Genomic DNA, 279,786 nt, shown 5'->3' on the forward strand with positions numbered 1-279,786 from the left:
ACACTTTTATAAATCTTATATTTATAGATATCGCTCATTGATTCTGTTTCCCTAGAGAACCCAAACTAATGCAACATTCAAACCATGGAACACCACTCAGCAATAAAAATGAACAAATCATTGATATACACTAAGTTGCATACTGTACGGTTCCATTTACATAACATTCTTGAAACAACAGAATTATAGAAATGGAGAACAGCTTAGTGGCTGCATGGGGTTAGGGATGGAAGTTAGTGACTTCTTAGGCCCCTCCACACTATGAACATTACGCGTATGTAGAAGTGCATGCACACACACACATAATCTGCCCTGTCCCATGCAGGTACCTGTTCCTTTTTCTCTTCCTACAGCTTGTTTTAAATGAATTCATGCTACTCTCACATGCATTCAACACTTATTGAGTATCCATTTTGTACCAGGCCCTATGCTAACTCTATATTTACAAATTTAAAAAACCATGGTCTCTCCTCAAAGAGCTTGTAATCTAAAGAGCAACAGACATGCGATAAAAAGTTTTTATTATCCATTCAGTTAATCATTCCACAAATATTTATTGACCATCTACTATATGCCAAGTGCTATTCTAAGTGCTGGGGATACATGGGTACAACTGTGAAGAAAATAGTAAAAAATATCTGCCCTCCTGAAGCTTACATTCTAGTAGGACAGACAAAGAGCAAACAAAATGAAAAGGTTAAAAAATAGTATGTTGAGAGGGGATCTAAGATGGCAGCATAGAGAGGAGTGGAAGCTAGTTAGTCCCCCTCGAACAACTAATAAACAACCAGGAACAACTAGTAAATAATCTGGAATAACTGCAGGAGGACAAACATGACCGTCCACTCATCATACACCAACCTGAATTGGGAGGAATGACCAAGATCGCAGCATAAAATCTGTAAGTAAAAACTGTGGATCCAAGCCAGGAGCCCCCTCCCCCCACAGCCTGAGTTGCAAAGCCTTGTGGTGCTAGAAAGCATCTCTCTCCAAGCAAGGAGCAAGTGCATACAGCTCAGCTGAGCTCCAACTGGGTTTTAATTAACAAGCATGGACTGCTCGATAAAAGTTATGGATCCCCAACAAGCAGACAGAGGCTTTGGGTGAAGACTGACCTTGGAGAGCCAGAGGGTAGCTGCAGACTGGCCCTGAAGGGGGGTTTCTGTTCCTGTTTCAGCTCAGGGGAGAAAGCATCAGCCATTTTCAGTTCCCAGCGTTCTGACCCAGACAAGGGTGGAGATAGTACAGGGAGAGACAGAGAGAGTATTCAAATGCTAATGACCTCTCCCTAAAGGGTCTGTCTTCCCTGGGAGGAAGGAAGTGGGGCCCGGTTCTACTACCTGCCTTCCATTCAGACCCAGACCCCAGAGCCTGGGGGAAAACAGCCACGGGTCACACCTCTTTATACCAGTCTGGAGTTACAGGCTGATGGGCGCCACATGTTGGGCAGAAAAGCACAGTGACCTGAGGCCTCACAGGGTGTACCAATTTTCTAAGACTCACTCACAGGGAAATTGGATACTGAATAGTTCTTCCTTCTGGGACGGGAGCCTGTTTTGGTCTGGGAAAACCTGATTGGGGTAACCAAAAAACCATGTCTAAATTAAGACCACAATGAGATACCATCTAACACCGGTTAGAATGGCTGCCATTAAACAAACAGGAAACTACAAATGCTGGAGGGGATGTGGAGAAATTGGAGCTCTTATTCATTGTTGGTGGGACTGTATAATGGTTCAGCCACTCTGGAAGTCAGTCTGGCAGTTCCTTAGAAAACTAGATATAGAGTTACCATTCGATCCAGCGATTGCACTTCTCGGCATATACCCGGAAGATCGGAAAGCAGTGACACGAACAGATATCTGCACGCCAATGTTCATAGCAGCATTATTCACAATTGCCAAGAGATGGAAACAACCCAAATGTCCTTCAACAGATGAGTGGATAAATAAAATGTGGTATATACACACGATGGAATACTACGCGGCAGTAAGAAGGAACGATCTCGTGAAACATATGACAACATGGATGAACCTTGAAGACATAATGCTGAGCGAAATAAGCCAGGCACAAAAAGAGAAATATTATATGCTACCACTAATGTGAACTTTGAAAAATGTAAAACAAATGGTTTATAATGTAGAATGTAGGGGAACTAGCAATAGAGAGCAATTAAGGAAGGGGGAACAATAATCCAAGAAGAACAGATAAGCTATTTAACGTTCTGGGGATGCCCAGGAATGACTATGGTCTGTTAATTTCTGATGGATATAGTAGGAGCAAGTTCACAGAAATGTTGGTATATTAGGTAACTTTCTTGGGGTAAAGTAGGAACATGTTGGAAGTTAAGCAGTTATCTTAGGTTAGTTGTCTTTTTCTTACTCCCTTGTTATGGTCTCTTTGAAATGTTCTTTTATTGTATGTTTGTTTTCTTTTTAACTTTTTTTTCATACAGTTGATTTAAAAAAGAAGGGAAAGTTAAAAAAAAAACAAGGAAGAAAAAAAGAAGGGAAAGTTAAAAAAAAAAAAGAAAAGAAAAACAAAGAAAAAAAAAGATGTAGTGCCCCCTTGAGGAGCCTGTGGAGAATGCAGGGGTATTCGCCTACCCCACCTCCATGGTTGCTAACATGACCACAGACATAGGGGACTGGTGGTTTGATGGGTTGAGCCCTCTACCACAGGTTTTACCCTTGGGAAGACGGTTGCTGCAAAGGAGAGGCTAGGCCTCCCTATGGTTGTGCCTAAGAGCCTCCTCCCGAATGCCTCTTTGTTGCTCAGATGTGGCCCTGTCTCTCTAGCTAAGCCAACTTGAAAGGTGAAATCACTGCCCTCCCCCCTACGTGGGATCAGACACCCAGGGGAGTGAATCTCCCTGGCAACGTGGAATATGACTCCCGGGGAGGAATGTAGACCCGGCATCGTGGGACGGAGAACATCTTCTTGACCAAAAGGGGGATGTGAAAGGAGATGAAATAAGCTTCAGTGGCAGAGAGATTCCAAAAGGAGCCGAGAGGTCACTCTGGTGGGCACTCTTATGCACACTTTAGACAACCCTTTTTAGGTTCTAAAGAATTGGGGTAGCTGGTGGCGGATACATGAAACTATCAAACTACAACCCAGAACCCATGAATCTCGAAGACAGTTGTATAAAAATGTAGCTTATGAGGGGTGACAATGGGATTGGGAAAGCCATAAGGACCACACTCCACTTTGTCTAGTTGATGGATGGATGAGTAGAAAAATAGGGGAAGGAAACAAACAGACAAAGGTACCCAGTGTTCTTTTTTACTTCAATTGCTCTTTTTCACTCTAATTATTATTCTTGCTATTTTTGTGTGTGTGCTAATGAAGGTGTCAGGGATTGATTTGGGTGATGAATGTACCACTATGTAATGGTACTGTAAACGATCGAAAGTACAATTTGTTTTGTATGACTGCATGGTATGTGAATATATCTCAATAAAATGAAGATTAAAAAAAAAAAAAAAAAAAAAAAAACATGCCTAGACAACAGAAAACTATAACCGACAATAAGAAAAAATGAAAATTTGTTCATTTTGGCCCAAAGGAACAAATTTACACTTCAACTGAGATACAGGAATTGAAACAACTGATAATCAGTCAATTCAAAAAGTTTAGGGAAGATATGGTGAACAGAGCTGAAATGTATAATGGAAATAGTGGGCGTACCTAAGGTAGAAATTGAAAGTTCAAAAAACCAACTGGCAGAATCTATGGAAATGAGAGGCACAACACAAGAGATGAAAGACACAATGGAAACATAAAACAGCAGATCTCAAGAGGCAGAAGAAAGCACTCAGGAACTGGAGAACAAGGCACATGAAAGCCTATACACAAAAGAACAGATAGAGAAAAGAATGGGAAAATATGAGCAACATCTCCAGGAACTTAAGGACAAAATGAAAAGCAAGAATTTATGTATCACTAGTGTCCCAGAAGGAGAAGAGAAGGGAAAAGGGGCAGAAGCAATAATAGAGGAAATAATCAATGAAAATTTCCCATCTCTTACAAAAGACATAAAATTACAGATCCAAGAAACGCAGCGTACCACAAACAAAATAGATCTGAATAGACTCATGCCAAGACACTTAATAATCAGATTATCAAGTGTCAAATAAAAAGAGAATCCTGAAAGCAGCAAGAGAAAAGTGATCCATCACATAAAAAGGAAGCTTGATAAGACTATGTGCAGATTTCTCAATGGAAACCCTGGAGGCAAGAAGGAAGTGGGGTGATATATTTAAGATACTGAAAGAGAAAAGCCACCAACCAAGAATCCTATACCTGGCAAAACTTTCCTGCAACTATGAGGGAGAGCTTAAAATATTCTCTGACAAACAGACAATGACAGAGTTTGTGAACAAGATACCTGCTCTACAGGAAACACTAAAGGAAGCACTGCAGACAGGAAGGAAAAGACAGGAGTGAGAGGTTTGGAAAACAATTTTGGGAGATAGTAGCTCAGCAATGTAAGTACACTGAACAAAGATGACTGTGAGTATGGTTGAAAGAGGAAGGTTGGGACCATGTGGGACACCAGAGCAAAAGACAAAGTATAAAGACTGGGACTGTGTAACTCAGGGAAACCTAGGGTGCTCAGCAATTGTAATAAAAGGTACAAATATGTTTTTACATGAGGTAGAACAAATGAATGTCAACATTGCAAGGTGTTAAAAATATGGTGGGATTGGGGGGAAAATACAATCAATGCAAACTAGAGACTATAATTAACAGAAACATTGTATTCTGCTTCCTTTAACATAACAAAGGCCGTATACCTAAGCTAAATGCATATGGTGGGGGGTGTGGATAGGGGAAGGATATGGGAAACTTGGTATTGGTGGCATTGTCTGACTCTTTATTCTACTTTAGGTTAATGCTATCTTTCCTTTTGTTGCTTCCTAGCTGTCATGTTTTTTCTTTTTTTCTCTCTCTTTTCTTTTTCTTTTGTCTCTCTGCCTTCTTGACTCTTCCTCCTTCTTTGTGGAAGAAGCAGAGAAGTCCTTATATAGATAGTGGTGATGGTGCTGAATACATAAATACGTGACTATACAGGGAACCAACGATTGTTTACTTAGGATGGAATGTATGGTGTGTGAACAAAACCATTTTAAAGAAATGGGTTGATGGAGAAACCTTGAGGGCACTGTATTGAGTGAAATAAGACAGACACATAAAAGCAAATAACACAGGGTCTCACTGATATGAACTAATTATAATATGTAAACTCATAGACATGAAATATAAGTTACCAGGATATAGAATGAGGCTAAAGAATGGGGAGCCATTGCTTATTATGAGCAGAATGTTCAACTAAGGTGAACTTGAATGTTTGGAAGTGGACAGAGGTGATGGTAGCATGTTGTGAGAATGACTAACAGTGCTGAATGGCATGTGAATGTGGTGGAAAGTGTAAGCTCAGAGTCACGTAAGTCACCAGAAGGAAAGTTTGGGGTTAAAAGATGGGAATGTATAAAACAGTGAATCTTGTGGTGGACAATGTCTGTGATTAACTGTACAAATACTAGAAATCGCTCTCATGAACCAGAACAAATGTATGACACTATAACTAGAAGTTAGTAATAGAGAGGCATATAGGAAAAAATATATATACCTATTGCAAAGTATATACTACAGTTAGTAGTATTTTAACATTCTTTCATCAACAGTAACAAATGTACTATACCAAAACTATGAATCAAAAATGGAGGGAGGATTTGAGTTTCCTTTTTTTTTCTTTATTTCTTTTCTGGAGTAATGAAAATGTTCTAAAATTAAAAAAAAAATAATTGTGGTGATGGATGCACAGCTGTATGATGGTACCATGGGCAATTGATTGTACACTTTGGATCTTTGGATAGTTGTATGGTATGTGAACAATCTCTATTAAAAAATATATATATTTTAAAAAAAACACTAATCCTTGATGTAACCTAAAAAACGGAAATAAAACAATGAAAAGCAAAAAAAAAAAAAAAAAAAAAAGTATATTACCTAGTATTAAGGGGAAAAGTTAAGCAGAGAAGGGGGGACAGGAATTGTTGGGGGGGGTGAAATTTTAGATTTGATGACCAGGGAAGGTGTCATTGTGAAGGTGACATCCTGAAAGATGTGCAGGAGTGATCCACGTGGATAACAGGGTGTTAAGGCAAGGAGACAAAATATAAGGTGGGATTGGGCTGAATGTATCAATATAGGTGCACTTATACAGAATTCAGGCATGAGAGCTGGAAGAAATGTTAACAGTCTGCTAGTTTGGTTAATAGAAGACTAAACAGTGCTCTACAGTCAATAAGATTTGAGTTGCCAGAATTTCGGTAGCATACTGTAGAGCAGGGGTTAGGAAAGACCGTCTGTGGACCAAATCTGGTCTGCTGCCTGTTTTTGTAAATAAAGTTGTATTGGGGGGAGGCGGGGCAAGATGGCAGACTGGTGAGCTGTATGTTTTAGTTACTCCTCCAGGAAAGTAGGTAAAAAGCCAGGAACTGCGTGGACTGGACACCACAGAGCAATCTGTCTTTGGGCATACTTCATACAACACTCATGAAAACGTGGAACTGCTGAGATCAGCGAAATCTGTAAGTTTTTGGGGCCAGGGGACCCGCGCCCCTCCCTGCCAGGCTCAGTCCCGGGGGAGGAGGGGCTGTCAGCTCCGGGAAGGAGAAGGGAGAATTGCAGTGGCTGCTCTTATCGGAAACTCATTCTACTGATTCAAACTCCAACCATAGATAGACTGAGACCAGACACCAGAGACTCTGAGAGCAGCCAGCCCAGCAGAGAGGAGACAGACATAGAAAAAAAACAACACGAAAGACTCCAAAATAAAAGCAGAGGATTTTTCGAGTTCTGGTGAACACAGAAAGGGGAAGGGCAGAGATCAGGCCTTGAGGCGCATATGCAAATCCCGAAGCAAAGCTGATCTCTCTGCCCTGTGGACCTTTCCTTAATGGCCCTGGTTGCTTTGTCTATTAGCATTTCAATAACCCATTAGATCTCTGAGGAGGGCCGTTTTTTTTTTTGTTTTTTTTTTTTTAAATCCTTTTTGCTTTTTCTAAAACAATTACTCTAAGAAGCTCAATACAGAAAGCTTCAAAGAATTGAAATTTGGGCACGTCAAGTCAAGAGCAGAACTAAGAGAGCTCTGAGACAAAAGGCAATATTCCAGTGGCTGAGAAAATTCACTAAACAACACAACTTCCCAAGAAAAGGGGGGTGTCCGCTCACAGCCACCATCCTGGTGGACAGGAAACACTCCTGCCCATCGCCAGCCCCATAGCCCAGAGCTGCCCCAGACAACCCAGTGTGACGGAAGTGCTTCAAATACCAGGCACACACCACAAAACTGGGCGTGGACATTAGCCTTCCCTGCAACCTCAGCTGAATGTCCCAGAGCTGGGAAGGGGGGAGCAGTGTGAATTAACAGAGCCCCATTCAGCCATCATTTGAGCAGACTGGGAGCCTCCCAACACAGCCCAGCAGCCCAGAACTGCCCTGGGGGGACGGCACTCACCTGTGACATAGCACAGTCATCCCTCAACAGAGGACCCGGGGTGCACAGCCTGGAAGAGGGGCCCACTTGCAAGTCTCAGGAGCCATACGCCAATACCAAAGACTTGTGGGTCAGTGGCAGAGACAAACTGTGGCAGGACTGAACTGAAGGATTAGACTATTGCAGCAGCTTTAAAACTCTAGGATCATCAGGGAGATTTGATTGTTAGGGCCACCCCCCCTCCCCGACTGCCCAGAAACACGCCCCACATACAGGGCAGGCAACACCAACTACACACGCAAGCTTGGTACACCAATTGGGCCCCACAAGACTCACTCCCCCACTCACCAAAAAGGCTAAGCAGGGGAGAACTGGCTTGTGGAGAACAGGTGGCTCGTGGACGCCACCTGCTGGTTAGTTAGAGAAAGTGTACTCCACGAAGCTGTAGATCTGATAAATTAGAGATAAGGACTTCAACTGGTCTACAAACCCTAAAAGAACCCTATCAAGTTCAGCAAATGCCACGAGGCCAAAAACAACAGAAAATTATAAAGCATATGAAAAAACCAGAAGATATGGATAACCCAAGCCCAAGCACCCAAATCAAAAGACCAGAAGAGACACACCACCTAGAGCAGCTACTCAAAGAACTAAAGATGAACAATGAGACCATAGTACGGGATATGAAGGAAATCAAGAAGACCCTAGAAGAGCATAAAGAAGACATTGCAAGACTAAATAAAAAAATGGATGATCTTATGGAAATTAAAGAAACTGTTGACCAAATTAAAAAGATTCTGGACACTCATAGTACAAGACTAGAGGAAGTTGAACAACGAATCAGTGACCTGGAAGATGACAGAATGGAAAATGAAAGCATAAAAGAAAGAATGGGGAAAAAAATTGAAAAACTCGAAATGGACCTCAGGGATATGATAGATAATATGAAACGTCCGAATATAAGACTCATTGGTGTCCCAGAAGGGGAAGAAAAGGTTAAAGGTCTAGGAAGAGTATTCAAAGAAATTGTTGGGGAAAACTTCCCAAATCTTCTAAACAACATAAATACACAAATCATAAATGCTCAGCGAACTCCAAATAGAATAAATCCAAAAAAACCCACTACGAGACATATACTGATCACACTGTCAAACATAGAAGAGAAGGAGCAAGTTCTGAAAGCAGCAAGAGAAAAGCAATTCACCACATACAAAGGAAACAGCATAAGACTAAGTAGTGACTACTCAGCAGCCACCATGGAGGCAAGAAGGCAGTGGCACGATATATTTAAAATTCTGAGTGAGAGGAATTTCCAGCCAAGAATACTTTATCCAGCAAAGCTCTCCTTCAAATTTGAGGGAGAGCTTAAATTTTTCACAGACAAATAAATGCTGAGAGAATTTGCTAACAAGAGACCTGCCCTACTGGAGATACTAAAGGGAGCCCTACAGACAGAGAAACAAAGACAGGACAGAGAGACTTGGAGAAAGGTTCAGTACTAAAGAGATTCGGTATGGGTACAATAAAGGATATTAATAGAGAGAGGGAAAAATATGGCAAACATAATCCAAAGGATAAGATGGCCGATTCAAGAAATGCCTTCACGGTTTTAACGTTGAATGTAAATGGATTAAACTCCCCAATTAAAAGATATAGATTCGCAGAATGGATCAAAAAAAATGAACCATCAATATGTTGCATACAAGAGACTCATCTTAGACACAGGGACACAAAGAAACTGAAAGTGAAAGGATGGAAAAAAATATTTCATGCAAGCTACAGCCAAAAGAAAGCAGGTGTAGCAATATTAATCTCAGATAAAATAGACTTCAAATGCAGGGATGTTTTGAGAGACAAGAAGGCCACTACATACTAATAAAAGGGGCAATTCAGCAAGAAGAAATAACAATCGTAAATGTCTATGCACCCAATCAAGGTGCCACAAAATACATGAGAGAAACATTGGCAAAACTAAAGGAAGCAATTGATGTTTCCACAATAATTGTGGGAGACTTCAACACATCACTCTCTCCTATAGATAGATCAACCAGACAGAAGACCAATAAGGAAATTGAAAACCTAAACAATCTGATAAATGAATTAGATTTAACAGACATCTACAGGACATTACATCCCAAATCACCAGGATACACATACTTTTCTAGTGCTCACGGAACTTTCTCCAGAATAGATCATATGCTGGGACATAAAACAAGCCTCAATAAATTTAAAAAGATTGAAATTATTCAAAGCACATTCTCTGACCACAATGGAATACAATTAGAAGTCAATAACCATCAGAGACTTAGAAAATTCACAAATACCTGGAGGTTAAACAACACACTCCTAAACAATCAGTGGGTTAAAGAAGAAATAGCAAGAGAAATTGCTAAATATATAGAGACGAATGAAAATGAGAACACAACATACCAAAACCTATGGGATGCAGCAAAAGCAGTGCTAAGGGGGAAATTTATAGCACTAAACGCATATATTAAAAAGGAAGAAAGAGCCAAAATCAAAGAACTAATGAATCAACTGAAGAAGCTAGAAAATGAACAGCAAACCAATCCTAAACCAAGTACAAGAAAAGAAATAACAAGGATTAAAGCAGAAATAAATGACATAGAGAACAAAAAGACAATAGAAAGGATAAATATCACCAAAAGTTGGTTCTTTGAGAAGATCAACAAGATTGACAAGCCCCTAGCTAGACTGACAAAATCAAAAAGAGAGAAGACCCATATAAACAAAATAATGAATGAAAAAGGTAACATAACTGCAGATCCTGAAGAAATTAAAAAAATTATAAGAGGATATTATGAACAACTGTATGGCAACAAACTGGATAATGTAGAAGAAATGGACAATTTCCTGGAAACATATGAACAACCTAGACTGACCAGAGAAGAAATAGAAGACCTCAACCAACCCATCACAAGCAAAGAGATCCAATCAGTCATCAAAAATCTTCCCACAAATAAATGCCCAGGGCCAGATGGCTTCACAGGGGAATTCTACCAAACTTTCCAGAAAGAACTGACACCAATCTTACTCAAACTCTTTCAAAACATTGAAAAAAATGGAACACTACCTAACTCATTTTATGAAGCTAACATCAATCTAATACCAAAACCAGGCAAAGATGCTACAAAAAAGGAAAACTACCGGCCAATCTCCCTAATGAATATAGATGCAAATATCCTCAACAAAATACTTGCAAATCAAATCCAAAGACACATTAAAAAAATCATACACCATGACCAAGTGGGGTTCATTCCAGGCATGCAAGGATGGTTCAACATAAGAAAAACAATCAATGTATTGCAACACATTAAAAACTCGAAAGGGAAAAATCAATTGATCATCTCAATAGATGCTGAAAAAGCATTTGACAAAATCCAACATCCCTTTTTGATAAAAACACTTCAAAAGGTAGGAATTGAAGGAAACTTCCTCAACATGATAAAGAGCATATATGAAAAACCCACAGCCAGCATAGTACTCAATGGTGAGAGACTGAAAGCCTTCCCTCTAAGATCAGGAACAAGACAAGGATGCCCGCTGTCACCACTGTTATTCAACATTGTGCTGGAAGTGCTAGCCAGGGCAATCCGGCAAGACAAAGAAATAAAAGGCATCCAAATTGGAAAAGAAGAAGTAAAACTGTCATTGTTTGCAGATGATATGATCTTATATCTAGAAAACCCTGAGAAATCGATGATACACCTACTAGAGCTAATAAACAAATTTAGCAAAGTAGCAGGATACAAGATTAATGCACATAAGTCAGTAATGTTTCTATATGCTAGAAATGAACAAACTGAAGAGACACTCAAGAAAAAGATACCATTTTCAATAGCAACTAAAAAAATCAAGTACCTAGGAATAAACTTAACCAAAGATGTAAAAGACCTATACAAAGAAAACTACATAACTCTACTAAAAGAAATAGAAGGGGACCTTAAAAGATGGAAAAATATTCCATGTTCATGGATAGGAAGACTAAATGTCATTAAGATGTCAATTCTACCCAAACTCATCTACAGATTCAATGCAATCCCAATCAAAATTCCAACAACCTACTTTGCAGACTTGGAAAAGCTAGTTATCAAATTTATTTGGAAAGGGAAGATGCCTCGAATTGCTAAAGACACTCTAAAAAAGAAAAACGAAGTGGGAGGACTTACACTCCCTGACTTTGAAGCTTATTATAAAGCCACAGTTGCCAAAACAGCATGGTACTGGCACAAAGATAGACATATAGATCAATGGAATCGAATTGAGAATTCAGAGATAGACCCTCAGATCTATGGCCGACTGATCTTTGATAAGGCCCCCAAAGTCACCGAACTGATCCATAATGGTCTTTTCAACAAATGGGGCTGGGAGAGTTGGATATCCATATCCAAAAGAATGAAAGAGGACCCCTACCTCACCCCCTACACAAAAATTAACTCAAAATGGACCAAAGATCTCAATATAAAAGAAAGTACCATAAAACTCCTAGAAGATAATGTAGGAAAACATCTTCAAGACCTTGTATTAGGAGGCCACTTCCTAGACTTTACACCCAAAGCACAAGCAACAAAAGAGAAAATAGATAAATGGGAACTCCTCAAGCTTAGAAGTTTCTGCACCTCAAAGGAATTTCTCAAAAAGGTAAAGAGGCAGCCAACTCAATGGGAAAAAATTTTTGGAAACCATGTATCTGACAAAAGACTGATATCTTGCATATACAAAGAAATCCTACAACTCAATGACAATAGTACAGACAGCCCAATTATAAAATGGGCAAAAGATATGAAAAGACAGTTCTCTGAAGAGGAAATACAAATGGCCAAGAAACACATGAAAAAATGTTCAGCTTCACTAGCTATTAGAGAGATGCAAATTAAGACCACAATGAGATACCATCTAACACCGGTTAGAATGGCTGCCATTAAACAAACAGGAAACTACAAATGCTGGAGGGGATGTGGAGAAATTGGAACTCTTATTCATTGTTGGTGGGACTGTATAATGGTTCAGCCACTCTGGAAGTCAGTCTGGCAGTTCCTTAGAAAACTAGATATAGAGCTACCATTCGATCCAGCGATTGCACTCCTCGGTATATACCCGGAAGGTCGGAAAGCAGTGACACGAACAGATATCTGCACGCCAATGTTCATAGCAGCATTATTCACAATTGCCAAGAGATGGAAACAACCCAAATGTCCTTCAACAGATGAGTGGATAAATAAAATGTGGTATATACACACGATGGAATACTACGCGGCAGTAAGAAGGAACGATCTGGTGAAACATATGACAACATGGATGAACCTTGAAGACATAATGCTGAGCGAAATAAGCCAGGCACAAAAAGAGAAATATTATATGCTACCACTAATGTGAACTTTGAAAAATGTAAAACAAATGGTTTATAATGTAGAATGTAGGGGAACTAGCAGTAGAGAGCAATTAAGGAAGGGGGAACAATAATCCAAGAAGAACAGATAAGCTATTTAACGTTCTGGGGATGCCCAGAAATGACTATGGTCTGTTAATTTCTGATGGATGTAGTAGGAACAAGTTCACTGAAATGTTGCTATATTATGTAACTTTCTTGGGGTAAAGTAGGAACATGTTGGAAGTTAAGCAGTTATCTTAGGTTAGTTGTCTTTTTCTTACTCCCTTGCTATGGTCTCTTTGAAATGTTCTTTTATTGTATGTTTGTTTTCTTTTTAACTTTTTTTTTCATACAGGTGATTTGAAAAAAGAAGGGAAAGTTAAAAAAAAAAAAAGAAAAAAGAAAAAAAGAAAAAAAGACAAACAAGGGAAAAAAAAAAAAAAGATGTAGTGCCCCCTTGAGGAGCCTGTGGAGAATGCAGGGGTATTCGCCTACCCCACCTCCATGGTTGCTAACATGACCACAGACATAGGGGACTGGTGGTTTGATGGGTTGAGCCCTCTACCATAAGTTTTACCCTTGGGAAGACGGTTGCTGCAAAGGAGAGGCTAGGCCTCCCTGTATTTGTGCCTAAGAGTCTCCTCCTGAATGCCTCTTTGTTGCTCAGATGTGGCCCTCTCTCTCTGGCTAAGCCAACTTGAAAGGTGAAATCACTGCCCTCCCCCCTACGTGGGATCAGACACCCAGGGAAGTGAATCTCCCTGGCAACGTGGAATATGACTCCCGGGGAGGAATGTAGACCCGGCATCGTGGGATGGAGAACATCTTCTTGACCAAAAGGGGGATGTGAAAGGAAATGAAATAAGCTTCAGTGGCAGAGAGATTCCAAAACGAGCTGAGAGATCACTCTGGTGGGCACTCTTACGCACACTTTAGACAAACTTTTTTAGGTTCTAAAGAATTGGGGTAGCTGGTGGTGGATACCTGAAACTATTAAACTACAACCCAGAACCCATGAATCTCGAAGACAGTTGTATAAAAATGTAGCTTATGAGGGGTGACAGTGGGATTGGGAATGCCATAAGGACCAAAATCCACTTTGTCTAGTTTATGGATGGATGTGTAGAAAAGTAGGGGAAGGAAACAAACAGACAAAGGTACCCAGTGTTCTTTTTTTACTTCAATTGCTCTTTTTCACTCTTATTATTATTCTTGTTATCTTTGTGTGTGTGCTAATGAAGGTGTCAGGGATTGATTTAGGTGATGAATGTACAACTATGTAATGGTACTGTAAACAATCGAAAGTACAATTTGTTTTGTATGACTGCGTGGTATGTGAATATATCTCAATAAAATGATGATTAAAAAAAAAAAAAAAGAAGAGAGGGAAGCACCAGAATCCTCCAAAGTCCCCATGGTTTCTGTCCTCTGTAGACCACAAATGGCAATGGGATAATAAAATCCATAGGAAATAGAACTGGGGATAACAGGATCTTGGCATGGTATGGGCCAAGGTGCCAGTGCTCAGTCCTCAGAGACAAGGAGAACACACTTTCCATAATCAGAATCTTTTGATCTGCAGGAAGCTAATTGACCATGGTCTAATTGAAATAACTGAGCAGTTGACTAAGATGCTACTTAACCTATAAAAACAGAAAACTTCTGGGTCTGGTTGATGATCCTGAACTCATCCCCACTTGACTTGTTTGTTTCGGCAGAGTGAAAGCCAGGTAGTTCTTGGAGTGATGCTAGATTATCATAAAACTAACTAGGCAGTGGCACCGATTGTAGGTGCTATTCCAGATGTAGTATATTTGCTGGAGCAAATCAAAACAGCCCCTAGCACTTGGTAAGCAGCAACTGGCCTAGCAAATGATTTCTTTTCCATTATAATCAACAAAGATGATAAAAAGCAGTTTGCCTTTATGTGGCAAATCCACCAGTATATCTTCTCTGTCTTACTCAGAGGTCTGACCGAACACTCTTGTTCTCTGACATAGTGCAGATTGGAAGAGCCTTGATTATCTTGCTTTCCACAGAACATCATTTTGGTCTGTTCCATTGATGACATTATGTTAACTGGACCTGGTGAGCAGGAGGTACCAAATGCTCTGGATGACTTAGACATGTGTATGTCAGAGATGCTGCAAAAGCCTAGTGCCATGCCATGCTGGAAAATTTTGTAGTGGTCCAGTGGTCTGGGCATGTCAGGATGTCCCTTCCAAATGAGAGGTGTTACTGCACCTTGCATTGTCCACCGTAAATAAAGAGGCAAACTTAGTGGTTTTTCTTTAGATTTTGGAGGCAACAGATATCACACTTGGATGTGCTACTCTAATCCATTTACTGGGTAACCCAAAAGGCTGCCAGTTTTTAATGGTGCTTGGAAAAAGTAAATGACTCTATAGCAGGTCCAAGCTGTGGCACAAGCTGCCCCACCACTTGAGTTTTATGATGCATTTGACTCGAACCATTTTGAGTGTCTGTAGCAGTATGGAGCCTCTGGCAAACCGTACTGGAGGAAATACAGCACAAATCCTTAGGATTTGGGAGTGGAGTCATGCCCTCTTCTGCTAATAAACTCTTCTACATTTGGAAAAAAATTCTGGCTTGCTAGTAGGCCTTGTAAAGACTAAATGCCTGTCCTTGGGGATACCAAGTAACAATGGGACATGGGCTGTCCATCATGAACTGAGTTTATCTGATTCAACAAATCATGGAGTTGAATGTGTGCTGACAGCATTACACTGGTAAAAGAAAATGGCATATATGAGAATTAGCTCAAGCAGGTCCCGAAGGCACAAATAAACTGCATGGCCAGTGGCCCAGACTCTTGTGTACCTCCTCTGAATTTTTGCTACCACACTCAACTCACACTCATGGCTTCATAGGGTGCTCCCAAGCCTACTTAATAGAGGAGGAAAAATCAAGACACTGTTTCCAGAAGGGTTTGTGCAATACATTGTCATCAAATGGAAGTGGGTGACTGCTGCATTAAGTCTCTCTCAGGGATGGTCCCGAAAGACAGTGGTGAAGGGAACACCTTCCAGCAGACAAAATTTGGCCAGTAAATCTGGTTGTTTAGATTGCTTGGAAGGAGAGATGGCTTGGGGTATGGATCTATACTGATGAATGAGCAGAGAATAATAGATTAGCTGGCTGGTCAGGAAATTTTAAATAATCAAGATCAGAAACTGGTGACCAGAAAGTCTGGGAAAAGAGGTGAGTGGATGAAAGTCTCAGAATGGGCACCATGTGAAGATGCTCATCTATCATATAAGTTCCCATAAGAAGGCATCCACTGCAGAGAAGGCTCTCAAAAAATCAGGCTGAAGAAATTATCTGTCCTGTGAATGTCAATTAGCCTCTTTGCCCTAGGGCTTCCTAAATGGACCCATGTGCAAAATGACCACAGCAGCGAAGCAGAGATGGATTTGTCTTCACTAAGGTTAATATGGATATAATCACCATCATTTAGAGTTCCCCAAATACTAAATACTAGCAAAGGCCAACTCTGAGTGTCCGATATTGCACCATTCTACAGGATGCCAGCTAGCCACTGGGAGACAGGTTGATTATTTTGAATCACTCTTTCAGGAAGGAAGTCAACAATTTTGTGAGACCCTTACAATTAAGGACAGATTTGCTTTCTTTTCTTATACTGATTTTGCCAGCACCACCATTTGAACACTTACAGAATGCCTTACTCATTGTGATGGTATCCCACACAACATCATCTCCTACCAAGGACCTCATTATACAGCAAAGGAATGTGGCAATGACTTCATGCCTAAGGAACTCACTGGTCTTACATTGTACCCCATCACTCAATTGCAGCTGTTTTGATGAAACTGTGGAAAAGCCTACTGAAGGTTCAGTTATGGCACCAATTGGAGGACAGTATCCTGCAAGGCTGGGGTGCTCCCCTAGAGGATGTGGTACAGACCTTAAGCCAATGGCCAATATAGGGTGCTGTTCCTCCCACAGCCAGAATACACAGGTCCTGTTCTTTGGCTGGGCGTTCCAAGAGACTCTGATTTAACAGGTCTGGGGTGTAGCCTGGGGAGGAGATGTTGGAAGCTTGAGGAAAGAAGAAAGCATTGAATAATCCTTTAGGTTCATGGATGAGCAAAAGAGGCTAGGATGGAGGTGGAAATAGTGTCTCACAAAATGCTTGTTTCCTATCCCCACAACCATGGGCTTGGTGGGTTTGAAGTCCTAGAGCCTAAAGAACAAAGAGAACACAATCTTGATTCCATTAAATTGGAAGCCGAGGCTGCCTGCTGGCCATCTTGGGCTTCCCATGCTGCTGAACAAACAAACAGAGAAAGGGTTCACTGTACTGGTTGGGTTGACTGATCCTAATCACCAAGGGGGAAATTGAGTTGTTGTTACCCAACAGGGGCAAGGAGAACTATATCTGGAGACGGAGGGTTTGCTGGAGTGTGACATTGCCCTGCCCTGTCCAGTAATAATGGTCAGTGGGAAACTGTGGTGACCTAATAAAGATAGGACCACTAAGAACTTGGATCTTGTGGGAAAGAAGATTTGGGCCACCCCAATACATAAAAATCCAGAACTGTGGAAGTGTAAGAGAGTAAGGGAGCATGGAATGCTGGAGGCAGAAGGAGCCCATGATTATCAACTTAGGCCTTGTGACCAGCAACAACTGGGCATTTGTTTTCTTCCTTTTTTCTATTACTTTATATGAAAAACAGTGTTGGTTGCTGATGTTATTCTTTTGGTTCTCATTGGAAGGAGGACTGAACTGACCTCATCCCACTACAATTCAATGGCTCATGGGACTTTGTGTTTACTCTGGATGGGGGCCATGGGATTTATTCCTCTAAGCAAAGGACCAAAAAAATTCTGTTTGCCCCTCCTGATCCATTCTCCCTCCTTCCTCTTCCTGCTTTGTGCCCCAGGGCGCTGACCTCTACAGGCTGCATCATCCAGTCACCCTTATCTCTGGCTTCTAGTTGGATTTGGCTAATGGAGGAACCAGCTGGAGACTGGAAGTTTGGAGGATTAATAGGGCAGGGGATTTATAAGATTTTGGCTCCTGCTGAACAGTCCTTCTTCCACATTCTCAGCAACCTCTTGGTTCTGATAACACCATTCCCACTCCTTGCCCCCTTGGTCTTCCCTTTGTTGCTAGTTTTTAGGTGCTTTACCATCATTTGTTGGTTCCCTTAACCCTGCCCACGTCTTATACACAGGCCTTTCATTTAACTGTCTTCAATTAAACCCTCTTTCTCTGCCATACATTTCCTTCTGGGAACCTGGCTGATACTGGGACCTTTAAGTAATTCAGCTTTGCTGAATTACAAAGTACAAGGAGGGAGGAAAGATAATAAATGAAGTTATACAGGGAATGATGATCAGCTCTGAGAAGCTTTGTGCATTGTGATAATGACAACTCTTTGTGGCATTGGGGAAGTTACCCAACCTCCTTGTGCCTCAGTTTTATCACCTATAAAATAAGGATAATAATAATAATGCACATAATTAAGGGTGCACTAAATGTGCACTATGAGGATTAAGTTAAAGGATGTGTGCAAAGCACTTAAAACAGTGTTTGGCACACAGTTAGCTGATAATTGTTAGCCGATTATTGTTAGGGACAGAGAATCATTGAAAGATTTTCATCAGAGAAGTGGTCATGTCAAACTTGGTGGTGCAAAAGGTAGTTCTGGAGAAAATGTAGACAAGTGATTGGATTTGTCTGAGACCAAGTGCAGTGGAGTAAGACTAGAGGCAGGCACACCAGAAAAGAGACTACTGCAATAACCTTAGCAAAATAATAAATTAAAAATTGATTAATTAATTAATCGGACCTACTACCCAAACAAGGAATTAGAGTGAAAAAGAGGAAGGTATGGGATAAAAGAAACAGGAGTTCCAACACAATATCTGGGACCTGTAAGTAGTTCAGTTTTGCTGAAGCGTGAAGTGCAAGGAGAGGGTAAAGTAGAACTGCCGCTTCCCCAGCTACACGCCTTCATTGCCTGGGTCAAGAGAGAATCCTCCTAGCTCGCTGTCACTCTCTCCAGCACCTCTCCTGTCTTCATTCCTGATAAATTTGAGTATTGGAAGATATTTCCAATATCCTGGCCTCTCAGGTTCTTAAACTTCTCTCATACAATGACCTTGTCCTCCACCCTTCCTTAACCACTAACTTCCAGAACCTTCCCGAGACCTTGTCATTACCGACAACTGCAATCTTCTCACTCTTAAGTGATTTGTCCATTTCTTCTCGTTTCCTCAAAACTCCAAAATCTCTTCCTCCATCCTCACACTCAGTTGATTCTTTTGCTTCCTATTTCACTGAGGAAGTAACAGTAGTCAGAAGAGAATGCCCACAAGCTTTCATAACTACATATTCCCACTTACCATGTTACCATTTGGTACCTTATATTCTGCCTTCCCTCTGTTCTTTGCCAGATGTAAACCCAGAGACTCTGGTTCAATTGGTCTTGGGTGTGACCTGGGCATAGGGATTTTTAAATGTTCCCCAGATGATTCTGAAGTGCAGCCAATGTTGAAAACTACTGATATAGGTGAATTATCCAGGCTCTCCTTACCTATTCAAGGAAATTGTTTCACAGCTGTCCTCTCTCCCCAGCATCATCAACTCTTCCCTTTCCTGGCTTTCTTATCATCTTACAAACATGCTGTTAATTCTTTCATTTCAAAGAAACATTTGCAACTCAATTTCTCCCTCCAGCTTCTGCCCTATTTTTCTGCTCTCCCTTCACAGCAAAACTTCTCTAGAGGGTTGTCGATTCTTGCTATCTCCAATTCCTCGTCTCCCATTTGTTTTTCAGGAGTTTGCCCCACAGATCTATCAAAACTGTTGTTATCAAGGTCCCCAGTGATCTCCTCATTGCTATATCCAATGCCAAGTCTCAGTCTTCAACTTACTTGGCCCATCAGCAGCATTCAACAGTTCATCATACCTTCTTCCTGGAAGATTTTATTGAATTGGCTTCTAGAACACCTAGGTTTCTTCCTAATTTGTGGTAGCTCCTTCTCAGCATCCTTTCCTGATTGCTCCTTATAATTGACTCCTTCAGGTTGGCATGCCCCAAGTCTCATTTTTCTCCGTGAGCCCATCAGTCTCATGGCATTAAATGCTATCTAAATGTTGATGCCTTGACATTTATGTTTCCAGTCTGAACTCCAGACTCTTATAGCCAAATGCCGATTTGACCTCTCTACTTGAATGTCTAGTGAGCATCTCAGACTTATCATGAGCTCCTGATTTCAGACATGCTCCTCCTCCAACTTTGCCCATGTCACTAAATGACAGCTCCATCCTTCCAGGTGTGCTAAGACGAAATCCTTGGAGTCACCTTGACTCCCGTCTTCCTTTTACAGCTATGTCCAGTATGGGAGCAAATCCCATTGGCTCTATTTACAAAATATACCCAGCATCCAACCATTTCTCATCACCTCTATTAGTACCTTTTATTCTAACCCATCATTGTCTATTATCTGAATATTTGCACCACATGGCAGCCATATTGGTCTGGTTAAAATCCTCCAATGCTTCCTACCTAACGTGGAGTAAAAGAAAAAGTCCTTTAGATAGCCTCCAAGGCCTGTGCCATCCTACCCACACCCATACACACAGAGAACTTTACATCTCTGACTTCAGAGCATATTACTGTCTCGGGGCCCCCAGTTAAACCTCTAACATACCAGGCCCCATAATTGAAGAACTTTGCACCTGGTGCCCTCTCCTCCCCACACCACAGACTCCTCATCTTAAATTTTTTTTTTAATTAAACGTTTCATTTTGGAGTGATGGTACATATATATACATGCAGCCATAAGAAAGAATACAGAGAGATGCTGTGTGTACTTTACCCAGCTTCCCCCAGCGGTAACATTTTGCGAAACTATAGCACAATATTACAACCAGAATAGTGACAATACAGTCAAGAGACAGAACATTTCCATTGCCCTAATGATTCTTCATATTGCCTTTTACAGCCACACCCACTGCTCACCCAAGCCACCCTCTCCTTAACTCTTGGCCACCGCTAGTCTGTTCTCCATTTCTATAATTCTGTCATTTCAAAAATGTTATAGGAATGGAATGATACAGTATGTAATCTTTTGTAATTGGCTTTTTTCACTCAGCATAATTCTTTGGAGATTCACCCAGGTTGTTGTGTGTATTAATAGTCCATTCCTTTTTATTGCTGAGTAGTATTTCATGGTATGGATATAACACAGTTTGTTTAACCATTCAGTCATTGAAAGACACCTAGGTGTTTTCCAGTTTTCAGCTTTTACAAATAATGCTGCTTTGAACATTTGTGTATAGGTTTCCACATGAAGATATGTCTTCATTTCTCTGGGATAAATGCTGAGAAGTGCTATTGCTGGGTACTAAACATAATAAGTGTATGTTTAGTTCTTAAACTATGTTCTAGAGTGGCTGTACCATTTTATATTCCCACCAGCAAGGTATGAGTAGATCTAGTTTCTCCACATCCTTGACAGTATTTGGTTGTTACTATTTTACTTTAATCATTCTGGTAAGTGTGTAGTGTAATGGCTAATGATGTTGAACATTTTTTTGCGGGCTTGTTTGCTGTCTATAGCTCTTTGGTGAAGTGTCTGTCCATGTCTTTTGCCCATTTTCTCATTAGATTGTTTGCTTTTTTACCTTTGCATTTTGAGAGTACTTTGTATATTCCAGATACTAGTCCTTTGTCTCTTACATTTTCTCCCATTTTGTAGCTTGTCTTTTCATCCACTTACCAAGATCCTTCACAGAGCAAAAGTTTTTTTGTGTCTCTATTTATTTAGATCTTTGATATTTTTCAAAGCATTGTGTAGTTTTCAGCATACAAATCCTGTAGATGTTTTGTTAGATTACACCTAAGTATCTTAATTTTTGAACAATATACACTATACATTTTTAATTTCAGTGTCTATATGTTTACTGCTAGTATATAAAAGTCCAATTAATTTTTGTATGTTTCTCTTGTATTCTGTGACTTTCCTGAACTCAAGAACTCACATATTAGTTCTAGAAGGTTGTTTTTTTTTTCCTTGGAATTTTCTATATATACAATCATGTCTTCTGCAAATATGGACAGCTTTAGTTCTTCCGCCATGATCTGTATGCCTTTTATTTTATTTTCTTGCCTTATATCCCTGGGTAGAAATTTCCACACTATGTTGAATATGATGTGGTGATTTAATAAGAGTGGTGAGAGTGGACATCCTTGCTTTGTTGCCAATCTTAGCGAAAGAGCATTCAGTCTTTCATTATTAACTACGGTGTTAGCTATAGGGTTTTTGTAGATGTTCTTTATCAAATTGAGGAAGTTCCCTTCTATCACTAGTGCTCTGAGAGTCTTCATCATGAATGGGTGTTGAATTTTGTCAAATGCTTTTTCTGCATCGGTCAATATTATCACGTTACTTTTCTTCTTTCGCCTGCTATTATAGTGGATTACATTGATTGATGTTTGAATGTAGAACCAATCTTGCACCCCTAGAATGAACCTCACCTGTTTGTGGTTTAGCATTCTTTTTATATATTGCTTAAGTCTGTTTTGCTAATATATTCCAAAGGATTTTTGTGTCCAGAGTCATAGGGTTATTGGTCTGTAGTTTTCCCTTTTTTGTACTCTCTTTTTCTGTTTTTGGTTTCAAGGTAAAACTAGATTCATAAAATAAATTGGGAAGTATTCCTTCCTGGAAGACATTAGATAGTATTGGTGTTAGCTTTTCTTTAAATGTTTGGTTGTATTCTGCAGTGAAGCCATTTGGGCCTGGAGGTTTATTTTTTGGAAGTTTTTAGATGATTAATTCAATTTCTTTAATAGTTATAGGACTATTCAAATCACCTGTTTCATATTGGGTGATTGTGGTAGTTTTTGTTTTCAAGAAAATGGTCCATTTAACCTATTTATGTGTATAGAGTTGCTCTTAGTATTCTCTTATCCTTTTGTTGGCTACAGGGTCTATAGTGATATCCCCTGTTCTATTTCTGATACTGGCGATTTGTGTCTTTTCTTCTTTCTGTCAGTGTGCTCATTTGGATGCATTATATCCCCCAAAATGCCATATTCTTTAATGAAATCTTGTGAGGGCAGACAGTATTAGCGTTGACTAGGTTGGAACATTTTGTTTGTTTCCACGGAGATGTGATTCAATCAACTGTAGGCAAGACCTTTGATTAGATAATTTCCATGGAGGTGTTACCCCACCCATTCAGGGTGGGTCTTAGTTAAATCACTGGACTCTATAAAAGAGCTGACAAACAGAAGGAACAGAGTGCTGAGAGACACATTTTGAAAGATAGCTGTTGAAAGCTGATGCTGACATTTTGGAGAACACTGTTTTGAAATGCAACCTGGGAGCAAGCAAATGCCAGCCACATACCTTCTGAGCTAATAGAGGTTTTCCGGAGGCCATTGGCCATCCTTCTGTGGAGGTACCCTATTGTTGATGCCATAACTTGGACACTTTTATGGCCTTAAGACTGTAACTTTGTAACAAAATAAACCCCCTTTATAAAAGCCAATCCATTTCTGGTATTTTGCATAATAGCAGCATTGGCAAACCAGAACAGTCAGTATTGTTGAAGATTTGTCAGTTTCATGGGGCTTTTCATTGATTTTTTATATTATTTCTCTGTTTTCAATTTCATTGATGTCTGTTCCTATGTTTATTATTTCCTTCCTTCTGCTTGCTTTGGGTTTATTTTGCTCTTCTTTTTCTTGGTTCTTGAGTTGGGAGATTAGATTAGTGATATGAAACTTTTCCTCTTTTTCAATATATGGATTTCATGCCATAAATTTTCCTCTCAGCATTGCTTTAGCCATGCTCCACAAATTTTGATATGTTGTATTTTTATTTTCATTTACTTCAATGCTTTTTTTTAAATTTCCTTTGCAACTTCCTCTTTGACCCATGGATTATTTGCAGGTTTGTTTTTTTAACTTCCAAATGTTCAGAGATTTTTCTCTTATCTTTCTAATATTGATTTTTAGTTTGATTCCATTGTAGTTGGAAAACACACTCTGTATGATTTCGATTCCTTCAAATTTGTTGATCTTTCTTTTTGGACTGGGATATGGTCTATTTTGGTATGTATTCCATGGGCGCTTGAAAAGAGTGTACATTCTGCTGTTGTTGGGTAGAGTGGTCTATAAATGTTGATTAGATCCTCTTTTTTATGGTGTAGTTAAGTTCTTCTATGCCCTTGCTGATTTTCTGTCTAGCTGTTCATAGTGGATTGAAGCTATTATGTACCCCAAAAAAAGGCCATGTTCTTTTAATCCATTCCTGTGGGTTTAGAGCTGTTGTGGGTGGGACAATTTAGGTGATTTCAACTGAGATGTGACCCTCCTCATTCGGGGTGGGTCTCAATCCTCTTGCTGGAGTCCTTTATTAGAGAATAAAACACATACAGAAGATATGAGTTGAAATTAAGAGAAGGTTATAAAGAAGAGTCCCAAAGAAGCTAAGAGAGGACCTACAGAAGCTCAGAGAGGAAGCCACTGGAACCAGAAGCTGAAAGCAATGAAACCCGGGAGCAAAAGACCAGCAAATGCCAGCCATGTGCCTCCCAAGGGACAGAGGTTTCCCAGATGCCAGCAGCCTGTCTTCAGAGTCCAGGTATCATCCAGTTGATGCCTTGAGTTGGACATTTTCATGTCCTAAGAACTGTAAATTGTAAGTTAATAAATCCCCATTGTAAAAGCCAACCCGTTTCTGGTGTATTGCATTCTGGCAGCTTTAGCAAACTGAAACACTGTTCTATCAATAGTTGAGAGAGAGGTGTTGAAGACTATGACTATGATTGTAGATTTGCCTGTTTCTCTTTTTAGTTCTATCAGTTTTTGCTTCAAGTACTTTGCAGCTCTGTTGTTTAATGCATACATATTTAAGGTTGCTATGTATTCTTCATGGATTGACTTTTGTACTATAACATATCACCCCTCTTTGTCTGGTAATATTCTTTGCTCTGAAGTCTACTTTATATTATGTTATTATAGCCACTCCTGGTTTCCTTTGATTAATGTTTGCATGATATATCTTTTTCCTTTCAATCTGCCTATATTTTTATAGTGTATTTGAAGTGAATTTCTGGTAGAAATCTATAGTTGTGTCATATTTTAAAGTATATTCCATCAATCTCTGTATTTTAATTGGTCTATTTAGACAATTTACATTTAATGTAATTGTTGGTATGTGATGTCTTAATTCTACCATTTCAGTTTTTGTTTTTTATTTGTTCTCTCTGTCTTTTGTTTCTGTGTTTTCTTTTTCCTTTCTGTGGATTATTCAAACACTTTTTTAGAATTCCATTTTTATTTATCTATAGTATTTTGGGGTGTATCTCTTTGTATAGTATTTTTAGTGGTTTCTGTAGGTATTACATTACATATACATAATTTGTCACAGGCTACCTATGTCACCATTTTACCTGTTCAAGTGAAGTATAGAAATCTTACATTCTTTTATGTCCCTTTACCTTCCCTGTTTATAACTGTCTCCTATATTTCCTCTAATACATTTAGAACCACTTCCAACAGTGTTACAATTTTTGCTTCAACCACCAAACATAATTTAGTAAACTCAAGAGGAGAAGGAAAATCTAGTGTATTTACCCATACTTTTGCTTACTATGTTCTTTCTTCCTTCCCTATGATCCCAAGTTCCTTCATTTAGAGAACTTTCTTAAGCCATTCTTTTAGGACAAGTCTGCTGCTGACAAATTATCTTAGTTTTCCCTCATCTGAGAGTGTCTTGATTCCCCTTCATTTCTGAAGGATATTTTTCACTGGATATAGAATTCTAGGTTGACTGTTCTTGTCTTTCAGTACTTGAAAAATATTTAGCCACATTCATTGGTCTCTGATAAGAAATCTGCTATCATTTAAATTATTTTCTCCCTATAGACAAGGTGTCATTTTCATCTGGCTGCTTTCAAGATTTTCAATTTGTCTTTAGTTTTCAAAAGTTTAATTATGATGTGGTTTTATGTGGATTTTGTGGGGCTTATCCTGTTCGGGGTTCACTCAGCTTCTTTTTTTTTTTAATCATCATTTTATTGAGATATATTCACATACCACGCAGTCATACAAAACAAATTGTACTTTCGATTGTTTACAGTACCATTACATAGTTGTACATTCATCACCTAAATCAATCCCTGACACCTTCATTAGCACACACACAAAAATAACAAGAATAATAATTAGAGTGAAAAAGAGCAATTGAAGTAAAAAAGAACACTAGGTACCTTTGTCTGTTTGTTTGCTTCCCCTACTTTTCTACACATCGATCCATAAACTAGACAAAGTGGAGTTTGGTCCTTATGGCATTCCCAATCCCACTGTCACCCCTCATAAGCTACATTTTTATACAACTGTCTTCGAGATTCATGGGTTCTGGGTTGTAGTTTAATAGTTTCAGGTATCCACCACCAGCTACCCCAATTCTTTAGAACCTAAAAAAGGTTGTCTAAAGTGTGCGTAAGAGTGCCCACCAGAGTGATCTCTCGGCTCGTTTTGGAATCTCTCTGCCACTGAAGCTTATTTCATTTCCTTTCACATCCCCCTTTTGGTCAAGAAGATGTTCTCCATCCCACGATGCCGGGTCTACATTCCTCCCCGGGAGTCATATTCCACGTTGCCAGGGAGATTCACTTCCCTGGGTGTCTGATCCCACGTAGTGGGGAGGGCAGTGATTTCACCTTTCAAGTTGGCTTAGCCAGAGAGAGAGGGCCACATCTGAGCAACAAAGAGGCATTCAGGAGGAGACTCTTAGGCACAAATACAGGGAGGCCTAGCCTCTCCTTTGCAGCAACCGTCTTCCCAAGGGTAAAACTTATGGTAGAGGGCTCAACCCATCAAACCACCAGTCCCCTATGTCTGTGGTCATGTTAGCAACCATGGAGGTGGGGTAGGCGAATACCCCTGCATTCTCCACAGGCTCCTCAAGGGGGCACTACATCGTTTTTTTGTTTTTTTGTTTTTTCCTTGTTTGTCTTTTTTCTTTTTTTTTTTTTTTTTTTAACTTTCCCTTCTTTTTTCAAATCAACTGTATGAAAAAAAAAGTTAAAAAGAAAACAAACATACAATAAAAGAACATTTCAAAGAGACCATAGCAAGGGAGTAAGAAAAAGACAACTAACCTAAGATAACTGCTTAACTTCCAACATGTTCCTACTTTACCCCAAGAAAGTTACATACTATAGCAACATTTCAGTGAACTTGTTCCTACTACATCCATCAGAAATTAACAGACCATAGTCATTTCTGGGCATCCCCAGAACGTTAAATAGCTTATCTGTTCTTCTTGGATTATTGTTCCCCCTTCCTTAATTGCTCTCTACTGCTAGTTCCCCTACATTCTACATTATAAACCATTTATTTTACATTTTTCAAAGTTCACATTAGTGGTAGCATATAATATTTCTCTTTTTGTGCCTGGCTTATTTCGCTCAGCATTATGTCTTCAAGGTTCATCCATGTTGTCATATGTTTCACCAGATCGTTCCTTCTTACTGCCGCGTAGTATTCCATCGTGTGTATATACCACATTTTATTTATCCACTCATCTGTTGATGGACATTTGGGTTGTTTCCATCTCTTGGCAATTGTGAATAATGCTGCTATGAACATTGGCGTGCAGATATCTGTTCGTGTCACTGCTTTCCGATCTTCCGGGTATATCCCGAGAAGTGCAATCGCTGGATCGAATGGTAGCTCTATCTCTAGTTTTCTAAGGAACTGCCAGACTGACTTCCAGAGTGGCTGAACCATTATACAGTCCCACCAACAATGAATAAGAGTTCCAATTTCTCCACATCCCCTCCAGCATTTGTAGTTTCCTGTTTGTTTAATGGCAGCCATTCTAACCGGTGTTAGATGGTATCTCATTGTGGTCTTAATTTGCATCTCTCTAATAGCTAGTGAAGCTGAACATTTTTTCATGTGTTTCTTGGCCATTTGTATTTCCTCTTCAGAGAACTGTCTTTTCATATCTTTTGCCCATTTTATAATTGGGCTGTCTGTACTATTGTCATTGAGTTGTAGGATTTCTTTGTATATGCAAGATATCAGTCTTTTGTCAGATACATGGTTTCCAAAAATTTTTTCCCATTGAGTTGGCTGCCTCTTTACCTTTTTGAGAAATTCCTTTGAGGTGCAGAAACTTCTAAGCTTGAGGAGTTCCCATTTATCTATTTTCTCTTTTGTTGCTTGTGCTTTGGGTGTAAAGTCTAGGAAGTGGCCTCCTAATACAAGGTCTTGAAGATGTTTTCCTACATTATCTTCTAGGAGTTTAATGGTACTTTCTTTTATATTGAGATCTTTGGTCCATTTTGAGTTAATTTTTGTGTAGGGGGTGAGGTAGGGGTCCTCTTTCATTCTTTTGGATATGGATATCCAACTCTCCCAGCCCCATTTGTTGAAAAGACCATTATGGCTCAGTTCGGTGACTTTGGGGGCCTTATCAAAGATCAGTCGGCCATAGATCTGAGGGTCTATCTCTGAATTCTCAATTCGATTCCATTGATCTATATGTCTATCTTTGTGCCAGTACCATGCTGTTTTGGCAACTGTGGCTTTATAATAAGCTTCAAAGTCAGGGAGTGTAAGTCCTCCCACTTCGTTTTTCTTTTTAGAGTGTCTTTAGCAATTCGAGGCATCTTCCCTTTCCAAATAAATTTGATAACTAGCTTTTCCAAGTCTGCAAAGTAGGTTGTTGGAATTTTGATTGGGATTGCATTGAATCTGTAGATGAGTTTGGGTAGAATTGACATCTTAATGACATTTAGCCTTCCTATCCATGAACATGGAATATTTTTCCATCTTTTAAGGTCCCCTTCTATTTCTTTTAGTAGAGTTATGTAGTTTTCTTTGTATAGGTCTTTTACATCTTTGGTTAAGTTGATTCCTAGGTACTTGATTTTTTTAGTTGCTATTGAAAATGGTATCTTTTTCTTGAGTGTCTCTTCAGTTTGTTCATTTCTAGCATATAGAAACATTACTGACTTATGTGCATTAATCTTGTATCCCGCTACTTTGCTAAATTTGTTTATTAGCTCTAGTAGCTGTATCGTCGATTTCTCAGGGTTTTCTAGATATAAGATCATATCATCTGCAAACAATGACAGTTTTACTTCTTCTTTTCCAATTTGGATGCCTTTTATTTCTTTGTCTTGCCGGATTGCCCTGGCTAGCACTTCCAGCACAATGTTGAATAACAGTGGTGACAGCGGGCATCCTTGTCTTGTTCCTGATCTTAGAGGGAAGGCTTTCAGTCTCTCACCATTGAGTACTATGCTGGCTGTGGGTTTTTCATATATGCTCTTTATCATGTTGAGGAAGTTTCCTTCAATTCCTACCTTTTGAAGTGTTTTTATCAAAAAGGGATGTTGGATTTTGTCAAATGCTTTTTCAGCATCTATTGAGATGATCAATTGATTTTTCCCTTTCGAGTTTTTAATGTGTTGTACTACATTGATTGTTTTTCTTATGTTGAACCATCCTTGCATGCTTGGAATGAACCCCACTTGGTCATGGTGTATGATTTTTTTAATGTGTCTTTGGATTCGATTTGCAAGTATTTTGTTGAGGATTTTTGCATCTATATTCATTAGGGAGATTGGCCGGTAGTTTTCCTTTTTTGTAGCATCTTTGCCTGGTTTTGGTATTAGATTGATGTTAGCTTCATAAAATGAGTTAGGTAGTGTTCCATTTTTTTCAATGTTTTGAAAGAGTTTGAGTAAGATTGGTGTCAGTTCTTTCTGGAAAGTTTGGTAGAATTCCCCTGTGAAGCCATCTGGCCCTGGGCATTTATTTGTGGGAAGATTTTTGATGACTGATTGGATCTCTTTGCTTGTGATGGGTTGGTTGAGGTCTTCTATTTCTTCTCTGGTCAGTCTAGGTTGTTCATATGTTTCCAGGAAATTGTCCATTTCTTCTACATTATCCAGTTTGTTGCCATACAGTTGTTCATAATATCCTCTTATAATTTTTTTAATTTCTTCAGGATCTGCAGTTATGTCACCTTTTTCATTCATTATTTTGTTTATATGGGTCTTCTCTCTTTTTGATTTTGTCAGTCTAGCTAGGGGCTTGTCAATCTTGTTGATCTTCTCAAAGAACCAACTTTTGGTGATATTTATCCTTTCTATTGTTTTTTTGTTCTCTATGTCATTTATTTCTGCTTTAATCCTTGTTATTTCTTTTCTTGTACTTGGTTTAGGATTGGTTTGCTGTTCATTTTCTAGCTTCTTCAGTTGATCCATTAGTTCTTTGATTTTCGCTCTTTCTTCCTTTTTAATATATGCGTTTAGTGCTATAAATTTCCCCCTTAGCACTGCTTTTGCTGCATCCCATAGGTTTTGGTATGTTGTGTTCTCATTTTCATTCGTCTCTATATATTTAGCAATTTCTCTTGCTATTTCTTCTTTAACCCACTGATTGTTTAGGAGTGTGTTGTTTAACCTCCAGGTATTTGTGAATTTTCTAAGTCTCTGATGGTTATTGACTTCTAATTGTATTCCATTGTGGTCAGAGAATGTGCTTTGAATAATTTCAATCTTTTTAAATTTATTGAGGCTTGTTTTATGTCCCAGCATATGATCTATTCTGGAGAAAGTTCCGTGAGCACTAGAAAAGTATGTGTATCCTGTTGATTTGGGATGTAATGTCCTGTAGATGTCTGTTAAATCTAATTCATTTATCAGATTGTTTAGGTTTTCAATTTCCTTATTGGTCTTCTGTCTGGTTGATCTATCTATAGGAGAGAGTGATGTGTTGAAGTCTCCCACAATTATTGTGGAAACATCAATTGCTTCCTTTAGTTTTGCCAATGTTTCTCTCATGTATTTTGTGGCACCTTGATTGGGTGCATAGACATTTACGATTGTTATTTCTTCTTGCTGAATTGCCCCTTTTATTAGTATGTAGTGGCCTTCTTTGTCTCTCAAAACATCCCTGCATTTGAAGTCTATTTTATCTGAGATTAATATTGCTACACCTGCTTTCTTTTGGCTGTAGCTTGCATGAAATATTTTTTTCCATCCTTTCACTTTCAGTTTCTTTGTGTCCCTGTGTCTAAGATGAGTCTCTTGTATGCAACATATTGATGGTTCATTTTTTTTGATCCATTCTGCGAATCTATATCTTTTAATTGGGGAGTTTAATCCATTTACATTCAACGTTAAAACCGTGAAGGCATTTCTTGAATTGGCCATCTTATCCTTTGGATTATGTTTGCCATATTTTTCCCTCTCTCTATTAATATCCTTTATTGTACCCATACCGAATCTCTTTAGTACTGAACCTTTCTCCAAGTCTCTCTGTCCTGTCTTTGTTTCTCTGTCTGTAGGGCTCCCTTTAGTATCTCCAGTAGGGCAGGTCTCTTGTTAGCAAATTCTCTCAGCATTTCTTTGTCTGTGAAAAATTTAAGCTCTCCCTCAAATTTGAAGGAGAGCTTTGCTGGATAAAGTATTCTTGGCTGGAAATTCCTCTCACTCAGAATTTTAAATATATCGTGCCACTGCCTTCTCGCCTCCATGGTGGCTGCTGAGTAGTCACTACTTAGTCTTATGCTGTTTCCTTTGTATGTGGTGAATTGCTTTTCTCTTGCTGCTTTCAGAACTTGCTCCTTCTCTTCTATGTTTGACAGTGTGATCAGTATATGTCTCGGAGTGGGTTTTTTTGGATTTATTCTATTTGGAGTTCGCTGAGCATTTATGATTTGTGTATTTATGTTGTTTAGAAGATTTGGGAAGTTTTCCCCAACAATTTCTTTGAATACTCTTCCTAGACCTTTACCCTTTTCTTCCCCTTCTGGGACACCAATGAGTCTTATATTCGGACGTTTCATATTATCTATCATATCCCTGAGGTCCATTTCGAGTTTTTCAATTTTTTTCCCCATTCTTTCTTTTATGTTTTCATTTTCCATTCTGTCATCTTCCAGGTCACTGATTCGTTGTTCAACTTCCTCTAGTCTTGTACTATGAGTGTCCAGAATCTTTTTAATTTGGTCAACAGTTTCTTTAATTTCCATAAGATCATCCATTTTTTTATTTAGTCTTGCAATGTCTTCTTTATGCTCTTCTAGGGTCTTCTTGATTTCCTTCATATCCCGTACTAGGGTCTCATTGTTCATCTTTAGTTCTTTGAGTAGCTGCTCTAGGTGTGTCTCTTCTGGTCTTTTGATTTGGGTGCTTGGGCTTGGGTTATCCATATCGTCTGGTTTTTTCATATGCTTTATAATTTTCTGTTGTTTTTGGCCTCGTGGCATTTGCTGACCTTGATAGGGTTCTTTTAGGGTTTGTAGACCAGTTGAAGTCCTTATCTCTAATTTATCAGATCTACAGCTTCGTGGAGTACACTTTCTCTAACTAACCAGCAGGTGGCGTCCACGAGCCACCTGTTCTCCACAAGCCAGATCTCCCCTGCTTAGCCTTTTTGGTGAGTGGGGGAGTGAGTCTTGTGGGGCCCAATTGGTGTCCCAAGCTTGCGTGTGTAGTTGGTGTTGCCTGCCCTGTATGTGGGGCGTGTTTCTGGGCAGTCGGGGAGGGGGGGTGGCCCCTAACAATCAAATCTCCCTGATGATCCTAGAGTTTTAAAGCTACTGCAATAGTCTAATCCTTCAGTTCAGTCCTGCCACAGTTTGTCTCTGCCACTGACCCACAAGTCTTTGGTATTGGCGTATGGCTCCTGAGACTTGCAAGTGGGCCCCTCTTCCAGGCTGTGCACCCCGGGTCCTCTGTTGAGGGATGACTGTGCTATGTCGCAGGTGAGTGCCGTCCCCCCAGGGCAGTTCTGGGCTGCTGGGCTGTGTTGGGAGGCTCCCAGTCTGCTCAAATGATGGCTGAATGGGGCTCTGTTAATTCACACTGCTCCCCCTTCCCAGCTCTGGGACATTCAGCTGAGGTTGCAGGGAAGGCTAATGTCCACGCCCAGTTTTGTGGTGTGTGCCTGTTATTTGAAGCACTTCCGTCACACTGGGTTGTCTGGGGCAGCTCTGGGCTATGGGGCTGGCGATGGGCAGGAGTGTTTCCTGTCCACCAGGATGGTGGCTGTGAGCGGACACCCCCCTTTTCTTGGGAAGTTGTGTTGTTTAGTGAATTTTCTCAGCCACTGGATTATTGCCTTTTGTCTCAGAGCTGTCTTAGTTCTGCTCTTGACTTGAGGTGCCCAAATTTCAATTCTTTGAAGCTTTCTGTATTGAGCTTCTTAGAGTAATTGTTTTAGAAAAAGCAAAAAGGATTTAAAAAAAAAAAAAAAAAAAACGGCCCTCCTCAGAGATCTAATGGGTTATTGAAATGCTAATAGACAAAGCAACCAGGGCCATTAAGGAAAGGTGCCCAGGGCAGAGAGATCAGCCTTGCTTCGGGATTTGCATATGCGCCTCAAGGCCTGATCTCCGCCCTTCCCCTTTCTGTGTTCACCAGAACTCCAAAAATCCTCTGCTTTTATTTTGGAGTTTTTCGTGTTGTTTTTTTTCTATGCCTGTCTCCTCTCTGCTGGGCTGGCTGCTCTCAGAGTCTCTGGTGTCTGGCCTCAGTCTATCTATGGTTGGAGTTTGAATCAGTAGAATGAGTTTCCGGTAAGAGCAGCCACTGCAATTCTCCCTTCTCCTTCCTGGAGCTGACAGCCCCTCCTCCCCCGGGACTGAGCCTGGCAGGGAGGGGCGCGGGTCCCCTGGCCGCAAAAACTTACAGATTTCGCTGATCTCAGCAGTTCCACGTTTTCATGAGTGTTGTATGAAGTATGCCCAAAGACAGATTGCTCTGTGGTGTCCAGTCCACGCAGTTCCTGGCTTTTTACCTACTTTCCTGGAGGAGTAACTAAAACATACAGCTCACCAGTCTGCCATCTTGCCCCGCCTCCTCACTCAGCTTCTTGAATCTGTAGGTTTCTGTGTCTCCAATTTGGAAAAATTTTAGCCACAATTTCCTCAAAACTTTTTCAGCCCTACCCCTGTATCTCCTCTCTTTCTGAGGATCTGATTGTTAGAACTTCAGTCCCACAGGTCCCTGAGGCCTCAGGATACTTTCCTACCTCAGGATATTTTCTCTGTGTTGTTAAGAATGGGTAATTTATATTTTTTTATCTTCCAGCTCACTGATTCTTTCCTGTCTCCCCATTCTGCTGTTGATCCCATCAACTGAGCTTTTTTTTTTGTTATTGTATTTTTCAGTTCTAAAATTTTCATTTATTTCTTCTTCATATATTCAATTTCTTTGCTGAAGCTTTTCTACTTTTTCATTTTTTAAGCGTGTTCATAATTGCTTGTTGAAGCATTTTTATCATTGCTACTCTAAAATATTTGTTAGATAATTCTAACTTCTCTGTTATCTTGGTGTTGGCATCTATTGATTTTTTTTTCCCATTCAGTTTGAGATCTTCCTGGGTTTGGGCATGATGAGATTTTCTACTAAAACCTAGACATTTTTGTATTATGTTATGAGACCCTGGGTCTTATTTAAACTTTCTGTTTTAACTGGATTTTTCTGATACCACTCCAAATGGAAAAGTGGGGGCACTGCCTTATTACTGTCAGGTGGAGGTAGAAGTCCAGGTTTCCTACTAGGCCTCAGTTGATATACAAGACAGAAGGACTCCTGTTACTCCTGAGTGGGAGTTCTGGCTCCTCAGGTGATCTCCACTGACATTATGGTGGGGCTATCTTCATTAATGCAGGTGATGGTGGAAGTCCCAACTCTCCAATAGGCCTCCTCTGAGACCATGCAGTGGAGAGTATCTCATTACTGCAGAGTGGAAGTGGAAGTCCAGGATCCCCACATGGTCTCCCCTGACCTCCACTTATCAAGGTGGGGGGCCTCATTACCAGCTGGCAGGGATGAAAGTCCCAGCCTCCCAACCTGGCTTTCTCTGACACCCACCTTGGTGGGGATGTTGAGGTGTCTTGTTACCACTTTGTGAATGTGCAAGCCAATCTCCCTACTCAGCCTTTGCTGGATGGAGTAGAGTGTTATTGTCTAAAAATTTTCTGAGTTTCTGGGCTGCCCCTTCCCTGGTCCTTTGGTTACAGAAAGCAGACTTTTGGGGAGGAAGGTTTTTTCTTTCTGAGTTTGTTGGCATTTCTAGGTTTCTTCAGCTCCAAGTCTGAGATATATGCAACAAAAACAGAACACAGCTCACCACTATGCCATTACTTGGGTCACAAGATTGCTAGCCTGTTTGCCTTCTTCTCTTTACCTTTCAGAGGCTTCTTATGGTTGTTTTATACATAATGTCAGGGTTTTTTCATTGTACTTAATAGGAGGAATAGGGAAAAATAGACACTTCCTCCATCTTCTTAGAAGCAAAAGTCAACCGCTGCTTTCTCTTTTTTCCCATTGCATTCATCACCATCTAACAGCCTATATATTTTTCTTACTTTTATTGCCTGCTGTCTATCTCTCCCATTCAAAAGTAAACTCCAAGTGGGCAAAAATGTTTTGATTCATTTTGTTCACTGTTGTAACCTCAGTATCAAAAACAGTACCTAGCATATAGTGAGCACTCAACACATATTTATTGAATGAATGAATGAACAGTAATGAGGTGAAGGGAGATCCCAGGATGACAGCTGTGGGCCACCATTCCAGCTTAGGGAAGGTTAGAAGGCCCAGGAAAGCCTGTTGAATCCAAATACCCTGAGAGGAGATTGAGATAGTATGCAGAGGGTTTGAAATTGATTTATGTTAAATGCACATAAAACTAAGCAAAGACAAAGGAGAGGCTAGGCCTCCCTATAATTGTGCCTAAGAGCCTCCTCCCGAATGCCTCTTTGTTGCTCAGATGTGGCCCTCTCTCTCTAGCTAAGCCAACTTGAAAGGTGAAATCACTGCCCTCCCCCCTACATGGGATCAGACACCCAGGGGAGTGAATCTCCCTGGCAACGTGAAATATGATTCCCGAGGAGGAATGTAGACCTGGCATTGTGGGACGGAGAACATCTTCTTGACCAAAAGGGGGATGTGAAAGGAAATGAAATAAGCTTCAGTGGCACAGAGATTCCAAAAGAACCAAGAGGTCACTCTGGTGGGCACTCTTACGTACAATATAGACAACCCTTTTTAGGTTCTAAAGAATTGGGGTAGCTGGTGGTGGATACCTGAAACTATCAAACTACAACCCAGAACCCATGAATCTCGAAGACAATTGTATAAAAATGTAGCTTATGAGGGGTGACAATGAGATTGGGAAAGCCATAAGGACCACACTCCACTTTGTCTAGTTTATGGATGGATGAGTAGAAAAACAGGGGAAGGAAACAAACAAACAAACAGACAAAGGTACCCAGTGTTCTTTTTTACTTCAATTGCTCTTTTTCACTTTAATTATTATTCTTGTTATTTTTGTGTGTGTGCTAATGAAGGTGTCAGGGATTGATTTAGGTGATGAATGTACAACTATGTAATGGTACTGTGAACAATCAAATGTACGATTTGTTTTGTATGACTGCGTGGTATGTGAATATATCTCAATAAAATGAAGATAAAAAAAAAAACTAAGCAAACAAACATATATTTTCAAAATAGATCATTATTAACTCTAGAGAAAATACAAAGTCATCCAGGAAAGGAAGGGCAATCAGAGTCTACTATATTACTCAGCCAGGGGCAGATTCAGATTTTGTAGGGCCTGAAGATTATACAATTAGGAGTGGTGCAGATGGAGGGCTCCTTTAAGAAAAGGGAAAACATTAAATCTGGAATAAGCCTGATTAAATCTCAGAGAAATTTTTGGAATCTTATAACTTCCCCGTTCTGATCTGGGGAATCGTGGGTATGTTTAGGGGATGATGAGAGTGGAAGGCAACTGACAAGAGTGCCCCTTGCTGCAGGATTTCGGGGAGAAGAACCAAGAACTACCCAAGGTATAGCAGCTATGAAGAGAAGTAAAAAGCAGGTTTCAGTGGCACCCACTGGCCCCAGTGAAAAGCCCAGACTCCTCAGCATGCATTTAAGACCCTCCACATTGGGTATGTTTCCTTCCCAGCCTGGTTTCTCACTCCACCAGACTACTAGACAGTCCATGAAGACACCAAACACCCTCCCCACAGGTCCTCCATTCTCTTTATTGCTCAGCAGTAGTAACCTGAAGGCACCTCAGGGATTGGTACCAAAACTGCCTCTTCTGTGAAAGACCACCACAACCTCCCCCCATCCTTCAACTCCCCAGCTCCCATCCCAGAGGCTGCCTGTTGTGGTGGGAAGAAGTCAGACGGTCGTCAAAGTACCAGCTTTGCCATGTACTAATTATGTGATCTCAGACATTATTTGACCTCTCTAGGCTTCATGTTTTATAGTCTGCAAATTCAAATAATAATATCCCGCAAGGTTGTTGGGAAGACCAAACACCCATTACAGTGCCAGACACGCGGTGAAGGTGAATAAATACTTGCTTTCCATCTTTCCTCTAGCATTTGATTGCAAATCCCTTCTACCTGGTGTAGTTAGTTGTATACATGTATTGCTCTCCCATTAGGCTGAAGGTGTCTCATTCATCTGTGCCCCATAGAGCCTAGTAAAGTTCCCAGGACCTAGTAATACAAACCTGACAAAGAAAGGCATAAATGAGTGAAAGAAATTAACAAACAGAGGACCCCATATGGGTGTAGGACCAAAGGTACATAAACTTGTGGTCCGATTTTACACAATCGATGCTCAGAATGTATTGAAGGTCTAAATGATGATGCAGATGATTTTTTTTAACTTTAACTTATTTTTTGAATGTATAAAATATTCTAAAAATTCAAAGTTGCAAAATAATACGCAGTCCACCTTGGTCCCCCAGCAGCCCTTACCAGAGGAACCACTGACACCAATTTCTTTTGTATCCTTCCAGAGGATATATGTATTTGTATGTAAGTGTGTGTGTATGTATATATGTATATGTATGTGTAGACACATTTTATATTCTTTTTTAATTTTAAAATGTTAGCATACTTTCTTCATTCAATGTATCATTGAGATCCTCTACATCAATAGAGAATCTCCTCATTGTTTGATGGCATTGAGTAATGCATCATGATTTATTTAAACCAATCACCTGTTCATGAAACTTTAGGTTGTTTTCAAATTCTTGCTGTATAAGCAATGGGCACTGATGAATGACTGAATTTCATTCCTCAACTCTCACCCCAGTCTAACCCATGGCCTGGTGGCCCCAGCCTCTGACTCAACTCCCAGCTCTCAGGAGTCCTTCCCCAGTCCTCTGCAGTGACTGCCCATCTGCCTGACTCCTTCTCCAAACATTTACTGAGCCTAACTCTGTGCCCGACTCTGTGCTGTGCCCTGGAGTGTCCAGGCCTACAAGCCCCAGTTCTCCTTCAAGGAGTTTCCAGTATAGAGGCAAAGACAGACAAGTTAACAGTTATTTAAAGACCAGGTGTTCAGCACCGGGTAGAGAAGTGCTGCCCCTAACTTCATGCCACTCCTTGCCCAACTGGGAAGTCATAGTAGGGCCATCAACTTAATCCTTGATAACATTATCAAGGAAGAGGGAGGATACTGCCTTTAAATAGACTCCTCATGGCCCAAAGGAAGAAAGCTCTAATGCCAGACCTTGGGGTATCAGGGCTCAGGTCATAGGAAGCCTTTTAAGGCCCCTCAAATCACATTATTCAGATGGCTCCCCAGTCCCTCCCATCTTAAGGCCACTGGGCAAAACCTTCCTCAACTCAAAATCTCCTCTCCACCTCCCCACTTCCCTGCTGGCCATAAGGTCCAACATGCTACCTTTAGAGATTCACTCCTATGGGTTCCTGTGGCACTGCCTCTCCAGAAGTTCCTTATTAAAAGGGAAACATTCCTAGGAAAGGCAGCATGGCGTTGTTAGCATGGACTCAGTTCCCTTCACGAAAAGGGACATGGGAATGAGATGTTTTGATTAAAGGCATTAAATAAGCAAATTTGGTTAGGAAGACTATAGTGCATCCCTGAGTAGCCAGGGGTAGGACGGTGCTCTGGGAAAACAGAAACGAAAGGGGTGAGGAAGGGGCTGGTGGAAGAACAGAGCATGTTGTCTTCCCAGGGCGGCTTAAGAGCCTCAGTCTCTGTCCATGGGGTTCAGGGGTCACAGGGACAGCACAGTGTCAGGCAGTGCTTGGAGCTGAGGGCTCCTTGCCACATTGAACCTGGGACTCCAAAATGCCTGTCATGTGAGGTGAGTGGCCTGGGCTGCAGTGGCTGGGCATTTGGGGCAGAGGCAGGGACCTGAGAGTGTAGACACGACCTTGAGCTTGGCCTTTACTCCAGCTTCCTGCTGTCTTCCTGCTCCAGAGCCGCCAGGCCCCGGGGCCCCCAAACACTTGGCAGGCTTCTAGGCTCCCTGGCCTGATGGTTCCTCACGGTGGGTGGCTCCCACTCACTCTGTCCCTTGCCTAAACTCCCTGAGGCTCATTCATTCATTCATTCATTCAGCAAAGTAAGAATTGAGCCCCTACTGTGTGCCAGGGACTGGGCAAGCTTGGGTCTGGTTGTTTGAGATGGTTGGTTGAGATTAGATCATAAGGTGTGAATGCACTTTGAAATGGGTTAATTGTGATAATGCCTGCAGTGTTAAGTGCATAAAGGCGGTGGTGGTGGTGGTGGGGTTGGCATCAGTCAGAGCCTGGCCCTGAAAGTGGAACACACCAAAGCCCCTCTTCCCCGAACGGTGTGCGCGTGCGCACTTGTGTGGTCGCTGTGTAGGTAATTACCTACTGTGTGAATGTGGGTATGTAGATGCATCTACAGATCTAAGATATGTCTGTATACGGACTGAAGATCAAAACGGGTCCGGCAAAGACCCGCTGCTGCGCCCCCAGCGTGGCAATAACACATCACGAGGGATGGGGCGAAGGCTTCCTGCTCTGATCCCTAACTCGTTATTAAGTTCCTCGCTCTTTGCAGACGCTCCCTGCGCCTCCCCCGCTCCGGGGCTGCAGCGGCGCAGGCGCCGGTCGGAGCCCGAACGCCGAGCGGGGAGCCCGGGCGGCCGCGCTCTGGGCCGGGGTCCCGGGGGAGCAGGTGAGCGACCCGCGCCGCGCGGCCCCCACGGGCCTTGGCAAAGACGCCCGCCGCGCCGCGCTGGCGCCCCCGCCTTCCTTCGCCTGGCAGCCACCCGCTTTGCCTCTCTTGGCATCACCCCTCCTTCCCCCTGCCTGGCATCTCCCTCCTTATCCCTTGACTGGCACCCTCCCCCCTCCCTGGCACTTCCCCTCTTCCCTACCTGGCATCACCCCTTCTCCCTGCTTGGCACCCCCCCTCACATCCCCCCTCCCCAACCTGGTACCTCTTCTTCCCACCCCCTCTCTTGCACCTCCCCCTGACTGGCAAACTCCCCACCCGAGCCTCTGTCTTATACCTCCCCCTCTTCATTCCTGCCTGCAGTCTCCCCTCTTTCCCTCTACCTGGTACCTTCCCCTCCTCTCCTCTCGCCACCTGCATTTCCCCTCCATCTTCTTGCTTGGCAACCTCCTGTCTGGCACCTTCCTTTCTCCCCCTCTGCCTGGCACCCCCTCCTCCTCCCCGTTGCCTGGCACTTTCCCATCCTACCCCTGCTTGGCACCTTCTCCCCTTTCCTCCCTGCCTGGCACCTTCCCTGTCTCCACTGGTGTCCTCCTCCCCAGAGACACCTTCCCCATTCATGTGGTCCCTCTGTTTCCTTCTCCTGCAGGACACATCCCCCAAGCCCTGGACTGGCAGCCTCTTTCCCTGCTGGCATCTCCATCTTCCCATCGCCCCTTCCAGGTTTACCCAGCTCCTCACCACCCTCAGCACCTCCCCTTTCTCCAGGCTTCCCCTTCTTCCTCCTCACAGCTCATTCGTAACATTTCCCTTCCTCCTCGCCCTTTTCAGAGTCGCCCCTTGGCCAAGACCACCTTTTGCCCATGATGTGACTCTGACTCTCAAATTGCCCCTTCCACACACACAAGTGCACACCCATCCCCCATACCTATGGCACTGCTCTCTCCTCATCCCTCATACCCCCCAGCCCCCCACCATCTGTTCAGGGATTTCAGATCAGAAATTTGGTTCCAACCCCAGCCTGAGACTTCTCTGCTTCTCAAGCTGGGAGGGAAGCCAGGTGGGGCCAGGTGGGCTGCTGGGGCACCAGGGATAAAGCCAGGCAGGCTGCGTACACAATAAGGGACCCAGTGTGAGAACGGCTGGTGAAGAAGGAGCAGAGCTGTACCTAACTGCCCACCACCCCTAGGATTCCCTCAGGACATCTCTGGGCTCCAGTGGCCTGCCTCAGGTTCACCTGAATACCCAAGCGCTCTCTGTCCACCTTCCGCCACTTCCCCCTGGCCAGACCTGGGCTCTGCCTAGGTTCTCTGTTCTCCTCTTTGCAGCTCTTTGTCCTGACAGGATTCTCAGGCCAGTCTCCATCCTGCTTCCTGCACACTGCTCCCACCCCGTACTATTTCTTGTGGCACCCCAGCCACAGGGCTGCTCCTCTCCCCACCCTCCTCAATCCTAGCCTCTTCCTTCAAGACTTCCTGTCTTCTTGCTCAGCCTTCCTTTAGAGAGTTTGGTCCACAGGTCACCCCCCCTCAGGCTTCTTCAGGCTGGTGCCTCATGCCAGCCTCCCATGGCCCATTTGAATTACATTTGGGGCTCAGGTTCAGGCCCACCCCTGCCACCACCCTCTCCTTTCAGATCCTTCTCAGAATGGCCCTTGGTGCTGCAGGCGTGGCGGGCTCTGGGCCCGGGCACTGCGGGGGCACTGGATGATTCTCCCGTTGCAGGACCCTGCCACCTATGACTCCAGGACTTCAGCACCCACCTGCCGTGGTTCAGGTAGGCCCTTTCTCCACCCCTGCCAGCCCAGGCCCCGACTGGGAGCCTGCCAGCTCTCAGTCCATGTTCACACCACATGGCACATGCTTGGCACTTCTGGCCTCCAGCTGAACTCTTTAGGGCCCATGGCAATGCCTCTTCTCGTCCCCTCCCACAGCTGGAGTTTTCTCCCAGGCCTGCTGACATCTACTTATGCCCCCATTGCCATCCACACACTGCCTCTTGCTGGGTCCTTCCTCTGCCTCCCCTCTGCCCCCCACCCCCACACTGGCATCCCTAGGCTCTGCCTCTCGAAGCCACTCTGAGCTAAGGACAAGCTGGTCTGAGCTAAGTTTTTGGCTCCTGTGAAACTGGTTTTGGGCTCTGGCTTGTTCCATCTCCTCCCCACCTGTGTGTATGTCTGGTAGACAGACACCCAGATACACACCTCCTCCCTCTCCCCCATGCATATGCACATATGCACACACCATATGCACACATGCTCTCTGCTAGCTGAAGGGAACCTGCTGATCCCCTGGCACAACTTGGGTTCTAGAAACCTCTTCCAAAACACTTCTTAGGTAAATCTCTAGGAGCCTTCCAGGGCCCCAGGCAAAGAGTTTGTTCTTCATGGGAGGGAGTGGCAGCCTGTTGCATGACCTCTGGTTGGTGACTTCCCTGCTCCGCCACCAGGCAGACCTCAAGTTCAAACATGCTCCCAGGTCCTGCACCTGCAAGGTTGACCCTCCTGAGTCTCCTTCTCACAGAGTGAGAGGAGGGCGTGGCTATGCCCAGACCAATCCCCCATTGTCCAGAAGGAAGCACTGGAAGCACAGGGTGGATAAGCCTCCAGCCAAAGTGCCCTTTAAGCTGTGGGAAGGGGTTGGGACTCTTTCCGAAGTCTGAGGTCTGGTCTGAGCTCTGCCTGCCCGGCCAGCCTCACCTGTCACTCTGGCTGGCTTTAGTGATGGGAATCATTCAGCCCTGGGCTGGGTGCTGTAGGACCCTCCAGGTATGAGGGGCCCATCCCTGCCCTCTGGGAGAGCCGATTTAGGCAATCCCAGACAAGAAGTGCCACAGCAGACAGTGCAGGCCTTAGGGGTCTGAGGAAGGAGAGATCAGGAAAGCCCTTGAAAGGTGCAATTTGCAGTGGGCTTTCAGAAAACAGGTGGGTGGGAGTAGGCCTGGTGCTGTGGGTCAAGAGGTGGGCAGAATGAAAGCATGCCTTTCTCAGTGTCTTCTTCCTCAGAAGAGAGCAAAGAAACTCACCCTCCTGCCCGGTCTGCTCTGAAGGCCAGTGGGCAGCCCTTCTCCCCTCTGCCCCCTGTCCTTGCCCCTCTGCCTGGGTCCAGGCCCAGGGCAAAACAGTACAGGGTGCACTGGCTGCTGGGAAAGCCCGGCCTGATCCAGAGGATTAGCGCAACATGGGATGGCAATGAGTGCTGGTCACCGTGGAAACGCAGCACAGTGTAGATTGGCCCGCCTTCCGGAGAGAGCCAGGGCTACCTCGGGGGTGGGGGGTGAGGTGGAGGGGTGAGCTTCAGCCTGCAAACAAAGGTCCCCCTCCACTGCTCCACACCTTAACGACCACCTTAGGTAAAGTGTGGAGGGGTCCTCAGTTTGTGGTATTGATTTTTCAATGCAGATTCCTAAAGAGGAGGTGCAGTGTCACCAAGGTATGAACTACTATTTTAAACTCATTGTTCCTCGACCAGAGGACTGAGAATCTAGCAGCTCGAAGGTTCGGGGAGGTTGAATAGTGGTGGTAGGGAGACGGCCAATGAGTGAGGCTGGAGAGGGCCCTGGAAGGTAAGCCAGAGCTGGGTTCCCACCTGGGATTTGGTGGTGCTGAGCTAAGCCCTAAAGAGGCTCCCCAGCAGCAGGAGGGGTGCCCTGGGCTGTTCCAGACCTTGCTTGAAGGAGGTGATTGGACTGTAGGGATGGGCCATGGGGGAGAAGGATTGTGGCGGGGGAGGCCTGGGAAGACTGGGGGTGGCCTCCAAGGGCAGTGGATGCACCGTAGTGGCCCCGGGTCATGAGATGAATCGAGCGTCATCCTGGGATTCCCAGGTGTGAGAAGCCTCCACCTCCCCACATGATGAAGCGGTGAGGGGAAGTTTCTGGCAGTTTAGTACAGAGGGAGTGCTGTTAAGGTAAAATTGGCCTTGACTCAGCGCATGCAGGTTACAGCCTGGAGCCGGCCTTGACCCTCTCTTGGCGGCCTGGGCACGCGCTCAGTCACCGGGATGCTGACGAGCCCCTGTCCCGGCGTCTGGACAGCACCGTGCAGGTGGCGAGCGTGGGCGTGCAGCCGCTGGAGGCTGTCTTCACCCGAGAGCTGTGGTGTGATTGCAAGTGAGTGCTCGTTGTTAGTGAGCGTTAAGTGGCGGAGGTAATGAGCCGGAGGTGTCACTAGGAGGAGGCTGAATGAACGGTCCACGGTTTGGGCTGGATTCTGAGCCCCTCTTGAATTGCTGCACCAGTGGGGTCAGCCTGAGGCCGCCGCCTGCTTCTGGTGGGGGCTTAGCTGACGGACACCTTGTGTCCCTTGCTGGTAAGGCAGGTGTGGACCCTTGGTGGCTCAGAAGGCACCAATCATATGGGAGAGTTGTTGACTGCTTCAGCTTGACACCAGCAGCCTCACTCTCATCCCCACTCTTGGGATAACACATTCTGTTGATTTGCTTCCCATGTTGTGAAATGGACTTTGTGACCTATGCTTACTCCCGGGGGATCTGAGAATGTCTCATGAGCGGGTATCCCGACATGCCTTTACTGGAATTTACAAACTTGGATCATCTCCCACGCCAACCTGCTTTCCAGACTGAGGCAGTGTGCAAAGTTACATATAGTGAGGAAATGAAGACCTAGGGCAAATAGGGGTAGGGAAAATGTATTGTAGCCAGGGGTGAGGTTAGTGCACAAAATGCAAAGCCTGAGGTCCTGAGACCTGGTAAAGCTGCAGCTTCGGTTCTCTCTTTCTACCAGCAGAGAAATTTGAGCAGTTACATGATACATCCTGTCCATAAGGTACAAATCAAACCACTCGCTCAAGGAAAACACTGATTCCTGGCCCTGAAGTCCTAAGAAGTTTCTTTGAGTGATGACATAAAGGGGATAATGTGTGATAAAGTTAAACAATGTCCTCAACAATATCACAATGGTTTCCCAGGGCTAAGGCAAGCACCAAGACAATACTGTCTAGACATATAGATACTGTTGATCTTGCTTAATCCAAAGATAAAATTTAAAAACAACTAGAGGAATGCATTGGCTACTTTCAGGAAATACTTTTTCTGTGTTAATATTTACAATAAAGTTTCTGATAAACATCAGGCAGCAAAAAGGTTTATTTAAAAATCAGGAATTAACTAGAGTCACATTCTCAGGATAAGGGTAATATATGAAAATAAAGAACTTGATCTGCATGTGTGCCCGACAGATGAGTTTGGGTGTAAAGGGTGGCCAGGCATACATCTAATCCTCCATATCTTTAACCCCCTGAGAAATAGGCACAGATGTCAGAGATATATCAGCCTTACTGCAGGAATAGCTGGACTGCAGAAAGAGGCCAGAACCTGAGGCTCAGATGTAGAAGGCGGGTCCTATGCCCTAACCTGGCCTTGCTTACCTGGGGCACGGGGACAGGAGAAGGTTCTGCAGTCAGGTCTCCCAAAGGAGAAGGCAGGCCATGGGGAAGCCCCACCCAGGAGAGGAATTGGTTCAATTGATGTCAGATGCTCACAACCTCACCAGCCAGGGCCTCCTCCCGTGAGGAAGGGGGATAGGCAGAATGGGCAGAAATATTATTCCATAGCTCTTCTCTCCCAGGGAACAGAGTAGAAGTTTCCTTGTGGACACATGAAGACAAGAAAATAGGGTCCACTCAGCAGAGGGATGGGACAGTGACATCACCGCTCAAGTGCAAACCTCAGATTGACCTTGGATGCCACCCCCTTTCCTTGACTCTCCACATCCGAACAATCACCAAATCCTTTATGGGGTTTTCTAAATATATCTCAATTCCATCCCCTTCTTTTTACTTCCTGTGTCACTGCCTGAGTCCACACTGCATTGTCATCTGCCTGGACTCCTGGGATAGTCACCTAACTAGATGTTTGGTCTTATCCTCTCCAACCAACACTCAACCCACCAGGGCAGCCAGAATGGACTTCCTAAAACAAACCTCAGCAGTTCAGTCTTTCACTTCCTCGTAGACTTCAAGTTTTTCCCCTACTTGGAGCCTTTACGCAGGCTGGCTCCTTTGCCTGCAAACCCTTCCCAGCTCCCTCCAGCTGGCTAACTATCTTCAACCTTCAAGTCTTGACTTAAATGTCACTTCTTCAAGGGAGACTTCTTCCCACTTTCTTCTGTCTTATCACACTTACCAAAAAGTTAATTTAAATATTTCATTGTAATGCTCCATAAAGGCAAGGACTGTGTGTGTCTTGTTCAACACAGTACATAAAAATATTTTTTTAAATGAACAGGCGAATGATTAGGCAGTGGAGGGGAGAGAAGGAGGTGGCTCTGGCAACTGCCTCTAAAATCAGCCTGGACCCCTCTTTATTTTGTCTGCCCTTACCCTCTCTACACCACCATCATCTAAAGGCAGGCCTTTTCTGCCAGCCAGCCTTGTCCTTCTAACACCCACACCCTCTTGGCCCCTGCTCTGCAGGTCCCCCTTCTTTAGCAGCCCTAGCAGAGAGAGCTCATCATTTTCAAGGAAACTCATCCATATTCAGCTGTTGTTCTTATATTGAGTCAGAATCTTCCTGCCTGTGGTCTTGGTTTTGCCCTTTAAGATTACAGAGAATAAGCCCCTTTCTGCATCCATGAGGTAGACAGCCTTCAGACATTTGGAGGCAGTTCTCTCGTACTGCCTGTGTATCCTCCCTGGTTTCCTTAAATATTCCTTACATGAGAGCCTGTGCAGGCCGCTCACTACCTTTGTTCCACGGAGAGAGGTGGAGGGGCAGCGAGGTCCATGGTGGTTGTCAGCGTGGGTTTTAGTTCCAGCCACACAAGCTAGGTTAGATCAGCCCTGCAGCTTACCAGCTCTGTGGGCTTGGGAAGAGGGACTTAAGCCTGAGCCTCAGTGTCTCATCTGTAAAATGGGATGCAACACCCTTCCCATAAAGGTTCAGGGAGAGGATGAGTACAAAGCACGGTGCCCAGTGCCTGGTACAGAGTGAATGCCCAAGAACATCCCTTGTCACCACATGTGATAAAATGTGTTGCTTGGTGCTGCCCCTGTTCAGGTGTCTCTAAAGAGACCACAGAGCAGAGTCTAAAGTGACTAGAGTCTCCCTTGATTCCAGGTCTCAGCCTGCTATTTTGTGATGTATCATTGGCTCAGAGTGGACTGAAATCAGCTCAAAGCCCCCAGGGCTGGTCTGCCCACCAGTGGAGAAATCCATTCTCCCTGGTTCTATACCTGGCAGCTGATGCTTGTGAACCCAAATGCAGAGGTATCTTGTTAGTTTTAGCCCCTCTTTCTAGCCATCAGCTCCCATCCAGCCTGATGTAATCTGGATATATGAGAAGCCTGCCTTCTTTGCCTTTAATAAAGTTTTTAGTTGAACTAGTGGGGCCCAGGAGAGAGCCCTGTGGTCCTCTGGGGATTGCTGTTGGTTGGCTGTGAACAGATTCATCCTGGTTTCAGCCGCCAAATCAACAGCATGAACCAAGGTGGAGGGGGCAGGCAGAGTGGCCGGGGGTCTGGCTGGGTAGGGTTCTGAGTAGAGGGAGGAAGTTATGACTTCCAGCTTCTTGTCCAAAAATTCCTTCTATACCCCCCTCCCAGCAGAAAGCATTACCTTATGTTTGCCTTTTCTTGCCTCAGTTTCCCCTCTGACCCCCTATTTTACCACCCCCACCCCCATCTTACTCTGGCATCTTCCTTCAGGAGAAAAGCCTGTCTTAGACACCCTTTGAAAAGTATGCCCATTTTCCCAGACTTCTCCCTCCACCCCACCCCTCTCTTCCTTAATAGCACCTCAGACTCTAAAGCAGCGACCACAGACCCAGTTACCTACAGGAAGTAAAAGTGGGAAGCAGGCTGGGGGCAGAATAGAGCAATCTCAACAGCCCCTGTTGAGTGAGGGCTTGTCAGAACTTTACATGGTTTAACTTATCCTCACCACAGCACTGTGAGGTAAATGCTGTCATCATCATCATCATTTTTAAGGTGGAGAAACTGAGGCACAGAGAGGTTAACTCACTTCCCCAGGGTTAGGGCATAGGTCCCAAACTGGCGTTCCCCTCCACATCAGGCCCTCCAAGGTGTGCTGCAGGTCCAAACACTGTCAGCCATTCCCGAACAATTGACAGACTCCAGCTCCCACTCGTTCCTCTTTTGTCCCCATCACTGAAGCTGAATATCAAAGGCTTTTAGCAGCTTCCTGGAAGCCCATGCCTCACAGTTACGGTAATTGCCTGGCCCCTATGGGCGTTTGAGTTTGTGACGTCTAATATAGGGGATGATGCCGACTGTGATGAATTAAGAACCCTTGCCCTTTCTAAAAGGAACAGCCCCTCCTCAACTCCATTTGATTGTTTCCAAGCCAAACTGGGGGCTTCTGTTCCCAGACGTTCAGGTTTTGTATTTGTTCCGGTTTGCGATAGCTGCCATTATGCAAAATACCAGAAATGGATTGGCTTTTATAAAGGGGATTTACTAGGTTACAGTTCTGGGGCCATAAAAGTGTCCAAATTAAGGCATCCGCAAGAGGGTACCTTCACTGAAGAAAGGCTGGTGGTGTCAGAACACCTCTGTTAGCTGGGAAAGCTGACGTCTGCTGGTCCTTTTCTCCCGGGTTCTGGTTTCAAAATGGCTTTCTCCAAAATGTCTCTGGGCTTCTGTCTCTCTAGCTTCTCTCTCTGAGCTCCTGTGCATCCTTGCTTGTTCTCCCAGAGCGTTTCTCTTTAAGCATTTGGTAGTCCTCTCTTAGCTTCTCCAGGGCAAACTCTGGGCTTCATCTCTTAGCTTAGCATTTCCAAACATCTTTCTGTCTGCATCTCCAAGTGTCTCCAAGCATCTGGGGCTGTGCAGGCTCTCAGCTCTCTTAAGGACTCCAGTGAGCTAATTAAGACCCACCCTGAATGGGCGGGGGTCACACCTCCATGGAAATAATCTAATTAAAGCTCTCAACCACAGTTGGGTGGGTCACATCTCCATGGAGACAACCTGATCAAAAGATCCCACCCATAATAGGTCTGCCCCTACAAGATTGCATTAGTCTTTCATGGTGTACATACCAGTTGCAAACTAGCACAGTAGAGATTCTGGAAGTCTGGCTTTTAGCATAGTATCTCCTAGTTTTTAAGGTTGGTACCTAACTAAAGTGTTTAAAACACTGTGCCAGCTGAGCAAAAACCCATCTCCTGTGCCCAGTTTGTAACATCCACCTTGTATTTTCCTTACCCCCATCAAAAGTCACGTGTCTTCTCTTCTATGCCCTCAGACCCGGGACTCTAAACAAGTTCTTCCCTTGGAGAACCTGAGGAGGGTAGTGGGGGTGTAGAGAAGAGTGGGCTAGTGGTCCTAGTTTGAAAACATTGCATTAATAGTTGCTGTCACTAAATGACTGTCTTTTGTCAACAGTGACATTATAAACAAAATACAGAGAGACTTTTCAAAAACTGGAATGCCCCCCACCCCCCACTAAAGAATAGATCAGGGATACCATTTTGACAAGCATTGCTCATTAATCTTCAACAATGTGCTGCTGTTGGGAAGTGCTGGGGGTATTATGGAATCCCCATTTGCAACTTGTTTAAAACCCAGAGCTGTGTATGACCTTTGAGGGAATTCTGGGTACCTTTACCAACCAACAGAGGAGCCAACGGGTGTTAAGCTGAAAAGAACACTGACCTTGTGATAAGAAAGCTAATTTGCTGAAAGTCTGAGTCAATCATCAGAGAACTCTTCAAGCTGTGTATTTCTTGTCTTTAAAATGGGTATAGTAACATCTGTCCCTTCCAACTCCTGGGGTTTTGTGGGAACCAAATTAAATAATGCATATTAAAGTGTTTTTTCTAGGCTGTTATGCCCCGTGAGGATATATGTATTAATTTGGAGGTTGCATACTGTGCCGGTTTGTATATATTATGTCCCCCAGAAAAGCCATATCCTTTAATGAAGTCTTGTGGAGGTAGACTGATTAGTCTGTTGATTAGAGTGGAACCTTTGATTGAATTATTTCCCTGGAGGTGTGGACCCCACCCATTCAGGGTGGGTCTTGATTAGTTCACTGGAGTATTTAAGAGAGAAGCTAAGAGCCGACACAGACCCAGACGCATGCTGATGCTGACGTTTGGAGATGCTTGGAGATACAGACAGAAGGAGGTTTGAAGATGCTAAGCTAAGAGATGAAGATCAGAGTTTGCCCATGTGAAGTTAAGGGAGAACCCCCAGATGCTTAGAGAAAAACACTCTGGGAGAAAGAAGCAAGAACCCACAGGAGCTGAGAGAGAGGAACAAAAACAGAAGCCCAGAGACAAAAATTGGAGAAAGCCGCTTTGAAACACAACCTGGGAGCAGAGGACCAGCAGACACCGTCCACATGCCTTCCCGGATGAGAGACGTGTTCCAGACACCATCAGCGGTTCTTCAGTGAAGGTACCCTCTTGTTGATGCCTTAGTTTGGACAACTTTTTATGGCCTTAGAACTGTATCTTTGTAGCCTAATAAATTCCCTTTTAAAAAGTCAGTTCATTTCTGGTATTTTGCATAATGGCAGCATTAGCAAACCAGAACACAATAGTCTCTCCCAATATCTTAAAGAATTTGATAGATAAACTTGGGCTGGATGCAGTAGTATGCTGGAAATATTTAACAGCTGTCTCTTAGCAGGCAGAGGGAGCAGACCTCTGATTTGTAGTGTTTGCCAATTTCTATGGCTGATTTTAAGCCACCAACATTACACTCCAGCACATCACTGGCTGGACAGTACTGTAATTGAGTAAATTTGCCATCAATTGAAGACTAAGCCCAAAGGGTGCAGATTAATGGATCTATATTCCTCTGGAGAGAGGGCTTTATCCTGGTGCCTGTCCTTTTTCAATACATCCAGCAATGATTTGAATGAAGATAGCAAGTCATGCTCACTGGATTTATGAGTGACACACAGCTGAGAGGGATGGTGAATATATTGGATAACAGAATTGAGATTTAAAAGTTTCCAACAAGCCAGAATAATTGGCTAATTCTTACAAGATGAATATTAGCAGGAAAAAATATAAGGGTCTCTTCTTGAGTCCAAAAAGGCAACTTTGCAAGTATGGGATGGGGAGACAGGTCTTCGCACAGAGTAGGTAAACAATTGAAGTTTTAATGAAAGAAAGTTCAGTACAAGTCCAAAGTGTGATAAGTGGTCATCAGAGAGTGATAAATTAGTAATAATGATGACCTTATTCGGTACTCTGTGACTAAAAGGGAGTCTTCACTTGTCTTCTCATTATCATTTTGCCTTTCACAACAACCCAGTGAGCAAGGTGAGATGATGGTATACCCATTTTATAGATGAAGAGGCTGAGACTCACGGATGAACAAGACTTGGCACTTGTGGCATCTTAATAGGTGGCTAAACAAAGACCCAAACTCGGGTCTTCTGTCCTCAAGTCATGCCCTATGTTATGCTAATCAGAGCACACTTTTCTGAGGGCCAGACTCTAAATGGTTCCCAGCAAACCAGAGGACATCCAAAGGGAAGAGTTGGGGTTGGCAGATGGACTGGAAAACAGGTCATATGAAGACCAACATCAGGAATCGAGAGGTTTATCCACAGAGGAGATGTGTTGGGAAGACTGTGATAGCTGCCTTCAAAATTTGGAGATGAGTCACCTGGAAGAGGGAGGAGATGAGTTCTCGGTGACCAGGAACCTCAGGGAGATGACTGGGATTCAAAACCTTGGGCCATACCTACCACAGGAAGCACCAAGGCGCCAACGAGCAATTTGACCCCCTGCCACTGTCAAATCCCTCAGGCCCCTTGGCTGCAAAGTCCCAGCTCTTCACCTGGCTCCAGCTTCCCTCAATGGGCAGGGGTGGAGCATAGGGAGACCTCCAGGGCTTTTGTTCCCAGACAGCCCTGGGCATTCAGTGGCCACTCTCTTAGTTCCCTAGGGCTGCCATAACAAATTGCCACAAACTGGATGGCTTAAAACTGCAGAGATTTATTCTCTCACAGTTCTGGAGTCCAGAACTTGAAATCAAGGTGTCCCTCCCAAGGCTTCAAGGGAGAATCCTTCCTTCCTTGCCTTTTCCAGCCTCTTCCAGCCCCAGACGTTCCTTGGATTCTGGCAGCAGAACCCCAATCTCTGCCTCCGTCTTCACTTCTGTGTCTTGCTGCTGTGTCCAAATTTCCCATTTCTTTTAGGATACCAATTATATTGGATTTAGGGCCCACCCTAATACATTATGATTTCATCTTAGCCGATTACATCTGCAAAGACCGTATTTCCAAATAAGGTCACAATCATAGGTACTGCGGATTAGGACTTGAACATATCTTTTTGGGGGGCACAGTTCAACCCACAACACTCTCCTATTGCAGCTGGTCCCACAGCCCGGCCTCTGCAGCCACCCATGCCACTGCTGCTGCCACCGCTGCTCAGCCCTGGCTGTCCACACTACCTTCACCAGAGGCCTGGGTGTAGTGCCCCAGAACGTCCAAGCATTCCACCGTCATCACTCTTAGGCATTGCTTCAGCTGCTGGGCTGCTCCACCGCTGCCACCAAGGCTGGCCGCCCCATCAGGCCACAGTCCATGGCATGTCAGGGGGAAGGAGGCAGAAGCTCTTTAGGGGATTATTGCCTTTCTCCTGTCACACTTCCTAACCCAGGCGCTAACCCTGGAAGCTTCATTGTGAGAGACCTTCTTCACCAATGCCCACCTGATGCTCTGAAATTGGATGCACTGGTCCTTTACTCTCCCCCACCTCAAGCCCAAAGCTGCTGCCATCCTAGGGTGCCTCCCCAAGGCAGGCGCTGACATCAGCTGATTTTCATTTAGGGGAAGAATCCCTGTGTTCAGGAACCTGACCTTCAATCCCAAAGAGCCAGTCATTCTAGGTCAAGGGAATGGCATGTGCAAAGGCCCTGAGGTGAGCAAGGGCTCGATAAGTTTAAGGACCTGATAAGTCTAAGGACCTGAAAGGGACTGGTGGTAGATGAGTGGTAGATGGGGCTGGGCTAGAGGGGTAGGCAGAGCTTGGGATTATTCAGCCTTGTGGGCCCTAATAAGGAATTTGGATTTTATCAGTGCAGTGGAAACCTTTGTCAGATTATAAGCAAGAATGTACCATGGTCCTACTTACATTTTTTTAAAAGACCACTCTGGCCATGGTGTGAAGAATGATTTGCAGAGACGGGTTGTAGAAGTTAGATCAATCCAGGCAAGACATGATGGTGGCCTTCACCAGGCTGGTGGCAAGGGAGATGCTGAGAAGTCCATGGACTTGAGAGATAATTTAGAAGTTGAATAAACCAAACTTGCCTGTAGATTGAATATGAGGAGTGAGGGAGTGGAGGATGTTAATAATAAGAATAAAATTAACAGAACAATATGGGAAATGCCAAGACCCTGGAGGGGGGCTGAGGGAATTTGCAAAAGGAGAAGCCCCAAACCAGTCTTGATGGCTATGGCAGTGTATCCAAGTGGAGAGGAGGACAGGCAGCTTTCCTGGAGGCAGAACCAGTGGGAGCAAAGATAGGGCTTCAGGGGTGTGCCTGGTGTGTTTGGAGGTAGGGAGGAGGTCAGTTTGATAGCAGTGGCTGGTGCTTGCGTGGACACACGGACATCCTGTCTTTCTCCTCCTCCTCACTCCCATCTGCCTCTCAGTCTTGGAGTTGGAGTTACAGCCTCAAGACTGATTTAAACCCCTCAAAGCCCCACTTGCCTTTTAAAAAAAAGTCCATTTTAAGCCCATGGCTCCCATCTTGCTCCCCTCGGGGGTGACAGGCAGGGGTGTCTGGGACATTCTCATTTCCTCCCACCAAGTTTGCGGAAGGGAGCACAGACACTGGAGACAGGCTGCCTGGGTGAAAGTCCCAACTCCCTTCCCTACTAGCAGTGCAGCCTTCAGCAGGTCATTTCCCCTCTCTGGGCCTCAGTTTCCCCACCTGTAAGTTGGGATTAATAATTGTACTTACCTCACAGGGTGCTCGTGAGGATAAGTACCTGGTGCATTGTAAGTGCCATGGGTGTTAGCTGTTGTTGTTGCTAGTTTTAGCCCCTCGAGCTGTGCTAGGCATCTGTCTCATCCTTGCCACCGTTTGTGAACCTCTAGCCACGATGAAGCATGGGGCTCTGAGTGCCTCACTCTGGACCCTCACAGAGGTGCCCCAGGAGTAAAAAGGCCCTCAGCTCCATGGTGTCCCTGTGCCACCCTTAGGCATCCCTGTCAGCTTGGGGCCTTTCCTGATTGCTCACCCAGGGTTCTGCTCAGGTGTCACTCTGCTAAGACACCTTTGGGGGGAGGACAGCCCCACCCCTCCCACCAGGGCCTCTCCTCCCTGCTCACTCACCACTCTATGTGCATCACCCTATATCCATTTGGTCTTTCTCAATGACCCAAGGCCCCAAGGGCTGGGGGCCGTGTCTTCTTTATGAATCACCAGCACTAGGGATAAGGCACCCATGGAGCAGCTGCTCAATAAAGCTCGTGGGAGGAAGGAAGGGTGAGAAGGGGAGGGGCAGGGTGCTGGGAGGAGGCCCCTGCTTTTCCATCTGCTGCCTCTATTAGCCGTTCCCCAACCTTAGCTTTCTAGGCCCAGAGCGGGATCTTATAAATTCCTCAAGTTTAAGTCCAGTTGATTTGCTACTTGCAGCAGCTCTTGAATTTCTCCCCATCTCTCCTTTCCTTCTGCCACTCATCTAATTCGCATCCTCATGGCTGTATGCCACAGCCACCAAGTTTCTGTGCCACAGGCTTCCCACATTATGACCCACCCAGCACACCAATGCCACTTGTAGCTGTCTTCTGATCAAGGAAAGTTCCAGTGCTTTGGGGAAAGCCCAGTGAACAACCTGGGCCGATTTCTAGGAGCTGCAGGGCTGACCCCTCACATATGCTCAGTGGTATTTGTGATGGCCCCACAGTAGGAGGGCTCTGGGAGCTCCCTGACTTCACTGCTCTCCTGACTGGGGCTTGGTCAGCAGAAAGATCAGCCAGGACCTGGAGATAAGAGAGATCAGCAGCAGCCAAGCCCACCAGGAAGGGAGGGCAGTCCAGGGGTGGGGGGGCAGGCAGTAGTATCAGGAAGTTAGTGGGAGCAGCTACTGCTTATTGAGTGTTTATTTTGTGCCAGGCTTTAGGCTGAATCCTGTATATACACTTCCTCATTTTAATCCCCATATCTACCTGAGAGTCAGGCTCCTCATTTTCCAGATGGGGAAAATGAGACCCAGACAGGTCAAGTAATTTGTAGAAGGTACTGCCACTTAGTGACTGAGCTCGGGGGTTTGAACCCAAGACTGCCTGCGTCTAGGGCGGTGGCTCCCTACCCAGGGCATATTTCACCCCTCAGGGAAAAAGTGACAATGTCTGGAAATATTTTCCATTGTTCCTGTGGGGGGGTAGGGGTGGATATGCTGCTAGAATTTACCAGGTAGAGACCAGGGATGCTGCTAAACATTGTACAGTGCACACACAGCCCTCCACATTTGGCCCAAAATGTCCGTGGTGCCAGGCTTGAGAAATCCTGCTCTAGAATCTAAGCTCTGAGCCATCACACCATGGGGCCTGCAGAGACCTCACCTGGCACAGTGGGCTCGGGGCTGGGAATGAGAGGACCCCAGGGAGAACTGGTGCAGTGGGCCGGGCAGTGGGGCCCAGTCGTCAGAGCCCCTGCCCAAGAGAGACCAGGTTACAAGATGCTGCCCAGGCTGAGCCAAGAGGCTGCCCACCTCCCCATGCGCTGGGAGGGGATTAGTTATACAAGTGGGGAAGGGAAACCTCAGTCAACTTTAGTTACAAAGGTTTGAGGGAACCAGGAATGGTAAGCCAAACAAGTCCAGGTCTCCATCCCTAAGAGTACATCTCCTCACTTTGTCTCCTACCTCTGGCCCCACCCCGTGGCAAGTTTTCATGATAGTAGCATGTCCCGACTCCAAGGCTGGGCTTCTTGATTGCCACCAAAGTCTTTTGACCCCAGGAGTGAAATGCCATCTGCTGACTTACAACTCACGCTGTGGGAGATACTGAGGAGATGCTGAGCTCAGCTTTCACCATGAAACCCTTGATTGTGCTCCCAAGCCCCACAAACCCCATCTCTTCTCAATCCAACATATTTTTTACTGGTTCCCCCCAAAATCTGTGCTCCACTTGGCATATGTTGAGCATTCTGCTGATCAGATCGTTTCTCCTACTCTTTTTGAGGACCATATTGGACCCCTGAGTTCTCCAAACCTGTGACCACTAGGTCCCAGCAGGAAGAGGGAGACACTGGGGGCTGCCCCAGAGCACTGCTTGCCTGTGGTCCTGTAACCATATGTTCCCAAAAGACAGCATACCCTGAGTTACCTAGGGGGAACGACAGGGAGGTGTGTTCAATATGGTGAACCATGTGCATTTTCCCCACCGCACAGCAACTACACAGATGCACACGTGTGTACACCTGTAAGGTCAGGAGAAGCCCCTGAGCTGCCTTCTGCTCCGCTCCACCCGTAGGAGCAAGGGGCCTGTTTGAAGTTTAACTAGGATGTGCTTTTTTGGTTTAAAAAGTCATTTTTAGACAGGAACTAAAGGAACCTCCTCAACTGCCTTGATGGCAAATTTTCCAGAATTTATATTGCCAATCTTTACAACAGTCTGCTTGAGAAGTATATTTTGGTTTGTTTTAAAATATCATCGAAGGTAATTCAGCTAAAATGTGAAGCCCTCCAGGGAATTTGATTTGCTTCTTTCAAAGGCAGGAGTTTGGGGAAGGTGGAGGGGGTGCTGGTGTGCACGAGTCTCATTATTCCTAGCAGGCAGGTAACCCACAAGGGGTTCAGGAGGCAGCTTGGATGAAGGAAGAAAACCTAGGGACTTGAGAGTTAGGAGACAGATTTGCAATCCCAGCCCCACCATTTAATAGCTCTGTAATTTTTGGCAAGACACACAGCTTGTTAGAGGCTGGCTTTCTTTATCTTTAGAATGGGAACCCTCCCACCTCCCTGATAGGGTATCTGTCAGGATTAAACAGGTTAATGTGTGTAAAAATGCTTTATCAGCAGTAAAGTTTTATGCAAAGGTAAGATGTTGTTATTGTTATTCTGATGGTAACTTGAGTTGGACTGTAACATCATTCAGCATCTGAAAGCTTGCTGGAAATCCTGAATTGAGATGGCTCTCCTTACCTACACCTTTGATATATTTTGAGCATCTACTATGTGCCAGATACTTGAAATTTATCAGTGAACAAAACAGATAAAAAAATCCCTGCCCTTTTGGAACTTACATTCTAGAGGGAGAAAGAGAAGTTAAATACTCACATAGTAAGTAAGTAAATTATACAGAATGGTGGAAGATGTACAGTGCTATGGGGAAAATGGAGCAGAACGAAAGTGACAGAAGTGTGGAGTGGAGGGAGTTGGTTGCAGTTTTAAATAGGGTGGACAGATTGTGCCTCGTTGAGAAGGTAACATTTGAACAAGGACTTTAGCTGAAGGGAGAGCATTCTAGGCAGAGAGACAGCAAGTTCAAAGCCCCAAGAATGGAAGGTACCAGGAGTTCCCAAAGACTCACAAGGAGGCCAGAGGCTGAAGCAGAGAGTAGAGGGAGGAGAATGGTAGGAGACAAGGGCAGAGAAGGAGCAGGGAGTGGGAATGGGGGACTGGATCCTTAAGGGCTTTTAGGACCTTGGTTCTTACTCTGTATAAGACAGAAGCCTTTGGAAGGTTGTGAGCAGAGAAGTGACATGATGATCTGACTCAGTTTTTTTAAAGGATTACTCTGGTTGCTGTGTTGAGAATAGACTACTGGGGGCAAAGTTGGAAGAGGCTGTTGAGTGTGTGTGGTTTGGACCAGGGTGATAGCAGTGGAGATGGTGAGAAGTGGTTGGATTCTAAATCTACTGTATATTGAAGGAGAAACGGGATTTGTCTTCAGTTTGGATGTGGAGTGTGAAAGAAAGCGAGGATCCCAGGATGGTTCCACGCTTGGGGGCCTGAGCAATTGGAAGGGCTGAGTTGCCATCGCCTGAGATGAAGAAGACTGTGGCTGGAGAGTTAAGTCTAAGGCGGCAGAACAAGAGTTTCATTGTGGACATATCAATTTTGAAATACATTTTATAGATGCAGGTGGAAACATTGAGTGGACAATTAGATATAAGAGTCTAAGCATCAGGAGAGAGAACTGGGATGGAGGAAAGTCATGGTACTTAAAGCTGTGAGATTAGATGAGTTGGTCAAGGAAGTGAGTGTAGAGAAGGGAGGAGGTTCGGGGACTGGGCTCTGAGGCATCCACTTTAAGAAGTAAGGAGAAAAGATGTTCAGCAACAGGGACTGAGAAGAAAGTCAAGTAAAGAAAGTGTTAAGGAGGAAGGAGTCATCACCTGTGTCAATGCAACAACTTTTGGATTAATCACCCTGGCATTTAGTGCCTCTATCTTCAGAATCTCAACTGGCCCCATTGTAGGGCGGTATGGGGCAGTCCCAGAGGGTCTTCCCCTGTTTATTCTTTTGGGGTCAGTTCTGCTTCAGGTTCAGCAGGACACAACAATACAATTTGCCAATTTCTGTGGTATAAATACTTGCACTGTGGCCGAGTTTGAGCTATCACCACTACATCTCTAAACACAAAGTTGGGAACAGATGTGCACAATCAGCTCTTGTAAGCTCGTGCAATCCTGCTTTCACATACCTCTGGTTATATATAGATATTTACCATATTGGAGAGTAAAACAAAATTTTAAAACAAAAGGATAAATAAGCACACATTCCATTAGTTGTAAGAATTATGACATCATCATGCATCGTTTAACCTCTAACAACCAGCACTGGATACTCATAGAAGGACAGTGAAAAAGGCAATGACTTTTATTTTAATTAAGTGTATAATTTGGTAAAATTCCACATCTGTATACACCCCATGAAACACTGCATTCAAGATAACAAACGTATCTACCACCCCCCAAAATTTTCTTGTGCTCTTTTATAATTCCTCTGGCTGCTTCTCTTGTCCACAGACAACTACTGATCTGCTTTGTTGCTGTAGATTAGTTTCTGTTTTCTAGAATTATATATAAATGGAATCATAGGGTATGTATTGTTTTGTCTGTCTTTTTGTCACTGAGGATTATTATTTGGAGACTCATCCATGTTGTATGCATCAATAATTCATTCCTTTTTCATTGCTTAGTGGTATTCCATTGGATAGCTATGTCACAGTTTGTTTATCCATTCACCTGTTGGTGAGTTTTGGGTTGTTTCCAGTTTTTGCCTATTACAAATAAAGCTGCTAGGGAAAAAAAAAGATGAGGACTGGAAATTAATGGCTGCATTTGGCAATGTGGAGGTCATTGGTGACCCTGACAAGAGCATTTTCAGCGGAGTAGAGGGGATGAATGCCCAACTGGATTGGGCTGCAAGAAGGAGAACTGAAGACAGCAAGTGTAGATTACTGTTTTAAGAAGTTTATCACAAGCAGTGCATTAACTGGTGGGATAAGTAGGGTTAAGAGAGAATTTTTTCAGTTGGGGAAAATAGCAGTACTTTTGCACACTAGTGGGAATAATCCGGTAGATTATAGGAGAGACTTGATGGAGCAATGTCCTTCAGTATGTGAAAGGGGATGGAAACTAGAACACAAGGGGAAGGCTTTAGGTAGGAATGGATAATTCATCTTAATAACAGGTGGGGTACAGTTACCGGTAGTTGGGAAGATGTGGCGGGACTTTCTGGAAGTTCTTTGGATGCTTCCATTTTCTCAGTGCAGTAGGAAGCAAGGACATCAACAGGGAGTGAGGATGAGGGAGGAGGGGTTGGAGGTTGAAGGAGGGAGAAGATGTGAATAACTCATGTAGGAATGCAGGAGCAGGAAGGAACACGAACTGCAGAAATAGAGTGTGACTGCTGGGCGATGTTAGGGCCACTTGAAGTTCGTGTTCATGAATTTAAAATGAGACTGGTCTGGGTGGTTGTGTTTTTCTCCAGCCACAGTCAGCAGCACGGGTGCAGGTGAGGAGTTGGTGAAGCTGGGTTTAACCCTTGGGTACGTAAGACAAATAAAAGGAGGGCAAGAGAGTTAAGATATGCAAGGGGGTGGTTGTCCTGAGGGGTCTGGATCAGTGAACTGGACTAGGAGTTCGCAGTGGAGTCACAGGATTTGGGGTCAGGGAGCTAGACAGAGTGAGCTGGAAAGAAAGGGTTAGGGTTAGGGTCAGGGACAGTGGGGAGAGAGCAGGGTGCTTGCAACTCAGATTATGGAGATCTGCAGTTGCTGGGAATGACAAGGGGTAAGAGATGCCCCTGGGATGGATGGCTGAGGAAGTGTGGAGGTTCACTAAGGGGAGAGAGATCAGAGATGTCCATGAAGATACCAAAAATCGTTAAGAAGTAAGGCAGGAGTCATGCTAGAGAGAGTGCCAGTGAGCCAGGAGCTAAAGTCATCACACGATGAAGGCTCTGTGTATGATGGGAAGATTCGCAGCCAGGGCCTGGAAGCAGCAGTGAGGGGCAAGGAGGGTCCCCATCCCACCACCAGGCCCACGGTAGGGAGGTTCTGGGGAGAGACCTAGCCACCCCATGAGAGGATCTCTGGGGAAGCAGTGTTCTCAAGAGAGAGCAGGCTTCTGTTGCAAGAAGGTGAAGAGGAGGTTCACAGAAATGGTTGTGGATATTGGGAATTTTACTTAAGACAGACCACACCACACCGTGGAAGTTTTCAGGGGTTGGCAGGGGATGGAAGCAAAATTTGGTAGTCTGGGGCTTCTTGTGGTAACTGAATCAGACAGGGATAAAGGGTGTAATGAGATTAAACCTTGTGGACTCAGGGCAGATAATGGCAGTGAGGCCATGAATACTGGGGTTAGACATGGAGGAGGGTCTAGGGATCCCTTGGCCCCTGTTGATGCAGCGGGGAAATGGGGTTCTAGACTCTGTGAGCAGGGCTCATCCTAGATACCTGCTGATGGAGGTGAAGACATACATTGCTTCCGTGCATGTGTCATTTATATGTTCCACTGTTCTCTGCCATTTGGTTTATTCCCAGCCCCGACACCAACAAATGTCAAGGAAATGTAGATGAATTTTTTTCTCTGTATTCAATTTTTCTCATTCAGGTGACACCCCAGACCTCAGAATGTAGCAATTGACAGAAATCCCCCTGGTGACTTGGTCAGAGCAGTAGCCCAGGCCTGTTCCTGCCCTCACAAATCCTCAGAAACTTCCCAGGGTGAGGGCCAGGGCCACTGGCCACCAGGAAGGATCTCCTGACACTGGTAATGAGGGAGCCCTGAGCTGTGGAAGAAAGGAGAAGAATTGGAGGTGGTAGGACGGGGTTCCCACCTGCCCAGAAAGAGGAGGGTTGGGGTCTGGGAGCCGAGAAAGCAAACACATACAGCTGGAAGAAGTGCAGCCAGGAATCTTCCCAGCCCAGGCAGTGTGGGAGATCCAGGGACCCAGGCACAAAGGCACCCTGTGCCTTCCCCAAACATTAAGGCTAAGGGCCTTTCCCAGCATTCCTAGGAGGTGAGAGGAAGGCTGAAGCATCCTCATTGCACAGATGAGGACAGAACAGACTGGGAAGAGGTAGCTTTCCCAAGGTCACATAGCCAGACACGAGCAGAGCTGAGTGTCTGGACTCCCAGTCCATAGGAAGCCATGAGGCTGCCTCCTGAATCTGGGTCCCCAGCTCCCCAGTCATCCGACACAGCGAGGGCTCCACCAGCTTCTGTTGATAGATCCGAAGGGGGTGGGGAGAGGCAGGAGGTCTGGGACATAAACTGGAGTGACTGTCCTGGAGCCGGAGCCTCAAGCATTTGGGATATGGCAAGAGCAAAGCAGGACAAGAGAGATGGCTTTAGCCGGAGACAGAGGATATTGTGGGGAATGGGTGCATTTCCCAACCCTGGCTGCCCATCTGCCTGGGCAGTGGGGGCTCCCAGGATGAGGAGAGAGGGGAAGTCTTGATGCTGTTTGGAGTCTTGGCAATCCTGAGTCCTGAGACCAGAGATCCCCCTTGATTTTTCCCTTGGTTTTCAGTCACATCTAAGCCACTGAATCTAGCCAGACATTGCCAGGTGATGGGGCAGGGAGTGAAGATGGCTCTGTGGGACGGACACATCCCTTGGCAGGGCACACAGGCCAGCAGGGCCACCTCGGCTGACTCTGAAGGCAGTGCTCTACCCACCAGGCATAGATCACCTGGTGTTCTACTCCTACAGGCTGCCTGTGTCGGTCGTGGGGGGTGGGGGGTGTGCAGCAGGGGACAGTTGTAGCACTCCTCAGGATCCCGTATAAACAATGCCCACATACTGGCCGTATCCTCCCAGAATCTGGGTCCCAGGCCTGTGTGGTTCATTTTTGTACAGCCATGAGCTGTTGTGCAGAAACTGCAACAAAAGACCCCCTATTGGTAGCCATGAGGGGAGTGAGAGAAAACTGGCTCAGAATCCAAAATGTGCCTTCCTTATGGGGCCAGCAGGTCAGGATGCTCAAAGCCCCAAAGCTCCCAGTGCTTCCTTCCTCGGGCAACACAGTCATTGTGTGGATGTGAGCAGGGGTGAGGGTGGAGGGATCAAGGAGCCTCCCATTAGACTGAGGAAACACAGGCAATCTGAGGAGGACTTATTCATTCATCCCTCCTTTGTCATGCACCTGCTGCCTGTGCAGGACCCTGGAGACCCCACGGTAAGATGGTCCCTGCTCGCAGGGAGCTGACAGTGTAATGGTAAGGGCTCCATGTTGTCACAAGGAGCAGAAGCAGCCCAGAGAGAGACTGAATCAGAAGAAAGGGAGGGATGGGGTGGGAGGCGAGGGGTGGGGAAGATGGTGTCCCCGAAGACTTCATGGTGGAGGGGAGGAGCTGATAGCAGGGACCAGGCTTCCACACTCAGTTAGAAGAGCCCATTTACTTGGCGTGTCTCTTTCTCTCTGCGGGTGCCTTCTGGCTATCTGTTTCTTTGTAGCTCTCTGTCTCTCTGGCTCCCTCCCTCTGTCTCCCTTCCTTCTCCCCTTGTCTGCCTCTGTTCCTGGCTCCATTCCGGACTCACTGGATTTCAGAGCGGGAAGGGCCCCGGCATCCTCATCCTCTCACCTAAGCACCTCCTTTACTGAGGGGAAGGGAGATACTGCACTCACCCAAGGTCACACAACTATTTTCTTTGTTTCTGCTTCCTTCTATGTGTGTAAAACTGACACAGAAAGGAGAAGTCACACAGAGACAGACAGCCCCTTTGATAGCAGCAGAGGGAGTCCCGGGCACAGAAATGCTCTCACACAAGCGGGGGGGGGGGGGGGGGGGGGGGGGGGTCTGCTCCGGATCTGGGAAGAACAGGGAGGACAGTCAGGAGGCTGACAGAGGAATGTGCTGTGATGCCCCTGGTCCCATCTTTCAAATGTCCTGCCTGGAGGCCGGAGGAAACCCCTCACTAGAGGTGGGTGCCCTCCACCCACTTCTAGCTGTTGGGCATGGCCCCAAAGTTTAGCGAGGGTTCCCTGGGGCTCTGGGACTTAGGCCAAGCAGTAGGCTGGGTCAGAGCTGCATCTGGGCTCCCTGGCATCCCCTGGAGTCTAGTGACCAGAGGAGAAAGTGGGAGCCTGGTCCTAGGCAGAGAGCCTAGAGGTTCTCAGAACACAGAAATGCCAGGGGTCTGTCAGCCTGAGAGCTCCAAGAGGTCTCACTTCATGCACGCGCGCACACACACACACACACACACACACACACACACACACACACACCAATCTGAGGCTAATTTTATCCCATTAAGGAAAGCTTTATTGCTGGGGGTGCAGGGGAAGGGGGCGGTGGCGATGGGTCTCACCCATCAGTCCTTTCCTCCCTCAGCCTTCATTTCCTTTGTTCCTCTCTTCCCCTCTCCCTTCCTCCCTTTCCCCTGTCCCAGCTTCTCTTCTCTCCTTCTAGCCTCCTTTCTTACATTCGCTCTCCCCCCTTCTCCCTCTCCCCCCTCCCCCAACTCCCTGAGCTCTGTCCCTGCAGTGGGGCTTCCCCAGAAGCCGGGAAGGATGCGGACTCAGGGCTCAGGCCCTAGGCCTTAGTGGCCATCTTCCCGAAGGGAAGGAGTTAAGTCTCTCTCTTCCCTGCATCCCTCCTCCCCCTCCTCCTCCTCCCTCCGCCGCCTTTGAGTCCTGCAGCTAGGCCCTGGGCTGACCTTCACCGGGAGGGAGGCCGCTGTGCGCATGCCCAGGCCGACTCCCGGCCGGCTCCCGCAGCTGCCGGGGGACCCCGCGGCCGGGTGGAGGGGGGCGGCGGCCGCCCGGCCGGGACGCACCCCCAACACCGCACACTCCCGCTGCGGGCTCTGGCGCGGTTGGGGTGGGGGCTGGAGGAAGGCAGCCCCTGCCCGTCCCGGCAGGCCGCGGCGGCATCTTTCTCCCTGCGTGGAGAGAGGCGCTTTGCCATTTGGTGCTGGTGGTGCTTCAGTGAGGGAAGGAGAGATGGGGGGACGGCAGGGGGGACTCCGGCTCTGGGCTGCCGAGACTCGGCCGAGACGCAGCACAGCCGAGCCCGGCGCCTCTGCCCTGGGCAGACAGGCAGCGGGCCCTCTCCTTAGACACACAGACACTCTCCTACCCAGAGCGCTGTCTGGTTGGTGAGGGGGTGAAGTCCCTGTCGGATTGGGAGGAAGGGCCCCCTCCTCTCTGGAATCTGGGCTTTTCCTGGGCCTCCTTTCCCAGCCACTGCGTGTCCAGCAGTGGTGACTACTGGAGCCCCTTCTGGGGCTGAGCTGCTGGGGAGCCGGCCTTTGTGGGGAGGGAGTCCCGGCTGGCTGGCTGTGCCCACACTGGTGTCTCTGCCCCTGCTCTCTGCTTTCTGGCTGAAGGCTCCCCGGTGTCTGCACACCTGTGGTCGCCTTTGAAAAAGCAGCATGCAAACGTGTCTGTTGGAGGGTGCCTTGTGAATTCGGGCTTCTGTGAGTGTGATGTGGAGTTGGTCAAGGTGTGCCTGTGTGTGTAAATCCTTGTGGATCCTTGTGCCTCTAGCATTTGCATTAGTGTGTGTGCCCAGTGGATGTAGGGGAGGTGTCTGTATGCATCGTGTATCTGGGGTCTCTGCATATTTATTAAGGATGTCTGCTAGAGGGGGCAAAGCCAGCAGAGGCTGCAGGAGGAGGCTCTGGTCCTGGGATGGCCTAGGAGGGGTCTGTCTGTGGAGGTGTCTGATACCCACCACCTCCTCCGTCACCAAGGTGGATGAACTGCCCACCCTTGAGACTTGATTCCTGGGGTCTCCCCAGACCCTTCACAAGTGCTGGGGGCTCCCACCCTCCTTCATGCCCTTTCCTCAAGCATCCCAGCTGCCCAAGCTGGAGTTCCCATCCCACCTCCTCATGCTCTCTTCTTTTCCTCAAAAGGTCTCACCCAGAGTTGAGAACTCGGAGCTGTCCGGGCATGGGAGTGAGAGTAGGACTTATAAGACCAGTTCCTGACTTCAGGGGGCTGCAGCCTAGTTGGGGAAATCAAACATAACACACATGAAGAGCAGGGCACATCAGACATTACTTAATCCGGTGTCAATTCATGAGGCAGGGTAGATGGGCCATGGGCAGTCAGAGAAAAGAAAGATCAGGGAAGTCTTCCTGGAAGAGGTGGGGCCTGCACTGGGCTTTAAAGGATAGGTGTGATCTGGTCAGGCAGAGGGGAGGTGGAGGGCATTCCAAGCAAAAGAATACTTGGAGCACAGGCTTAGGGATGGGGATGAGTGTGGGCTTTTGGAGGTAAGTGGACAGACTGAACAGAGAGAAGGGTGTTGCTGGGGCGTGGCTCAGTGCCCCAATGGCAGTGTGCCCCCCTCCAAGTTATCAGCAGCCACTTCCTTGGCCCACCCACCTATTCCCAGCCTGCCAGGGGCAGGGCTTTCTGTATGTGTAGGTATAGGGTGAAGCCCTGAAAGAGATTTGGTAGAAAGGAATCTCGAGGTCTCCTGCCAAGCCAGGGGTGGAGGACAGGTGTCCTGGATCCACATGCCTTCTCTGGCCCGATGGGGGCTTGACAGTGGACACACACATGGACAGGGGCAGCCAGCAGCACAGCCAGAGCCCAAGGGAAATCAAGCTGGGCAGAACACTCCCTCGGTTCTCTTTGTCCAGAGCTCTGAAAGCATTCTGAAGGGTTTGATGGTCAGAACCACCTCCCACCTTTAGTGTAAGGCCAGGTCTTCAGGGTCTGACTTCAAAGATGTTTTCCTACAAATTCTCTCAGGCATTGACCTACCCTCACCTGGATTCTGACAGTGCAGCTCTGAGAGGCCCATCAGCTTGAAAGCCTGTGGGCCACACAGAAAGGAGAAGTGAGGGCTGTGGCCTTTGGGGGCATGGGCGGGGCCCGGATTCCCCTCCTGGGAAATCTCAGGCTTTGTGCCTCCTGTTTCCTGTCCCTGCTCCATCTCTGGGACTGCCTTCTCCCTCCACACCACCCTTTCTGAGGTTCCCTCAAAACCCCAGCCTCTGCACCAGTTCTTTCTTTGAGGTCTTGATCCTGGCCCCACCATCCCCAGCTGCCCCATCTCCTCCAGATCCCCCATCCCACACCCAAGCCCCCCTTGCCTCATTCCTTTCCCCCACCCTCCCAAGCACCCACCCCCCAGCTCAGTGCCTTCCCTCACATTTTCTCTCCCTGTTCTCATGGGCTCAATCCTTGTCCCTCTTTCCGAAATACTTCCCTTCTTACCCTCACTTTCTTTCATAGAGACAAACAGACTCATATACCCAGAAATAGACTCAAACAGAGCTGAAAGACACAGGCCCATGTACACACACACACACATACACACACACACACACACACCAGAGCCTTTCATAGAGACACACAGAAAGGCATCCGTCTGTACACACACATACCTCTCCACACCCACAGCCACAGAGCCTTGCCCACACAAGGGCACAGACACACACAGCCGTGTGAGACAGGGACACACACATCTGTGGAGACGAGGACACCCGCCTGCCCAGGCACACCCCACCGCTGCTCCTCACCCTGGGGCTGGAGGAAAGGCCTCCTCCAGGCTCAGGCTCTCCCCGGATTCCTTGCCAGTGAATGTTTCCGTACTTGGCCTGCCAGGTCTCTAGGGAAAGGGCCTCAGAAATGCAGCAGGAGCAACTTGGGGTGGGGGTGGGGGGTTAGAGCTGACTGTTCCCTGCCTGGCTCTGCCGGTGAATTCCCTAACTGAGAAACTATTTGTGGAGAAAGCCCTGGGTGGCCAGTGAGCCCCCTCTGCCACCTCCCCTCCTGGTCCCCACCCCCTGCCAGCCTCCCCGCGCCCCTCCGGCCGCCTCCGGCTGCTGTGCTGCTGCCCCAGCGGCCAAGGAGACAGTATTTTCAGTTTGCCTCCCCGCTTATCTGCGCTGTTTGGACAGCCAGCTTTGAAAAGGCAGGATTTTCTGTCCCCGCCGAGTAAACAGCCAGACCCCGGGCAGCCCGGACTATTTCCGTCTTATCAGTGCAGGAATGCGGCAGCAGCGGCGGCGGCGGCGGCGGCGGCAGCGGCAGTGGTGGCAGCAGCTGAGCAGGAGTGGCGTGGGCCGTGGGCCGTCAGGGCAGCCCTGAAGGGGCCCCCTCCCCACTCCGCTCTAGTAGAAGTGTGAGAGAGCCCAGCAGGACTCAGAGGGGAGAGTTGGAGGAAAAAAAAAGGCAGAAAAGGGAAAGAAAGAGGAAGAGAGAGAGTGAGTGAGAGGAGCCGCTGAGCCCACCCCGATGGCTGCGGACGAAGTTACCGGAGGGGCGCGCAAAGCCACGAAAAGCAAACTTTTTGAGTTTCTGGTCCATGGGGTGGTGAGTGGGGGAAAGTTAGCGGGGGAGGGTGAGTGAGCTGGCTCGGGCTGAATGGAGGGATGATTGGGAGGGGCCGGGAGGGCGCTCCCTCGCTCTCACACCTCTAGCTGGGGGGCCCGGCGGCCCACACGGCCCAGCCCCAGGATTGTGCCAGTGCCTCTGGCACTCGAACACGTTGTCAGGCACTGGCAGGGGATGGGTGCCCAGGCGGGAAAGGGAGAGGCATTTGTATGGGTGCTTGTCAGGGGCTGGGGGTGGGACTTGGGGACTATCCCTAGTGAGGAGGGTCCTCTCTGTATCAGACATGTTGTCCTCCATTCTTTTCCTTGTGGGCCCAGGTGTTACTTCTTCCCTGGAGAGTCAGGGTAGAGGGCATGGCATTGACCGGGCTGGGCAGGCTGGTCATGTTTTGGGACAGTGTCTCTCTCTGATTGTGCTCCAGGATCAAGGAGCAGGTAACCCTAGAGGCACTTTGAGCAGGGAAACTCTCTGGCATGAGCAACTGCTGCCTCCTGGCACAGGGTGATGGAGCTTTGTGGATGGCCTCTGCCATCAGGCTCAGGGAGAGGCCCTCTGTAGGGACAGACCCCCAGTTGAGAGTCCCCTTGGCAAACTCAGCCGCCACAAGCTGATGTTCTCAAAGCCTCAAAGGTGTGAAGGAAGAGCTGGAGATGGGGACATGAGGCCTAGAGATCAAAGGGACAGAACAGAACTGTCCTGTCACAGGGGGCTGAGAAGGCCTGCCAGGAGGCTAAGGGAGACCAGGGAATGGGAGGCTTGAGCTGGGTCAGCAGGAGGCCAGGTTGGGAGGGCTGTAGAGGGTTATGGGAATGGGATGGGGATGACTCAGGCACTGGGAGATGGCAGGGGCTCCAGGACTTAGGATAGGTGATGGCGTTGGGAGCAGAGTATAGAGGAGGCAGTCAGGTATACTATGGCCATATTTGGTTAGGACCCCAAGGAGGGCACCTTCTCAGTGAGGGAGGCCAGAGTCTTTAGAGTCTTGGCCTGCTGTGGGGTGGCCCTGATGGCTGGTTATAGTTCTCTGGGGGCTCTTTGGCAGATCGGTGAGTATCCCTGGCCTTGAAGAATGGGGAGAGCCCCTGACAGGGAGGAAGGGAGTTCCCTGGGGCAGCCTGTCCTCCAGCTCCAGGGATCGCTGTGGGTAACTTCCCAAGGGTGTGTGTGTGTCTGCCAGCTGAGTTACCAGTCCTAACCTTGCTGCTTGGGGGAGTACCTTTAAAATGGCCCATCTAGGAGGGAGAGAGGCTATTAGTGTAGATTTTTTAATATGACCAATTCAGAGATTCAGTTCTTGGGTAGCCAAGAGCCCCACAGCCCTACTCCCAAGCCCCGATCTATGCCGGTGGGGAATGGCCAGCCTGGGCCCCATTCTGGTCTGCCACCCTGGAGGTGTGAGTGACAGGGTCAGGTGGGGTGGGGGAGGCAGACACGTGAACCAGCAGGTTTCACTGTGGGAGAGATGGGCAGAGACAGCTGGCTGGCTGAGGGTAGGAGGGGTATTAGGGTTAGGGAGAGTTGGCAGTTGGAAGGGGAACCTCAAGCCCAAGGTCCAGGCCTCTCCTTGTGTCTGGTGGCAGCTGTGCTCCTGGGGGTGAAGTGGATACTGTTTAAATGATAACAGGGGCTAGGCTCCTTCCTTGATCTTCTTGTCCCAGTCCCCATCCCACCCACTCTCTACTTTTACAGCCCCTGACATCCCCTCTGGCCCTGCCCAGTCCCTCTTGTGGAATCTGGACAGTTGGGGTTTAAAAGCCTGTGGAGCCCTTCACCTTGACTCATTTGCATCTCATTTACATCCCATCTGACCACCCGGGGATAGTGATAAGAAACTGATTGCTGCCTCATCTCCTTCTCCTGGGCCTCCTTTGACCCCTGACTTCTGGCCTCACTGGGGTAGGAGCGGAAAGTGGAGGAGGTCTGTAAGGGAAGCGGGAGAAAGATGTAAGACCTAAGGCTGCTGCTTTGACCTGCCCTAGGTCTGCTTGGCAGCCCCCTTCAGCCCAGATCTTCCCCCTCCTCCCAATCGCAGAATCCTGTCAGGGTCTGACCTCAGATCACCAGCTTCTCACAGCCAAGGTTGCCTCCTGCCCTACCTCCAGCTTTCATCTTGGGAGCAAATTATGGGGGTGGCAAAGTTAGTGAGCTGAGGTGCCTGGGTGTGGAGACTTGGAGTCAGCCTGAAGGGAGTGGAGCTTGGAATCCAGGTGTCAAAAGCAGGGGCCCAGAGAGGTGAGTGGGTTGAGATGATGTGAGTGCAATGCAGAACAGCCCAGGAGGTGAAGAATGGGAAGGAGGGAATAAAAAGAGGGACAGCAGAAGTCAGAGTAGGGAGCTCAGCCCCTGAGTTGACTAAGCTTCAGAGAGCAAAAAAGCCCTGGTCCCATCAGGTATTGCCTTTGCTAGGATGAGTTGGGTGACCGTGGTGAGGCAGCTTTTCTCCTTGAGCCACAGTTGCCTCATCTAGCCAGTGGGGATGAAAGTACCTGCTCAGTCTATCTTACAGGGGAGCGTGTGGATGTGAAAATGCTTTGAAAAGATTGACAGGCGCCTTTAATATAAATTTTTGCGATACCTTCTGCAAATCCAAGGCAAGGTGCTGCCCTGTGCATCTGCCTGGCTTCAGTTAGCTTCCTGCAGCGAGACGCAAAGCCACCTCCGCCACAGCCGCGCAGATTCGGCGCCCCTGCCCCTCCCACCGATCACTCCCACCCGGCGAGATCAGGGTCACAAGCAGGGGGTGTTGAGGGAGGAGTCGCCGGTTCACCGCGTCTGGAGCCGGGGCCCTGGTCTGACCGGCGGGCGCCTGTTTCTGCTTTACCCCTGCCCCACACCCAGCGCCCCGGGATGCCGTCTGGAGCCCGGATGCCCCACCAGGGGGCGCCCATGGGCCCCCCGGGTTCCCCGTACATGGGCAGCCCCGCGGTCCGACCCGGCCTGGCCCCCGCGGGCATGGAGCCCGCCCGCAAGCGAGCAGCGCCCCCGCCCGGGCAGAGCCAGGCGCAGAGCCAGGGCCAGCCGGTGCCCACAGCCCCCGCGCGGAGCCGCAGGTGAGTGAGGGAGACCCAGCGGCCGAGGGGGCCGGGAAGGGGCGGGACGTCAGGACCCGCAGGGCCGAGGTGAAAGAGTAGCGGGAATTTGAAGGGTGAGGAAGGATGCTTAACAAGGGATGAGTAATCCTCAGGGGAGGTGGGCTTAAACGAGTTGCTGAACGGGGCACTGCTCTGGTTCCTTTGTGTTCCCACAGTGGCCTCAGGCTTCAGCCGCGGGCAACCAGTGTCCCTGCTCTGCATTCGCCCCTTGCCCTTTTCCTTGCCACCTGCTCAGTCCCCGGTCCTCCTCCTCTTATCCCCAGGTTCTGGGTGATGCTTCGGTCTTCTTCGGAGTGGGGCTGGGCTGACAGTAGGCCCGAGGGCAGAAGTTTTAGGACTGTGTTTCTCAAAGCCTGTTTCTCTAGTGGACCTTCCTTTGAGTCCCCTGGCTTGACTGTTAAAAATGCCCCACGCCATAGCTTCTAAACCTGGGGGTGGAGCCTGGGAATCAGCATCTTTTCTATCCAGTCATGCTCCCAGGTGATTTGTATGCACTCTGAGGGTGAAGAACTGCTATTTTCTGTCCTCTGGACCAGGTCTGCCCCAAACCACCTGGGCCAGCCTGTTTCCTTTTCTGAGCCACCTGGTGGCACCCAAAAGTCCCTGCTGGCGCCTGGTAAGAAAGATTTCCTTCTGGATTTCAGTATTTAACCAAACACACATGCTTCCTTTTGCACAACAGATGGATTCCTATAAAAGGTGTAGTGTGAATTTTACCTCATTATAAAATATTTTTTAAACATCAAGGAAAACACCATTTATAGGAATCCCATGGTGAATTCTTACACAAAGTGAATCGGCCTTTTTGTACAGTAAATAATAATTCACTCAACTATCTTGTATAAATGTAGATTTTCATGTAGTTTGTTTTAAACAAATCACACCTTTAACTAAAGCTGCTTGCCTAGCCTTAGAATAGATTTCTGAACAGGGAGGGGGCAGTGGTTGAGAACACCACATGGGGTCAGTATGGAGCCATGCTCTAGCCTGTGTTTGAATCTCTTGACCTGTCAAGGTTTTTCTGGGGGTGGTTTTGTGGGGCAGAAGCATCTAGCAAGTCCGGAAGAATCCAAATCCCAGCTGCTATCCCAGGTCCAGCCTGTTTGGTCCTTGTTTTCTCTAGTTCCTAATCCTCAGTCGTATCCACACAAACGCACACACACACTTCATATCCCTATGTGTGTGGTGTTTCCCTTTGGTGGTCCAAACGTATGAACTCCCCTCTGTCCATCATCGTCCCCTACGGAGCCCAGGCAGCAGAGCTGCAAGTCCTCACCAGCTTCACCCCATCACCTCTGGATCTAGGGGGCTGGGGATGGGAGAGGGGGTGGTCTGCTCCCTCCTTCTCAGCTAGGCCACCTTGGAACTGAAATGTTTGCCCCCTGCTTAGCAAGAAAATAAAAATAATAAGTCCTCAGAACCTGTTCTCCTTATCCTCTATCCCCTAAATCCTCTCCAGCTTTCCTCAAACACTTCTGCGGCTCATATCTTTTGGCAGCACCTCCCCCACCCCACCCCATCCTATGTCTAAATTTCTCTGGCTCTTTGGGTGTGGAGGGGTACAAGGGGGCTCCCAGGCCACAGAATGGATGGGGTCACCGCTGCTCCCTGCGGGAGGACAGAGCGCCAATTCCACACACACCATCGTAGCCCCTTGGGCGGGCAGACGAGCGGGCTGTGGGAACCTCGGCCAGGCTGGCGGAGATGTCGGGATAATTTAGCAGGTGGCCTCGTTACTCCCAGATCTGTCGCCATGGTAACCTGGTTTTTTCTTTAAAAAATGTACAGTGCCAAGAGGAGGAAGATGGCTGACAAAATCCTCCCTCAAAGGGTGAGTGCCTTTCACAGCAGCCCCCCAGCCCGCCCCCCACCCTTTGCTGCTCCGCCTCCTCTCTCCCCCCTGCCTCCCCTCCCCCTCAGGAGCAACGCTTCAGCGTCACAGTCACTTTCACTTTTTGTTTAAAAAGCTAATTAAGAAGTGAGGCTCCCCAGGCCAGAGGGAGAGGGGGTTGGGGCGGAGGATAGGAAAGGAAGCCATAAGGGATGGAATCCTGGGCCTAGGGTTCTGTGAATTAAATTCCAGTGGTCCTAGGACAAAAAAGCATGGAACAAAGAGGGGACAAGAGCTAGGGGATCAGTGAAGAGAAGTGAAGCTGCCCAGAGGTACTAGACATGATAATAGGGCCCAGGCTGAGCTGGGTGTGGGGTACACGGTTCAGACGTAGGTGCTGGGACTGGGGAAGGTGCCAAGGTAGAGGCAAGCAATCACCAACTGTCTCAGGGACTCCAGAGCCCCTAGCCACTTTGCAGGGACCCAAGGGAAGCCCAGCAACATATGACAAGGGGAATGACGAGATGAGGAGGTTACATGCTAGTGCTTGACGGTCTCCCCAGTTCCTACCTCCTCCCCTAGAGAGCAATTTTTATCTCTACACGTTGAGGCTGATGGATGGTTGGATATGGCATTCTCAAAATTCCTTGCCCTGAAATTGGATGACTCCCTTCCACATTTTTTGTATCCTGGGATCGTGTGACACTCTAGGCTTGACTGACACTCCCACAGTCCTTATTACAAGACTTGTTGAGCCCGATTCCTTCTGCTTGCTCCCTTTTCAGATTCGGGAACTGGTCCCTGAGTCTCAGGCTTACATGGACCTCCTAGCATTTGAGAGGAAACTGGATCAAACCATCATGCGGAAGCGGGTGGACATCCAGGAAGCTCTGAAGAGGCCGATGAAGGTGCCTTAGTTTGGGGATAGGAATAGGGCTCTAAGTACCATTCCCAGAATGGGGAAGCAGGGTTGCCCTGTGGGGAGCACACAGTCCTTGCTCTGTACTACTCTATTTCTACAGCAAAAGCGGAAGCTGCGTCTTTATATCTCCAATACTTTTAACCCTGCGAAGCCCGATGCTGAGGATTCCGATGGCAGCATTGCTTCCTGGGAGCTTCGGGTAGAGGGGAAACTCCTGGATGACGTACGTCCTGGCCCAGGTCTCTCCAGGTGTCCTGGGGTGGGTATGGGGCTGAGTTGAGAGACAGAACTAAATGTTTATACCCTGGGTTAGGGTGTCAGCCCTGGCTGGTGGTGGGTGGGCCTCGTGAGACCACTGGGTGAAGGGGACTGCATCTATCCATAATGCCCCACCCTACCAACCCACCCCACTCTCAACTTGGCCTCATTCTGCCCCCATGGTCCCTGTTCTGCCCCCACAGTCCCTGTTCCTCCCCCACAGCCCAGCAAGCAGAAGCGGAAGTTCTCTTCCTTCTTCAAGAGTTTGGTCATTGAGCTGGACAAAGACCTTTATGGCCCTGACAACCACCTAGTTGAGGTAAGACTAAGACCGCTTCTGCCCTTGAGTCACCACTCTTCCACAGGCCCAAGTCCCTGAAGGAATTCACCAATTTTGAGCAGAGGCCACCCCAGAGCCCCAGGCCTCATAAATCCAGATGGTGACCCAACTTTTTTCCCCTGGACAGTGGCACCGGACACCCACTACCCAGGAGACAGATGGATTCCAGGTGAAGAGGCCGGGAGACTTGAGTGTGCGCTGTACCCTTCTCCTCATGCTGGACTACCAGGTCTGTGCCTACCCTCTCCACCCTGCAGACACCATTCCAGCCTGCCCATTTTCTTAGAGTGGGCCTAGGCCTCGAGAGACCCCATTCTCCTTTCCAGAAGGATGTTCCCAAGGAGTCCAGGCAACATATCCCTTGGTTCCAAGTTGCCTGACCCTGAGCTCTTACCCCTCCTTCTCTTCATCTAATTTTCATGGTCATCTTTTCCCAGCCTCCCCAGTTTAAACTGGACCCCCGCCTGGCCCGGCTGCTGGGGTTGCACACACAGAGCCGCTCAGCCATTGTCCAGGCCCTGTGGCAGTACGTGAAGACCAATAGGCTGCAGGACTCCCACGACAAGGAATACATCAATGGGGACAAGTATTTCCAGCAGGTAACCTCTCTCCTGAACCCAGGGACCTGGGGAGCAGGCAGAGTTATCCAGCAGGGGAATGACCTCTAATAAGGTAACTATCACTTGTCCATTCCAGATTCCTGATTATCAGAAACAGTACATATTCATAGTCTTGCATTCAAGAGACAATTCTAGTCCAAGCTCTAACATGAATTAGTCCCATGCTGCAGCCAATTCATTTTAGCCACATCTACATTGAACCTCTTCCTTGTCAACACTCCCCTCCCCAAGTCAGGAAGCTCCAGAACCCTACAAAGCCAGCAACTGGCTTCTAGTCTAAACTTTGGATATGTTATTTAGCTATTTTAAGTCTTTTACCTTATCAATGAAGTGGAGTGATAATATCAGTCCCAACTAACCCATAGCAGAGTTAGGAAAATCAAATTGCTGTGAAAGTGATTTGACGAAATTCTACCAAAGTGAAATTATTAATGCATTTTTAAATAAACACAGCAGGTAAGCCTGAGGAATAAAAATAGCAATTGACATTTATTGAGCGCTTACCATGTGCCAGGCACTGTTCCAAGCGCTTTACATATATTAATTCATCTGATTCTCACAACAACCCTGTGAGATAGGTACTATTATCCCCATTCTAGAGATGAGGAAACTGAAGCCTACAATGTTGGTAACTTGCTCAAGGTTACATAGAAAGTGGTGGAAGCAGGATTTATACCTAAGCAGGCAGACGCATGGCCCAAGCTCTCAACTGCTGCACTATACTGACCTTCCTTGTTAGCATTCCACCACCGCCCATCCCAGTCCCATCCCTGTGAGCACTGAGGAATTAAGACTTTAGTTCTAGCTTCTTACAGCCCTTCCAGAATGGAAGGATCTAGAACTATAGTTTTGCTCTCTTCAAGCATGAAAGGTGGTATCTCTTCTCTCCCCATTCTTCTGCTTCAGATTTTTGATTGTCCCCGGCTGAAGTTTTCTGAGATTCCCCAGCGCCTTACAGCTCTGCTATTGCCCCCTGACCCAATCGTCATCAATCATGTTATCAGGTGAGATGACCCTCAGACCAGGCAATTATCTTATTCCTGCCTTTCCTGTCCTCCTTCTTCTTCCCATTCCCATCTCCTTTCCCCTCCCCATTGGCTCTGCCCCAGCTCCTGTGCCCTTGGCCTCTGTGTGGGCCATGATGGACATCAAGGGCTGACTTCCTTGGCAGTGTGGACCCATCAGACCAGAAGAAGACAGCGTGCTATGACATTGATGTGGAGGTGGAGGAGCCACTGAAGGGGCAGATGAGCAGCTTCCTCCTATCCACAGCTAATCAGCAGGAGATCAGCGCTCTGGATAGTAAGGTGGGGCCAGCGCCCAGAGATGGCGTAGGACATTATCCCATACCTGGAGTGGAACATTAACCCAGAAATGACATAGTACAGGCTTAGACTAGAGCATGAACACATGGAGAGGTAAAAGGGATAAATGGCTCTTCTACTGCTACTAGTTCAACCTCATTACAAGTTTAGTTCTGTCCACGTCCACCCCCCACTCCTTCCCTGGGACTTTAAAGGAATCAGCAGCTGAGGGACTGCCCTTCAGCTGAACAGGAGTGAATCCCCTCCTCCCTCTACTTCCTACCATCTTCCTTTTACCCTCCTCTCCCATATCACCAAGGCCAGGTTGATGGCATCTTTCTGTCTGTAGATCCACGAGACGATTGAGTCCATAAACCAGCTCAAGATCCAGAGGGACTTCATGCTAAGCTTCTCCAGAGACCCCAAAGGCTATGTCCAAGACCTGCTCCGCTCCCAAAGCCGGGACCTCAAGGTGAAGAGGGAGACTCAGGGATTACTGAAGTGGAAAACAAGCATATTTGGAAAGACAGTAAATGCTGTAGACTGGTGAAGGGTGGGGTGATTCTGGGCTTAGGGAAGATCCCCACTGCTCCCTCCCAGGTGATGACAGATGTGGCAGGCAACCCTGAAGAGGAACGCCGGGCCGAGTTCTACCACCAGCCCTGGTCCCAGGAAGCTGTCAGCCGCTACTTCTACTGCAAGGTATGGAGAGGTCCTCACACTTCAGACTGCCCCTCTGCACTCGAGAGAAGTCTCCCCTCTCAGCTTTTAGCTGCCCTTGCCAACTCCACATGGTGAAACTTTTCCACCCATACCCTCCTCCACCATTTACTAGCTCTCCCTGCTCCCAGATGCTCTTTCAAGGCAAGGAGGGTAAACAGGGTGGTTGGGGGTTGTCTGATCACTCCCCAGGAATACTGTAACCCTGCTCCTGCTCTTTCTCTAAAGATCCAGCAGCGCAGGCAGGAACTGGAGCAGTCGCTGGTTGTGCGCAACACCTAGGAACCCCTTTGAATAAGCACCACTATGGACCTTCCGGGCTTGGGCTCTGTTCCCCCAGGGATCCATCCTGGGCCCTGCCATCACTTCTGATGCCCTTGGGGTGAAGCTGAGGGACTGGATTAAAGGTCATTCATCTAATAGCAGCTGTGTGGTTACTGGAATAGGGAAGAGGGAGGAAGGGAGAGGGGAGGCAGTGGGTTGCCCTGAAAAACTTCCCACACCCTTCCCTCATATTCTTCTCCTTATTCCATTTTCCCTAGACCTCAAAACTGTTTGGCATAAGACGCTTTAATACAACATTTGCTTATTTGAAAAAATACAGCAACAAGCTCTCCATCTATCCATACATCATGCCTTGCCCTCCTGGGGCAAAGGCAGAAAAGGGAAATATGAGGAGATATAGGGCCCCAGAGGTGTGCTAAGTGCTGTTGGCTTGCTCCTGCTCAAACAGAGTCATGGCAAGCTGGGCACGGCCCCCCAGCCCTTCCAGGTTGCTGAGGCGGCAACGGTGGTAGAGTTCCTCGCTGAGCCGTGGGCTACAGTCCCGCAGTGAGAACTTCTGCACCAGCCCTGGCTCTACGGCTCGAAAGAGGTGGAGCCCTGAGAACCGGAGGAAAACATCCATCACCTCCAGCCCCTCCAGGGCTTCCTCCTCTTCCTGGCCTGCCAGTTCACTAGCCAGCCGAGCTCGTGCCGCCAGGTAGTCTGCATTGTAGAAGCAGCCCTCAGCAGAAGCCTGTCGGTCAAATCTGCCCCCTACGGAAGACCCACGGGAAGAGTCAGCACCAGGAGAGGATGGGGGGTCAGGGCCAGCCCCCGGAGGCCCTGGGGGTGATCTCTGTGGTGACAGGGTGGGGTTAAACTCCTGGAAATGGACCGGAAAGAAGGCTTGCCAGCCTGAGATGGCATTCATGCGGCAGCGGTTGAGGACTTCGGGCCCAGGCCTCGTCCACACAGTAGTAAGGAAAAAGAGGGTGTCCACTGGGTGCTTTTTCGAGATAACATCCATGAGCCGCACCTGGGAAGGGGCCTCAGCCCACACAGCGAGCCAGGCCAGCCTTGTCCCAGGGTACCGCCGCTCTAACTCAGCTGCTGCAGCCTTCACCCTGAGAAATGGGTCTGGGGCCCCTCGGCCACCTTCCCGTGGCCCATAGACAAGCAACAGGGTTAGCAATGCATGTTCTCGTGGCTCCAGAACACTGGTTGCAAAGGCCTCAAGGAAAGCAGGGGCTGCAGCAGCTTCGGCCACCAGGAGTGGCAACACCAGCTGCACACGGGTGGCCTCAGTGACATAGGGCATAGGTAAGATTTCCACACGGCTCAGTGGCCGCAGCAGGCTGACCCTGCGGGCCAGTGCCCGCCGGTGTCCCCGCTGAGTCACAGCTTCCAACAGCAAGTCCAGCGTGTACTCCATGCCCCGGGCTGGATCAAAGCGCCGATAGCCGTTGAGTAGCCGCTGTTTCTGGAAGCGCAGGCGGGGCTGATAGCGCCGATTCAGCTGCTCCAAGGCAGTCTCCACAGCATCACCTACATCCGCTCTGCTAGCTCCTTGCAGTGGACACTTGGGAGCCCCATCTACACAGGAGAAGGTATGCTGCTCTGTGAAGTAGTCCCAGCCCAGCACCTCAAAACGAGAGTGTGGTGTGAAAGGAGCTGGTAGCCCAATGGGCCAGCTCAGACCTGCCTCCCCCTCAGGAGTCAGCATTGTCAGGTTCCGGATCTGAGCCTGGGTTGGGAGAGAATGCAGTTAGTGCCAGATCTAGGATTCCCTTCCCAGCTCTAGTCTCCTGGGCCCTGAGATTCTATGAGGCTCAGAGCCCAAGCAGCTGAGTTTTGCCAACATTAATGATGTGTACCTTAACTAATCATTTAATTCCCTGTATTTATATTCTTCCTCTGTAAAATGGAGAAGGAATAGGAATCATGCCCACCTTAGACAGCTGCTGTGAGAAGGAAAGGTGAAAAAAATGTGCTTTTACAAAGGTAAAAGTACCCTGAAGTATAAAGTTCAGTAGTTTTTCTCCCCTATACCCTAAGAATTCACATCCTCTTCAGAAGCAGAAACTCGGTTTTCCCCTCTACTCCACCTCTGACAAGTCCCTCACTAAACGAGAGAATTCTTCTACCTTCTATCCTTGGGCTTTTTTATGACAATTTTAGAAGTTCAAGAACTTTGAGGTTTTTGCTTCCTCGGTGGAGAGAAACTATTGGAGAGGAGCTACAACTATCCTGTGTAAACCTGTACTGAACCTCTTGAGTCTCATAGTTCACTGGCAAACTCCTTTAACTGCATTCAAGTCATTCCAAGAGCTTATCTTATTGACCTAGACATCCCAGAAATCCCTCTCTCCCTGTAGTTGTTTTAAGTTTAGGGATAGTCAGCTTGTCTTCCTCTTCCCCTATTACAATGAACCTACCCCAGCCTCCCCTCTCACTCAGCTGCCTGTTCATTGTAACATCTCAACCTCCCTCTGACCTTCTGGCCTATCTGCTCTTTTTTTTAGCTCACCTGCAGTTGTTCTATTTCACTGTAAGCCCGATCCAACTCCAGGGCACTGAAGCGTTTGTGTAACCGGTACATGAGGGTTCCCTCGGAGACAGGGTGCACTGTAAAGGCACTCAGGAAAGACGGGCTCCCCTCCTTCTCAGGGTCCCTATTTTTGGCCAGTTCAAATGAGCGATACTGCTGCCCCTAGAGGGACCAATCAGATCAATCAATGCCACATGCTGAGGGCTGCCAGTCACAAACCACTCTTCACCACCCTCAGCCATTCACACCTATTACTGCTGCCACTTTAGAATGGAGAAAGTAGAAGCTCATTCCAGTGTTTTCCTAATCTCAGTTGTTAATTCCTCTGCTTGGATTTTGGGCAGGAGAAAGTAAGTAGGCAATTAAAGGATACTCCTTTCCTCCAAAGAATCCCAGTTGCTCAAGGGAATGAAAGCCACAAGCCAGAAAATACTCCCAATATTCTGGTTTGGGAGGACAGACCACATCTGGGATCTTCCTTGCTTCTCCCAACAAATGTGGGAGTAGTGGCCATTTGTAAGAAATTCCCAGATTTTTCTTAACTGTCAGTTATGAGTGTGTTGGGGTAGAGGCAGAGGACAGAGAGGCAGGTGGGGAAGAAGACTGGTGATGAGGGGCATAAGTTTGTCTTGGCCAGAAGTTCCCTGACAAGACTCTACTTTTGATGACTCCAGGGCTCTAAGATTGTCGAAGGAGAGCAAGAGACTACAAAAGGGGCAGTGGCTAGGAAGGGTAAAATGATGGAAAGAGCCAGCAGCACCCAGACTGGAGATCAATCACTAAACTACTATTAACTTGAAAGGGCTGTTACCTGGTGCTGGGAGACACAGCCAATCCCCAGAGAGTCGATAAGACAGCGGCCGAGCCATTCATCAGGACGGGTGCTGAGAATGTCTCCACGGCAGCCATCAAGATGCGGCCGTAATCGAAGCAGGAGACTCCGTGATAACAGGTAGCCAAAGCCACCATGACAGTACCGGGCCTGCTCCCCGGCACCAATGAACTCTTCAGACCGGCCCAAGTACAGGTCTTGATTGATACTGAGGTGGCCAGCAAGGGCTGCCAGGCGGGGGGCCTGCACATATGTGTCATCCTGCATTATGAAGAACCAGTCATAGTCGGCCCCAAAGTGTGTATGAAGGTGGCGCAGGGTCTCTGACATGAGCCAGGCTGGCCGCTCATCCCCATGAGATACAACCTGCATTCCTGCTGGAGCCCGGGCCCCTCGCTGCCCAGTGAAGTAGAGTAACCGAGGGAAGTGGTGGGCCACTGTGCGGTTCACAGCCACGGCCAGAGTGGACAGCGTGGTTCGGGAAGTCAGGACAGCCACAAGCAACCGCTCACGGGAGCCCAGCTCTGTCTGGATGTACCGAGTCCTGTGGAGACACCAGCATATCAGGGGGTCAACTCCCTAATCTTTAGGAATCCAGCTTGTCCTGCATATATATCCCCCTAGCAATGAGTGAATTGAAGTTGAGAAAAGAGAAGGGAGAAACTTCCTCATCCACATTAATTGGCTACTGGAGTAGTATCCACTGAGTAGCTGATACTGTAAGTATTTTGGGGAGGGGGGTATCTACTAAGTATGGATTAGATGGGTCAGATGCAAATCTGCCCTGTTTTAGAACACTGAATACTAATTTAAAACCAATGAAAAAAACTTCCTTGGACTTGAGAAGAAGGGGAAATACAGGAACAAACCATGGTGAATAATAAGACAAAGGATTATTCCAAGGAGACTAAGAGGCTGACGATCAATGGAAAAGCAGAGGCAAGTAACTTATAGCAGCCCTAAACTGGGGTCCAGTGTCTGAGGACTATGCACACAAAGAGCTCACCTGAGCACCTTCTTGTAGGGCTTGTTGGGATCCCTGTAGTAGGGGATAATCCGGGGTTTGAAGTCTTCATCACTTTGGTCCAGCCGAGTTCTTGAATCTGGATTCTGTGGCCCTCCCAGCTCTCCCACAGCCTCTACACAGGGTTCTTCTCCCTCACCCTGGATCCAGGAAACCCGCAAGAGGCTCAGGCTGCATCCCAGAGACAGCCCGAGAATGAGGGGCAGTGCTGGCCGCAGCAGAGCCAAAAGGGAGCTCAGTCGCATGGTGGCCAGCCCTCCCATGTGGGTGCCCCAGAGGCACAGCCTCAAGAATCAACGGAGCTGACAGGCACCAGGCCAGAAGGAGTTTTACCCAGGGAACCTGGGGTCAATGAGGTCAACAACAGAGCAAGGAGTGTATGCTTCCAGGCCCAGCATTCCCCAGAAAGCTTAACTGTCCTGTCTTCATTACCCCCTCTGCCTGGTCAAGGTGCTGGATCCAAAACCTCAGACTAAATAGCAATAAACATTATAATCAATTTCACTCACTACCAGGATCACAGTTCTGTCTTCCTATGGGAAGGGAAGGAAACACAACTCAAAACTGCCAAACTTTACCCAAAAAAGGACTATACATGTTTATCTGTAGGCGGGATCTAAGAGTTAGCAGCCACTGATAAGAAGGCGTTGGGGAAACAGACACGATCCATCAAAACAACAGCCACCAAGCAGAGGAACCTGGCTCAGTCTGCCTTTCCTAATGGCTCAGGGTACAGTTCTCACTCAGTTTTCTGAAGGAGATGCTGACTGACTGCTGAAGGCTGGCCCGGCCCAAGATAAGAGTCACAATGGCTAGATAAGACCCTCCTCCTCCAAGTTAGGGGTGGTAAAGAACTACTTAGTATCATGCACAGAAGTTCTGCCCACCCAAAAGAGGTAGACAGATACGGTGACTCAGCACTCAGATCCTCTCAGAAGAGCACAATGGCTATTGGAGCCATTTTGCATGGCATGTCTTCTCCAAATCCCAGCTGCTAAGAGGTTAGTCTTGCCCCCACTTTCCTCTGAGAGGAGAGAGAAGGCAAACTACAGTAACTTGCTGGGTATGAGCGATTTGGTATGTGGTCTTACCAGAAAGGGCCCCAGGTACGGAAAAATAGGGATTATGTATAAGACAAACAAAAGCTCAGCTGTCTTTAGATATGAACATTGCCAGTGGAACGACAATATAGCCTGCGCTACCTCTCAGCGATGAAAGAAATCCTAACCCTAGAAAGAAGGCCAAAAGCTAGTTTTAGCCTATAGTCTCAAAACAGAAATAAAATCTGCCACGTAAAGGAGCTGCAGAAAGGGAGGAGGGGATAATTAAGCTGATTATTTGAGAGCCTGGATTGGGTAAGACAAGCGTTTAGTTAGAGGAAGGGTGGGAAGAATTAAAGTCACGCTTCGCTGAAGGCTACTGGGAGAAGAGGGGAAAGACCCCGTGCTCAAATGCGTGGCGGGGAGCAAAAAGCCTTACTGAACCAGTGAGGGAGCCTGAGCCGGTGGGCGCAGGGCAATGAGGGGACCACCCGAAGCCCCTAAGAGAGCACCCTGCATCCAGGGTCCCGGTGAGCACGAAGAAAGGATAAAGGACGGCCCGGTTCCGGCCCGGGTGCGGCTGACTTGACAAGCCCTGTCCTGGAGAAGGGCTGGGGACGTAGCGACGGAGAAGTGGGAAAACTCCTGCTCTCAGGAGCAGTGACCCTGACGCCCCTTGCAAGGATAAGGACGTGGAAGGGGGAACAGACCCCAATTCCCGGCTGAAGCCCCGACTCCGCCGCTGCAGCTGCTGCCACCTCACAGCCCCCAGGCCCGCTCCTTCCTCTTCCGCTGCCTGTCAGTCACCGGTCTCTATGGTGACCGCATCCGGCCGCTCGCTCCGCCTTTTCCTTCTCTATGGTTTCTGCCCACCCCTCCTCCTCGTCCGGGATCGCGCTTAAGGACGGCTTGTAGGATTCTGTGGTACTCGTCCTGGGGACAGTCTTGCCCTTTTTCAGGACCTGTACCTGCTTGAGAGCGACGTGGTTGGCGCTAGCCCCAAGCACCCGCCTCGCAGTAATAAATGTGCATTCTGCAAACGCTAATCTGAGTGAATATAGGCTGGACCCAAAGGTGCCACAAATCTTTAACCTCCGTCGTTTGCTTTGGAAAAAAAAATACCCATCATCCTCAATGAACAAGCTTCTGCCTCCTAGAGGACTTCCCCTAATCGACTTGGGAATCCCATTATTCATGCATTCATTTATTTAAGAGGTGGACAAGATAGACATGGTCCCTGCTCACAGGGAGCGTTAAACACATACATACCAAAAATATAAATTAAGGCAAAAGACACAAATCATGATTAGTACCATTACAGAAAAGTACGACTCCAGTGGGCAAGTGTAACAAGAAGAATTAAATTAGATTGGGAATTTGGGAATGTCTGAGGAAATATAAGAGGAGAGCTAAAGTTTCAATGAGAGTTATCCAGGCAAAAAGAGTTTTCCAGGTAAAGAAAAGAATACATGAAGGCAGTGAGAGAAGAAAGATTGGACTAGAGAAGAATTGTGAAAGCAAGGATGGCTAGAACATGATGAGAGAGGAGGAAAAGCCTGAGATGAGGCTAGAAGGCCGGCAGGGCCTTTAAACTACCACAGTGGGTTCCCAACCAGTATGGCATCATCCCTAAGGGGCAATTTGGAAATGTAAAGGGGCAATTTTTTGCCAAATGACTGGGGTGAGGGGAGCTAACGACCTTGCATGTCTTGCACATTGCAAGAGCATATCACCCAAAAAAGAATTGTCCAGATCGCACACAACTTTCAACTGTCCTACAGAACATTCATGTAGGTGAAAAAAAAGTGGTTATAATCATCTGATCTTTGACCCTAACTGTGAACCTTACTGTGTTTTATATATAAACATGAAGTAATTTTGCAGGAGTTTAATATGTGCTGAATTTTCAAGGAATGAAGCTACCACGTAAATGGAAGGAAGATTGTATTTTTTGTTCAGGAATTTACTGAGTTTTTCCATTTTGGAAAACTGTTCGAATCACTAAACATAATAGATTTATATCAATCTGCATTTGCACTTTCACACTCAAGGTGATCCTACATATAGGTACAAACATCTGACTAATTATGTTTTCTAGGATAGTTGCATCCAAGCATTTACATACTGAAATAACATTTTATTATAAAGATTTCCTTTATTTTTCCTCTCTGTTATGGTTAAGACACTATAATTTTTTGAAATGATGTGTGTAGTTAGGATATAGCATCAATGAACTTTATTTCAAAATAGTTATTTTTAAATGTTTGTTACTAAAAGGGAATATTGGGGCTTATAAAGTTAAGAACCACTATTCTAGGAGGTAGATAAAATAGAACTCACTTAAATTACCCACCAGCACTATTATCCTTTACTATGTTTTGACATCATCTAGCTTTAGACTGCAATCTGATCTCCCCTCAGCAACTGGCACATAATAGGTGATAAAGGAATGGCTGATTAGAAGCAACTCTGGAAAGCAGAATATGGACACTCACCTGGAGATCAGTAGATGTAGGTTCTAGACCAGTTGTGCCGGTTTGAATGTATTATGTCCCCCAGAAAAAGCCATATTCTTTGATGCAATCTTGTGGGGCAGACAGAATAGTGGGGATTAAGTTGGAACGTTTGAATTAGGTTGTTTGCTTCGAGATGTGCCCCACCCAACTGTAGATGATAACTGATGGGATATTTCCATGGAGGTGTGGCCCCACCCATTCGGGGTGGGCCTTGATCAGTGGAGCCATATAAATGAGCTGGCTCAAAGAGAGGAAATGGAGTGCAGCTGTGAGTGACGTTTTGAAGAAGAGCAAGCTTGCTAGAGAGGAATGTCCTGGGAGAAAGCCATTTTGAAACCAGAACTTTGGAGCAGACACCAGCCTTGTGCCTTCCCAGCTAACAGAGGTTTTCCGGACACTGTTTGCCATCCTCCAGTGAAGGTACCTGATTACTGATGTGTTACCTTGGACACTTATGGCCTTAAGACTGTAACTGTATAGCCAAATAAACCCCCTTTTTATAAAAGCCAGTCCATCTCTGGTGTTTTGCATTCTGCAGCATTAGCAAACTAGGACACCAGTGCTGCCCAATAGAAATATAATGTGAGTCACAAATGTGAGCCACACCTGTAAATTTTAATTTTCTGGTAGTCACATTTTTAAAAAGGTAAAAAGAAATGTATATTTTATCATGTTACTAAATATATCCCAAACATTATCATTTTAACTTGTAATCAATATTGAAATCGAGACATTTTCATTCTTTTTTCCATACTAAATCTTAAAATCTGATGCATATTTTACACACACACATACACAACTCAATTTGGACTAGCTATATATGACTACAGGCTACCATATTGAACAGCCCAGTTCCAGACTCTTCAATTACTAAATTTCTAGATAATTCTGAATGAGATGTTTCTGTTCTTGGATCTAGGTTTCCTCATATATTAAATGAAGAGACCAACTGTTCTTGCTGCCAGTATTGACCTATTTTGCATATTTAGCCAATACTTTCCTCCTATTTCTCTCTACCACCTCTCTCTTTTTCTCTCTTCCTTCCATTTCCCCATTTCAGTTTACTCATTTCTTCTTTCCTCGTCCTCAGGTCTGTTCCCTGCAAGAGATCTAAACCCTTCTAAGTGGCTAAGGGATTTTCTAAGCTGCTCTCGCTGTGCTGAGGTATATTCTGCCCAGCAACTATTAATTCATGGAAAATCATAAATGTGATTGGCTGTTATGCAGGTGGCATCAGAGAAGTAACTGGTTAGTCTTTTCCTTGTCATCCTGAGCCCTTTTACAGAGAAGGAGTTCTGGAATCAGAAGATTCTAGCCTCAAATCCTGACTCTGGCTCCTACCAGCAGTGTGGGTTTATTTAATAGCTCTGTGCCTTAGTTTCCTAATCTGTAAAACAGTAATAATAACCACCTCAGAATTTGGGGGGGGGGGGGCTTGGGGGCGTGGGATTAAATGAGTTCACATAAATGAAAGAGCATAATAAACACTAATTCTCTCCTGCAGCCACATTCTTTAAATGAGGCTTGCGGGTGGAGACATATTGTAGATAGTGCTTGGTTGAGTGATTTTATGTGATCCACAACCACATGTGGAAACTTTGCTTCATACGAAAGGAATATGTGGTCAGTTAACATAGTCTACATTCTTTTTACCTAAAACAATGACTTGTACATAGTAGATGCTTAATATTTGTTAAATGAATTAAATCAGATAAACATCTAGTTTATTGGGCAAGGAATCTGAGTAGCAGGGAAGGCAAGAAAGAAGCCTAACAGAAGTCAACTGGCTACAACTAATAAATAACATTTAATAGTACTTTCTATGAACCAGGCACTGTTCCAAGCACTTAACAAGAATTAGCCTTTTTAATTCTTCTAACAACTATATGAGGTAAGTACTATCATCATTTTACAGAGGAGAGTATGTATTTTGCCCAAGTTCACACAGAGCTGGTATTTGCGAGCAGGCAGTTTACTCCCCCCCGCCCCCCCCCCCCGCCCCCGCCGAGTTCATGCCCTTAATTATGTTATGCTATGTGAGGTTCCCTCCTAGGTACTTAAGCAGCACCCAGAGTTCATTCCTTTTATGGTATTTATTACCTGAACTGTCATAGTCTATGTACTTTTCAAATACTCCTTATTGATTGTGAGCTACCTGAGGGCAGGGAGTGACTTGTCACCATTGTAATTCCAGCACTTAGCTCTTAGCCTAACATAAAATAGGCACTTAATTAGAAGTTCTAGGAAAATGGCATGGCACATTCAAAGGCCTGAAGGTGTGAAATAGCGTGACTTATTTCCGAACTATAAGCAGTTAGATTCTGCTGGAGCACCAAGTTTCAGGAGGAACAGTCTAGTAGCCAGATTCTATCAAGGAGGATGGGGTAGGTGACTCATTTTTTTTAAATGCAGTTTTATTGAGATATATTTACACACCATACAAACTATCTGAAGTATACAATCCCTGCCTCACAGTATCATCACATAGTTGTGTAGATGACTCAATTTTAAAAAGGGTTAAAGACCAGGGACAAAAAGATGCCCTTTTGGAGAATGTGCTCAGAGGCAGTAACAGCTTCCTTTGCCTCTTTCCAGCTGTTTCACTGATGGTGAGGAACTGCCGGACAGAAGCCTGGAGAAGTAACGGGGATCACAGAGGGCTTGCCCTGTATTTGAGCATGTACAATGTAGGCAATGAGAAGTCTGTGAGAGATTTTAAACGGTGAGACTCATCAGTGAGGCTAGTTGATGATAAAGCTAAACTCGGAGAGGGGGTCTTCTTTTTTCACTTCGGCGCCCTTCTGACCAGACGTACATGGTTTTGATGGAAACTTTAATTTCTGGAGTGGTTAGGCTAAGCGGATGTTCAGAAACAACGTTCAGCACCTCCTAAAAGTTTGGTTAACACTGGATCAGCCTGTAAAATTTCGGTGTCTTGAAACGAGGACGCCCTTCTTTCATAGAAAAATTCTTTCCTTAGCATCATTGTAGTGATACTTCTCTTTCCGGCCTCTCTTTCTCCAGCCGCCTCAATCCTTCTCCTCTTCACTCTTCCTATCGTTTCCTTCCTCCTCTCTCCTTTCCCCATTGTTTCGGCCCATTCCCAAGTGATGCATGCTGGGAACTGTAGTCGCTCACCCTACTGGCTGAGCCGATTGGGCGGCCCTACAAACTCGGTATCCCACATAGTGCGACAGATTTTAAGGAGGAGGGGTAAAGACTGGAAGACCCAGCCCGCTTATCCCAGGAGCAAGCTGGGAGTTGAAGTTTCTAGTCCTTAAAGTCGCTTGAGGGCAGAGGTTCTAGGACTCTAATGCTCCCAGAGCCGCGCGCATTTTGATGACGTCACACGAAGACTCGCGCCCCCTGGGATATGTGGTAGTTCTTGAGGAGAGGTTTTAGTCTCAGCCGCCGCCACTCGAGGACGACAGTTCCCAGGAGTCTGCGCGAACACGCGCCGAGAGCCGACCAAGGCTGTGATTGGCTGGTGAGCCGGCCGCACGCGGAGGAGCCGAAGAAGCTGCTCTGTTGCGACAGAGGCCGAGCGGCGAGGCCCAGTAAGTTGGGGTGAAGGGGCACCGGGGGGAAGGGTGCTGGCCGGTGAGGGCAAGGGAGAATAAGCGAGGGAGAAGGGTCGGGATGGAGGAGGCTGCGAGAGAGAAGAAAGGACTAAAGGAGAGAGAAGCTGGCGGGCGAAGGGGAGGGTTCGGACGATGGCGAGTGAGCAGACCCTTAGGGGACTCACTGGAGGGGAGAGCGGGTGCGTCCGGGAGAGAAACTGTGTCCGAGAGCTGGATAGTGTGGAGGGGGCGCCGGAGAGGAGGCCCAAGACAGAAAGGGTGGAGGAAGTCTGGGAAAGTGAGGCGGCCGGCTGGAGTGTGGAGAGCCAAGTTGTGGGGAAACCGGAGACAGGACCTCTGCTGAGGGACAGAACTTGGCCCCTAACTGGAAGCCCTAGAAGAAGGAGCGTTTTCGGAGTGAGGCAGTCCGTGGGGTTTGGTGGCCCAAGCTTGAGGGAAAAGATACTAAGATTAGAAGTGCGGCGGCGATCCCCAGAGTTGGCTTGGGAGACTCTGACAAAGTTGAGAGACACTAGACAGAGGCGAAGCTGGGCATCAGAGCATGATAGGGAAATTACTGAGAGGGATGGAGAAAAGAAACACACATTCTTACCAGTAAGCTTAGCGTTTGGGGGCATCTGTTTGCATTCCTTCAGGCTCCCTGAAAGAACAGTAACCCACCCCTGTGGCACATTATCACCATGCCCTCTGACCTGGCCAAGAAGAAGGCAGCCAAAAAGAAGGAAGCTGCCAAAGCTCGACAGCGGCCCAGAAAGGGGCACGAAGAAAACGGGGATGCTGTTACAGAACCACAAGTGGCAGAGGAGAAAAATGAGGAGGCCAATGGCAGAGAGACAACAGGTGAATTGAGGGAGATGTGGGTTCCTGGGATGGTTGCTACACCTTGCCGCCTGCCCCTGCCAGAGTCAGAGTCTTGATGCTGGAGGCAATGGAGGATATATCTGGTGCCATGGAACTTTTCCTGATGAACCAAACCGGTAGAGTTGGAGCTTGTGCCACCTCATTATTGATCAAGGAAACTGAACACAAGGTTCTCACATACTCAGTGGCAAGCAATTATGGGAGTTGAACTGCCTTGCTGCTCTGTTAGACTGTGAGGAGGAGGTCAGTTCCCCTGCCCCTTTCTCAGTTTCTCTTCTCTACACATGGTAGCTGGTATGCTGGGTTCTTTGCCACATTATAAGCAGTGACTATACCAACTGGGGAGTAACTTATGAATTGTTTTATGGGTTTTTCCTGGGAAAGAGCTGCCTCTCTGGTGTTTTTATATTGAAAAATATGTATTGAGCACTTCTCAAGTGGGACTATAAACACAGTCTTCCCTCAGATAACTTACTGTCTAGGTGAGACAACAAGGCAGTGGATGATAAAGAATAGTCCAAGCCCTTGGCAGTCCAAACCCAGTCTTCTTCCCTGCCCTCCGAAAACTCCCTAATCACACCTTCTGCATCCAGACTATTCATTGTCACTTGAACAGTCACCACTTTTCTGTCCTTTGATACACTAAGTTCTAATACCATGATTATTGTGCTAGTTACATTTGACCTTTCCCTTAAGGCCCAGCTCAAGCTAGCAAAGCCTTTCCCAATCAAACCCAACCTCAATATTTCCATTGACTTTTCTCTTGTGCTATCTTATCTTGTTATTTACCCTTTCTTATTGTTTCTTCATCTAAATTGTTTGATCATTGAGTGTAGCAAGCATATTTTTTGTAATACTTTTTTGTATGACCAGCCTTGTAGTTAGAGACACTAAGTAAATGTTTGAAGAAGAGGAGAGGAGAATTAGTAATGCACATTATAATAAGACTGATAGGAATTCAGAAAAGGAAGAGTTTAAAATGACAGGCTTAAAATACAAATGAATAGCACTAGATGAATGGAAAAAAGGATTCTGGAATAAATTTGATCCGAGAGGCTACTGTGGACTCCACAGAAGTCCCTTTCAACTCATCCCCCAAATAAGAGGGCTCACAGCACTCAAACATCCTTGCTTTGTGGGCCAATGTGAACCAGCTAAACTCTAATGCTTGTCTTAAATAGTCTCACATTCTGTAGAAGATTGAAATGAGTTGTCAGAGGTCACTTTCTTTTATATCTATACTGATGTTCTCATCCCTTACCACCAAGGAAGGCCATGTGGCAACTGCAATTAGTAAGGCTTTAAACATGGTGACCTGCACCAAACCCAGAGAAGAAAGTGGACCCAGCCTTGGGAAGAGGAGCAGATGACCAATCAATTTAAAAAGGCTGACTCTGGTTCTTGGTAGTAAGGAATGTTTTGAGATGGTTGGAAAGAAGACAGATCTCACACTTGAGAATCTTAACGCTCTAAGTGCAGAGACTGAAAACCAAAGACCCCGTATTACTGATATAGGGAAATTACAACTGGGTTCCCTGGGAAATTCTCTTTTCCTAGAGGCAAAAATGAATAAGAAATTTGTACTGACAACAGTGGACAGTGGTCTCAAAGTGAGATTGTTTTCTAACTTTCTAATTTATTCAGAAAGTACCTATGGTGCTGATGATTAATATTGCTTAAGTACCTGAGGGCTGGGGGTGGGGTGGGGGGAGGGCTGTATCTCCTGTAGGGGAGACCACAATTCAGTCAATACCATTTCCCCACCCTTGCACTACTCTAGCAGGGAATAAAACTTCCCCACAGCCTGACTTTCTTATACCAGCTTTCTCCCAGAATTCTTATTTTGGAGAACTTCCTACCGCTCAACTCTCTTCTCAATCATTTTAAACTCTCCCTATTCTGAATTCCTATCAGTCTTATTATAATGTGCATTACTAATTCTCCTCTCCTTCTCTTCAAACATTTACTTAGTGTCTCTAACTACAAGGCTGGTCATACAAAAAAGTATTACAAAAAACTATGGTTCCTATACTCAGAGATCAAACAATTTAGATGAAGAAACAATAAGAAAAAGTAAGTAAGATAAGATAGCACAGGAGAAAAGTCAATGGAAATACTGAGGTTGCGTTTGATTGGGAAAGGCTTTGCTAGCTTGAGCTGAGCGTTAAGAGAAATGTCAAATGTATCTAGCACAATAATCATGGTCTTAGAACTTAATGTATCAAAGGATAGAAATGATGGGTATGCTGTGTTCTAATAAAACTTATATTTATAAAAACAGGCAGCTGGCTAAATGTGGCCTGCTATCTGTTTGTTTGTTTTTTTTAAGCCTCCCCCCCCCACACCACCCCCAGCTAAGAATGATTTTTATATATACCTATATAATACTCTCAATTTTGCCCTTGGCCCATAAAACTTAGTATTTACAATCTGGCCCTTTAAGGAAAAGTTTACAGACCCCTAATCTAGACCATAAACTTCTCCCTACTCTGTCTTCTCAGCATCTTGAACAGGGATTGGCACAAAGTGGGACTGTGGGAATCCTGGTAACTCATCCATATGGAAAAGAGACTATTTTAATTTCTCCCTTCAGTCAAAGGTTTCTTTGTTTTTTACCTTGAGTCAAAAAGTATTCAGCAAGCACTTACATATATAACATTGTACTGAGAGCTGAGGTAGACACAGAGGAAAGGTACTGTGTGACCGCCATCCGTCTGGTGGTGCAATCCCTGCCCTCAGACCTGGCTCCCTGCAGGCAGAGCAGGTTTAGCAGCAGGGTGGTGATGGCACCAGCACTGTTCATCTCCTGACCTAATGGGATATTTAGAGGGTGACCTAGGACTGATCATTGCCATGTACCCTGTCCCTTGGAGTTGCTCTCCCCAAGGCTGGCTGTCCAAGGAGAGCACTAACGTGTCTTCCTTCCTCTACCCCATTTCTGCCATTCCTGAGGACAGACAAGCATAAGTGCTTTTCTCATTTCAAGGGCTCTCCTATAGTCAGTTAGGGAACATGGATAAAATGACAAAAAGTGAGAAATTACAAAATCTCACAGTAGTGGAACCTGTATGTAGTTTCTGACTCCTTCCTGAAGTTTCTTTCTCTTTTGGACAGAGCTTATCAAAACTCCCTGTACCCCCATTTCTTTTCCATTTTCAACAATACTTCTGGGCACTTTCCTTATGGAAAGGTAGTATATTGAAATTGTTAAGCTCATGGGCTTCAGAGTCATGTAAATCCTGGTTCAAATTCTGGTTCTGTCACTTACTAGTCTTTTTAACCTTGGTTAAGTTATTTAACCTCTTCATTTGTAAAATGGGGATTATAAAAGTGTATATCTCATAATGGTTATGAAAATTAAATTAGATGGTGACTCACCATGTAGTGCAGTCCCAGGCACAGGGTATGCTCAGTAAATATTAGCCAATTAATATTAGCCATTATGTAAGGAGTTCTTCACAGCCTAAAGATGTAGTCATGCCTGAAAAACCATGAAGGCAGAACAGTTAGTTCCTTGTCTCATATGGTCAGTTTGCCTCTCTGAAACCCTCCAGATTCGGGAACTTCTGGTTTTCTTAGCCCTGCCTGCATTGATCCCTCTGTGCATTTTTCATACTGGTCCCTTCTAGACAGCACAACTTCCTGGAGAATTGTGTGTCTGAAGCATCTCCTCATTTTGGGCATTAGGACTAATTCTTTAACACATACTCATGGAGGACAATTTAGGATTCTAGCCATTCCTCATGTAACATTTATATCACCTAAGAACAAGAGAAATTAGAATTGAAAGGACATGTATAAAGTAAAAGACATCCAAAAAAGCAGGTATTAGGGTACATCCATGTGCAGTATACACTGTTTAATGCTTATACAACATCTGAATCTGTTCAACATGCTCTTGAGCCCAGGCCCTTCAAGATGTGCCTCTTTGTGTGAGAGCTACGCCTGTTATACAGCCCTCTTCTCAAACTGCTTTTCTGTCCCCAGAAGTGGATTTGCTGACCAAGGAGCTAGAGGACTTTGAGATGAAGAAGGCTGCTGCTCGAGCTGTCACTGGTGTTCTAGCCTCTCACCCCAACAGTACTGATGTCCACATTATCAACCTCTCACTCACCTTTCATGGTCAAGAGCTGCTTAGTGACACCAAACTGGAATTAAACTCAGGCCGTCGCTATGGTCTTATTGGCTTAAATGGAATTGGTGAGGCCCTTGGAAGTCAAGGTGGGAGGTATCTCTCCTTGGCTCATCTGTCACTCAGCAAGTATTTATGTAGCACCTGCTATGTACAGAGCAAGGAGTTTACAATATGGGTGGGAGACCAGATATGCCTGGAAAAGGAACTAGCAATACAGAGCAATATGTGGTAAGTGCCAAATGAGTAGTTACAGTAGGTGCTTGAGAGGTTGGCAAGAGGAGGGGCTGGTAATTGAAAAAGACTTCCCAGAGGAAGGGTTGGACAAGAATTGAATAAAAAATGAAAGGATATCCCAAGTATGGGGAGTAGTAGGATTTGAATGAATGAAAGGAAGAAGGGACTCATAAAAATGGTGAGGCTACTGGTGTGGTTGGAGTGGAGGAATTGGTACATGGGAATGGTGGAGAAAATTGTGTTGCATTTCCTCTTCTTTCTCCATCCTTTACCTGCCCCCCTAGGAAAGTCCATGCTGCTCTCTGCTATTGGGAAACGTGAAGTGCCCATCCCTGAGCACATTGACATCTACCATCTGACTCGAGAGATGCCCCCTAGTGACAAGACACCCTTGCAGTGTGTGATGGAAGTTGACACAGAAAGGGCCATGCTGGAGAAGGAGGCTGAGCGGCTGGCTCATGAGGATGGTAGGGCTCCAGACCCAGGGGGAAGTGGGCCTGGTCTGACTAAGATGAAGTGGGTGTGGGCTTCCTCTAGGGAAAGCCCCAGGGAGCCTCATGGGTCCTCCACTTCCCACAGCGGAGTGTGAGAAACTAATGGAACTATATGAACGCCTGGAGGAGCTGGATGCTGACAAGGCAGAGATGAGGGCTTCACGGATCTTGCACGGACTGGGTTTCACACCTACCATGCAGCGCAAGAAGCTAAAAGACTTCAGTGGGGGCTGGAGGATGAGGGTTGCCCTTGCCAGGTGAGTCCCTCCCTCCTATCCTACCTTTTTGTAGCTCCCTGTGTCTCTGAGGGTTGAATGCTCATGCCAGTGGAACTATTTAAAATGGGAAAATGGGTCAATGGCCACTAAGGGCCAAAAGGGGCACTTCTGGCACAGTCTTTGACAATGTGGAGAGCGGGTGGCATGTGTGAACTAGGCAGTGAGCTTCCTGACTGAAGTGGTCAAGAATAACTAGCACACTTTTTATGGTACCTTAGACCAGCCATAGGTAATATGGTGGAGTAGGTCTTCCTGACTCCCTTTCCACTCTTTCTGTGCTTCATTCTTGCTAATTCTTGCTATAGAGATAAAACATTAGACAATTATTAAGCTATTTGTCTTTCCTATCCTCTGGTGACCTGGACTCAAAGTGAGTTTCTATAGACCATCATTTCCCCTAGAAATCCCCCCAAAGAATCTCTAATTAATTTATTGACTCCTCACATGCCGCTCACTCCACCATTCTGTGAATGTATTGATGAAATTTGATGCACTGCTTTATAAAGCTTGCCAGTTTGTATTTTAGAACATTAGAGCAGTAGTTCCCAAGTGCTAACAAGGATTAACTGCCTCGCATTCATCTAGGGAACTTTTAAAGAGCAGAGTTCCCAAGCTCTCCTTCAGATCTGTTGAGTCAGTGTTGGAAGATGGTATGCAGAAATTTTATCTTTAAAAAGCTCTCCAAGTGTTGTGTCTGCATGTTTGGAACCAGTGCTTTAGAGTCTGTCCCCTTGCTTCTACTGTCTTGAGATTCCACTTTTAAAAAAGAAGATTCCTTGGCCTTCTTGTTAGACTAGTCTGACAACCCCATGAGATGGACCTAACCTTAGGACTTCTTGCTTTATTAATTTATTTCTTCCATATGCTTTGGTCTTCCTCATGGTACCAACCTCAGTGTAAGAGACTTGAGGACTCAAAAGGACTTTTAGAGCTTTCTCTCCAAACTCAGTCATCCCTCTACTTCTAAGCCCTGTTTTCTACCCTTTAATCACTGCTCTTCAACTCTAGTTTCTCTTCACGTTCTCCCCTTTCCTCTGACGTATACGATCCAGAATTGATTTTAGGACTCAAGCCAGGGCCTGATCAGAATTGCATGAAGCAGGCAAGTTAATTACCTCCCAGCACCCATTATACTGAGATGTCCCTCTGTCTCCTTTCCTGTCCTTAGAGCCCTCTTTATTCGACCCTTCATGCTGCTCCTGGACGAGCCCACCAACCACTTGGACCTAGATGCTTGTGTGTGGTTGGAAGAAGAGCTCAAGACGTAAGGGGGCAAGGATAGGGGATGGGAATTGGGATTGGGCAGGTCCTGAAGGGGAACTTGAGCAAAGTCCAAAGGAAATGGATACCCAGAAACCATACTGATGATTAGAGCAGTGAGAAAGAGAACTGAAGTAAGGCCAAAGTGAAGGTCAGATTGAAAAAAGTGGTAAGCAACAGTAATAAATTTTATTCTTAAATGTATATATATCATGTAAAGGGGACTGCACTCTAAGATCATGATGCAGTGACAAAGAAAAGTAATGATCCCTCTATGGCTAAAGAACTGAAGAACCTGGAAAATTGTGCCAACTTTTTAAGAATGTTTTTAGTGGTCTCTGCAATGACTTAGTGCCATCTTTAAAAAAAAAGCACTGAGTCCTTTATTGCATCTATTCCAATAGGTGCAATTCTTCCCACCCACAATCTTATATACATTTGTTTTCTTTATATTTGTATATGTACACTTTTTTCTTTTTAACCATCACTATTTCTACCAACTCCACTCCATTATGTTGACAGTTAGAAAAGAAGATTGAGGAAATTCAGACTGTCTCACCATACTTTGAAAAGATCAAAGTACCCTTACGGATACTTTGTGCAATGGTGGCTCAGGTGCTTGCTGAGAGCTGGGAATTGGACCAAGCTAAAAAGGGTTCTTGGGCTTAAAGATGAGAAAGGATGAAGGTTTTCTGGACCTGATTATCAGTTTACCTATTGCAGGCTGTGTCCCATTTGTGAGTATCTCCCTGATTGACTCTTTGGCTTTACAGTTTTAAGCGCATCTTGGTCCTCGTCTCCCATTCCCAAGATTTTCTGAATGGTGTCTGTACCAACATCATTCACATGCACAACAGGAAACTGAAATATTATACGGTGAGTGAGCCCCAACTTCTCTCATGCTAATCTCTATGCTTACCATTTCTCTCAAGTTCTTTAAACAAAACAAAAGACTTAGCAGCCCCTTTCTATCTATTGCTATAAAAAGATATGGACATGCTCCACTAATGATGATTGTGTTGTTTCTTTTTATTATTTGATCAATGTGATTTTATGCTTTAAATTATCAATTTATTAATATTTTCAGCATATAATAGATGCTCAAATATTCTGTGGAATAAAACAGTGAATGAACAACAACAAAAATGATACAAAGGAGTCCTGTAGGCTCTTTTATTTTAGTGCCAAAATATTTGCTTTCAGGCTTTGGGTTTTCAGACTGTATATATGGTATATGTTTGCCTTATGGCAAAGAAGTTGATTTTTCATGGTACCCAGGCAGGCCCTGCTCCCCCTCCTCTGTCCTCTTGAATAGCTACTTAATTCTGCTTTATGAGAGTCAACTAATTTACACCTCCTTCCATAACCACAGAAGAGAGGTGGTCAGAATCTTGACAGCCCACTTTGGTGCCTTGCCTTTTCATTTTTTATATTTTAAAAGATATATAAAATAGAAAATGAAAAATAAAAGCCCTCTTCCTTCCTAATATTAATAGTTTTTTATATAGCCTTCCAGAAATATCCTGAGTATTTGCAAACATTTATAGAAAATTCTGTGTATATATATATGTTCTTTTCTCTTTTTACAGTTGTAATCTTAATCATTCTATTTGTAGATTACTTCTTTAACATATCTTAGACTGCTCTTTATATCAGTATATATAAATAAGCCTCATTTTTTTCAGTGACTGCATAGTAATTTCATTGTATGGATACCCTGTAACTTATTTGTTAGGCCCTTTTTGATGGATATTTAGGTTGAGTTCAGTGTTTTTGCAGTTAGCAACCATGCAGTCCAGTTTTGCAGGGTTTGCTAGGTGCTGAGTAAATCTAATTAGTCTAATTAGTCTTCTGTCCTGGGGGCCAGTTCTTATAGTCTTCATGATACTTCAACCTCTAGGGGTGGGAGGTAGAAGGAGATGCTGTTGGAAGGCTCTGAGCCTTATAACATCTATGTGACAATAGCTACCGTGGTCTTCAAGTCTACTTTCAATACCATATGTATCTTTATGGCTAGTCTGAAGATTTGATCTGGATCTCAGGTCTGGCTAGGCTAAGAGTAAGAGGCAAAAAGACCTCCGATTCTAGGTTAGGATGAGCTTCTTTAATGCACTTCCTCTTTTCCTACCGTACAACCTTATAGCCAGGGCTACGTCAGTGCCATACCTCATCCCCCTAAACTCTGAGAACCCAACACTGAAACCTAGGCCAAAGCATCCTGCCTCACCGGCATTTTTTCCTGCAGGGTAATTATGATCAGTATGTGAAGACGCGACTGGAGCTGGAGGAGAACCAGATGAAGAGGTTTCACTGGGAGCAAGATCAGATAGCTCACATGAAGGTAGTGTGATTGTGAAGCCAGGCTCACACTCTCTAATCTGAAATGAGCAGGAAAGTTGAAGGAGAATATTTGAAGAGTTGGGGGTAGTGGCGGTCATTTCTTACCCTGTATTTAAGATGAGTTGTCAGATACGCTGACCCTTTCTGGTCTCTTTCAGAACTACATTGCTAGGTTTGGTCATGGCAGTGCCAAGCTGGCTCGGCAGGCCCAGAGCAAGGAAAAGACGCTACAGAAAATGATGGCATCAGGACTGACAGAGAGGGTTGTGAGCGACAAGGTGGAATATGATTGGGGGCAGGGAGGTGGTCTTAGGGCTTTGGTGAGGTGGATGAGAAAGGAACTGACTTGATATATGCCCTATCTTCCTCCTAGACATTGTCATTTTATTTCCCACCATGTGGCAAGATCCCTCCACCCGTCATTATGGTGCAAAATGTGAGCTTCAAGTATACAAAAGATGGGGTAAGTTCAGGCCATTCTGTGTGTGTGTGTGTGTGTGTGTGTGTGTGTGTTGGGAGGTTAGAGGGCGTATTTTACAAGATGAGTGTCAGATGCCTGCAAGGTTCTCATATTCTTCACTGACCACACATACTAACCCCATGTGGGAGGGGATTTTTCAGGCATGGCAGATGGGGCGCATCATCTAAGTATACTCACACTGGCCGTTCTTCAAGTACTTGGAAGGGAAATTGCTCAGTTTAGATGGCAGGGTGGAGGTAGTGGGTTGGGGTCTGCCATGAAATCTGATTCTTTTGTTCACTATCACCACCACCACCTCCACTGGTGACTGAGGTTTTAGGGGGTTGGTCTGCCTATCAGAGTAGAACAGTATTCTAGCATCGTGTCCATATCTCTCTCTTACTGCCCACTGCAGCCTTGCATCTACAACAATCTAGAATTTGGTATTGACCTTGATACACGAGTGGCTCTCGTAGGGCCTAATGGAGCAGGAAAATCAACTCTTTTGAAGCTGCTAACTGGAGAGGTATGGTACCAAGTTGGGGTGTTATATCCGAGAGTTTAGATGTTTCCTTTGTCCAAGGAAGAGGGAAATTATGCAGGGGCCACTGCTCTTGGAGGGCTTGAGCACCCTGATGGTAGTGACCCTTCTCCTGGAAGGGTGGGGGAGGGGCAGTAGGTGGAAGAGTGAGAGAGAATGTTGGGCAGTGCTGAGGCTTGGGGCTGTATTCTGGGGGGAGATGGAAGGGGAGTAAATGGGGGAGAGAATACATACGTTTCAACATTTTTCTGTTTTCAATCAGCACTCCAAATACAGAAGTTCTTTGTTATACAGAATGATAGGTTCTATAGTAGACATTTAATAATTATTTAATAAATTGTATTGAGTGTATCTTTGCCTTCCTTAAGAACATCTGTTTCAGTATATCTTCCTAAATATTTTTAGAGTGGCCAGAATAGTAGTCTGTGAGTTGGTGTAGTATATTCTGTTTACGAAGTTATATGAGTCTTGTTCAGTGTGAACATGTGTTTGTGTCCCTCCTCTGCCTGTGTCTGCTTCCGACTGGGTTTCTTTTTGTGTGTGCTTATGTTATTCCTTTCTTCTTTCTAGCTACTGCCCACAGACGGGATGATCCGAAAACACTCTCATGTCAAGATAGGGCGTTACCATCAGGTATAGGCCTGGGGTTGGGGAGTGTTGTCCAGGTTGTAGGAATGGGTCTGCATCTGGCCAAGTCCCAGTCTCCCCAGAGAATTTCAACCCAGTCAGTCCTATCTCCTCCCTGAATCCTTAACAAGTGCCTGGAGAACCCTGGAGGTCACCACAATGAGGAGGCAACAAGCCCTGGCATAGCAGTAGAGAGTTACTCAGCCAGTAACCCTAGGTTCCTTTTGAAGCAGGATACCAGTTACACCTGGGTGGGTTCCATTTTTCCTGTAGCATTTACAAGAGCAGCTGGACTTAGATCTCTCACCTTTGGAGTACATGATGAAGTGCTACCCTGAGATCAAGGAGAAGGAAGAAATGAGGAAGATCATTGGGCGATATGGTCTCACTGGAAAACAGCAGGTCAGTGGAGCAGGATGTGGGGAAGAACCTCTCCCAGATAATTGGGAGACCTTGGCTGGATGGGTCATAAGATCCTATCTTGGCAACCCAGGTTTGAAAGCCATCCCAAAAGTCTCCTCCCTTTTATTCCAGCCCCTGAAGATCTTGCTGCCTTTCCTTTACTGTTTTCTGTTATAATAGAGCAACAAAGGAGGGAGGGAAGGGATATTCAAGATTAGCCCTGGACAACTTTTCTGGGATCAAAGAGATCCTAAGGAGTCTACTAGTCCCAGGCTAGTCTAGGTTCTTTTACAGTGGGGGCATTTTGGTCTTATTATGAGGGAGGAACATGGCTGTATGTGCCAGTCTCTGACATTCTCCCAGGCTTTAGGAAGGTCCCAGGCAGAAAAGCAGAAAACATCATGAACCGCAGTGTTTGCGAACAAGGGAAATTGAAACCTAGAAAATAAATTCCTAGGTTCAGATCTGAAACTGAAGATCCACTAGATTGTTCCAGTTCATTAAGATTTAAGGGCCAAGAGAGAGTGAAAGGTATGGCTTGGTAAAAGCAAGGGCTTCAGGTTTCCAGATTTATCCCTTTCAGGCCTTGGGAGACTAATGGCTGTGCCACCAACTTACTCTGTGATCTTGGGTCTTTCTGAGTCTCACTTCTTTCCAAATGACAATATTAACAAAAGAACTGGGGATGGAGAGAGAGGGCGGTGTTTCATGCTGTGTGGTTGTGAGTAACACCAAGTTATATATATATATATGGTTCCACTCAGGTGAGCCCAATCCGGAACCTGTCAGATGGGCAGAAGTGCCGAGTATGTTTAGCCTGGCTGGCCTGGCAAAACCCCCACATGCTCTTCCTGGACGAGCCCACCAATCACCTGGATATTGAGACCATTGATGCACTGGCAGATGCCATCAATGAGTTTGAGGGTGGCATGATGCTAGTCAGCCATGATTTCAGGCTCATTCAGCAGGTGAGAGCTCCTGGCTGGGATGTGAGGCATAGGAGAGAGCATCTAGGAGAGACTTGGGGACAGCACAGTGTGGCACAAGGACACTCAATATATGTTAACTGAATTCAGTGAAGGGACTCAGGGCATAGACAAGAGTAATGAGTTTCAGATCTTAGGGTTCTTTGGGGCTACCCAGAAGGCCTTAACTGAAATACTGTATTTTTTTCAGTAGCTACTTGGGGATGTTAGCAGACTTGGCATTTTTGGCCAAATTGGGGGAGTGGGTTGGGTAGAGAACAGGGTGCTTTTACTAGTTGTCCCAAGATCCTTCAGCCCAGAAACAGTAATATACTAAGAAGAATTTGGATTACAAAGGGCCACCACCAGTCATTGGTGGGAAAGCTACTTCTCATTTCTCTGAAGCTTTAGGTAAGATGGGGGGTGGCGAAAAGGAAGCTCATAGTGAACCCTCTGAACAGATCTAGGCCCTGCTAGGGAACTGAAAATAGGAGTGACAGAGCAGTTCTCTGGCTTGGGAGGCTTCACAGTCTGCTGGTTATAGTACCCTTAGATTAGACCATCCAAAGAATTTAGAGATTGTGAAACAGTGAGCTGGATAGGGAGTGGGGGTAGGGGGTAAGGTTGTGGAATTTTCTTGCTGAAACCCCCTCAAAACAGTCTTCTGGGTATGGCTGAGGAGGGTGGACTGATGAGGATTGAGTCTATGATTTTGCTTTCTAGGTTGCACAAGAAATTTGGGTCTGTGAGAAGCAGACAATCACCAAGTGGCCTGGAGACATCCTGGCTTACAAAGAGCACCTCAAGTCCAAGCTGGTTGATGAGGAGCCCCAGCTCACCAAGAGGACCCACAACGTGTGAGCCCTCTGCCCAGGCTTGGGTCAGGAGCTCCATCTGGGGACTAACAGCTGCTACCCTGACCAGCCACCAGGACAGGACCCTGGGGCTACACTCCTGCATTGCTGCAATATTGCTCCCCCATAGCCTCTCCCCTGCCTGCCTCAACCTGCCTTAGCTGCACTCTGTTATCTTATCTACAGCTGGACAGTACCTGTCTGTTTCTTATCCTACTTCCAGTTACTTTTGTCCATGTCTGGACTCAGTTGACCGTTCCCTCCAGTCCCTTGCTGGTTACCTTACCTGGATAGTGATGCAGCCAGAGGCACCTGAGGGTTAGCCCAAGGGCCCGAGCCCTGGATCTGGCCCGTGAAGGAGCTTAGGATCCTCGTTTTCTGGTTTTTGGTGATGTTGGAGGAATACCCCCAGCCCCACCAGCCCCATTCCTTTCTGCTTCTGGTTTGGAGCTCTGAATCAGGGTGTTAGGCCTGGTCAGTTTTTAAATAATTATTTAACAGTGTAATTTCTAGACCTGCGTGACATCTACAAAGTGTCCAATAAAGAAAGAAGAAGCCATGGTCCCTACCTTCGTTCTCAGCTCTCAGGGGCATTCATTCCGCTCCTTGCAGTGCCAACATTCACCTTCCCCTCAGCAAGAGCTGGGGCAGGAGTCAGTGGGATGTGTGTGGGCTGTAGGAGCTGGAAGAGAAAACTGGATTTGGGGGAGGAAGTGCCTAGTGTTGCCAGAACTTTCTCCTACTTCTCCTGAGTAGAAATTGTGCATTTTCTTAAGCCAATGGTTCACAAACTTTAGTGTCTGTCAGCATCATCTGGAGGGCTTGTTAGATCACTGATTGCTATGTCTTGCATTGGTTTCTGGTTCAGTAGGTCTGGGGTGAGGCCAAGAACAAACATTGCTACGATTCTCAGTTGATGCTGATGCTGCTGGGGTGGCTGGGGGGATGACACACACCTTGAGAATCACTATCCTGAAGTTTTTCAGTGTGATCTAGCCTCTCCTGCCTCATGATAATTGGGACACTTGGTAGAAATTTGCGTTGCTGGGCTCCAGACCTGTTGATTCCATCTGATGGGAGTGAGAGGTACAGAAATGGCCAGGGTTCTGTGTTTTTATACTGAAGTTTGCAAACCACTGTTCTTGATGGAATATAGAAGTTTTATCATTTTACCTGCCTGCCGTCTTAATTTTCATTAGCGCTGTCACAATTTACTTGTAGCCCAGGCCCTGCATAGCTCCTCTAATTCTTTTTGAATTTGAATAGCACTTCTGGCCTTTGTGCCATCAGGCATACTAGTGACTACACTTACCAATTTGAATTCATTCCTCCACCTCTGAAACTTCAGCAGTCTTCCCTTAGGGAAAGCATATAGTCATGATTTTTCAGTACTTATATAGTATGTCGAACACTATGGAGGAAAAAAATAAGTCCCAGATGGCATCTCATCCCCCAAGGAGTTCACAGTCTGTAGGAAAGCCAACAAGATCAGAGAACAAGGCATAAATCAGATGCTAAATTATGAGATAGTAGGCTACACAGAGGTTTTCAAAGGGGAGGGGAGTTTCGTGGGTAGTTGCCCAGGAAGGTGGGATTGGTGCTCCAATTTGAAAGATGTGTAGGATTCACCTCAGATGGTCTCTAATTCCAAGAGCTGTCCCAAGCAGGAGGAATGGCAAGAGTGCATCTGGTGAGAAGCTGCATCTGATACCAAAACAGGCCAAGTCTGAGTGAGGGATTTGACTGCTCCCCCCACCTGATCCTCGACTTGCCTGGCTTTGCTGCTTTGTTCCTTCAGTGGGGCCTGGAGGAAAATGGCCTGATTGAGTCAGCCCTGCGTATTCAGGGACTTGGTTCAGGGGAGAATGGTATCCAGAGAGTGAACAGTTGGGACCGTGGGAACAGTGAGAGGAGAGCTCCTGTCACTTGAGCCAAGGAAATGAATCTGAGTATTTTTAAGAACTCCATTCCAAGTCTGTTGGGGTCTCCAGAATAGTGTATCTGAGGTGCTAAAGGATAGACGGTCTTAGAATCTAGAGGAGCAAAAGTAGTCAGCTTATTTGTTGAAAACAGAAAAGTCATAGCCAATTTTGATAATTCTAAGAATGCTTTAAAAGCTCATAAAACATATTTCTACAAATGCTTAAAATTAGCAGTTCCTTATTTAGGATTAGAATTGCCTTCCTAGTCTTCTTTAGCATGTAAGATGTAATCAGATGCTCAGAACTGGATGAAAAGAGAAGTTGAATGGGTTTTGGTTGCTCAGGGCACTACTTATGCTTGCTTTCACCCACTAACAGGTGATGTTTGTCTTTGGTACTCTTTCCCCATCTCTTCTGACTTTAAATATCTTTTCCCCCAAGCCGATATTGTTTATTTTGCTCCAGGATTCTTTAATCCTAACAGTCAAGAACTTGAAATGGTTGTTCACACCTAGGTATGAGACAACCAACTTTCTCCATCTAAGCTGGCCTTTTTCTTTTCTTTGCAGCTAGCTCCTACATGCAGACCCCTACATCATCTGCTTTTATGGAAAGCATTTCTTTCTCCGCCTCTTGCTTCTACCAGTCCATCCTAAACACCCTCCATGTCAGACTCTTCCCAACCTACAGTGGTTTCCCAACAGGAAACGAGGCTCAGCCTTTTGCCCCATCCTCTACCTTCAGTCTAGCCTCTCCCTATACTCTGCATATGTTGTTTCCACTTTCTATACTTTTCAGTTTCTCTTTCCCCAGTTCTTCCCTTTTAAATTGTATCCATCCTACAGGACCACCTTCAAATCCCCATTTACTCCATAAAGCCTCTGGCTACTTGAGGCTTTACAAATTTTTTTCTTTTCTGAGTTTTCCTGTGCTTACTCTCAGTATCTCACACTTTAAGTCTTTTACTCTTCTCTGATTGTTTAATGTGAATCAGTCTTGTCTCTTCAACTTTATTGTAGGGCTCTATGGGGAGAGAGTGCCTTGTATTTGTTCTGTGCCTCCCCACCACTTTGAACCATGCTGATCAGAGTGGTTGCTCAAAAATTATTTGTTGGTGGTGTGAGGACTTTAACCTGTATGTAAATACACTAGGAGATTGTTGGGTGGGGGGCAGGGAATTGGTGAAGGCTTTCTTAACCCAGACAGGAAATTACTTGGGGAGAGGAGGGAACAATTACTTTCTTTCAAGATTTAACCCAGAGCATGTTCTAGAGAGGGTTGAACCTAGCCCCTCCCCTACCAGTCCTTCCCAGGTGCTTACCCCCAGCCACACCTGGTGGAGCAGCCGACTCCATATAAGCGGCTCCAAGGAGTGGGAGGAGGCTGTTACCTGGAGCAGAAAGATGAGTACAGAGCTTGGACAGCAGCAGCAGTCTGGGGGCAGAAGGGGCCGTAGTTCTGGGGACAAGAAATCCAAAAAGCGTAGCCGGCGCAAAGAAACCTACTCAATGTATATCTACAAGGTGTTGAAACAGGTGAGAGAGTGGGGAGCAAGGATGTGTGTGTGGAATATAATGGTAAAAGGTACTTGAAAGGGCACTGGACTGGGAGTCACGACTATGGATTGTAGTCCTAGTAGTGAGACAAGTGGCCTCAGGCAAGTCCTGCCTCTCCTTTTCAGCTGGTTGAACTTGATTTCGAGGGTCCCTACACTTAGCATCTGCTGTGCACCTGTGATATGCAGGAGACATTTAAAATGTGCCCTTATCACCACCACCTAGAAGCCCAAGTGGCTTTTGGACAGACAAGATTATGTGGAACATTAGGTAGGATACAACTGAAGGACAGAGGAAGATCCCATGAAAGTACCAGGCTGAGGATAGATGATCAGCTGCTAGGCACACGTACAAGCAAGTATTAGTGGTGGCTAGAAAGAGAAGCAATTAGTGTGAACTGAAGTCTTGGAGAAGGCCATCTAGACAAGCGGTGCTCAGCTCTTTAAAGGGCTTCAGTATTGGCCTACTTGGATAGATGAAGAACTTGAGGTCCATAGAGATGCTGTGGTCTTATTGGGTCACGTGACCTGATGGTGGCAGAGGCCAGACTCCCCTGGCTCTGGGCAAGCCCTTTGCACTTCCTGCTTGTCCCATTTTAATCTAGCACATGCTACGAGATGCTCTTTTGTGTGTCCTGCCAGCCAGATGAGAGACACCCTTGAGATGCAGCACACTGACAAACATTTTGAGCACCAATGGGTATCCCAATGACCAGTGTGGCTGGAGGATCCAAAGCAACCTAGTCTCAAAGCCACTGCCCCGTTCAGCAGAGCTGGGTCTGGGAAGAGACCAAGATAGCTATATTGCCTGGCCTTGGATCACTCTAATCCAATCTGCCTAAAATTCTTAACCCTGCATTAACCTCTGTCTCCAGTCTGAAGCCCATTTAGCAGTTTTAGTGAATTGACAACTTGGAGCTATGGGAATGCTTTAATTGTGGGCGGGGCCAGGAGGCAGAGTCAAGGGTTCTGAAGATAGTACAGAAGGAGTGGGTATTACTGAGCCCTGCAGCTTAGCTTAACTTGGCAGCTCACAAGTCAATGTGAATAAATTTAGGGTTGCATCAGGATTGGACTCGCAGGGAAGTGTGCTATTGAGGAAGTTAACCCCTTTCTCCAAGTATTGCAAAAGTTAACTTTTGCTGAGAATACCAACTGTTTTTCACTCAGGCAACTCTTAAGGATATTAAGGTTGTGATGACAACAGAAGAGATTTAGTTAAACTAACCCTGTATCAACTACAGGTTTCCTACTATTCATGACAGCCAGAGGCAGTAGAAAGAGCATGTGTGTAGCAGGAGTTCAGAGTTTCGGGTTCCAGTTCTGTCTCTACCACTAACTTGATGTATGTATTTGGGAAGTTATCTCCCATTTTAGAGAAAAACAGTTAATGTCTATCTTACTCATATTTTAGGATTATATTACCAGTTCCCTACCATTTGTTTTGCTAGAGATCACCTAGTTTAAAAGCTTGTGTGACAGATGACACAAGTGCCTTATTCAAATAGTGATTTCATGGTACTGCTACAGACAGAAACCTGAGTCTCCTAACTAGTCTGATGCTGTAAATGTGTTATATAAATGGGTTCTTTGGAGAATAATTTGCTAATAACCAAGTTAAGTGCACAAATCCTAGGAATTTAACCTTCATTATGCTTATACAAGTTTTCCAAGGTGTGTGCTTACTATATAGCACAATCTAATAGCAAAAGAACAAACAAAATCCCTAACTTGCCATTAAGAGAGGAATGGTCTTAAAAGCTCTGATTCTATCCATACTATGAAATGCTGTGCAGATACATTAAATGAAAAAAGTGAGATGCATCTATAACTGATTCCATTTGTTAATACAGATGCTTATGTGCACTTATATACAAGGAACTTAATAATGTCATCTCCTGGGGTTGGAAGGGATATAATAAAAAGAAAAGGGAAAAAAAAAAAACCAGGAAAAAAAACCCTGTTTCCATGTCTCTTGGCGTCTGGAAAGAGGCTGGTGAGATCTTGCATTCCTGCCTCTGGCTTTCTACCAGGCCCCAACTCGGGTTGAGGTTTGAGGAGCTGAGCAGAACCTCTGTGTTAACAAGCTGGTCCTGCTGCTTCTCCCAGGTGCACCCTGACATCGGCATCTCTTCCAAGGCCATGAGCATCATGAACTCCTTTGTGAATGATGTGTTTGAGCGGCTGGCTGGAGAGGCTGCCCGGCTGGCCCAGTACTCTGGCCGAACCACACTGACTTCCCGGGAAGTCCAGACAGCTGTGCGTCTGCTGCTACCTGGGGAGCTGGCCAAGCATGCTGTGTCTGAGGGGACCAAGGCTGTCACCAAGTACACCAGCTCCAAGTGACCTAGGCCTTAACATAAATAAAGGGTGAACTGCTCCTGTGCACTGTGATGATTCGAAAGATGGATGTGTGAAGCAGGGGTGTGATCTGTGGGGAAGAGGTAGCATCACTTTTATGGCTACTACAGGAGAAATAATACTATTCATAATTTTAAAAAATTATGGGTAACATGATAGTGCTTTGTAAACATATGAATGTTATAACTTGTGAGCTGAAGTAGGACTTGAGATCTGGACTAAAACCCTGGGTTTGCTGCTGGCTTTTTTATCTATATAACCTTTCTGGGCCTGAAATTCCTTATGTGTGTGAGCTGTTTCAAGGTTTCTCTCAGCCCTAACAGTCTACAATTTTGTGATGTCATTTCCAGCAAACTACCATTGTGTGCTATATGAAAGGCCCTGTGCTGCTGGGCTCAGGGGCCACAAAGATCTATTCTTCAAGTTATAAAACATGAAGGCCCAAACCAACTTCTAAATAACCTGCTGAGAAACTTTTTCTTCCCCTTAATTTCAGAACAAATTGATGGAAATGTTTTTGAGACTCCTAACTCCACCCCTCCCCAATTTTATTTGAAAAATTTCAAAGCTACAGAAAAAGTGCAAGAGTCTACAATGACTACTCATCTGTCCTTCACCTAGATCCACCACTTAACATCTGACCACATTTGCTTTCTCTCTTTCTCAGACAGCCTCTTGTGGGCACATGACCTTTAAATTCTCCTCCAAGCTTTGAGGGAGTGGGGTGAAGGGACAGGATTTAGTAAACAAGTCTGAAATCCTTTATTATATTCCTTTGTAATTGGATAGACTCAGCAGGTTGTCATCTTCAACTTGTACTGAAAAGGCATCACCTTCTGATAATAGCTGACATTTGAATGCAATGCTACGTACTTCACAAAAGTGTCTTCTCTTAACAAGCTTCTCAGCGAGATCTTATGAGATGAGAACTAATCCATGTTTTGATTATACAGCTAGAAAGGGGCAGGCCCAGGCAATCTGGCTTCTGAGCCTCGACTCTAACCTGCTTTTTTTCATACCCTGCTAGTCAAGGTATGATTCACAGACCAGCAGCAACTACAGGACCTGAGAGCTTATTAGCAATGCAGAATCTTTGGCCACATACCAAATCTTGGAATCAGAATCTGCATTTTTAACAAGATCAGGTAATTCTTATGCACATTAAAGTCTGAGAATTCCTAGTCTCTGGGTCCTTCTTACTTCTTCCTCCTCCCCATTTCCTTAGATATTTATTCATAAGTCCCTACTTAATGTTGAGCCAAACAGGTCAGCCTACTGCTGATATAATAATGTTTTGTATTTCCAAAGAATGGTCTCCTGAGCCTGTAGGAATTTGGGGAGAATACCCACAGATGGCTCATAATGAGCCCCAAACACCAATGGGTATCCACCTCCCATGCTTTCTAATATAATTCTTTAGATTTGTGTTCACTTCCAAGTGGAAGAAGTTGTGACTTCAGAGCCTGAACCCAGGCCTTCTGACTCCAAATCCAGTGCTCTTTTATTGTCCATCACATTACACCTGCCTCTCAATACAGTCATATATGAGAGTAAAAGTAATAGAAGGCTAAGCCTGAATTAAGGAATATGGGCTTCCTCCAGATGAGAAGTTGCAATTGGAGTAATGCCTTTAAGACTAACATGTAATGCCTCACAGCTTACGGGTGCTTTCAAATAGAGACCGTTATTTGATTTCTCATAAGAAAAGTAGCCACAATTGACCCTACATGCTGTGCCCTAACCTTCCAAAGCTTTGCTACTCAGGAGCCTGCAGCCATAGCCCTCCCTACCCTTCAGTGTGTTCCCTCCAGGACATAGTCCTTGATAAGAGGTCCCTAATCCTGCACACCCCCCCCCCCCCAGTCCCTCTAGTGCAGTCTTAGAATATTGGTACAATGGAACAGAACTTTTAAAATCAGGCTGTTCTGCCTCCTGGCTTTGAGGGGTGGAGTCAGAGTAGAACCACTGAGATTCTGTGGATTCCAGGGTCAGCTCACAAAGGGCAGTGTGAAGGAGTGAAGTGGGCACCATGTCCGAGGGGTGAGTAGGGTGGTGGAATGGAGCCAGCAAAGCATCCCCCTGATCTCGTCAGGCTGGGGCAGACAGAAAGGCAGAGGGTGGGCAGTGGTTGCTGGGAAGGCGGGTGGGCTTGGGTGCCGTGCTGGCCTTCTAGCCCTGTCTGGTCCCAGGCACTTTTCCACAGCTCCCTTGGCTGCACCTGCCTGTGGTACAGTGTTCTGTCTTCAAACTTCCCCTTGTACTACTAATTTCAGAACTAGGGCTCTGCTCTGGGTCAGTGCTCTTCTCTATATTCATCCCTCACCCCACTTCTCACTCACCAACCCAGGCCATTGCAGCACTTTTGGGCTGTACCCTTACCCTGAAGGGACTGTCTTCTGACTCACAAAAGTCCTCTTTCTTACATGGAGTCCCACTCCCACACTGCATCCCTCATGAACCCCTGACTAAACGCCATGCCCATTCTTCACTTTTCTAGCTAATCCTGCAGTGGTCTCCCCTCACTGACCCAATCGTACACCAATGCCTGTGCCTACTGTAACTACCATACCATTCCCCTGCTGACCCCTCAACCCACTGGGCTCCACCTGGGCGCCCATAGGAAACCTTAACTTCACACCTTTACTTCACACTCTGAGTTCCCAGTCTTCAAAAGGCTCAGTGGCTCCCATTTTCCCCACCCGCTGCCCCCCAACCTGCCCTGCTGCCTCCTCTCCAGATCTTACCAACGTCTCTGGGACTCCTCCCACGTGACCCTGCAAGAGCTTCTGGACAAAGAGCAGCCCCTGCTCGAACCCGTGCCCGACCGGGAGCGTGAGTCCTTCCAATACAAGCTCTCGTCGCTCTATCTGCTCTACTTGGGGCTGCTACGCCGCCTCGACACGGTCTACGACCAGATGGTGCAGCCGCAGAAGCGGCGGCTGTTGCGGCGCCTCCTGGACGGCGTGGCGGGCCGCGTGCTGGAGCTCAAGGACGAACTGGTGCGCGCCGACCTGTCCGAGTACCACTGCCTGGACAAAGCGCTGCAGGATCTCAAGCTCACGCCGGTGGGCGCGGCTGGGGTTGGTGGCGGCGTGGAGCCACGCCTCCGGGTGGGGGGGGTGGACAGAGGGGTTGGCCTTGACTTCCTGCGGACACCTCTGGTGCTCCGACACCGAGGAGGGAGGGGGAGGGTGGCTCGGGGAAACGTACGTCTGAAAGGGAAGGAGGGCGGGGTCAGAGTATGGCTGCGGGTTTGTGAGAAGGGCTTCAGGAACCAGGAGTGCACGAATATAGTTGGGGGATGGATGGCGGCCCTCGTGCATGGGAAGGTCCAGGAACAGCATGGGATTGGTGAAGAGAGTCCTCTAAAGGCTTGTGCCTCAAAGCGTAGTCCCCGGACCAACAGCAGAGCATCACCTGGTAGCATATTAGAAAAGTAGACTCTCAGGCCCCATCCCAGACCTACTGAATCAAAACTTGCGTTTTAGCAAGATCCTCAGGTTATTTGTGTGTACAGTCAAGTTTGAGAAGCCTTCTCTAGAGCACAGAGCCAGTGCACCCAACTTCCAGCCCTGCCCCAAAGTCCCAGTTGAGTCAGTACTCTAAGTCCACACCAGGCACACTCAAACACACTTTTCCCTGCCCAATTGCATCCCACTCAGCTGTGGACTTAAAATAAAACAAATAAAACCAGATTTCCCAGGTCCTATCATTCTGCTGTGGTATGTCTGGGGAGGACCTAGGAATATGTATTTTTAAGTTTCCCAGCTGATTCTGATGCACAGCCAGATTAGGAATCATTGCCCATTACCTCCCATAAGCCTCCAGGATTCAACTCCAGGCAGAGGAAAAGAGAGGTGATCCTTGGAGGGATCAGTCCCCAAACCCATAAATTCCCCACCCCAGCGCTCTAGGATTGAGGAAAATGGTGCCGGTCTGGGTAAGCAGCTAAAAATGGTAATGGGCCCCCACTTTGGATTCCTGACCCTTCTTCCCCCATATTGTTCCAAAGGCAGACCTGGAGGTTCCAATTCCCAGATACTTCCTGCTGGAGCAGTCCATCGTCCTGAAAGAACGAGAGCTGCTGCTGATGGAAATCCTGGCAAGAATAGAGCCAATGTACACTGAGGAGGTTAGGGTGGGAGATGACCTTACCAGATCCTCCCCTACTACATCCCCAGAAAGAGATGCCCCCTTCCAAGACACAGGCCCTGCCCTCCCTATATCCCACCTCAGACTGCTCTTCTGGTGCTCCCTGGCCTTCTTCAGGGCAGCTCTTGTGCTCAAAGTGAGGATAAGGGACAGGAGCTGGGCAGCCAGAGGCCCCTGGAAGGACCAAGCTCCCAGCTCATCCTTTGGTAGCTGGTCTCCCAGCTGCCCACCCTGGAGGCAAGTCCTGACCTCGTCTCTTCCTGCTCTGGCCAGAGATTTCCAGAACTGCACCGGACCGAGGCCATAATCTTAGTGCAACGGGCCGAGCGGGCCAGGCAAGGCCGGCTCAGAGCCAGGTTCATGCAACAGATTCGGAAAGAGGAAGAGAGGGATCGGAAGATTCGGGAGGAGGGGTGGCACACATTCAGCCAGAATCAAGCAGCTACCAACATCCAGAAGGTAACCCTGGGCACCCAGTGGGAGGGCCAGGGCAGAGTAGGCAGGCACCTCCTGCAGGAAGCCTGCTCAGCTCAGGCAATTGGTCACAAGAGGTTTCCGGGCTTGCTTTCTCTTTCCCTACAGCTAGATTCTAAATTGCTTGTGGATGGGGACCTTAATTAGTCAGTAAACATGTATTTGTTATTATTTATTCTACATCTCTATCCCTAAAAGGACTCTGAGTAGGATACCATAAAAGCCCCAGAAACAGAGGATCATTAAATTTAGGGAAGCAGGTGACAATTCCAGAAACTCTTAAAAATGAGCCACTAAATATATCCTGAGCCTCCTGGCAACCAAGGTAAAAGGAAACATAATGAATTAATTAGAGTTTGATAACTACTGTAATCCAAGTATCCTCAAGTTTTGTGCCTTCTGAGGTCACCCTTTTCTTTAATATCCAAATAGCATAATCACATCACATCCTGCCTCACTGCAGAAAACCCAGCACCCTCCCTAGGTTTCCCAGTGAATTCTTATTTGCCCTGATGGTCAAGCCTCTCCTTTTGCTCTGGACAACCACTCCGCACTTCTCTGTGGTCAACTCCTGCTGTCTGCATACTGCTAACCAAAGGTGGGCTCCAGGCAGTAGTAGTCAATAGCTTCATTAGACTGGATTCTGCGAAAATGCAGAAAAGGAGTACTTTCTGCTCCTAAGGGCCGTTGACCCTGCCTTATCACCAGCTGTCTATTGCCACTGTTTCTTTCCCAAAACAGACCCAGAACTGCTGGCCTGGGGTTGCACCCTTGTCCTCTCTCAGCTCAGTCCCCTCTCCCATCTTTTCTCTCTTTCTCTTGAGTTTCAACATCTCAAAAGCTCCTGTCTCCTGGCCCACTAAAGGAAACTTTAAAACCTCTTCCCACCAAGAAAACAAATGCAAACAAACCAACTCTCAAACAAACAACAATAAAAACTCTGTGAAGATCCATCCATCCTCTCCGAATGGGATGGAGTTTTACCTGATGCCTGAGTCTGCTGAGCATCACAGCCGGAGCCCCTGTGTTTGATGCTGGCTGCCCAGAGGATGAGAACAGGAGAGGTGCCTTCCCCGTGGGTCTCTTTAAAGCAGGCTTTCAGGAAGGAGGGTCTGCCCCAAAGAAAGTCCTGCTTTCCCTCTGAGAGCACAAGGAAGTCATTTTGCCCTGTTGCCAGACATCAAGAATGCAGAACTATTGCGCTCCAGCCTTAGAGTTGCCCAGAGAGGAATGCATAAAGCACTTACTCGCGGTGGGCCTTTCCTGGGCAAGTCACAGCAGCAGAAGGGTGAAGCCTGCACAAGAAGCACAGGGACCCAGCCTCTGCCCGCCTGGCTCCGCCTCTCTCTGCCCAGTGTCCCCGCCCTCCCACCCCACTAGGACCGGACTGTGAGAATGGCTGGGGGCCCAGGACAAAGAACCCTGGGTCAGGAGTCGGGAAACGTGACCTGGTCCCAACTCTGCATTGACTGGCTCTTTGATCTTGCAAAGTCATGCCCTGTTTCTGGCTTCAGATTCCTTGGGTGAAAAATGTAGGCATTAACTAGGGTATCTCCACTATCTCTACAACAAAGCTGATGTCTGTGTCCCTGTATGGAGACAAACGTTTACCCCAAATGCTCTGGGAATTCTGAGAAGTGAGAGAATGTGGAACGCTTTATGGGGGAGGTGGTACTTGAACTCTGCTCTGTGCCTCAGAAAAGAGAGGATTCAAGGGTGGAGATGAGAAAGAGGGAATTCCTGGTGGGGCCACAAATGAACAAATCTTGACGCTAGATGGGTTGGGCACACATCCCATGATACCCTATTCTTTGCTGTTCCTGCTCAGTATTACTTCATTGATTGCGAGTCCTGGGGATACTGAGTCCCTCAGTAATCTTCCCCACCTCCCACCCTCAGTCTACCTCTAGCTGATGGATCCTCCGCAACCTTCCATCCCTGAGAGAGTAGCTGCTGCTCCTCCCCAGGGTTGCGCTCAGGAGCCACCAACCTGCGAAAATGCAGAGTGGGGAGTGTCTGGGCCCATGTTCCTGCTCCTACCCACCCCCCACCCCCCAGGTGTGGAAAGGCTACCTGCAGAGGAAGCGCACTCAGCAGGAACGGCAGGTGGAGATGGAGTTCATCGGCATGGTGAGTCCCCGGCCCCCACGGCAGGTCCTGGGAGCCTCAGTGCGGGGCCAATGCGTGGGGACCCTTCCCTCTTCTTCACTCCTCTCCCTTGCCCCAGGGTGCAGCCCTGTCCAGCTCCCCACCTTACCCAGGACCGTTGGGAGGGAGCAGGGAGGAGGGGAAGGCAAGCAGTGGCCGTGGGATTCTGGTATGAGGGAAATGCAGGATTTGGTACATAAAGTGGGGGAGGGAAGGAAAGCCCCCTCTGAGCATGTCCCTCTACACCCCTCCCTTTTCTGGAATCATTGGAAGGATTGCAAATGTGGGAAGGGGTGAGGGAGAGTAGCCTAGAGCATCCTGAACCCTGCATCCACACCCCTGCCTGGAAGGAAGAGGCTGCATAGGGGGGACACAGCAGAGGAAGGAGGCCCGAGGCCAGCTAGAGCACCATACCCCAACCTCTTCCAGCCTCTGGGAGAACCGGGAGCCAAGTTGGGATGGGAGCACCCCACCACCACCACCACCAAACTAGGACTTTTTTGGCCATGGCCTTCCCACTTGTTCTGGGGCCTCTGCTATGCAGGGCGGAAGGTTAAGTGCTGGGTAGCTGTGTAATGTGTGAGTGTTGAGGGAATGTGGGTGGAAAGAGGTGCAGAGACCCACCTGTATGTACATGCATGTGTGTGTGTGTGCATGTGTGTATGCATGCGTATTCAGAAGGGGGTGAGCAGGCCCATCTCCTTGAATCTCATCTATTCTCATCCGTCCTCCCTGCCCTCTGAGGGGTCTCTAGTCCCAGCTATTCTCTGCTGACCTAGGGCACCCAGGCCATGGCAGAGGCAAGGGTCAGTATCCCTGGGAGGAGGCGTTGCAGCACAGGCAGATCCAGCAGAGGCCTGGCTGATGAGTTGGGGAAGGGACAGGGCTGGGTTGGCCTGGCCTGGAGAGCCAGAGGGTTTCGAGGGAAAGGGGGCATGCCAAGGCCTGGCCTCCTCCAGGGCGGAGCCAGTGATGTCTTGGCAGGGCTGGGATTGCTGCTTCAGGAGGCTTGGGGGCTTCAGAAGGAGGGTGCAGCCAGGGGACCCACTCTGCTTGGGAGTAGAAGTCAGAGACATGTTGGGAAGCTGGAGAGCTGGACCCCCATGAGGCAAGAGCAGGCAGCAGGAGGCAGGGGTCGGGCCTTGGGTGGGGTGGGGGGAGACGGCACCAGCAGTGGGTGAGGAATGAGCCTGGCTGCCCGGGCCCATCAACAGTGTGAGCTCAGCGTTTTCAGTAATTGTCTCTGCGCAGAGTGATATTTAAAATACATTTGGGAGCCAATGAGGCGGGAAAGTGGCTTCGAGTGCGGCTGCCAAAGCGGCCGTTGGGGCTGGGGGGTGGCTGTGCATGGGGGCTGGGGCCGGAGGCTCACGGGGGCGGGTGTGCTGGGGGAGCAGGCAGGGGGGCCAGCCCCGATGCATCTAGCAAACTCATTATCAGAGTAATTTACACAGACGCATTTCCACTCCCAACGCAATTGCTCCTGATGCAGGCCTGCCCGTTGTGCCGGGCGTGCGGGTGTGTTGGGGAAGGAGCGAAGGGCAGGTGTGTCTGCCCAAGGATGGGGGCTGCTGTGTCCAGAGTAGATGCTGGGCCTTCCCCACTCCCCCTCCTGAGTCCCTCTGCTTCTGTCGCCACTTTCCCCAGCTCCCCTCGCCCACCATGCTGCAGGGCTCAGGCGTCATATCCCAGGCCTGTCTCACTGAGGATGTCCGGAGGCTCAACCAGATGGAGAAGGAGGAAGAGTTCCAGATGGCTCTTTCTCGGGCTCACGTGTCTCTCATGGAGACCGAGGGGCCTGACATAAAGGAGAAGATGAAGGAGCAAATTCGACAGTGGTTCATCGAGTGCCAGTCAGTTTCCCCAGCCACAATCATTTTCCGCCTCACCTCACTATCCCCCAAAGGCTTCTCCTGCCCTTACTTGTTCTGTTCTCTAGTCCAGACTGGGCCTTTTTCTCCACCCACCTCCACCTCCCTAACACACTGCAAACACCCTCAAAACTTGGGCCTCCAACCGTCCCAGTTTCCCAAACTGGAAGAGAAAATGCCAGAATATGATGGGAAAAGCATCCCTGAGTGCCCCCTGAGCCATCTGCCATTTCTGTTCTGTAACTGTCCACTCCTTCCCTCTCTCTCCCTGGGCCTGTATACTTCTCTGTCCTTCCCTCCACCTGTCTATCCACCCATCCACCCATCCTTCTGCCCACCCACCCATCCATCCAACCACCCATCATCTCTTGTCTACTTAGCTCCCTTACTGGCCGGTTCCCTGATTATCCAGATGAGGCTGCAGGTGGCTCCTACCTGATCTTTGCAGACAAGACTCCAGAACAGGTACCCTAGAGGTGGGGACAGGGGTTTTCTGTGGCAGCTGAGCCTGAGGTCGTGGAGTCGTGAGTTTAAACTGAAAGTGGAGGAGGGTCTGGGGCAGAGGGCACCCATGATCAGGGGAGGAAAAGGTGGCCAGAGGAAATATGCGTAACTAGAAAGGCTGCAAGGGAAGGAGAAGGGACTGACCTGTGATTGCAGAGGGCATCCATGACCAGGGGGAGGAAACCTGTCTGGAGTGACTATTTTGGTTCTGGATCCCCATGGCCCAGGAAAGAACCAGAAGCTCTGATTGGAACACTGCTGCGCTCAGCTCCCCTTTCTGGCTGGACCCACGTGTGGGGTCTCTAGACTCTCAGCCTTCCAGACCTGTCATCACCTAGGGCCTTGGGAACCTGGAGCCTCCCCAGTCTCAGGGCCTGGAGTCTTTTGCTCCTATGAAATCCCTTTGGTCTTCTCTGAAACAGCTTTGTCTTTGACCATAGGTGAGAATGGAACTGGAGCTGCAAGCCCAGAAGAGCAAAAAGAAGGAACAAGAAAAAAATAAGGAGACAGAAAACAAGATAAAAGAGGTGGAGGAGAAGAAGAAGAAGAAGAAAGAAAAGGAAGACAAGACCAAGAAGGGGGTGAGACCCCAGGGCAGGTGGAGTAAGTGGGCAGGGAGGAAAGACTTCTGGGGGAATTGGTGGTAGGAAGGGCTGGGCTGAGTAAGAATTAGGGTCAGGGATTGTGATAGGTGGAGGTCATGGGGTCAAGTTCAAATGATGTTTTCTATCCCAGGAAGTGGATACAATGCTGAAATTAATGCCATCCAAATTTATACCTGTGATTAATGCTGGACACGAGGAGTACATAAGTATGAGGGGAGAAGGCAGAGGAAGAGTGTGCAGGCCTGCAGGGGGTGGGGTGGTGGTGGTCTTGGGGTGATGCTGGGACATGGGGAAAGTGGGGGGTCTGCCATATGGATCACGGGGTGGCAGGGGTGTGTGTGTGTGTCTGGGGAATGTTGAAGGGGAAGAGGGGTGTGTGTGATGTGACCTCTCAGGTAGGTGGGGGTCTGAGGATTTGGATCTGAATCCTGTGGTCCTTGTGGTCTCACCTGCCAGACAGCCGAGTGGGGAGAGGCGGCCCAGCCTGGCCCGCGTGGGTGCTCGTGCATGTGTACGCTTGTGCACGTGAGTGGGTGCGCACACACGCGTCTGTGCACGTCTGTGCGTGAGCACGCATGCCTGGGACTCTGACCGTCACTCGCACATCCATTTCTCCATGGTCAGAGACGTGGAGGAACCAACAGGGGAGCACACACACCAGTCAGAATTTTGACCTTGAGACCCTCCTGGAGGAAAAGAGGAAGCAAGTGGAAGTGCATATCCGGATACAGGTGTGAGGGCTTGGCCAGGGCTTCCTGCAGGCCTCTCCTCTGCCTCCTCTTCCCATCACTGGGCACCTCCAACCTGCTGTAGGCTTGGGCCCCACCTGTTTGTCTACCTCCCTCTTGTGTTTTCCTCGAATCCCCCCAAGCCCCCAATTCATCCTCTGTAGACATCACCACCTTCCCTGCAGAGGCCTGGCTCTATCTGCTGCCCCTCTCAGTCTCCATCTTTCTCTGCTACTCCTTTGTCCCCTTTCTCCCAGGGGCATCGGATGCAGCATGGAGGCGAGAGGGATGGAAGGGCCACTGGCGGGGTTCAGTGCCCACCCACCACCACCCTCCTTACTAACCCTTAAAGAGCTCCCACCACGTGCCACATCCTGCACCCTGTACTCTAGAAGCATTAGATCCTGTAATCCTAAAACCACCTTGGAGATGGGTGCCATTGTTTTCCCAATTCGACACCACCCGGGAAACTAAGACTAAGTTGCCATACAGCCTGCTCAAGCCAGCGCAGATTGTAAGTGGCAAACCTGAGGCCGGCATGGAAAGCCAGCCAGCTCTATCCTGGGGGCTTCTCCCGACATCGATGGCCAGTTGAGAGCAAGGCTCGTGGGTTAGCAAGATGTAGCTTAGAATTGGTGTGTGTTCAGGGGCAAGGGAAGGGAGAAATGCACGGGCTGAGGATTCAAAAACGTAGGTAGAAATGGCGGCTCCCTTGGGCTTGTCTGGCTTTTCTCAGAAGATCCTCTCCGACCTGCCATCCCTGTCTACTTCCTCCCCTCTCTCATCCATTCTTCCCCTGCCCCAGGCTGCCCCTGCACCATCGCTTCTGTCTCCCTCAGGTGGATGAGCTGATGCGTCAAGAGCTGAAGAACCTGCGTCTGGCCGTGGACAGGGAGGAGGGGAGACCCCTGAAAGCTCCCAAGGCAAGACGAGGGGCTGGGGCAGTGACGAGAGGGGTGAGGGGAGGCAGGGATCGGCAGGCACACATTGGGGGTGGGTGGGTGGGGGGCAAGAAACGGAGAACAATGTGCTTGTTTCCAAACAGAAAAAATCTGGGAAGAAAATGGGGAAGAAGAAGAAGGAGAAAGATCTGACCCTAAACAGGTACCAGCCCTGCCTTGCGGCGCCCACCTTGCCCTCTGGGGTGGTGGGAAGAGCCCTGGTCCAGAACAGGAGACCTGACTTCTGGTCCTGGTTCCATTGCTGTGTGCCCTTGGGAAAGTCATTTAACTTCTCTGACTTCCTGTCCTTGCTGGCCAAGTATCTGCCCTGTCAAACTCACAGGATAGCTGTGAGGATCACATCAAATAATAAGAATGTGCTTTGCAATTTTTAATGCAGAATTCAGATGTAAATGGAGCATTGTCACCCATGCTCCCCTCATTCCTGACCTCTCCAGCCTTTGTTTTCCTTAATTAGTTCTGTCCCTACCCAAGCCATGTCCCCCAGGACTTCCCACTCTTGGGCATGCAGGTACTTATCTGTGGTCCTTTTCTACTCATTCTCTGCACCCAGCTCTTGCCCATACCTCCTGGGAAGATTTACATCTTAAATCTGGTTTCTAGGAAGAGGGCAATACTTCCGCCAAATGATTCAGTTTCTAATGGTCGAACTTAGGACAGTAAACAGACTGGTGGAGGGGAGCATCTCAGAAGGCGACTGGTCTTTCTCATGTCCCTTTCAATCCCTGGAGCAGCCTCACTGGAGGCAAATCTGCCTGGGACAGCATTTTGGTGTCTCTGCTTCCCCCTCTCCCCCCGCAGTCTGGCCCTGTCTAGTGGCAGTCCTGATATTTTTGACTACTCATCCCACCTCTTCCCCCACCACCACTCATCTCTGCCTCCATTTCCCTTCATCTGTACTTGCTAATGTCCTCTGGGCCCCTCTGCTCATTCCCCATCAGGACATTGGACTCTCTGTTCGAAGAGCTTGTCGTTCATGGCCTTCTAAAGAAGAATGAGACGGTGGCACTGAAAGACTATGTTGGTGAGATGCCTCCTCAAACGCCTGCTCCCCCCCAGCTGAAGCACAGTCCCAAATGTCTCCCTCCAGGCTTGGGGGCCCCTGACCACAGACTTCCGCTCACCTGGTCGCCATGTCCCTGAAGCGACTCTGACCCCTTGAAGATTCTCTCTCCTGGCCCCGCAGGTGATTGCCTCTATCTTGGATCTGTTCTGAATTTGGCAAACAAGCTGCCCATGCCCTCCCTGTTTGACATACGACAGAATGTGGCCTTGTACGGGGTGCTTCGGCTCGGTGAGAAGGCCTTGGGGTTCAAGGCAGGGTGGCTGCAGCAGACATGCCCTACCTGGGCCTCCAGTCCTCAGGTGCCATGGCTCGGCACTCAACTCGCCTTGCCTTCCCCAGGCCCTGCTGAAGGTTAAGTGCAGATTGGGCTATCCCAGGAATCACGTGGGCCCTTGACCTACTGAGGAGTCCCCACTTCCAGTCCCAAGTGACATCGTATTGTGTGTCCCATTCCCAGGAAGACCAGTCTCCAACTCCCTGTTAAACACCAGAGATTGGGTTCTCTCTGAAGCCATTTGTCCTTTGTCCTTTAATTCCACCCCTTCATAATCCAGATGGTGTGGAAGACAGAAAAGGCATTGGAAGGGGGTAGAGGGTGCGCTCCTGACACCCACACATAACCCTGCTTGACGGCGATTGCTAAGCCTCTCCAAACACTCTAGGCTGCCACTCCCGGCTTGTGTGCCTGGGGGATTATTGCTCAGATATTGGGGGAAGATAGGGCAACCCTGACCTGAACCCCCATCCAGCCCAGCCCCAGGTCCCTGCCTTCCCTTACAGGATGCCTCCTCCACCCCGTGCCCCTGCTGCTGGTCCACTCCTTTTCTTTGACCCCTGTTTCCTTCCTCTCAGGCTCCCCAGCTATACACTCCATGGCTCCCCTCATCCGCTCCATTCTCCTAGTGGGCCCCTCTGGCATGGGGAAGAAGATGCTGGTCAAGGCTGTGTGCACAGAAACCGGTGCCAATCTGTTTGACCTGTCACCTAGCAACTTGCAGGGCAAATATCCTGGCAAGACTGGGGTGCAGATGATGGTGCATATTGTCTTTAAGGTCTGGATCCCCTGACTTTTGGCTTTTCTAGTTGTCAGCCTTGTGACCACAGAGCAGTGTGGGCTTTATGCTTAGGAGATCACCCAACTGCCCATCTACTGTGACTTCAGGAGCTGGTGAGGGCTCCCCACCAACCCCTGCTATAAGCTCACAATACCCAAAACCCCTTTGATAGGGACAGAGCAGTTTCTTTTCATGGCAGAGATAAGGCTTAACATGCAGCAAAGTCCTAGCTCCCAGAGGGAGGCAGTGACTTTTGCTAACATTGAGGTGTGACATGCAAAGGACTGGGAGGTGGCATTGGCAGGAGAGGTAGGACTGTGGGAGCTGGGAGCTCTGAGGTCAGACGTTGCCTAAGGCCAGCCCTGCTCCTGGGTTCCCACCAGCTGGGGAAGTGACCTTTGCCCAGGCACCTCTCAAGTGGCTGATTTCTACTCTCTGACCTGTCCAGGTGGCTCGACTCCTACAGCCCTCTGTGATCTGGATTGGGAATGCGGAAAAGAATTTCTATAAGAAGGTCCCAAAAGAGGAGAGAGAGGTAAGGGAGCTGGGCCAGAAGCGCTGTCCGTGGGCAGGCAGCCTGGGCCTGTGCAAGAGCCCATGAGCAGGGCTGAGGGGCCCCAGCTTTTTAAAGTCACTCCAAACCTAACCCACTGGGTGTCCTTGAACCAGTCCCCTCTCCTCCTCATGCCTTATTTCCTTTAAAGCAAAAATAACACCCTCTCCTGATCTACAACTCAGCATGGATATGAGGTTCAGGTGAGCAGTGCGGGGTGCATGCTCTGGTCTGAGGCACCCTGACCCCCGCACCTCTCCCTCCCTGAAACAGATGGACCCAAAGCGAATCAAGAAGGATCTCACCAAGGCCCTGCAACTGCTGGGTCCCGGGGACCGTGTGATGCTGATCGGAACAACAGCACGGCCACAGCTGGCCGAGTTGAAGGGGCTGTGCCAGACCTACGAGCGCATCCTCCTTATTCCCAGGCCGGATTATGCTTCCCGCTATGGTGAGGCCTTAGGACGGGGCCCTGGGCCAGAGAAGTGGTCCAGGGGTCACCACCCCTGCCAAAGCCGCCCCCACCCCCACCCCACGATGTGCCCTCACCTCTATGGCCAGTTGTTCTGGGAGGATCCCTAGGCTGGCAGCCAAGGGGCCTGGGTTCTGGCCTTGGCTCTGTGGACATGTGGGCGAGTCGTTTAAGTTCTTAGAGGCTCTGTTTCCTCCTGTTAAAGGGGGAGACTGACCCTTACCCTTCCTGACCTCGTACTTTTCCAGCGGGGATATGGTAGGAGATGCTGGAGGCAAATCCAAAAGCACAAGCTTGTTTACAGATCCCAGGTCGGGATCTTATTATGCCTTGCTGCCCTCCTGTCCATGTGCCCTGCGTCCCACCCTGGTGCCTGGTGTCCCTCCATACCCCATGTCCTCCCCCATGCTTGCAGTGCTCTGGAAGCATATGATAGAGACCCAGGGAGTCCAGGTGACCAAGAGCCTGGACATTAGTGCCCTGGCCAAGGTGTCTGACGGCTACACGCCTGGTCACATTCTGCAAGCCACCCAATCGGTGCTGACTGAGCAGCGGCTCCTGCAACTGTCCAGGCGGCCCCTGGTGGCCTCAGAGTTCCTGGGGCACTTGGCAAAGCTGGAGCCAGTGTACAAAGAGGAGGAGGAGTCCCTGAAGGTGAGGAATCCCTGAAGGTGGGGTGGGAGGTTGGTGGAGCGGGCAGCACCAGTCAGGGGAGCTCAGCCTTCTGAAGCCAGTCCTGCAGCTCACCTTGAACCCCTTTCTTTGCTCCCCCCCAAATTACCAGATACCAGTCAGGTTAAAATGAATATGGAGTTCAGCTTGGAAAGGAGCAAGAAATCACCAGAGGGAAGGCCAAGGGATAGGGGGTGTGGGCAGGACCATCTCACCTGATTTCTTTGAGGGTGGGAGCCCCAAAGGGCCAATTATATATTGGGAGGCTTTGGTTTGTTTTGACACCAGCTGCCACCCACCCCCTCACCCCACCCCTGAGTCAGTGCCTGCTCTCTAGGGGTGGCAGGGTGACTTTGGGAGCATCTGAAGACAGGGATGGAAGGAGGAGGGCTTGGTGGGAGGCAGGAAGTCAACGGGAAGGGGCACCCCTTGAGCTTGGCTGACACCCATGACCTGGAGTAACTGATGGGGAGCAAGGGAAACCAAGCTCCAACGGGATGTTCAGGCCCTGGGAATAGAGGGGATAAGGCCACTGGGGACACAGAATCCTGTCAAAAAGGAAAGGGAAGTCAGGAGACAGAGCTGGGGGTCAGATCCCAGTGGACCAGGCTCTTTCTTTTCTTCTCTCATCCTTCCTTCCTCCCTTACACCTCCTCATCCAACCAAGGAGTGGTACTTCAAGACCCCGCTGGGCAAGAAGAGAATGAAACTTAACAAGGACCAATTCGAGGCTGAGGAGGCCAGGCAGGCAAAGGACAAGAAGAGAAGGAAGTGATGGCTGAGGCCAGAGGGATGTGCCCAAGCTCCGCAGGGGCAGGGCTGGTGGCAGGAGCAGTGCCCCAGGGGTTAAGGGACCAGAGGGTAGAGTAGGTATAAATGCCCAGGTGGCTTCAGGGACCATTTCCGTGTCTTCCCGCTCCTTGTTTCTGTGCCCTCTGCTGTGAGCGGCCTTATTCTCCCGTCGCCCTCTCCCAGCTCAGCCCTTGCCAGCTCACTGCCGCCACCTCTCTCCTCTGCCCCCACCCCCAAATCTTCATCTCCTTGTCATTTTCCTGCCTGGGCTTCCCAGCTTTCTTCCTCCTAAAGGTATTTGAGGAAGAAAAATAGGATGACAAAGGGAAATGGAAAGAGGAGAGAAGGGAAGAGAAGGCCTTCAATAAGCATAAAAAAAGAAAAAAAGGCAAGTCTAGAAGTTAACTGACGCTGGTTCTAACCCCATTCGGTAGCTAACTCTCTGTATAAGCTTGGACAACCTTTTCTGTCTCTGGCCTCAGTTTCCTTATCTGTAAAGTAAAGAGAGGTTGGACTAGCCAATCTCTAAGGTTTAATTAACAAAAATGTTTCGGGAATCAACTAGGAGAGGGCTCCTGGGCAGCGGCGGGGCTGGGGTGGAGAGAGACATGGTTCTGGGGAGAAAGGGCTCAGCATGTGTGTGGGGAGCAAATGGAGGGGCTTTGTGGCCAGAGCAAGGGCTATTGGTAGGTCCTGTGTCTTCTCTGTATGGTCTTCGCCTCTGTTCTATGAGAAATCCTCCCCCTTCCACCCCTCCTGCCAGAGCTCTGGGCCCCTTCCTCTACCAAAGCCTGTCCCTCAAGGGGCTAAGCGGGATGCCTCTGGGTGGAAGTCCACCTGTGGGGTCCCTCCAGCCGGGGAGACAACAGCTCAGGGAACCGAGGGAGCAGGAGACAAAGCTGCCGTCGAGGGCTGGGAAGCCTCAGCGTTCTCCTGGAAGAGGCAGACCCTTTGGCCAATGTAAGCAGTGGGTGAACGAAGGTCCAGGTGCATTCCACAGGTAGGAAAAGCCGACTGGAGGGCAAGGAAGTGAGATTGCTGGGGCTGGAATCACCCAAGAGCCTGGTGGCAGCAGTAGGACTCACAGCCGAGCCCAGGGGATTGGTTTGGAATTTTCTCTCTCCCACTTTTGTTCCTTTTTTATCCCCCCAAATGAGAGTAGTCTTCTTATCCTCACGTGCTCAGATAGGCAGAGACTCTTCTTCTTTCTCACTCTCCACCAGGGCCCCAGTCCAACTACGGCAGGGTAGAGATGCCATCTGGGAGACCCAGGGGTCATCTTAGGGAGACAAGGGGGTGTTTGTCAGCACCTGGAATGGGCATCGGGTGTTTCTGTTGCTGCCTGGGGGTCAAGCCCGGATTCCTTTGGGACAGAAGTCTGTCTTCCAGACAACCCTGTAGGGGGTGCCTTGCGGAGTGGGGGTGGTCTCTGCCACACAATACTACTGTGGACCTCTCCCTTGGGTTTGGGAGTGGGAAGGTGCAGGGTTAAGGGGTGGTGTTGGGAGGGCAGGAAAAATTATCTTGCACCCTCACTCCCCTCCCTCCTGGATCAGGGCTCAGCAGTGGACTGAGCTGGTGAAGCACGCAGTAGACTAGAAAGAGCACCAAAAGGCAAGCTTGAAATCCTGGGTCCTAGTCCTGGCTCTGCAACAAATTGACTGTGTGACTTTGGGCAAATCCCTGTCCTTCTCTGGGCTTTGTTTCCTTTATCTGTGAAATGATGGGGTTGGACAGGATCTGTGTCCCTTGAGGACTTACCCCTCTCTCTGTTTTCTTGGCTCCTCCTAATCCCAGCCTGAGGGTTCTGTCCCTGATACTGAGCTGTGACAGTCCTGGCCTATTTATGGCCCAGTCTGTGTGTGTTCCCCTGCCCCTCCCATACTGGGCCTCCAGTTGGCTCAGCCTCAGCCTCTGCCCTCCTGGTTTACCAACCGGCATTGCCCTGCATCCTGCTTCTTTGGCCCTCTCTCCCAGAAACTAGCCATGCCCAGGGGAAGGAACTCTCCTCCCCACTGGGGACACCAGCTGGGATGCCTCCCCTGCCGGGACTGGGGTCCCAAGTCCTGCCCAGCCTGGGGGATCCCCAGGCCATTGCCGCTGCTGTGCCGTGACATGGGCCTGCAGAACGCGCTGTACACTGGAGACCTGGCGAGGTTGCAGGAGCTGTTTCCCCCACACAGCACGGCCGACCTGCTGCTGGAGAGCCGGGCCGCCGAGCCGCGCTGGAGCAGCCACCAGAGGGGTGAGGGTCCGGGGACAGCCGGGGCCCAGGGCCTGGATGGGGGGAGGCCTGAGAGCCATGCGGCAGGAGGGGGCGCGGGGGACCCACCTCAGGCATAGAGGCACCAAATGCTTAAGGGAGAGGAGAAGCCCCTGGTTGTTTCTCCCCCACCCCGAAGCTTGCCCAACAGCCTAAACCTTGGCCCAGGAGTGAAGTCATGTGGAGCCCAGAATAGCTCCTGCCGAACTGTGTGGCCAGGTCAGCTCAGAAGCTCAGAGTTCGGGGACACAGAGCCCCTCTCCCTCCGTCTGCCTGTTTTCCCTTCTTGCTCTGCTCCTCCTCTCTGCCTTTGGCCTCGATCCCTCCCTGCTCCTCCCTTCCCACCTGTTCACACTCTGCCCTCATGAGCTGGTCTCCAGAACAGTGCAGAGGACAGGGAGAAGCCCCCCGTGACAGAAGTGCCCTCTGTGCCAGGCTGGTTGAGAAGCCCAGCAGAGGGTCTGCAGAGTGTCAGGAATGTGGCCCGGGACCCATCGTCGTCCGCACAGCCTCGGGACCTGCCCTCGACTTCTGGCAGGCGGTGCTGGCGGGGGACGTGGGCTCTGTCTCCCGCATCCTCGCGGACTCCACTACTGGCCTAGCTCCTGATTCTGTCTTTGACACCAGCAACCCAGAGCAATGGAGGGATTTCCGCTTCAACATCCGTGCTCTGAGTATGGGCCAGGGGTAGGGAGTGGGCTGAGCGGGAGAGGGGCGGCTGCGAGAGGGGTGTCCTGGGCTCATCTCTTCCCAGGCCCTGTTAACTGGCAGCCTCTGGCCTCTCCTCAGAGTCTGAGGCCCATGCCCCCCTCTCTCCCTAGGACTGTGGTCTCTGACGTACGAAGAGGAGCTGACCACCCCACTGCACGTGGCAGCCAGCCGTGGCCACACGGAAGTCCTGAAGCTGCTTCTGAGGCGGCGGGCGAGGCCAGACAGTGCCCCCGGGGGCCGCACTGCCCTGCATGAGGCCTGTGCTGCCGGCCACGCTGCCTGTGCCCACGTGCTGCTGGTGGCGGGAGCTGACCCTGACATCCCTGACCAGGATGGGAAACGCCCCTTGCACCTCTGCCGCGGGGCTGGCACCCTTGAGTGAGTGACCCCTCACCCAATCCCCTGTTCCACTCTGAAGGGAGGCACAGATATCTTCTCAGGGGGGTGGGGGAGCATTCAGAGTCTGGCAAATCAGTGGTCTGCGATGGGAGACTAGGAGCTCAGGTCAGGGGTTAGGAGGCAATTACTCCCCAAACTGCCCAACAATCGGCCCTGCGTACTTTGGAGTGCCCTGGACTTTGAACAGTTTTCTGGTTCCCAGGTGTGGAGGAGAGCTATAGCAGGGGTCTAGCTGCATGGTCTGGCCTTGGGGAAGGTGTCTTAATCTATCATGGGAAAGTGGTGTTGCTGTAAAGTTTTAATATTTTCTGAGTGGACCCTATGTGCCAGGGACTCTGCTAAGTACAACAGCAACTGAGTCACAGTTCCGCCCTCAGGGAGCTTATTGTTCAGTGGTGTCCAGATAGGCTGTAGACTGAGAAGGGCCTGCTGTGGTCCAGTTCTCAGCCTGGCAGTTCTGGCATTTCCATATTGGCCGGGCACCCTCAGATGAGTGGGCTCAAGGGACTGTCACAGACCAAGCTCACAAGAGACTGATGAATACACCCCAAAGTAGCACTTTATTATTTACCATAGAGTGTGTTCCTTTGCACTGACCCAACTAATTATGACCTGTGTATGGGGGACCTGGAAAGCAGGATGAGTCCTCGCTTACAATTTTTTTGGTAGGTGTGGAATCCAGGCAAAGGGAGCCTTGGCAAATCTTTCATGAACTAACTCTGCCCACAACAGAGGCCCTCTCTCCGCAGACTGCACACTTGCAGGATTTCACATCTTTGTTCCTTCATGGTGCCACATTTTTCATCCTTGGGTGCCCGTTTTGTGCCCTTCTCTCTCCTGTTAGCATCATCAGTCTTCCAGAGGATTCCACTGATTTAATGATATTATAATTGAAGGTGTATTCTATAGCGGCACGATCCAATAGAAAATGTGAGTCACGTGTCATTTTAATTTCTCTACTATCCCATTAAACATTAAAAACAAACAAGTGAAGTTAATTTTAATAATGCATTTTATTAACAGAATATATCCAAAATGTCATTTTAACATGTAATCAATATAAAAAGCAGTAATGCACTATTTTCCCTCCTTTTTTTGTACTAAGTCTTCAAAATCAATATGCATTTTACACATATAGCAGTACAACTCAATTCGGAGCAGCCGCATTTCCAGGACTCAATAGTGTCTTGAGGCTAATGGCTTCCATATCAGAAAGTGTAGTGCTCTACAATCCCACATTTTTAGTTCTGGTCATGTTCCAGACCAGACTCCTTGAGATCACACCCATTGATAATAATTCCTTCCTTTCTTGAGTAAACAAATGTAATTAAAAAATTATGGAGAGTGTCAAGCATATAGAAAGGTAGAAAGAATATATACACACATATATAGAAATATATAAATATATATTTATATATATTATTATAATATATTTACTAAATATTTATTATATTTATTATAATATATAAATATATATTATAAATATAAATATTATAAATATAATTTATATGTAATATAAATATAATTATATAAATATATTTAAATATATATACCTATATAACTATATAAATATTAAAATAAATAAATATATATTCTATATATATAGATATATAGAATATATCTATATATAGAAAGAATAATGTAAAATGCCCACAGAACCTAGCACCATCCACGCTATCCATCCCCTTGCCCCAAGTGCTCTGAAAGTGGCCCATGTTATGATAACAGCTTGTCAGTCATCTCATATGCTGCTCATGTGAGGTGTAAGTGTTGCTAATTACTCCCATTCCACAGATGAGGAAACTGAAGCCCAATTCTTGTGCACAGGTTACTGTGACTCCCTGGGCTCCTAACAGGCATGTAGCATCTTCTGTGGGGGCCATCCTGAAGCAACGCTGGCTGACAAGTTCTGGTTTTGTTGTTCTTTGTCCACTGCTCCCATTGCCATGTGTGCCCATGGCCTGACCTCCCTCCTGAACTTCCTTCTCCAGCCCCAGCAGGCAGTGCCCTCACACTGCCCGGCTGCCTCCCGGGCTCTGATGCCAGCTCCTCCTCCATTTATGAGCTGTGGAAACTGAGGTGAAATCCTCCAGCTCTCCGGTTTCCACCTCTGTGACAGGAGAATAATTAAATAGCCTACCGAAGGAGAGTTGTGAGTATTAAGTAAATTAATATGTATAAAGCCCTTAGACCACTGCCTGTTCTAAATCCATAATAATTATGTCACTTTTTTTTCTATTGAGAATTTAGTGGACTATGCTCACAGAGGGTATTTGCACTTTAAAAGAGGACATTGTTGATCCTAAAGAATATTGCTGGATTGAGTGGCGACAGACAAGATGGAAGGTGAAGGGCAGACAGATAGAACCAGGAGCCGCCCAAGGCTGCCTCCGTTGTTTGCTTTGGCAGCTCATACTGTCAATGAGGTGGGGGGTGAAGACCTCCGCCTTGCGTTCCTCTCCTCCACTATCTCGCCCCTTCCTAGGTGTGCAGAGCTGCTCCTGAGGTTTGGGGCGAAAGTGGATGGTCGGTCTGAGGAGGAAGAGGAGACCCCCTTGCACGTGGCTGCCCGGCTTGGCCACGTGGAGCTGGCAGACCTACTTCTAAGACGGGGGGCATGCCCCAATGCCCGGGATGCGGAAGGCTGGACGCCCCTGCTGGCTGCCTGTGATGCCTGCTGCCCGTCCCCAGCCGACGCCGAAGTGACCACCGCCCGCTGCCTCCAGCTGTGCCACTTACTGCTCTCGGCTGGAGCTGACGCCGATGCCGCTGACCAGGACAGGAGGCGGCCCCTACACCTGGCCTGTCGCCACGGCCACGCAGCTGTCGTCGAGCTGCTTCTGTCCCATGGCGTCAGTACCAACACCATGGACTATGGGGGACACACGGCCCTGCACTGTGCCCTGCAGGGTGCAGCCATGACCCTGGCCCAGAGCCCAGAGCGTGTGGTGCGGGCTCTGCTCAACCACGGGGCCGTCCGAGTCTGGCCTGGGGCCCTCCCCAAGGTACGGGGGCAGCTGGGGCAGAGGGCCGTGGATGGTGTGGGGAACTAGAGACCCAGATGCGTGCTTCTGCTTGCTTCGGAATACAGTCCAGACACTTGGGCACGTAGATTAGTTCTTTCTTTGTCTTTTCATTCAACAATTACGCTGGGCCCAAGAGGGGACAAAGGCGAGGACATAGACCAGCAGGAGGTGTGTGTGTAAGTAGAGAGGCCAGTTTATAAAGGACCTGGAAAGAAAGGAGGAGTCAGGACTGGCACAGGTGATAGGGAGCTGCGTACGGGTCTTCATCAGGGGAGTGAGGTGTTGAAAATTGTGTTTTGAGAAGCTCAGACTAGCGGTGGGATCGGTTCAGCAAGAAACACTGGAAATAGAAGTCTTCCCTAAGGTGGGAGTGATAAGCCCATTTCATGAGGTTCAAGGCCTCCCAAACAGCTGCAAAAGGACACGGTCTTACTTTCTGAGAGCTTAGCAGGATGCACCCATTGCACAGAGCAGCAGCCACTGAACTGACACCTGTGCAAATGCCTATTAATGCTAATTTTCAGCCTACATCTTACTTTACTAAATTTTTCCCTAAGTGAGTTCAACTTGAAGTCCTGTGCTACTGATGACTTGCAGGGAGCCTTGTTAAATGATTGAATGGAAGGTTGGAGGGTTGTACTGTGATGCGTGTGTGTGTGTGTGTGTGTGTGTGTGTGTGTGTGTGTGTTTAGAGGGTTATATAATGTCATGGAATGCACCAGAGCTCGGGTGGGACCCCGGGAGGTGCACTTGGACTCAGGAAAATGTGACCTTGGATGTGGGTCAGGAAAGAGGGCAGCGGGGTGTGGGCAGGTCCCCTCTTGCCCTGCCGCCAGGATTGTCCGGCCCCACCCCGTCCTGGACACAACCCTGCTGTCTCTGCCTCTCCCCTTCACTCACAAACGTGGAAGCATCTGTCTGGATTCCTAAGCAAGATCAAATAATTAAACAACCCGAGAGTTCGGCAGATTGGTCTCCCCTTTGGGAAAATACAAGAAAATCAACAATTAACACTAATTAATCTCCTATTAACACCAGATAATTAGGAGACTAGCAATTCCCTGTAATCTGACGGAGGCTCTGACAGAGAACGATTCCCCACTGGGGAGGGGGTGGGAGGAGAAGACAGCCGGCAGCAAATGGGTGTCCCCAGTCCCCGCCCCAGGCCCCGCCCCCTCCGCCCTCAAACAGCCTCCGCTGATCCCTCCCAGCCTTCCAACCTTGCACCGCGCCGTCTGGGGCCCCGTGTCCCAGGTGATCAAAACGTGCAGGAAGGTGTCATCATCCATTTCCCAAGATCTGCAGCCCCCCTCCCAACCCCAGTTTTGGCGGCGCTTCCTGTCCATGGATGGGAGGGCAAGGGGGCCTCCACCAGCCGTCTGTGATTAAATATCAGCCCCAGTGAATTCTCTGGGAGCTGCCACATTGGACTCCGAGCTCGGGAGACCTGGATCCAGGGTCTGGTTTTGTTGCCTCTTCCTGGGATTTTAGGCAAGTCCTTAAATTTTTTTGAACCCCAAGTTTCTTGCATGTGATACAGTCTCTACCTAACAGTGGTAAAAAGGTTGTAGGAGCATAGATGGTAGTAGTGGAAGCAAACACAGCTCTGTCTACACATCAGACCTGGGTCTGAGGGTATTACATAAGTTACCTCAATCTTCTTGACCACCTCTGGGGCAGGTGGTGACTAAGATGCAGGCTCTGGGACCAGACTCACCAACCCTGGGGCCCTGGGCAAATGGCTTGATCTCTCTGAGCCTCAGTTCTGTAAAACAGGGATAATAACAGTCTACCTGCCTCAGAGGGTTAGTGTGAGAACTAGACAACATAATCTACAGAAAGCCCTGTGGACAGGACCTAACCTATAGTTCTTGCTCAATGCATATTAGCTATTATTGTTTTAAAGTTAATAATGTAGGCAAAAGCTCTTAATAAGCATTTAAGCATTATCCAAATGTAAAGCAAATGTAAATGTAAAGGCAAGGGAGAGAGTGATGCAGGTTGGAATAGCTACAGAAGGCTTCCTGGAGGAGGCAGGACTTGGGATGGACAGGACTTGGAAAGATGGAGGGAGGAACAGGCAGGATGAGCATCATAAGCAAAGAGCAGAGGCAGGAATCAGTGTGGCCTGGGGAGACCAGAGACACTAATCTGAACTGCAGACATGAGTAGGAGGTAAGAGCAGGAAGTCAGGTGTAGCCAAACTGTTCTTTCTGAGCTCTAAGAAGTGAGGTAAGGAGGCCTGCCCCAGGGAGACTGGGCAGGAGCAGCTTGGGGAGACACAGTGGAATATGGGGGCACCTCTTGTAAGCACTGCCCCAGATGTAGGGCAACAGTCAGAGGGCCTCAGGTGGGTACACCACTTTCCCCAGGGCCCCATTCCCTGGCCCAGGCCTGGCCTTTCGTCTGCTCCCCACTGTCCACCAGCACTACCAGCCTGCCAGGAGGAAGAGTCCCCTGTCCTTGTGGGCAGGGCTTTTAACTTGGGGTCCATGAACTCTCAGTATTAAGTGCAGTAGTGCATGTGTGGGTCATGGCACATTATGTGCAGGGTGCTGCTTGGGAGTTGGTACATAGCTACTCTGAGATTTGAAAACAGGTCTGTGATCACTGCTCATAGTTTCAGATCCAGCAAGTGACAGAGTGGAGAAGGTGGGGAAATGATTATAGGCACGGAAGGGTATGATGGTATCTGTGTGCCCGGCCCCATGTGGCTGTGTTTCTGACCACACAGACAGCCCCTCCATAAGCTGCCCCTGCTGCATGCCCCACTCCCCATCTTCTTCTTGGGCCTTTCTTGACCAGTCCATCTCATATGGCGCCCTCCCCAGCCACTCTCAACCTTACCCTACTTAGTTGTTCTTGCAAAAGCATGTCTGTAAGTGGTTATGTGTTATGTTTTCCCTCTGAACTATAAGCTCCCAGGTGAAAAAGACCTCATCTGTCTTCTTTACTGCTATATCCCCAGTGCTTGGCACATAGAAGGCCATCAGGAAATTACTGAATGAATGAATGAAAGAATGAACCAGGCCCCACTCTTAGCCTCCAACTCTATCCCCCCCGACCACCCCTATCAAACCCTCCATAACTGCTGTGTGCAGTTCTGCTTCCAGCCTTTGTGGCACTGCCCCTTCTTCCTGAAATGCCCTCCTGGCTCCTGAGTTCTACTCACATTTCCCCACCTCTGGGAAACCCACCTTGACCCCTCCAGCTGCCCCCTCTCTGAACCCAGTTGTCATTGTCTCTACTCCTCGCTTGACATCTAGCAGATTTGGCTTAATAAATTGATGTATCTTTACCTGTTTCATCGGTTCAGGAGCTCCAACTACAGGTCATGGGCTCCATTCCTTATCCCACAGAAAAGTCAGCAAGAGCCTTGGAGAGGCAGAAGGTAGAGCAGGAAAGTATAGCGGTTAAGGACGAGGAGCTACAGTGCCTGGTTTTGAATGCTGGAACTACAATTTACTGTGTGGTCGTGGGCAAGTCAGTTAGTGTCTCTGTGCCTCAGTTTCCCCTCTCTGTAAAATAAGGATGACAACAGTCTGTACCTTGTAGGGATGTGGATGAAAAGAGTTCATATATGTAAAGGGCTAAGAAGTGTCTGTATGAGCAAAAGAAGTGTTAGCCGTTAGCTGTCTGGGCACATGCAGGGTGGGTAACCTTGGGGTCATCAATGCCTCTCTGCCCCCTCCAGGTGCTGGAGCGCTGGTGCACATCCCCGCGGACCATCGAGGTACTGATGAACACCTACAGTGTCATGCAGCTTCCTGAGGAGGCCATGGGCCTGGTGCCCCCAGAAACTCTGCAGGTCAGACTCCAGGGCTGCTTCAGGAGACCTTTACTCCCTAACACAGAATCACTCTACTTGGGCCCAGAGAGACTCCCTCCTCCTAAAGGGAAGCTCCAGCACTCCCCCACTCCCCAAAGAAATTACCCAGAGACCCTCCCATACCTCAAGAGAAGAAAACTCACAGTGGACACCCCAGATATTCCTGTAGAAACCCCACCAGTCACCAACCTCCTTTGAGTGGGTGCTGCTTCCCGAAGACTGCCTCTTGCTGAGCCCCATGCCATTCTGTCCCCAGAAGCACCACCGTTTCTATTCCTCCCTCTTCGCCTTGGTGAGGCAGCCAAGATCGCTGCAGCATCTGAGCCGCTGTGCGCTCCGCTCTCACCTGGCTGGTTACCTGCCCCATGCCCTGCCCCGCCTTCCCCTGCCACCCCGCCTGCTCCGCTACTTGCAGCTGGATTTCGAGGATGTGCTCTACTAGGTGAGTCCTGGGCTCTGTGGCCAGTCACAGGTGTTGCTGGGGTGGGGGTGGGTGGAAGCAGGGAGCAGAGTCCTGGCCAGGAACCAGCCAGCCTCCCTGAGCACCGACTACTCTGAATCCAAACCTCTCCTTCCAAACATCCATGGCCTTTTGGAGCCTGAAAGCAGATGTCCCAGCCCCCAGCGTACCTGCCAGCTTCCCACAGTGCCCTGAAACCAAGCCTGAGTCTGAACTGAGGTGGCCCTATCAGCAGGAAGATGCAGATGCTGTGATTTCCTGCCAGAGAGCGAAGCAGAGAGCCCAGTGGCAAGGTGATGTCTGATGAAGACAGAGATATTGTGGCAAGAGATACCTTCTTCTTGGGGGTCTCTCAGGTGATTGATTCCTGAGGAACCCCCTCTAGCCCATCCTGTGTTTTAAATCCAAACTCTGTATGTGCATTAAAAATCTCCAGGCCTGTACTGTGTTTAGTGCTTTCTCTGAGCTGGCTCACCCACAGAGGAGTCAGGACAGGAGTCTTCGGATGGGCAGATTTACAGGGTCCTGCTGTATCTGCCCCGCGGTACTCCCAGCTTCCCCTGAGGCATCCACCAGCTCTGGCCAGATCTCCTCTGCAGACCTGCCCCTCTGGCCCCATGAAATTGTGGGAATGGCCACCAGGTGATGGAGTGCTAGAAAAGGTCTGAAGGAGAGTCAGGGGCTTGGGTAAGCAGAGCCGCTGTGGAAATGGAAGCAGTGAAGGCAGTTGTGGCAGGATGGTAAAGGGTGAGATGAAGTGGCAGGCGAATGAATGGTAAAGTGGAACAAATGGGTTGGACTCAGCACACAGAGGTTATGATTGGGTGAGGTGAGCATTAAAGACCCAGGTTTAGAAAATAAATAAGTAAAATGATACTTATTGCCTGACAACGAAGGTCAGGGAACACAGGCTGTACAAATGATTCCAGCCTCTCCTTATCTGCTCCTTCCTTAAATTTAGTTTTGTAGTGGAAAGAGCCCTGAGCTGGGTTAGATGACGTGGGTCTTAGCCCTCCCATTAACTTGTTGTGGAACGTAAGCCTCTTTGCCTCTCCCGGCTCAAGTTCCGTAAAACAGGGAGAAGGAGAGGGTCAAATACCAGACAGGATTTGAAGTCTCTGAAGGAAGCCCCAGCAGCCAGGAGCCCGCCGGACACAGTTTACCGGAGCCACAAAACAGCCAGTCACGTGCACAGTCGTGCGTGACGTCGACGGTCGCTGGGCGGATTTCGCTGGGGTCCGGAGTGCGCGTGCGCCGGAGCGCACGTCTTTCCCGCCAACCGCGAGGCGGCGAAGGGCCGGTCTGCGAGGACGCGAAGGCAGAGACCGTGCGCGGGCGAGGCCGCAGGCCAGACCCGGAGGCAAGGAGGACCCCTAGCACCGCCTGCGGAGGGCTGCAAGGAGGCGGAGGCACAGACGCGACCAGGAGCAGGTGAGCGGCACCCTGAATCCCAGGCAGACTCGCTGGGTTTGGGCCTCCAGACGCCCAGCCGGCCTGGGTCGAGGGGACGCAGGGCGGCTGTTTTCAGAAGAGACGTCCGGGCCGGGATCCCAGACAGCCAGGCGGGAGGGGTCAACTGTGGCCTGGCGCCCCTCGGCTGTAGGAACTCGAGGCTGGTCCTGAGCCCTCGGACCCCACCTCATAAGGGCGAGGCCAGGGCCCTGAAGGAGTGGGGCTGGCCGGGTTTGGGGGGCGGGAAGAGGCTTTCCAGGGTGAGGCTTGTGCTGGGGAAAGCCTGCCATGGTGAGTTCTGTTTACTGTGAAGCACCTTTTTGGGGCTGCTCCCGGAGATTCCTATCTTGTCCTAGGGTGGGGATCCTGGGGGGTGGGGTATGCCCTATTATTCATTCGTTTGCACAACTGTGTTCTAGGCACCACAGATACAGGGCATATAAGTCCTCGCTCTCCAGTCCCCACTAGAGTTTACGTTCTAATAGGGAGAGGGAGACACCAAGGAAATAGATGAGAAAATATCAGCTAATCCCAAGTGCTTTGTTGAGAAATGTAAAAGGGCAATGTGACCACCACCCTACCACCAACACTGTGCATTGGTGTGGAACATTTGTTACAATTGATGATAGCACATTTTTATAATTGTACTATTAATTAAAGTCCATGGTTTGACTTAGGGTTCACTGTGTAGTGTAGTTCCATGGATTTTTAAAAATTTTATTCTGCATAATATGAAATTTCCCCCTTTTAATCACATTCAGATGTCTATATTTTAGTGGTCTTAAGTTCACAATGTTTTGCTACCATCACCACCATCCGTTACCAAAACATTTCCATCATTCCAAATAGGAATCCTTAACTTCCCATTCCCTATCCCACCCTATGCCCTGGTAACTTATATTCTGTTTTCTGTTTCAAATCAGTGAGATCATACAATAGTTATCCTTTTATGTCTGGCTTATTTTACTCAACATGATGTCTTTCGTGGTCATCCATGTTGTTGCATATTTCAGGACTTCATTCCTTTTTATGGCTGAATAGTATTCCATTGTATGTATATACATTTTGTTTATCCATTCTTGGGTTGATGGAAACTTGGTTTGTTTCCACCTTTTGGCAAATATGAATGCTGCCACTACGAACATTGGTGTACAAACATCTATTCAATCCCTGCTTTCAATTCTTTTGGGTATATACTTGGTAGTGGGATTGCAGGGTCAAATGGTAATTCTATACTTAGCTTTCTGAGGAACTGCCAAACTGTCCTCCACAGTGGCTGCACCATTTTACATTGTCACCAGCAATGAATGAGTGTTCCTATTTCTCCACATCCTCTGCAACACTTGTTATTTTTCATTTTTTTATAGCAGCCATTCTAACTGGTGTGAAATGGTATCTCATTGTGGTTTTGACTTAGGTTTTAAAAGATCATTCGGCTGCTGAATGGCTTGGGGGAGGGTATTCTAGTTTGCTAATGCTGCCAGAATGTAAAACACCAGAGATGGATTGGCTTTTATAAAAGGGGATTTATTTGGTTACACAGTTACAGTCTTAAGGCCATAAAGTGTCCAAGGTAATACATCAGCAATCGGTACCTTCACTGGAGGATGGCCAATGGCATCCGGAAAACCTCTGTTAGCTGGGAAGGCATGTGGCTGGCATCTGCTCCAAAGTTCTGGTTTCAAAATGGCTTTCTCCCAGGACTTTCCTCTCTAGGCTGCAGTTCCTCAAAAATGTCACTCTTAGTTGCACTTGGGGTATTTGTCCTCTCTTAGCTTCTCCAGAGCAAGAGTCTGCTTTCAACAGCTGTCTTCAAACTGTCTCTCATCTGCAGCTCCTGTGCTTTCTTCAAAGTGTCCCTCTTGGCTGTAGCTCCTCTTCAAAATGTCACTCACAGCTACACTGAGTTCCTTCTGTTTGTCAGCTCATATATATGGCTCCAGTGATTTAATTTAGACCCACCCTGATGGGTGGAGTAACACCTCCATGGAAATTATCCAATCAGAGTCATCACCCACAGTTGGGTGGGGTGCACCTCCATGAAAACTCTCAAAGGATTCCAATCTAATCAGCACTAAAATGTCTGCCCCACAAGATTGCATCAAAGAATATGGCTTTTTCTGGGGGACATAATACATTCAAACCAGCACAGAGGGGAAGGAGATATAGAATCTGAGAGACTAGTTAGGAAACTACTGCAGTAGTCTAGATAAGAGCTAGGATAGTAATAGGGGAGATTTAGGATCCTTCTTGGAGAATTGATGGGACTTGCTCAGGGAGTGGATGTGGGGGGCTGAAGGAGAGAATAACGCAGGATGTCTCTCAGTTTTTGGGTTTGAGCAACTAGATGGATGGTGGTGCTGATTATTAAGATGGGGAAGATGAGAATGGAGCAAGGGGGGTTCAAAAGGTCTATTTGGGGTGTATTAAATTTGAAATGCCTACTAGACATCTCAAAGGGGGTGTGATGAGATCATTTGGATATATGAACCTGGGGTTCAGCGGCAAGGGCAGGTTTGGGGATATACGTGTGGGAATCGTTGGTATGTGAAAAATGTTTAAAGCTCTGTTCTAAGAGAATCCTGATTCTCAAGGAGATGGCTTTCCTGAGAGAGTAGTCTTATTTATGATTTTGATGTAAATTTAATTTAATCCCATCCAAATAATTTATTCTGTGCTCCCTGAGTCCCAGCTTTTAGGTACTTAATATACCACTGTGAATGAGATACCTTCCTGCCCTCAGTGAATTTTCAATCTAGTCTGCAAAACGACTGTGGGAACAACTAGTTACAACACAAGGAACAATCAAACGAATGCAAAATAAATGTAGGAGCATGAGCTGAGGGCATTAAGAGGAAGTAGGGGAATGGGGGCAGGGATCTGGGAAGACTTCACAGAAGCAGGGATTGATTCTCCTAAAGTTGTAAGAATGAGGGAGATTTCTGACCTGTCTGGAGAGTACTGGATCCTCATGGGATGCCTTTTTAAGGGAGGGGAGGAGAGAGTGAGGAAAGGCGGTGTGGAGTGGTCAATATGGAGAGGCTACTGCCTACCTTCACGAGTTCTCCTCTTAGCGGGGACGTGTTAAGCAAGGTCCTTTTTGGGGTTAGACTTCCAGACACACTTGCAAGCCCGGGAGCTTCCTCCTCAGCCTCCTAGCTGTCGGTCCCGCGGGCCCAGAACCTCTCCCCGGTAATTGCTTTCCGTAATGTGTTTCCTCCAAACCAATTTCACGCCTCCGTGAGGACTCCGCCCTGCACTGGAGGCACGGACCTCCCCACCAACAACCTATCCGCATGTAAACGCGTATGCCCCTACGTACAGCACACATTTAACACAACAGATACACTGGGTTCAAGTACCCGGACACGAGAAGCATACATGTACCCACACACATACACACTAGACTTTAAGACATTCGTGTACAATCCCCACCCAACCAGTGCACTCCCAGTTAAGTACCCAGAAGCGCCACAGCGCACTCGCTCTTGGACCGCTCACCTGGTCCTTTGCCTTTGCCCTCGGCGCGTCTCCTGGACTAACACCAGGGGGCGCTGCAGCACTCCGCGTCTCTTTCCCGATGGCTAGCTACACTTGCGCACTGCTGCCACGAGAGGGTGCCCGCGGACAGAGAGGACTCTCCCGCCAAAAAGTGGAGTTGGAGGTATAGATCTCTGTTGGCTTTGATTTGAAAAGACTTCGTTCTTTATTAGCACTCTACGTGCTGGTTTCCATTCCATGAAGTGGAAGCCAGGTGATGGGGTTCGGGAGATAGGCACGAGCAGAGAGGGTAGATGCAAATTAAAATTCCTCCGTCAGGAGCATTTCCCAAACCGGTGGGGTGGTGAGAATGGGACAAGTCAGAGCATGAAGACAACCAAAGAAGCGCTTTTAGAATTCCATTTTAGACCATGAGATGAGGTTCTTTCCCACAATGGTCCTGTTCATGGATTCAGTAGGAAAAAAACACAGAGTTCTCTCCTGGTAAAGAAAGAAGCTAACTGGTAGAGAAGCAGCCATGGCTTCTGTCCCTGGCCTTGGTACTGATGGGAAAGCAAGAAGCAATTTTTGGAGGGCTGCTGATTTAGGGGAATATACATTTCTTTCATTCTTGGCCGCTCTACTCCTTTGTCCATTTAATGCAGCAGGAACTCATTTTGAAAGGTGTTTCCTCATATTCACGTCATCCTGGCAGCAGCTCTTTGACTAGACAGAGTAGGTATTAATAACCCTGTCTTACAGATGGAGAAGTTAAGTCAAAGAGGGGCCAATGTCACATTGCCCAATAAGGGGTCAGAAAAGGAACTTGATTCTAAGTCTTTTTATTCCAGATCCAGTGCTTTTTCCATTTTGCCATGCTGCCTCAGTTCCACACTCCATGAAAGGGGCAGTCAAAGGACACTAAGTATGTGAGGGCTTTTATCCCAATTTAGCTACTGAATGTCAAGGACTGGGCAGAATGCACACTTCATGATCTCAGCATGGCAAAGGCATGTATAGTAACAGATTTAGGATATAAATGGATTATGAAATACACTGTATAACAAACATAACCCATATTAGATCAATACAGTGTCACTGAGGTTTCCTTTGCCTCAGTTCAGAGTTGGTAGCCCACTGGGATGTGTTGGCACCAAGGTTTAAGCCTGTACTCTCTGTTGCAGCTCGAGCAGAGAATCTCACAGTACTAAGTATAATTCTGGCAATAAGCTCTTGGCTTGAGCTGGATAACATACATCTTCAAGAGTAGAAGGGTCTTTAACCTTGAATCCTTACAATATATGTTTGACTCTGTCCCATTAGAGAGTAACAGGCTTATTAAAGTGGCATTTTTCTGGGGGAGGCAGGGAACTGGTGGGAGTGAGAGGTATTGCTATATAACCTTTTAAGCTTTTTGATTTTTACTATATGATTTTATTAACTATGCAAAAAAAAAAACAACAACGAATGAACGAACAATTTATAAAATGACTTTTTTCATGCCTTATTTGATTGGTGCTGTGACTGACTACTCAACAGTTTTAATTTCACTTATTGTAGGCCAAAGTTCCCTCAATAATTTATCAAGTCAATAAGCCTCTGTTATGGATCCAACACCATAAAGCCATTGAACTAAGTACAGTAGTTGACCTCTTACTGTTTAAGTACACTTCTTTTTTTTGTCAAGTCCAACTTGTTTATTCAGTCAGCTAATCTTTTCTTTATCCATCTCTAATTTTTTCTTTATCTGTCCTTTTCTAAGTAACGTACACTTTTGAAGTATGGGCTTCTGCATTGTACTGTGAAGTGCTTGGTTAATTCAACAAAAGATTGTTCTGAAGAATGTCTTTAGACAGAGATGTCTTTAGTGTCTCAGTAGTGAGTTGGGTTCCCAGAACTAAGTTAAGGCTCCTCTTTCTCCATGGCAACATCCTCCCACCAGACTCCTCTCTTCGAAGTTTCACTGGCTTTAATGTAGAACCCAAGATAGATGAGGACTGCATGAAAATGATACTTTCCTCTCCTCTCACCTCACTGATGAATTGTCAATCAAGGCATACTGAAAGAAAGCTTCCTTCCTGGGTACCACCCTCTTCCTCAGTTCCACTCTAGTGACAGTGTCTTCCAGGGTGCTGATGCTTAATAAATCAGTGGTGTCCACTAGGCCAACTCCTGATTTGAACAAATATTACAGAGATCCAGAGTTGCCTCCTGTCCTGCCCTGTCTTGGCTCTGACACTCTGGGACTTGTTGGCTTAGGCTTTCCTCCTCACCTGAATCAAATAATCTCCCCTATCTAGATCGCATCTTCCTAAACTTGCCTGGCTTTGATATTCTTGATTTTTAACCAGCTCCACCCTAATAACAGTTTCTTAGTGACCAGAAGACCTCACTTACCTGGCCAGGCTTGTTCTAGATCCTGAAGCTCAGCTTCTTGTTCTACTCACTATTGTCTCTGTCTTGCCTGTCTTAAGTCTCGTTCTTGCCAGCTGACCTGAAGCTCCTATCAAGCCAAAGTGCCCATGACTTTTTTGCCTCTGGATTGACAACTCTACTGCTGGGAATCAGGAGGAGGGGGAGGGTAAAAGGCGCCACCACTTCGGTTCTTAAGAACCGGGGAGGTGAGCAGAGTCATCCGCAATTAGCGGATAATTAGCGCTGCTGACCCTCGGGGCTCATCAGTGCTCCTGGGGCCGGCCCCCAGCAATCAGCCAGGGCAGGTCGAGAGTGTCAGGCCCGGTATGAATAGGGCTCATCAGCGCGCTGAAGCCAGGGAGCCAATCAGGGAAATTAATAGCAGAAGAGAGGGAGAGAGCGAGGGAGGGAGACAGAACACACAGACAGACAGAAGACAGACAGACAAGAGATACAGATATAGGCGAGAAAAGAGGGGGGAAAAAAACAAAAACAATAAGACAGACCGGGATGGAGAATAAGAGATGGGAAAGAGTTTAATCAAAAAGAGAAGAGTAGGGATAGAAACGGGGGTAGGAACGGGGGAAATCGTGGGAGGAAGGAAAAGGATGTAAAGGATGGGAGGAAGATGGAAGGGAATGGTGAGAAGCATGGTAAGTACTTGGCATAGTGTGGACACTCGAGGAAATTACCCACAGAGGCGAGTACAAGGGAACAAGGAGTTGGCGATGGAGGAGGGAATGTGGAAGGAGAAGAGCCAATGTCAAGAGAACAGAGAACAGGGGAGAGAATGCGAATGGGGTGGAGAAGAAATGACAGAGGAGGAAAAGGGACTCGAGAAGAGTGGCCCTCGCGGCGACGTGGAGCTGGCGGAGCGGCGCCCCCTGCAGTCTCCGCGCCCTCGCTACCCGCAGTCGGGTTTCCGCGGCAGGGCGGCGGACCGGGCAGCGGCTCGAGTGTGCGGTGGGTGGCGGAGGCTCTCTGTCCCGCCAACCGCGCCAGGACTTGTTCTTGGGCCCCGCCGCGTCGTGCACTCCAGGGCCCCGGAGGGCGGCGTCGGGGGGCGGGTCGCGGCCGCGTGGTCCCACCAAGGGCGGCGGCCGGCGGGGTGGGGTTCGCGTCCTTGTTGTTCAGCCGCTCCCGCCCTCCTGCCTCCCACCTGGCCTCGCCCGCCCCTACCAGCGCTCCTGCCCGCACGCCGTCGCCGCGTCCCCCGCTCTTCCCGCGGCGCCCTGTCCGGCACCGTCCGCTGCCCGCGCGCCCTCCGAGCCCTGGCCGAGCCCGGGGCGAGTGGGTGCGAGGGTGGGGGTGGGGTGGGTGGAGGGAGTGGGACCGTCACAGCAGCTGCCACCGCCTTTTCGTCCGCCGCAAACTTTCACAAAGCGGCGGTGTCCGGCCTCATCAATCTCCATTAATAATAGTTGGTTGGGCCGCAGGGGGCGGGTCGAGGGCGGGCGGGGTCCCGGGGGCCGGGCCGACCGAGCCGCTGGGAACGGGCTCTGCGGAGGGAGCGGGAGCCGGGCGGCGGCGGCGGCGGGCGGGCGGAGGGAGGAAGTGAAGCGTAATTTGAGGAAGATGGATGAGTCCGGAGGGCGACACCCCCAGCCCGCCCGCTCGCCCGCCCCCTCCCTCCTTATGAGAGAGAGTGAGCGCGGCGCCGGAGCCACACTGCGCCGAGCCCGCTCCTCGCCGCCACCTCCGGTCCGGGAGCGAGGGAGGGAGCCCGCTCCGCGCCGGGCGCCGCAACCCCGGGGCGCCGGGCTTCCGAGCCGCGGCGCGAAGCCGCTGGAGCTCGAGCGCGGGGCGCCTAAGAGGAGCGCCCCGGGGCGGCCGCAGTTCCGGGCACGATGCAGAGACCCGGAGGCGGCGGCGCCCCCGGGGGCAGTGGCGGGGGCAACGGCGGGGGCCAAGGCACTGCCTTCTCCATCGACTCCTTGATCGGGCCGCCCCCGCCGCGCTCTGGCCACTTACTCTACACTGGCTACCCCATGTTCATGCCCTACCGGCCGCTGGTGCTGCCGCAAGCGCTGGCCCCAGCGCCGTTGCCCGCGGGCCTCCCGCCCCTCGCCCCACTGGCCTCTTTCGCCGGCCGCCTTACCAACACCTTCTGCGCGGGGCTGGGCCAGGCCGTGCCCTCAATGGTGGCGCTGACCACAGCGCTGCCCAGCTTCACGGAGCCTCCCGACGCCTTCTACGGGCCCCCAGAGCTCGCCGCCGCTGCTGCCGCCGCCGCCGCCACTGCCACCCGAAACAACCCCGAACTAGGCGCCCGGCGCCCGGAGGGCGGCCTGGAACCCGACGAGCTGCTGCCCGCGCGAGAAAAAGTGGCAGAACCCCCACCGCCCCCGCCTGCGCACTTCTCAGAGACTTTCCCAAGTCTGACCGGTAAGTGCTGTGGGCCCGCATGGGCGCCGTGCGCAAGCCGCGTTCACCTGGAAACCCCAGTCAGGAGCCTCACTCAGAATCTCGGCACCTGCCTGGAACCCGGGAGTCCCAGACTCACAGTTCGAAGGTTCTGCGGAACCCGCTGCGAATTCCGTTCCAAACACAGCACCTTTCGATCCCAGAACGCCTCCACCCTGCTCTGTCTCCAGAGCGCCTGAGGCCTCATCAAAGACTTCCCATACTCCTTTCCAAATGAATGCCTTTCCTCCCAGCATCCTAACCCTTGAAACCCCAGTCCCCACGTCTCTTTTTCAGAATTGCTTCATTTTTCTCCACTGCCGGGAGTAGAGAAGCTGCAAGAGGGGGATTCCTGGGGACACCAGCAAGATCCAAGGATGAGGGGTTGGGGCAAATGAGTCTTTCCAGCCTGGTCTCGGCTCTCTGCTGTCAGTTCTGTAAGGGAAGGCATATTCTGGCTTCTAAGAAGATTGCACTGACCCAAAATGCCCAGAGGGCGGGGTGGATGGGCTCTGTTGATGCAAGAGCAAAGGGAGGGTCTTAAAGTGGTGGTGTTGGTGCCTTCCCCTGGTAGTAGAGATCACTTCTGGGTTGGCAGAACTAGAGCTAAGCCTTGAAGAATTGAATAGATGACTTAAGGGAACATCAAGCTAGCAGGGGGCCTGGCATCCACTGGTCCTAGACTAGCCTCTAGGAGGCTGCAAGACTAAAGATCTGGTTGGGTTGGCTGTGACTCAAAGGCCTGGAGTGGAGAATCCAGAAGAGATTCTGGACCCAGTAAGATTCAACTCAGAGATAATTAAGTAGCCTTGGATTCTCCATGGGAGGGTACCCTCTTGATAGAGGCAGGGTGTATTATGCTGAACCCTGTTATAGCAATTCACTTACAGCCCTCTTGACCTTCTTATTAGTCCCTAACCCCTAGAAGCCAGAAGAGCTTTCTCCTATCCAGGGACAGATCAAGATTTTATACAATTTGGTAGATCCTAATTTAGAAAAATAAGGACCGCTTGCAATTGTGGGGTCTCTGAAACTTAAACTTTAGAATCAGGAGGAACTTGCCTCTGCTCATCACCTCATCATACAACTTAGCAGTTAGAAGTGACCCAGGAGGATTGGGGACTGACTATCAGAGAGGAGAGGAAGATCCTAGAGTCTTTGTTCGTTGCCTAGAGAGGCAATTCTGGGCCCTTCCTGCAATTTTCCAAAGCGCTAATCACTCTTCCAGACCCCAAGAGTCTGCTCTGGGGACTGTCTTCCATTTATTTTCCCCTTTAGCCCTGGGCATGTTGGTTTTGGGGATTCAACTGTTATTTCATTTTTTTTACCTGGTTGGGCAAGGAGGTCTAGTAACTGAAGTCAGAGCAGCAACTCCCAGGGAGGCTCAAAAGGAAATGATAGAGCAGCAGCTGGAAGGTGGAAGGAAATATCCACAAGATAAACGGGCCCTGGGGGTGAGGAAGTAGTCACTGACAGAATGATCTTGGAAAGAAAGGATCGGTAGGATTTTTAGAATCGGATGATTTTAAGGCAGACAAGAGAGCAAGGCAAGCCATCAGTGAGAAGACTCTGGAAGCAACAGGACCAGTAGAACTGGAGGAGGACACAGACACTCCTGGGAAAGGGGTGAGCTAGAGGGGGCAAGGGGAGACACCCACAGTGGAGGGAAACTGAGGGGAAATAATCCAAATCATGAGAGAACAAGCAATTTATCCTACCCCTTCAGGTTCTGCTCAGTTCTTATTTTGACCTATATATATATATAAGTTGTTCTTTTCTGAAGCATGCAGAACATCGTAAAACCAGACATTAAGAGAGGAATAAACAGAGAAACAGTAGAGAATTATTGAGGAGAGATGAATAGAGGGAAGAACCAAGGAAAGAGCTATGTTCTGAGAATATTCAAAGAGAGAACATGACTTGGTTATGAAGGAAGGCGAGGACTGTCTATTGGAGGAGACGTGTACAAGGGATTTCTATACCGGGCTAAATGAAGAGGGAACACCTCCTCTGGACCAGAAGTGAATGAGGGAAAGAGTTCTGTCTTGACAGGATTGGGAGGGAGCTAAATAAAAATACTGGGAAACAGGAAAAAAGTTTCTACACTAGTAGTCATTTTTCTTTAAAGGTTTTTCAATGCTGGGAATGATAGGAAACTAGAATCTATATTCCTGGAATGATGAAGGATAGATTTTCATCATCTGAGGATAATGGTGAAACGACATAGAGAGAGAGAGAGAGAGAGAGAGAGAGAGAGGGAGAGAGGGAGAGAAGAGAGTAGAGAAGAGAAGGAAAGGGAGGGGAGGGGAGGGAGAGACTTGTGTTGTTCTTGGAGTAAAGGCAAAGACTTTCTTTGCTAAGAATGATGGAAAGGAGACTTTTACAGAGAAGGAATTTCGAGAGAGTGCTGGAGTGAAGGTAATAATGCATACTGGGAATAGATACAAATAAAACGTTCATAGTGGGGCTGCTGGGGCCAAGTGATAATGAGGAAAGATATCAGTACACAAGTCAGGAGAGAATAATGAGTGAGAGGTTTTATCTGTGACTGCTGTTTCTCATCACTCTCAGGACAAACTCTCTCCCAACTTCCTCTCCAGACCACTGACATTCACCTTCCCAGTCTTGAAATGTTCCTGAAATAGTTGAGGAAAGAAAGCAAATCTAGAAATGTTAGAGAGAAAATCAGTTTGGGGAGTGATGATGTACAACCCATGCTCTAAATGGTTGGAAAATGAATACTCTGTTCTGGGAATTGTATTAGAGTATTTGGTGTGTAATAAGAGTTCTCTGCTGAGAATAATGGGACTGAAACCTCACTATTAAAAAAGTTTGGAGAAAAAATGCTGTCTTTAAAATGCCAGAGGAAAAATTGCTATCCTAGTGTGAATGGGTGACATTTTTCTGAAGTTATTTTAAATTTACATTTGTTTAGTGCTTTATAATTTACTAGCCCTCTTAAATGAAATTTTAGTGGTTAGGCCAATTTGGAGAATGATGAGTAAAGTTCTTTTTGTTGAGAATTATACACTTTTAAAAAATTTTTTTGCTGAGAGTTAAGACACATATTACTGTCTACTGGATTGATGAAAAAAAAAACAAAACTTTCTTACTAAATTTGCAGGGGGGAGAAATTATATTAGCAGGTGAAAAGGAATGCTGTGTACAGATATAATGGGGTAGAGAAGGTACTAGGAATGATAGATTGAAAAGACTTATAGGAATTTGGGGAGTTGTGGAGATAATTGGGGAATCTTGCTAGGAAGGATAAAAGAGGAGAGAATTTTGATTTACTGTGGACAATTTAAAAGTACAAATCAATAGATGAGCCCAGAATGGTGCTGTCTAATAGAAATATAATGAAGCCACATATGTAATTTAAAAAATTGTAGTTGCTGCATTATAAGGGTAAAAAGAAATGTGAAATGAATTTTAATAATATATTTAATTTAATTTAATGTGTCCAAAATATTGCCATTTTAATAGTCAAAAAAATTGAGATAGTTTATATCCCTTTTATGTACTAAGTCTTTGAAATCCAGTGTGTATTTTATATTTACAGCACATCTCAATTCAGAGAAGCCTCATTTCAAATAGCCACTAACCCCATAAGACTAGTGGCCACCATATTCATCATTTCAGATCTAGAAACTTGTAAGGACAGAGTCGTGTGAAAGTGATGGGGAGAAAAGAGCTTTGAATTGGTATAGATAGTGGAGTCCTCATATATCAGGAAGAGAACAGTAAACTCTAAATGGCAGGGAAAATAACTCTGCTTTGGGTGGGATGGGGCCAAAATAGGTTTATTGTGTGTGTATGTGTGTGTGAGCTCTGACTGAGTGTAGTAGAAACTAACTTGTAAAGTGAAAAATGTGGTACAGATCCATATCACAGATATGATGGGTGAAGAGGATGCTATTCCTGGGCGGAATGATGAAAAGAGGTGTCCACCTGGAGAAATGCAGATGAAAACTTTAAATTGGGGTTGTTTAAACAACGATTTCATCCAGGGAGAAAAGGGCTGAATTGCTTGAAAACAAAAGCCTAACAAATGAACGATGGTTGGTGCTCTGTATATAATTGTTGGATAGGTGATAAAACGTAGTGAAAGATTCATATGAGACTTAATGCCAGTATTGGACATGGTGAAGAAAGGAAGACATTTGTAGCTGGGGTGATACAGAATATAAGAGAATATGATGGGACAAACCTGGGAGATATCATTGTAATATTACTTAAGAAAGCCTAAACAGAAAAAGATTTGGTAATTTCTGAATAGAGATTGGCAAAGATAATGAAAACCATACAAGAATTCCAGGGAAACGTTCTAGGAGCAGGATGTTTGAGTGTCGGTTTATAACCTGAGCACCAGAATGTAGCTAGAGAACATTTTAGGTGACCATTAATTAATTTCTGAGTAGGTATGACTGTCAGGATATAGTTACTTATGAGAGAAAAACAGGAAATGATAATGTGAAATAGAATCAGAGGCTTTTGTTGTTAGAAACAGAAGGGAGATTTTTCCTGGAAGTGATGGAAACCCAGAGTATGTTTTCCTAGAACTTTTGAGGAAGAACATACGTGAGAGTGATTGTTATGCTGTCATCTATAGAAAGGCAGATATTACAGTAACTTAATGTGATTAAAGGAACGTTTTCTTAAGAGTTGGGACACATGGATTCAAATCTCGACTTTGCCACTTATAAGCAGGGTAACTCTTGGCAAGTCAGTTTCAATTCAGCTAACATTTTTTGTTATAAAATCTGTTATAAGATTAGTCTGGTCAAGACACTCAGGGAGATTCAAAGTCATGTAACTTCTTTAAACTTCAGTTTCCTCATCTATAAAACAAAAATTTTGGTTCAGATGATTTCTCATATTCCTTTCAATTCCATAGAATAAAAGCTTATTTCTTACCCTAAAAGTTTAAAGTTGGGTATTTAACCTGAGTGGGTACCTGGAGGCCTCTTGCCAGGGAAATTTGTTGATTTGGATGGGGAGAAAAATTACATCTTTTAATTTTACTAACTTCTAAATAAAAATTGGCATTTCCTTTAGTTATGAGTGTCAGCAAAAAAAACCATAGTAATTGCAGGAGTGCCTGTGATTTTTGTCACCAATAGAAATAAGATATCTTCATATAATTTGCAGTTTTTGAATAGGTCTTCTTTAAAGAATTACAAATAAACATGATTATATCACAAATTCATTTTTAAATATTTGATAACTATTTTTTCATAGAATTGATTTCTGATATAATCCTATGTATTTTATTTTATGCATCTAAAAGCATTCTTCTGAGAAAGGGTACATAGGCTTCATCAGACTATCAAAGGAGTACACGGCACAAAAAGGGTTAAGAAACTATGGTTGAGAAATGACAAGAGGAAAAATTTTTTTTGGAGGATTGGAACCAGGTACTGAGATGACAGTGAAGGTAACACTTGGGAGGGTTGGGAGAGAGAAGGAATCTCCGCAGTGACATATGTAAATATGGAGATACATATTACACATGATTAGGAGGAGACTGATTAAGGAGTAAATTCTTAGACTGAGAGTGATGGGCATGAATAGTCTTACTGGTAATAATGGGAAAGAGGCAATAATTGGAATAATGAGGGAGAAATATTTTAATTGGAAAGGAGGGGGAATGTAGTATTATGAGGAAAGTGCTTTGCATTGAGATTAATGCTACAGTAGGAAGCTACAGACAAGTATTTTGCCTTGGAAATCACGTGGGAGAAGGATCTTTGTGGTGAAACTGCTTTGGAATTAGGAAATAGAAACGCAAGAAGTAATGGAGTCAATGTACAAAGAAAGAGAGACTGAAATAGGAAAGGTGAGAAGCAAAGAGTTAGGTGGGAGAGAACTTTTATCTAGAGGGAATGGGGAAGGGTCTCTAGGCTAGGATCAGGGAGAGAAAACCTTGTTTTACAAATAATGGGAAGGATGGAGCGCTCTATTTCAGATGGTAATGTGCAAGGTCTCTAATGGGGAGGAAGAGGGTGAAAGAAGTCTGTTCTAGAAGTGGTAGGGAACAGTTTGGGATTTTATTAGAATTATGATGATACTGGTGTAAAGTTTTCAACTTAGAATAATGTGGAAGAGATATGGGTGGGCTAGGAGTAATTGGGAGAAAGGGTGAGGAGGGGACGAGATGCTTGGGTTTGTTGCGGTAGAAGAGAGACCTATACAGGTCAAAATAAGTTGTAGTAAGAAGAGACAACACTGTACTGCAAGGAGTTATGAGGTTATGTTCTCACTGGCCATCATGGAAGAGAAAGGAATAATCTTCAAATGATGGAATGAAAGATCTATATTAGAAGAAGGGAGCCTATAGGAAGTAATGGAGATCAGTGTTATGATGAAAAAGCACAGTGTCAGAAATGAAGGCTAGGAGAAACAGGAAAATACTTCTGAACTGGGAGTAATGGGAGAAGGACTTCCTGACTGTGAATTATGGAGAAGATGTATTAAAAGGAAGTAATTGAGAAGATGGAACCCTGTATTGGTAGCAATAGGAAGAGAAGTGATGCAGAAATGTACTAGAAAGAGTAAGGAAGACGTCGTTACCTTGAGAGTGAAGGTGAGAAGCACTTTTCCCTGGAATGGCTGATGACGATTCTATAAATGATGCTTTGATACTACAAGTGTGTAACTGAGTGATCTTAGCCAAATCACACCTTTCTATGTCTTAGCTTCCTTATCTGCAAAATTAGAGGTTTGAATTAGGTGTTCTCTGAGGTCACTGCCTGCTCTACAATCCTGTTTTTATCAATAAGGATACCTTTATTAATGAATTGTCTCTTTTAAAAACATAAAAGATATCTTGAGCAATGGGGTGGGGGGTGGGGGAGGAAATCCTATCCATTTTGGAGCTGACCTGTCAGCTGAGGCGGAAAAGGCATTCTGGGATATGTGCTCCTGAGGTTAAATCAAGGCCAGGCTTCAGGATTGAAATGGCTTTGCGGCTTTCCGTTCTGAGTTTGGGGAGGTTATGTACAACCTTCATATTGAGGAGACAGAAAAACGTTTGATGAAGGTGGGAGGAGGTCTTGTCTAGGCCAAAAAATCAGTGGATCAATTGTGATGGACTCTACCTGGTGAGGAAGGAAGCAGTGCCCTGACAGGGAGTGAGAAAAAGAAAATTTATACTGTGGAATCAATTCCTTGGACTCCTATATTATTTCTATGTCTGGTAATAGTATTTATGATAGGGCGATATTAGAATTCAGTCTCTCTTAAAATTAAACATTAACAAAGGAGTTGTAGTATAGCACGGAGGAAAAGAGCATGGGCTTTGTCTAACAAATCTGGGTACAAATCTTGGCTCTGCTACTTACTTTCTGATTTGTTTCCTCTTCAGTAAAACAAGGGCAACAGTACTACCTCACAGAATTGTTTTAAGGATTAAATGAAAAAATACTTGTACAGCATCCTGAAAGTAATATAAGAAATTACTGCTATTGTCATTATACTGGAAATGGATGGGGAACTTTCCCAGGAATTAAGTTGGGAAAGAACTCTCTACTAGGAATCCTGTAGGATAGATGACACTATCTGTACTGATAAGGATAAAAATATTTCTGGGAGTGGTGATAGGGATGATTTATATAGGGAATGCCAGAACATTGTACTGAAACTAATAGGGCTAAATTTTGTCTTTGGCTCTTTCTACCTTCTTTTGGTTTCCCTTCCTCACATTTTGGCCTCCTCTATAGATCCCAAGGCTGCCCAAGGCCCCTTTGCCATGCCTTCCTTGGGTCTGTTCTCCTTTTTTTCCCCATTAAAAAAAATACCTCTCCTTCCTCTTTTTGCCTCATCAAAATTCCAATTCCATCATTTGTCTGATCACAACTGGATGTTAGGAGCAAAGCCACTAGCTTAAAGGAATTCACACTCAGGTGGATTAAGGAGAGTTTTAAAAATCCAAATTAACTTCAAGGTGATGGAATTCTAGGTGGTGGTACTATGAATGATTTCAGGTAATATGGGGACATTATTTTGGATGGGAGCATTGTGGGAGAGAGGTGGAAAGGCTTACTTTCCCTAGAGTTATGAGCTTATTGTCACTTCTAGTTAGAGCATTGTATTTAGTCAGAACTCTTTGGGTTGCAAGTGATAGTAGCTCAACTCCAATTTAAGCTAAAATGGGAATTTATTGATTCACAGAACTGTGAATTATAGGAGTGGATCCAGAAATGCAAACAGTGTTGTCAGGTCTTTCTTTCTTGCTCTTGACTAGCTGGCTTCTCACTCTGTCTAAAGCCTCGTCTTCTCCTTAAGACATCTTCCTTCGTTTAGTGAGCCTTAGTGGAGGGTGCAAGCATAAAGAGCTCTAAACTTTTCTAATCCCAGGTTAGGGCCCCAGTGGATTCTAGTGTATATAAGACTCTAGGGAAGGACTCTGATAAGCAAGACTCAGTCATATCCCCAGGGAGAGAGGATTTTATGGTCATATAGGGGTGCTGTGCCTCCCTGTGGTCATGAATGTGGAGGCATGTGGTGGATAGTCCCACCATGTACTGGGCAGTGTAAGAGAAGCCGTTCCCTAAAGGAAGAGGGTGCTGTTACTGAACAAAAGGGGCAAGGGATGCTGGGCAGACGAAAATGTAGATGAAACAGATGCCTAGCTCAACCAGAAAGAAGGAAAAGAACAGGGCCCTTATCCCCTTTCAGTGTTGGGAAGAAAAGCCTTTCCCCACTGGCTAGATAAGTCAGGGATTGAGAAACTTTGAAGAGAGTTCTGTAAAGAGGAAGGTAGATAAGTTGAAGATGCTAGAAGAATTTCTATTTCTTTTTCTATTTCTCAGTGAGGCTGTCTCTTCACTATGATTCCTGTATAAGAAAGCTCTGCTGAGGGATGAGGGAGCAAGTTGAAAACCAGAATCTAGAGTAAATCAGTGTTAAAGTGAAACTTTTCCCTTTGTTTGCAATACTATTTATTGAATGAGAAAATGTTTCTGAAAAAAAGAAACAACACTGACTGTTATAGTTATATCATACAATGAAATAGTGATAGGAGAAACAGGAGAAAGATCTGGTGGAAATTTGGTTTTGGAGAATGATGGAAAAAAATAGCCTGTTGAAGGACAAAGGTGACGTTTGGAGAATGAGTCGTCTCCAATAGGAATAATAAGAATCTTCTCTGAGAATGCTTTTTTTTTTTAATTTTGAAATAAATTCAAAGTTATAGGAACAGTTGCAAAAACAATACTAACCACATACACAGAATTCCATCATACCCTGACCCCCCCTCCCCCGATAGCTCAATCCACCGACTTTAACATGCTGTCACATTGCTATTTCTTTCCCTCCCTCCCTCCCTCCCTATCTATCATCCATCATCTACTGCTCTGTCTTCTGTACATATGAGAGCTAGTTGCACACATCCTTGAACATACACTATAATTCATGTATACACTTCCCATGAACAAGAACATTCTTTTGTGCAATCCTGTTAAGTGCAGCTAAGAAGTACAAGAGATTCAACAATGATACGAAGCTTACATTCTATATTTCCTTTTCCTTATGTCTCAACTGTGCCCCTTTGAGCCACCTGTCCTCTATCCTCCAATCCCATCCAAGTTCATCCTTGGCAGTTAATTGTCATCTATTTAGACTGTCTTTTTTTTTTTTTTTCAATTGTGGAAACATATATACAGCCTAAATCTTCCCATTCCACCCCCTCCCTGGCCTTCCATTAGTGGGATTAATCACATTTAGAATGTTGTAATGCTCTTTCCCACTATCCATTACTAGAAATTTCCTTTCACCTCAAACAGGAACCCTACACTCATTTCTTAACTCCCCACTGCCCCTTCCCCCATTTCTCTTAACCCAAACTCTACTTTTCATCTCTATGGTTATATTCTCTGATAATTTATTTGTGTTTACTGTGGGGCTTAAAATTAACCTCTTAAATCCATATCAATCTTGTTTTTCTTTGATACCACCTTCACTTCCATAGGACACATAAACTATGTTCCTATACTCCTCCATTCCCCCACCTTTATATAGTTTTCTAAAATGACATATTTTACATTGAGTTCAAAACCACTGATTTGTCATTAGAGTTTGTGTATTTTATATCATGTAGGAAGTAAATAGTGGAGTTATAGTTCAAAAATTATTGACTTCTATTTATATTCCATTGTGGTTGGAGAATGTGCTTTGAGTATATTCAATTTTTTTTTTTTTTTAATTTCTTGAGGCTTGTTTTATGTCCCAGCTTATGGTCCCTTCTGGAGAAAGATCCGTGATCACTGGAGAAAAATGAGTGTCCCAGTGATATGGGATGTGAGGTACTATATATATCTGTTAAAATTCTCTATATCTCTTTCTCCTTTCTTTGTGTCTCTGTTGGTAGGGCTCCCTTTAGTATCTGAAGTAGGGCAGGTCTTTAATTGGCAAACTCTCTCAGCATTTGTTTGTCTGTGAAAAATTTAAGCTCTCCCTCAAATTTGAAGGAGAGTTTTGCTGGATAAAGTATTCTTGGTTGGAAATTTGTCTCTCTCAGAATCTTAAATATGTCATGCCACTGCCTTCTTGCCTCCATGGTGGCTGCTGAGTAGTCACAACTTAGTCTTATGTTGTTTCTTTTGTATGTGGTGAATTGCTTCTCTCTTGCTGCTATCAGAACTTGCTCCTTCTCTTCAGTATTTGACAGTGTGATCAGAATATGTCTTGGAGTGGGTTTATTTGGATTTATTCTATTTGGAGTTCGCTGGGCATTTATGCTTTGTGTATTTATATTGTGCAGAAGGTTGGGGAAGTTTTCCCCAACAATTTCTTTGAATGCTCTTTCTAGACCTTTATCCTTCTCTTCCCCTTCTGGGACACCAATGAGTCTTAAGTTTGGATGTTTTATTTTATCTATTGTATCCCTGAGATCCATTTCAATTTTTTCAATTTTTTGCTCCATTCTTTCTTTTGTTCTTTCATTTTCTGTTCTGTGGACTTCTTTTTTTTTTTTTTTTTTTTAGGCTCTACTGGATTTTTTTTTTTTTTATTGAGATATATTCACATACCACACAGTCATACAAAACAAATCAAACTTTTGATTGTTCACAGTACCATTACATAGTTGTACATTCATCACCTAAATCAATCCCTGACACCTTCATTAGCACACACACAAAAATAACAAGAATAATAATTAGAGTGAAAAAGAGCAATTGAAGTAAAAAAGAACACTGGGTACCTTTGTCTGTTTGTTTCCTTACCCTATTTTTCTACTCATCCATCCATAAACTAGACAAAGTGCAGTGTGGTCCTTATGGCTTTCCCAATCCCATTGTCACCCCTCATAAGCTACATTTTTATACAACTGCCTTCAAGATTCATGGGTTCTGGGTTGTAGTTTGATAGTTTCAGGTATCCATCACCAGCTACCCCAATTCTTTAGAACCTAAAAAGGGTTGTCTAAATTGTGCACAAGAGTGCCCACCAGAGTGACCTCTCGGCTCCTTTTGGATTCTCTCTGCTACTGAAGCTTATTTCATTTCCTTTCACATCCCCCTTTTGGTCAAGAAGATGTTCTCCGTCCCACGATGCCAGGTCTACATTCCTCCCCAGGAGTCATATTCCACGTTGCCAGGGATATTCACTCCCCTGGGTGTCTGATCCCACGTAGGGGGGAGGGCAGTGATTTCACCTTTCAAGTTGGCTTAGCTAGAGAGAGAGGGCCACATCTGAGCAACAAAGAGGCATTCGGGAGGAGGCTCTTAGGCACAATTATAGGGAGGCCGAGCCTCTCCTTTGCAGCAACCGTCTTCCCAAGGGTAAAACCTATGGTAGAGGGCTCAACCCATCAAACCACCAGTCCCCTGTATCTGTGGTCATGTTAGCAACCATCGAGGTGGGGTAGGCAAATACCCCTGCATTCTCCACAGGCTCCTCAAGGGGGCACTACGTCTTTTTTTCCTTGTTTTCCTTTTTTTTTTTTTTTAACTTTCCCTTCTTTTTTAAATCAACTGTATGAAAAAAAGTTAAAAAGAAACCAAACATACAATAAAAGAACATTTCAAAGAGACCATAACAAGGGAGTAAGAAAAAGACAACAAACCTAAGATGACTGCTTAACTTCCAACATGTTCCTACTTCACCCCAAGAAAGTTACCTAATATAGCAACATTTCTGTGAACTTGTTCCTACTATATCCATCAGAAATTAACAGACCATAGTCATTCCTGGGCATCCCCAGAACGTTAAATAGCTTATCTGTCCTTCTTGGATTATTGTTGCCCCTTCCTTAATTGCTCTCTCTTGCTAGTTCCCCTACATTCTACATTATAGACCATTTGTTTTACATTTTTCAAAGTTCACATTAGTGGTAGCATATAATATTTCTCTTTTTGTGCCTGGCTTATTTCGCTCAGCATTATGTCTTCAAGGTTCATCCATGTTGTCATATGTTTCACAAGATCGTTCCTTCTTACTGCCGTGTAGTATTCCATAGTGTGTATATACCACATTTTATTTATCCACTCATCTGTTGAAGGACATTTGGGTTGTTTCCATCTCTTGGCAATTGTGAATAATGCTGCTATGAACATTGGTGTGCAGATATCTGTTCGTGTCACTGCTTTCCGACCTTCCGGGTATATACCGAGAAGTGCAATTGCTGGATCGAACGGTAACTCTATATCTAGTTTTCTAAGGAACCACCAGACTGACTTCCAGAGTGGCTGAACCATTATACAGTCCCACCAATAATGAATAAGAGTTCCAATTTCTCCACATCCCCTCCAGCATTTGTAGTTTCCTGTTTGTTTAATGGCAGGCATTCTAATCGGTGTTAGATGGTATCTCATTGTGGTCTTAATTTGCATCTCTCTAATAGCTAGTGAAGCTGAACATTTTTTCATGTGTTTCTTGGCCATTTGTATTTCCTCTTCAGAGAACTGTCTTTTCATATCTTTTGCCCATTTTATAATTGGGCTGTCTGTACTATTGTCATTGAGTTGTAGGATTTCTTTATATACGCAAGATACTAGTCTTTTGTCAGATACATGGTTTCCAAAAATTTTTTCCCATTGAGTTGGCTGCCTCTTTACCTTTTTGAGAAATTCCTTTGAGGTGCAGAAACTTCTAAGCTTGAGGAGTTCCCATTTATCTATTTTTTCTTTTGTTGCTTGTGCTTTGGGTGTAAAGTCTAGGAAGTGGCCACCTAATACAAGGTCTTGAAGATGTTTTCCTACATTATCTTCTAGGAGTTTTATGGTACTTTCTTTTATATTGAGATCTTTGGTCCATTTTGAGTTAATTTTTGTGTAGGGTGTGAGGTAGGGGTCCTCTTTCATTCTTTTGGATATGCATATCCAACTCTCCCAGCCCCATTTGTTGAAAAGACCATTATGACTCAGTTCAGTGACTTTGGGGGCTTTATCAAAGATCAGTCGGCCATAGATATGAGGGTCTACCTCTGAATTCTCAATTCTATTCCATTGATCTATATGTCTATCTTTGTGCCAGTACCATGCTGTTTTGGCAACTGTGGCTTTATAATAAGCTTCAAAGTCAGGGAGTATAAGTCCTCCCACTTCGTTTTTCTTTTTTAGAGTGTCTTTAGCAATTCGAGGCATCTTCCCTTTCCAAATAAATTTGATAACTAGCTTTTCCAAGTCTGAAAACTAGGTTGTTGGAATTTTGATTGGGATTGCATTGAATCTGTAGATGAGTTTGGGTAGAATTGACATCTTAATGACATTTAGTCTTCCTATCCATGAACATGGAATATTTTTCCATCTTTTAAGGTCCCCTTCTATTTCTTTTAGTAGAGTTATGTAGTTTTCTTTGTATAGGTCTTTTACATCTTTGGTTAAGTTGATTCCTAGGTACTTGATTTTTTTTAGTTGCTATTGAAAATGGTATCTTTTTCTTGAGTGTCTCTTCAGTTTGTTCATTTCTAGCATATAGAAACATTACTGACTTATGTGCATTAATCTTGTATCCCGCTACTTTGCTAAATTTGTTTATTAGCTCTAGTAGCTGTATCATCAATTTCTCAGGGTTTTCTAGATATAAGATCATATCATCTGCAAACAATGACAGTTTTACTTCTTCTTTTCCAATTTGGATGCCTTTTATTTCTTTGTCTTGCCAGATTGCCCTGGCTAGCACTTCCAGCACAATGTTGAATAACAGTGGTGACAGCGGGCATCCTTGTCTTGTTCCTGATCTTAGAGGGAAGGCTTTCAGTCTCTCACCATTGAGTACTATGCTGGCTGTGGGTTTTTCATATATGCTCTTTATCATGTTGAGGAAGTTTCCTTCAATTCCTACCTTTTGAAGTGTTTTTATCAAAAACGGATGTTGGATTTTGTCAAATGCTTTTTCAGCATCTATTGAGATGATCAATTGATTTTTCCCTTTTGACTTGTTAATGTGTTGTAATACACTGATTGATTTTCTTATGTTGAACCATCCTTGCATGCCTGGAATGAACCCCACTTGGTCATGGTGTGTGATTTTTTTAATGTGTCTTTGGATTCGATTTGCAAGTATTTTGTTGAGGATTTTTGCATCTATATTCATTAGGGAGATTGGCCGGTAGTTTTCCTTTTTTGTAGCATCTTTGCCTGGTTTTGGTATTAGATTGATGTTAGCTTCATAAAATGAGTTAGGTAGTGTTCCATTTTCTTCAATGTTTTGAAAGAGTTTGAGTAAGATTGGTGTCAGTTCTTTGTGGAAACTTTGGTAGAATTCCCCTGTGAAGCCATCTGGCCCTAGGCATTTATTTGTGGGAAGCTTTTTGATGACTGATTGGATCTCTTTGCTTGTGGTGGGTTGGTTGAGGTCTTCTGTTTCTTCTCTGGTCATTCTAGGTTGTTCATATGTTTCCAGGAAATTGTCCATTTCCTCTACATTATCCAGTTTGTTGCCATACAGTTGTTCATAGTATCCTCTTATAATTTTTTTAATTTCTTCAGGATCTGCAGTTATGTCACCTTTTTCATTCATTATTTTGTTTATATGGGTCTTCTCTCTTTTTGATTTTGTCAGTCTAGCTAGGGACTTGTCAATCTTGTTGATCTTCTCAAAGAACCAACTTTTGGTGATATTTATCCTCTCTATTGTTTTTTTGTTCTCTATGTCATTTATTTCTGCTTTAATCCTTGTTATTTCTTTTCTTCTACTTGGTTTAGGATTGGTTTGCTGTTCATTTTCTAGCTTCTTCAGCTGATCCATTAGTTCTTTGATTTTGGCTCTTTCTTCCTTTTTAATATATGCGTTTAGTGCTATAAATTTCCCCCTCAGCACTGCTTTTGCTGCATCCCATAGGTTTTGGTATGTTGTGTTCTCATTTTCATTCGTCTCTATATATTTAGCAATTTCTCTTGCTATTTCTTCTTTAACCCACTGATTGTTTAGGAGTGTGTTGTTTAACCTCCAGGTATTTGTGAATTTTCTAAGTCTCTGATGGTTATTGACTTCTAATTGTATTCCATTGTGGTCAGAGAATGTGCTTTGAATAATTTCAATCTTTTTAAATTTATTGAGGCTTGTTTTATGTCCCAGCATATGATCTATTCTGGAGAAAGTTCCATGAGCACTAGAAAAGTATGTGTATCCTGGTGATTTGGGATGTAATGTCCTGTAGATGTCTGTTAAATCTAATTCATTTATCAGATTGTTTAGGTTTTCAATTTCCTTATTGGTCTTCTGTCTGGTTGATCTATCTATAGGAGAGAGTGATGTGTTGAAGTCTCCCACAATTATTGTGGAAACATCAGTTGCTTCCTTTAGTTTTGCCAGTGTTTCTCTCATGTATTTTGTGGCACCTTGATTGGGTGCATAAACATTTACGATTGTTATTTCTTCTTGTTGAATTGCCCCTTTTATTAGTATGTAGTGGCCTTCTTTGTCTCTCAAAACATCCCTGCATTTAAAGTCTATTTTATCTGAGATTAATATTGCTACACCTGCTTTCTTTTGGCTGTAGCTTGCATGAAATATTTTTTTCCATCCTTTCACTTTCAGTTTCTTTGTGTCCCTGTGTCTAAGATGAGTCTCTTGTATGCAACATATTGATGGTTCACTTTTTTTGATCCATTCTGCGAATCTATATCTTTTAATTGGGGAGTTTAATCCATTTACATTCAATGTTATAACCGTGAAGGCATTTCTTGAATCAGCCATCTTATCCTTTGGTTTATGTTTGTCATATTTTTCCCCTCTGTCTATTAATATCCTTTATTGTACCCATACCGAATCTCTTTAGTACTGAACCTTTCTCCAAGTCTCTCTGTCCTTTGTTTGTTTCTCTGTCTGTAGGGCTCCCTTTAGTATCTCCAGTAGGGCAGGTCTCTTGTTAGCAAATTCTCTCAGCATTTGTTTGTCTGTGAAAAATTTAAGCTCTCCCTCAAATTTGAAGGAGAGCTTTGCTGGATAAAGTATTCTTGGTTGGAAATTTTTCTCACTCAGAATTTTAAATATATCGTGCCACTGCCTTCTCGCCTCCATGGTGGCTGCTGAGTAGTCACTACTTAGTCTTATGCTGTTTCCTTTGTATGTGGTGAATTGCTTTTCTCTTGCTGCTTTCAGAACTTGCTCCTTCTCTTCCGTGTTTGACAGTGTGATCAGAATATGTCTCGGAGTGGGTTTATTTGGATTTATTCTATTTGGAGTTCGCTGAGCATTTATGATTTGTGTATTTATGTTGTTTAGAAGATTTGGGAAGTTTTCCCCAACAATATCTTTGAATACTCTTCCTAGACCTTTACCCTTTTCTTCCCCTTCTGGGACACCAATGAGTCTTATATTTGGACGTTTCATATTATCTATCATATCCCTGAGGTCCATTTCGATTTTTTCAGTTTTTTTCCCCATTCTTTCTTTTATGCTTTCATTTTCCATTCTGTCATCTTCCAGGTCACTGATTCATTGTTCAACTTCCTCTAGTCTTGTACTGTGAGTGTCCAGAATCTTTTTAATTTGGTCAACAGTTTCTTTAATTTCCATAAGATCATCCATTTTTTTATTTAGTCTTGCAATGTCTTCTTTATGCTCCTCTAGGGTCTTCTTGATCTCCTTTGTATCCTGTACTATGGTCTCATTGTTCATCTTTAGTTCTTTGAGTAGCTGCTCTAGGTGCTGTGTCTCTTTTGATCTTTTGATTTGGGTGCTTGAGCTTGGGTTATCCATATCGTCTGGTTTTTTCATATACTTTATAATTTTCTGTTGTTTTTGGCCTCTTGGCATTTGCTGAACTTGATAGGATTCTTTTAGGATCTGTAGACCAATTGAAGTCCTTATCTCTAATTTATCAGATCTACAGCTTCGTGGAGTACACTTTCTCTAACTAACCAGCAGGTGGCGTCCACGAGCCACCTGTTCTCCACAAGCCAGTTCTCCCCTGCTTAGCCTTTTTGGTGAGTGGGGGAGTGAGTCTTGTGGGGTCCAATTGGTGTACCAAGCTTGCGTGTGTAATTGGTGTTGCCTGCCCTGTATATGGGGCGTGTTTCTGGGCAGTCAGGGAGGGGGGGTGGCTCTAACAATCAAATCTACCTGGTGATCCTAGAGTTTTAAAGCTGCTGCAATAGTCTAATCCTTCAGTTCAGTCCTGCCACAGTTTGTCTCTGCCACTGACCTAGAAGTCCTTGGTATTGGTGTATGGCTCCTGAGACTTGCAAGTGGGCCCCTCTTCCAGGCTGTGCACCCCGGGTCCTCTGTTGAGGGATGACTGTGCTATGTCACAGGTGAGTGCCATCCCCCCAGGGCAGTTCTGGGCTGCTGGGCTGTGTAGGGAGGCTCCCAGTCTGCTGAAATGATGGCTGAATGGGGCTTTGTTAATTCACACTGCTCCACCTTCCCAACTCTGGGACAATCAGCTGAGGTTGCAGGGAAGGCTAATGTCCACGCCCAGTTTTGTGGCATGTGCCTGTTATTTGAAGCCCTTCCGTCACACTGGGTTGTCTGGGGCAGCTCTGGGCTGTGGGGCTGGCGATGGGCAGGAGTGTTTCCTGTCCACCAGGATGATGGCTGTGAGCAGACACCCCCCTTTTCTTGGGAAGTTGTGGTGTTTAGTGAATTTTCTCAGCCACTGGATTATTGCCTTTTGTCTCAGAGCTCTCTTAGTTCTGCTCTTGTCTTGACCTGCCCAAATTGCAAGTCTTTGAAGCTTTCTGTATTGGGCTTCTTAGAGTAATTGTTGTAGAAAAAGAAAAAAGGATTAAAAAAAAGGGCCCTCCTCAGAGATCTAATGGGTTATTGAAATGCTAAGAGACAAAGCGATTAGGACCATTAAGGAAAGGTCCACAGGGCAGAGAGATCAGCTTTTCTTCGGGATTTGCATATGAGCCTCAGGGCGTGAGCTCTGCCCTTCCCCTTTCTATGTTCACCAGAACTCCAAAAATCCTCCGCTTTTATTTTGGAGTTTTTCCTGTTGTTTTTTTCTATGCCTGTCTCCTCTCTGCTGGGCTGGCTGCTCTCAGATTCTCTGGTGTCTGGTCTCAGTCTATCTACGGTTGGAATTTGGATCAGTAGAATGAGTTTGTGATAAGGGCTGCCACTGCAGTTCTCCCTTCTCCTTCTCGGAGCTGACTGCCCCTCCTCCCATGGGACTGAGCCTGGCAGGGAGGGGTGCGGGTCCCCTGGCCACAAAAACTTACAGATTTCGCTGATCTCAGCAGTTCCACATTTTCATGAGTGTTGTATGAAGTATGCCCAAAGTCAGATTGCTCTGTGGTGTCCAGTCCACGCAGTTCCTGGCTTTCTACCTACTTTCCTGGAGGAGTAACTAAAACATACAGCTCACCAGTCCGCCATCTTGCCCCACCTCTGTGGACTTCTGGGACACTGAGACGTTATTCAGCTTCCTCTAGTCTTGTATTGTGAATATCCAGAGTCTTTTTAATTTGGCCAACAGTTTCTTTTATTTCCATAAGATCTTCTAGTTTTTAATTTACTCTTGCAATGTCTTCTTTATGCTCTTCTAGGGTCTTCTTTATGTCGCTTATATCCTGGGCCATGGTCTTCTTGATGTCCTTTAAATCCTTTGCCATGTTTTCGTTCCTCGATTGTAGTTCTTTGATTAATTGTGCAAGGTACTATGTCTCTTCTGATATCTTGATTTGTGTGTTTGGAGTTGGATTCTCCATATCGTCTGGTTTTATCATATGTATTAAGATTTTCTGTTGTTTTTGGCCTCTTGGCATTTGCTTTGCTTGATAGGGTTCTTTCAAGTCGTAAAAAAAAATACCTATCGAATTTTTCAGAAACACAGTTTGGTGGTGTACACTTTCTCTAACTAACCAGCAGATGGCGTCTGTGAGTCACCTTTACCCCTCGAGTCAGTTCTCCACCTTGTCCCCACGGTGTGTGAGGAAATGATTCTTGTGGGTTCAGTTGGAGAACTCAGTTTGGGTGTGTTGCTGGAGCCATCCGCCCTGAATGTGGGGCGTGTGTACAGGTGGCCAGGGAGGAAGGACAGCTTTAGTATTCAAATCCCTCAGGTTCCCGGAGATTCAAGGCCGCTGCAAAAGTTTAAGCCTTCATTTCATTTCAGCCCCAGACCCTCTCTCTCGCTGTCTCACAAACCACCGGACTTGGCGTAGTGTCCCGGGATTCTCCAAGTGGGTCCCTCCGCCCCACCTTGATCCTCCAGGACCTCTGCCGAGGGAATGCTATGCTATGTCACCAGTGTGCGCCATCCCTCAAGGGAAGCCCCAGGCCACCGGGCCATGTTGGGGTGCTTTCAGCCTAATGCAAAGGTGGCTGAATGGAGCGTCTCCACATCCCCTTCCTCACACAGTTCCTCCTTCCCAGCTCCAGGACAACTGGCGGGGCTCTGGACTGTGGGCACGGCCCTGGGCAGGAGTTTATCCAGCCCTCCAGGGAGCCAGCTGCTAGCCGCGGGGTTTCTTTCTGCTTCCAGCTCTCTCCTCCGTTCTCCCAGCCCCAAGGGTATCTACAGCAGGCTATCTTCCAGGCCAGACACTGAGAGGCTGGCCCAGCCCCCTCTTGCTGTGTTTTGCTGCGTGGTTCCCACTATCGCAGCTGTAGCAGCTCCTAGGTTTTTCCCTTTTTATTTTGTTTTAAAAGAGCCCGTCGGTCTCCAAATGCCAAACCCTGGCTTCCCCAGACCACCGCATGGCTGCGGGTCTTCCAGCCAGCTTACTCACTTGTTTCAGAATGCAGACTCCTGGTTTCACCAAGTATACAGCCCCTGTGGAACTAGGAGACCTCGTCCAGCTGGCGCATCGCTGTAACCAGTATTCTGGGTCACTTTCTGGTTTTTATCTAGTGTTTTTCATGGAGGTGTTTTTTTTTGCCCTGTCTCACCTAGCCACCATCTTAGTTTCCTGAGAATGTTAAGAGAAGATATTAATGAATAAGAGAGAGCTGTGTACTAAGTGAAAGGGATGAGCTCTAAAGTTGGATTTGATAGGGAGGTTTTTACTAACGTGACTTCTGGGGAGAGGACTTTTGCTTCAAATGGGAGGGAAGGAGAAGATGTTTCACTGGAAAGGATGGAAAGAACATTAACTGGAGATTTAGGGGACCATGTTTCTAGACATGGCTCTGTCCTTAGCTGTGTAACTTAGGAAAATCATTAACCTGTTCTGAAACTCAGGTTTTCCTCTTGAAAATAAAGTTACGAATACTCCTGTAGCTACTAATAATAGACCATCCCTGTTTCAGTGAGTAAAGTGTTGCCTAAGTTGAAGGTCACTGTGGTGCTCTGAGCAGGGTTTTTATGGGATGAAAGGAGCTCTGAACTTGGAGCCATGGGGGAAATTGCTCTAAACTTATTGTGAACGTGTAATGAGGCTCTGAACTGCAGTGATGTAGAGAACATCCTTATGTTGCTTTGGAGTAAAGAATGTTGAAGAGTAATGGGAAGACCTGTGAAAGAGAAAATGAAAATGAGTCTCCCTTATTGCACCTAAAATTACAGGCATGAGTAGTAGCATAATGGAAGCATGGAATTAATGGGGATGAGTGAAAAACAAACCGAAAGTGAGCTGGTTGCTGTAAATGATGGGAGGAAGTACTGACTCTGGAAAGAACACAGGAACAATTTGGTATTGGACATGATGAAATGAGGATTTAGAAATGGTAACGGTGGCAAATCATTCCTCTGTCTGATGAATGATCTGTTTCCTCCCACCTTCTCCCTTTTGACCCCACCCAAATTAGTGCTTATGAAGGAAGAAGAATAGTTGAACCAGAAGGATCAGGAGGAGATCCATTATCCTGGGAAGGAAAGGAGAGGAGAGAACCTTTCCTGAGGGTGTTTCAGAGAAGTTTTATGGTAGTTTTTTTTCAAAATTCAGTTTTATTGAGATTTATTCATATATCATACAGTCATCCATGGTGTATGTACCATCATATAGTTGTGCATTCATCACCCCAGTCCATTTTGAACATTCTCTTTACACCATGAAGAATAAAATAAGAATAAAAAACAAAAGTGAAAAAGAACACCCAAATCATCCCCCCCCATCCCATCCCAATCTTCATTTAGTCCCTGTCCCCATTTATCTACTCGTCCATCCATGCACTGGGTAAAGAGAGTGTGATGCACAAGGTTTTCGCCATCACACTGTCACCCCTTGTAAGCTACATAGTTATACAATCGTCTTCAAGAGTCAAGGACACTGGGTTGGAGTTTGGTAGTTTCAGGTATTTACTTCTAGCTATTCCCATTCACTAAAACCTAGAAACACCAGAGTGACCTCTTGACTCCAATTGAAATCTCTCAGCCATTGAAACTTTATTTTGTTTCATTCCGCTTCCCCCTTTTGGTCAAGAGGATGTTCTCAATCCCACAATACCGGGTCCAGACTCATCCCCAGGAGTTATATCCTGTGTTGCCAGGGAGACTTACACCCCTGGGAGTCAGGTCCCATGTAGGGGGGAGGGCAGTGAGGTTTACCAGCCAAGCTGGCTTAGCTAGAGAGAGAGGGCTACATCTGAGCAACAAAGAGGCACTCAGGAGGAGACTCTTAGGTACAGTTATAAGAGGTTTAGCCTCTCCTTTGCAGCAATGAGCCTCACGAGGGCAAGCCCCAAGAAAGAGGGCTCGGCACATCAAACTGTCAGTCCTCAATGTTTGTGAGAACATCTGCAACAACCCAAGTGAAGAAGTCCACCACTTCCGGATTTTCCCCTAGCTCCTCAGGGGGGACCCTGCATATATATTTTTATTCTCCACCCTAATTACTCTGGGATGTGTCGCTATTTCACACTAACCTGTTCAAATCTACCAGATCTCACTTCCTGTTCAAAGTTCCATGTAATTGTGGTGTTTGAATGAGCTGACTGTACAAGTTAAATTATTTAGCATACTACAGAAAATATAGATCCTGCCCCAGATAACCATCTCTTCCCTTGGTCTCACATGGAATTTGAAGTTTTAGAACACAGTCAGTATCATCCTTTACCCTTTGGCCCAATTTGCCCTAGTCCTAACCAGATCTGCTTCATTCATATCACTAATTGAAGTCTAGACTCTTTTTCAGCTTTTTAAACAGTTCCTGTATGTGCTAATACTGATGTTCCTATCTGCTGAATCTAGCTCTGAGTCTCACGTATCACACAGATACCCACAGTTCCAGAGACCGATCAGGTCACACACAAAGGGATCACCATCTCGGAATCTGGAGATAGCCATTAAATTCAAGAATAGATGTGACTGCTGTTAAGAGCTTACAGTCTAGGGACCATTACAATGAGTGTTCCCCTGATAAACTGTGCTGTAAGATTCAATTTTGAGTTTACACATTGTAGTTAGTCCATATTGGTGGGGCATTATAGTGTTTGCCTTTGTGTCTGGCCTACGTCACTCAAAATGCTGTCTACAGGATCCATTCACCTCATTGCTTGTCTCACAGCTTCACTCCTCCTCGTAGTTGCTCAATATTCCATTGTTTGCATACACCACAGTTCACCAGTCTGTTCCTCAGTCGATGTATAGGGTAGTTGTTTTTAAAGCAGAGGAAAGAGAAGTCAGAACTGAGTGTAGTGGGGGAAGGGCTTCTCTTCTGTGAATAATAAAGACTATTTTGTCCAGGTTTATCATTTTTAGATAAGCTCTGGTAGGACAGGAGCTATGATTGGATGAATGAAGTGTGGCACAGAGGCTATATGAGTTCTCTTAGCTGGGAGTCTAAAGTGCTTCTCTCCATTCCCTTGGTGGTTTTCTGCATCACAGCACCAGTCCCTCATCCTTGGTGACTGTAGCTGCCGGATGCCGCCTTCGAGATCATCCTTGGCCAGGCTATTTATCCTTTCTATTGGAGAATACCTACCATGGATTCTTTGGCCCTTGATTTCTTCCCCAGCCTGACATGACCCATTACCAAGATGGGGTTTCTCTATACCTCTGGAGCAGTTTCTCTTTCCCTGGCTCCCACCCATGTAGCCAAATGGGAGGCCACCTGTCAGCAGCGTTCCCTGGGGTCTGAGCGCTTGCCCTCTCGAGTGGGTTTTAATCATATTTGAAACCTTGTGATTCCGGGTTCTTAGGGTAATAGCACTCACTAGGAGACTGCAAATGAACTCTGGATGTTCTTAGTAAATAAGCCTGTCCCGCATTCATTTCCCCCTGACCAGAGACCAAACTTTTTTCATTGACTCTAGATTTACCCATAGGGAACAAGCTAGAAACTCAATATACTCTTCTTACGACCGGTAATGCCATTTTCATACATGAAGGACAGAACCTTTCTATCTGTTTGGCCCACCAATACCCAGCACAGGCAAATCGTTTCCAATTTTTTAATTTTTATTTTTGTTCTGCTGACATTCTCATCAGAATCATTATTTTCCATGTAAAATTTTCAATGAAGGCTTCTTTAGTTGATCAAGTTTTTTGTTTTGTTTTGTTATTCATATCAACCAGGTATAGCTTCTACAATTGAAAAATTTACTTTTATGGATTATATCTACCACGTCCAATTATTCTAACTCAAACTTTGCAGACAGGAATTTTGTCAAAAAGATTCACTTAGCAAGTTTTTCTATTGCAATTTTTGTTTATTTTGTTTGATTATTTTTACCGTTAAATTGGATAAAAGAAAATAGTTTGCATTTATTTCCTAGCCAATTCAAGGGAAAATAGTTAAGGAATTCACTTCAGCTCTTTCAGGATTTCTGAATTGTGCAGGATTGGACTACCATATTTCTAATCCTATTCTTCTGTATGTTTTTCCATCAGTTTGGGTATTGTGTTCTAAAGTGCCCTTTCTATTGTATTTCGCAAATACAAGGCCAAAATGTCTCACTTTCTCCAAATTCATCAAATTTGGTGTGTGGGGGGGGAAGGTTGTAGGGATATTAAAATAAGAGGGAAAAAAAAAGTTTCATGTTCTCTTTCCTCTGAATTTTTTCCCAGTTATCCTTTATGATTTTTTTTTATGAGAAAACTTGTAGGTTTACCAAAAAATCATGCAGAATCCCCTGACTTTTTTTTCTGTTATCTCTCCTTCTCCAAACTTTTCAGCCCTTCCAGTTTCTCCGAGTCTCTGAATCGTTGAATTCTTCTGCCACAATTCCACCCTACTTCTCTCTGCCTGTTTTTGACCTTCCCTTCTCTCCATCTCCTAGGTCTCTGTCACTGTCCCAGCATGCTCTCCTGAGGCGTCTCACTCTACTCTTTCCCTTCTCAGTTGTTTTCCTCTATTGCTCCACCCCCATCCTTTTCCAAGAGTGGTTTTTCAGTGTCATGACTCTAAAGACTCAGGGAAGAAACTCTCACCCCTACCACTCAGCATCCCACCCAGACTAAGTAACAGAACGAGGCTTCTTGTGTGGCTTTAAAAGCACACAGCACTGAAGATGGCCCACTTATGTGGGCTTAATTTCATGAAATCTGTCTGAAGGCAGAGGGGTGGATGATATGATCTCAGGAGGGCCCTGCCAACTCAGGGAACCTGGGAGCCTCATCTCAATCATCATCAATTTAGATTCATTGGATACTCACCCCCTGGTGCTTTGAACTATACTTAATGATTTCATCCTTCAAGCCCTGAAATCCAGTTCCTACCTTTTTAGCAGCTGTTTAAGGCATGGTAATATTGGGCTGAGTTTACAAACTTTTTTTTTTTTAATAATCCTTTACTGTAATCTATGTTTTTAAAATTAAAGTTAAAAGATTTAGTAATGATGTTTGAGATGGTTCTTCATTTTTTTTAGGATAAGAGCCTATAGATTTCCACTGCATATTGATTCCTCTCCATCTAATGTGAGGTCAGAGGACATCCTGAAAAGTGGGTAGGGTAATATCCATGAGGAGAATGTCTTATGGGCACCAGAACAAAGGCGGATAGGGTTGTGGGAAATAACTTAGGAGAGAGAGGCTTGGGAAAGGAAGGGACAGAGACGGAAAAAGAGAGAGCGCGAGCTTGGGAATGGTTTATTTTATTTAGTCAACAAATATTTATTGAGTGCCTACTCTGGGTAGATACTTTCCTAGATGCTGAAGATACAGCAGTGAATAAAACATATTATCAATTCCTACCCTCATGGAACTTCGAAGAGACAGCCAATAACATAAATGGATAAAGTTGGTGACATGTACTATAGCGAAAAATAAAGCAGAGAAGGGAAATGGGGAATACTGAGAGTTTTAATTTTAAAAGGATAAGGAAAGGGCTCATTGATAAAGACTTGAAGGAGGCAGGGAATGAGCCATTGCAAAAACCTAGGTGAAGAGGATTCCAAACAGAGGGAATGATATACTGAAGAAGGGCCAGGGCAGAAGGATAGAAACCAGTTAGGAGAAAATGTCATAAAGCAGGTGAGAGATAATGGGGAACTGGACTAGTGTGGAAGCAGAGCAGGTGGTGAGAAGAGGTCACGTTCTTGATATATTTTTTAAGTGGCATTAATAGAATTTGCTGATGGATTGAACATGGGCTCTGAGAGGATTCCATCAAGATTTTTGTTTTGACCAACAGAGAGGATGGAGTTGCCATTAACCAAGATGGGAAGACAGGATGGGTGGGGTGGTGGGAGGAGCTCGGTTTGGGACATGTTAAGTGTGTGTTCTGTGGCAGTGGAAATAGTGTGGGGAAGAGTCCTTCAAGAAACGAAGGAGGAAGCTAAGGATGTGAATCTTGCCAGGAACAAAATGGGTTTGGCTAGGGATGAGATAAGGAGGAAAGCCTGGGGTGACTGGAGTGATTTTACAAGGAAGGCATTTTATTTATGTATGGACAGTGTATGAATGTGGACGCTGGTGAAGCTTGGAGAATGAAGGATCATTTGCTGAAGAAGAGCAATTGAATAGGAGTAGGGTGGGAAAACCGGGTAAGGCTGACAGCATATGCCACATGGGTTTTGAGATTAGATAAAGAATGAAGGGATCCAGGGGAGAAAAGGTGGAGGGGGGTGGGTAAAAATAGCCTTGAGGTGTGAGGAGGCTAGAATGGAGGAGGGAGGATGTGGGCTAAGAATTCTGGTCTCCAAGAAAAATGTGTAAGTGGCTCTTGAAGAAAAGGAGCAGGCATGGACTCCATCAGTGAGAGAAAAAAGGGCAACTTGGAGAATAAGGCAGGGGATAGGAAGTGACTGGGCTGGTAGTGGAGGCCCAAGAGAAGTCCTTGTTGGCATGCAGGCAGTTAGGGAGATGTTAGGGGAGAAGAATGTCAGGTAAGCTCTGACGACCGAAAGATGTTCTGTACACACAGACATGCACACCCTCTTTCTCTTAAATTGCGTTTCACTAGTCCATGAATTTATTTTACCCTGAGTTGTTGTATTCTCAATCTGAGAGTGTTTATGAGTGAGTGTACATGTGATATGTGACAGACATATAGATACCCTCCCAGAGCTGTTTCAGAAGTCTCCCCACCCCCAAAAGTGAACTCTATTAGAAAGGAGCTGATAATTCGGTTCATGGATTATCCATCTTCTCTTTTTCTTCTTTCCTGTTTGTTGGTTGTCTTTTGACTTTTTGTCGTTTCACTGTTTACTGGTCCTTTGGGCAGAAAACAAGGGAGTCAATAAGGCACAACAACTAAAAACAATTTGTAATGCGTTATTTGAAGTTTTGACAAAAATTTCAGCAGATGAGATGATCTACTAATGGTTGAATTACACTCTAGAATTATGGGTAGATTCAAAAGGTTTATGTGCCTGTGATTACAAATCAATAATCTACTAAATTAGTCAGAATTACTTTTTTGCCATTGCCCTTTCTATATTTTCTCTTGTTCCACTTCCACTTCTTCCTCTTGCTTCTCCCTGATTCCCTCCAGCCCTCCCAGCTGGCATTAAACTCAGGATCCTCTAGATTCTGAACTTGAGCAGAAAGCAGTTGTTTGGGCTGCCCGAGCAACCTTGGTGGGAAGAGAGGGTAGGTAGGAAAAGAGATGATAGCATTTTAAAAATAAGGCATAAGGATAAGGATTGAAAAGGGATCAGAGAGGCTGAGTGGTTGGGAGCAAAATCTGGCCACCAGACAGGTTTGTGTGGAGATGGGAGCCGCATTCTGAGTTGGATGGTCTGGTTAAGATTTGGGAAGGGGGTGGTGAGGAAAACTTCCAGATTCCCAGGTGCTTTGATAAGATTTCTTGGACCCAGATGGGGGGTGGGGAGTGAGGAAAGGGGAATCAGAAAATCTCGAAGGCTCCATCTAGAAATGAGATTCTATAGTTGTAGATCTGGTAAAAAGGGAAAGGAGGAGCCTACTGTCTCGTGGAAGAGAAGACAGGCCTAAGTGAATAACAAAGGCCTACAGCCCTGATTTCTCTGATCTCTCCCCATCTGTCTGCAAAAGTCCATTCTCCATTGCTCCACCCCGCCCCTACAGTAACTCTGAAAGGATCCTTAAGCCTAGTCATCTCACACTGCTTTGTTCTGGGACTGGAGGCTTTGTGGGTCTGGGTTTGGAGAGGTGGAGTAAGAGTGAAAAGCTGGGTCCTTGATCTCTGGGTTTGGAGGAAGCTGGGGAGGTGGCGGGTAGGGAGAATGAGAGGAAGTGGGGGTGGGGAGGGTGGGAAAGTTAAGGGGACACAGCCCTGGGAATGGTTTTCCTTCAATATACTTTTATCGCCTCCCCCACTTTGCCATAGTAAAATCTGTGCTGGTTAATACCTTTCTTCCCATTTCTTTGTCTTCCCTGACTCTCTCCCCAACTCCCCATCTTGGATGTGCCATCCTTCTCATCCCCTCCGTATGTTAATATGTGTTCCTGTTGTCATTGCCCTTCCCGTGGTTCTGTGTGTATTCTCCAACTTTTCTGTCTTGCCCTTGCCTTCTCCCTCCCCATGTTGGTTCTTCACTCCCCACAGCAGAGGGGAAGGTGTACAGCTCAGATGAGGAGAAGCTGGAGGCACCAGCAGGAGATCCCACAGGCAGCGAGCAGGAGGAAGAGGGCTCAGGTGGTGACAGCGAGGATGACAGCTTCCTGGACAGTGCTGCAGGGGGTCCAGGGGCTCTTTTGGGACCTAAACCGAAGCTAAAGGGAAGCCTGGGGCCTGGAGCCGAAGAGGGAGCACCTGTGGCAACAGGGGTCACAGCTCCTGGAGGCAAGAGTCGACGGCGTCGCACAGCGTTCACCAGTGAGCAGCTTTTGGAATTGGAGAAGGAGTTTCATTGCAAGAAATACCTGAGCTTGACAGAGCGTTCCCAGATTGCCCATGCTCTCAAGCTCAGCGAGGTGCAGGTCAAGATCTGGTTTCAGAACCGACGAGCCAAGTGGAAGCGCATTAAAGCTGGCAATGTGAGCAGTCGCTCTGGGGAGCCTGTAAGAAACCCCAAGATTGTCGTGCCCATACCTGTGCACGTCAATAGGTTTGCTGTGCGGAGCCAGCACCAACAAATGGAGCAAGGTGCCCGGCCCTGAGCGGGATTCCGAGGACTTAGGAAGGCAAAGGATCTGGTCCTGAGCCTGCTCGGACACTGGCTTAGGGGCTTGGGGCCCAGCTGGTAATTAACCCAGTTCCAGGTGTGCTTCCAGGGCTCTGGAGATGGAGACACTTGGCCCAGAGCCCCTCAGGGAGCTTTTGGGACTGAGGTGGACTCGGGGTGGGGGTGGGGTGGGGTTATAACATAAATGCCTAGGGCCTGAAAGGTTCTGTGGCTGATGCCCTGGAAGCTTCTGACAGGGGCAGGAGAAATCCAGGGGGAACACCTAGCCAAGCTGATCTCAGTTCCTTATTTATTTTGTGTAAAGTTTGTACATATGGAGCTATGTCTGTCTGTCTGCACCGCCAGGGAGGGATTGAGAATGCTGTTTCCTCCATCCTCAGCCCAAGTTCAGTTTCACCTCCCTTGGGGTCAGTGCTATCTTGCCTCTCTCTAGTACAAGGACATGTGAAGAAATGAAACGTAACTGTCACTACTCCTTAGAAACTCTTCAGTACGCAACATCTCCCATTTAAACTACCTCCATTTCTGTTCCTTTCCCACTTGATGTCCTGCCCACCATTCACACCTCTATACCTCCGTCTCCAAATGTGGCACTTCTTTTCCCTTCATGCCTTTTCATTTCTGCTTCCTACTCTGTGGAAGAGTGGGCAGACTTGAGGGGAGAGGGTTCACCTAGAACTGGGTATGTCCAGGCCCCGTCTAGCTGGGTAAAGGTTATCAATACTGTAGGTAACAGGGGCAGGAGGGGGGGGGGAGCTTCATTCATACTCACCTGTGAGCTCATTAATAAATTATTTTCTATGTAAAGGACACGAGCAGCTTAGTCCATTTCTGCCACTCTTATATTCCAGATATAAGGCCCATTTCTACTACTCTGCCTGTATGGCAGTGTGATCTCTTCCCTTACTGCACCATTTGTGATGCCTGGGAGACCAGAAAACTCAGTTCCCAAATATGAATATGGGCTGGGAGGGGCTATGCAAAGTGGATAGGACAGGAATCAATCTATGCTGGTTCTGGGAAGGGTTTATACTGGGGTATGGGGGTGGGTGTCGTAGACAGGAGGTAGAAGCTCTGGGATTGGAATTCTAATAAGCAGATGAAGGATTAGTGGACAAAGTAAACACAGGTATGTGGGGCTTGTCCTCTTGCAATACAGTCTGCTGCAAGGGAAACCAGACAGACTAAAGCTATTTGCCCTTTCCTCTACCGCCATAGAAAGGCCACTATCCTGTATCCAGTACTTTTGATGGTGTTAGACAGTGGTGCAGGGCTCTACAGATTCATCTGCATAGAAACTGGGTAAAAGGGATTATAGAAACCATTTTGTTGGTATCATGGTAACTTGGGCTCCTTGGGAGGAACCATGACATAGATTTGGGAGGGGAGTTATGGTAGAGAAGTCCTCGAGAAGAAAAAAACAGCAGGCTATGAACAAGGAAAGCAAACTCAGGAAATTAATTAAGGTTTTAAGGACAGGGAGGGGAGGGAAGTACAGTGGAAAGTCAAATACCTGGCTGGCCCCCTCCCCTTTCTCAGAGGGCAAATTTCTGGCTGTTCCTGATTGCTGGAATGGCAAACTAGCCAATGTTTCATTGTCTCAAACATTTATCAAATGCCACTTATGAAGACACTGGGAGTCTTTCCTTGTCTGTTCATTCCTCCCAGCTGGCTTTGGCAACCAAAAAGCAACTTGGTGCTGTGACTGATCATGAATGGAATTGCAGTTGTCCAGTTGGACACATGGATGCGGGGTGAGTCTTCTCTAGTGTTTGGCTGAATTTGAGCGGAACTTGAGTACTAGGTTGAAAGATGGAGCACGGACCAGCCCACTCCTAGCCTGATCTAGACCGAGGCTACCTCTAAGCCCAGAGGCTCCTCCTAGACAATGTCAAGCAATATTTAGCCAGCCCGAGCAGTTTAATTTCTTTAGGTAATTTGAAGGTGGTTATTGCTAGTATTTCCTGAACCCAGGGTCCTGCATCTATGGATATGCATGATCCTGGCTCTGTTCTGCCCTTATCTAGGCTTAAGTCCCTTATCAGCCTTACAAAAGGGGCTGGGGACTGAGAGGATGAAATCGGGTTTCTTCTCTGGGCAACACTAATCAGTGGCTGACCCCAGCAGGGGCCCACACATGGGGCATCCAATGCTTGCTGACAGTGGAAAACAAGGACCACCAGGCACTGGTTTCAGCATTCGGCTCCTGAGAGAGCTGGTATCCTAACTTAGCCAATTATCATCCTTCAAGAACCAGTAGAGACAGGGTTTTCCCCCAGGTTTTCTTGTTAAAATAACTAAGGGATACAGTCTGAAGGAAAAGAGGTAGCTCTGGATTTTGCCTCCAGCATGGCCTGGCAAGATGTGGGTGGGAATTAAGATGTCTGTCTTGTTCTCAGCCAGCCACCCAGGCACAAGTCCATTTACACTGTACCTTAGCTGTCTGTAAAGAGGGGTACTGCCCCAATGAATTTCTAAACACAGATCCTGTGGCACTCCCCAAATTATCTTCCTGTGTACTGATTCAAATCTCTGTACATCTGTCTGTTGGGGCTGGTCCTCAGACTTAGGAAGGAGGAGCAATGCCTGTGTCCTCTCTTTTGGTGGCCTTTGGCCAGGACAGGGTAGTGACAAGCGCTTACTTGATAGATCATTGATGAAAATAAAAAGCCCAGCTGGAAAAGATTTCTGAAGGTGGTAGGAGTGAAGCGGGGAAGACAGCACACAGTAGGAAGCAAAGAGTTCTGCATCTTCTCTTCTTAGGGTTCACTGTCACTGCTCCCAACAACACTCAAGTACACCTCTGGCAAGTGAAGGCTCAGAGAGATAAAAGCAAATAAATGCCGAGGGAAAAGACAACATGGGACTAAGGCAGAGAAAGGAACAAAGGCTGAGAGAGAAAAAATCCCAGACCACAGTTAAAGGGAAAATGTGGGGCACTTTTGGAAGGGCAGAGAGATAAAAAGGGAAAAACCAGGCCACACAGTCTGATTTATTGGCTCATCATAAACGCACACAGAATCTGTACACAAACATAAATATTCCAATGTACAATTTTTACAAGGGACTCCCCAATCACCTCCCAGTCTCTGTCATCCAGTACCCCCAAACCTGAGCCCCATCCATTTTCCATTTTAGGATGAAGGCTTGCAGGGGGGCTGGCATGAAAAGGTAGTAATCTGGAGGAGGGGAGAGGTCCTGCTCCCCTCTCCTCACAGGTACCTCCAAAGGGTCCTGTCCCTTTTCCATGGCACCTATAGGGCAGAGGGCTAAATACCTCCACTCCCTCTCTCTGCTGCAGCATAAGTCCCAAACCTCTCTTCTGATCCCTTTGCTCTTTCCCATTTATCTCTTCTCCTCCTCTTTAACTCTCTTCCCCAGTTTCCTCTTCTTCCTTTCTGCATGTCTAATTTTCAGTCTCTGCAGCTTGGTTGCCCCCAGTGCCTGCAGAGAGGAGGGCTCCCAGGCCATGTGGTCGTTCCAGCCCTCAGCCTTCTTCCTGGGACTTATAGGAGGCTAGGACTCCGGTGCAGCTCAGCAGAGGTGTTGGTGCCCTTGGCAGGCTCTCTGTTGGGGGTGGGTGCTAGGCCGCAGCCCTCCCCGGGGCAGCCGTGCTGGATCAAGATGTCGGCGCACTCCTGGCTGCCAGCCCGACGAGCATAGGCCAGTGGGGTCAGGCCCCGGGCATCCCGGCTCCGCACGTCTACCCCATACTGCAGAAGGAAGCACATTTTCATGACTGGCATAAAATGGGAGGAGAAAAAGGAGAGGGAGCTTTGAAAGGGCTATGGCAAGAAGGGTGAGATAAGGGTAGGTCAAGGAGCCTGGAGAGGGTGGGGCTGGGTGAGAGAGCCCACAGAGGCATGGACGGAGAACCACAACACTCACCCAGATGAGCAGCTGCGTGAAGACAACGTTGGCCATGGCACTGGAGAGGTGCAGCGCTGTCCGCCCGTCTCCATCCCCATAGGTCTCGTTCACTTCCTCCTTGGAGCCGTGGGCCAGCAGCACCACCAGCAGTCGCAGGTCATCTTCCACCACTGCCCGAAGCAGCTGCTGCCCCAGGGGCACATCTGAGCTTGGCAGGGGTGCCAGGAACAGTTTCTGCTCATATTTGGCCCGTATCCAACGCTCCTTCTCCTCTCTGCAACCACAGATCCACCAAGGAACAAATCAAGGAAGGACACAGAACCAATGGGTGGGGCTCAGGGAGGGAAATCAGGAAGTGAAACAAGCACCACAAAGGGGACATAAGAAAGTACTTGTGAGAGAAAGTAGTAAGACAGAGCAGAGAGAACAGAAGAGACAAACCTAAGGCATCACAGAGGGGCAGTGGGTAATCTAAAGGGTGTGGAAGAAGCTGAAAGGAAAGAAGGCTGAAAGGAGGCCCCTTGGGAACAGCAGGGATGTGGGGGGTTGAGAGGGCAAGAAGATTCTAGGCAGGGGCCCGGGTGGCAGCTTATCTGGCCATCTGAACCCTCTCCGATTGGCAGTGCTGGAACAAAGGGGGTGGGGGCAGCCCTGGAGGGACACGTACTACCCTATCTACCACCCATTCTCCCCATCTCGGTGCTCAGGCTGGGGCGCCTGCCCAGCATGGCGATAGGGCCCTGCGCATGCGCTGCCTGCTGGCCCCCTGACCTGCTGATAACGGCTCAGAAAGGGCCCGTTGTTGTGAGGCGCCTGAGTGACAGGCACGGGAGGGGGAGGGGCCCTCAGGGGGCCACCTGCCAAGGAAAGCACCGGCTGGTTTTAACCCTTGTACCACTGTAACAGCCACACTGGGAGGGCCCCGGGATGTCTACCCACTCTGTAGCCACCGCAGGGCCCCACCCCGCTCACCTGCAAGCTTCAGGCCCTGGCTTTGCATAGCCGTCCAGGGCCCCCTCCCAGACACTGTTGGCTAAGGCATTGCCCACTGCGGTCATGACAGCCAACAGCTCAGGCGGCCAGTCATCGAGGTCAAGGGAACGTACTCGGGACAGGTGAGTCCCCAGGTGCCGGTGGATTCCTGAGCACTCAATGCACATCAGGGCACCCAAGTTCAGGCTGGCCCAGTCTGGATCTAGGTGAGAAGAGGAAAAATTAAGAAGCCAGGTGAGAAACCCAACAACTGAAACCAGGCAAGCACCTCTTCCCTCTTCTTCACCTACTTGAAGCCTTGGTTTTTTTTCCTAAGTGTCCTTCCTGCTGTCCCTCTCCTCCCCAGTCCCCCACTTAGCCTCGGTACTCACTGGGTGCATCACAGTCAATACAGAAACTGTTGCCCCGCACGGTGCGGACAGCTTGCACAGCTAGAGCTGCGTTCTGATTTCCTAGTCGAGTCTGCAACATGATGGGGAAACGGGATGGCTGGGTCAGGCACCACCAGCACCTTTTCAGGTCCCTGCCCTCTCTATGCTGAAGTGCAGGCCCGGCCATCCCTTCCAACCTTGTCCTTGGCACTGCGGCAGCCCTGCAGACTGGCGAGGATCTGGGCCTGTACGCTCTGGACCCACAGCTCCCGCTCCTCTGCCGTGGAGGCCTCGAAGTGCCACGTTTGCCCAGTGAGGGACACCACCACAAATTCAAATGATTCCTCTGCATCTGTGAGGATGGTTTGGGGAGAAGGGGGGAAGAGGGCCGTCACATACAGATGGGAAGACATGACATTTACTCCAACCAGGGGCTTCCCAGTCAGCACACACACCCAGGGCCACAGAAGTAAACTAAAAAGTCAGAGCTATGAACTCCATTCACTATCCTGCTCCACCGAAACTCCTGCATCCTTCTAATCTTTTTCCTACACCAGCCCAAAGAGCCAAACACTGCAAGGTAACTTGCCGGGTGGGGGTGGGGGTGGGGAGTAAACTTCCAAGACTAATGTGGAGACCTCTAACCTCCATTCTTAACCACCTGTGGAACCTAGGGTGAAAAAAGATGGGGCATTCAAGGTTTTGGCATTTCTGGTACAGCTAGGAAAGGGTCTGGGAAAAAGAGAGGGGTGCTTCCTGGAAAAAGAAGAGCTGAGTATCTGGAGAAGGATGCAATGGGGTGCTAGGAGGCAAATGCTGGGAGAGAGTGGGGGGAGGCGGGTATGGGCACCATCCGTACATGTCAGCTGCAGCCGCCTCATTTTGCAGCTCATTAAACCCAATATTCCTGACGGCGTCAGCGTGGGGCTCCTGGGAGCTGAGCCCCCTCCCCCACTACCCTGGCATAGTCAGGCAGGAAGGGCAAGTGGAGTCGGGGAGAAGAGGAGAGGTTTAGGTTTCTCCATGCATTGGAATATGTGAACAAATGGGGACCTAAGAACATCTGTAGTGACAAACATTGCTTGGGGACTGTGACCCCAAGCAATCTGGTGAAGCTATTCCAAGCTCTGCCCCCTGAGGTCTCCAGAAAACAGCCACATCAATCTCATTCCCAATGGTCACTGTCCCATGGGTGCACAATTCCTAACAAGCAGTGGGCATGTGTCGTGGGGGGTTGGAGACACAGCAAAGGGTACCTGTGGAGGCCCAAGTGTGAGTCAGAGGCAAAGGTCTGCAAAGGCCAGCCTCCCTGGCTTGTAAATCCTCACTGCTGCTCTCCCCTTGGGTGGCCTCTCATGCCAGTTAATACTCTGACATACCCTGGAATTCTCTGCTGGGCTCTTGGTCTCAAGGGACTCGTAACAGAACTGCCTTCCTAGATAAATAAAATTGGGACCTTTTCTTTCCCCAAGAATCACCTTGCTTTCAATCACAGTCATTGAGCCGACATAATCTCGATCATTTGTGGGGACTCAGTTCCCTGGTACATAGTGGACACCCCAAACCACGCCCTGCTAAGTATCTCAAAAGGTTGGCTAGAAAGGTGGCTCTGACCCATGGCCTTAACCCTGACAGAGTATAAAAAGAGAAATTATGAGTCAATAAAAGTTAAACTTATTTGGGAGCAAAGAGACTCCAATCATTGAAAAGAGGGACACTTCAAAGACATTTTGGAAAAATCAAAGAAGCACCACCATAATCAATAAAAGATTATGAAAAAGGCCCTATGGGAAAATGTTTAAGGAATTGGAATTCCTTAGCCTAAATAAGACTACGGAGAGACTCAGATTAAGGTCCTATTATGTACCGAGCACTCATTAAATTCAAGGGTAACACAAGAGACTCGTAAAACAGATCTGGCCCCTCAAGTCTTGGCAGAGCTATTGGAAAAGTAATGTTATCTTTTACACCTTCTATAGGAATGAAATAAATAAGCATACATTTTAATAGGAAGGATTTAAGTTAGGCAAAAGAAAGAACTTTCCTGACTAAGATAACGAATCTAGACTGCCAAAAGAAGTTGTAGAACTACTTGTGTTGGAAATTATTATTAGAAAGTGCTTAATAAATCCAATACTAAAGAAAAGAAAAAAATGTAACTCTTAGGTTACTATCCCCAAATCCCACTGCCCACCTTCTGTGTCCCCAAATTCCCTCTGGATCCCCTAACCTTCAGCAGCACTGGTGGGGCCATCTGGTCGGGGGGTCCCGGTGCTCTTTTTCCGCCGGTGCTTCTTCCGGTTGGAGTGGGGAGATGGGGGAGGCTCCAGCTTGGGGCTGGAACTGAGTACCTCAGCTGGGCCACTGGCTGGTGAGGGGAAGGGTTGGAGAATGTGGGAAAAGGTAGAAGAAGGGGGAAGAGATAAGAGGGGTAGGATGAGAGCGGAGGGAGTAGAGGACAAGTCCGCCCCCGCTGGCCGTTGGGATTTCCACTCTGGATTTTAGCAGGGCCAGAACTGGAAAAGCCAGACTTACACCTTCTCCAAGGTGAGGGCATCTTCCTAGAGGCTTCCCAATCCCAAAGCTTACCTAGCTTTGGAGGAAGAAAATATGCAGAGGAGAGTGTAGGAAACTTAGGTGGAGAGAGTGGGCAGAGCAGGGTAAAGGCAAAGGAAGGAGACATTGGCTTCCACAGCCTGGAGGGGTGGAAGGCAGCCCAGGGAACTCACAGGGAGCTGAAGCCCCAGCAGCTCCGCACCAAATTTATCCTCAATCACACTCCCCGCTCCTCACAATTAATAGCAGAATTAGAAACAATCAGGGAGCTGCCTAATTACTGTCAATTAGAGCGCGCTAATCAAGCTCCCGTCTCCCACACCCCACCCGGCGCTCACCACTAAATGTCAAACTTCATTAGAAGCAGACACGCTCCCTCCCTCCCTGCCTTCCTCCTTTTAGACTCAACAGAGGGACCTCAGCAGTGCCAGCAACAGGCCATTGGAAGCAGTAACCCAAGGGAAGGGCCCTCTCGCCTCCTCCTGGAGGAATGGATGTGGACTTGGAATCACGAAATGGGGCAAAGAGATTCCATGTGCTGGGAGCCTCCCAGTCCCTTACTTGGCATTTCAGAGCTCACAGTTTGGGGGTTAGTGCTTCCTGTGGGATGGGGTCCTGAGAAGGGTCTTTGGAAGGCAGATCAGGGAGAATGGTTAACAAATGCCCCTCAGCCAGGCCCGGAGCTACTGCACAGCCAGAGAGGGGGAAGAGCAAGTCTCCCCGGGGATGCTGCACCCTGTTTCACAGCTTACCCAGGGGCCAGGGGGACACCCTGTGGCTTTTCTCCCTCTCTTTGCACCTGCACTTGTGAGAAGGGGTGTAGACAGGAAAGGAGAGTTGTGCCCATTTCCTTTATGGCCTTCAGAACTGCTAACAGGATCTGTGGCCAAAGGATTAGGACATGGATGCGAGTGAGTAGGGATGAAGGGAGGAAGAAACAGGCAAGAGGGAGAAAGACTGGCTGAGGAGGTAGGGAGGAGAAATAAGGGGAAGGAAGAGGTGAGACGTGAGCAAGATGCAAAAATGGAAACGGGGCAACTGAGAGCAAGAAAATGAATAGCCAAGGAAAATAAGCAGAGGAGGTGGTGAAGGGGAGAGAGAAGGTGGAGTTTTCCACTGACACAGGAAGGGGCGGCACCGGGGCGGGGCCCCAGGCTCGCAGAGGGAAGCAGAGCGGGCGGGAAAACTATCCTGCAGGACAATTCTGGTCCGAGGGGATCCCCCATCTCCGCTGGGGTGCCGCCTCCCGAATGTCGCGCTCACAGCTTAAGCTCCCGCAGCCGCCGAACCTCCCGCCCCAGCGCGCCTCCCCGCACCCCGCCGAGAGGCTGATGAGCTAGCGGCGCGGGGGGCTGATGGGGAGAGAGGAGCCGCTCCCAGCGCCGCCCCGGCCCACGGCGGAGGGAGAGGCTGCCAGGGGAAGGCCCGCCAGCGCCGGCCGCCGAGGTGGGGCGAGGGGGTCCTGGGAAAAGCGGAGTGGGGGTCAATGGGCAGAAGGCCGCGAGGGGCCGGGTGAAGCCAGGACAGAGCCCCTGCTCCGCTTCCAAGAAGACACCGGAGCCCGACGCCGCAGCCCTCCCGGCCCCCGCAGACGGCTGGAGCTCCCCTCTTCTCACGGGCCGGAGCCGAGCCACTCACCAGGGTGCTGAATGCCTGGGGGCAGGGCGGCGGCCTCACTCCACTGGTCGGCGCTGGAAACGGAGCAGGAGCGCTGGTGCAGCCCCTCGGGGCGCGGGCCAGCCAAGGCCGAGCTGCTGAGGGAGCGGTCAGAGTGCAGGGACGTGCTGCTGGCCGAATGGGGGGCACCTGGGGGTGGGGCGAAGGGTCAGACTGAAGGGTAGAAGCTGGGAGGCGGTGGAGGTGCCGACGCAAGGATGCAACAGGGTCCCCACTAGTAAACACCTCAGGGAAAGCTCAGGGCCACTCAGGAACAAGTTTGAGAAATTCCAGTAGGATACTGAGCAAAAATGCAAGGTGCCAGGTTTATGTGAGAGCCATAGGACCAATTCTTAGGAAGCACCCTGTCCTCGAGACCTTCCTGTCACCTTCTCCATGAACATCAAGGTCCAAAGCCTCTGTCCTTCACTGTGATCCTGGAAGCCCAAAAGAGGGCTGGGGAGCAGGTCATGGTAAAGGTCCTCTAGCCTCTAGCCTACTTCTCATAAGTGAAGTTCCTGGGTCTGGGAAGGAGGTGGGAGGGGGTTCTGAAATCATCACAGGGCTCCTCTGGTCAAGGCTGAGTGGCTGCAGGCCCGGAACCCCCAACATCCCAGTCCCCTTCCCTTCTGGCTCAGGACCCTGCACCCTACATTCCAGTCCACATATGCCATTTACTTTGCCTCAGCTTTGCTGCCATCCTAACGAGAAATAAGTGTATCAAATTCAAGTAATTATGTCTAATTAGTATTAGTAATTATCCTGTTGGGTTGGAGAAAATTAATCTTTCGTTTCCTATCAGGGAAGAATGGCAGAGCCAAGGGGGAACCAAAGGCTCCGGGAGAGCCAAGCTTGGGGCAGGGCAGGGCTGCCAGTGGAGGAAGGACTGTTCGCTTCTTCCGGATTCTCCCTGGCCTCACTTCCCAGGCAGTGGTTCACCTCTGGAGGGATCCTGGAAACAGCCACAGGCCCGAGAGGCCTGAAAAACTTAAAGGACCTGAGCTGGAACCCCAAGAACCTAAGCTCCCCTCCCCTTCTTTAGATTCAGGGTGGTGACTCAGACCTGAAGGAAATGGGCCTGGGTGGGGAGGGAGGTGTTTGGTGGTGGTGGGGACATCATCTAGATGTTTACAACTTTGAGCTGAAAAGCAGCCAGGGGCTGGAGCTGGACAAAGCTGGAGAAAGCAGCAGATGCCAAGCTGGGGAACAGGCAAACATGAGGCTTCAAACCAGTCCTGCAAGCATATGGGATTGAGTTTCTGGAAGCCTCAGGATAGAAAGCTTTGAGCTGAAGCAGCTGGAAGGTAAAAAGGAACAGGCCAAAAACACCAAAATGTTTTGGTCACAGTATGATGCTCAAAGGCAGAGGGCAAGTTTTATGTTTCTCTTGTATTTGCCATAGCACCCAAAATAAGACTAGATACGTAGTAAGTGCTTATTAAAATACACGTGGCACTGAGAGGCTACAGGCCAATCCAAGCCCCTGTCCAAGCCCCTTAAGATAACTGATGTTATCTTCATAATTATCTCTTCATAATCCTGCCCCACCTCCCACTGCACTGGCCTAGAAGCCCTCCTAACCTCGCCTTTCCCCTGCAGTCTCTCCTCCCGCCCCCGGGTAAACCTTCCAGGGGAGCCCGACTCACTTTGTAATTTCTTACTTGCTTTGCTTCTCTCCCCACCTCCTCTTCTTTTCAACCCCTCCCAGATTTCAAATCTTATTCCCCCCTCATCCCTAGCCCCATCCAAAGACATCTCAGGCCCCAACTTCCTCCCCAAGCCCCTCAACCCAAAACCCTGAGGGAGGGAAAGTGCTTTCCCTTTTCTTTGTTAATTCTCCCCTCATTACGCCTGCAATCCCACAATCAGTGTGCACTGTAATTGTCGAATTTGATGCTAATGATTAATGAATTAAACATGGAGCCATCAATTAGTCCTCGGAGGATAATTCTGCATAAAGCAGCGGATAATGTAATTACAGTAACAAAGATAATGAGATGTTAACATCACCCGGTGAGTGAGAGACATGTGTGAGTGTGCAGGAGGGTTGGTGTCAGTGTGCAGTGGGGAATGGTGGGTTTGGGCAGAAGCCCTTCTGTGTTCCTGAGGATATCAGTTTGGCTTCGTGGGTGCTGGTGATGGTGTGGACATGAAAGAATGTGCTGGGCCTCCCTTCTCCACGTGCCGCGCTTTGCCCTTCTGATCCTCAGGTGAAGGATATCAGACCCTAAGAATGGGCAGGACCATTTCCCTCCCCCTTCAAAGAAAGGGCCCAGCTTACTCTTGAGACTTGCCTTCCAGGAAAGATTCCCCTTACTTTGCGTCATCTTTAGTATGACATGAGAGCCCCGAGCCAGAGCAGCTCCAGGAGAGGCCTTAGGGAGCGGGCTCCCCTCCAGCCCCATGCCCCAACCCGTGCTGGAGAATGCCCAGCAGGTGCTGGCCCAGCTTCCTGGGCACCCCACGTTTGCCATTCCTGCCAAAACCCTCCCTGGCACACCCCAGATGGGAGGCTCTCAGCCACCTCGTTGACTGGTACACTGTCTTTTGCTGCGCCCTGGTCCACTAGAGCTCTCCCTCTGCCCAACTCAAGGGCTTCCTCTTTCTGAGCTCAGGGAGGTTCCAAGGAAAGAACACAGCTTTTCAAGTTAGAGAGACTCAAGCTGACTCTAGCTCTGCTACTCACCGTGTGATTTTAGTCAAGTTATTTAACCTCTCTGAGTCTTTGTTTCCCCATCAATAAAGTGGGGATCATAACCTCTACTTCACAGACTAGTTGTAAACAGTACATCCACAGCAGCTAACACATCTCCATTGAGGAATGCATGTTAGTTCCCTCCCCCACCCCTCTCCTGGTATCTCCAGACTGGAGGTGGTGAGATTATAGCATAAAGCCCAATATCTACATATACACAGGGGAGGGGTACCTGGGGGTTCACAGCCCTCATCTCCAACAAGGACCACTTTGGGGAAGCTGTCGTATGGCCTACTTTCCTTTAACTCCGAGTTTCTCAATGGGAGCACTATCTGCCTTTTGAGTAGACTGTTCTTCATTGTTCAGGGTCTGTCCCATCCATTCCAGAAAACTCAGTATCCCCCGCTCCCATCCACTGAACATCAGTAGTGCCCTCCTACCATTGTGACAAGCAAGCTCACACTCACACACACCCACACACACATCTCCAGGGAAGGCAGCACATCCCAGATGATAACCAAGGGCCACAGACACAGTGCCTGGGAGAGCACGGCAGTGTCTGCCCAAGGAAAATGAGATCCAAATGTCTAGGACAACTTCAGGGATACTGAAGTCTTGAAAGAAAGAGTTCAAGAGCCAAGGCAGACCTCAGGGTGCAGGAACTGAGTGTGGGCAGGGCAGCCCCGGGAAAATCCACAGGGATCAGGAGCAAGAGATGCCTACAGGAAGACAGAGGCAGAGCTAGAAAGGGAGTATCTTTCACCTGAATCCTTTATGAGAAGGAAAGAAAACAGTAAAAGAGGGGCTGTGCTGCCTCTATCTTAGTCTCTTTGTCTAAGAGACTAATGGACATATAGTGGTTTCCTTGACCTCTAGCTTCTCTGAGCCAAGACCCCCACCTCTCACTGCAGACCCAAGGATGTTTCCCTGGTTATCTTTTACCCCCTAGCTCTGCTCCCTCTACCCTGTTCCCTGCCTCACCCGGCAAGCTTGGCTAAGCAGGTCTCTCTGCTTCCCAGCCAGGAGAAACCCCACGTTCCTGGTCCCCTTGGCACGGGCTGGGCTGTGGGGCTGGGAATACGTGCCAGAGACCCTGCGCCCACAGACCACCCGCCTCTGTGCTTTGCTTCTTGCTCCAGATGCAGAGGAGAAGAGATGGTCTAAGGCCTGCTGTTTACAACTTCCCAGACATGAGGCTATCTAGCCCCACTCTAGAATCCAAATCAACTTCTGAGCAATACATTTGCTGCTACCTCCATTAGGGTTGTACTAGGCCAGTCGATTTGGCCAAGGAGATCCCGAAGCATGACCCTGGGCAGTGAGCTTTACTGGAGCCCTGAGCATCCAGGCTGAGAAGCAAAGCTTCCCAGGGCCCGCCACAGCCACTCCCCAGTCTCCCAGAGGCAAAGGAGGCAGTGTTCTCCACGTGCCGCCCCCCTCAGCAGCCACCTCACCTGTGCCCCCGCCCAGCTGTGTGCTGTTCCGCTCCAAGGCCAGCCCATTGGCACGGGGGCTGGTGCCCGGGGCTGTGGCAGGCGTGGCTCGGGGCAGCCGCTTCCCTGGCACCTTCACTGTCGTCCGCAGCAGGTCAATCTCCTTGCCGTGGATGTTCTGCATATAATCCTGAGGGCCAGGGGATAAGACAGATGCATGTTCATTAGGACACGTCACTCTCTGCAGTCCTGTCTCTGGCATTAACTCGCTCACCTGCTGTGAGTCTCCCCTCTATGCCACCTGGGGAGGGAGGAAGGGGAGGGAAAGCTCGGATTTTACAAAGCAGGCCTCTGAAGCCCACAGAGTACCTCCAGACTGGACCACACCTAGTTCTACATTGTGACCAAAGGCAACTGCTGGGGGCTCAGCCAGAAGAGAGGCACGGTCAGGTGAGATAAAAGGATCTGGAGGCAAGATCTACGGCTCAGAGTCCTTAGCTCCTCAGCTCAGGAGGCAACATAAAGGAGGTCAAGTATTGGAATGAGATGAAGTTCAGGGGGAGAGAACCCACATGGCTGAGGAGAGGAGCTAATGATGAACCTACGGGACAGACGCTGGTGCAGCTCTGGGCAGGGGGTGCCTGGGCTCAGGACGCTACCCGGCCCCTCACCCGGGGTCAGAATTCCCCGCCACCACCATGTAGGGCATCGAGATTCCTCTAAAGCCTAGAATAGCTCCCAGCACTTAGAACAGTGCCTGACAATAAATGTTCATTGAACGGTTTAAAGGGATGCCTTTGATTCTGTTTCCTGGGTTAGGGCTAGAGAGGTAGGTCTGTGGCATCCTGGAACCCAGTGGGCCTCCTCCTGGCAGTAACAACAATAAGGGTAACAGCCACCCATTGGTGTGGCAGGCATTTATCGTGCTATTACCTGCAGTTATCATGTCATGTAATTTTCAGAACCCTAAGTATTATCATGTCTATTTTACAGATGAAGAAACTGAGGCTTAGAAAGGCTGATCTGCCAAAGATCACATGAAAGTATAAAGTAGGAGAGCCAGACTCAAACCCAGATTTTTCAGTTTCCAAGGTCTATGCTCTTAACCCAGACTTCAGAGGCCTGGAACTTAATCTGCCCTCGAAGTCTGCACACCAGAGGGGCCACCAGAAATGAAGTGTGGAAAGTGACCCAGATAGCGACACTCACTTTGTCCCCTGAGCCCTCCAGTCACTCCTCCCCATCACTTAAACTTCTGCTGTGGGGGCACCGATGGGAAGAAGAGGGGGGTGGGATGGTTCAGAGCAGAGTCCGGCCCTCTGTCCCTTTTGCTTCCTGTTTTAAACCCAGAGCCTGGCCTGAATTCCCAACTTGCCTTACTGGTTTCAAAGTTGTTTTCTAGACATCTGACTCCTGTTTTTCAATATCTCTTTCACCTCTGAGCTCCTCAGTAGTTCCTAGCTAACATTTTTTCATGTGGCAAAAATTCCTTTCCAAGGGTCTACACAACTGTCTGAGAGTCGACTCAGGATGGGTGTAGCCCAATTTAACTTTTAACTGAATTACAGATTGGACATAAAATCAGTTTTTCACTTTCCCTTCATGAGTAGTTTCTCTAGGGATTTTTTGCATCCAGACAGTTTCAATAAGAGGTGCCATTTTAGACGCAGTTTTTAATCTCCTTACACCAGGCCCTAACCCTTTGTACACACGCTTTGAGGCATCATACTTCTTTTTGCCCAGCTCTTCTATTTTCTCACCCTTTCAGCTTCAAGAAAAAGAAGACAGTGTCCCCTACTTAGAAGAGCAGAAGGGGTGTGGCTGCCTTTTGGGGGGCACCAAGAGGGCAGAGGCTCTCATCAGGTGGTAAAGGGCTGGCCCATACTCTGGGAATAACAAGAAGGGTCATCAGGTAGACAAGGGAGCTCCCTGGTCCCCAGGAACCTAAAGAATGTGAAGAGTTTCCACACCAGGCAGGAAGAGGAAAGACAGAACAAGGCAATGGAGACCACGCAAGATACTAGCTCCCTGCTGCCTTCTGTCCCCAGGCTAGCCTTACCGACAGCTGTGTGTCATGGGGGAAGGCAGGAGGAGGGTAGGAGGCAGGGGGTGCTGCTGATTCCAGTGCACTGGCCTCATTGCTGGAGCCAGGCTCTAACGAGGTCTTTCCCTTTCTATTTTGGGCCGAGCTTGTAGTCGCCCTTTTATTCTCAAAGCTGCTGTAACACCTCCTCAGGCAGGCAACCCTTCAGAAGGGTGTTGGAGGGGCCTAACCAACCAGAGAAGAGGCAGAAGTTCTGGAAGGGCATGCTTAAGGAAGGGCTCCTTTCCCCACAACGCTGCTCCCAGAAGCTTTGAGCTGAGCCTCTGTGCCCTCCTTCCACTGCCTAATCCTCTGTGAGGGACAGTGCCAGGTGCCTCGCCCCAAGCACGCCCTGCTGCTTGGGCCATACACAGCTCTGAGGTTATTACATAGAACCACAGAACTATGTAACTGAGAAATTAACTAGAGCACTTCTGCCCGATGGAGGAGGACTCTTGATAACCTCTCTTGCCTATCCATGATAGGGGTCAGCACCCCCCCAGATCGGCTTAAAACTCACAGAGCTCTGTCCTCCGCTCAGGGCCTCACCGAGGTAGCCGTGATGGCCACAAGCCCTGGAGCCCCTTCTCTTTCCTCCACATGCCTCCTCTATCAGTTCCTTTTCCAGCAAACTCTTAGCCGTCCCACCCAGCTACGACTGGCCCTCTCGTCTTGCTTTCAGCTCACTGTCCAGTTCCTGACTTCAGTGTCTTTCCCCCGTCCCCCACCTTCATGCCCATATATCCCATGGACGCGGCCTACCACCCTCACTCAGCTCCACAGCTTCCCCCCCCATTCTGGGCTGCGGCCTGTACCCATCCCGGGTCCCTTCACATGATCACGTCTTGGATTGGCTGCCTCCAGACAACTGTCAACAGCTGGCCAGGCCGAAGGCACAGCTGCAGCTCCCGCTCCTGGGGGCAGGGGCTTGGGTCTGCTCTAGTTCACAAGGAGGTCAGAGCAGCTGCAACAGTTTTCCAGGCCCCGTTACAGCCCTGGAATGCCCAGGGCCGGGGTGTGGCGGGACCAGCTGACCCCAGGCCAAGAACAAAAGCTGCCCTGAGGGACTCCATTCAGGGCCAAGGGGCCGGAAAGGAACTTAACGGGGAAGGACTGCCTGGCAGGGTGCACCCAGAACCCGACCTCAGCATCCCCGAGGGAACCAGGGCCAGGCTGGCTCCCCACGCCTGGGGCAGGGCCCACACCCGCAGCTCTCGACTCCAGGTCCCCATGGCAGTGCAGCCCCAGGGCCCAGAGTCAAGAGGAGGAGATGGGCCCTGGAGGATGTCGTCGTGGTGAGGAGCTTGGAGGCATAACAGCCGGGACGGGAACCTCAGGGGCAGAGCAACAGCGTTTCCCTCCGTCAGCAGAACGGGGAGCACGGCAGTGGCGGTGGCAGCGGGCTGCTCAGGAGAGCGGTCACCACGGCTGCCTTTATTACCCACCATCAAACAGCAATTTCTTCCCCAGCCTCCTCGCTAATTACCCAGCCAGCGTTCTCATCTCGTTTTATTACTGGAATTAACAACGAGTTCAGAGCGTGGAAAGCTATTAAGATGTGTGATTAAGCCACATTCAATTAGTTTCTACAAACAATTTAATTGATGTTGCAGATAGAATTAACAGAAGGTGATTGTGTGAATGGCTCCACTGGCTGCAAAATGGGGGAGGCTGTGGCGGGCTCTCTTGGGCCAAGCAAGAATAGGGCCCAGAGCGTGAGGCTTGCCCACCAACTGTTCCCCGTCACGTCCAGTCCAGGCCACTCCAGCCCGGCCAGCCTCCCCCATCAGGAGGTGAGTCATCAGCCCGCGGGCAGGAGCTGTCGCTGGAGCCGAGTGCTGGAGGGGACCAGGAGTTCAGGGCTGAGCCTCTGGAGTTCCTGTAGGGGCCTGTCTCTCCAAACCTCCCTGTTGACATATGACAGCCAGAGAAGGAAGCCAGGCCGCTCACAGGTAGGTAGGGACAAGGCCTGGCCACTGCTGGCAACTAAAAAGCTTGCTTAGGTCTGAAGAAGACGGCAAAAGGGAGATTTATGGCAGGCGAGCTAGCAACATAAGAGCACAACCACCACCAAACAATGAGATGAAAAAGTAAAAGAGGGAAGTGGGATGTTACTAGAACTAACATTATACTCCTGTTGAGGCAGCAGCATGCAGCAACCCTCGGTTTTACCTTCCTTGTACTTTTACCACCTGACTTCACGTCTGAATCATGTCTTCTTAACGGGAAGGTAAGCACCTGCAGGGCAGGGATGCCCGTTGTTCCTGGGGCCTACCGTAGGCAGACCTGCATTTTGATCACTGAGCCAAGGAACAGCCGATGAAGGGCAGGTGGTCGATGGACCACGAACTCCCGCTCCCCTGGGATCTGTTCACTTAACCCTCTTCATGGCTCCCTGTGGCCAGGAGGGCAAGAGGGGGTCTGGCGGGTGCTAGGACGCAGGGTGGTGGGCCAGCAGGGCTGCCTGCCTTTGTAACTCGCCTTGCAAGAAGCAAGAACAGGCCCAGGAAGCCCCTGCTTCCCAGACCCTGTCTCAGGCCTCTGAAGTGTAAACCATCCACATTTCAGCAAGGGCAGTGCCTGGGGGGGCTCCTGGGGAACCTCCACAACTGCCCAGACTGGCCTCAGGCAGGAGGTCCCTCCTTATCTGACAATAAACCTTGAAAACACTTGCCCCAATGCTAACTCTCCTAATTCTCCGCAGTGACTTTTCTCAGTCAGCCCCAAAACGGAGGTCCTCTTGGTAGGTGCAGAAAAATCTGCGTAATGCTTACAGTCAAATCATCGGTTCGAGTCTTGGATTGACCACTACCCGTGTGACCTGACGTGCCACCCAACCTCACTGAGCCTCTACTCTCCAAATTCAGTTGTAAAAACAGCATTCTTTCAACCTATACCTTTCTTTCCTATACCAAAAACAGAACAGAACAAACAGCTGACTCTTTCTTCCATGTCCCAAGACCCCCACCCCTTACCGTCCATCCCTCTCCCCCACGCAGTGCTTCCTTCACTCTCTGGGGCCGGGGAGCAAGCAGAGAGGGACAGAACACAGCCCCAAGCAAAAAGGAGCAGCTAGGCATACAGGTAAGGAGGCGAGGCTAAGGTCCTCCCCGACAAGAAAGGGAAAGTGGTTTGTTTCCAATAGGCTAGTTTCCAAGCTCACCAGGCAGGCTGCTGCGGAAGGAGGCAGCATACCCTAAGCCTGCTTAGTGGAGGGGTGGTGGAAAGAAAAACTGCAGTGGGGGTTAGGAGGTTCCGGGGTGCTCTCTGGCAGGCCACCGCCCCCTTTGGATCCCAGTAGTACTGCCGGTGGGTCAAGGGGGATGGTGTGACACCCTCTGGGACTCTTTCAGCTTGAAAACACCATGGTTCCACTCCTAGTTCCAGTACTGGCTCCTCCGTCACCTCCCTCAGGCACTGAGGCTGTCACACAGCCACAGAGCCTTGCACCTGCAGAAGGCCTTTCGACTTTTTAAGAAAGCTTTTTCACTTCTAAAACATTTTTGGGGTCTGTCGTCAGTGCTCTTTCTTGTGTGCCCCACTGCCTTTCTCCCCATCCTTCGGGGAACCAGTGGTGGGTCGAGGTCTGTATGTGAGGAAGGAGGCGGCAGGGTGAGATGAGGGCCCACAGGACCAAATGGCAGAGTCACCTGGATGTGGCCTGGCCCACTCAGTACCCTGGCACCAGTGCCCACTAGTGAAGGGAGTCCTAAGAGGGAATCATCTCTAACTAACGCTGTCCCCTGAGCCAAGGGGAAGGGCCAACACCCAGAGAAATCAGCTAAGGAGAAAGCCCAGGAGGACCAGACTGGGGGTTGGGCCTAAGTGGAAACAGACTGCCCAGGGCTGGCTCTACCCAAGCCAGGGCCCCTTTTGCATGTTTTCCCAGAAGTCTGCCTGGGAGGTGTTCTCTGGCCTGGGATATGGCTGGGAAACGTGGACCCCAGTATCTCTTGGGTTGGGCCTTCCTGGCACTTTGTGCAGATTCAAAGAAAGGCTAGGGACCCTCTGAGGCAAGCCTAGGGCCTCTGGGTTGGGGGGTGGGGCTGGCCCACGTGCTGTGCTTGAGGGGCTTCACAGGAGAACTCATTAGCCCCACAGTGGGGTGGTGACAGAGATGGATTCTGGTGACAGCTGTGTACTGGAGCCACGCAGTGAGGGGAGGGGGAAGAAGGAAGGGGGTTGGGGAGCTGCCACAGGGGCCCCTCTACAATCATTGCAACACCAACCCCCACCCCCCCAACTTGGACATAGGCCATGTACCCTCCAGTCACCTCTACCCATAAGCAACCCACCCCCACCCTCCTCCTCCCAAGAGGACTTTTATTTGAGGCCCCACTACCTTCCAAACAGCCCTGGCTTGACCACCTTCTAGTGCTCTATCTTCCCAGGCCCAGAAGCCCAGTGCTCTCCCAGTAAGACTGCCCAGCTAAAAGACAACTGTTTGGCAACATTGGTATCCGTGACTTTAGAAATTCTGTGTAAGTGGGCTGAGTCCAGCTCTTAAATAACTAGGATGCAGGATGTAAAGCTTAACTGTTCCAGAGGGCAAGGGTGGGGCCAGCTGTCTACAAAATGCTGCACAACAGGCCTGGCATAAACCAGGGATGACCATCCGTTCAGTGATCTTTCTCTTCAAGGGCCTCAGCTACAACCCAGAACTTTAGGTGTAAGCATTTAGGTCTGATCTAGGTCCTATGGTCTTTTCATTTCCAACCCACCACATGGAAGTTCTGCCCCAAGTGAAAATACGACTGAAATCACTGAGGTCTGTTTCCCATCACTCCTTGAATCAGCCCTCCCCCACATGCCCACATTTTCTTGCTTCTCCCTCTCTTCCTCCTCCACCCCATGCTTCCCTCTGGGTTCAAGGTCTTCTTTCTCCCGGACTTACATGCAGGCTGGGGTGGTAGGTGAGCAGTCCATTGTCACAGAGTGTCACATACTTTTTCTTCCACTCCTTGTTCAGGGACTTGCCACTCCGCTTCAACAGGATCCCCTGAGAACAGAGGTCTGATCAGAGACGTGGAACCAGGAACCCAGCCCCACAGGTGGCAGGTGTGGGGAAGGTCACAGCGGGCCAGGAGGCAGCACCCATCCTTCTGTCCCCTCTTTCTTCTGGGCCACTTCGCTTGTCTAGGCAGAAATGCCTTCTAGGATCAACAGCTGGGCTAGGGAGAACCAGGAAGACAGTTCTACAGAGCCTGACCACCCACCAGGAAGCAGCTTGGGAGCCCCCTCGCCAGTTATCAGGGACTTCTGTTCCACAGCAGGTAGGGGAAGAGTTTTCTCTGACAGTTCATGCAGCAGTCAGTGCTTTAGATGGCCTCCCGGAAGTGATGGCCCCGCACATGAGCCAGAGGCCATCTCCAAGTGACAGGGGTGGAACAAATAACTCAGAGATTTCAGTAGGACCCTGGTCTTTCACCACCTGTGCAACTCCCTGTGGTATTCCAGAATACAGCTGGAAAATCCCCTAACTATCCCCAAAATGCCCCAGACTCCCCCAAGCTAGACAGTGGGAAGACCTAGCCTTCAATGGCAGCAACTACACAACCTGTGTACGCAGAAAAGATACAACATGGAGGTTAGAAGAGTATACGAGTAACAGAAGCTCCATGAGAGCAAGGATTTTTGTTTTGTTCACCAATGTATTCTCAGCACCTAGAACAATACCTGGGACATAGCAGATGCTCAGTAAATATCTGTTGAATGAATCGGGGAAAAGCAATGCAAGACTGGTATCTGTTAGAAATAACGAAGGCAGGTGGTGGACTGCAGCTAGGAAGATGTCATGAGAGGACACCCAGCAAGAACCTTTGCTTCCTTCCTGGCATAAACCTTCTCCTCTAATACTAATCCCTGAAGGATGCCATCACCCTTCCCTGGCCCTTTCCCTGAAACAATAAAACAAGAGAATGGTTGAGAATGGGAACAGGGGCCAGGAAGAGAACAAGCAGTGCCAAGAACATACACCAGATGGCCAACAACCCCAGGGACCCAGCATCCCCACCCCAGGGCCCAGCCTCCAAAACTCAGGAGGGTTGAGAGGAAGCAGGGCCCTCTAGAAATTTCTAGGGGGAAAAAAAATCCTGTAGGGCAAGAGGAAGGACACAGATGTACAAACTGGGGACTAAACAGGGAAGTCAGGATCTACAGTAGCTGGGAGAGCAGAAGGGGAAACACCCTGAATTCCATCCCAGGGGGTGTTAAAAAAGGATGGAATCTGCTCATAATTAGAGAAGGTAGAGCACAGAGTGAATAGAGATCCTCTAATGCCTTCCCTTTTTAGGAATGGAGGGCTCTGCCCTAAGTTAACCAAGAAAACAGGAATTGAGAGATGCTAGAGTGAAAAAAAAAAAGGGCAGTCCCTCTGTCATCAGATAAGGTCCTGAGCCCAGAGTGAGGAGGAGGTACTGGACCCAACCCCACTTTCCCCTCTAACAGTCTTCCTAACAGAAGGCTCATCCCTAGACAAATGAGACGAAAAGAAAGGTGATTTAGGATTTCCTGGCTGATTTCTCTCCCTCCCAATAGGGATTGAGGTGGAGGTAAGAAAGGGGACTAAATTCCAGTGGTTTGACCAGCTTTATTCCCAACCTCCCACTTTTCAACAGATACTTCACATCCCTAAGAACCCTTCTCCCACCTTCTAGCCTCCTTCTTCTGCCATCCCCAAAGACAAAGGACACTGCAGGAGGTCTGTTCACGTGAGGCCAGTCAGTGTTGGAGGACACAGCCATCAGGGGACATGTCCCTGCTACCTACTCCCCCATCAAAGTGAGAGGAGCTTCTGCAGAGTGGCAGTAGCACGGCCATCCCCAGCCAACGGGGCGGGCTGGGACAGTCCAGAAGGCGAGTGGCCCCTGAGTCACGAGCCATCTAGGAGACTGGGCAGTGGTCTGGGGCCTTGGTGATCTGCCTCTGGGCCTGGCATCATGGGCCCAGGCCAGGGACAAGGGGTGGCAGAGAGAGTTCAGCAAATAATGCAGCTGTTCCCTCTCCCCTAACTGACAGCAAAGTGCCCCAAAACCAAGTAGCCCCTGAGGGCAAATGCTGACTGAGCTCTGAGAAGCCAGCCCACTCCTGGGGAGTCTCCTCACCAGCCCGATCTCAGAAACACGGGAGCATGGAGCTGGGAGGAATGAAGACCGGTCAGGCTAGAGCAGACGCCTTGGCAGGCACCTCCAGGCTGCCTGCTTACTCCTGCTCGCCATCTCCCTGCTCCGTTTGTGACTGCTGGAACCCAGCTTCCTGCTCCCAGGCCTTCGGGAGGAAATCAGGCACTGGCCTCTGTTCTCCAGTCACTTCAAAGCCCCTGGGCCTGGCCTCCACGCTCCAGTCCCTGACGGTGCTGGCCTGGCCTGCCTGGCCCTCCGGACCTCAGCCAAGGGAAAGGAAAGCTGGCCTCCATTTCTCTTTCTGTTATTAACTAGCTCCATAACATCAAACAAATCATGTACCTGCTGTGACCCTCAGTTTCCTAGGACAGATAAGGAGAGTGGCCTTAGCATCTCCAAGAATCTCCAACTCAGACACATAGCAGTCCTTGATACCTCCCCGACGGTGCTGGGAAATGAGGCAGGAGGCTGAGGCGCTGGCTAAGAGGGGGCCCCTTTCCCCTTCCTGTGCCTTGGCCCCCTGGGCAGGGAGCAGATAAGTAACAAGCAGCAGTTCTGAGGGTGTGGGTGGGGGGCCAGGGCTCCCCTGTCAGGGACTCAGCCTGCCCCCCGCCCCCCACTCCCACCTCCACCCTTTGCGTCCCCAGCCTGGCTCCTCACCTCACCACTCACCGGGGAAATGAGAGCCCGCACAAAGCTGGGCTAGAGGAGACCTGCCTAGCCCTCACCTCCTCCTCGGTCCCTCCCACATCTTCCGTTCTAAGAAGGGAGAGAGCGCTCCCGGGGTTCCTGCTCCCCTCCCTGGCCCGGCCAGGCTGCGCACGGTGAAGCAGGAAGCAATCTGGGGCGGAATGGAAGCGGTGCGGAGGCGACAGCCCCCAGAGGACCCGTTCCCGCCACCCGCCTCCCTCCCAGCTCCGCCAGCCGACTTAATTGCGGAGTCCGGATTGATTGGGAATGCAAATGGCAAGTGAAATGCAATCTCCACTCCCAGCAGGAGCCGGGGGGAGGGGCGGGTACAGAACCGGGGAGCGCGGGACAGGAGGGTGCGGAGGGGCGGGGCCAGAAGACCGGCCCAGGCGGACCGCCCAGAGCACGGCTGGGGGGGGGAGGAGGGGCGAGCGCAGGGAGACGCACCCGAACAGGGGTGGACGGCCCCTCCCCGAAGGGCCCTCACCACGGAATCTGAAAGAGCAGGCACGCCCCCAAACGCTGCCTCTGTGATCCCACTGCAGCACCAGGGGCTACCTGCCTCCAGCCGGCAGCCCTGCACCGCGCAGACAGCGGGGAGGAGGGCCTTTCCTCCAGGTTCCTTCCTACCCAGGGCCCCTGGGGTATGGGTGGGCAGACAACACTGAGGTGGCCTGCCTGACCTCCAGGCCTGAGCAGAAAGAACCCAAGTCTATCAACATCGCAAACACCCATCCCACAGTACCCCCTTCACCTCTAGGCGGGAGGGTAAGAGAGCAAACAAATAAATCAGCCCTCTGCCACCACGACCCCCAGACAGAAGGGAGGGTGTTTGGTGCTACACTCATCTCAAAGCCTGATGCTGAGGAATGCATTCACATTTATTTACTAAATGTCTAAGTGTGTGGACAGGCAGACCCAAAAAGCACACCTCCTCTCCTAGCTCTTCTCCATGCTTTCCCCAAACCGGGGAGCTGACAATCCTATGCCCAGGTGCAGGCTCAACACGTAGCACTCTGCCCCAACAAAGGAGGTGCTCAGTGGAGGTTTCCTTTTGTAACTGAGTCCCAGGCTTTATGCAATCAAATGATCAACAAGTTTTCACGGGGATTTATTCTGTAACACACACACTACTCACCCAGGGAGAAGAGGAGGGAGATAGATTTGCAGATGCTGTCACTGCTTTCCCTCAGCCTTTGCATAGTCCCTCCCAGCAGGCTGCCCCAGCTAGAGCAGTCTCTGCCAGTGGTCTCTGCGGGTCGTTAAGGTGATGAATACTTCAAGGGAGGGACGAAGTGGAAAAGGCAGAACATCAATCAACATATTGTTCCCTACCCTGACCTCTGGGACCCTGACCCAGAGGACCCAGGGCTCTTAATTCTCGATGGACCTTCACTGCACATGAATCCTGGTCACACTGGTCCACTGGCCCTGGAAGCCCTGGCTCTGAAGGGCCCAGCCAGCCGAGCTCACGCTGGCTTGGTGCTCTGGCCACAGTGGGCTCGTTCTCTGCAGGCAAAACCTGGCAACAATGCCTCCTGTAGACCTGGCATCTCTGACCACCAGATTCCAAGAAATTCTGTGCCACCCCCAGTGTCCTGGTGGGCACGGCAAGCTACCCTGGCAGGCTACTGCCCACCCCCACCCTGCTGGCCCCTCTTCATGGGCACCTCAGCCCCCCGGAGTTTCAATAAAGCTCCAAATAGACACCACCAATTTCTACCTGCTGCAACCCTGCCGTTCTGGAGCCCCTCTGCCTTTAGGCACATCTACCCAGTGCCCCACCATCTTGGAGCAAAGGGCCCCTCCACTACTCAGTGTCTTTTTCAGCTCAGGGACCCAAAAAGGAAAGTGGGGGGAATCCAAGCTTCAGGCGGCCCAGCCTGACCAGGAGGTGACTCAGGAAGGCGGCGGGGAGAGACGAGGAGGTGGCATCTCAACTAATGTTTCCTTTCAGAAGAAACGGGAGGCTCATGGTGATAAAGTTGTGCCAATAAACCTGGGGTAGGTGTCCCCATCAGTGCACACTCCTCAGATTCCAATTCCGTGACTTCACTTCCTTTTCTGGGAGGAGAGACAGTTTAGGCCAGACAGCCCCAGACCCAGCCCTCACCCTGGGACAGCTCCTCTCCAAGTTCCCTGAACTCCAGAACCAGCACTTTGGGGAGAGCAATTTTAAGCTGTCAGGTAGCTCTCTGCTGCCCTCCGGTGGCAGAAAGAAAAAAAGGGGGGCCCAGCCAGCAGGATGTGTCCCCAGAAAGTGCTGCCGCCCAGGGAAGGGGCTGCTCAAGCTGTCCTGGGCCACGTGGGACCTCTCTGGCCATTCCTTCTGGCAGGCTCACCCTTTCACCAGGATGAGAACCTCTCCCTTATTCAGGATTCAGGCCGAAGGAGCTGGGAGGAGGGATGGCTTGATCTGACACCATCTCCCTCAAACCCAGAGGCCTTCCAGAGGTCTCTAGACCCGGGATCTGGGACTTCCTGGACTTCCATCTCAGCGTCACTTGAGGCTATGGGGAGGGAAGTGCTGACCTGCTTGATAGGGATGGCACGGCCACTCCCGATACTGTCCACCTTGCACTCTGCCGCCTTTTTCTCCCGGTCCAAGTCGGCACCTTTCCGTGACTGGAAGAGAAAAGAAGAGGTGTGTTAGGAGAGACTTGGGGTATGCCGGGGGAGAGCTGCCCACCTGGAATGCCCAGCCCTCCCCTCTGCCTCCCTCCTCCTGGGCAGGGCCTCGCCGTGGGCGGGGGCCTGGGCGGCGGGAACGGGAAGGAACCGAGACCACGAGTATTCCAACGGGTTTATTCTTACACACGGCACCATACAGAGCAGCACAGGGCACTGAGCCGGGCCCGCCCCTCACAAAAGAGCAAGGACATGAAATACTGAGGGCATGAGTTGCGCACAGCCCAGGGGGCTGAGGGCGTAAGAGAAGGGGCGAGGAGAGGGGGACGTTGGGGCTGAGGGATGGGTGGGAGCACAGGGCACGACAACCAGGGAGCGCCAAGTCCAGAGGCGAGCGGGCGGGCGGCCCATCTGTGGCACGGACACCACACGGCACGTTGCGCCGCCGAGCACTTCGGCACAGCCCGGGGGGCACAGTGGATGGAGAGAGAGAGGCCAGAGGCCTGCACCCCCTGCCAAGCTCCTGGGGCAGAGTCCACCCGAGTATACAGATCCTAGGAAATAGGGGGAGGCTAGAAAGAGGGGAAAAGGCAAGCGGTGGTGGCGACTGCGGTGTCCGGAGCAGGAGCAGGAGCAGGAGCGGCAGTAGTCCATGCAGGAAGGAGCAGGAGGAAGGAAGGGGCAGGAAAGCTCCCCCCAGGAGCAGCTGGGCCGGAGCAGGCGCTTGCACTCCCCCGCCCTCGGGGGCTGCTGTCACGCTGGCCCTGCGACGGGCGTGGGGCTGAGCTCCCTTCTTCTCCGTGCAGCGAGCCTGGCGCGGCGGCGTCCAGCCGGGCCTGGTCCCCCTGGGCAACCCCGCAGCCACTGGCTCCAGCGCTCCTAGCCTTCCCTGGGGGTGGGGTTAGTTACAAAGGTTCCTGTGGGTCTCTGGAGTGGGGAGCACGGCGGCCGCTTCTCATCTGAGAGCAGTCCCAGGGCCCGGCCCGCCTCCGGCCCCGCACAGGGGGGGAGAATGTCCAGAGGTGCTGTGTGTCACCACCTGGTCTTCTAATTTGGAAGGAGTTGGAAAGGCCTTTTTGTTGATGAAAAGTTGGAAACAGTGGCACATATCTGCAAATATCGAAAGAATAAAGATTTTGGCAAGTTATACTCAAGCCCTGCACAAGTCGGTCAGCACTGGTGAGGGCAGAGACCCAGGTGCCTGGGGCAAGGCAGCAGCGGATGCAAGAGGAGGAGGAGGAGGAGGTGGCGGCAGTGGGGGTGGGGGCTCAGGAGTCCATCTCCTCGGGTAACAGTCGCCTCTGGGCAGCCCTGGCCCCATATCCCCCCTGCTCTCCCCGGGCTAGTACGATCCGAGGGCACAGGGAGGGGGCAAAGGATGGCAATGCCACATGGGAGAAAACAGAGCCAAAGGGAGCAGGAAGAACTGATGGGAAACCGAGTGCCGGAGAGTAAACCACCACCCCGGCCGCTCCACACCGTCAGCACTGCCCCCTGGTCCTTTCCTGGGCTCCACGGCCCTCTGCCCCTTCGGCCCAGTGAGGAGGAGGGTGGGTGAGACTGTTGCCACCGGGTCCCCAGACAGAAGGGACAGCTGGGTGGAGAGGGGTGCAGCCTGCCCAGCTAGGCTGGGGAGCTGAGAGGCCCCCAACTACCGGAGGATCCCTGGGGGTCCAGAGGAGCACCCCCCCAACCAAAGGATGGGAACAGGGGCCAGAGGGGCACACAACGAGTACAGGGACTCATGGAGGGAGACTGGGGGCATCAGCGACCACGTCCAGTGGGAGGGTCACGAGGGCACCAGCCACAGAGCAGCAGGCACGGGAGCGGTGACAGCGCAGGCCGTGAGGAGCTCTCCCTCGCGCGGGTGTAGTTCTGCCGGGGAGGATGAGGAGGGAGAAGAGCGGTTGCCCCGAGAGCAATGATGAGAGGGTGCGGCCTCAACTCGCACTCAGAGAGACGCACACGTCTTGAGGTCGCCTCAGGGATGATGGTGCAACTGAGGTCACCACGAAAACAATGGAAAGAAAAAATAAGGTCGCCACTGTGAAGATGGAGACAGCGAAAGGTCCCAGTGGGTAAGGACGGACGTGCCGTGGGCCCGCGCTAGCCAGGGTGGCAGAGTGGAGGTCGCCGCAGCCAAGGCAGGCAGCAGAGAGCACAGGGTGGCCGGGGGCGCCGAGGCAGTGCAGCAAGGAGGCTATGGAGCTGGATCGTGGGGAGGGGGCGGGGAGAGTAGTGACAGGGTGGTGTTGAGTAGACGGCGCCCTGGGGTTGTCACAGAACAAGCCGACAGGGAGGAAGAGGAGAGGTTAAGAATGATGACAAGGGAGCAGACGACTGAGGCAAGATGGAAGGGAGCAGGGAGCCAAGGGCCCTGATGACGGTCACCGTGCACACAGCACCCGAGGGCTCCATGGCGGCGGCAGTGGTGGTGGCGGCAGCAGCAGCAGCAGCAGCAGCAGCAGGTGTGGGGGTACAAGCAGGCGGCTACCAAGGCGCTGGGTACCTCGGTGGGTGTGAACGGGAACAAGAAGGCCGCGAGTTTAGGCTGGGTCAAGGCTGGGCAAGGGTGATACGCAGCAGCAGCTGGCAGCAGAACGAGGGTCAGGCAGCACGGGGGGGAGAAGAGGGCGCGTGGCAGGCACGGGATGAGCGGAGGCAGGCAGTCCGGGGAGGGAGAAGTCTGCTGGTTGGGGCAGGAGGCGAGGATGAATGAGCAAGGCGAGGGAGCCCAGGTTCTGGGCGGGGTTCCTGGGAACCCCGAGGGAGCCTGGCCTGGCTGGCTGAGCACGGGGCCAGTGAGCGCCCGAGCCCTGATGCTCGGGAAGAGGCGCATGGAGTGACGGCAGAAGGACAGGCTGGTGATCTGGGGACCCCACGGCCAGCTCACCCACCTTTGTCTGACCCAAGACTCCCAGATTGTCCAGCCAAATCCCAGTTAGTGGGTTAGAGTTTGGGGGTGGGGGAACACATGTCAGAAACTGGGGATGGAGCCACAGCAGGCTCAGGTGGCCCTCAGATGGGAGGGGGCTGCGCCCTCACATGGGAGACAGTCAGAGCCCTGGGTGTAACGTCTGGGGGAAGGAGATAGGAAAAACCTGTGTGGGAGGAATGAGGCAGTGTGGAAAGGAACAAGGATGGGAATCAGGAGATCAAGGTCTAGGAAAATATTTCTAAGCCTTTGTTAAACCAATCCCAGTGGTGGGTGGAAAGCGTGCTCATTTTCCTTTCAGCAGTATGAGGTAACAGAGAAGGAGGTGGATGAGGGTCAGAAGGCCTGGGCCTGGGCTCTGCTTCTAGCTCTGCCAGCGAATCCTCCGTATAACCTCGGGCAAATAACCTCCCGCTCTGCTAGCTCATTAACTGTTGAATAAAAGAGGGTCAGGGGAGTTAGACTAGATGAGTTCAAAGACCCCTTGAAGCTGGTAAGGAAGTTCTAAGGGATCGAGGAGAGCGTATGTGTGTAGCAGAAAGGCAGGAGGGATCTGTGGGATATGGTGATGGCAATGAGTAGAAGCAGTGATGGGAAGCCCCTCTGTGGGCTCAGAGGAAGTCTGTGGAAGATGCTGGGTGAGGACAAGGGCACTGGCGAGGAGCCTACAGAATCTGTGGGTAAGAGAGAAACACTGTGGGTATGTTCAGAAAGGAGCTCTCTCCCTGGTGTGGGGCTGCCCCTGGCTCCTGCCCTGCCCTTCTCCTAGCTGGGAGCCCTGGCTCAGCCCTGCCTGTGCAGTGAAGGAGAGCCGGGCAGGCGGGGGGCGGCAGGGGCAGGGCCACATACCGTGAAGATGTTGGAGCGCCGCTTGGACTGCTTGCGGATGGGTGTGGGGGTGGACGAGGCAGCGATGGTCTCGATGCGCAGCTCCCGCTGGCTGATGCTGGGGGTAGAGGGGACTGAGGACGAGTAGTCGCTGAAGGCGCTGCCGCCGCCATTCGTGGCCTAAGGACAGAGAGGGCTGCTGAGGGTGGCTCCAGGGTGCAGTGTCAGGGACAGGCACCAGGGAAGCGGAGGATGCTGGGAATCCCTGATCTTCCCCTGGGGAGGTCACTCGGGGTAGTGGGTGGACCTAGCCTGAGGCTGATGGGGCAGCAGAAGGTACTGAGTGGGAAGTCAGGCATGGACTGGAGGCAGAAAGCCTTCTTCCCAGGCCCTAGCAGAGGCTCTCGTGTGCCGACCAAGGAGCTGAAGCAGACACAAAAGCTGTCAGGTTGAAATAAGGGACAGAGCCTAGAAGTGGATAGGTTGTGGAGTCCTGGCTCACAAGTGGGTCTGGAACAAGACTAAGGCCACCCAGGACATTTGCTGGTGTGGGCTGAGGTGGAAGGTCACACTGGCTGAACCCCCCAAAGTCAGTGGCATATGTCAGGCATGCAGGAGCCTGGGAGACGGGAGCGATGGGCTGGGGTCGGGCTCAGGGTGCATGAGGAGGATGAGGTTTCCTTCCAGGGAATGTGTGTGAGAGGGAAAGGGAGACAGGGAAAGCCAAGGACGAGAGGGCAGAAAAGAGATGCGACTTCCAATCAGAATGAGTTGCAATGAGGGGAGAGAGAAGAGAAAGGAAGGTCACAGGATGGAGACAGAAAGTGCATGGGAGCAGTCTACTCCAGGACCCAGGAAACACACACAGGAAACAAGGTGCCTGCCTGTTCCCTACCTGTTTGTGGGACCTGCAATTAAATAGAGAATGTGTTCTGACCTGGCAGAATCCTTCTAATCCTCATGTGTACAAAAGGAGTAAAATATATGAAACACCACCTTTTAGCGACATAAGCCCACTGGGCCAGGGGCCCATATGCAGAGCTGAGTTGCATATGCTCCAAAATCTGCTGGTTGCAGGGAAGAAAGACCTACGATTCCTCCTTCTTTTGTCCATGTAGAAACACTTACAGGGGAATCCCTGCTACTTTCTCAGAAGTCCTAAAGGGAGAGGTCCCTGAAAAAGCAGTCAGGTTGTGGTCAGAACACGGGTGGCTGCCAAGTGCCACGGTGAGCCTGGGCAAGACGATAACCCTTGGCAGAACTAAAGTCGAGTGGCTGTCAACTTGGCCACCCACTGAGCCCATCTGTTTATGGCCCAGGGCTTTAAACAGAATAGGGAGTGGAGCAGGAAAATGCAGTTATGAAATGAAGCTCTGGCCCATATACCAAGGGCAAAAAATAATCAGGCTGTAGGCCCAGGAAGTGGACAGGTGTCCAAGTGGTATTATTTGGGGAACACTGCAAGACCTGGCTCAAAAGCAACCCCTCCCAATAGTACCCCACATTGATCCAAAAGTCATTCATTACTTTGTGGCATGCAGTGTATTCCTTCCAAAATACAAATACTCGCAGAAGGATTACAGGGTAAATCCCCAGTGCTTAGCGAGAATGAGTATATCAAGTGCTTTCTCTATTCACATGGAAGAGAGCAGTGAGAGTGTTAGGGAAGGCAAGAGTCCAAAGAAAGGAGAGGGACGCCAGGCCTTTGCGCTCTTCCCAGTTTTACCAAGGGTAGTCTTCAGCAGGCCTAAAACAACTTTCTCTCAGTCCTGTGCCTTCTGAGTATGGTTTCCATGGAAGCAGCTCATGAGACAATTCTAACAATATCAACTACAGCAAATGTTTATGTTCTCTGCACTGAAATGGTTGGGGGGGGTGACAATAGGAGAGGGAAGGGGGTGGGAAACTGTAGCAGGAACGGACAGTCAGCACGGGGCAGGAGACGAGGCCAAGGCCAATCGTGCAGGCTGAATGGAATCCAAGCCAATGCTTTCAAAACCATCTGCAAGGCTGGGAGACAAATGGATGTGGGGCAGGCATGAGGAAGGGGTCTATGGTGGAGGTGTGTGTGTGGGGGACAAATAGGGACAATGACTTCAGTAGCCAGACAGCTGTGTATGGTGGGGAGCAGAGCCAAGGGTGGGGGTGGGGGTGGGGGGATGAAGCACGGTTGGGGGGCTCAGCCCACCTGGTTGATGTGCACAGCCGGGATGGAGGCGGCGGACACTGCCGAGTGGCTGGGGGAGTTAGGCAGTGACTTGCAGGGGCCGATGGCCAGCTGCTGCTTCTTCCGCAAGGCTACTACCTTCTGTGCCACTGCAGGGGACAGCAGAGTCAATTCTCTCCTCAGCAAAGAAGGGAAAGCCCAGCTCAGAGCCTCCTCCCAAAAACACAGGCTCCACTAGCCAGGGAGCCTTCCTGAGCCCCTCTCAGAGGGGACATGGCCATAGGCCTTGGCCTGTCGGCGACTCCCACCCAGCACCCAAGTTACCGTCCTGGAAGACACGCTCCACGTTGAGCCCGTAGGTCGCGCAGGTCTCATAGTAGGTACAACGCTTCAAGTCCGTGGAGAGTTTGCGGGCCCTGCCGTCATCGATGACCCGGGGGTTCGCAGCACTGATGGCATCTGTTTGAGAAGAGGGTCAGGGGTTTACTTGGCTGGCTGGGAAGGGAGGTGGCGCGAGGTGGGAGGACCACTGGTCAGAGGGTGGGTGGGCTGTGGAAAACACAGAGCCCTGAGAATATGGGAGTCTGGGCCTTATTTCACCTCTGCCACCAACTCATTGAAAATGAGCCATCCACTTCATCTTGCCGAATCTCTGCTCATGAATCTCAAAAATGTGTACCAGATAGTTGCTAAGAGCCCCTTCCATCCCCGAGACCATACGGATTGCAGGGTTAGCTGGGGAAGGCAAAGTGATTATGAAGCAAGGAAGAACCCCAGGTATGGGGCAGCAAGGGAGGAGTGAAATGTCTCTGGTGCTCTGTGGTTCAGTGTCCTGGATGCGATCAGCACTGGAAACCGTGCGGGGTGGGGCTGGGGCTTTCTCCCATCTGCCCATCCAGCTTTCATCTGGGGAATCGATAGTCACCTGCTCCACTCCTGCCCCTGGGGCCCTACACTTCCCTATCCCAATCTCAGACGTCCTGCCCTCCTGCAGGGCCCAGCCTCACCCTGAGTGCCCACCAGGACCATGGGCACCTCGCTGGCATTGCGGAAGCTGCAGAGCCGCAGGAAGTAGTTATACACCGTCTGGAAGCTGATTTCATCCTCCAGGCTGAACACAAACACCACAGCGTCCACCCAGGCAGCAAACTAAGGGGAGACCAAGCTAAATTACCACCCCCACCTGTCATCTGAAAAACTCCCCCACCGGGCAGACCCACTTGGAAGGGGCTGACTCCTTCACCTTCCCCCCAACAACCTCTCCCAGTCCCAACTGGGAAGCTGGAGAAAGGGGCACCATTACCCAGGGCTGGTCTACGCGTCCTGGGGCAGGAGCATCACCTGCAACTCAGGGGGGCCTCCTTCATCTCGGATCAACAGCAGGTAACTCTGACCATCCACCACAATCTCCTTCTTAAACCGACCCCCTAGGAACAGAGTTCGCAGTCAGGACCAAAACTTGGAGAAAGAGCCCAAGGGGACCGGAGAAGAAATCTATAGCTTCTGACTGAAGAGATACAAGAGGGCTAGAAAGGCTAAGAGGCTAGAGACCCCCCTCTGCTCAGACCATCAGCAGGAGAAAAAGGGGACAGAGTAGCCCTCCTCAGTGTCCAAGTTAGGCCTGAACCACTCACCTTCGGGGGACTCCTCCTGGACGTAAGTCCCGGTCAGATAGCGATGCACCAGGGCCGACTTCCCGCTGGACAGGTTCCCCACAATGCCCTGAGGGAGGGAGAGGGTGAGAGGAGTGGTCAGAGGGCAGGAGGAAGAAGGCCCAGGACAGGGCAGGAAAGGCAAGTAAGCATGAGGAAGGAGACAGGCCAGGCAAAAGGGAAAGGAAAGAGAGAGAAAACGAGGGAAGGTGAGGGGAGATGGCCAGAAGCAGCAAGAGGCTGAGGGAGGAAACCAAACACAGAGAAAAAGGCAATGGAGGGCTCAGTTCTTCCAGCCTGGGCCCCACCCAGCTCCAGGGCTGCCTTGGCCCCCCCCACCCAGCACTCACTCACCACTTTAAGCTCCGGCACAGAGCGGCTCAAGGTCCACTCCTGGCTGTTCACAAACGAGTCTGTGGACGAGAAGGCAGCCCTATTAGGATCAGGGCAGCACACAGAGACAATTCCTACTGCCACCCCCATTTATCCCCACCTCTTTACTATCCACAACCACGTTCACCCCAACTGCCTCCTATGATGCCCCTTCCTAAGCAAGAAGATTCTTTTTGAGTGGAACAGAGTAATACAGTCTTCAGGGAGAGGACTCTGATGGGTGTGGGTTCAGACCTGTGTGCCCCTCCTCATCTTACTGCTCCGACAGGTGAGTAGCTCCCATCTTGAGCCCCACCCAGCCAAGTGCCCCCAAGGCCCAGACGCCAGGCCCCGGTTAGAGGCCACCCCAGCAGGTCCCAGCCCAGACCCACAACAGGCTGAGCACTTGGCAGAGGGGCCGGCCTCCCATGGCGAGTAGGAACAGCTCACTCTCCATAGGGTGGGGCCACCCACTGCATTCCTGAGCCAGACTAGGGAGGGAGGCGTGCCTTGCCGGCCCTGATCCTGGAGGGGCAGGCCAAAGGGGGAACTACCCACTCCACCCAGCCCCACCCCGCCCTCCTACCCAAGTTCCTCCTTATTGGGAAGCAGGGCCACCCTTTCTTTCCCAGAGACCTGCCTCCCAGGCTCCTGTCTCCTCCCTTCCGGTTCATTCTTGGCACCACTGGAAGCTCCCCCTTGACTTAGGCAGTGTCCAGGGAAAGAGATAGCCTCGCTGCTACTCAGAGCCTAGCAATAGCCAACTGCTTGCTTTTTTATCCTTCTAGGTTTTAATATAACACCCCCAGGCAGCTCCACATGGCCCAGTCCTTGACCAGCCCCTCTGGCCCGGCAGGGCAGGCTTCACCTCCCTGAGCTCCCACGTCCACTGTCCCAGATTGTTTCATGCAGGAGTTATCACGACCGGGTCCACAAACAGTCCCTAAAACCACCTGCATCAAGCAGCCAGAGGTGAAAGCTCAACACCAGTCTGGGAGTTAGGAAACTGGTGTTCTAGCTCAGTTGTTCAGCCTAGAGCCAGGTGACCTGGGTAAGTCTCTTTCTTTTTCTGAGCCTCAATTCCCCAAATAAGAGGATGGGATACTCATCTTCTGCGACCCTTCCAGGTCTGATATTCCCCGACCGTCTGGGTCAGTGCCATCACCTGAACGCCCCCGGGGTGCTCAGCCCCAGCCTGGAAGTCCTCCTCTGTCACCTTCCCCTCTTCCTGGCACCAGACATGTCGTTGTCCGGCCCCTGCAACGACTCAAGACACTGACGGGGAATCGCAACAGCCACAGCTTATCTATCTCAGCCAAGGCCCCTCACTCGGGCCAAACCCCACTCGCCCCCAGCCCACATTGCACACCCCCCTCCACCACGCACGTTCAACGACTTTCACACAAAGCTCCCAACTTTCTCATAGCCTCCAATCAGCGAGGCCCACAATCTTTCGGGATACCCAGAGCCGGGCTCTGCCGTCCCCGGGGCCCCGGAGCCTAAGGGCAGGAGGCGGCGCCCCGCCAGCGCCCGAGGCCGGGGAAAGCCCCAAGCGGCCGGGCCCCCGCGCCAGGCCCCCTTCTCCTTACCGGGCGGCGGGGCGGGAGGTGCGTTCTGCACGCCCAGGAGCAGCGGGGCCGCGGCCGCCCGGCGGCTCCACAGCGGCTCGGCGGGCCCCGGCTCCCTCCGGCGGAAGCGGCTGGTGAGCAGTTTCCAGAGGCTGGCGCCGGCGCGGGGGCGGCTGGGGTCGGGCGCCCCCCGCCTGCCCTCGGGGAACAGCAGGTCGCGGCGGCTGGGGAAGGCGTGCAGGGAGCTGGCGTCGCCGTCGCTCTTGGTGCGCGTCCGCGGCGGCCGCGGCAGCAGCCCTGACTCCGAGCGCCGGATCTCCTGGCCGCGCCGCAGCCGGAAGCTGAAACTCTTCCTCAGGGCCGAGAAGCCTCTTCGGGGGGACTCGGCGCTCCGGCCGCCGCTCCCCCGAAATACCTGCCAGCGCTGGCTGCTCCACAGCGAGGCGCCCCTGAGGAAGCCCGAGCTACCCGCCCGGCCCAGGACGCCGCCGGTGGCCGGCGAGTCGGCGGCTCCCGAGAGTTCCAGACGGTTCACCTCCAGGAACGTCATGCTGGTGGGCCGCGGCCGTGGTGGCTGCTCGGACGGGGCCCGGTTGCGCCGGGGCGGCCCAGGGCTGGGCGCGGCGGGGGGCTCCGCGGGCGCGGGAGAGCCGTCGCGCGGAGTACCAAGCAGCCCCGACGGCTCGGCGCCCGGGGCCGCGGTCAGCAGAGGCCCGTCCGACTGGCTTCGGCGGCCGAGGCGCGGGCGGAGGAGGCCGAGCAGCAGGCTCCGCACGCTGGGGGGCGGCGGCCCCGAGCCGCGGGAGCAGACACTCCGCGGCCGCACTGGCTGCTCGTGCGCGGCGCAGAGGGCGGCCTGGACGGCGGCGGCGGCGTGGGCCGCCGGGGCGCCGTGCAGGTCCAGCGAGTCGCAGACGCTGAGGGCGCGGCGGCAGGCGGCGGGCCGCTCCCTGCTGCAGCTGTCACCCGGCGGCCAGCCCCGCTCCATGCTCAGGGCCCGGGGGCGAGGGCCAGGCCCATGATGGCGAGGGGCGCTGGGACTCTACCCGGGCCGGGCTGCGGCCGGGGCGGACGGACTTCTGGTTTCTGGGCCCCAGGTTTCGGACCTACCTATCGAGTCCCTCAACTCCTCCACCTCTCAGCCGGCAAGCCCAGACCTGGAGAGGCAGGGAGCCAGCCCAGGAAGGAGAGAGAGGCGGCAAGCCTGGCCTGGAACACCCAGGAACGGCGGCAGAGGAGCCAGCCAGCTGGGGCAGCCCCCGGGAGCCCTCAAAAAACAGGAAATTCCAGCCCAGGGCTCCTCCTCAGATTGGGGCAGGTAGGTGAGGAGCTGTCATTAACAGAGGGACAAATAAGATAACAGTCCTGGCCTGCACCACATGCTGGGTCCCGTTTTGGAGAAAAATGGGGTATTTTCACTTTCTCTGAAGGAAGAACCACCAGAAGGTGATACATGATGGAGGGAATTATTAAAAACCTCAATTAGGAGTTAGAAAGCAAGTCACAAGCCTTCTGTAGACCTCAGTCTCCTCATCTATAAAATGGGAAGCCTGAATGAGGTGATCCTAATAATTTTTGGCTCAGGCATTCTGAGGTCTGAAAACTGAGAATGATAGTTGCTTGATGCTGTGGTAGGCTTCTGTTTATGACTGAGGCTGTCTTTTTCTTTGAAGATTATAAAATCCAGAAGATACTCATCTTTCTGGACTGGGTCAAGTGTCATCCTACCTAAGGGAAGCTGGAAATCAAAGGATAACTTCTAGGCCTGGACCCTGCAATTCAGGACAAATGACTCACTTCCCTTAAGTCTCTGGCTTCTTACTGCTCACTGGGTCCCACCTACTGTCCAGATGTTACTCCCCCGAGGACAAACAGCTTGCAGGACTGGAGTCCCACACTCACTGTAAAGGGAAACACTGCTCTCCCAAGCTCAGATGGCCTTTAAATTTTAAGACTGAGGGTTGCACCAGCCACTTAGTAAATCTATGGCTCAGCCCACATGGGGGCCAGGAGTTCCCTGTGTTTTGGTTTACATTGCATTTAAACATCAGCCATCTCCTGAGGCCCTGGAGATTACCCAGTTTACCATAATCCACAAGGTAGGCACGAAATCATCTGGCTACAGCTGCTGCTGGTTCTGTATTGTGAGCAGATCAGGAGAAACCAGTTCAGGTAGTGGCAAGGGATGAGGGGGCTTGCATTTCCTTTAAAGAGCCAATACCCTCTACTTGCTTCCACCCCCAGTCTAAACCAACTCCCAACGTCCTTTTCAGCTTTAGAATTCCATGGTCCTGGTCAGAAGCTAAGTGCAAGATAAAGTGGCACATTCCAGAGGGGGCTGGGGTTGGGGGAATGCCTAAGGAAGGCTGGGCCTCTCAATCCAAGTTGTCCCCCCACAGAATCGAGAGCTGGAAATTCAGAAGTCCCGGTCTGGATCTCCCTGGCCTGGAGAGGCCCTGGGGGTGATCTTGGATTTTCCTGGGACTAGTTATTAACAGTGGTGAGGATCACTTCTTATTCTCTGGGATGAATATCCCCACCTAATAGATGGTTCAGCAGAAGGGCCTTTCCCAGGATCCTCAGTCAGTCAAACATGGAGACAAGAATACAACCCAGGAGTCCTGGCTCACATTTCCAAGTTTAAGTCTCCCAGCCTCACTGAGCTAAAGGGCAAAAGGAAGCACTGTCCCTCTCCCTTGATTTCCCTACCTGCATGTCTGTGTGTCTGTTCTCTCTCTCCTACACACACATAGGGAATTACCCTCTCTCAGAAGACTCAGGCTGCTCATTCACAAGCACTTCTCCCAATTCAATGAAAATGCAAGAACAGGGTAGCAGCTAGGGGAGCCAGCCTTTGGAGACTGGGGTGGGGGGTGGCAGACAAGGTGCCCCAAAGAGGGTAGCTGCTTTAGAACCCAGCTGGTCTCCAGCGATGAGGCACCAGCCTCCTTTGGGCTGAGCCCTCTCTCCTACACAAGCTGGGACGCGGTGGGAGAAGAGCAGGGTCGAATAGAAGGGAAAAAAGTCCCAGCTCCACACGCTGGCAAAATCACACACAAGGGGTCTCTGGAAGGCAGGTGGCAGTGCCCAACATCAGAGGGGAGAGAATGTTTTACGTTCTCAGAGGACACACAAGCTCCCAGGTCCACTGCACCTGCACAGTCAGTCCAGGTCAAAAGCTCAGCCTGGGTCAATTCCAAACCTTCCTCTTCCTCACCTGGCTGCCTCCTCCTTCCTATCCCTTTTTCCCAGAAGCAATTTCTGACCTGGAGAAACTAGGCAGGGAAGGGCACCTGCCCAAACGTAAATGTCCCAGGACATAAAGTCAGTTAAAGACCCCAAAAAAAGAAAAACAACCACAAGCACATGACACACCTCTTTTCCTCTTTGGCATCAGCCCCAGGTGAGGGATTAGGTCTCTATCTTACAACATTCTGCTCTAAAAACATGGCAAATACAGTTCCAGCCATTCCCTACTGGGCCTGAAGGAAATTAGGACAACCCTAAAAAGCTCCAGGCTGGGACCATATAAACAGTATAGAAATTCAGTACAATTAGCCTTTCTGCCAGTTCTATGTTTCTTAAGGCCATCAGGCTAAATTTGTCACTTAAGGGCTGATTGACTCCAAGGAAGTTATTGGGGGGATTAAAAAATGGAAACTCTCAGATGCCTGCAGCCTACAGTGTGGGTCAGGATGAACTCATTCCTCCTAGAGGTAGGGAGTGAAGAGATGAGCACCAAGGAGCCCCTTCTGCTCAGAGTGACTGCAGATCAGAAGAAGAAAGAGCTAATGCTAGACAGACCCAGCTGCAGGGTGAGCTTGAAACAGTGACAAACCAATCTGGGCCTCAAATGTCCCGCCCTGAGAAAAGTATGTGTGTGCCTCTGTGTGCACACGTGTGTCTGAGGGGCAGGGAGAGGGGATTTACTACTAACCTCTCAGGGCAAAAGAGAACAACTACAGAGGTGCAATACATGAAATGCTGCCCTCAAATATAAGGCCGGTTCTAAGGAAGAGGAAAAGGGCAGCCTCTGCCCCAGAAATCCCATAGGACCTTGTACCTAGTCTCCCTCCACTCAAATATTTGCTGATTGATCCACTGATAAGAATTGAGGTGTGCCCAGCTAAGGCCGACACAACCCTCAGGAACCTGTGTATATCCTTTTCAAGAGATGAGGAAGGACTAGCTTTCTCCTAAAAGCCAAAGATTGTGGATGGCTGCGGAGGGGAATGCTTCCTACAGCAGGCTGGTGCGGTGGGAGTGCCACACTGGCCCTTAGATACGACATGGTTCGGGATCTTGTCCACAAGGTGGCAGCAAAAGATCTTCCTGCAGCTCTGGGCCTGAGGAAGGTGGGGAGGGGCTCCAGCAGCGTCCGTGGTGGCCCCTCGGGTTGGCCAAGAGCCACGGCCACTGAGCCAGAGGGAGGCAGTGAGTGTGGCACCCAGAGCTCCCCCAAGGGTTGGCTGGTCTCTAGCAAGTTCTGTTCTCTGCTCAGGTCTCTGGGTTGGGGATTAGGGAAACCAGGAAGAAGCGCGGGGCTTGTCTACTACACCTCCCACTTCAACCCACCACACTCCCATCAGCAGGCTGCAAGACACGGGCCTCTTAAAAGTGTCACATGTTGTCCACTGAGACAACTCCAGTCAGCAGCAGTGGCCACAGCAACCACCTCTAAATTCTATCCCCCGCAATCTGCCTCATCCCCATTTTTTCCCATCATCTTAATAAATGGCCCATCAACTACTACCTTGCTCAAGCCAAAAACCTAGAAGGCATTATCGTCGATTCCCTCTTTCTCACCGCTTCGCCACATCCAATCCACTGCTTGGTCCTGCTGGCTCGACCTCCTAAACATATCCCAAATCCATCCCTGTCCTCCTAAACGTATCCCAAATCCGTCCCCATCTCACCACCTCCTTTGTACAACACTAAAGCAAGCCCCCATTTTCCCTTGCCTAAAGGACATTAGCTTCCTAAACAGGCCCCCTGCTTCCACCCTACTCTATCACCACCACCATCAACCTATTTTCTTTACAACAGGAAGAGTGCCCTTTTAAAACCATGAGTCTCTGTCAAGCCCCAGCCAAAACCCTCCAATGACTTTCTTTTAAATGTAGAATTACACCCAAACTCTTTATTCTCTTGTAAGGCCCTATGTGATCTGGCTCCTGGCTACTTCTTTGATCTCATCTCCTACAGCTCTCATTACCCACCTCAGTTCTGCTGCAAAGTCTCAAACAGGTCAAGCTTGTTTCCTGCTTTTCCTTCTGCCTGACATGGCTGGCTCCTTGAGGTCACGCAGAGCTCAGCTGAAATGTTACTTCCTCGGGAGGCCTTCCCTCCCCATCTAATTGCCCAGTCCCTCTGTCACAACACTCATCACTCCTGGATATTTTTCTTAGGTGTTTAATGCTCCCCACGAGAACTCTGCCTGGCTCATAGTAAATGTGCAATAAATCTGTGAATGAATAAATGAATGGATGATGAATGCATTTGCTGAGAATGAACTGTGGACCCAGGCTTTTGTTCTCCTTGTGGACTTACAAGAGTTTGAGTCCCTGGCCAGGACAGGCTGTTGAAGACCTAAGTCACAGACAAAATAATGTGCACAAACCCCAAGTCAAGAGACACAGTGGTGCACTGGCAAGACACGAGCTCTGGAACTAAGAGAATTGGGTTTGAATTGAGCCTCTGTCATCTATTAGTAGTGTGGCTCTCAACTATTGCCTTGTAACTTCACTGGGTCTCAGCGTTTAAGCTGTAAACTAGGGATAAAGCCACCTTCCCAGCTGAAGCTGTCGGGAAGGTCACTGATGTGATTGTGAAGGGTTCCCACACATAGCAGGTAAGCCTTTATATTGGGGAAGAGAGAGAGCACCAAATGGGACACAGGAATTATTTAAATCAGTATCAGCGTTTTCCAAATCAGAAACCTAGTTGGGACACCATCAGTCTATGACTTCAGTGGTTTCATACCTGCTCAGGCCTGTCAATTATGGGCTGGTCCCCATCATCTCTTCCCTAAGAGACCTCACACAGCTAGGGGGGACCATGGAAGTCCTTCAGCCCCATTTTGGATCATGTTTTTCTCTAAAAATCTCATGAAAGCTATGGATTCTAGAGAAAAAAAAAATGCACATGTGTATAAACATCCAGATTTTTTTTTTAAAGGAGGTTCCTAGGGTGCCTCAATTCCAGCCCTGCCATCAATTCCAGGTTTAAGAACTCATGTTCTGGTGCTAACTTCTCATTTTGTAGAAAAGGACACTGTTTAAGGCACTGGGGATACAGCAGTGAACAGACAAGTCTCTGCCCCACCCTGCCTAGAGGTGACGCAGATATCGAGAACTCCTACGGCAGGCTCCCTAAGGACCCACAGTTACAACTGGCACAGAAACCCCCACGGCACCTGGGACCCTTAGATGGCTGATCTTAGGATACTCGGAATTCTGCCCTCATTGCCCAAGTTCTGAAGGTCAGAGAGTTCCCTAGGGGCTTGCTTCCTCTCCTCCCCCCAAAAAATGAAGACACACCATCCAGAGGGGCAGGGGCTTGTGCCAGCCCAGAAATGGCTTTTTAGGAACCACCTAGCTACTTAATAGTAGCTTCTTTGTTTTTCTTTCCTTTATTCTTTTTGTCAATGAACCCTCTGCCAGGCACTGGGTGGGCACTCAAGGTATAAAGATGGACGAGACATGGTCCCTTCTCTCCAAGAGTTCAGTTGGTCTGTATGTCCCCCCACCCAGCCTCCTGACCTCCCCCTTTCCACATCCTGAAACCCTGAAAGTGACCCAGACACTGCTCCATCCTGGGACCACAGTCAGCAGCTGCCTGGAGGCCTGTCATGGGACACCAGACGCCTCTGCTGAAAACTCAGCCTGCGTTTCAACAGTTCCTCCCTGAGGGGGAAGGGAGCCTGCATTTACAGCTCCATTCTTTGTGCTCCCCATGTGCCGAGCACTGTGCGAGATACTTTTTAAACATTATATCATTTATAATCCTCGAAATAAACCCGGAAGATGGTTAGTAGGGGACTGTAACAGTACCACCAGGTACAGGGGGATTCTGGGTTCAGAATGTGAATATAAAATCCCTAATTGCACCTTGCCTTTTAGTCACAATTTTGACATTGTTTCCAAATTTTGTTCTCTACCTTCAATGAGCTAAACACCTGCTTTTTTCAGCCTAATGAATTTCTAAAATGCATTTGATTTATGAAATCTACATGCCTTATCAGTAGTATCAGCACTTTCATTGTTATTATCTATTTTTACAAATATAAAATATTTTAATAAAGGGAAAAAGCAATAAAGTGTTCAGATAATTGCACAAATCCTGCAGCACAGAGATGAAGAGGCTGCCAGAACGGAGCTGTCAGGGGGCAGGCAGTGCCACCACAAGAGTTCAAAATGATTGATGCTCCGCTCAAGTAAAGATGTGTAAGTTCAGGGTCCCAAAGAAAGGGGGAGCTGAGGTGTCAGTGTACACTACCAAAAGAAAAAAAATTCAGATAGTTTCAGTCTAATGGACAAACACTGAAAAGTGCCTGTTTTTCCATCCCAGATTTTAAAAGCAGAGGCAGGTTACTGTCCCAGGGGGTGGGAGCCTATGCTCTGGCAGGTTCTCAAGGCCAAGCCCAGCCACTGCCCCCAAGCATCCAGCACTCACGCCTGTATCCTCAGAGGCTGCCAGGATGGGCCCTGCCTAAAAGGGATCCAGGCCCCTGTACAAGCCTCCTCCATCCATCTCTGCTACCTCAGCTGCAGTCGTGCCCAGCCTGCCTGTCATTCAAGACTCAGTGCAAGCCCTGCTGCCGCCACAAAGCCTCCTCTCCGATCCGCAGCACATCTCGTCGTTGCTGTATGAGCTAAGATTTAATATACCCTCCCCTCATCCACAGGCCCAGCCTCATCAAGGACACACACCTGCCTGCCGGCGCTGAGAGCCAGCCTCCAGCCACAGCCCTAAAGCAAAGGCAGCTTTTGCCCCAGGGACTCCCCAGACAGCAAAGCCCCACACACCTGAGGCAGCTGCTGCCCGAGACACACAGGAATTTATTGAGCACCTTATGCATATTAACCCATTAAGCCCTCACAATAACCCGTTGAGAAAGGCACCATCATTCTCCCCATTTTACAGATGAGGAAACTGAGGCACAGAGGTCGAGTCACTGGCCTAAGGTCACCCAGCTGGGATTTGAGCCCAGGCTGTCCTCGCTGGTGCTGATCTGGCCTAACGAGATTTCTAGTGACAACAGGGCCAACCTGAGCCCAAACCGTTCTGCAGTCAGAGTTCACACCTGAGGCAGCATCGCACCCCCACCCCCGCCCCCGCCCAACATACTTTCCTTTCCCACCCGCTCCTGGGACCCACACATCAGGACGGCCCAACCTTGGCCTTCCTTCCAAAAAGGTCCCCCCCCCCCGAGAGTCCTCCTCTCTGATCTCCCAAACTCCTGCCCCCCAACTCCCACTCACCCCATCCTGGACCACCACGACGTATGAATCACTGATGCAGGCTTCGGGAGCTACCCTTCTCAGGGATACATGCCACTTACAGAAGAAGAAGGTATTGTGGTAGCCCAAAGACACTAGCCTTTAATGATTTTTCTTTCTGGCAGGCAAAAGAAGAGCTATTTGAGGCCAATCGGCCCTTCAGCACACCTCAAGTTCACGCCATGTGGCCAGCGCCACCTACAGGCCAGGCCAGCCCCGAGAAACATCCCAACTCTCACCGTCAGGAAGGAGAGAGATGAGTGAGGACGGGCTCTGTCCTCCTTGAATTTTAGCCATTTGTCTTCCCTGGAACACCAGGAGCTTCCTAAGGATGGGGTCTTGGCTAGTTCATCCTTGCTGCTCCTTCCCTCCACTTTCAGGCACACAGGGAATGTCTGATGAGTGAATTCCCTTCCCCAGGACTCCCCTCCCCAGAGCACTTCCCTCTGACAGAAGGAGGGGGGCATGTGGCCTCCCCACCCCACCCTGCGGGGTCAACTCACTGCTGCCCACACTGAGCCAACGGATGCCAGAGCACCTGCCCAAGCACCAGGCTTTATACCACAAGCTCACTACAGAGGGCAGAAGGGCTGCAGCAGGTCAGGGGATACCAGATGACCACCTGGGGGCAGAGGGCTAACCCTGAATGCCCTCAGATGCAGTTGGTTCTCCTTCACACTCTTCCTTTTAAACAACCATCAAGTGGTCCCAGCCCCCGATTTTCCCATATCATAGAATGACTGAGAATCAGTCACAATCTCAGCACATTTGGGGGTTGGGTTTTAGATTTTTCCATTTTAATTCTAATTCTTTTCTATCCTTAGCTACCCTGGCAGCCCATCAGTTATCAGGCCTGGGCAGGCCTGGGTGCAAAGGAAGAGGTCAGCATCTTGAAAAAGGGTCAGGTAACCCTGGTTACAGCTGTGGGGGTCCCACGGGAGGCTCCTCAAATTCATGGAAGCACTGGGCCAGAACGACACATCCACCTGGGCTCATGGCTAATTGTGATCTTGCTCACTCTGGGCAGCGGGGCACTTATCTGCAAGATTAGAAGGCTAAGCGGTCTCTAAAGCCATTCAGCACAGCTGCTGTCCTCTGGTAACTTACATTCCAAGGTCAAAGCCAGAGTCAAAGCCAACCAGGAGGTCCCTGGCACTGTACCCCTCCTGAGACAGCAATGAGATCTAGCAGCAACCTGTGCAGTCACTCAGGGTTGAACCAGGCATAAGACAGCTTAAGACACACACCAGCATCTTGAAGACACCACATTGAGTGAAACAGCCAAGCCCAAAAGGACAAGTATGGTATGATTTCACTTACATGAAATACCTAGACTATGCAAATTCATAGAGACAAAAAAGTAGATTACAGGATACCAGGGGTGGGGGAAGGGAATGGGGAGTTAATGCTTAATGGGTAAGGAGCTGCTGTCTGGGGTGACAGGAAAGTTTTGGTATTGGATGGTGGTGCAGTAGCACAATATTATAAATGTAATTAACTGAATTCTATACTTGAAAGTGGTTAAGATGGAAACTGTTTTGCTGCATATATGTTACCATAAGAGAAATAAAAAAGTATGCACAAAAGCAGCAGGTACAGAGCCCCTCCCTAGGGAGCCATCTGCAAATGTTCATCCACCACTTCTCAACCCCAACCAGACCAGTCTCCTCCCCCTTCTCTCCTCCCTGCACACCTCTACCTGTGCTGTTGTGTGCATGCATTCTTCCACCCAACATTGTCCTGGAACGCCCCGCTCACTCACCTCCCACCTCCCCCTTGAGGCCACTGATTTCACCCATCTAACCCCTGCCCCAAGCATCCTCTCACCGTCATCCAGTCAAATGAAGCCCACCTCCCACAGCTGGTTAGGGCAGTCTGTGCAGAACTGGGGCATAACGAGCAAGAAGAGGGTTTGACGGACTGTGGGAAACAGAGGCCCAAAGGAATATGCCAGACCCATCAGATTTAAAGGACAGGAGAGAAAATCTCAACAGACCCCACGACCTAAAAAAGTAAAATCCTGAACAATAAAAAATGTTTTAAACCCTCAGATAACAAACATAACTCAAGGGAAATCAACAACCTGAAAAAAAAATATGTGACTATGTCAATGGGTTAATATCATTAATATATAAAAAGCTCATAAACATTACTTAAAATAATAAAATCTTTAAATAAGTAAAGAAACTACATTGAACAAAAATTAAGTGTGGTGATGGATACACAGCTGTATGAGGGTACCCAGGGGCAAGTGATTGTACACTTTGGATCTTTGGATAATTGTATGGTATCTGAACAATCTCAATAAAAATGAAAAAAAAAAAAAAAAGAAGAAGAAACTACAAAGGCCAATAAACATGATAAAGCTCTCACCCTCATTGGGTACTCAAAGGAAAACAAATTAAAACAAAAATGCAATGCTCTTTCTGCCCTACCATAGTCATAAAGTCTAGTTGTTTTAATGGGGCTGCCCTAAGCTGGCAGAGATGCAGGGAAGGGGGTCCTCTGGGCTGCCTGCAGGACCACCCACCCCTGGCTTCAGCTGGCTGGACAGTAACACAGCCACATGCGTGAAGGGGAGAAAAGAGCTGTATACACCTCGTACTTTCCCCCACAGTGATTCCTAAGGAGACCACCGGAAATGGCGGTAAAGATTTAAGCCCAGAGAAACTCAGCACTTCCAAAACAGTAACAACAACCCTAAGTGTCTGTGCTGGTTTGAATGTATTATGTCCCCCAGAAAAAGACATATTCTTGTATGGGCAGACGTATTGGTGTTGATTAGATTGTAATTCTTTGAGTGTTTCCATGGAGATGCGCCCCACCCAACTGTACGTGATAACTCTGATTGGATAATTTCCATGGAGGTGTGGCCCTGCCCATTCAGCATGGGCCTTGATTAGTTCACTGGAGCACTATATAAGCTCAGAAAGAAGGAGCAAGCTTGCTACAGCCAAGAGGGATACTTTGAAGAACGCACAGAAGCTGAGAGAGTAGCTGCAGATGAGAGACAGTTTGAAGACGGCCGTTGAAAGCAGACTCTTGCTCCAGAGAAGCTAAGAGAGGACAGACAACCCAAGAGCAACTAAGAGTGGCATTTTTGATGAACTGCATCCTAGAGAGGAACGTCCTGGGAGAAAGCCATTTTGAAACCAGAACTTTGGAGCAGATGCCAGCCACGTGCCTTCCCAGCTAACAGAGGTTTTCCGAACGCCATTGGCCATCCTCTAGTGAAGGTACCCGATCATCGATGAGTTACCTTGGATGCTTTATGGCCTTAAGACTGTAACTGTGTAACCAAATAAACCCCCTTTTATAAAAGCCAATCCATTTCTGGTGTTTTGCATTCTGGCAGCATTAGCAAACTAGAACACTAATTATTGTATTCTTATTTTGTTACTTTGGAACCCTAAGTCAAAAATAAATTACTGTGAAGGAATTTCATTTTTTTAAACACCATTTGCATTGGTTAGGGTTCTCTAGGGAAACAGAGCCAACAAGAGATATCCACGAATATAAGGTTTTATAAAAGTGTCTCACACAACTGTGGGGATGCCCGAGTCCACATTACATAGGGCAGGCAACAAACTGGCAACTCCGATGAAAGTGTATGATGAACTCCTCAGGAAATGCTTTGCTGGTAGCCAAAGAAGAAGTGAAGGTTCTCTCTCTTTCTCCCTTAAAAGTCTTCAACTGATTGGATCAAATCCAGCTGACTGAATTCTCTCATTGCAGAAGATGTACCCTTCATTGATGTAATCAGTCACAGATGCAATCAATTGACTGATGGTTTAATAAACCAGCCTTCTGGTTTATTAACCAGCCACAAATGTCCTTGACCAGACACCTGGACACCAACACCTGGCCAAGCTGACACATGAACTTAACCATCACAGTCCACCCCTTGTCAACTTGGCAGTTATACACATCACCTTAAACCATACTATCTTTATCTCTAAGTAGAACACAATAACAGACACATATTTCACCTAACAATAATCAGCTGTCCTGCATACAACCGGAAATGCATTAAATCTCTTCAGTATAGGGTGCAAGTCCTTGGGTGACATTGATTCTTAAACTTGATTTCCTTTAACTTCAAATAAACAGTACAGCTTATGTTGTATGATAGAGAAGAAAAAGATATTTGCTTTACAGACAACTACAAACATACTCATAACAAAACAAGAAGGAAATATTCATGCCATCATAGTCCTCATTTCTGTAACTGGTCACATGGTTGTAGTTCATATTTATCTACCTTCTTCCACTATCCATTCCATGTTCCCTTTACCCTCAGCAAGGACTTCAGCTGGCCATGCTTCTTTGCCTGATGGGGTGACCCAAACCTTCATTCCTGAAGTTTCTGGGCCATTGGTAGCCCTGCCTGGATTGGGTTGTTGCAGTTTTCCATTGACTTTAATCACAGGACATGGTAGTACTAAGAGACACCCTAGGGGATCTCCTGTATTCCAGGAAAACTCTTCTTTACCTCCATTGTGTAGCTGCGGTGCTATCTTCCCTTGATAGTCAGGATCAATGACCCCAGCCAGTAAAATAATTCCCTTGCTTGCCTGTTGATTCAGAGGCATGAGAAGCCCACAGTGGCCAGGTGGCAGTCTTAACTTCCAGTTCAATGGGATTATTGTTGTGTTTCCTGGTGGAAGCACTCCTCCTTTTGGAACTAAGACTTGTAGACCAGCAGAGCTTAAGGATGCAGGGACAGGAAGAAAAAATTTTCTTAGTGGATCACTAGGAGTGATAGTGAGTGGTGCCAACCCATTTCCACCCCTTGATTCCTGGACCCGTGAATACTGGCTATGGGAGAAACAGCCCCATAGAGCTGACACTGATTCAGAGCATACATAGTCTCCTGGAGAACACTGCCCCAGCCCTGCAAGGTATTGCCACCTAGTTGGCACCATAATTGAGTCTTCAAAAGACCATTCAGTGGTTCTATCAACCCAGCTGCTTCTGGATGATGGGGAACATGGTAAGAGCAGAAAATTCCATGAGCATGTGCCCATTCCTTCACTTCATTTGCTGTGAAGTGGGTTCCTTGGTCAGAAGCAATGCTGTGTGGAATACCATGATGGTGAATAAGAAGTCCACAGATGGTAGTTTTGGCAGAAGCATTGCGTGCAGAGAAGGCAAACCCATATCCGGAGTATGTGTCTATTCCAGTAAGAACAAATCACTGCCTCTTCTGTGATGGAAGTGGTCCAGTGTAATCAACCTGCCACCAGGTAGTAGGCTGATAACCTCGGGGAATAGTGCCATATTGGGGACTGAGTGTGGGTCTCTGCTGCTGGTAGTTTGGGCACTCAGCAGTGGCTGTAGCCAGGTCGGCCTTGGTGAGTGAAGTCTATGTTGCTGAGCCCAAGCATAACCTCCATCCCTACCACCATGACCACTTTGTTCATGAGCCCATTGGGCAATGACAGGAGTGGCTGGGGAAAGAGACTAAATGGTATCCACTGAAAGGGTTATCTTATCCACTTGATTATTAAAATCTTCCTTTGCTGAAGTCACCCTCTGGTGAGCATTAACCTGAGACATAAATATCTTCATGTTTTTTGCCCACTCAGAAAGGTCTATCCACATACTTCTTTGCCAGACGACTTTGTCACCAATTTTCCAATCATGTTCCTTCCAAGTCCCTGACCATCCAGCCAAACCATTAGAAACAATCCATGAATCAGTATACAAGCACACCTCTGGCCAGTTCTCCTTCCAAGCAAAATGAACAACCAGATGCAGTGCTCCAAGTTCTGCCCACTGCGAGTATCTCCCCTCACCACTGTCCTTCAGGGACATCCTAAAAAGGAGCTGCAGTGCTGTAGTTGTCCACTTTAGGGTGGTGCCTGCATATTGTGCAGAACCATCTGTAAACCAGGCCTGAGTCTTCTCTTCCTCAGTCAACTGAGTCAACAGCCTCAGGAACTCCCCAAGAGGCCATAGCTGTGGACTGAGAAAGAGAAGGTAAGGTGGAAGGAATGGGGGCCATGGGAATTTGGGCCACTTCTCATGTAACTTACTTGGGCCTTCAGGACCCACTCAAGCTCTATCTCACATATACCATTTCCATTTTATGATGGTGTGTTGCTGTGCATGCCCAACTTTACGGCTTGGTGGGTCGGACAACACCCAGTTCATTATAGCTAACTTAGATCTCATAGTAACTTGGTGGTCCATGGTTAAGTGTTCTGTCTGTACTAAGGCCCAATAGCAGGCCCAAAGCTGTTTCTCAAAAGGTGAGTAGTTATCTGCAGAGGATGGTAAGGCTTCACTCCAAAATCCTAAGGGCCTGCACTGTGATTCTCCTATAGGAGCCTGCCAAAGTCTCCAAACAGCATCTCTATTTGCCACTGACACTTCCAGAACCATTGGGTCAGCTGGATCTTATGGTCCAAGTGGCAGAGCAGCTTGCACAGCAACCTGGACCTGTTGCAGAACCTCATCTTGTTCTGGTCCCCACTCAAAACTAGAAGCTTTTCTGGTCACTTGACCAGAGTAGCACACCCAAATGAGGAATATGTTGTCTCCAAAATTCAAAGAGGCCAACTAGGAGTTGTGCCTCTTTTTTGGTCATAGGAGGGGCCAGATGCAACAGCTTATCCTTCACCTTAGACAGGATATCTCAACATGCCCCACACCACTGGACACCTAGAAATTTTACCGAGGTGGAAGGCCACTGTATTTTTGTTGGATTTATCTCCCACCCTCTGACACACAAATGCCTTACCAACAAATCTAGAGTAGTTGCTACTTCTTGCTCACTAGGTCCAATCAACATGATATCAATATAATGGACCAATGCGATGTCTTGTGGGAAGGAGAAATGATTAAGATCCCTGTGGACAATATTATGACATAGGGCTGGAGAGTTGATATACCCCCGTAGCACTGTGAAGGTATACTGCTAGCCTTGCCAGCTGAATGCAAACTGTTTTTGGTGGTCCTTACTAACAGCTATTGAGAAAAAAGCATTTGCCAGCTCAATACCTGCATACCAAGTACCAGGGGATGTGCTGATTTGCTCAAGCAATGATACAACATTTAGAACAGCGGCTGCAACTGGAGTCACCACTGGGTTAAGTTTATGATAATCCACTGTGATCCTCCAAGACCCATCTGTTTTCTGCAAAGGCCAAATAGGAGAGCTGAATGGAGATGTGGTGGGAATCAACATCCCTGCATCCTTCAAGTCCTTAAGAGTGGCATTAATCTCTGCAGTCCCTCCAGGAATCTGGTATTGCTTCTGGTTTACTATTTTGCTAGGCAGGGGCAGTTCTAGTGGCTTCTCCTTGGCCTTTCCTACCAAAAGAGCCCTCATCCACAACTCAGGGTACCAATGTGAGGATTCTGCCAGATGCTGAGTATGTCTATTCCAATTATGCATTCCAGAACAGGGGAAATAACCACAGAAAGGGTCCAGGGAACCACTGGACCCACTGTGAGATGGACCTGAGCTAAAACTCCATCGATCCCCTGACCTTCATAAGCCACTACTCTGGTGGGCCAGAGTGATGTTTTGGGTCCCCTGGAACTAATGTCACTTCTGAACCAGTGTCTAATAGTCCCCAAAATATCTGATCTTATCCTTTTCCCCAAAGCATAGTTACCCTGGTAGAAGGCCATAGGTCCCCTCGGGGAAGGCTGGGAGGAAGATCAACCTTATACATTTTGGACAGTGAAACAGGGTCTTTCCCCAAGAGTACCTGGCCTTCCCCTCATTCAAGAGGCTCTGAGAATTGATTAAGGGGCTGTGACTCTCTGTTTTTGTAATTCAAGGTAGGCTTTTGTTCACTTGACCTAGAATTCTTCTGCTTATACAGATCAAACAAGAATTTAGTAGACTGCCCATCAATTTTACTGCTACTCCATGATCTACTAGCCAACACAATAAGCCTCTGCAAGTCAGATTATTTTGGCTGCTACTTTGAGCCTGTTTTCCACTATGGCAGCCATGCCCACCTTGTCTTTGGTGATTAACTGCTGTCACGTGGCTTCTGCCAAGTCTGGCTCTGATTATCCCCATTGTGTTTAAGGATTCCAGCTCAGTGACAGCAGTTCCCACAGTAATATCTGATCTATAGAGAAGGGCGACTACAGAGCTCTTCAGGGATGAAGAGCTAGTGTCACAAATTTATTCCTCACAGTTCTGGTAAAAGGTGTGTCCTATGGACATTCCAGGGGTGTGTGAGCAGGTCTTCCTTGATAAATCCACTCTAACATTCCAATCACTCTAAGCCTTTGGATTCCCTCCTCTACATTATACCAGGGCAGTTCTGGAATTTTGACCTCAGGTAGTCAGCCACCTTTTGATCCATGTTTCAGCCAACCACCCAAACTGTTAATACCCTTTCTAACCCCTCAAGCTACAAGATTGAACGCAGAATCTCTTCTTAGTGGGCCCATATCAATAAATTCAGCCTGACCTAACTTTATATTCCATCCACCATTATCCCATACCCTTATTATCCATTCCCACACATATTCCCCTGATTTCTGTCTATATAAATTCAAAAACTCATGGAGTTCTTCACTGCCCTCCCCCCTATGTGGGACTCAACTCCCAGGGGTGTAAATCTCCCTGACAACACAGGATATGAGTCCCGGGGATGAATCTGGACCCGGCATCGTGGGATTGAGAACAGCTTCTTGACCAAAAGGGGGATGCAAAATGAGACGAAATAGTTTCAGTGGCTAAGAGATTTCAAATGGAGTCAAGAGGTCACTCTGGTGGACATTCTTATGCACTATATAGATAACACCTCTTAGGTTTTAATGTTTTGGAATAGCTAGAAGTAAATACCTGAAACTACCAAACTCCAACCCAGTAGTCTGGACTCCTGAAGATGATTATATAATAATGTAGATTACAAGGGGTGACAGTGTGATTGTGAAGACCTTGTGGATCACACCCCCTTATCTAGTCTATGGATGGATGAGTAGAAAAATGGGGATAAAAACTAAATGACAAATAGGGTGGGATGGAGGGGATGGTTTGGGTGTTCTTTTTTTACTTTTATTTTTTATTCTTATTCTGTTTCTTTCTGATGTAAGGAAAATGTTCAGAAATAGATTGTGGTGATGAATGCATAACTATATGATCGTACTGTGAACAGTTGATTGTATATCATGGATGACTGTATGGTATGTGAATATATTTCAATAAAATTGAATTCAAAGAAACAAAAAACAAAAAACTCATGGAGTTCTTTTGGAGTATAGCACAATTCCTCATGGGTCACACTTTGTACCTCACCCTTTGCGGCCTGTTGGGACTTTAGTCTAGTTATAATCTTGAAGCAAAAACTGGTGGTGGGTGTGGGTCATGAACAGAATTAGAAGTATCATTCAAGCCATTTACCTCAGGACATTCCATTGCAGTTTCATCTTGTGAAACAGGATTAATCTCTTCATACAGAGAAGTGAGGGCTGCTTCCTCAGAGGAGGTGAATATAGGTTTAGTGGGCACTGAAGGGTTAATCTCTTTAGGTGGAGGTTGGATGGCAGGCTCCTCAGAACAGACTGGAGGTTGGGTAGCTGTCTTCTCAGGGCAGACTGGAGGTAGGGGGTCTGTTTCCTCAGGGCAGATCATTACTGGTATATCTATCAAAAACTCAGCAGAATCCGGGGTTCCAATATCCTCACTGCCGTTATCTTCAACCCATATGTCCCCATCTCAAGTTTCAGGATCCCACTCTTTTCCAACAATGACTTGAGTTTAACAGCAGTCACCCTGCGAGGTTGAGACTTCAGTTTACGTTGTAAATCTGCTACTTGCACAATGAGACTCTGGGTCTAGTTTTCAGAAATCTCAAGTCTGCAGCCACAGGAAATGAGATTTTCTTTCAAGGTACACATAGAAACCTTTACATCTGTCATACGGCGCTTAAGTTTCAAATCTAAAGCCTTTAGCTTGTCCCTTTCTCTTATAATTTTATCCAGCGCATCTAAGAGCAACCAGTCAACTCATTATACCTCTTAACTCTGCAAAACTCTGTTAAGGTGTCAAAAATACTGTCACTCAGAGCCTTACTTCATAGAAGAGTATGATTAGGAGAATCAAATGCTGATATTTCATGTATCTCCATTGCCAACTCATGCCATGGACTGACAGTGCCATCTTGATTATTGGAAATGGAGTCATTAGTGCCTTTGAATATAATCAGAGTAGATAACCAATTACAAACAGCCATTTTAACATTCTGTTTCTCAAGAACCACTCCCAGTACCCAACTGTATTGGTCAGGGTTGTCTAGGGAAGCAGAACCAACAAGAGATATCCATAAATATAAGATTTTTTAAAAGTGTCTCATGCAGCTGAGGGGATGCACGAGTCCAAATTCCATAGGGCAGGCAGCAAACTGGCAACTGTGATGAAAGTGTTCAACAAACTCCTCACGAAATGCTTTGCTGGCTAGCCAAAGAAGTGAGTCCTCTCTCTTTCTCCCTTAAAAGACTTCAACTGATTGGATTAAATCCAGCAGATTGAATTTTCTCATTGCAGAAAACACACCCTTCGTTGATGTAGTCAGCCACAGAAGTAATCAATTGAATTATGATTTGATAAACCAGCCTTCTGGTTTATTAACCAGCCACAAATGTCCTTGTGGTAACGGTTAGGCCAGTGCTTCCTTGACCAGACACCTGGACACCATCACCTGGCCAAGTCGACACATGAACCTAACCATCACACCCTTAATTAGGGTATGTCTTGAGTTCAGTGGACAACAATGGTCACTAGAAATATTACTGCTCGCTGTCCTCCTATGAAGTTCTTAAATCAGTTGGAACAAAGATTTTTCTTTCAAAGCAAGACAGAAAATTGAATGTAAGCTGAACCATGTAAAAAAGAAGAAAAGGAAAAGACCTGAAAATGATATGAGTAGCTGACTGTCCAGGTTAGGATTCTTGGTGATTTGCATCTGCATCTTTAAATTTATCTGAGATACAAACATTTCTCTGTACTTTCTTAAATGTCTACAGAGGCACCATTACTTTTGTGAAATGAAAAAGAAACAGAAGAACTGCTCATGACTGGGTGAAGACTGAATGGGGACCGGATGCAGGGGAGAGGAATTATCATAGCAGAAACATGGGTCTGCTTTCTCCCCACCGAGACCCCTGCCTCTCCCCAGCAGCCTCTGCCCTGCCCCTCCTCTTGCCCCTCCAGTGAGCCCTTCTCTATCTCCAACCACCCTGGGGTCACTCCAGATTCTCTCCCCTCAGCAAACACCTTTCTAACAAGGATTCACAAGACTTCTGATTCAGACTCTGGGAATGAAACAAAGAAGAAAGTGGGATGTGGCTAGTATAATAACATATGCTTTACCAATTTTTTTTTTCACTGTATAAAAATTACATTCACACACACTCTCAGAAAAATGCTCTTTGGACCTGTGCTATCTCTTCTTGCCACTGCCTTATTCCCTTTCCTTCACAAGGAAGCTTCTTGAGTGAGTGTCCACTGCCTCCCCTTTTGCTTAACAGGACTCATGCTTCACTGTTTCACCAAAACTGCTCCAGCCTGAGTCACCAAGGACCAGCTCACCTGCTCAGTGAATGCCGCTGTGGACGTCCTCCAGGTCGGCGATGCAGTTCTATCACATTCTTGTTTGTTAGTTTCATAATATTGCATAGTGGGTTGCATCAATTCTTCACCCATTCTCCTACTGCTGGACATTCAGGTCCCTTCTTTTTTTTTTTTTTAACCACTACAAGCAAGGCTGTAATAAATACCTGTGCACATACATGTTTTCTTTGTAAAGGATACAATACCCAAAGTAGGATAGTTAGGTAGAATTTTTAATGTCAATAGATAATGTCTGATCACTTTCCCAAAAAGATGGTAGCAATTCATCCTGCCATTCTCCCACCCACACAATGGATGTGAATACCCATTTTGTCATACCCTCACAAGCATGAAAAATTATCGGCCTATTTTTTTTTAACTTTTTATTTTGAAATAACTTTACATTAGAGGAAAGTTGCAAAAATAATACAGTAACAATACACAGAATTACCCCACCAAGATGCCCAGATTTACTACTGCTGTTGGCTCGCCTTTTTGCTATTCGGGCATCTTTTTTTTTTTTTTTTAACATTTAATTTTGAAATAGTTTCAAACTTGCAGGACAGTTACAAAAACAACACAAACCCCATACAAAGAACTCCAACATACCCCTACCTCCAGATTCCCAGATCCACCAGTTTTAACATTTTGCCACAACATTCTCTCTCTCCCTCTCTCGCTCTTTTTCTCTCCACTTTCTGAAACCTTGAGGGTAGGTTGTATAAATATCATGTTCTTTGAACACTTAATAATGCCATGTACATTTCCTAACAAGGATATTCACTTATGTAACCAATTTAAGTGCAGTTATCAAGTTCAAGAAATTTAACATTGATATAAAACTTACAGGCTATATTCCATTTTTTTCCTATGTCCCAATAATGTCCTTTTTTTTTTTTTTTTTGGTTTTACTGACTGATTTTACCAAATATTTTAGAAGAAAATAACAGTAATTTTACATCTTCCAGAAAATGTGAAGAAGAAAACACTTCTCAATTCATTTTACAAGGCTGGCATTACCTTGATTCCCAGACTAGACAGATAGTACCAAAACAAATGAGCAAAAACTATAGATCAATATTCCTCATTAACACAGACATAAAAATATTTAACAAAATACTAAAAAGAAAATACAGCATTATAAAAAAGAAATAAAACACCATGATCAAGTGGGGTTTATCCCAGGAAAGCAAAGTTGTTTAAATAATCTACAAATGATCACTATAATCCACCATATGAAAATACCAAAGAAGAAAAACCCCCACATGGTCACATAAATTGATGAAGAAAAAAATATTGACAAAATTCAACATCTATTCATAAGAAAATCACTCAGCAATCTGGCAATAGAAGGAAACTTCTTAACCTCATAAAAGGCATCTACAAATGTCCTAAAGCTTGCCATACTTAATGGTGAAAGGCTGAGGGCTTTGCTTTCAATACCCAATAATGTCCTTTTGAGTCTTTTCTCCTCTCTTCCTAGATCCCATCCAGGATCATGAATTGCATTTAACTGTCACTGTCTCTTTAGTTGCTCTTTCCTTTTTTTATTTGTGGGAACAAAAATACAACCTAAACTTTCCCATCTCAACCACTCCCGAGCATTCCATTGAATGAGATTAATCATATTTACAGTATTGTGGTACTTTCACCACCTTCCATTACTAATACTTTCCCATCTCCCCAAACAGAAATCCTAGGTACCATTATGCATTCATGCCCCATTCCAACCCCCTGCCCCTGACAACCTGTACTCTACTTTCTGTCTCTATGAGCTTTTATATTCTCTGTTATTTTCTTTGTTGTTACCATAGGGCTTAAATTCAACATTCTAAATCTATAACAATCTTACTTGCTTTGAGACCAACTTAACTTTAACAGTATTCACAAACTATATTCTCATACCCCTCTGTCCCTCCACCTTTATGTAGTTCTTGTCAAAAACTACATGTTTATACATTAGGAGTCCAAAATCACTGATTTATCATTACATTTTATACATTTTCCTTTTAAATTCTGTAGGAAGTAAAAAGTAAGAGCTACACCCAAGAATACAACAGTACTGGCATTTATATTTACCCATGTCATTACCTTCACCAGAAATTTTTATTTCTTTATGAGGCTTTGATCTATTATCTGTTGTCCATTCCTTTCAACTTGCAGAACTCTCTTGGGTGGTGATTTTTTCCTTTCAGCACTTTAAATATGTCATCCCACTGCCTTCTTGTCCACATGTTTCCAATGAGAAATCAGCACTTCATTTTACTGAAGCTCCCTTGTGCATGACACATTGCTTCTCTCTTGCAGCTTTCAGAATACTCTTTATCTTTAGCATTCAACAGTTTGATTATAATATGTTACTGTGAGGGTCTATTTGGGTTTATAGTACACCGAGCATCTTCGATGTGTATTTCATGACTTTCATTAAATCTGGGAAGTTTTCAGCCATCATTTCTTTGAATATTCTCTCTGCCCCTTTCTCTCTTTCTTCTCCTTCTGGGACCCCCACAATGCATATATCGGTATGCTTGATGGTGTGCCACAGGTTCCTCAGGCTCTGATCACTTTTCTTCTTTCTTTCCTCCTTCTGCTCCTCAGAATGAATGATTTCAATTGTCTTATCTTCAAGTTCTCTGCTCTTTCTTTTCACAGCTCCAATCTCCTGTTGAACCCCTCTAGGGAATTAAAAATTTTGTTATGTGGTCTTCAGCACTGGTTGGTTACTTTTCATAATTTCCATCTCTCCATTTATACTGTCTTCGTGTTCATCTATCATTTTCCTGACTCCCTTTAGTTCTTTGTCCATATTTTCCTTTAGCTTTTTGAGCTTATTTAGGAACATTTTTTAAAAGTCTTCATCTGATATTGATCAATGGATTCAAATCAAGAGTTTGGAAATAGATCCCCAGATCTATGGTCAACTGATTTTTGATAAGGCCCCCAAATCCACTGAGCTGGGACAGAACAATCTCTTCAACAAATGGGGCTGGGACAACAGGATATCCATTTCCAAAAGAATGAAAGAGGACACCTACCTCACACCCTATAAAAACATTAACTCAAAGTAGATCAAAGACCTCAATATAAGAGACAGTACCATAAAACTCCTAGAAGATAATGTAGGGAAACATCTTCAAGACCTAGTATTAGAAGGTGGCTTCTTAGACCTTAGAACAAAAGCACAAGCAATGAAAGAAAAAATAAATAAATGGAAATGCTTCAAAATCAAAAGCTTCTGTACCTCAAAGGAATCTGTCAAAAAGGTAAAGAGGAAGCCAACACAATGGGAGAAAATATTTGGAAACCGTATCTCTGATAAGAGACTGATATTTTGCACACATAAAGAAATCCACAACTCAACAAAAGTACAAACAGCCCAATTATAAAATGGACAAAAGATAGGAAAAGACATTTATCTGAAGAGGAAATACAAATAGCTAAAAAAAAAACACATGAAAAAATGATCATCTTCACCAGTTATTAGGGAAATGTAAATCAAGACCACAATGAGGTTTCATCTCATACTAATAAGAATGGCTGCCATTAAACAAACAGGAAACTACAAATGCTGGAGAGGATGTGGAGAAATTGGAACTCTTATTCATTGCTGATGGGACTGTATAATGGTTCAGCGCTATGGAAGACAGTTTGCTGGTTCCTCAGAAAACTAGATACCAAGTTACCCTGTGATCTGGCAATTTCACTACTCGGTATATACCCAGAAGATCTGAAAGCAGTGACATAAACAGACATTTGCACAGTGATGTTCACAGCAGCATTGTTCATAACTGCCAAGAGATGGAAACAATCCAACAGACAGTATATGTGTATATATGTGTATATATATATAGATATAGATATAGATATAGATATAGATATAGATATACACACAATGGAATAAGGAACAAGGTCCTGAAACATATGACAACATGGATGAAACTTGAAGGCATAATCCTGAGTGAAATAAGCCAGACACCAAAGGAGAGATATTGTATGTTACCATTAATGTGAGCTCCCTGAACAATATAAAATCAGTGTCTTATAATGTAGAATATAGGGGACCTGGAGATAGACAGAAGGGGGAATGATAACCTAATACACAGAAACATGATAATGAGGGTGAACTTAAAGTTACAGAAATGGACGGGGGTGATTATGGTTCATTAATGGGATTATAATGAAGGTGAACATGACCGAAAGTTGTTGTTTAAAGGCATGTAACCCACAGAGTAGCACTACAAATATAAATAAATGTTTGCATGATATACTTCTAAGGTATGACACTGGCACAAAGAGTTACCAAAAGAGTGATATATGGAAAAACTACCCATTACATATTATAGATTATATTTAATAGGAATATTTTACCAGCACTTCACTAATACTAGAGATGAATAATTAGCAGCTGATAAGAGCTCTGGGATGTATTATGTTATGATAATTGTTTAAAGGTGATAGTGATGAGGATTGTACAACTAAGTGAAGATAATGTAAGAAACTGATCGTTTAGCTTGGAATAGAATATATATTAAGTGAAGTTAGGAACCCACTACTTAATAAATTAAGCCGAGCACCATGGCATCCAGCTGCAAGATCGGTCCATCTATCCTCAACAGCGACCTGGCCAACTTAGGGGCAGAGTGCCTCCGGATGCTGGACTCTGGGGCCGATTATCTGCACCTGGATGCACCCTGCTCTTCAGGGAGGTCAGTTTTTTGCATTTTGTTCCCAACATCACCTTTGGTCACCCTGTGGGAGAAAGCCTCCGAAAGCAGCTAGGCCAGGACCCTTTCTTTGACATGCACATGATGGTGTCCAAACCAGAACAGAGGGTAAAGCCGATGGCTGTAGCAGGAGCCAATCAATATACCTTTCATCTTGAGGCTACTGAGAACCCAGGAGCTTTGATCAAAGACATCCGGGAGAATGGGATGAAGGTTGGCTTGGCCATCAAACCAGGAACTACAGTTGAGTATTTGGCACCATGGGCTAATCAGATAGATACGGCCTTGGTTATGACAGTGGAACCAGGGTTTGGAGGGCAGAAATTCATGGAAGATATGATGCCAAAGGTTCACTGGTTGAGGACCCAGTTCCCATCTTTGGACATAGAGGTCGATGGTGGAGTAGGTCCTGACACTGTCCATAAATGTGCAGAGGCAGGAGCTAACATGATTGTGTCTGGCAGTGCCATTATGAGGAGTGAAGACCCCAGATCTGTTATCAACCTGTTGAGAAATGTTTGCTCAGAAGCTGCTCAGAAACGTTCTCTTGATCGATGAAATCTCAGCGAGTCCAGTGTTTCTGCTCATGAAATCTTTTTATTGGAAAACAAGAAGGTTGTCTACCAAATCATATTGCAGTTGAAACTGTGCTGCTTTTCTGAGAAATTAATTCCACTGACTAAAATCTATTGTGCATAATGTTCTAAGAGGTTAGAAATTCATGTGTATATTATAACTACATTTTTAGTGGAGAAATTTAAAGGTTAGTATGGTAAATACCATTTTTACTGGGAGGCTTGATTTTTATAAAGAGTAAAAGTATGGCTGCATTATTGTTTTAAACAAAAATGTGTCTAATGCCTAAGGGAGGCATATAAGCTACTATAAAAAAAAAAGGATTTTGTGCATTTCTCAAAGAATTTTCTATTATTTGTCAGCTGTTTTCCAGAAGCAAAAGAGGTCTTTATGTTTTTACTGTTTCATGTCATTTGTGATTTGTGTTTATGCTTAATACTATGACTAGAATGGAACTTATGAAAAATCTAAGCATGAATCTGGCTGGAATGGGATACCATATTCTTATGTCACTTAAAATATCTATTTTTCACTTTTCCCCTTATACTTGATGCATCAAAACAATTAAAAAAAAAAAAAAAAGTATTAAGTCCAGGGTTTTCAGGTGGTCTGTGATCTATTCTAAAATGTAAGCATAGATTTTATTGGGGTTTTTTCCCTCTGGGTGCTGAAGGTGCAGGCTATAACGCAGTGATTTTTTTTCCCCTTTCTTAATCTCATGTACCGTTCTTAAGGACATTAGATAGTGCTGTTATGTTAACACTGAGTAGAAAGGAAAAGGAAAGCCTCTATTTGGAAGCAGTATGGACTTGAATCCTGATTCTGCCCCTTTCCAGGTATTTGACCTTAGCAGGTCAGCCAGTCTCTTTGAGCTTCTGTTAAGTCATTTGTGAAATGAACTTAATTAAAACCTTGGCAAAGTTGTGTTGAGGATTAAGAGGTAATGATTTATATATAAATATTCCAGTAATATTCCTAGAACTTACATGCATAATATGATGTAGCTATCGTTACATCAAGTTAAGTTTTGTAGGTTACAAAGTATGTTGATGCAATGTCATTAAATCTACAATTCACTCCTAAGAATGGTAGAACAGGTATTTGTTCCCCTTTAAAAAATGAAGAACAGGTGGTACCCTGGAGAGGCTCCATTAGGGCACAGGATTTCTGGTATGTACTGTTTTAACAAATGGAACCCTTGGGAAGTGGGTTAGGAAAAGGAAGCTTCTTTTACTTAGCACTGTCTTATTTCTGGTCTGGCTTTACCTTGTAGCAGAATCAGATGGCTGAGAATATTCTGGAACTAGAGATCTTGGACCCAAGGATATATATTTTATCACTCCAAGACAGACCTTGTGGGCTAAGAGATAACAGAGGCAAGAGCTAATCCATAAACAAAAAGTTTTACTACTGTTTCCCAAATCATACTTAGACAACAATATATATCAGTCACTTGCTGTGTAAAAATATGGCAAGAAATAATGGGACCAGTGTTATTAAACTTTGTTACTATGAACTTTAAGAAATAAGATATGAAAAACAAGAATGTTAACATTTAAATGTAGAATAGAGCTTGCTTTTGTTTTTTGAAACAAGAATTTGTTTCATAATTTTTGTTTGTATTTTGGCTTAGGAAAGGGTTGTGCTATATATAGGTGGTGGTTTAATCAAATCAGACAACACAGGGCATATAGAAATAACTTTAATTAAAAACTTACATAGAAGATTATAATATGTGACATGACAGAAAGATTTTAATTTATTTGCCCGGACAACATGGGTTTGTCCGGCTTTTGTTTTCTTTTTCTTTAAAAATAAATATACAGTGAAACTACAAGCAGAAATTTGTCAGTTTCGAAATTTGAATTTTTTTCCCCTTTAAAGGGACCAGTATAATATCCAATCCTTAACAAAAACTTAGTGTTAAATCCCAAAGACTAGGCCAGCTGGCCAAGATTGTCAGTTACATGTGTAATACAACTTGAATAACCTTTTTTACATGAGAAAAAGTGATTCATATAAAGTTGCCCTCAACTTCCACATAGAAAAAATGGTATAGCTTCAAAAAGGATTTTCTGTAATATACATTCTTCAGTATCCAATATTGAAGCATTATTTGAAAAATTTTAAATCTCTAGGATGCAAGTCGGAATACATGTTTATTTGAATAGAATAATATGGCAAGGAATGACCAGATGAGCTAGAAATACAGCATTTTTATTTTATACTGAAAAAAAAAAAAATAAATAAATAAAAATAAATTAAGCCCTCGACTTGAGGCTTCCTCTTGTGACATTTAAGGTTATAAATGGGAGACTGATCCATCCTATAATTATGCCTAAGAGGCACCTCCAGGGAACCTCTTTTGTTGCTTAGATGTGGCCTTTCTCTCTCTAAGCCCAATTCTGCAAATAAATTAACCGCCCCCTCCCCCCCAAACGAGGGACATGACGCCCAGGAATGAACCGGGCCCTGGCAGCAAGGGATTAAAAATGCCAATCCAACCAAAAGGGGGGAAAATAAAAAGAAAGGTAACAAGCTGAGGTCACAGTGATTGAGAGATCCCAAATAGAGTCGAGAGGCTATCCTGGAAGTTTCTTTTATGCAAGCTCCAACTATACATCCCAAATGGCCACAGAACACCATGCCCTTACTGAAAATAGTCCCCAAATACCTAGGTCCCTACCTGAGATTCTATAAAAGATTCACTCACTAAGTTTTTTTTTTTTAATTCATTTTTACTGAGATACATTCACATACCATGCAGTCATACAAAAAAAAGCGTACATTCAATTGTTTACAGTACCATTATATAGTTGTGCATTCATCAGCAAAATTAATTTTTGACATTTTCATTACCACACACACAAAAATAAGAATAAAAATTAAAGTGAAAAAGAACAATTAAAGTAAAAAAGAACACTGGGTGTCCTTTTTTTTTCCTTCCCTTCCCCATTTTTCTACTAATCCATCCATAAACTAGACAAAGGGGAGTGTGGTCCATATGGCTTTCCCAATCACACTGTCACCCCTCACTCACTAAGCTTTATCTCTCAGAAACTTAAATCCACCAGGGTGTTCCTATCCCAGACAAGTGCTAAAATCCAGAGGCAACAGCCTCTTTAAGATCAACAAACAGATGCAGCCCCCTTCCCCATACTGTCGACACTGCCTTTCAATATGAACAAGTTAGGGGAAAACACACATAACAAAATAAGGTTACAGCAGCTAAGAGATTTCAAATAGAGTCAAGAGTTTATCCTAGAGGTTACTCTTATGCAAGCTCCAGCTAGATATCCCAAACGGCCACAGTATGCCATGCCCTTACCAAAAGTAGTCCCCAGATACCTAGATTTGGTATTCTGAGATTCTATAGACGTTTCACTCGCTAAGTTTATCTCTCAGAAACTTAAATCCACCAGACTGCTCCTATGCCAGACAAATCCTAAAAACCAGAGGCAACAGCCTCTTTAAGAATAACAACCAGATGCAGCCACCTTCTCCATAACATTGACAACCCTTTTCAATACGAACAAGTTAGGGTGGTCATTGCCTAGACACCCATGAAGATCGAGAAAGTAATTAAACGAGAGGAAGGGGTAGCAACAGACAAGATAGGATTTAACAAAGGATTATGAATAATGAATCCTTATATAAATTTTTTTTAGATGTTAGGGTATTACAACAGCTAGAAGGAAATAACTGAAATGGTGGAACTGTAACCCATAACATCCTTTGAAATTTGCTCTATAGCTACTCGTTAAATTGAACTTAGAAAGTTATCACCTTTCTGTATATATATTTCACCATAAGGAAAGAATTGAAACCGTGGAACTGTAACCCCTAAAATTCTTTGTAATTACCTATATAACTACTTGTTAAAGTGTACTTTGAAAGTTATCACCTTTCTGTATATATGTTCTGTATATATGTCAGTTTGGACAGATCATGTCCCCCCAAAAGCCATATTCTTTAATGCAATCTTGTGGGGGCAGACGTGTTAGTGTTGATTAAGTTGGAATCTTTTGATTGTTTCCATGGAGATGTGACTCAATCAACTGTAGGTGAAACGTCTGATTAAATTATTTCCATGGAGATATGGACCCCGCCCATTCAGGGTAGGTCTTGATTTAATCACTGGAGTCCTACAAAAAAGCTCACAAACAGGACCTCAGAGGAGCTGAGAGGGACATTTTTGTAGAGAAGCTATTAGCCAACCCAGACACATGCTGATGCTTAGAGATGCCTGGAGACGTGGAGAGAAGGACATTTGGAGATGCTAAGCAAGAGATGAACCCCAGCGTTTGCCCTGGTGAAGCGAAGAGAGGAAGCCAGATGCTTAGATGCACAGCGGAAGAAGAAGCTAAGAGAGACAGAAGTCTGGAAGACATTTTGGAGAAAGCCATTTTGAAACACAACCTGAGAACAAAGGACCAGCAGATGCCAGCCTTGTGCCTTCCCAGCTTACAGACGTGTTCTGGATGCCACCAGCTGTTCTTCAGTGAAGGTATCCTCTTATTGATGCCTTAGTTTGGACACTTTTATGACCTTAGAACTGTAAATTTATAACTTAATAAATCCCCTTTAGAAAAGCCAATCCATTTCTGGTATTTTGCATAATGGCAGCATTGGCAAACCAGAACAGTTATATTTCACAATAAGGAAATAATTGAAATTGTGGAATTGTAACTCATAATATTCTTTGAAATTTGCTCTCTAACACTTTTTAAATTGTGCTTTGAAAGTTATCACTGTTATGTATATATGTTAAATTTCACAATAAAAATGTATTAAAAAAAGAATGATCTTAAGCTTATAGGAAAATTGTGAAAGTAACATTAAAGTTAAAAGTATCTTAGGAAAAAAAAAAAGTCTTTGTCTGGTATGTCCCAGGTCTGGTACTCCTCATTGACGGTTTCTAACTCTTTAATCTTCTCCTTGGCCTGGGCTATCACTTCCTATTTCTTTGCATGTTTTGTAACCTTTTGTTGAAACCGGAACATTTTGATATTTTAATGTATTATCACTGGAACTTATACTCTGAGGCATCTATTCCTTAAGCTTCTATCCAGCTAGTGTTGTGACAAAGCTGTCACTGATTGCCAGGAAGAAGAAGGAAGGGGGGGGGGGAGAAGAATTAGGAGTAGTAGGAAGAAGAGGAAGAGGAGGAGGAGGAGGAGTAGATTTAGAGTAGAAAATGGTAGAGTTGAAAAAGAAAACACCTTCCCTAGTCTTTGCAGACTGACCTGTGCAAGTGCTCTCCTTCAAGGCTTATCTATACCATGAGTTTAGAGAACAGCTCCAGGACAAAGCACAGGGGCTCCCTGATCCTTTCTGCCCATGCATCTTGTCTTGGGGCATGTGTGTGCTGCCCTAGGAATTTCTGAATATCCCCTCTTCCCTGGGAAACAGTTTCTCATGGTCTCTGGCACTCCACTATATGTCCTACAGCCAGGAAACCCTTGCCCCAGGAGGTATTCTGTAGGAGAGGTCTGTGGGGCTGTGTGCCACCTCCTACATGAAGTGCAAGTTCTGGCATGGCAAGTCCCTCAAGCAATCACCAAACAGATTAGGCCAGACATACATGTTCCTGGAATGTGTACAAGGTTTACCAGGACCACAGAGCTGCACTGGGAATGCAGGGAACAAAGCCCAAGCCTCTGATGGGTGAGGAAGGGGAGAGCCAAGGGACCAAGAGATCCTACCGCTTTTAAGTGGACTTGGTCTTGATTTGGTGCTTGCCCGGTTGCTGCAATCCTTTAACTGTTTTCTGGAGCTCTGTGAGAGATGATTCTGCCAATTCTTGCCGGTTGTTCAAAGCTTTTATGGGGGGGATGGAATCCTGAAGCTTCTTACTCTGCCACCCTGATCAGGGCAGGTCCAGCACCTTGCTCTTTTGATCTGATTTCCCTGATAAGTAGTGAGGTTGAGCATTTTTTTCCAATTCTTTGATAATTTGCATTTCCTCGTGTCTGAATTATTTGCCTGGTCCCATTCTTTGCCTGTTTTTCTCTTGTTTTTTTTTTTTTTTAATGCAATTTTATTGAGATATGTTCACATACCATAAAATCCATACAAAGTATACAACAGTGGCTCACAGTATCATCATATAGTTGTGCATTCATGACCACAATCAATTTTAGAACATTTTCATTACTCAGAATAAACAAATAAATAAAAATTTAAAAAAATAAAAAATAAAAAGGAATACCCAAAACATCCCATATGCCTTATCTTCCCTATTATTTACATATATATTTGTGGTTATTTTATTACTCATCTGCCTATTCACTGGATCCAGGGAGTGTCAGTCACAAGGTGTTCACAATCACACGGTCACACGATAAAAGCTATATAGTTATATGATCATCATCAAGAATCAAGGCTACTGCATTACAGTTCAACAGTTCCAGGTATTTCCTTCTAGCTATTCTAATACACTAGAAAATTAAAGGAATATCCATATAATGCATAAGAATAAACTCCAGAATGACCTCTCAACTCTATTTGAAATTTCTTAGCCACTGAAACTTAATTTTGTTTCATTTCTTTTCCCCTTTTTGGTCAAGAAGGCTTTCTCAATCCCATGATGCCAGGGCCAGGGTCATCCCTGGGAGTCATGTCCCACATAATTTGCAGAGTTGGCTTAGAGATACAGGCAACGTCTGAGCAACAAAAGAGGTTCTCTGGGGGTGACTCTTATAGGCATAGTTATAAGTAGGCTTAGCTTCACCACTGGAGAGAGAAGTTTCATAAGGGCAAGCTCTAGATCGAGGGCTTGGCTTATTACACTGGGAGCCCCAATTGCTTAACAGGATAGCAGGAATTCCCTAAATGGGGAAGTTTAATATTTCTACATTTTCCCCCAGTCCCTCAAGGGGACTTTGCAAATACTTTTTTTTATTTTCTGCCCCAAATATTCTGAGATGTACTGGGTTATTACATTAGCCTGTACAGAATAACAAGATCTCATTCCCTATTCTAGGCTCCATGTAACTATGTTGTTTAAATAAACTGACCAGACAGGTTAAACTAAATAGTATGCTACAGAAAATACAAATTTTGTATCAAGTAAACCTCTCTTACTTTGGTCTCACACAGAAGTTGGAGTTTTAAAATACAGTCAATACCATCCTTTACCCTGTATTCTAATAATGAAATGAAAAGTCCATTTCATTCATATTTCTAATTATGGTCTGATCTCTTTTTCAGCTTCTTTAACAGTTGCTACATGGAGTAATGCAGACTTTTAGAGCTTCAGAACTCTAACTCTGAGTCTTAGGTGTCACACAGATACCCAAATTTCCAGGGAACTACCAGGTTATACACAAAGAGCTCAGCATCTCAGAATTTAGAAATAACAGTTAAAACTCAGGAATAGATGTGACTGCTGTAAGACCTTACAATCTAGGAACCTTTACAATAAGACTTATTGAACATTCTGTACTCCTTAATCACTGATTACCCAATATCTGCCCACATTCTATCCCCTGATAACCTATGCTCTTGAATTCAATTCTCAGCATTTGCTCATTATAGTTAGTTTATATTAGTGAGGCCTTACAATATTTGTCCCTTCATTTTTGGCTTATTTCACTCAACATAATGTCCTCAAGATTCATTCACCCAGTTGCATGCCTCACAACTCCACCCTTTCTTGCAGCTGTTCAATATTCTGTTGCATGTTTGCACCACAGTTCGCCATTCTGTTCATCCATAGATGTACCTTTAGGCCACCTACATCTATTGCAAATTGTGAATAATGCCGCCATAAACATCAGTGTGCAAATGTCTATTTTTGTCCCTGCTTTCAGTTCTTCCAAGTGTACACACCACATAATGGGGTTGCAGGATCATTCTCTTGGGTTTTAAAATTTTTTTTTAACAATTTCTTCATATGTTAAATGTTATTTGACATATATACATCATAAGCAAATTCTCGTACTCTTATCTTTTGCCATACAAAAATATAATTAAATCTGTTAAGTTTGTAATTGATTATAGCATTTAAACAACAACAAAATCCAAGAAACAAGAGTGATACTCTAAAACAAACAAAACAAAACAGATGGGGTGGGGAAAAGCTCTTCTTGGTAAAATACCAGCTAATATTTGCAGAAGGAACTCAGAAATAGAAAATAACCATTTGGCAACCCCAAAAGAACTGATTTAGGCAAGGCACATCAATGGACCCTAAAACCACTGGATGAAAGGTTGCTGGGGAACAATTTATTTCCAAGATGCCAAAGTACTGCTCCACAGATTACTTACTAATTACAAAGGGGGAAGGAAATGAACCTTACAATGAGAGACCCGCTAGTTATCATCACCTTAACAGCATAACAACAGGACCTGATGTGATGCAATATTAAGTATTTCTGTCAAAAGGGTTTAACATGAATCTGATTAAGCCTCTAGGCTGAAATTCAGTTATTGGAAACACAATGGATGGAGGAACAAGTTAAATAACAGCAAGCAGGAACCATCACACAAATCCAGAACATGGACATTCAACAAGAAAACTGGCCTAGACTCTTCAAAAAGTCTGTGTTATGGAAAATAAAAAGTAATGCATTGAAGGAGAGGCTAAACCTGCTTATAACTGTGCCTAAGAGTCTCCCCGAGTACCTCTTTGTTGCTCAGATGTGGCCCTCTCTCTCTAGATAAGCCAATTTGGTGGATGAACTCACTGCCCTCCCCACTATGTGGGACCTGACTCCCAGGGGAGTGAATCTCCCTGGCAACGCGGGATATGACTCCTGGGGATGAACCTGGACCCGACATCATGGGATTGAGAACACCTTCTTGACCAAAAGGGGGATGCAAAATGAAACAAAATAAAGTTTCAGTGGCTGAGAGATTCCCAATGGAGTCGAGAGGTCACTCTGGTGGGCATTCTTACACAATATACAGATTACACTTTTTAGGTTTTAATGCATTGGAATAGCTACAAGTAAATACCTGAAACTATCAAACTCCAACCCAGTAGCCTTGACTCTTGAAGATGATTGTATAACAATGTAGCATACAAGGGGTGACAGTGTGATTGTGAAAGCCTTGTGGATCACACCCCCCTTATCCAGTGTATGGATGGATGATAGAAAAATGGGGACAGAAAACTAAATGAAAAATGGGGCGCGGGGTTTGGATGTTCTTTTTTACTTTTTTTTATTATTATTATTCTTATTTTCACTTTTTCTGGTACAAGGAAAATGTTCAAAAAATAAATTGGGGTGATGAATGCACAACTATATGATGGTACTGTGAACAACTGATTGTACACTTTGGATGATTGTATGGTATGTGAATGTATCTCAATAAAATTGAATTAAAAAAAGGTATTGCATTGGATCCTGGCTTATATACAATGGCGGGGGTGGGTTATATAAGACATTTTGGAGTAATTGGAGAATTTGATTATGGACGAACTATTAAATTGTTATGGCATTATTATTAATGTTCTTAGGTGTAATATTGGTATTATGGCTATGTAAAAGAATGCATCTATTCCTAGGAAATGCTTACAGAAGTGCTTAGGGTAGAACGTCACGTCTATGATTACCAACTGCTACTTCTATAAAAAAAGTGTGTGTGTGTGAGACAGAGAGGGAGGGAGGGAGGGAGACAGCAAGCAAATGGGGTAAAACGATAACGATTGACTCTTTCAATATTGTACTTTTTCAAAGTAAAACATTTTTCAAAATAAAAAGCTGGGGGGATTTGGCTGCAGCTATCAAAAAAAAACAACAACAACTGAACTGACTTCAAAAAAAAAGGATACTGATAAATATACACATTTATTTATTTTAAAGGTGGGATGGAAAATCTGTCTTTTCCTCTATAAAGTCTGTGTTTTCTATCTGGCTTAAGAGACTCTCTCTTATCTCAAGATTAGGCTACATTCTTCTAATTGTCTCCTGCATTTTAAAAAGTTTTATCCTTGTTTTTTAAGGTACAGTAAGGCATAATGGCTAGGAGCACAGGTTCTGAAGCAGACTTCTTGGGTTCAAGTCCTACCCTTGCCATTATTAACGAGCAACCATAGGCAAATCCTTTAACAGCTCCATGCCTCAGTGACCTCCTCTGCAAAATGGGGATAATAAAGCTCACCCTGTAGGAATGGTACAAGAGTTCCATGAATACAAGAACTATAAGGAAGCCCTGGGAGCACATAACAGGCATTAAGAGAAAGTTACTGTTTTTTTTATTATTATTTCTGAGATACCAGATCTGATTGAGCTACTCCTAGCAGAGAGCACTGCAAAGCCCCATCACCCACAGCAATTAGCTGTCAATCTTTTCATATTTGCATCACAAATACAACCTGCTACAGTATGGGGTGGCATATTTGAATAGGTGGAAAACACACTACTCCAGCAATTTTTATAATAAAATCACTACTCCAGTAAAATAATGTCTTGCAGTGCCTATTGGAGGAGCCCCACTTACACACCATGCACACACTCATCCTTCAACACTGGGTCGCTGTGTAAAAACCTAATTACTGCCCTCACCATGCTCTCTTGATATTCTTGTGAGACAAAATTCTTTGATTTTCGGTAAACAATGGTTTTCTTTGGTGCCCACTCAATGTCACACAGTCACCTAGTCTCTTGAAGAAACGTGAGTCAGCCCTCCACCACTTTCCCACGGCCCAGTGTGGGCACGGCGGCTTCGGGTAGCACTGGAACATCAAGTTTTGGTGGCACCCTAGGAAGGAAAGGTTTGTGGCACCTTGGTGTGCGGGCTCCTGTTTGGTTCATTTCAAACACCTTGACAGAATTTAGAAGGGCCCCACTTTTCTCCAACCTCACCCCTTATCCATGGCCCCCAAACACAGCAGCCCTCGTAGGTGTGCCCACTCGGCCCTCCGGGTCCCAAATCTCCCAACAGAGCTGGCCAAAGCCTCCTCCATCTGCACCCACCCATGGGCCACGCCATCACGGCCCTGCGGCCCCGTAATGAGGTTTGCACGGCCCCCTCTCCCACTGCCCAGGTCACTGGGCACCGAATTTATGACTGGGGGCTGGGGAAGTGCTCTCTCCCTCTCTTTCCACAAAGAGGCATGGGTGCCTCAGCCCCTCACCCTCAATGCTGGATGTTCTCCCACAGACTGAGGAAAATGATTCTTTTTGTGGGTGCCCCGAGACACTGCCCTCCTGCCCCTTGAACTCCCACTCTCCCACAAGACTGCTGGACCTTGGCTTCCCTGGGACAGAAGCCTTTTCCTCACCCCTCTCCCCCACAGGCCTAAGATGACTGGAGCACAACAAGGAAATCTAAAACTGTCTTTTTCTCATGTCTTAGGGGAAGGAAGATGCTCCCGCACTCCAGGGATTTGCCCCACAGCCACCCCTCAACCTCTCTGGGTGGGGGTGGTATTTAAACTGCCTGGGCGAGGGGCCGGGTCTCCATCCTAGCCCTCCCCTTCCGTGGTGTGACACCACTGGTTTCCCAAAAACTGGACTCAACTGACCCTCCCCTCCCAACCTGCGTAAGGCTCAGAGGGCACAGCCTGGCTCATCACCCCTCGCCCCACACAGGAAACAGAGGCACCCCAAGCCGCCCGGGCAGGTCCTCACAGCACCCCCCGGGGGAGAAGCAGGGGTTGCCGTGCCCCACAGCGAGGCTCTGGGTGGGTAACTGGCTTCTCACCTGTGTCCACCTCCCTCGGGGCCTGCAGGGAGGGAGGATGACTTCCCTACTTCCCAGAGAGGCTTTTCTCGCTATATAGGTAATTGAGTGACCCGATTTGGATTTAAGGCCTGAGCTGGGTTACCTGTCAAAGGCATGCACTGAAAAAAATAGGCTACTCCTATTTTAAATCATCTCCCGTGTCAGCTTTGACTCCTCAGGAAGGAATGTGGACTCCCAGAGGGAGGACACTGCCACCTTCTTCCGGGGTCACGGGGGCGCCGGACGCAGGCCGGGCACCCCCACAGCAGCGGCGGCCTGGGCCCCACCGGACAAGGCGCTCAAACACTCGGAAACTCGAATAGGAGGCCTCCCACTTCCAGGCCTGGCCCTGCCCCCCTCCCCCACATTCCCACCGGGAGGAAAAGAGGAAAAGAGGCTTTAGTTACAAGCGACAACAATGCCTCAGAAAGAGAACTTCTGGCCTCCACCATAAAAGGCCTCTTCCCCTTCCCTGTGGATGGGGCAGCACCGGGCAGACCCCTTCCCTGGGGGGCTTCCAAGCGCCTTCCTCAAGGGCCCCCACCCCATTTCTGCTGGCTCCCGGGGTGAGGGCAGCCCTGTGTCACAGGAGCGCCTCCTCAGAGCCGGCCTAGGGGGAGGACACGGGCAGTCCCCAGGTCAGGCTCCCAACTGCCCTCATGGAACCAGAATGAGCACTCGGGAGCCGGGCGGAGGTTCCAGAATGAGGCCACAGACCGCACTGGCCAGGTGACCCACGGCCGGGGGCTTTCTGGAGGACCTCCAGATCTAAAGCGCTCCCCTATCTAGCCTGGGTCACAGCCGGTTCGGGCGACTGCTTGCTTTTATAACTGAGAACACACCAGGGAGGCACGGCGGCAGCCCTTGGTCTAAAAGGCTCCACAGCCATTCGTCAAGCATTTACTGAGCCAGGCCAGTACCAGGCCAGGTTCCAGGAGTGGCCACGGCAGCCCCACATACACAGGGCTTGGCAGCAACAGACACTAGCACGTGACAATGCCGGGTCAGGGGGGAAGGCCCCGACTGCTCTGCAAGCCCAAGGGACAGATGGACCAGGGACGGCTTTCCAGAGGAGAAATGGCATAAGCCGAGACCCGAGGGCTGCTCAGTGAGGTGGGGTCTGGCCTGTGTGGGGCAGGAAACCAACACACCAGGCCAGCACTCCAGGGGCAGAGAGCCGTGCCCCCTGGCCAGCAGCGTGATCTGTTTCCTGGAGGATGCTGTGGATGGGCAGCCTTGGAAATGGAAAGGTGGGACATGAGAACAAGGGTGTCTGAATCCCAGCTCGACCCCTTCCTGGCTTACTGAGTGGGCCTGAACAGTCAGCCCCTGACACTCATGTCCTCACATGTAAAATATGCAGGGTTGCTCTGAGGCTCACAAAGGGCAGGGCATGGAGTAGATGCAATAAATGGGGCCTCTTTCTAAGCTTCCCCACAGGAAACCAAGGCCAGGAGGGTCAACCTGCCTGAGACTCCACAGCTAGTAGGGGAGACCAGAACAGGAAGCAATGAGAGAATGTATGTTACTGGGACAGCATCTCTGTCCAACACAGTGATGAAGTTGGGGAGAATGAGATCTTTACGAGATAATAACTTTATCAGCATAAAAAGCTGATACCCAGCATCCCAGCTAGCTCACTAATTGTTTTGTTCACACATGTCCCATCTACCAACAGGCCCGTGGGCAGGACACACTTCGAGCTGGAATGGAGGAGGCCTCAAGTTGTCCCATCCAAGATAAAGGCAGAGGCTGCCCCTACGGAGCCCTACTTGGCTCCCTGGGTAAAGAATCTGGGTTCTTCCCTGATATTAACGAGAGAGGGTTAGGAAGAAGGATCTAGCATTACGGCTCACCGGCCAGGTGCTGCCGTACTACTAAAAGTTGCTTCCTGGGCATGGTCCATAATCATTTCATCTCCAAGCAGCCGTGGAAAAGGTCTTCCTATTTTGCAGACAGGAAGTGGGCTGAGAGAGCAAGAGCACAAACCCAGGTCTACTGGCTAAGAGGGTCTTTCTCCTCTAAGATTAAATATTGTGAAGTCTGCAGGTGGCATCCTGGCACATTGCCACGGATCACGGGTGGGACGGAGAGGGCTAGCAGGATTGCCCTGCTCACCTCTCCTCTCTGTGAGCTGGGACGAGGTCACCGTAATACAAAAAGAACTAGGGGCCCCAGTTCTGGCCCTGGCTCTACTGCTAAACAGGGACCTTGAATCTGGTCCCTTCCACCCTCTCTGAGTCTGCAAAATGAGGTCCGAGCTTGCCCAGCCAAGAAGCCAACCCACAGGCCTCTCCCTTCTCCGACTCTCTGCATTACTGCCTGGGCCGCATAATCAGCTCCCTATTAGATACTGCCCTATTCTCTAACCGTCTGTACGACACAAGTCAGCAGTTTATGTTACCAGCATATAAAGCAGACAGAAAGCTTCCCAGCTAGCTCACTAGATGTTTTGTTCACACATGTCCTGTCTACCAACAGGTCCATGGATGGGACCCACTTCCACTTCTGGGCACCTTCAGGAGGCTTGGCGCGTTTTGGGGTGCACAGCACTGGACACACATGGGCTGATCCCAGAGCCTTTGGGCCCTGGGAATTGGGGGAATGTTCAAGTTGTTTCACTGCCTGCCTCTTCTCCCCTCACCCTGATTTAGGATTCGTTTCCAGGATGGTGAAGGGAAGGGGAGATACACAGAGCTCCGCAGCAACAAGGAATGAAACTGCCAAATTAAAATGGCTCAAGCCACACCGAGGCCCTTGGCCAAACCCTTCTAGGGAAGATGCTAATGAGTGCCTAAGAAAGTGACTAATAAAGCCCAGCGGCACAATTCCTCCCAGACAGCTCACTCTGATTCATGTTCCTGCTAGAGGGGGCCCTGGGCTCACTCGACAATTTCCCCCTTCAGAAGAACTAAGAAAATCAGTGGTTCCCAAACCTGGAGCATAAGAGACCCCTGAACACAAACAAATTTTGTGAACAACTCCTCACAGCAGTAGTTGTATTTTCAGGTTTTAAGAAAATACTCAGTGAGAAAAAGCTACTGTGGATTCAGAAACACTTTTATATGGATTTGTTTGCTATTCATCACAACGGTCTTAGTAGGTGCTTCTATGTGAATGTCTGTTGAATGACTGAATGACAATGGCAGTACTTAGGTGAAAGGCATATTATACATAAAATTGAAATAAAATGCTTTAAAAATGGTGAAAGATTGATAGGAATCAAGGTGGATACACTTCTCTATTCAATTTTGACAACAAACAGGTATTCTTGAGTTCTCTTACAGGCTATAAATGAAAGTTGCTGTTCCAATACCACCGTCATTAGCCATGGGTGGCTACTGTGCCTTTGTAATGTGGCTGGTGTGAATCGAGAGCTGCTGCAGGTGCAAAATACATTGCCGAGTTCAGAAACAGTATGAAAAAATATCTCATTAATAACTTTTTTTATTGATTACAGGTTGAAGTGATAATATTTTGGATATACTGGGTTAAATAAAACATTTTAAATTAATTTCACCCATTTCATTTTACCTTTCTTACTATGGCTACAAGAAAATTTAAATTTATACATATGACTCACATTACATATATAATGGACAGTGCTGTATTTGAGGAAAAAACACTCATCAAAAGGCAAAACAATGGAAAGTAGACTGGAGGTTACTAGGCACTGGGGAGTGGAAAGGAGGAATTATTGCTTCATGGGTACCAAGTTTTCTTTGGGGTGATGAAAAAATTTGGGTAATGGATGGTGGTGATGGCTGCCCAACTTTGTAAAAGTAATCAATCTTGCTGAATTGCACACTTAAAAATGATTAAAAATAGCAAATATTTTACATTATATATATGTTGCCACAATTTAAAAATGGCAAAATAATAATAATAATAATAATAATAATAATAATAACCAATGCTGTTAGGTACATAATGTGCAGACCCCTTGCAATGTGTGGTTCCCAGGGCCTGCTCTGCCCTTCAGCTGGAACTTCAGACAAATAACAACTTGGCACCCGTGCTGCCAGCCTGGCCGGGTTACACCAACTTAGCCCAAACTCTGCTGCTCCATGTTCTCACACTCAGGTTCAGGAAACACTACTGGAGGCCCTACCCCATGTCTGCACCGTGTCAGGCACATACATTTACATAATGTCACTTAGCCCTCACAACAACCATCTAGTTTAGGAATAATGAAACAAGAGCCACCCACATGCTGACCACTTACCATGGGCTGGTGCTGTTCCAAAAGCTTTGCATACATTAACTTTTTGATTCTCAAATCTACCCTGAATGGGTGCTTATTATCCTCATTTTACCAATGAGGAAGCCAAAACAGAGAGGTTAAGTAGCCCACCCAAGGTCACACAGCAAGTAAGTGGTAGATGTGGGATTCAAATCTAGGCAACCTGGCCCCAGATCCTGGGTTCTTAACCAGTATTCTGTACTGCCTCTGACAGAGGCCACTATAAACAGGCCCCCAAACGCAAAAGGCACACTAGTCTAGGGCCATGTAGCGTGGGGACTGGGGACGGTCAGCCTTACTCCCTCGGTGGCCCACAGGGCAGCTCTGTCAGCTCAGCTCAGGGCACAGCACAGGCCAATGTAAGGACTGAGAGACCAAGACTGGGAAATTTTTTTTAACTCAGTAAGAAAAAGAGTCATAAACCAAGAGGAAGTGAACAAAGCTAGGTACAGAATTTTTAAAAATACAAATGACCAAAAAATTTTTTTTCTTAAATGTTGATTCTCACTAGTAATCAAATAAATACAAAAAGTAAAACAGCAATGAAAATCATTTAATTGTGTTTTTTACCTAATGGACGGGCAAAGGGGGGCCAGGGAGGTGAGGCAGGGAATGGGGTCTCCCTGTGACTGGAATGGGAAAAGCCTTGCTGGAGGGCAAGTTGCCAGTGTGCGGCAAAAATCTTGAAAATGTGCATACCCAGTCGTCTTACAATTTTCTTCTGGGAATCTGTCCAAAGGAAATAATCAGATAAGTGTACAAAGATGTATGTTCAAGGATCTGTACAATGAACAGTGTGCCCTTAAATAGAATACTACTCAGTCTTTTAAAATAATGACTCATATCTAATACGTGCTGACTATGTGCCAGGCACTGTTCCAAGCATGTTACATGTACAATGTCATTTAATCTTCGGCACGAACCTACAGTTAGGTTTTGTTATTGCCCCTCCATTTCAGATGGAGAAACTGAGACACAGAAAGTCTCACGTCTCCCTATAGAGTCTCCTCCAATTATCAGCTCCTTGAGGGCTTCGAGGTAGCGCATCTCAAAGCGCTGCATGAAAGAAGGCAGGCTCAGAACTTTCTGGCACAGAATGGAGCTTAGAGACTCCAGTTCATTTCCTTACTTGACACATAGGACTCAAGGCCAGAGTGCCGAGACTGAGTTGGTTTCAAATATCCGTGCACAGGGTCACAGCTAGTTGCACAGACACTGGCCCAGAGCAGTGGGGTGACGTGCCCAAGCTCCCATAGCCAGTTGATGGCAGAGTAAGAATAGAACTGAGGCACCCTGATTCCCAGCCCAGGGAATGAATGAACACAGAAGTCTCCTTTTGTGAATCTGTTCTCTGGCTCTCCTTCTCCCAGTGGAGGGTTTTCCACAAAAATCACACTTTTGCTGTGGAATACCAATAATATCAAATCAATCAAAAGAGTAGTTAATGTATAGACATACAGGATAGAAAAAAGACTGGGAGGATACACACCAGACTGTCAGCAGTGGATATCTCTAGGGGGAAGGGAAGGTGAGGGTACAGATATTTTTCTTTCTACTTCCTTCTACATTTGAATTAGTTATAACAAGCTTGTACTGGTTTTGTCACTTACATACATATTTTAATTTTTAAAATTTTTAATACTTTTAAGTATTTTGTAAGTATCTATATCCATGCTGCTCATGAAAGGGAGACACACTTCAGAGAGCCACCGTTCAGGTAGGGATTCAAGACTTCCAGAAGAAAATTATAGCAGGGAAGAGGAGTTCTAATTCACTGTAAAGTCATATTCTAAAAGTTAAACTCGAGGTCAAAAAAGCATCTTCCCTGTGAGTAAAGCTGAAAGAGGTGGGACAGGAGAATGTATGACACCAGAGGTAAAGATAGATGATAAAGACTGGGACTGTATAACGTGGCAAAAACTGGAGTGGCCAATGACTATTACTAAATATACAAATATAAAAATGTTTTTGCATGTGGAAAAGCAAATGAATGTCAACCATGTAGAAATTTGAAAAAGGGATGGTATTCAGGAAAAAACATAATCAAAGCAAACTGGAGTCTATGGTCGACACTAACATTGTAATATACCTCCATTATATGTAACAAAGGCAATACGCCAATGCTAAATGTATATGAGAAGGGGATATAGGGGAGTAATATGGGATTCTTGGTAGTGGTGTTATTTGCTGTCCTTAGTAGTATATTGTATTGTATGACATGTTATTTTTCTTTTTATCATTTTTTCTTATTGCTAAAAAAAACAAAACAAAACAATTTTTCTTGTAGTAATCAGTATGTTCAAATGCTGATTGTGGTGATAAATGTACAACTTTATGATGATACCATGAACAACTGATTGTACACTGTGGATAAATGTATGGTATGTGAATATAACTCTATAAAATTTTAGGAAAAAATATATATAGGAGTAAAAGTGTTGGAGAAAACATGGTGAGAGGGATGATGCCTCACTAATATGGACTAACTACAATGTGTAAACTCAGAATTGAATCTTAGAACATAGCCTAACGTGGACACAATAATTGTAATAGTCCCTAGATTGTAAGCTCTTACAGCAGTTAACTCTATCCCTGAATTGTAAGGCCTATCTCTAAACTTTAAGATGCTGATCCCCTAGCGTATGTTGTCACAGACGTTGGGACTGGCGGTTTGATGTGCTGAGCCCTCAAGCATGGGACTTGCCCTTATGAAGCTCATTACCACAAAGGAAAGTCTAAAGTTGTATGTAATGGTGCCTGAGAGTCTCCCCTTGAGTGCCTCTTTGTTGCTCAGATGTGGCCCTCTCTCTCTCTAACTGAGCCATCTCGACAGGTAGACTCGCTGCTCTCCCCCCTACGTGGGACCCGACTCCCAGGGTTGTGGATCTCTCTGGCAACGCAGAGTATGACTCCCGGGGATGAGTGTGGACCCGGCATCGTGGGACTGAGAGTATCTTCTTGACCAAAAGGGGGATGCAAAATGAGACGAAATAGTTTCAGTGGCTGAGAGATTCCAAATGGAGTCGAGAGGTCACTCTGGTGGACATTCTTATGCACTATATAGATAACACCTCTTAGGCTTTAATGTATTGGAATAGCTAGAAGTAAATACCTGAAACTACCAAACTCCAACCCAGCAGTCTGGACTCCTGAAGACAATTATATAATAATGTAGATTACAAGGGGTAACAGTGTGATTGTGAAGACCTTGTGGATCACACCCCCTTTATCTAGTATATGGATGAGTGGAGGAATGGGGATAAAAACTAAAGGACAAATGGGGTGGGATGGGGGGATAATTTGGGTGTTTTTTTTCACTTTTATTTTTTATTCTTGTTCTGGTTCTTTCTGATCTAAGGAAAATGTTCAGAGATAGACTGTGGTGATGAACGCATAACTATGTTATCATACTGTGCACAGTGGATTGTATATCATGGATGATTGTATGGTGTGTGAATGTATTTCAATAAAACTGAATTTAATAAAAAAAAAAAAAAAAAAGCATCTTCCCTTACAAGTAAATTATAGGGACTGACTGGGTTTGCTGTCTTATTCAGTCCATGTGAGCAAGACGGAAAACACCAGACCTGGATTTGCAAAAGCAGGTAAAAAATCTTCAGTTCTGTGTGGCCCTGGGGAAATTACTTTATCTCCTGGCAAGTCGTAGGGCTCTCTGATTTGCAAAATAGAGATATTTGCACACCTGAAAAAAAGAGCCTACGGGAAAATAAACTGTGAGCTGTGTGAAGTGTTGCAAAGGCCTTCTTATAATCTCCAGCAGACAGCCCGGCTGATGGGAGAATGTGAATCGGTGGAATACTGTACAGGCCTATCTCTGCATCCTCAAAGCAGGTTGTCTAGGTCACCTCCCTTTCTCCCTTTCCCACCTCCATAATCCAAACACTCAGCTCAATGCTCCAAAATTACCTGCTCCTTCCCTCTTGGCCCATATGGTAGAAGTCAGCTAGTGATCAAGTGAAAAGCAATCCGATTAAACTAATTTCGAGTTACCTAAATATTAAACAGAGAATGAGGCAAGCCAAAGGCTCATGGGTGGATGTTCAAGCAATGCTGAGTAGGGCCACAGATCTTTGGGGGTGTTATCTGTCTCTCCCAAGCCTCAACTCCCCTAAGGTATTCCTGCTTTTCAAAAAGGGCCTCTTTTCTCCCTCCACTTCTGAAGTCAAAGATTTGCTGACAGCTGGTAGAGAGGGCTTATAAGTGCAAATGAGCGGTGGACACTAAGCACTCATAAACCTGCCTTCTCTCCATCTCGATTCAGCCATCAGTGTTCCCCCTCTGTGCTCTTCCAAAGGTCTCCCTGCTGGCTTCTGCTTCCCTCCGTCCAACCCGTAATGGGCAGAGATTAAGCACCATCTCAAATTGGTTTCCGGAACAACGTGAGGCATGAATGAACAAATGTATCTGAATGTTGTTAAGAGGGGAAATTTTAAGTTGTATATGTTACTAGAATAAAAGTTAAAAAAAAAAATTGAGGACTATACAACACAAACAGTAAAACTTATCGTAAACTATGGACAATAGTTTATAATTAGTACAATTATAAAAATGTTCTTTCATGAACTGTAACAAATGTACCACACTAATGCAAGGTGTTAATAATAGGGTGGAAAAATACACATCCTAATGTAAACTATGGGCTACAGTTAACAGTACAATTATAATATTCTTTCATCAGCTGTAACAAAGGCACCATACTCATGCAAAGTGTTGGGGGGGGGGGATATGAGAGCGCTGTATTTTCTACATGATATTTCTGTAAACCTTACTTCTCTAAAAAAAATTTAAATAGGGTGGCATATGGGATCTCTGTATTTTATATAATTTATGCACGATATTTCTGTAAACCTACCACTTCTCTAATAAAGTAAATAAACAAATATAGAATAAAGCATAAAAAAACTCTTAACCCAGGATCATGCCTGCCTCTTCTGCCTGTCATCCATGGACTCAACACCCCAGTCATACAGACCAGTTTTCTATTCCTTGAATACCACTACATACTTTCACACCTTCTACTGTCTTTGCAAATCTGTTCCCTCTTCATTGAAAGCTTTCTCCAACCCCCATGCCTGGCACACACATTTGATTAAAGCAATAAATGGTACAGAAAAATAAGTGGTATGTGCTAAGCAGGTATTACTTCAGAGCAAGGTCTGTTTTCTTCATGTGGTATCTTCCGCGTGGCAGCGAACTGGTACTCAGCAAACTTGGAACAGACTGAATTAGGGGATGGGAGCGCCGGAAAAGCCTTCCTTCTTCTTGAGACAGCTGAAGCCGTTCAGTCTGAGATCATATCGGGGTGTCTGTCTTTCCATCCCTCTTGTGTGACCTTGAGGAAAGGGGTCTTGAGGAGACTTACCAAATCTCTAACCTTTGCCCTGGTTTTCTTAAAATCCTACCACTCCCAGATCCACCCTCTGGTACCTCCTCCTGGCTGATCTCTCTCCCCACCAGTGCCGTGCCTGGGGGTGGGGGTTGCTGAGCCCACACTTTCTGGGTCCAGAGTCACAGGGCAGCTCCTCTTCCTTCCACTCCCTTTTGTTCTTCCTTCCTGCCTGATATCGTGCTAGATGCAACTGGGCCACACGGTAGGAACTAAATAAATGTATCTGGACCAAATGCAGCTGGCCCTGGCTGGATATGCACCCACTTGGATATCCTCCTTTTCAGAACTTCTAGAACCCTGGTGTGCAATGTCCTCAAAAAACCCCTCCTCCACCCCAGGCACTCATTCCCTACCAGAATCACCTGGGAAAGTTACAAATGCAGATCCCTGGGCTCCCAACCCAGCCCTACTGGATCAGATTCCTTGGCGGGAACCTCGGGAATACATATTTTAGTAAATCCTCCCAGCAGCTGCAAGTGTGATAAACAGCCAGGTTGGGACTTCCCCACCCAAGGAACAGTTAGAAGCACAAGTGAGTTCAGGAGAAAGCTTCCCTGTCTCTAAAATGGATACAATTAATTTCATCCTTTCTCCAACACAGGGCTGGTCAGGATCAAATCACATGACAACAACGAAACAGTGAATATGCTCCAAAACCCCAGGCGGGCCTGCAACTGAGGAGGCTGTGCAGGCTGTGGGTCTCTCCAAGCTCCTGCCCCAGCATGCCTGGCCCACAGCTGTGTGGCTCCCCCTTCTCCTTCTGGCCTAGATTTGATCCAAACAGGAAAAATAAATAAATAAATAAACAAAAAAACACACACACATACACACACACACACATCTCTTTAGAATGGTTCCAAGCCCAGAGCCCACAGTAGGCATGGAAAACTGTTAACTGAATGAGTAAGTAAATGAGTGAGCCTGGTGTAAGTGAAAGAACAATTCCAGCTGAGGCAGACTGGAACACTCAAAATGAACTTTGCTGTTTAAAAAAAAAAAAAACAAAACAAAACAGGGAAAAACAAAGGATAAACAAAAAAGTCATCAAGCTGACAAAGCCTGGGGGTTCCTGCTCTCACAACAGCAACCGCATGGCACACACACATGGAGTCCCAGTCCCCTCCATGCCCCTGGCCCCTGGCAGGAGGTGAGGAGGGGGACTCCCAGACCCTCCCTGCAGGCATGTGAAACCCACTGCTGCTTGCCCAGCTCCCCACCTGCTCCAGGAAGCAGACTTCCCCAGGTGGTCATTGAATGTGGACAAGCAGGCCTGTTCAGGCCACCTGTGGGGATGCTGGAGGGCTGCTTCTCCCAAGCGCTTCTTGAAGCTCTCGGCTTGCTTGGTCCACTGTCCTGTGTTCCCCGTGCCTGTGAGCTGTCCTGCCATCTGGACTGCGTCCCTGGTTTCTCTGCCTCCCTCTTTCTAGGACAGGGCCAAGAGACCAAAGCAAATCAGGGGAGCTTTTTTTGCCTGAAGAGTGCCAAGCTAGGAGCCATGAGTCAGGGCGCCTGCCTGAGACCCTGTACTGTCCCTGGCTGAATCAGATCGGATCACACCCTTCTCTCTGCCTCAGTTTCCCCACCAGTCACTGAGGGTAGCTCTGAAGACCCCTTCAAGTTTAGAGGTTCTGCACGTAGTGAGCCTTCTATTCCTCAGTCTTCAGCTTCTTCCATTCCCTGAAGACCAAGGAGGTGGACAGATTTTCCCTTTCCTTGGCCTTTTGTGGGAAAGGAACTTTTCAAAATGGTTTGCTTCCCCTTGACTCCTGCCTTGAAACACAGGAAAGCCTAATGTTTCTCTGCTTCCTCCTATTCTGGACACAGGGTCAGAGATGACTAGGAAGAGCAGAGAGAGGGCCGTGGGGCAATTTGCCCATCATGCATCTTCAGTCCCAAGTGGATCCTCCAACTATATCTCCCAGGTCTCCTTCAGGGCTGGGACAAACCATTCCCAAAATATTAACCAGAGTGAGGAGAAGGCTTTATTTTACACTCTGAATATGCCATCCCCTTCCACTACGAAGCTCATATGCTAGTAAACAGATACTCCAGCATCTAAGGCAACATAAGTGTTTACGTAACAGCCCTGACCCAGGTCCACTCAGCCTGGGCGGGTGGGGGTAGGGGTGGCTTGGCCCAGGCTCTAAGTAAGCAAAGGAAACGCCCTGGAGAAGCTATTCCTCTTGCCCCCTGGGAAAAGAAGGTGGGAATGCTGCTCTGCAGGACAGAAGCAATATGCTTTGGCAGATGGAGAGAGACTCTACTGCAGGAAGGATATAGGACAGAAATTGGAAAAGGAGGTTTTTTTAAGGCCTGCCTACAGCAGAAGAGCTGGGGTGACAGAAGTAGGAAAGCAGTGGTGAGGCGGGTAATAAAGATGGGTTCCAGGAGAGAGGCTGGAAAAAAAACAAGAGGAGGAAAGGGAGAGGTTGGGAGACCTTGCCAAGAAAGAGCAGGGAACCAAGGATCATGAGGGGGAAATGGCAAGAGAGCCGAGAAAGGATGTGTGAGCAGCAGCTGGGTCTGGTGACAATGAAACATCGGGTCCCAGGATTTTGCGATGGTGATAGCAAGCTTCCAAGCTAAGCAGATGGAATCATGGGGTATTTCCAAACCGCAATGGGGAAGTTGGCCTTGGGGGAGGGCTTTAAGAGGGAAATTCTGCCTGTTATATTGAACTCAAGATGGCAGTGAAAAAACAAGTGCATCCTATGAACCATGGCCCTCACTTCACAGCAGAAGATACCCAATCAGAGACCTAAACTGGAGCTGGGTCACTGTTAAAGGAAGCTGGAGTTAGATCCAGAACTGGGCTGATTTCCAGCCCTCCCGCACTCCTGGGAAAGGCTCTGTAGCACAGGCTTTTTCCTTACCCCTTCTGTGGCTGTCCCATGAACAGTGTCTTCACTATGCAAAAGGTGCTGGGAGGGGTTATCTTGGATTTGATCTGAAACTTCTCTTACTTCCTCAGAAGTATCCTACCGCTTCAGGGAAAAGCATCTCTCCCCATCCCCACTCCCTTCAGATCTAGAAAGAAAACTTGCTTCTCTCCTCCTCTTTGCCCCTCCACCCCCTCACACAAATGCTATCTCCAGGTCCCCAGCCACAACGGTGATTCAGGCCACTGACTCAGATCCATGCTAATGAGTTTTTCTGTCACCTAATTAGTTCACGGTGAACTCAGCCTTAAGATGAAAAAGACCAGAAGGTTGGGAAAAGGACATCAGGAAATTAGACTGGAAGTCTTACAACAAAAGGGCAGTATCCCAGCTCTAAACAGAGTTTTCTACTCTCAAAAGACCAACTGCCCCTTCCTCAGGTATGGGGGCCCCTGAAAGCAGAAAGGTGGCATTCAGGTGGAGCACCCAGAGCCTTACACAGCCAGTGAGGAGTGGAGTGGGTCACCAATTGTAAGGCCCAACTACTGGACAGGGCCCTGCCCACAACTCCATGTCATCAGCAAAAGACCTTGCACCCTGGCATTTCCTCTCAGGCCAAAACCCACCACCTGCTGGTGGGCGTCCCCCTTCAAATAGGGAGCGGGAAGAGGAGCAGATGGCGCAGGGCGAGGCCCATCTGCCCGCCTCCAGCTCGAAGGTCATCACGCCACAGGGGATGCCTGCGGGTGCAGCCGGCCCCCCACCACAGCAGGAGTCCTGGAACATCGGCCAGCAGCTCGCACCCGCTTCTCCTGCCTCTCAGCCGCCGCAAGCTCAGGATCCAAGAGCCCAAATAGTGACCTGTGAGTTTAGATTCCCGACACCGGGCGCCGCGTCCCCGGAGGTCGGTCAGCTCCCAGCAGCCTCCCGCCCCACCTTCCCAGCGGCTCTCGGGAGATCAGCGGCGGGTTCCGGGAGCCCGCCACACACTCGCCAAGGCGCCCACGGATCCGCCGGCGTCGCCCACGCGGCCGCGGCGCCAAAGCCACCAGCCAGACGGTGCCCGCAGTCCGCTCCGCCGCGGCGGCGTGGGGGTGTGTGAGCCAGAGAGGGCGAGACGCAGCGAGCGCCACCCTCCGGGGCCCGCAGGAGCTGAGCCCGGGAAAGCTGCCATCCACTAACGGGAGACTGTCGTTCCCCGCCTGCCGCGGGGCAGGGACCGAGCAGCTGCTTAGATGCCTCTCCCGCGGCGGCCCTACCTCCTGGCCTACCATGGCCCCTCCGCCGCGCCCACCCTCCCAAGCCATGCTTGACCACATCTGGCTCCTTCCCCTGGAACCTCTGCGGTTCCGAGCGCACCCGTCCCCGGGGTGACGCCACCCTAGCGCCACGATAGTACAGAAACCGTGTACTCTGACAACGGACCGGCCCTCAGCCCCATAGTGTCCCTTCATGAGATATGGCGAAAGCTAGACGCCGGCTCTGTAGCGCCACCGATCAGCAAACCGCGTGGTCCGAACCTTAGGCGCGCCAAGGACCCCCGACAGGGTACGCCGTGACTACACCGGCCCCGCAGTGCCCCCGGCCGGCGCCGGAAAGGCCAACGTGCCCCAGCTCCCGCAGCCCCGGGCTCCGCTCACCCTCGATGGAGATGACGTGCTCCCGGATCTGATTCTGCAGCGCCAAGTCCTCGATGCGCTCGATCAGGTCGTAGATGGCGTAGATATTGGGATGCACCGACTCGAAGCGCTGGATCTCGGCCCGGATGGCCGCTGAGTTGGAGAGCGCGAACTGCTGGGGGGGCCCGCCAGCCAGCTGCTGCGAGGGGCCGCCGCCGCCCCCGGCCCCGGGCCCCGCGCCGCCGAACTGCCCGCCGCCCCCCGCGCCGCCGCCGCCGCCGCCGCCCCCCGGAGCCGCCAGGCTCTGCTGCTGCTGCGGGCTCTGTCCCCCGGCCGCCTGGAAGTTCATGGCTCCGGAGCCGCGGAGCCCAAGTCGGGCCCAACTGGGGCCCGGGGCGGAGCGGCGGCGGCGGGCTCGCGGGACTGGCGGGGCCGGGACTACCGAGCCGGCGGCGCGGGGCTAGTGCATGGGGCCGGGAGCCGGAGGCCAGGCCGGGGCCGAGGCCGAGGCCAGGAGCCGCCGCCGCTCACGCTGTGGCCGCCGCTGCCCGGCGCAGCCAGGCGCAGCGATCCCGCAGCCTCCAACCAGCCTCCAGCGGCAACAACAACGGGACCGGGAGCGCGCGGCCCAGGCCCTCCCCCCGCGTCATGCGCACGCACCGCCGCCCCCGCCTGCTCCTGCACACGCAGCCCAAGCCCCCCTCCCCACCGCCCCCGCCCCTCCTGCACGCACGACCCCAGCACCCCCGCCCCTCGCTCAGCTCTCTGCCGCCTCCACCCCCGAGCTGAGCGCTCCAGCCTCAGCGTCCCCAGCCCCTCCCACCCCAGCCTCGGCCCTTCCGCCTCCTCGCCAGCCTTCACCCACACCCGCCTCAAGGGCCACCCGCTCTGAGGGGACAGCTGCTCTGGGCTCCACCCAGGCCGGGTTGTCGGTTTCGCCTCCCTGAGCTGGTCCGGGCGGGATGTCGGTCTCTGTGCCTGAACAGTCCCCGAACCGGAGGGTGCTGATTAACGCGACTGATTGACCAAGGAGGGCCGCCGGCCCAGGCCCCGCTGCTGCTTACTTACATCTTCCTGCCTTCTGTTCAGCCCGGGCGCCCGTGTCCCTGGGCCCGGAGACCACCTCGCCCCCGGGGCTCTCTCCCTGGCTCTATGCCCCGTGTCTCCACTGCCCGCTGCAGTACAGAGGCTAGGAATCTGGGTTACCAACTTACACTTGTGGGGCCCTTGAAATGACACTTTGAACAACAATGTCCCCACTCTTATGTTCTTATGAACTGCCTCTCCTGAAAGACCCCCATGCCTGCCGAATGGGGATGGACCACGGAATGCAGCAGGAAGGAATCAATATTATACCTTCTTCCCCCACCCACCCCATTGAAGAGACTCATCACAGCCCATTATAGCTCTCTTAATTCTTTCCTGGTGTCCACTCTTTCTGGGGCCCTTCAATTTTCCAGTTCCTTTGCATTCCCATTGCCACAGCTGTCTGCAGTTCTGCCAGTTACTTTTCCCCATAACCTTTCCTAAAACCCACAAGAGGTGGTATGTGGAGAGCAGTGGCCCCAGTCAATAGGCCCACCAGGACTACATCCAGATGTCCTCCAACACAGTTGATGCATGTCATCCTTTTTCCACACACTTCCATATTTCAGGATCAAGCTGGACCTTTCCTCAGCATCCAGTTGCCCACCATTCAGCAACCTACACAACTCTGCCCCTCTGGGCCTCCTTTACGAAATACAGTGATTGACAGAACACCCAACTGATGTTCTGTCATTCTAAAAGCAACATCTAACATCTCTTTTAGATGGTTAATGAGAATTAACAGCAAGAATTTGCACTAGGGACCCCCCAAAAGAGATGCTGAGGGTAATTAAAGAGGCAAAGAAAGGGTCTGGTTTACCATTGAATTCCCAGCATCTTGCACAGTGCCTGTCATATAGTATGCATTTAATAAATGATGGTAGAATCAATGAATGAAGGGGAAGGAAGCAACTAGAGACAAATCAGTTCTGCAAGTTATAAATCTAAACTGACATTCCCAAAGCAATATTTGGGGTACCTGTTCCCTCAAGTAGGTACGTGTTATAGGAACACTAGGGTGGCTTACTTTTAATCAAAACTGGAATGTAAGTCCATGATATGAGTTCTCCTGCTAGAGAAGCTCCCAGAGGAAGGAGGAGAAACCCACAAGATTAGTTGGCCCAGGCCAGGCTGGGGCTCAATATTCTCCTCACAGTAACACTCTGTGGACCCAAGTTGCCAGCCCAGGCTCGGGTGGAGGAGGGTATTGATACCAGGTGATACTACTGTGTGCCAGATATCTTACATAATTTTCACACTATGTAGAAAACAAAAAACAAAAAAAACTCATTTCTTCCTTAGAACTGCCTTATGAGGTATGTTTTAGGAAGAAACTTAGGCACAAAGAGATTACATAACCCACCCAAGGTCACATCATTGATAAGCACAGGATTTCTCTCTGGTTCCAAAATCCATTCTCCCTGGTTCCAGAATCCATTCTTCTCCCATTGTCTTGCAGGGGCAAGGTGGACGAGGAAACCAGGGAGAGGAGGTCAACCCTGGGGACAGTTATCTTTAGCCAGCCTTGTGGGGCTGCCCATGGATACTAAACTCTAAGCTGAAGAGACAGTTTGGAGGCCAAGGTGTCTTCTGGCGTCCACCCTGACATAGGAGTAGGCCGGCGTTGGGGCCACCTGAGTTCTAGGCCCCAACCTCTTCAGAGTCTTCATTGCATCTCAAACAAGGGCGCTCCGACATGCTCCAGCTGACGCCGGTTTCTGGAGTGCTCTGGAGTGACAGATGCTCTGGCTGCCATCAGGACAGAGCGCTGGTCCCGTCGCAGCCCAAACCTCGTGGGTCTAACTAGCGAAATCCCCAGCGAAATCCCCAAATCCCCTGCCCCTGAGACTGTGAACGGATAACCGAGTCCCGCACGTGGATCCGCAAGGCGGAGGGCGGAGACTGCGCACGGCCGCCAGACTACAATTCCCACAATGCTTTGGGCCACGGCGGCGGGGAAGGAAAGGGTGTCTTCAGGTATCTGCGACCTCGGCGCCTCCCGCCCGGAAGTGCCTGAGGGTCCGATATGGAGCTGGCGGAGCGGGGCGGTGAGTACTCCCGCCTTGACCGCGCCTACCCGGCCGCCCGAGTCTCAGCTTGTCCCCGCTCCGCCCGGAATCCCCCGTGCCTTCCCGCGGCTCGGGGGGGGTCGGGGGACCGGGAAAATGGGAGGGATAATGGAGGAGTTGGGGGTAGGCAGGGTAAGTGTCCGATTCCTGGGCGGGATCTGGGGTCTGGCAGCGGGATGGGTTAGGAGAGGCGCTGCAGAGTCGGGCCGCGGCGGTGTGGGGTTTGAGTGGACAAGGAGGTGGCTGAGTTGGATGGGGGTGGACCACTCAAGGAAGCTCCAGATTGCCGAAGGGCGGAGTTTGGCGTTTGGTGTGGGTGAAGCCTTAGGAAGCCTCTCCTGTTGGGCTGGGTTTTGTTTAAATGACAACGAGGGGAACACATAGGCGCCTTTTTTTTTCCTTTTTGGACAAACTTTAGCGACCAAAGGAGTAGATAAGCTTTGGGGGCCGGGGAGGAGAGCTAGAGGAAGGAGTAGATACATTTTGATATGAAGTAGACAGAGGAGAAGAAAAGCTTTGGGGTAAAGTTTGGTGGGTTTGAATTTAGGGGAGAGTTTGCTTAGAATGTCAAGGGATGGAGTTTCTGTGAGTTAGGGAGCTGGTTTATGACCTAGAACTCAGGTTACTGAAAGTTAGGATTTGGGATTTGGTGATGGGAACACATGGAGACAAGTTTGGGACGGCTGAGAGTCAGAGCAATCTGTGCCCTGGGGTGGGGCTTGGTTGAGTAAAGAGGGCAGTGGTGTTAGGGCTATGGGAGAATTGTGGGGTAGGGCCAGGAGGCTGTTGCTTTCAGAGGGCACTTGGCCAGACAGACAGCCCCTCATGGATTGTTTGTGCCCCTTCAGCTCGGTAGCGCAGCGGGCAAGGCAGGTGCCATGGCCCTGATCGAAGGGGTGGGTGATGAGGTGACCATCCTTTTCGCGGTGCTTGCCTGCCTTCTGGTGCTGGCCCTCGCTTGGGTCTCAACACACACCGCCGAGGGGGCTGACCCACTGCCCCAGACATCAGGGACCCCGACTCCAGCACAGCACAGCAACACCATGGCAGCCACCGACAGCATCAGAGGGGAGGCCCCAGGAGCCGAGGCCCCCAACCTGAGACACCGAGGTCAAGCTGCCCAGCCAGATCCTAGTATGGGGCCCCCAGCAACACCACCGCCACCGGACTCACCACAGGAGCCCCTAGTGCTCCGGCTGAAATTCCTCAACGATTCAGAGCAGGTGGCCAGGGCCTGGCCCCATGACACCATTGGCTCCTTGAAAAGGTAAGCTGGGCTGGAGTGGGATGAGGACAGGAATAAAATGCTAAAGAATGGGGTGGGAGCCATCACAGACCAGGAAGGGACATCAGAGGCTCAGACTCCCTCCTCATTTGATAGATGAGAAAAGTAAAGTCTCCAAATCATACATGGATCTAGTAGTTGTTCCCCTGAAGCAGACTGCCCCTTCCGAGACCAAGCCCTGAATAGTGGGGTGGAAGGCAAAGATGAGGGGCTAATGGGAGTGTTGTTCTGGGGCAAGGGACTAGGATTGCCTGAGGCCTGCTCTCTTACCCAGGTCCCTCTCTCCTCAGGACCCAGTTTCCAGGCCGGGAACAGCAGGTGCGACTCATCTACCAAGGGCAACTTCTAGGAGACGATACCCAGACCCTGGGCAGCCTTCACCTCCCTCCCAACTGTGTGCTCCACTGCCACGTGTCCACACGGATCAGTCCCCCACACCCCCCCTGCCCTCCGGGGTCAGAGCCAGGCCCCTCCGGGCTGGAAATTGGCAGCCTGCTGCTGCCCCTGCTGCTTCTGATGCTGCTGCTGCTCTGGTACTGCCAGATCCAGTACCGGCCCTTCTTTCCCCTGACCGCCACTCTGGGCCTGGCCGGCTTCACCCTGCTCCTCAGTCTCCTGGCCTTTGCCATGTACCACCCGTAGTGCCTCCACGGGCTCTCGGCAGTGTTGCTGGCCCTTCCGGACCTTGTTCCCCGCGACACAGTGGGAGCTGCTGTCTGCCCAGGCCCGCTTCTCCAGCCTGTCTCTTTCCTCTGCCCTGGAGCCCAGCCCTGCGCCGCCGAGGACTCCAGGGGCCGGCGGAGGCCACTCCCTGTGACCTCCATGGCTCTGGGCCATCTCCTGAGCCTGCTGGCCCTCAGCCTTCGCTGACAGTTGGCTCCTCAGGGTCAGGCAGCTGCTGTCACTGCCTTGGCCCTGGGCAGAGCCAGGCAACCCCCCTGGGCCCCTCTGGCCGACGGCCTAGCCACCTGTAGTCCCCGTAACTCATTGGGCTGATTTCGGACCCAAGGACTAAGTTGGGGGCTATGGAAGGGTAGCTGGAATGGAAGGAGAGGGTTTGTCTGAAACATGCAGATTAAAAAACTGTGAAGTTTTCACCCTTGGCTTTGTGTCTGAATGTGTGGGGTCCATGAGGTTGGGGATGGGGGACATGGAGCCCTTGCCCATTGGGTGAAAAGGGAGTCCAGGACCTGACTGGGCCTTTGGGCCCTGTCCAACCTTTTCCAGGCCGACAGCTGACACCTTCTCCCCTTTTCCCTTCAGCTTCGCGCTTTGCTTTTTGGCTCCGCCCCTTCTGCTCTGGCTCCGCCCACGCCCTCCCCCTCCCCTCCGCCCTGGCAGCGCGTACGCAGCTTCCGGGAAGGGGGAGGCGGGGCTCGTGGCGTCCTAGGCTCGCAGGGTTTGACGGGAGCCACGTCTTTGCTGCCTGAAGATTTAACTAGGATTGGCATTCGGGGCGGCGATCCGGGGGTTGCTGGGAAGATGGCGGACGTGGTGGCCCGCCGATGAGGAGGCCGCGGGGGGATCCCGGCTCCCGGGCCCCGAGACCGACTGAGGCAGCGACCTGCGCGGGGTCTGGGGAGCCATGTAGGAGTGGCGCCTTCCGGAGTGGGCCGCGGGAGGTGGGGCGGGAATTTGTTTGCGAGTGTGGCCACGGTCTCCTGGTATCCCTAGGCCTGGGTGGGTGTGGGGGGCTCCTGACATCCTCGCCTCCGCGCCGTGTAAAGCTGCACACTCAGGCTCCACTGGCGCCTGCGAGATGGGCGCTGCTTTCTCATTTCACAGGTGAGGAGACTTAGGCAGAGAGACGAAACCACTTGTCCAAGGTCACACCGCTGGTAAGTGGGAGCGCCTAGCATGGAACCCAGGACCATCCAGCTGCAAAGCCCGCGTTCCACCGTCTGCCGCCGCCGCCTCCTTTGCGAGGGAGACCACGCTGGTCTGGAGGGCGTATCGACAGGGTGACCTGGGCTCCAGACTAGCACGACCACTAACCCGAATTATGACCTCGGGCTTAACCGCTTTGCCTCTCTGGGCCTTGGTTTCTTCATCTGTGAAAAGAAGGTGGTAACGGTAGCCTTGGCTACCTCATGGGCTTGCAAGGAGGATCAGAGGAGATAATGCATGTGAAATTGCTTTGTAAATAGCGCTGCACTGGGAACACGAAAGGATTATGATTGTTGTCTCAAAGACGGGGTGGGGAAGAGAACTAAGAGTAGTCACCAAAGAAGGGTGAGCAAGGAGTCTGGGTCTGACTCCAAGCGCCTCTGGTGGGGAGTGAGGTAAGGAGTAGATAGCAGGTCTTTCTCCCCTTCGGGAAAAACCTCATCCCCTTTTCTGGGCCACCCCTCAGGGTCTCCATCACCCAGCTCCATGCTTCGAGTCCTGCTCTCTGCCCACGCCTCCTCTGCTCGGCTGTCTGGCCTTCTGCTGCTTCCACCAGTACAGCCCTGCTGTTTGGGGCCCAGCAAGTGGGGGGACCGGCCCTCTGGAGGAGGCCCCCTCACAGGCCCTGTGCAAGGGCTGCAGCGGCTTCTGGAACAGGCGAGGAGCCCTGGGGAGCTGCTGCGCTGGCTGGGTCAGAACCCCACCAAGGTGCGCGCCCACCACTACCCTGTGGCTCTTCGTCGTCTGGGCCAGCTCTTGGGGTCTCGGCCACAGCCCCCCGCTGTGGAGCAGGCCACACTGCAGGACTTGAGTCAGCTCATCATCCGAAACTGCCCCTCCTTTGACATTCACACCATCCATGTGTGTCTGCACCTTGCAGTCTTACTTGGTGAGGAGGGCTTGAGGAGGGTGTCTTGGAGGGGGGTGTTAATGGAGAAATAGAGAAGGAAATAGAGGACCCAAGATTACTGACACAGAATTAATCTCTCAGGCTTTTTGCCCAGGAATGGCAAATACCCTGGCACACTTGTTGCTGCTTCCCCCAGCTATATCCACAACAGACATCAGGAGTTAAAAAGCATTCTTTCCAGCTTAGGGAAAGTGCCACCCGACATCCCTTTTAACATAATGCTCTAGGAAGCCATTGGCATGCAATAAAGAATTCTTTGCCTTCTTTGTACAAGGCCTTCCCCACGTAATGCCTTATGTTCATATGGCAGTTTCTATGTCAAACCTTCCAGATCCAGAAATGGAGGAGAATGGTTGGGAATTCATTAAACCCCATGATTGGAACAGAGCAGGGCAGATCCCCGTTACCAGGAACACCTCCTTTGACCCTGTCCTTCTCAGGCTTTCCATCAGATGGGCCCCTGGTGCACACCCTGGAGCAGGAGCGAAGGTTCCGCCTCCCCCCGAAGCCGCCTCCCCCCCTGCAACCCGTCCTTCGTGGTGGGCAAAGGTTGGAAGCTGCTCTGAACTGCCCCCGTTTCTTGCGGCATCCACAGCAGCAGCTGATCTGCAGCCTGACAGGTGCCAGAGGGGTTTGAAGGGAGGTGGGGGTGGGGGCACGGACTGAGGAGGAGGACACAGGTGGTGTTGTCTGGGCTGAATTGGGATATAGCAGATGAGAGGCCTCGCCTGAAGGCCCAGCGTGATAGGTGGTTCTTTGCAGAGGCAAGGCCAGAGGAACTGACTCCCCATGTAATGGTGCTCCTGGCTCAGCACCTGGCCCGGCACCGGTTGCGGGAGCCCCAGCTTCTGGAAGCCATTGCCCACTTCCTTGTGGTCCAGGAAGCTCAGCTCAGCAGCAAGGTGGGGCTGCTTACCACCCTTCCCTGCTCCTCCCAGCCATCCTCAGCTCCCTTGTCAGGGCTGTCCAGCCACTCCCGCCCCTTTGCATCTTTGCTGCCCTCTTCCTGTAGCAGACCTACCTCAGCTTGGCTGCTGGACTCCACCTCCCCACAGCCCGCATCACCCAGGACTTCCATCTTCGTGCACACTCTCCTTGGCTCGCCCTGCTCCCCTTGACTGTCATGTATGCTAGTGCTTTGCAGTTCTTCAAAGCACTCTTAATATCACCTTCACTTCCTTGATCCACTTCTTCCTCTTAAGTCTCCAGGAGCAGACCCCACAGCCATTTCTCCTCTGCTTATTTAGTGATGAGTCTTGTGGGTCTCAAGACACTGCTTATGCTGTTGATCTTATGTGTATGTTGGGGATAGAGAGATGGATTCTTGCTTTTCAGCCATATTAAAGGCTTGAGGGCCAGCCGCCCTAAGCATCAGCTTGTACAAGATAGTGGAGAAATACTTCCTGGCTGTGTAATGAACTGCTTTTCCTCAACAGGTGGTACAGAAGTTGGTCCTGCCCTTTGGGCGGCTGAACTACTTGCCTCTGGAACAACAGTTTATGCCCTGCCTTGAGAGGATCCTGGCTCGGGAAGCAGGGGTGGCACCCCTGGCCACTGTCAACATCTTGATGTCACTGTGCCAGCTGCGGTGCCTGCCCTTCAGAGCCCTGCACTTTGTCTTTTCACCGAGTTTCATCAGCCACGTCAGTGGTATGAAGGCAGGACGGCGGGCTGGGTCTCTGGGGGCTGGTGGACAGGGGAGGGTGGGGGTGGAGGCCTGCAGCCCAGTATGCCCCAGCTGGTCCCTGCTTTCCCATAGGCACCCCTCATGCTCTGATTGTGCGTCGTTACCTCTCCCTACTTGACACGGCCGTGGAGCTGGAACTCCCAGGTTACCGGGGTCCCCGCCTTCCCTGGAGGCAGCAAGTGCCCATCTTCCCCCAGCCACTAATCACCGACCGTGCCCGCTGCAAGTACAGGTGGGTGGGAGCAGCCTGGGGCAAGGGGAAGGCACCAGCCTGGAGCGCAGAGCAGGAAAACCAAAGGGGCAATGAACTGTCCAAGCTGATCCACTCAGCAGTTACGAAAAAGAATAAACTGGACCTTGAGGCAGTGAAGAGTTTTGCCCACGTTCACAGAACTAGACTGTGACGATCCTGGTTCCCGGCCATCACCACTGTTCCTTTTCCCTCTCAGTCACAAGGATATAGTAGCTGAGGGGCTGCGACAACTGCTGGGAGAGGAGAAGTACCGCCAGGACTTGACTGTGCCTCCAGGCTACTGCACAGGTGAGCTCAGGGAGGGTAGTGGGCCGGGGAGCTGTGACCTTGGCTAAGGGTGAGTGGCCCTTTCTCTCACTGTCTCCAGACTTCCTGCTGTGTGTAAGCAGCTCTGGGGCTGTGCTTCCTGTGAGGACTCAGGACCCCTTCCTACCATATCCACCAAGGCCCTGTCCTCAGGGCCAGGCTGCCTCTAACCCCATGACCCGAGACCCTGCCCAAAGGTAAAGGAAGGAGGGGGGGTCCTCCCTGCCTCTGTGGATGGCTGGCCCTGAGCCACAGCCTGCTGCCTCTCCAGGGTGGTGCTGATGCTGCAGGAACGCTGGCATTTCTGCCGGGACGGCAGGGTGCTGCTGGGCTCGCGGGCTCTGAGGGAGCGGCACCTGGGCCTCATGGGCTACCAGCTCCTGCCGGTGAGACGCACCCCCACACACACCCCTGCCCTGCCCGGTCCTGCTCTGCCCACTACCTGGGAGGCTCCTGTGTGTGTCCTCGCTCCCCTGGCCCTGGTAACCCACTGCCCTCTCTCCCACAGCTACCCTTTGAGGAACTCGAGTCGCAGCGAGGCCTGCCCCAGCTGAAAAGCTACCTGAGGCAGAAGCTCCAGGCCCTGGGCCTCCACTGGGGGCCTGAAGGGGGGTGAGGGGATGCACAGCAGCTTCAGGACGGCCCCCCTGTGGGGGGTGGACAATTTGCACTTTGGTTCTCTCTGTTTGTTTTGGTTTCTCATTAAAGTCCCTTTCTTTCCCCATTGCTGGGTTCCCCCCTTTTTACCATCCACGCCCCTCCCCATACAGAGACAGAAGGTCAGGGATGGGTGGGGGCCGAAGCACTTTACTGCCGGGTGGGGCGGGGTGGGGGGGGCTTTAAATTATTCACTTAAATAAAAACGAGGAGGGAGGGGGATGGGGAGACCCATGCCCCCAGCCCCTGTTCCCTCTGTCCATCGGTCCCTCCGCTTGGTCCCTGCAGCCAGCAGCTACACAGGCATGGGCATCTCATTGTACTCGTCCACACCCTCCCGCTCGTCGAACACAGGCTCTGCCTCGTTAGCATCCAGCTGTTGAGGGGGAGATGGGTGTTAGGAAGGTGCGTCCTGGCTTGGGACCGGTTCCCAGAACCACGGGCGGTGTGTGTGTGGGGGTTGTTCCTTACACATTTCATCTCCCGCTCGGTGAAGATGCGAGTGAGCACCACCATGCGGAGCGGCACTGTGAGGATGAGGATGAAGGGGAAGGCCAGAGAGGCAGCTGTGGACATGACGGCCCAGAGCAGGGCTAGGCAGAGCAGCTGCAGGGCTGTGAACAGGTGCATCCGAAGGGTCCGAACCTGGGAGGAGCAAAGGTGGGATGGAGGCAGGGTGAGCCAGGCCGCCCCCAGAGCCTCCGGCCACAGCCTCTGGAGCCCACACCCAGACCCCGATACACCTAAAGTCCCCAAGGACAGGTGGGGATGGAAGTGCCTTCCTAGGTGCTCACGGTATAAAGTAATGATGGCTGACCAAAGCAGGTAGATGGGAAGGCATGGGGTCCCTTCCAAGAGGAATCTCACCTTCTTGACATAGGTGACATCCGGGTGGTGTTTGGGTGGCATGAGCAGCAGGTGCAGCCGTTCATAGAACTGGATACCATTAAGGGAGGTAACTCCCATGTACAGGAAAATTCCAAAGAGCACGGCCAGTGGTATCTGCCGGAGCAGATCTCCAATAACCAAGGAGAGGCCTGGAGAAGGAAGGAGGAGAAACAGTTGGCCCCAGGGTTCCCCTTCTCCCAGAGGGCCTGAGGAACCCCACCAGGAAGGGGGCAGGGGGCAAGAGGGAAGACATACCCACAAGCAGGGCAACTAGCAGTCCAGTCACTCGCTGCTCCTTGACTTCCTGTATCTTGGGCTTGTCCCCAGGCGCCACAGCCTTGCTCATGACAGTGAGCGCGTTGGCATGAGTGACGGAACGGACGGTGGCAGCAGCTAACCATGGCAGGCCAAAGAGGGCACAGATGCCACCCATGGCCACGATCAGCAGCAGGTCCAGGTGGAAGCCGGAGCCCTTCTGCAGCATGCGCTCCTTCTTGGAGATGATCAGCCTGGATGGGAAGAGGCCTCTTTCACTGAGGCCCAGGCTCTGGGGACAGCCAGCCTGGCAGACAGCCATGTCCTTCCAGGGTGCCCCTGCCAATCATCTCTTGTCTGTGTTTGGAACCTGGTGGTTCCTGACCATTCCCCCTGCCCTGGCCTGTTTTCTTTCAGAACCAGAAGTCCCTAAGGGAACTGAACCCTCCCTGCTCAGCCCACCCTCCAGCACAGCTCCCACCAAGCACTGCAAGGCTAGCCGTCACCTTTACTCTATCCCATCACAGCACTGTTGTGCTCAGCAAATGTCAGTGAGATTTTACGCTGCCTACAAAATAAACTCCAGCAGCCAGCCTGGTGTTCCAGGTCCTCCGAGTCCATGGGGTCCCCTCCATCGACGTGGCTTTGGTTCCCATGCTGTGCTCCCCGGCCTGGCCCAGAACAACTCACGTGGTGATCTGCGTCTCCATGAAGATGAGGATGAAGACCAGGATGGCCGGCAACAAGCTGGCAACCATCATCCACACCGGGAAGGGGCTCTTCTCCCCCAGGGGGTTGATGACCCAGCCCCGTTTTTCAGGGGCTGTCACCGAGAATCCACTGGGCACACTCAACTTCTATAAGGCAGAGGACAGGTTGGGGGGAGAGGGGCAGGGTGAGAACCATGGTGGGGACAGCCCTGAGGTTCACGGGGCAGAATGAGAGCTGGCATGCTGTGGAAAAGGCCAGCTTCAGAGGGGCTGGGGGCTGGAGGGGACACCCAGAACCCAGGGTGGTGGGAGCATCCCGGGACCAGGTGGTACCCACTCGTTGCTAGGCCCTTACCTGGGTGTAGGTGTCCTCAATACTGTAATCCACAAGCACCATGATGAGGATTGCGATGGGCACCCCAAAGTCCCCAATCACCCGCCGGATCTGTGTGGGCAAGCGCCATGTTCAAAGGCCTCCCAACCCCTCCCCACTCCAGTCCCTTATTTCCTTTCACTCACCACTTTTCCTACCCTCAGCACCCATCCCCGCTAGCCTTCGCACCCACGCACCCGACCAGGGAAGAACCGGCTGTTCTTGAACTTGCGCAGGAAGAAGGCAATGAAGAAGGTGCTGGCCATTAGCACCAGCGACAGCAGGGCTGTATTGGGCTGGCCCCGGGGCTTCTCCTGCCCGGGCTGCCCAGCCGAGCTCCCATTCCCCAGCCCCGACATTGTTCTTGCCCCATCCCATGTCTTATTCTCGCCGCCGTCTGCCTCTGAGCTGTTGGAGAATGAACAGCCATGGAGTGGATGCTCCTGGAAGATCTGGGAAGAGGAGGGCCACAGAAGACTACCATCAGTCAGAGATGATTTCCTGTGCTCAGCTGTATGCTACCAGAGGGATGGGGTGGGCCTGCTGCCTTCCAAGATCTTATCTCATTGGATTAAGAAAATGACCTACAGAGCCAGATGTGAGCACAGGACAATTTGGGATTAAGAGAGAGGCTGAGGGAGGGCCTGACGAGCCTGGGTGCAGGTCAGTGTAGGCTGGCCTCATTCAGGAGGGGAGCTGGGAGAGGGTGGCTCCAGCCAGGCCCCAAGAGGAGGCTCAAATGGTCTGAAGAGGGAAGAGGAACCCCGAGCACAGAAGAGCTGTGGGGTGGCACATCTGCTCTTAAGTCTGTTAAGCCAACATGGATCTGATGCACCACATACGACCACGTTTTTCATCCCCAGGTCCCTGCCCTTTCTACACTTCTCCATCATTGGACATTTTAATAAAAGCAGGTGCTACCTTTGCTATTAAAAACATGTTCATTTTTAAAAGACTGAGTTGAAGCCCTGGCATGTGTGCTGGAGACAGGCAGGTGGGCAGACGGGAAGAACAAGCCCTAACGGTAAAGACTCCACAGACTGCAGCCCCAGGGGAAACTCTGGGAGCCTGGGTCAAATCCAGAGGAACGTAGTGAGAGAAGGGAGAGGCCTCCACCCGGTTCTCTCTGGACCTGAGCTCCACCCTACCTCCTGCCCCAGTTCTCAGGGGCCTGCCCACCTTAACCAGCTTGTAGAAGGTCTCGTAGATGAAGATGAGGGAGATGAGGAAGGCAAAGATCTCCTGGGTGAAACGGGAGACAAAGCGCACCAGGAAGCTCCCCTCCAGGGCCACCATGAGCAGCGCCAGAAGCACCAGCCAGAAGCCGATCCACACTCGGCCCACCAGGTACTCCAGGTTGTTGCTGCTACAGAACTGGGGGGAAGAGGGTTGTCCAGTCAGGTCCAGAACTACAGAGCTAGGCAGGAATAACTGGAGTGGGGGTGTTTAGGAAAAAGAGGGGCAGCTGGAGCCAGGCAGGAAGAACCAGCCCCACAGGAGCCCTCTGACGCCCTGCCCAGCCCTCACCGAGAAGAAGGCCTCCTCAAAAACCAGCAGCGGCCCTGAGAAGCCGATCACCAGCAGCGGCTGTGCACCCAGCAGGCAGAAGATCACGCCCTGGAGTGCCGTGGACATGATCAGCTCTGACACCCCAATCAGGTCATGCGTCTTCTCTCCTGGGGTGGCAGGAACCGGCTCAGGGTCTGTCAGCCTGAGCCGGGGGCAGCCCACTCCTCTACCCACTTGAAACCGCTCCTTACCAAGTAGCCCCCCAAAGGTGATGGCAGGTGACAGCGCAGCAAAGTAGATGAAGATGACAGCAGCCAGGCACTGGGCGTCAAGTGCGTCTTGGAAGTCACTCAGGTAATGGGGATAGCGGCGTCGCACATCGCGGATCAGCCCCCCAAAGGGCCGGCCCGTCCGCCGAAGGGGATCATCTTCAGCTGCGCCTGCCACCTCTACCATCTGCAGGAGCGCTGCAAGCCAGGCCTCCATCAGGGCCCCTGTTGGGGGCCCCTTCCTACCTACCCCTCAAGAGCTGTGGCCCATCTCCTTCAGATACACAAAGACCACCCCCCACCGCCACGCCTGCAGCAGCTAAGTCCCGCCCCAGGTCCCAAACAGGCCCGTACCCTTATCTTGGGCAGACTTAGGCTCCAGCCCAGCCCCTGCGGGCAACAGCCGGCCCTGCTCCTCCCGCTTCTTGAGCATCTGGCGCTGGAAGTGAGCAACGGAACGCAGCAGCTCCTCGCCTTGCACTTCAGAGGGCGGCAGCACCACGCTGCAGTCCAGGAAGGCATTGATGGCGGTCAGCAGGTCCTCCCGCTCATCGGCCAGGTAGGCCGCCTCGTGGAATTGCTGTCAGAACAGGACCAAGACTAGTGAGGGGCCAGAGGAGGGGAGCGGGGGGATTCAAGCAGGGCCAGGGACTGCCCGCAGGGTGAGTGGCACGGAGGCAGTGCCCAGACGAGGGCGGCTGAGCTCACCTTGTCGGACATGAGGGTGGAGATGGAGCGGCCAATCTCGTGGTAGTCCATGTTGGCGCTGCTCGGACCCAGCAGCAGGAAGAGGAAGCGCACGGGCACGGGCACCTCCAGCACCGCGTCCAGCTCCACCGCCTCCCGAAGCCGCACGAAGGCCATGGTGGGGCGAGAAAGGAACTCCACGCAGCCTAGGGACACGGGGCCACAGTGGGCAAAGAGCAGAGGCAGCCGGACCACATTCCAGCCCCCGGCCCTGGGGTGGGACCAACGCAGGGCTGCGAGGGCGTCCACCTGGCCCTGGCCCTAAGGCCTGGCAGCCGGGACCACCCCCTGCCCCTAATACTCGCCCACGTACCCACAAGTACCACCGTAGCTTCGGCATTCTCGGGGATCTTCTCCAGCAGCTTCAGCTCATGCTTGGACTTGGAGCGAGTGATGCCGGCCGGTGGGGCTGGAGGTGGCAGCTCGCGCTGGGGGCAGGGGGAGGACAGAGCTCAGCCAGGCCCCACCCTCCCGGGGGGCATACCAGGCTTGCACCACAGCCTGTGGGGGCCACCGTTCTCCCCTCACCTCACGCTCCACCTCCAGCCGGGTCTCAGGAACACCTCCAATGAGAGGCTCCGTGACATGGGGGTCACTCTCCGCCCCCTGGCCATGGTGATGACCCAGCAGGGAGCCCAGGGAGCCGGCTGAGATGTTGCGGGGGAAGGTGAAGTCCTTCTCATCACTTGGGTGGCTGGTGGGGCAGAGGGCAGTGAGGTTAAGGGGAGCAAATAGCTGGGGCTGGGACAGGTGAGGTGGGACCAAGAGGAGGCTGTCCGGGCAGAGCCTCACCTGTGTTTCAGCAGCAGGGCCCGCAGCACATTGGCTCTGTCCTCGGCCTTGATCTGGTCCGAGATGACCATCTGTTCCACCACCTGGTGGGCCACTCCAGGCAGTGTCTGTTGGTCCAGGTCCAAGAGCACAGCCCCTGGAATCAGGGTGTCACGGAAAGGCCATCGTCCCCAGGCCAAGAAACAATGGCAGGGGATGGAATACGAGGGAGAGCCAAGGGTCAGGGCTCAGCCAGGGGTCAGGGGTAAGTCTGGTCCAGTGGATGGAGCATGGGCCTACAAATCAGACAACCAGCACTCCAATCCCAGGTCTGCCATCAAAGCCCAAGTAGCATGGCCTCTCTGACCTTAGCCTCTCCCACCCCCATCTACCCCACGGGAATGTCATGAGGCTCAACAGAGATAACCGAACCCCCACTGTCAGGGAGGTCACCTGGGCCAGCCTCTCCCAGGTACGCCTTACAGGGAGTATCCAGCCTCTACTGGGGCACCCCTGGCAGCCCACTCTGGCTGAACCACTCCTCACTTGAGAAATGTTTCCTCCCAGTGGGCCACACGCTGCCTCCCCTGCCTCCACTCTAGGGTCCTAGTTCTGCCCTCTGGAACAAGACACAGCCCATCTGTGGCCTTCTCCACATGGGGGTCCTTGCGCCATCTGAGGCTGTCCCCAGTCTACCCCTTCACTTCTTCACTCCCATCAGCTGCTTACAGGACAGTTCTAGAACTCTTTCAACCCGGATCACTATTCTAGAGCTGCCATTTCTGTAAAAATGAAAGGCCCTGAAAAAGTTAGCAGGTCATTTCTCTGGCAAGATCAACTTTTGGGAAAACAGGACTAAAGAAAGAACAAAAAAACCAAAGGCCCCTGGGAGCCAAAACAGAGACCACAAGCCTAGCGACAGCCTTTGCACTTTGCTTCCCCCTTAGAAGAACCCTCAAGCCTCACTCTCAGAGCCTATTTACTCTTAGTTTGGAAACAATTCTAAGAGGTTTTTCCAGCCCTCAGCTGCTTAGAAACCGGCTTTCTGACAGCAACAGGCTCAAAGATCCAATGGGAAGGAGGAAACAGGCAAACAGCAGAAACGTCAGACACAAGGACTCCAAAGCCCTGCAGTTTGGGGCCTTTAGTAAAGGTTAAACAGCCCTGTGGATCTCACTGATAGGAAATAATTAGAATCAGCAAACACAGAGTCAGAAGCTAGAACAGAGGTTTCCAGGGGCTGGGGTGCGGAGGGGGAACGGGGAGTTAATGCTTAAGTTATACAGAGATTCTACTTGGGGTGATAGAAGTTTTGGTAATGGACAGTGGTGAAGGTAGCACAACAGTGTGAACATAATTAACAACACTGAATTATATATATGAAAGTGGTTAAAAGGAGACGTTTCAGGTTATATATATCTAACTAGAATAAAAACTTAAAAAAAAAAAACAACAAAAACACCATCGGACTATACAACACAAACAATGAACCCTAAGGTAAACTATGGACTACTTAATAGTACAATTATAAAAATGTTCTTTCATTAATTGTAACAAATGTACCTCACTAACGCAAGGTATTAATAATAGGGTAGAAAAAATACACCCTAATGTAAACTATGGACTATAGTTAGTAGTTAAATTATAATCTTTCATCAATTGTAACAAAGGTACCACACTAATGAAAGGTGTTAATAATAGGGTAGTATATGGGAACTCTGTATTTTATGCATGATTTTTCTGTAAACCTACCACTTCTCAAACAAAAAATAAAAAAAGTAATAATAATAAAGCAGCCCTACGGGTTAGATCACATTCCCCAGTGTCTCTCTTAGATGGCAACAAGGCGTGCCAAGCATTTCATAAAGCTTTCCATCAAAATTGTTTAGAAAAATTTTAGCACCCCAAAACAGCAGTTTCAGTTATCTGAAAATATCACTTGCCGCAAATGCTAGATAAGAGATAGTGTCAGTCCTGGTCTGAAATCACCCAATTTCAGAGCCTGAGGAACGGCTGGCTGGGTCACACCATGGAGAAGAGGGTGCTCCCTCCTGGGCTCTGGGGACACTGCAAACCATGCTGCTCAAGACAAACTGGGGGCTCTCTGGCCATTTGGTCCACAGGGAATGGCACCTGCGAGAAGGCAGTGTCCTGGGGCGAGGACGGCGGGGGCTGAGGAGGGCAGTGTGCAGCGTGGTTACCGTGGGCCAGGGTCCGGCGGAGCTCCAGGAGACTGCGGAAGGACAGAGAGGCCACATGGGGCTTTCCCCAGCGCTCCGTCTCCTCCTCCACATCCTCTTCAAACTTGATCCAGCGAGCCGTCTCCCGCCACTGAGGCTCCTGATTTTTATCCAGCAGCAATTCATTCAGCTCCACAAACACCTTGGGGTGAGATGAAAGGGCATTGCAGGGTGCAGAGCCAGAGAGGTTCCCCAGGGATCAGTGTCTGGGAGATGAGCTGCTACAGGATGGGAGCAAGTGACACTGGGCAGCCCGGTGCAGAGTGCGCAGGCCTGGGGTAAGTCACTAGCTCTGAGATGCAGTCTCCCTCATCTGTAAAATGGGAATAATAATACACCCTCCAAGGGCTTTTATGAGGAGAGAAAGAAAAAGCATACAAAACACTTAGCATGTTGTACAACCATAGGAAGTGTTTGAAAAACGGCCACTATGTATATATTTAAAAACAATGGAATTTTGGATGATTCCATTTATAATGCATTCAAGAACTGGCAAAATTAATTGAGAATGAGACAAGAGTGTTGACCTCTGACAGACACTGACCGGGAAGAGGCATGAGTGCCGGGAATGTTCTCTATCTTCATCTACATAGTAGGTCCAGGTTTACATGTGCAGAAGTTTACTGAGCTGTATACTTAACAGGAGTGCACTTTACTGTATGTCGGTTATACTGCAATAAAAAGGTTAACTAAATAATACAAGGAAGGGTAAGAGTTCCAGCTCAGAGCCCTATAGTCTAAGGTGGGTAGTGTCACGTAAGTAACTAAGTGACCTCAGTCAAGTCACTGCACCCTGGTTTATGGCTGACGCCACCTATGCTGCCATCTTCACAGGCTACTGGGAGGATCAAATGAGAATACAGAGGTGACTGGATTTTGAAAAATGATGTGCAGTGCTACCCAGAGCCACCTCTAGCCCGACAGGCCCTTTGTTCAAATCAATAAAAGTTGCCTCTTCCTCAAACACCTCACTGCCATCTGCCAGAAAATGGTCACAATATAAATCAACAATGAGTAAGACGGGAACAGTGCACTCTTAGTTGGAGAGCTCTTGTGCAGTGTACAACTTTCATAACCGTACATGGCCACCCTATGCTTGAGATGATTGCTGGCCTGATTAGTAGGAAGAAGGGAATGGTGGGGAGAAGATGGATAGGGAGATAATGGAAGGGTATAAAGCTGAGACCAGTACCTCATGGGGCTTGTGGGGGGCTCGGGGCCGGGCCCGAGGGGTGGGGCCAGGTTCACGCCCTTCCCGGCCGCCCGGCACTGACCCTTTGGCATTTTTCCGCACCAAATGTCGCCTCACACCAGGAACATCCTCAAACCGGTGACCTGTGGTGGAGTAGAGGGGACAGGGTTGCATGAGGGATCTCCCTCCTTTTCCCTTACTCCTTTTCCCCACCGGCACTGGGCTTGGCCCAGCCCCAGTACTCACTCTTCATGAGATCTAGGTCAGCCGTGGCCAGCGTCTGGGCCTCACTCTCATCTGTGGGGACACGGGGCAGCAGGGCCTGCTCAACCCCAGTCATGCTCCCAATGCGCCTCCTCTCCTGAAGGTTGTAGCTGCGATGTCCAGGCTGGGCTTTGGTCAAGGGGCGCCCCGAGGCACCCCCGTCGTCACCCCCAGCTGTGCCGCTGGCCACAGCCACCACCTCTTCCACCAGGGCTCTGGACAGACAGAGCAGCTGTGAGCCAGAGGAAGCCAGGCTCCTCCCCAACAACCAGGGACCCATGCAGGAAGAACCCGGGATGGGGCCACATCAGACCCCACCCTCCTCCTAGTTCCCCATTCAGGCAGTGTAGATGTAGAAAGAGCAAGGATTCCGGAACCAGGATGCCAGGATTGAAACCCGGGCTCCATCTTTTACTGGCTGTGCAATCCTAAGAAATGAGGAACAGAAA

General features: G+C 48.2%; 11 protein-coding genes, 1 long non-coding RNA gene and 1 pseudogene across 32 annotated transcripts in view; 10 read left to right on the forward strand and 3 right to left on the reverse strand.

Annotated features, from left to right (window-relative positions):
• Positions 1 to 39,840: 39,840 nt before the first annotated feature.
• SMARCD3 (SWI/SNF related, matrix associated, actin dependent regulator of chromatin, subfamily d, member 3) lies at positions 39,841 to 77,161 on the forward strand. Of its 7 annotated transcripts, XM_037835796.1 has the most exons (15): positions 39,905 to 39,936; positions 40,586 to 40,659; positions 41,572 to 41,712; positions 70,491 to 70,702; positions 72,533 to 72,575; positions 73,361 to 73,483; positions 73,598 to 73,756; positions 73,979 to 74,074; positions 74,223 to 74,324; positions 74,533 to 74,694; positions 75,622 to 75,719; positions 75,887 to 76,022; positions 76,369 to 76,491; positions 76,620 to 76,721; positions 76,968 to 77,161. In XM_037835796.1, exons 3-15 carry the CDS (start codon positions 41,674 to 41,676, stop codon positions 77,019 to 77,021), a joined length of 1,449 nt encoding a protein of 482 aa, XP_037691724.1. In that variant the 5' UTR covers positions 39,905 to 39,936; positions 40,586 to 40,659; positions 41,572 to 41,673; the 3' UTR covers positions 77,022 to 77,161. The 7 variants fall into 7 exon arrangements, with proteins under 7 accessions (XP_037691723.1, XP_037691724.1, XP_037691726.1 ...); XM_037835795.1 differs by lacking the exon at positions 40,586 to 40,659 and having other exon boundaries at positions 39,841 to 39,936; XM_037835797.1 differs by lacking the exons at positions 39,905 to 39,936; positions 40,586 to 40,659 and adding an exon at positions 62,514 to 62,571 and having other exon boundaries at positions 41,659 to 41,712.
• Positions 75,186 to 83,258, reverse strand: CHPF2 (chondroitin polymerizing factor 2). Of its 2 annotated transcripts, XM_037835789.1 has the most exons (4): positions 81,390 to 83,255; positions 80,363 to 80,927; positions 79,531 to 79,713; positions 75,186 to 78,747 (listed from the first exon to the last, which is right to left on the reverse strand). In XM_037835789.1, exons 1-4 carry the CDS (start codon positions 81,668 to 81,670, stop codon positions 77,440 to 77,442), a joined length of 2,337 nt encoding a protein of 778 aa, XP_037691717.1. In that variant the 5' UTR covers positions 81,671 to 83,255; the 3' UTR covers positions 75,186 to 77,439. The 2 variants fall into 2 exon arrangements, with proteins under 2 accessions (XP_037691717.1, XP_037691718.1); XM_037835790.1 differs by lacking the exon at positions 79,531 to 79,713 and having other exon boundaries at positions 81,390 to 83,258.
• A 5,194-nt stretch (positions 83,259 to 88,452) lies between these two features.
• Positions 88,453 to 103,167, forward strand: LOC119533904 (ATP-binding cassette sub-family F member 2). The gene is made up of 15 exons (XM_037835800.1): positions 88,453 to 88,520; positions 89,180 to 89,384; positions 93,393 to 93,605; positions 94,059 to 94,241; positions 94,354 to 94,525; positions 95,715 to 95,810; positions 96,580 to 96,682; positions 98,052 to 98,147; positions 98,305 to 98,424; positions 98,520 to 98,609; positions 99,022 to 99,132; positions 99,718 to 99,780; positions 100,048 to 100,176; positions 100,941 to 101,144; positions 101,865 to 103,167. The coding sequence occupies exons 2-15, from the start codon at positions 89,225 to 89,227 to the stop codon at positions 102,000 to 102,002; spliced, it is 1,878 nt and encodes a 625-aa protein (XP_037691728.1). The 5' UTR covers positions 88,453 to 88,520; positions 89,180 to 89,224; the 3' UTR covers positions 102,003 to 103,167.
• A 462-nt stretch (positions 103,168 to 103,629) lies between these two features.
• On the forward strand, positions 103,630 to 107,902 carry LOC119535237 (histone H2B type 2-E1). Its single transcript, XM_037837712.1, is given in 4 exon segments — positions 103,630 to 103,685; positions 105,231 to 105,271; positions 105,274 to 105,452; positions 107,582 to 107,902. Coding segments are annotated over 4 exon segments (513 nt in total). The 3' UTR covers positions 107,819 to 107,902.
• Positions 107,903 to 109,862: 1,960 nt separating this feature from the next.
• IQCA1L (IQ motif containing with AAA domain 1 like) lies at positions 109,863 to 123,885 on the forward strand. The gene is made up of 19 exons (XM_037835799.1): positions 109,863 to 109,873; positions 110,571 to 110,898; positions 111,846 to 111,965; positions 112,259 to 112,444; positions 114,518 to 114,589; positions 116,255 to 116,460; positions 116,859 to 116,943; positions 117,423 to 117,563; positions 117,718 to 117,793; positions 118,212 to 118,318; positions 119,155 to 119,238; positions 119,361 to 119,419; positions 120,219 to 120,301; positions 120,464 to 120,571; positions 121,196 to 121,395; positions 121,847 to 121,933; positions 122,225 to 122,402; positions 122,839 to 123,077; positions 123,763 to 123,885. The coding sequence occupies exons 1-19, from the start codon at positions 109,863 to 109,865 to the stop codon at positions 123,868 to 123,870; spliced, it is 2,478 nt and encodes an 825-aa protein (XP_037691727.1). The 3' UTR covers positions 123,871 to 123,885.
• Positions 123,886 to 124,575: 690 nt separating this feature from the next.
• ASB10 (ankyrin repeat and SOCS box containing 10) lies at positions 124,576 to 135,007 on the forward strand. Of its 2 annotated transcripts, none has more exons than XM_037835803.1 (5): positions 124,576 to 126,132; positions 126,972 to 127,239; positions 129,746 to 130,265; positions 133,981 to 134,094; positions 134,372 to 135,007. In XM_037835803.1, the coding sequence occupies exons 1-5, from the start codon at positions 125,874 to 125,876 to the stop codon at positions 134,555 to 134,557; spliced, it is 1,347 nt and encodes a 448-aa protein (XP_037691731.1). In that variant the 5' UTR covers positions 124,576 to 125,873; the 3' UTR covers positions 134,558 to 135,007. The 2 variants fall into 2 exon arrangements, with proteins under 2 accessions (XP_037691731.1, XP_037691730.1); XM_037835802.1 differs by lacking the exon at positions 124,576 to 126,132 and adding an exon at positions 126,189 to 126,824.
• Positions 135,008 to 143,754: 8,747 nt separating this feature from the next.
• On the forward strand, positions 143,755 to 173,249 carry GBX1 (gastrulation brain homeobox 1). The gene is made up of 2 exons (XM_037837621.1): positions 143,755 to 144,307; positions 172,570 to 173,249. Exons 1-2 carry the CDS (start codon positions 143,770 to 143,772, stop codon positions 173,121 to 173,123), a joined length of 1,092 nt encoding a protein of 363 aa, XP_037693549.1. The 5' UTR covers positions 143,755 to 143,769; the 3' UTR covers positions 173,124 to 173,249.
• A 2,877-nt stretch (positions 173,250 to 176,126) lies between these two features.
• AGAP3 (ArfGAP with GTPase domain, ankyrin repeat and PH domain 3) lies at positions 176,127 to 260,616 on the reverse strand. Of its 6 annotated transcripts, none has more exons than XM_037835806.1 (18): positions 260,001 to 260,616; positions 207,182 to 207,240; positions 206,810 to 206,897; positions 206,517 to 206,602; positions 206,183 to 206,324; positions 205,500 to 205,634; positions 205,197 to 205,324; positions 203,030 to 203,188; positions 199,150 to 199,242; positions 193,701 to 193,805; positions 186,745 to 186,913; positions 182,578 to 182,745; positions 180,614 to 180,751; positions 178,581 to 178,735; positions 178,384 to 178,474; positions 177,992 to 178,214; positions 177,038 to 177,293; positions 176,127 to 176,862 (listed from the first exon to the last, which is right to left on the reverse strand). In XM_037835806.1, the coding sequence occupies exons 1-18, from the start codon at positions 260,326 to 260,328 to the stop codon at positions 176,656 to 176,658; spliced, it is 2,730 nt and encodes a 909-aa protein (XP_037691734.1). In that variant the 5' UTR covers positions 260,329 to 260,616; the 3' UTR covers positions 176,127 to 176,655. The 6 variants fall into 6 exon arrangements, with proteins under 6 accessions (XP_037691734.1, XP_037691732.1, XP_037691735.1 ...); XM_037835804.1 differs by lacking the exon at positions 260,001 to 260,616 and adding an exon at positions 208,789 to 209,945; XM_037835807.1 differs by lacking the exons at positions 180,614 to 180,751; positions 182,578 to 182,745.
• Positions 233,428 to 234,165, forward strand: LOC119533907 (annotated as a pseudogene).
• A 2,378-nt stretch (positions 260,617 to 262,994) lies between the features above and the next one.
• Positions 262,995 to 265,516, forward strand: TMUB1 (transmembrane and ubiquitin like domain containing 1). Of its 3 annotated transcripts, none has more exons than XM_037835821.1 (3): positions 262,995 to 263,113; positions 263,983 to 264,401; positions 264,710 to 265,516. In XM_037835821.1, the coding sequence occupies exons 1-3, from the start codon at positions 263,000 to 263,002 to the stop codon at positions 265,059 to 265,061; spliced, it is 885 nt and encodes a 294-aa protein (XP_037691749.1). In that variant the 5' UTR covers positions 262,995 to 262,999; the 3' UTR covers positions 265,062 to 265,516. The 3 variants fall into 3 exon arrangements, with proteins under 3 accessions (XP_037691749.1, XP_037691746.1, XP_037691748.1); XM_037835818.1 differs by having other exon boundaries at positions 263,052 to 263,266; XM_037835820.1 differs by having other exon boundaries at positions 263,052 to 263,237; positions 263,981 to 264,401.
• Positions 265,517 to 265,799: 283 nt separating this feature from the next.
• FASTK (Fas activated serine/threonine kinase) lies at positions 265,800 to 270,186 on the forward strand. 4 transcript variants are annotated; one of them, XM_037835815.1, is made up of 11 exons: positions 265,871 to 266,006; positions 266,205 to 266,257; positions 266,773 to 267,195; positions 267,657 to 267,836; positions 267,979 to 268,118; positions 268,653 to 268,866; positions 268,976 to 269,135; positions 269,353 to 269,444; positions 269,524 to 269,659; positions 269,734 to 269,848; positions 269,971 to 270,186. In XM_037835815.1, the coding sequence occupies exons 3-11, from the start codon at positions 266,793 to 266,795 to the stop codon at positions 270,076 to 270,078; spliced, it is 1,548 nt and encodes a 515-aa protein (XP_037691743.1). In that variant the 5' UTR covers positions 265,871 to 266,006; positions 266,205 to 266,257; positions 266,773 to 266,792; the 3' UTR covers positions 270,079 to 270,186. The 4 variants fall into 4 exon arrangements, with proteins under 4 accessions (XP_037691742.1, XP_037691743.1, XP_037691744.1 ...); XM_037835814.1 differs by lacking the exon at positions 266,205 to 266,257 and having other exon boundaries at positions 265,800 to 266,006; XM_037835816.1 differs by lacking the exon at positions 266,205 to 266,257 and having other exon boundaries at positions 265,905 to 266,041.
• An 80-nt stretch (positions 270,187 to 270,266) lies between these two features.
• The window catches only part of SLC4A2 (solute carrier family 4 member 2), a 16,045-nt gene continuing 6,525 nt past the window's right edge, over positions 270,267 to 279,786 (reverse strand). For 2 of the 3 annotated variants that reach the window (XM_037835813.1, XM_037835812.1), the window contains exons 5-22: positions 279,320 to 279,552; positions 279,074 to 279,216; positions 277,843 to 278,023; positions 275,663 to 275,798; positions 275,399 to 275,564; positions 275,184 to 275,298; positions 274,832 to 275,016; positions 274,478 to 274,703; positions 274,106 to 274,321; positions 273,873 to 274,021; positions 273,525 to 273,719; positions 272,543 to 272,797; positions 272,328 to 272,417; positions 271,953 to 272,119; positions 271,263 to 271,516; positions 270,987 to 271,156; positions 270,591 to 270,764; positions 270,267 to 270,495 (exon numbers count right to left, since the gene is read on the reverse strand). In XM_037835813.1, coding sequence (XP_037691741.1) covers positions 270,415 to 270,495; positions 270,591 to 270,764; positions 270,987 to 271,156; positions 271,263 to 271,516; positions 271,953 to 272,119; positions 272,328 to 272,417; positions 272,543 to 272,797; positions 273,525 to 273,719; positions 273,873 to 274,021; positions 274,106 to 274,321; positions 274,478 to 274,703; positions 274,832 to 275,016; positions 275,184 to 275,298; positions 275,399 to 275,564; positions 275,663 to 275,798; positions 277,843 to 278,023; positions 279,074 to 279,216; positions 279,320 to 279,552 — 3,136 coding nt within the window. In that variant the 3' untranslated portion in view covers positions 270,267 to 270,414. The remainder of the gene's footprint in view (positions 270,496 to 270,590; positions 270,765 to 270,986; positions 271,157 to 271,262; positions 271,517 to 271,952; positions 272,120 to 272,327; positions 272,418 to 272,542; positions 272,798 to 273,524; positions 273,720 to 273,872; positions 274,022 to 274,105; positions 274,322 to 274,477; positions 274,704 to 274,831; positions 275,017 to 275,183; positions 275,299 to 275,398; positions 275,565 to 275,662; positions 275,799 to 277,842; positions 278,024 to 279,073; positions 279,217 to 279,319; positions 279,553 to 279,786) is intronic. The other variant, XM_037835811.1, reaches the window with a different exon arrangement.
• LOC119533911 lies at positions 270,320 to 273,670 on the forward strand. Its single transcript, XR_005216927.1, has 3 exons — positions 270,320 to 270,524; positions 270,616 to 270,743; positions 271,335 to 273,670. It is a non-coding gene; the product is annotated as an uncharacterized LOC119533911 (long non-coding RNA).

The sequence above is a fragment of the Choloepus didactylus genome, chromosome 5, assembly GCF_015220235.1.
Source record: "Choloepus didactylus isolate mChoDid1 chromosome 5, mChoDid1.pri, whole genome shotgun sequence".
Taxonomy (NCBI): domain Eukaryota; kingdom Metazoa; phylum Chordata; class Mammalia; order Pilosa; family Megalonychidae; genus Choloepus; species Choloepus didactylus.

Bases quoted from the DNA above. Each gene is read 5' to 3' on its own strand.
- ASB10 (XM_037835802.1), top strand. From the start codon at position 126,515: ATGAGCTGGTCTCCAGAACAGTGCAGAGGACAGGGAGAAGCCCCCCGT. The intron at 126,825-126,971 runs GTATGGGCCAGG...CTCTCTCCCTAG, and splicing joins CTTCAACATCCGTGCTCTGA to GACTGTGGTCTCTGACGTAC. The intron at 134,095-134,371 runs GTCAGACTCCAG...TTCTGTCCCCAG, and splicing joins TGCCCCCAGAAACTCTGCAG to AAGCACCACCGTTTCTATTC.
- TMUB1 (XM_037835821.1), top strand. From the start codon at position 263,000: ATGCTTTGGGCCACGGCGGCGGGGAAGGAAAGGGTGTCTTCAGGTATC. The intron at 263,114-263,982 runs GTGAGTACTCCC...GTGCCCCTTCAG, and splicing joins GGAGCTGGCGGAGCGGGGCG to CTCGGTAGCGCAGCGGGCAA. The intron at 264,402-264,709 runs GTAAGCTGGGCT...CTCTCTCCTCAG, and splicing joins ACCATTGGCTCCTTGAAAAG to GACCCAGTTTCCAGGCCGGG.
- IQCA1L (XM_037835799.1), top strand. The intron at 119,420-120,218 runs GTACCAGCCCTG...ATTCCCCATCAG, and splicing joins AAAGATCTGACCCTAAACAG to GACATTGGACTCTCTGTTCG. The intron at 120,302-120,463 runs GTGAGATGCCTC...CTGGCCCCGCAG, and splicing joins GGCACTGAAAGACTATGTTG to GTGATTGCCTCTATCTTGGA.
- GBX1 (XM_037837621.1), top strand. From the start codon at position 143,770: ATGCAGAGACCCGGAGGCGGCGGCGCCCCCGGGGGCAGTGGCGGGGGC. The intron at 144,308-172,569 runs GTAAGTGCTGTG...CACTCCCCACAG, and splicing joins GACTTTCCCAAGTCTGACCG to CAGAGGGGAAGGTGTACAGC.
- LOC119533904 (XM_037835800.1), top strand. From the start codon at position 89,225: ATGCCCTCTGACCTGGCCAAGAAGAAGGCAGCCAAAAAGAAGGAAGCT. The intron at 94,242-94,353 runs GTAGGGCTCCAG...CACTTCCCACAG, and splicing joins GCGGCTGGCTCATGAGGATG to CGGAGTGTGAGAAACTAATG. The intron at 98,610-99,021 runs GTAAGTTCAGGC...TGCCCACTGCAG, and splicing joins TCAAGTATACAAAAGATGGG to CCTTGCATCTACAACAATCT.
- SMARCD3 (XM_037835792.1), top strand. From the start codon at position 67,554: ATGGCTGCGGACGAAGTTACCGGAGGGGCGCGCAAAGCCACGAAAAGC. The intron at 67,632-70,490 runs GTGAGTGGGGGA...CCCCACACCCAG, and splicing joins AGTTTCTGGTCCATGGGGTG to CGCCCCGGGATGCCGTCTGG. The intron at 74,325-74,532 runs GTCTGTGCCTAC...ATCTTTTCCCAG, and splicing joins TCCTCATGCTGGACTACCAG to CCTCCCCAGTTTAAACTGGA.
- CHPF2 (XM_037835789.1), bottom strand. From the start codon at position 81,670: ATGGGAGGGCTGGCCACCATGCGACTGAGCTCCCTTTTGGCTCTGCTG. The intron at 80,928-81,389 runs GTGAGCTCTTTG...GTGTCTCCACAG, and splicing joins CCCTACAAGAAGGTGCTCAG to GACTCGGTACATCCAGACAG. The intron at 79,714-80,362 runs GTAACAGCCCTT...TGGTCCCTCTAG, and splicing joins GCTGTGTCTCCCAGCACCAG to GGGCAGCAGTATCGCTCATT.
- AGAP3 (XM_037835804.1), bottom strand. From the start codon at position 209,755: ATGGAGCGGGGCTGGCCGCCGGGTGACAGCTGCAGCAGGGAGCGGCCC. The intron at 207,241-208,788 runs GTAAGGAGAAGG...TCTCGTCCACAG, and splicing joins ACCTCCCGCCCCGCCGCCCG to ACTCGTTTGTGAACAGCCAG. The intron at 205,635-206,182 runs GTGAGGCTGGGC...CTTCTCAAACAG, and splicing joins GGTCCTGGTGGGCACTCAGG to ATGCCATCAGTGCTGCGAAC.
- FASTK (XM_037835814.1), top strand. From the start codon at position 265,925: ATGAGGAGGCCGCGGGGGGATCCCGGCTCCCGGGCCCCGAGACCGACT. The intron at 267,837-267,978 runs GTGCCAGAGGGG...GGTTCTTTGCAG, and splicing joins GCTGATCTGCAGCCTGACAG to AGGCAAGGCCAGAGGAACTG. The intron at 269,849-269,970 runs GTGAGACGCACC...TCTCTCCCACAG, and splicing joins TGGGCTACCAGCTCCTGCCG to CTACCCTTTGAGGAACTCGA.